Here is a 273,945-nt window from a genome sequence, read left to right on the forward strand (position 1 = left end):
GCTGATGGGAAATTTTATACAGTTAGTAAATATTGTTTCCATAAAAATGGCATCGAATTAATCTGCTTTTATTGTTTTCTCCACAGGATTGTAGTCTAAACACTGTTTATAGGAATAATGATCAAAAATTGTGCTGATTTGTAATAGTACAATAAAAATATTTTGTATGACAATGAATTCTTACTGTAGGAGTTTACATCAATCAGAAATATGTTTGGGTATTTGTGTCTGTTTTATAAAAGTCCTGTTAAAAGCACAACATTTAGGTTCCCCTACAGCAGAGCAGTCAGCACAAAATGTTACATATAATATATAAACCTCCTTATGGCCATTTTATGCTTTCTATTATTCTTCATTAAAGAACCCCAAAATGATCATAGACTTTTCTGATTAAGATACAGTTTTTAAAACATTATTTCCTGGATTATCCTTCTGTGGGCTGCACTTATTGGAACCCCTGAACAAAAGGCATCTTTTACTACAGTTTTAGTGAGGCAAAAGATTCTGTGATAAAAAAAATATATATTTTGAATAAAATCATATTGGGTCATTATCCTGTTGAAAGACCCAGTAATGACCTATTTTTTGTTTTTTTAAAACAGAAGCAGACTATACCCACCTGGACTGTTTGCTTGCCAAAAAGGTGACCAAATATATATTATATATTGTGCAAAATCTCTGCTGACATAATTATTGGCATATCATTACTATTCCAGCAGAGATTTTCTATAAAACAACCTTTCTTTAATGTATTTTTCAACACCGAATTAATGTACTCAAGCTAAAGGTTGTATTTTTCTGCTATACTTTGCTATATTAATATATCTATTCATCTGTTTACCTGTATCTATAAAAGTTTAATTTCAGTAATTTTCAACAGTTTTTGGACGGTCTCTGCAAAACTACCATCTTAATGTGTCAGACAGGTTTCGATCTCTAATCCTGGGGGGTTTATGGTTCCTGGTTTTAGCCTCTGTTATGCTGAACTCAGTCAGCATTACCATAAGAACAGTCTTAGCTGGGCGGGAGGTGAGGGTGGGAGGCCTGTGGGTGCCTGGTGTTAAAAACTGGCTCTAGGTATACATAACCAATTTATGTGTTGGATGAAGCACGAGATGGACTGACTACTAACTCAGGGCTTCATCTGTATTGATAAGGGCACTGCTCATATGAACCAGCCATGTTACACCCTTCATCCGTGGTAATGAACAAAAGAAGCACATCCTGGATAGAAACTGCCTAAATGAGTCTGCTTTGAGTGGCTGGCTCAGCCTTAGGGATAGGGTAAGGAGCTCCATCATCTGAGATGAGCCCAGAGTGTAGACAGTTTCTGTGCTGGTGTCAGCTTAGGTAGTTTGGGCCTCCTTAATGCTTCCACTTGGAGGTTTTTCTGGGAAATCCCACTGGGAGGAAGTCTAAGGGTACATCCAGAACTCCCTTAAAGGGACTTCATTACATCTCTGGTCTGGGAAGGCCAAAAGTGGGTGGGAGTATGGAAAGCCTCTTTGGACAATAAACGTGCTTTCCAACGTCACTTGATATCTAATAAATTACATTAAAAGTTTATTTAGCAGCATTACTTGTTTAATAAACACCAGCAAAGTCACCAAACGTTTTGCACCACCAGCAATAATTAAACACCTGACACTATACGTTTTGTCCAATTAGAAGCCCCGTCCTCTGATGTCAGTAACATGTTGATCTAGGGCATCAGGTGAAGGACTGGAATAACTGAAGGATGATTGATTTTAGTATTTCTCTTACTTTAGTTTCATTCGCTTCTTGTTTCCAGTTAGGTTAATTTCAGGCATCAAAAACTATGTGATTTATGTTGCAAGAAGGTATTGGTCTTGCATAATGAAGCCTTTCAAATTAAAACATCCATCAATGGGCATCTTTCATTGAAGAATGTTGAAATTAAACATAACTTTTGCTGTGAACATTACACATTCTTCACATTCATAGTTCCTGGGAACATGAAAGGAACATTTTCACTGAGCACCACCTTAAATTGCTGACAGATTTATGGAAACAGGTGCATGACTGAAAGGGACCATTAACTCCACTCTTCTTGATGACAGCCAGTGAGACTGGCTGTGGAGAATACCTTCTTATAAAACCACACATGTCAAACTCACTTATGATGAATATGCTGCAAGCCAAACTCTCAGCCTTTAAAGTTTTATTTAAACATATGCTCAGACACTTAGGCACTAGTTTGTTCGCATACATTTTACACGACTCCTCACTGTTTTCTAAAGCTTCCCTAATAACAGGACTGAACAGTCAAAGTGTTGAAAAGTAATGTAAGATGGATCTAGGAAAATGTTGTTTTGTCTCACGGAAAAATATTTGTGAAACTATCATTCTTGTAACATTAGCACTGTGCAAATGTCTTGAGAAAATTCTCATCTCTATATGTAATACTTTGATAGTCATATACTGCATGTGCTGATATGTAGTTTACTGAAACCAGGACAGAACACTTTTATAAAGCCTGGGATGCTGAGATGCAGATGCAGAAACCTCCATAGTTATTGCCAGGAAAAAAACTTTTTTGTCCAACCATTAAATGGAGTTTGCTTAAAACTACTGGGACTTTAACTGCAGCTGTGTGTTGGTGAGGTGAGGCTAAGAGCTTTTCCAGTAACAACATTATCCAGGATAGCCTGCCAACAGTCATGTATGGTGGAGGCTCAGTGATGCTGTGGGCCTGCTTCTCTTCCAAAGGTCTTGGGAACCGGGTATGACTCCATGGCATCATGAACTGTTTGATATACAAAGAGGTTTTAAACAAAAATCTGATTGCTTTTGGCAGAAACTGAAAATAGAATTTCATCGGGTGTTTGAGCAAGATAGTGATCCTAAACATATTGAAGATCAGGTTGTGTCCTGTTGGCAAAAAAAGGGCCTTTACATAGTATTGACAGCTATGGCGACGTAAAGAAACGCGTCATATTTATTTTGAGCAAGATTTATTTGCTAACATGGGTTTTTTCCTTAATTAAATTAATGAACTCAAGTTAAAGCTGAATCCTTTTATTTGAAGGCTTTTGCACATCTTTACCAAGTGTTTTACGGAGCACTGCAAATTAGTTGTATGTTGTTGCATGCTCTGCTTCTTGTCCCTGGATTAATGCAAGACATTTCCTCAGTCTGGCCTCCATCGGTTCAGGTTAGCAAGAGCACACTATTGGCAGAAAACAATTTGAGTTCAGGAGGATTGTTAACACAGATAGAAAGTGTTTTAGTGCTTCCTCGGTTTGATGGTATGCCTGATTCTCTGTGTCCGCATTTTAATAGTCACAACTCATTAGTCTTGATGGAGTAGGCACGCGGGGGTGGGGGTTCACAGCAAGAGGTAAACTGTAATCTGAAGTGTCTAAATTTAGTTGCTGTTTAACCCAAAGAAAACTCTCTCTGTCTGCTTGTGTGTAAACTATGTTTTAGAATCTGTTTCATGATTCTTTAATCCGCTCATAAAGGTTTTTCTCTTTTGCTGCAGAATTACAAAACTGACTTGCTATTCAAGGGAAACTTTCACTTAACAGACGGGACTGCACTGGCCACCTGGTTTTGACTGTCTGACTATATGGTCGTCTTATTGACCAGTTAACTGAGAGGCTGAAGGACTGTTGACAACAAAACAGCCTGAGCAGAAGCAATTCACCACTGACCATTTGTCTTTGGTCTGTTTTATAACAGCCACCTAAACCCTTCTGGAGTGAGAGAAGAACCCTAAAAACAGAGGGCTGTAAATATACTGTAGAAGCTGAGGGACTCTTCATGTGAACAGATATGGGTTATTAAACCCTTTGTATCTCACCCTGTGCATTGTTCTACAGCCATCCAGAGTCATAAACAACAGCTAAAGGCAAATGAAAAAATATGGAGTATTTCAGTTATTTCAATTTAAAACTTTCTTTAACTTAACTTTCCCATCTGCATGCCGCTCTCCTATTAATGTATCTGCTAAATCTGTTTTTTTTTTTTTCAAATATTGTTTCTGGAGGATTGGAAGGGAAGTTAAGAGTTGTGAAAAGTGAAACATGTGAGTTTTCAATAAAAACTCAGTTTGTTAGTGTACATCTGACTAATTCAGATCAGTACTGATGAGCAGCAAAAACAGTAAATCAGTAAATCCTGTCTTATTAAAGGACAGAGATTCATGACGTGTTGAGTACAGTAAAGGTTCACTTATTATGAAATGTTTTTGTCATTTTGTTTTTCCAATTTTTTAAGTTTCACCAGCTGTTAATTTTTATTTCACATTACAACAATATTTCCTTTCTTTTCAACCAGGGTCTCAATTGCTGGTTTTTTATGTTGACTGGGCTCCTGTACATGCAAACAGTTTTATTTCTACAACCATATATTAATATGCTTCTTTTGTCTTCTTCCAAATTCAGCTCTGGCCGTGGTAATCCTAAATTACTCCATCCAGTAAATGTCATCTGAAGACCTACTTAAAGGAAACAGGAAAGTAACCCAGATATCTGTCCAGTGACTCTCTCTAGCTTATTATGGCGGATTTCAAGGTGTTTCCAGGTCAGAAGGAATGTATAGTTCACATAGAAGACAAACAAACATGTACAGAACCAAACAGAGAACATGTTTTGCGTGAATCTATTACAGCGTTCCAAGAAAAGAACCTCATATCAATGGTGAATTTGGAGTCGGTAAGTGTCATGGTTTGGGGATGCTTTGAGTCAGCTAATCATCACATAATCCACCATGAATTCTTAAATGTATCAGAGGGTGAATGTGGAAAATGTAAGACAATCTGTAAAAAATTAAAGCTGAAGCATAACTGGACCATGACAGTAAGCCAGAACGCACCAGTAAATCCAATAAGGACTGGCTGAGAATTAAGAAATGAGGAAGCCGTGGGTTGAGTCAAAGCCCAGATCTTGATTTCATTGAGATGCTGAGGGGCTTCTTGAATTGGGCTGTCGATGCAAATATAAACAACTATTCAAAATCTCACAGCTGAAAGTGAGGGGTGAGGAGTGGAGGTCAGACTTGCTATTAGTGGATGGGGTGTTCTAACTTTTTCCTTTTTTAGAATACACATTTTTTTATATATATTTTGTTTAATGAGTAATTTTTGGTGTAATTAAATATGTAACTATGTACCCTTTAATGATAAATCACCTTTCCCCAGAAATAAATAAAATAGATTAGATATCAATATGTAAACATTCCTTTTAAAAGGACTGCATATTTAATAAGTTGTCCTTATTTTTCAGATGACTTTGGCTTAGCTGGGCTGTTGCCATTTTTAATACAACAACTAAATATACACCAAGCAGGAGCAGATTTTAGCTGTATAAAAGTGATATTTTCAGCACAAAATAAGGGAAAATAATTTACATACAACAGAGGAGACTCAGCAAATATGTAAATCATTCAGTAGTTTCTTCCTCTTTATTTAATTCAGGAAGCATTCAAGTATAGACTATAATGCATTTTTGACAGATTTACAGCTGCCTTTTCTTCTTAACACATTTCCATTTTCACACACAAACTCCCAGAAGTACAATTTGAATCCTTTCTTTCTTCTCACTGTCCTTACATGAATGTAACTATGCACATTACAGAGCACAAGACTGCCATCCTGGGTCTTCATCTCAAAATGAGTGTGTGAGAGAAATTTGCAAAAAGAAGCAAATCTAGGAAATACACTGTGGATAAATGTATTCACAAAGTTTGAACATCTAGGTGCAACAACAGAGAAATGTCAATATAATACATTTATTGTTTAATTTGCCATCTATCTATTGCTGTTTAATCAGCTATGCTTGCTCTATTTGTTGCAGCCAAAAGCCTGTAACCCTGTTTGAAGCAGTTATAGATGTTTGTTTTCCTTTTTTTAGTTTTTGTTCTGTTAAAAAGTCTTCATCCTGAAAAAATATCTTCGGATCTTTGAGTTTACGACCCACACATTTTCAGCATGTCTCATGCTTCTTGTTAATATTTTAATTCAGTTTATTATTGTTGCACCAATTGACAACACATGTTTACAAAGCAAAGTGCCTTGAGACATGGTGACCTGACCACACCACATGTTACACTCCCATGGTTATATATGTGTGTGAGTGTTTTCGGCATTTTTTTATGTGCTCAATCAAGCCTGTGTAACAGCATTATACATCCTAACGTCTGTCTGTGCGCCAGAGTCCAAGTGTCAATTTGGGTTTGATATCCGTTAACAGACTGTAGTGGGTCTGGGAAATGAAACAGCTGTTGACCCCTCCTCTACGTTTCTTAGACCCATCGCAGACGCTGTCCATCAGCCGGCGCTCCTCCATCAATTAGAGTCCACTAACAGCTCAGTGTGTGAGTGTGCCCATGGTGGGAGGAAGTGGGTGCTGAATAATGCAGTCAACCATCTCGTTGATGTAGCAGTGCTAAATTACAATTGTGGGTCATGATAACGTCATCGTTTGCCTCTTCTCATCCGTTTTCATTGAAGAAGCACAAATACAGTGCCTAGCAAAAGTACCCATTTCTCTTGACCTTTTTTTTTTTTTTTTTTTTTTTTTTTTTTTCACATTACAACCACAATTTTTTACGTGTTTTAATGGGATTTTATGTGTAGACCAACACAAAGTAGTGCCCATTTGTGAAGTGAAAAACGGTACATGGTTTTCAGAATTTTACATAAATGAAATCAACCTTTTGCTGCAAATACAGCTGTAGGACTTGGTGATAAGGTCTTGCACATCTAGAGATCTAGTTAGATTGGATAGAGAGCATCTGTCAACCTCAGAGACTTACTATTGGTTTTAGGTATGGAGTTCCTGGGCCATTCTGGTACATGAAAAGGGTTTGGCCTAAACCTTTCCATTATAGGTCCTGCTGTAGGTTTAGGGTCCTGTTCCTCCAGGAATCTCTCCCCCTTATCTTAAGGATTTTTGTCCAGGATTGTCCTGTAATTAACTTAATCTGTCGTCCTATTAACTCTGAGAAGCTTAATTGTCCCTGCTTAAAACATCCCCACACCATGAGGCTGCCACTATCATGCTTGTTTAAGAGAGCAGTCTTCCTCTTTAAACTTCACAAATCCCTGACCTGTCTGTCGCGTTCCTTTGTCTTTGTGATGTTGTTTGTTCACTAATGTTGTCCAACAAGAAATATCAGCATAAAGACGGCTTAATACAACTATAAACCACGCATTCCAGTTTTTTTTTGTTAATACCATTTGTGAAAACCATGTATAATCTTCCTTTTACTTCACAATTATGTTGGTTTTGTCACACAGAATCCCAAGAAAATATAGCAGTTTGTAAATGTGACAACAGTATGTGAAAAAGGTCCAAAGGCATCAATACTGTTGCAAGCAATGTACATATATTGGCGTCTATCATGTTATGACACAAACTAGAAATTTGGAAACTTTTGCCACTTATAACGCTCATAGCCAACCTTTCTTGTAAGCGATCTTTAAGCAGATCATCACCAGGTCTTAAACAACCTTTGTAATGTTTTGTGAGATAGTAATAACACACCAGAAGATCAGAACATGTCTTTCACCTTGTAGTTTATGAGTCGGATTCACACACATTTATATGCATATTTATATGTGGCAAACACACAAGCAAGGACTAATTCCTAAATCTGGTTATGTCCTCATGGTAGATTAATATGGTAATCTGCTGGCTGCAGGGGCTAAATCTGCCAGATTCAGGAAATGGGATTCTACTGGAAGCATCCATCCATCCATCCATCCATCCATCCATCTTTTCCTCTACACTAAACTGAGAAAAATGGGATTTTATCTGGCACGTGTTTGTGTCTTACTCCATTTCCCCCAATCTCCCTTCCACTCACATATTCCTCTATCTCTGCCAGACTGCGAAAATAGGATTTTCCTTGGAAGAAACTCAAATTATTATATCACCTCTTTCCTTCTGGTCCCTTCTCTTTCTCCCTCCCTCTTTTCTGTTCCTATAAATAGAAATGCAACCCGAACTGTACATTTGTTTACTGGTAACTCCCTCCATAATTCACACCATCAAAGCTGAAATCCCCCAAGTTAGTTATTTTCACATTTGGGTTACAGTAACTGGAGGTAATTTTCAGAATCTGCAGCGGCAGCACATCATCCGCTGGTGCTCATGTTAGAGAAACACATCACATCCTGTCTCCACCAGGGTCAAAGTATTCAGAAAACAATGTTTTCATTCAGCATCTAAATGTGTTTTACTGCTGAATTCTTCAAAGGGCTACATGAAACATTGATTTTTTTTTTACCCCTATTATTCCTTTTATATTTTTAGAATCTAGAAACCTTTTTTCAGACCAGTTGTGTTTCTTGACATTTCATCTCCAATTCAAATCCCTTCTTAAGTGCCATCATGAGTTATAAGTATAAATAATAACATGAGTCATATATGAGTAATATCAATTAACAAATCACAGAAAGCAAATTCATATTTAAACACAACATTAAAATCAATATAGGATTATTTACATGTCTGACAAAGACTTATTAAACCCACCCACTCCTAATTTAAGCTATAGCTGTCATGGTTGGTGGTTGCTTGTGGTGGGTTGCCCATTTTGATTCTGAGTTGCAGGTTTCTATTGGACGGTGTGGTCGCACTGAAGCAGAACACTCTCACCTTAATGTAATCCCCCCATAAGACTGTGGCGGATATCAGGAGCTGCCTGACACCCATTCCAGGCCTGGTCAACCATACTGGTTCGCCCATAGAATACCTGTTAAATTTGTATCCTGGTCTCTTGGATGCCCGAATTCTGGTGGTGTTAGCTATCTGAGGACCTTTCTTTACTTAATACATCCATGCTCACCTTGAACCTACACACTCACCCTGAATCAAGGCGATCTCCACAGTTGTTGTCCACAGCTCTGTTCCTCCGCTCTCTACCTGCCTGCTCTCCTAAGCTCCTCCTGGAACCTCCACGCTAACGTCCTTCCCAAGAACCACACCCAGCCTCTCTGAAGCTACCTGGAACATCCCTCAATGCTCCATACTTCTTCTAAAAACAATAAGCCTTCCATCCATATCAAGAACCTGCCTGATGTTGTTCTCTGTTTTCTCTCTACAGATGAGCCAGCTGATATGGAGAACAGATCCCTGTCTAAACCATCGATTTCTCTTTCTGAGAGATATCCTGCATGTGGGTCAAATAGTTTAGTAAACGCTTAGATATGACAACAGCTTTGACTGCATGATAGAATAGAATAGAAGATACAGAATAAACCGTTCACAAAAGTCTCTTGATATTAAATTAAATCTTTTGGAAAGGAAGAGAATTGATCAATTTTAAATTAAGTACAAAAATAAAACATAATTTGAATTAATAACTCACAGCAATGTCATAGTGTTAATGGCCGACTTGACCCACATGCAGAAAAACACAACTAAACAGAGAAGCGTTTAGTAAGAAGTTTTATTTGCAGATACAGGTACTGGAAACCGAGGATGCTGAGCGACTGCAAGAGAAAAGCGAACGCAGGTAAGACACCACCAAAGAAACCTTAACAATGTGCTCTATGTGAAAGCTTACGTCCAGTTGAGTTAGGTCCGCCAGGGAGACAGGTTATGATCCTTGAGGGGCTGTGAGCAACACAGCAACGTTAGAGCAAGGTAGTCCTGAGAGGTTCGGAGGAGGGTGGACAGGGTTCTCCTGGAGCTATGAAGCAAACGTCTGATCCGGCAGCCAGCAGGTAGAAGAGCGAGAATCCAGAATCCATAAACTGTTAGAAGTCTTCCAGAGATCTCTTAGGAACTAGGCTTTGGTATCCTGAGACAGATAAGACCATTAGTCAAGAGAATAAACAGAGTCTTCACAGAAGATCAAAAATATCACAAAATCATTAAATTGGCCAGGTTGAATACCACGAGGAGGCAAAACACTCAGGCGTCGAAGTACTGGCTCGCCTCCTTCTTATAGTCCTCCAGCTGATGACACTCATGTGATACACCTGACCACCCAGAACTCAGCTCCTAACGCCCCTACTGGTGGAAAAGGGTTAGTAGCAGGCAAAAAATAACCAGGATCTGACAAGCAATGCAGTGTTATGGGGAGACTAGATTTCTTGCAGCCAGTTAGAGAGTGATCATCTTACTGAGTCTTCAGACCTGACTTGGACTTGAAAAAACCAACTTGTGAAAATCCAGTTCTCACAACTAGAAATATTTTTAACTGAATCTTGGAAATATCAGACAGCATGGGATGGAAACAGCACTGCTTTCTTACAACAACTCAAAATTTAAATTTAGTTTTTGGGAAAGCTTGTAAACATGTGCACCAGCAGAAAGGACTGAGAACTAAAATGATTCAATCACACTCATTTTTCATGGATATTCTAAATAATTACTCAATTCCCGGTTGGCTTCATTCACCTGGATTTGGTGGCAGGTAGCCGGGAAAGTGCAGACATTTGTACAGCCTGAGTGATTTAAACATTTCTCTGAGGTGTCATTTTTAATGTTGGTTTACATGTTGTTGTGTGATTTTTGACAGGTGATTAATCTCTAAACCAAATGCAGTCCAAAAGCAGACTTTTAAGTTTGTATTTTATCATTTTTAGTCAAATACCAACGCCAAAGAAAATCACTTTGACTGGAAAATTTTTTATTTTGTGACGTGATATATGCCTTATCTGATATCCGTCTCATTTATCCTGGACTGTCAAGCTCTTGCCTTGTGGAGTTTTAGTGCTTCTCTACATTTCTTGATTTTGCTACCTTTCCCCTTTCTTACTCTGCCTTCTCCTTTGGCTATAATTCTCTTCCACAAATCCTATATTTGTGCCTGCATAAAGGTCAAAGTATTTTTCATTCCAGTCATCTGTAGGAGATGGAAATGTCATCTGTGTTGTATATGAGCGTCAGTAAACCCTGAAACTGAGCTCCAAAAATTGTGCTCCAAGTACAAGTCGGACTAGACCTGCAGGTTGTGGTCTGTCCTGATGAAAAATATGTTCTTTGGACATCAGTGTTTGTGGGGATAATTACACAGTTAAAAATTACTACATCTAATTTGAAAGTTTTTCTCAAAAAAGATTCTAAAAAGTGTGGCATGCACATATTTTCAGCCACTTTTTCTAAGATAATGCTAATTAAAGTACTGTGCAACCATGTGGAAACCAAGCTAATTATTTAATAGAATCCAGCTCTTTGTAGTTGAATCTCAGTATAAATCCAGCTATTCTATGAAGGCCTCATAGGTTTATTAGAAACCATTCATAAACAAACAGCATATGAAGAACAAGGAACACAGCTGAGGGGTTGGGAATAAAGTTATGGTGCTTATTAAAACAGGGTAAGTATATAAAACAATATCTCGAACTTTGAATATGTCATAGAGCACTGCTTAATCTATCACCTAAAATAGAAAGAATATGGCACAACTGCAAACCTACACAGTATCTGTCGACCTAAACTGACAGGTCGGGCAATGGGACATTTTTCAGAGAAGCAGCCAAGAGGCCCATACTAATTCTGGTGGAGCTGCAGAGATCCAAAGCTCAAGTGGTTGAATCTGCTGGAAGGACATCTATTAGTCCTGCACTTCAGAAATGGGTCTTTATGGAAGAGTGGCAAAAAGAAAGCCATTGCTGCAAGACGGTCACAAGTATTTAGAAGGTGCTTTGGTCAGATGAGCCTGACTTTTACTTTTTTAGCCAACATGCAAAATGCTATGTGTGACAGAAAACTAACACTAAATATTACCATCAACAGGCCATTTTCACAGCTACACATGGTGGTGGCACTATCATGATGTGGGCAGGCTTCTTCATCAGGGACATGGAAGCTGGTCAGAGTTGATGAAGATGGATGGAGGTAAATACAGGGCAAGCCTGGAAAATGTGTTAGATGCTGCATAAGACTTGAGACTGAGGTGGAGGTTCACCTTGCAGCCAGGTATCAACCATAAACATAGAGCCAGAGCTACAATAGAGTGGTTTAGATCAAAGCAGATTCTTGTGTTACAATGGCCCAGTCAAAGTCCAGACTTAAATCAAATTTTGAATACTGTTGTCTACAGATGCTCTCTATGCAATCTGACTGAGCTTGAGCTATTTTGCGACGGCGATCTTGAAAATGTCATATTCTTGCAAAGACGTAAACTGTTAGAGTTTGTTGTACACAGTAGTACCTCACTGGTGCTGGCAAACATACAAAGGCATGACCCACTTATATTTTGATTTTTACCTAAATTTACAATTAAATTTTTTTATTTTCATGCCACTTCACAATTAGATGCTACTTTGTGTTTGTCCCCCTCATAAAATGTGTAGTTTATGCTTAAAAAATAATAAATGTTAAAAAGTTCCAGGCATTAATACTTTTCCAATGCTATGTAGATAAAAACATGAAACAAAACTGAAACAAACCATAAAAACTTTACTTTGTCCTGTTTGCTTGTATGTTTTCACCTAATTAAAAGATTATCAGCTCCATTCAATGAGATTACAATCTGTATTAGCATACAGAGGGCATTGATAAAGGCGTTGATGCACTAACTACTCATCTATTCCTTCTGTTGTTACAATGAAAAACAGATAAAGAAGGAAGAAGTTGGAGAGAGACAGAGAAAAGACGTTCTTCTCAATGATGATTTAGGCAAAAGGCCCATACAGGAAGTGAAAAGCAGGAGATAAAGGTAATTAAAGAAGTGGCAGATGCTGTAACATGACACACAAACCCACTTGTTCTGGTACAGTCTACGTAATGAGCTTTCTGCGAGGTTAGAGGCCATTTAATCAGTGTTGGGTTTCCTGACCCCTCATTTTGTCATGATCAGATGCCACCCTGTCTACAGGTTTTTGTGTTAAGCCGTTAAGTGATAACGCTATCAGTTTGTGTCACCTAAGGCAAACGACCCCCCCACCCATAAAAAAACCCTTAAGGTTATTTTCCACAGCCGAAGGGAGCCACTCCTCAAACAGTGTGATGCACTCAGGTTGTCAGTGGAGATAATTTGATAAGGCAGAGAAGGATAAGAAGAAATTTTGCATCCTGTCTTTCAGAGTATGTCTGTGTGTTTGCTTCTCTGTAACTCTAGTATTACAGATGGGTGACTTGCACATAAAGAGGTCTGTATACAAATACTAAAATTCTGCATATTGGCAATGGCTCACTAATAAGAAATGGTTGAACCATTGAACCAATCTCAGCCTTAAAATATGTTGAATGGTTAAGAAGACAATAGAAAACAATTGGAGGAGGAAGCAGTCTGGATTGCCTCAAAGGGAAAAGTGGACTGTAAAAGGTTTCCTTACTCCCCCATCACCCTTCACACTCTATCTTTTCAGACAGTGACTGACGGTGGTAAACATAATACTTCAGCTGCCAAAAATGTGCACTGTAGCTTTGAAAAGTTGAATGTAAGAGAAATTTGGAAGTCTAGACTCATTACACATTTTTCTTACTTTACTTCCAGCCAGACTTGCAAGTCATCTTTTAAAGTGATTTTAATCAATACTTCTAAGGGCTTTGGGTGCTTTTCCAGTCATTGCAGTCAATTCTTTCCTAGAGGAATTTAAGTATGTAACAGAAACTTTATTTAGAAATAGCACTTTTTAAGATATAAAGATTACAAAGTGCTTCACAATCAACATTAAAAAAGGCAAATTAAACTAAAGTGGATTTAAAACAGTTTTTAACTGTCCTTTAAAGGAACCCACAGAGGCTGCTGATCTCAGTGGCGAAGGAAGAGAGTTCCAGAGTTTTGGAGCCACCGGAGAAAAGGTTCTGTCTCCTTTTGTTTTAAGCTTAGTATGGGGGGCTATCAGCAGGTCCCATTCACAGGACCACAGGGGACCTGGTGGGGATGTTTCGATGCAGTAGTCCTCTTATATAACCCAGTAAATGTCCATGAAGAGCCCTCCTAGTCAGAACACAAATTTTGAAATGAACTCTAAATCACACCAGGAGCCAATTTTGTTTATTATGAAAATTGACAGAAGCCTGCCAGCGGCTTTCTGAATGACATGCAACCAGTCTATGGAAATTTTGGTTAAAAATGTGCAACGTGCATTACAATTCAACCATGCTCTATGAATTATTCCCATGAATTATTCCCATGAATTATATTGCAATAAAAGAGCTCCTAAACTAAAGGAATAACTCAGTATTATTTACATTAACCTTAATGGAGTAATTAATGATTTCAAATCGTAATTTATGTCATTATTATAAATGTAACTCAGAATTATATTTAAAGTACAAAGGATAAAAAAGATAGCAAAACACAGAAAAAAATCATATTAGACCCAGACAGCTAAAGTATTTTTATTTTTTTGTCCTACCTGAACGTTCTTGGACAGTTCAGCTAGTAGAGAACAGTATTTCAGCAAAAGCAAAAAAAGCTTGCTTGCTCTCATATGCAAACATTGTGAAGCTGTTGACACACAAAGAACGAGCAGATAAAAAAATAAATTAGGTTAAATATGCATGTGTGTGAATAATGTTAGAAAGCAATCACAACATTGCTAGTATGTTTAGAGTAATGCTACATAAGGTTAGCACTAAACTAAATGCTAGCATACATGGAAAGTTCTATTTATGCTAATGATTAGCATTGGTGCAGTAATAATGGATTTATAGGACTGTAATCTCACTATTCCTTTCCCTGTCCAGAGGGAGTCAGAATCCTGTCATGTGCAGAAATACTCGAATGACTCTGCAGTTGTGGGCGCTATCAGGGTTGGACAAGAAGCAGCTGGTGGGCTGCTTTGTGGCATTTCAGGAGAAACAGGAATATGTCAAAAACTATTTCCATCATGGGAGAAGAAGTGGAGGTGGTGGAGGAGTTTGACAACCTTAGTGTTCACTTGGACCTGCCTGGGCCTGGACTAGATATTCATGAGTTAAGCTTTAATATAACAGGGAACAGAGGAGATTGTACCTGAGAAGGCTTGGGTCCAGCAAGATGTTACAGATCTTCCATAAGTCTGTTTTGGAGAGTATAATGTTTTCTGCCAACATCTGCTGGAGAAGCAGCATCAGAGCCAATGACATAAAAGCTTAACAAGATGATAAAGAAGACTGACTTTGTTCTGGGGACTGTTGTGGCACCTCTGGAGTTAGTTGTAGAAAGATGGATACAAAAGAAGGAACATAATGGACGACCCAGGGCATCCTCTTCACAAGACTGTAAAACAACAACAGTGTCTTCAGTCAGAGGCTTCCTCGGATCATCTCTTCCACAGTCCACTACAGGAGATCCTTCCTGACCACAGCTATAAACATCTGTAACAACACTTGGATAGTAAGAGTTGTTAAGAGGGCTTGCTGACTGACAACCTCCTCTACTTACATAGCTGACCAGATCAATATTCCAGACGTTTAACTGGAATATTCTCTGATTACAAAGTGTTACTTAAATATTTTTAAACAGTGCATTTAAATATTTACAGCATATATATCCATATGCTTGGGGGGAAAAATGGCTCCTATTTTATAACCTCTACACAAACCGAGACTCTACGATGCAGATGTTTATATGTTTTTGTGTATTAAATTAGGTTATTTTTATTTTCACACATCTTAAATTTAAAGAAATTGAAACATTTTTTATTTTTAAAAATCATTAAGGTTGTTTGTTCCATTATTAAGCAGAACTGTTTAAATAAAAACACCCAAAATGAAAAAAGATATTCATGCTGATGATGGAACTGTCAGAGAATGAACTTTTTCCAACTATTTTAATCTTCAGTGATCTAATTTGAGTTTTGAACCTAAGGTTTTTAATGTCCATACAGCTGTTTGGGTGGAATAAAAAATTATTATGGGTAACTTTTGCCCACCCACTGTAACATTTCAATTACAAGTCTCTGATGAGTAGTTATAAAGTCAGCCTGACATCTCTGCAGAACCCATCCTTTCTCTACTGGGAAACACTAAGCTGCTAACTGCTGCTGCTGTGCTACAAGCTGAGTAAAACATCAAGGGGGACATCCTTATCTGTCAGCACACACAGAGAAAAACAGGTAAGGCATGGATGAAGGGACAAGGCGAAAGAAATTACAATAACAGAGTGTAAATGAAACGTTCTGAAAGCAGGGTGGCAGGGAAATGGTGTGGGATGAAAGAGGTGTGCAGATCCAGATAGCTATGGACAAAACCTCAAAGTAAATAATGAAGTTGGCACAGATGACATTGATCCAGGGTTTGGTATGTCACTTTTTCATCCAATATGTGCTTGAATAATGTGGACGGCTGCCAAGTTTGAAAAAAATTAAACAAAAAACTCAATCACTGAGTCAAAATTCACAACAGCGTGGTATAAGGCAAAAAAGTTTGAATGTAGGACTTGTTTGGTGCGCTACCTGACCCACAGCACTGGAAAAAAGCTCTTAAAAAAAACATCAAAAGTCCGTCTCAGACTGGAATAGCGTACTAGACTTCCGCAAAACATTATGTTCTATATTAGCTTAATCCATGCAAGAGGTGCTGGTCCATATCCTCAGTGGTAAATTGTTGAAGGAGAGAGTATACTCTATACCCTGGACAGGGCACCAGTCAATCAAAAGACTAACAGTGAGACATACAAGTCAGAGTCAGTCCAAAAGTTTCCTATCCAGCTGAGGTTTGAACTCAGAATCTTCTTGCTCTTAGATAACAGCACTAGCCACTGTCCTGTCTGCTGTCCTACATTTACAAGTGAATAAAGTTTATTAAAAAACAGCAAAGGTTGTTACAGACAATAGGAATTTGATAATAGGAGTGACAAAACTAAGCCCTCTTTAGGGACCCACAACTCCAATAGGTCATGGAAGTTTGGACCTTATCTGTCTGAATTGGCATTATTCTTTATGGTTTTTACACAACCCTGTTCAGTTTTATAATTATTTTTTGTTTTTGTCATGGGAACCGGTGCTTAGTGTGATGATATCTGACATCCTCATTTTTAACCCTGTGAACAGATTCTGAATCTTCTTAACCTAGTAAACTTTATGTTCATAGCTTTATTCTTCAAATGTATTAACTCATGATTAGATAAGCTTGAAATTCCTAATGATGTAAACAGAAGGAAGTTGATGTATCTTTGAATTTTGAATTCAATAATTTTACTCTTCGGCAACAAATCTGAAGAAAAACAACACATTTTCAGACTCAGGTTGAACAAGAGTTTAAAGTAATTTAAGATGCCAAAATAAATGCTCTCAAAACTCCCAAAACGGACTTTTGTAAATATCTTATTTACTATAGGTTTACTATGGATATACTGAAATGTGACAAGGTTGTGGGCACACATAAAACCCACCATGCAGTTTTCACCAATATTGATCTTTTAAAGACATTGTTTTCAGTTTTCTCAGTTTCAGTTTCCCTGCTTGAACAAACCTGATTTAAATGAATGTGCTGTTAACTAACCTCTACAGGACTTCATCACCTTGTGAGGGGAAAATGATATCATTGGAACCAGGTGTGTTGAATCAGGGACACATTTAAAACATCAAGGGTAGCTTCCCACAAGGAACATTGTGCTAATCAATAATTTATATCTGCCTAACTCTGTTCAGGATTGTGTGGAGCTGGAGTTTGTCTGAAACAAGATCTTGGGTACCACCTGGAAGCACTTGTATTTATGGCCAGTTTAGGAGCAAACCAACTGGAGCAACAAACCCAACAAGGAAAGGCAAGTTTGTTTGTAGAGCACATTTCAGTAACAAGACAATTAAAGTGCTTTACATGAATAAAACATAAGAAAATAAAAGACAGAAAATGTACATTGCAGTAGCATAATAAATGCAGAAAAAGAAAAGTTGGACAACAGACTAAAATAAATGATGTTTCAGCAGTTTAGATAGAACAGTTAAAGGCACTTTGCAAAATAACTCTACCATTTGATGACACAGTGGTGTTATTCCTGGCATCATGGTTTCGGGAACCATAGGGTAAGAGTTCAGGCCATGTCCCATGGTGATTCATGGGACCCTGATAGGATAGCGCTGTCTAAAACATATTTTCTCTTCTTGCACCATGCCTCCTTAGACTCTGGTACTGTATTTCAACAAGCCAAGCCCATCCACAAATGGTACGTTTATCTATGGAGTGACAGTGTCACGCAGAGGTCTTTCAGTGGCCAACCACAGCCCATGAGCTGACTACAGTTGTTTTTGCTTTCAGCCAATGAAAATTAAACATTGAAGATTTGAATACTACATTAGACCAATAAAAAAACATTTTAATGCAGAAACGTGGGCTGAATGAAGAGTATGTTTAACACCTGCTTAAATGTTGTTACTTTTAAAAGGTATTTTTTATCTGACAAACGAGCTTCATCGGAACGCTTATTCTAATTTATTGAGATGTACCTGCAGAATATTCCAGTCCCAGTTTGACCAGTACACATATTCTGTTTTTTCGTGTTTGTCTAATTTTAAAATGCTTATAATTCCAAAATACATAGAAATGTTTCAGTTTTTTGTCTCTTCTTTAAGATAATAAAATATGAATGAGGTAGCCACAGCCCTGTATCAGCTGACTTATGCGAGGGTAAACTGGCATCATGGCTCAAGTGTGTGATGTAGTGATTACAGATGGTCTGTGTGCCCAGCGGATTTAAAGCCAAAACACACGAGATCATCTTTGTGAGGTGAAGATCTGATGGGCATCATTTCTCACCATTAACACACACTGGAGGAGAAATACAACTGCAGTACAATCACCTTTCCGTATATCGGTACAGTCCAGTGAAGACAATGAAAAGACAAACGACAAAGAGCAGTTAAGGATGAATAAATCTGGACTTTAAAGTTCTTAGAAAAAGAGCAGACTTTCTTCACAAACCCCACATAGTTCTGACATCCTACTGGGATCCATTAACACTGTGTCCAAACTAGTATATCTGTTTGTGTTTGTGTGTCTCTGCTGTTGTGTATTTATTTGTCTCTTCCTGGCACTTCGGTGTCCTTGCTAATAGCTGACTTGACATCCTGCAGTCTCCACAGGCTGGACTGTGATAATCACCACTGAGCTCTATACCCACACGGGCACAGGGACGATTATCTCTGAGTATATGAGTGTAGCCCCATGTTAACAATTGACACTTATTTACGATGGTTTACCGTAGAATGTGCTTAAGTAATAATGCCTATTGATGAGGCCACACAAAGAGTGATTGTGTGTCATGCATATTTGCATTAAGACATAATTTACTACCACTAGCACCTAGATGTTGACATGACGTGGAAGAGATTCAGAAAGTGTTGGCAGCAGGACCCCAAAAACACCATCTGCAGAATCCCTGGAGCCTAATGAAGTCAACAGGTTACTGTGCAAACTGGCCCTCAAATAAAAAGTATATTTAACACACGGACAGCTTCCAACTATTCCCTCAAATTTTGTTTGACTTTGTGACATTCTAACACCTGCATAAACATTTGTTCAAAGGCAGAAGCACAAATGAGGAGAGGATGATGGATGCAGAGCTGCTGGTTTCCCCTGAGATTATCCAAGTGCTTTTCTCTCATTTTTTCTAATTCCTGAAGCCTAATATTGTGCTGCTGTGTGATGGACCTAAAAGAGTCACATTTTTACTTAGATTTGTCTACCTAGGATCGGTCTTTATCTAACTTCTAAGTGTTATAAATATACATTTTTCATAACATAAACATAACATTTTTCTAAGCATGTTCAAGAAACTTGCTGACTTCTGTTGGGCTTTTTTTAAAGTTATTTTATATAGTGATCAGTGCTTACTTCCAGACAAGAGGACTGATATTGCTGTAGTACTTTATTTTGGCCCCTCTGAAAAAACACTGGTATTAAATAAAAACCACATGTTCACACATTGAGGTCATGGTATAGTTGCTTCACATTGTCAAACTCCCAAGTGAAATGTTAAGCCAGCTCCACATCTTAGGGTAAGAAAAGGAAAAAAGGAATAGTTTAAAATGGACAATCGGATATAAAATGTGTGTGAGGATCTAAACAGGCAACGATAGACACATTGAAGAATTAAAAACCTGAATTATGACCGCATGGATTTAAAATCAAGGGATCATTCATTGTATGAGCCAAACAAGAGAGGACCAAAGAGGTGCAGAATCTCGTCAAGGTGTGGACAGAACCAGTTTGAGCTGCTGAAAAGCCAACCAAGAAGTTCTCCCCTTGACGCAAAGCAGGGATCGCCTTTCTCTCGCCTGGTTTCACAGTTTAGTTAAAAACACACCCTCACATATATTTTCATAAAGATGCCGCAGGGTTTCATTTCTCTCCCTACCCTTCACTGAATGTTGAAGTTCAGCTTAATTAGTTTAACTTTGTGTCACACAACAAATCTAACAGAGTAATGTACAATGGGAAGAATAAATCAGAATCTTGATTACAAACTGCACCAATTGAAATCTCTCAAAAAGATAATCAGTCAAGACAAAGTTTAAATACAGTTCCTTGCAGAAGTATTAATACCCCCTAAACATTTCACTATTTGTCACGTTAGAGCCACAGCATTTAACGTCTTTCACTGGGATTTCATGGGATAGACCAACACACAGTAGTGCATTAGAAGTGGAAGGATAAAAATACATGGTTTGTTTATTTATATACACTATATTGTCAAAAGTATTTGTCTGTCTACTTTACATGTACATGAACTCTGATGACATCCTATTCCTAATCCATAAGGTCCAGTTTGTTGATGGACCCACCGTTCCCAGCAATAGCAACTTAAACATCTTCCTCAATGTTTAGGAGTGTGTTCATAGTTAAATGACGAAACCAGAAATGCAGGAAGTAACACCAGAACTCATTGATTTGGTCGTGTGACCCTATACCTTTGGCAATATGGTGTACATTGAGGTTTGTGGTTGTAAAAGTTTAAGGGGTATAAATATTTCTGCAGTACATTGTATTATACACTTGTTTTGTTTGGCTGTCTTAAAGGAAAGACTTTAACAGGTGCAGTTTTAAATTTTTGTTATACATTCCGCCGTTAGATTCTTCTGAAGAAAAGCTTCTTCACTTCATGATGCAGCCACTATTTTACACAGTGGGGATGGTGGTGATATTGTTGATAGACTGAGCAGTGCCCCATGAAAAGTTTAAAGCTTGGGATATTTATGATCTAACTTTCTCCACAACTTTTTCCCTGACTCCCTGATGTTTTCCTAGGTCTTCATGATGCTGTTGGTCACTGAAGTTCTCTTACTAACCTCTTAGGGCCTTCACAAAGATGTATTTATCCTGATTACACACAGGTTGAATCTATTTACTAATTAGGGGACGACTGGCAGCAATAGGTTCCACTAGATTTCATTTAGGGGCATCGGAGTAAAGGGTACACAATATAAATGCATGCCACTTTTCTTTTTTTTAAACTATGCATCATGTTCTTTCCACCTCACCAATAAAACCTTTTTGTGTTGCTGCATCAGGCAAAATCCGAAATAAGCAAAACCCCAATAAATCAGGGTTTAGTTTTGAAAATATTGGCGGCCATTTATGTCAGCAGTTTTCACTAAGATGGAGGGCTGTTAGCAAATAGCAGCATTCTATGTGATTTCCTTAATTGGGATGCTGATGATTTCAGTAGTTCATTCTGGGAAAGCCTGTCCGCTACTGCATGGAAAGCAAAAAAGATGTAAATGACCGGAAAAGTCACGTTTCACTGCAATTCTTATAAGGACAACATTAGGCTGACATTCTCTATTGTGGACTAAACTCAAACTACAACTTAGACTATTCTGAGCATTTAATTTCAGCTCCACTGAAAATATTGAGTATTTTTGCAATATAAAAAAAAATTCAATAGCATAGAATAAAAAACAATAAACTGCTGTTGAGCAGCATGTTTTCTCTTGTTTAAAATTAAACATTTTCTCAAAGTAAAACTGAGGCATCAGACTATGATGTTATGTTGACCATGTGACTGCTGTGTGCTCTCATTAGTTGACAGATTCCAGGGGACTTGGTGGATTTAGTTTCAGTGCAAAGAGGCAGGACGGAAGGCAGCAAGAGAGGGGTGAGAGAAGGAGAGAGCCAGGGTACAGAGGTCACAGAAGCAGAGGGTCCCAAGGAATGAGTTGGGTAACAGTTACTGCAGTAATGTGTCACGGAAAAATAACTTCAGGACCTCAAGATAATGGAAAATACCTGACTGGTAGTTTGCACGAGGCAGTACCTTTCTCTACTCTACTGTACTCTAATGCAGAATCGTAACTGTGAAATCAGCTGCCTTTCAATGAGGACCATATCACATATCATGGACTGCTCTCAGAAAATTTTGTGTCACAAAGTTCAAGGGACTATAAATAATCAGCACTAGATGTAAAAACAGGATCAGCTATCTTGTGATTATCTTCTCTGTCATAAGGGAGTTTGTTAGGGCTTTTCTTCCCACCAGATATGGGTGTACGTCTTGATTTTGTTTTACTGAGTGGTCAGTGGTGAGTTCAGCTGTGTCATTATGGCCTGTATGTGTGTACATCTGTGCATGGATGTGAGCAGGGTGTGCCCTGGGAAGGCAGAGCGAGAGCTGAGGCGGGTTTGGGTAGTGATACCACAGAGCTCTGGTGCTGCTAAAACACACCTCCCACTGACAGACTCCCTCCATTACACCGCTGAGCGAACGGGAGTAGGAGCAGCCAGTGGGAAGGCAAAGCAAGTTTATTTGTATAGCACATTTCAGCAACAAGACAAAAAACATTAGAAGGTACATTGCATTGGCATGATAGATGAAAGTAAAGAAAGGAAACAAAGGTGTGAGCAGCTATAATGACAGAGAGTTTAAATGCTAAATGTCTTTTTAGCAGAAGACAGAAATCTCTTTACCTTATCAGGTAAACCATGTTTGTTTAGCTTGCTTTGTATTACTCCACCACTTGTTCAGATTCTGTTTCCCACTGACCCATGTGCCCTTGGTAAACAGCTCAGCTTTTTTCCCTGCTGGCATGTGTGTGACTGTATAATTACATTCATAAACTCTAGCATCATTATCATAAGGGCTGTTTTGCATGACTCATGAATTTGTGATTTTTAAGTAGAAGTCATGTGTTACTCCTCAGAACAAAATGCTTTTTATAATTGACTATGTGGCACAGTATTGCTTTGCACCAAGAAGGTCTCGGGTTCTAATCCAGGGCCTGGGTTCTTTCTACATGGAGTTTGCATGGGTTCTCCCCGGGTACTCCAGCTCCCTCCCTGCCACAAAATATGACTGTTAGCTTAACTTGTCTCTCTACATTACCCTTAGGTATGAACCGGTGACCGTGCATGGATAGGCAGGTGTGAGCTATGAATGGATGATAACTGATCACTATGCTACCTTTTTTATATAGTTATAAAGTATTATGGTCAGTGCTTCCCCAAGAGAAACATCCCTTTACCTCCCATCTCTTCACTACAAATGTCAGGGCCCCTTTTTTTCTGCCTTTTTTCTTTTATGTCTCATTTATTTCTGCAGTGACCCTTAAAAGTAATCACACCCCTTCAATTGCTTTACATTTTGTCTTGTTATAATCAGAAGCTTCTTCATGTTTTATTGGGGTTTTATGGGACAGACCAAGGTTGTGCTTGCTAATGGAGACCATGGCTGATAGTAAAGGTGAAATAGAAAACAAAAAGGGGGGAAGTCTGATGATATTTGGCTGGAGTTCAGGGTTGCTTTCCAAGTAAGCAGGAGAAGTTTGAATCTTCCAAATGAAACACTTTCAAGCTGAGGCAGAAGATTGGAGCACAGGTGGTTATTTTATAATTCCACCCCTTTACTTTGAGACCTCTAAATAAAATATAGTTTTAGCACACTTAAGATATTAAACAATATCCCAAGCTTAATTTGGAGCATAGTTTACTTCTGTTGCCATCATCTCCACCATAACAATTGAAACATGGTGGTGGCAGCATTGTGCTGTGGGGATGCTTTTCTTAAGTGGGTACAGGGAAGCTGGTCAAAGCTGATAGTAGGATAAGTGGTGCTAGATAAATAGTGATCCTTAAAAAATGTAATACTTAAGACTGGGGCAGATAATCATATTTCAGCAGAATGCAAATCAGACAAATGCAGGACCAGATTTTCCTCACCTTTTACATTTTTGCACAACTTTTTGGATCATGATAAAATACAATTAGGTTTGTGATTATAAAGTAACAGACATGCAAAATAGGTGTTCAAGGGGTATGTGCACAGCAATAGGGAAGCATAAAAATCCAGAACATACATAAAATTGTGCCCAGACCAAAACGGCAGCGAAAGTAAAGGAAAATGTAAGTAAATTTACAGAGAAAATGTGCAAAATAAAATCAATAAAGCAAATGAAGGTATAACGATGTGTAGGATGTTGAGAGGTGATCAGGCAAAAAGAGACAAGAGGGAGATGAAGCTGCTCTTTAATCAGTGAGGGGCCACATGGAGGCGGGCCGAGGTGCCTGCTGTAATCCGATACACGCTCACGAGCGCACGGCGTGCACGCGCGCCGAAACAGGGTGAACTGAGTGAGCGGTCCTGCTCACTGCCACAAACCCGGAGGAGACCGGAGGGAAAGCAGTGCACTGCCGGAGCCTGCCTGCCGGGAGAGAGACACACACAGACACACAGGCTGCTGCTGCTACTGCGCGTAAAGAGGAAGAGCGGAGGGAGAGGAGAGGAGAGGAGAGGGCTGCAGCGGAGAAACGCACAGCTTTTCAGGAGGAGGAGAAGTGGAGAGGAACCACGTTTATTTTCTCCGGAGTAGTTTTACGCACGGGAACTGGATCTGCGCCCTATGAGAAATACATTTTTCATTTGCCTGAGAACTAACTGCTGTTGGGGAACATTAGAAATGAGAATTTGCCATTTTTGAATAGAGTTGTAAGGGAAGGTTTAAAGATATTTAAAGACCCCTTTTGTTTTACATTTCGTTAACTTATTTTCTTACGCTCCTTCTTGTTCTTCTTAGTTACCAAGTTAGATTTTTTTTTCTTTTTAATTTGAGTGATTCGCCTGCCAAGATCTGCTCCAACACGCGTTTTGACACTCGGGTGGACACTGTTACCCGGACAGTTCGCACCAACATGGATTTCGCTGGAATAAAACTGTGTTTGCAGTTCAGGTCCGCCAAATTTTAAATTACGTTGCATTAACTGCGGTTTTCTGGCGACAAGAAGCAGTGCCAGCAACTCATATCAACTGTGTACAAGAGCCGAAGCCGTATTTCTGGAAAGCCGCAACCCGGCGTTTGGATTGTGATTATTGCCTCTGAAGGAACTGTGGAAAAGGACGGAAAAGTTCAGAACCGGAACACTTTATTGTTTCAGACAAACCAAACTGAAGGAGGGTGTTTTAAATTTTTCTTTTGGTTTCTCAACGCCTTGAGGGAAAAGATGTATTCATGTTTATGGCTGTGTGGATGTTTTCTGCCGCTTCTTTTGCCTTCAGCAGTAAAAGCTGATGAAGGAGGTAAGTTTGACACTTTCGCTCCCGCGGAAATCCATGTGTCTCCTTTGGATTTCAATGATTGTTTAACCGCTTCTTTGTAAGAAATTTGATAGTTTTATAAAATAACTCAAAGAACGATCTATGAGGCATCAAGTAATTTTATTTTCACAGAGTCAGTTCTGATTAAAATCAATTTTATACGAGACTTCAGCCTCCAACTGATTTAAAATATTTTATTTTTAACTTAAAGATATCTACTCTAATGTAAGTCGAATTAAGAGGACAGTTGTCTCTTCGTTGTGGTCTCTGTTACTCTTCCAAAGCCAACAGTTTGCACTTCGATGTCATACAGACATAGAAGTAAAATTTCAACAACCCTCACCCGTGATAAGTTATTTATCTGAATAATATGTAAACCATGATTCAGATTTACAGGGACTACTGTCATGGTTTAAATCCGCTGCTGCTCCCCGCGGGTCCAGCTATGGACTGTGCGCTGATCTTGAATAACACCTTCATACATCTAATTTTTAACCAAATCACTATTTTCAGAGAAATTGTCTAATGTCGCAAAAAACAATTAACAACACCGCCACATTTCGGTCAGATCAGTGACAATGCCAGCGTTTGCACTGCTGATATGTCCTCGTTTGGACGGGCGCAATTTCATTCCTCGAAAGTTATTCTGAAAGTATGGAAACTGACAGCAACTTTCAAAACTTATTTTAAAACATCCCTAGCCAACATTTCCCCTTTTACCGCCAGTTCTACGGAGAGGTGCTGGTGAAGCTGGCTGCTGCTACTGTCTCCCGCTGACGGAGGTCAGCTCCGACACTTCAAATGGCTCTGCCTGGTATCCAACGCCAGAGCGACTCCTCAATTTATGCACAGTCGTTTGTGAGACACGTAATATCATCTCTGTGTATGAGACAATATCGTACGTGCGTGCATATACCGTGCATCTTCACGTGTGCATCTTTTTACGCACGGTGAATTTTACGCACCAGATTTCCAGCTCCGAGACGCTTTGCACTCCGCAGAGATGAATAAAACGCGCTTGATACCAGTGGCCGCTTATATTAGTTGTTCTGGTTCTACAGGTATGAAGATTATCTATGAAATAATGAGAAAAACGTGATTCATTATTTAAATTCCGTGGAGAATTTAAAACAGTGCGAATAATATTTTCTGCTTCATTTGAAATATATTTACACATTAGGAACTAATTATTTATTTGTGAGATATATTTGAGTTTCATTGTCAAAAGAGACCCGCGATTAGTATGCTTTCAGGTCCATGTATTGACGTGCGCAACAGGGGAGAAACAAGTTCAGTGTAGTAGTGGAGAACATTTTTATATTCTAGGAGAAGGTTTTAGTGGTTTAAGGCTCGACCAGGAGGGCCTTTAAGAGTCTGAATATTTAAATCGGGTCCCCAGTCTGTCAGATGTTATTTTTGAAATACACTGTCAGAGAATACAGAATCTCCCACTATGCTTGACGTGTTGAAGTTCATCTGCTTTTAAATAAATTGCTTCTTTTTTTTTTTTTTTTTAGCAATTTAAACACATTTTCTCACCATGCTGCCATGACATTTTTTGTACTTTTGGTTATTCTGTGAAGTAGTCTACCTGTTGAGGTTTTGTTAGGGCCCTACTTTCTGACTGAATTACAGAATTAGAGATGCACAGATCAGGCTTTTCCTGATTTTCGGTTTTCTATGCGGTCGCACACGCCGATTTGGAGGGATTCAGATGTTGTCCTGTAAGTACTGTAACATACAAAAGAGGCTTAAACTGTTGCAACATGGGGTAAATCGGTTACCCACAGATTTTTCCTAATTTGAGCTGCCAATCATAAAATTGGCCGATTCCGATCTCTGACAGACTGATTGGTGCATCTTGAAAGTGATTATCTGCTTATAACAGATAAATAGATGACACTTCCCCTCCAGCTCTCCCCCGTGGCACCCAGCGTGCCAGTTAAGCATATAGATCCTCTGCGACATTAAGCTTCCTCAGCACTAAACTTTTAAAGACGCCCTTCCTTTGCTGTCTTCCGAGAAATGAGCGACGAAGACACAGTGAGACGTAGAAGCGTCTGTGTGTATATATATATATATATATGTATATAGAAACGTAAAGCAGGAGGCAGAAGGTGATGGAAATGCAGAAAAGAGGAAGTAACAGAAACAGACACAGGGAAGGTGAGGAAAAGAAGCGATCCGAACGGAAGAGTGATTTTTACCCTCGCTGTTTGATCCTGTTTCTTCATTCCGTTTGATCACAGCTGCGCCTGGAAGGGAGATAAACGGACATAATTGGCCACTCAAGACCAGCTGTCTGCTTCTATAGTGTCTCTGCTGAAATATGCTGGATGATGAAACAGGATCACCGGCATACTCAGTGTTAGAAGTGCTCTAGCAAATTGCCCACAGGTAGAACTCAGGCTTAAATTATGTTATTAATATAATTGAAATGATTGCTCCCACCCAACTTAGGGCAATTTTAAAAGTCTAAAGAGGACTGGGAGCATGCAACTCCACATACATATGTTCATATTTTGCAAAGTACACAAATGTTTCATCTATTTTGAGTTTTTTCGTCCTTGTATTGCAGCAGTAAAGTACCCGAAGCAATTATTTCCTGCTGCAGAGCTTTAAGGAAAACTTGCAGTGTTTAATTTATAACCTCAAGGTTTGAACCTACTTATGGGTTCAGTTTGTAATAGTTAATTCTTACATCAGCTCGGGTCATAGTGCTCTGTAAGCCATCAATAAAACAAATCATCCGTTTCATTTGTTCGCCTAATCATCTTTGGCCCCATTTTAGCTCCTTGCAAACATACAGTGCTCTGCCAAAGTATTGACATCCTTTAAACAATTTGCCATGTTACAACCACAAACTTTTGTGAATTTTATTGGAGGTTTTTTAACAGATGAACACCAAGCGGTGGTGATCCTGGTCTCAGTAATCATCTCTCCAGCATTTAAACATCCCTTTGTTTAGCCGGTTCCTTGCCAGTTCTCATGCCAGTCTGTTCTGTTGCCATGCATTTTGTTTCTCTTGTGTTCCTCACTGGTTTTGATATCTCCTTTGTGTTTTGCGCATGTGCTTGTAAATTTGCCTCATTTTCTTGTTCCTCTTAAAAGGAGACATCTGTGCTCTTGCCTGTGTTTAGGTTAAGCCTCCCAACCAAAACGATTAATGACAAGTAGCGCATAATTGGGAAGTGAGGGAAAATAATGGTTTTCAGTAATCTGTAAAACAATCTTCTTTGGAATACTTACACATCTAAAGACTGAGATTTAAATGTGTTCTTTGAAAATTAACATAAGCTTAATCAGTTTGGATAAACAGTAGATAAACTATGTTAGGGCCATTCTAACACATGAATATACGTTGATCTAAACCATTTAATGGTTACTCAGGTTGGATGCTTAAGGTAAGTGTCCTGCTGGAAGGTGAACTTCTGCTTTAGACTCAACTCTAACAAGATTTTTTTAGCCTGTATGCCCTGGATGTCACTCTGTCTATCTTCCAAAAACTCTGACCAGCTTTTATGAACCGGCTGTACAAAAAGTGTCTCCATAGCATGATGCTTCCACCACTATGTGCCACTGTGGCAGGTGCAATGTGAATTCAGGCGAATAGGCCTGTCTTTGTGGGTTTACAGATATACCAGATGCTTTTCTATTTTGGGATGATGGTTTGAACACAGCTATGTTAGGTGTTCATAGCTTGAGATATTGTTTATGGAATCTATTCCAGACATGGAATTGAAACTGTAACCTTTGTATAGATTATTTAATGCACAATGGTTCACTATACTTTCAACATGAACAATTAGCAGGTAAAATTAAAAGGGTTTTTTATTTGTATGTGTGAGTATATTTCCCTGGATATCTTACTATTTTCTCTAGGGATGTTCTTCATTACATCTGGATTGTCAGATGTGTTGATTCACAGGTGCAGAGGGTAGGAAATCATAAAATACAATCTATTTACAATGACTTACCTAGAGGAATTGTAAACTTTGCTCCCAGCAGAGCGCACTGAAACAGTGGAGCAGTAAAAAGAGAGAGTGAGGGTTGGAGGAGAAAATATAAGTAGTGCAAAGACTCTTGAGAGTTTAAGGGCATAAAAGAGGGAGGTAAAGGGAAGAAACAGAGGGAGGAAGAGAGAGAGAGGGAGTATTATGGGGCGTTAGAGTAACAAGAGCAGAGCAGCTGGGTGTGAAGCAGTAGTTGAGTGGAGCCACCTGCAGTAAACCAATCCAGATTTATTCTTCTCCTCTGCTGAGCTCAGGAGGGTTTCTGGCCAAGGTAGGGCATTAAATAAACTCTGATTTTGATATACTGAAGGTGGAAAACTCAGATTTAACCCTTAAGATTTAAATTACATTTTAATTCAAGGGATCTTATTGTTTATAGTATCACTCATCATATTTATGCAGTTAACAGTGACAAGGGTTTTTCAAATCAAAACTGAAGTTTTGTCATTAAGTTTCTTTTGGAGAATTGACAACAAATTAAACATTTCTAGGTTACTGTGAAAGTTGGATTCAGGTCATTCATTGCCACAACTGACTGAGCATGTGACTCTTTGCCAGAGACTTACCTCAGATTTTGGTTTAATTATCCTGCAGTTAGCAGGTGTTTTCCACCAGGTTTCAGGATTAGCAGTTATTTTCTTTCATCTGGTTGCTTAGATGATAATTTGGCATGGATTTATTTCTCTTGTTTTCCTTAAAAGTCACTTTGAAATATTTGAAAGCTTCAAATAATACCAAAAATCTACTATAACCATTTTTTAAATGCCTTTAGCTTATATGCACTACCTGTCAAACATTTTACATACACTTTGTCATTTAATGGTTTCTTTGTTATCATCATTATTTACACTGAACGTAGATCCTCACTGAAGGCATCAAAACTGTGAATGAACACATCTAAAATTATCAAGCAAGCAAAAAATTATAAAAGAACTTAAAATGTGTTTGATTTTTTTGGATTCCTCAAAGTAGCCACCCTTTGCTGTGATGACTGAAATATCAGCCTTTGACTTTCTCTCAATGCGCCTCTGTGAAGTTCTTTCGAGACTTTGGAATACCATTTTAGGTGACTACCTCATGAGGGTAGCTATTTTAAAGAATCTAAAATATAGAAGATTTTTAGAGTTGTTTCACAGTTTTTGTTTACTACATTATTTCATAAGTGTTCATTCACAGTTCTGATGCCTTCAATCTACAATGTATATAGTCGTGAAAATAAAGAAAACCATTAAATGAGAAAGTGTATCTAAAATATTTGACCGGTAGCGTATGATTGAGTCACATAGGGTAACAGGTACAAGAGGTAAACCCAAATCTCCCCTCCCTAGCATTTTTCCAACTTGTTCTCCCAAAGCCATTTCATGGCCACAAAGGATATACAGTGCATTCTGGGTTTACCCCTGGGTCTCCTCCCAGTGGGACATGTCCAGAAAATCTTCAATGGAGTGAAGCCAGAAAGATTCGTACTCGTCTTCCGCTTTATCGGGTCGCGGGGGCAGCAGACTCAGCAGAGATGCCCAGATGTCCCTCTCCCCAAACACCTCCTCCAGCTCCTCCGGGTGGAGCCCAAGGAGTTCCCAGGCAAGCCGAGAGACATAGTCCCTCCAGCGTGTCCTGGGCCATCCCCCCTGGTGGGACGTGCCTGGAACACCTCCCGAGGAAGGTGTTCAGGAGGCATCCGGTATAGATGCCCGAACCTCCTCAACTGACTCCTCCCGATGTGGAGGAGCAGCGGCTCTACTCCGAGCCCCTCCCAGATGGCCGAGCTCCTCACCCTATCTCTAAGGGAGTGCCCGGCCACCCTACAAAGGAAGTTCATTTCAGCTGCTTGTATCCGGGATCTCGTTCTTTCGGTCATGACCCAAAGTTCATGGCCATAGGTGAGGGTAGGAACGTAGACCGACCAGTAAATCAAGAGCTTCACTTTTCGGCTCAGCTCTCTCTTCACCACAACGGACCGGCACACTGCGCCCATTACTGTGGCAGCTACACTGATCCGTCTGTCCATCTACCGCTCCATTCTTCCCTCACTCGTGAACAAGACCCCGAGATACTTAAACTCCTCCACTTGAGGCAGGAAAGCCAGAAAGAGTCCTGATCAAATGGACAAACCACCTCTATTGACTGCTTTGATGCAGAAAACCAACAGCAACACTTCTCCACGTCAACTGAGTTCTTCACCTTATCTTCAGGGCTGAGCTCACCCATCCTATGAAGGAAGCTAATGTCAGCAACTTTTATGTGGGATCTAGTTCATTCTTTCCTGATCCATATCTCATGACCCCAGTTGAGGGTTAGAATGCAGACTGATCAGTAAATGAGGGCATCACTTTATGGCTCAGCTCCTTCTTTACCATGACAGACCACAGCGGCACCCACATTAGCACAGACAAGACATCAATTGTCTACCTATCTCCTACTATCACCTGTGAACAAGACACTCAAACTCCTCAATTTCACACAGTGACTCACCCTAGAGGGAGCATTACTGCTAATTTCAGCAGCTTCACACCACCCTGAAGATACCAGCAGAACAGCATCATCCGCAAAAAACACAGATGAGACCCTGAAGTTCCCAAACCATAACCAGTCCATGAACACCACAAAAGTGACAAAGGGTAACCCTGACGTGGTCCAGCCCACACTGGTAAGAAGCTTGACTTTGTCTCAAGAATGCAGACACAAGTCTTGCTTTAATGAGATAAACATTGCACCTGAAACCTTTTTGAAATAACATGGACTCATAACGAAGGGGAGTTGAGATAAGAGGGCGGTCTTTTAGCAGCATCAACAACATAGTTTACAAAGGGTGAATAAAATTTAAGCCAATTATCCTTTGGCACATTTTCCCTGTGTGTCTCTCGTGTAAAATAGAGAAAGGACAATTAGTGTGTCCAGCAGGATGTTCTAATTACAGTTATCATCTCATTAGTAAACTGTTAGCATTCTCATCTTTTTATTGGCCATGTGTAATGACTATAGTAATTGTAGAAAATGGGGAAAGCAGCGCGTCTCGAGTTGTGTATATGCTTGTGAGGATAAAATACCCTCAGATGGCAGCAGAAATCATGCAAATCCGTCAAATTGGGATATTTGCCTGTTCTTTGCTTCTTTAAAACCTTCATACACAGAGAAAAATGTTTGTGTAATCGAGTCTGTGCACAAGCTGAGTCCCTGGAGAGCCGGCAGGGTGGTGCGAGGCCACAGGTTGTTTTCCTTTTTCTTTCTCCCTTCATGCTGAATCATCTTGTTGTTTTCCCCCTCCTTTCACGCCACTTCAGCTTGTCTCTAATAGCACTCTCTGTCTTTTTCTCCACACCTCCCTCTGTCAGTGTTTTCCCTCTCCACCCGGCTTTAGAAAGCTCCCTCACCTCCTGTTCTTCCCGCTCCGACACGGTGGGAAATCTCTTTACTGTTTCAGCCGCTCTTTGTGCTTTTCTTTTTCTGCCTATTCTCTCCAACTCTGTCAATCTATGTTTTCTCACACTTGTTGAAAATCCATTCACACGACTTGTTAGAGACTCATTCATACATTTCGGAGAAGCCTGATGTGGAGCATTAAGCGCGCTGCTTTTGATGTGATTCCAATCACTTAAAGGAGTACACCAGATAAACCATCAATTAATGTGTGTGTATTCTTTACTTAGTCAGGGTTTAAGAACAAGAGGAAGGCAATAGTAGGCTTTATGCTAATGCTCGGCAGTCCGAACTTAGATCTGGGAATATTATGACATCTAGCTTAACCATGTTACAGTTAGAAGTTGGAAAACCTGTGGGATTGGCTAGTTGCTATGTTCAATTACCAGCCTAACATTACTTATAAGTTGTCAACCTAAGCTGTTGTTTTTCTTCTCTTCCTTCATGAATTGGAACCTTTGACACCAAGATATCTAACTTAGGAAAATTAATTACGGTGAGCTTTATATAACTTACTTTGATTGAGTTTTAGCCAACAATTAAAAACACCATCTTCAGTCTAAGCTTTTCTTTATCTAATCTTTCCCATCATGGCAAATCTTGAGGAACTTAAGCATTTTTAAATCCAAAAGTCTTTTTGGACCATTTAAGATCTCATGGAAACCCTGTATAATGTGTTAAAAGTAGAAAACCTGAGAATAATACTGGAATCACCATGTGGCACTTTTCAAGGCTCATAAAACATTACATTTAGGGGTTTTTCTTTAGTTGGAATTTTATTATGAAATATCAGTTTTGCTTGAAAATGAAGCAAAATGAGTTTGTTGGACCCAACAAACTCATTTTGTTCTATAGTATAAACTTCAAGGTTGACATACTGTTTATATTGCAGTCATTTTATCCAACATTAGGATTTCATTTAATGGCCAATCTCCTGATGCTACCACAGGACCGTTATATGGTCTGGACCAATCATTGTACAGTTACGCAGACTTTTGGAGCATTTAAGGGCATCTATAATCACTGATTCTTTATAAACATACTGACATTTGTTTCCTTTTCTAAGCACTATTTCTAAGCTTAATTGGCTCAAACCCTGTATTGCTCCCCTTATGAAAATCATGTAAATATAGGTAAAATCATGAAGTCTGTTAGGGTAATACAACCCTCTGGTGTCAATGGTACAATGTACTGTTCACAGGCAGTTGCAAAAGTGAATTTAAAATGGAGTGACTAGAGTTGTTTGAAGTTCAATTCTGATTTTTATTATCATTACCCTTTAAGCAGACATGAACAAATAAGCTGTCATTAAAATTTGAGTTTGGCTGTTCTAACAAATGATGTCTCCTGTTTTTTATCTAGTTTTGGCACTGAACCTGAAATTATCACTGTGTTTCTGCTTGTTATACTGTCATTTTGGATTAGAAGCCCCTATAACTTGAAAGGCTTACTCCTCTGTCAGTATTTTTTTCTCCATTACTCACTCAGTTTTATATTTTATGACTCATTTTGTCTCCTTTCCCCTCTCACTGTGTTTAGTCTCAGGTCCTTTGTAGTTCTCTCCCTGTCATCATTCTCTGTCTTTTATCCACACTCACCCGGTAGTTTTCCACTGTGTTGAAGCAGAACACCTGGAGAAAACAGCCCCACCTGTTTGTGTGTGTTTGTGTCTGTGCCAGCATATGTGTGTGTAGGTTGAATTTTTTTGTCCAGTGAGCTCTTCTGAGTTGCTGACTTTCGCCTTTTTGTTGATGAGAGACAGATGTTCTTGGATCACTCTCCCTTTCTGACTTTCATCCTCCTCTGACTTGTTTTGCTCAAATGTTTCCTCTTATGTTCGGTTTTTTATTGCGTCTTGTTTTTTGTTGCTCTCGCAAAAGTATTAAACTTTCTCACATTTTGTCACATCACAACCACAATATATCAGTGTATTTTATTGTGATTGTATGTGATAGATTAACACAAAATAGCATATAATTGGGGGCGAATTTGTCTTTTTAACAAATAAAACATTGAGAACTTTGGCATGCATTTCTTTTCAGTCCCAGTGAGTCTATACTTTGTAGTACCACCTTTTCCGGGAAGTACTTCTTCGTCTACATCCAGCGTTGTAGGACTGAAATGTTTCAATCTTCTTTGCAAAATAGCTCAGGTTTAGTCAGATTGGATGAAGAGCATCTGCGAATATCAAATTTCAGGTCTTGCCACAGATTCTCAGTAGAATTTGTAGGTCAGTACGTGAAGTGCAGTGTCAGTTTTCCATGACATAACATTTTAGTGTGATCTGACATATTGTTTTATGATGTAACTTCTGCACAGCTTTATTCCTGACCTGTCTGGGGTATTTCTTGGTTTTCACAATGGTGTTCGTTCACTAATGTTATTTATTTTGCTTGGTTTTACTAATCAGAGTAAGGGGACTGAAGACAAATGTACACCACAACTTTCATTTTTGTTCCTAAAATGTTTTGAAAAGTATGCGTCATTTTCCTTCCAATTCATTATGTGCTAGTTTGTATTGGTCTTTCATATGAAATCCCTATGAAACACATGGAAGTTTGTAGTTGTGTGTGTCAAAATGTGAAAAGGTTCAACGGTTATTTATGCTTTTGCATGGCACTGAACCTTGTTGTTCATGTAGGAAAAGTTCTTGACCTTAAGTGGTCTCCTGGGGGACCGCTTAGGGTCAGAATAATGAGAATTTATGACTCACTGGGTGCTGTTGGTATTACTGGGGCCAGAGCTGGTGGACAGTAAGTTGACAGCTTTCCTCTTAACAAGCTTGCTGGTCAGCTGGGCGAGAAACATTTTTTGCTCTTACATAAACAAAACACCCACTAAACTGGTAATGCTTTCATTATGCGGTCAGGGTGATGGAAAGAAGAGATCTTGCAGGCTAGCGAATCGATTTCTGTGTTCTGAAAGTGCCTGTTTTGACTCAAATCAGGCGAATCTGTAAGTGAGCTTAAAAACAAGGTCAGAACATTTGCATTTGGGGCCAAAAAACGAGGACCTCATTTGAGAAAAGGAACTTCATGAATTTATTTTATTATAACTTACACTGAGGATATGTGGTGCATTTCTGCACCGAGACATCTGTGGGTGTGTTGAGGTATGCACTTGTGAGGAAATCTTGCTGAATAGGTGTTATCAGGATGCAATACCAAACACGGCAGAGAGCCATACATAATGCAGTGACCTGTCTTATATCCCTGCTTGACTGCTTAGCACCATTTACCGCCACTTATCTTGCTTATGTGTGTGAGTGTGTGTGTGTGTGTGTGTGTGTGTGTGTGTGTGTGTGTGTGTGGTCTGAATCCAGTGATGTCTAAGCCCAACGAGGACAAGCAATGTTCAGTGGTTTCTGTTTGCACATTTGTTGTGAATATGTGGTCTAAATACAAACCTCTCCCTGATGATCTCCACATGCTCCTGTGGTTTGGGAGGGAAAAAAGCTGTGCTGTGTGAAAATGAGGGTCAACTGGAGGAAAGGGTTTATGGAAGGGATGGAAGCTGGGACAAAGAAGAATGTGGGGTTTTCATGTGGTTTCTTTGGCCTTGTAAACGTCAAAGAGGGATGCTGCACAAGTCTAAAAGCACAGTTAAAGGGTGGGTACGTTTTAGCTGTTTGATCAATCTTGGCATGATCTCAGTTTTTTTTTCACCAGCTCAGCATCTCCTCTGTTCTGATACACACACACCAGTCTTTACAGCATGCAGATCTGTGCTCTTTAGTGTAGAATACAAATTAGAACTATAATTGATTTTATGTTGGAAGCTGCGCTTACAGGCTTTCTCCTTTTTACGCCTCCATAACAAAACATCTCATTCTCCCCCCTTTCTTTGTGCATGATGCCTGCCAATGTATTCATATACCTGGAACTTTTTCACATTTGATCTCATTACATTCTAAAACTTCAATGTATTTTATCTTGATTTTGTGTGATACACTGACACAAAGTAGCACATAATATGGAATAATTCATCGTTTTTCATATACCTTTTAAATAACGTTCAACCAGTGGACCTCAGCAACCACCTAATTGGTAACCAGAGTCCACCTGTTTGTAATTCAATCTCAGTATAAATCCAGGCAGGTCTGTGATAAAGTTGTGGAAAGGTTTAAAGCAGTGTTGGTTTAGAAAACTATATTCCAAGCACTGCACATCTCTTAAAGTAGTGCTGAATCAAGCACCACCAGCCCCAGGCCTGTTAGGCAGAATTATTCTTATAGCACCATTCATATACAGAGTAATTCAAAGTGTTTTATAGAATAATAAAATGACGGAGATGATTTTCATTTCGATCAGCATTCTGGCAGCAGCATTGTGGATGACCTGCTGCTGCATGCTTGATTTAATGTTTTTTATTTTCAAAGACCTTTATGTCACATTCTGGGTTTGGATCAGAGCAATACGCATACAAGAGCTTGGGAGCCACATGATTAAACGAGTTAAGAGGTTTATTTAGCAATTTCAAGGTTAACCAAAATGTCACTTCAGGTATCACAAAAGTCCAGACAACAAACTCACATGAGAGTTCACTGCTGCAGGCACGTAGAAAAACAGAAGACTAAACCAGGGTGTGACGAGGAATAGTGACGGAGGAACCAGCGGGGAACAAAGAACACAGACCAACTAATATACAGGGAGAAAACAAAGGCAGGTAATCACAGGAACTAAGAACAGGTGTGGCAAGGAGACATGGAGGCATAAGGGACAGGTGGAACTAATTAACAATAAAGGAAACCATAGACCTAAGAACGGTTAATACAAAAACACAAACCAAGTCCAAGGATGTCATACTATGACACTTTAGAGGTGCCATTACAATAATCTGACCTAAAAAATAAAAACTATGGAGAAGTTTTTCATGTCCTATTTTGACACAAAGATCTTTATTCTGCCAATGTTTTTAAGGTCGTAGTAGGCTGTTTAAGTGACAGACTTTATGTAGTATTCAATATTTAGGCTTGAATCCATAATGACATTGTTTATTGCATGTTCAGTAGGCTCCTCAAGTTTAGATGAGTGCTGATCTCTAACCTTGACATTTTGGGATCAAAACAGGGATTTTTTTGACAAACTGATTTTGTCACTCTAATAAACTTTGGTCAGGTTCTGACACTCAAATCTAAGTTGTATGTCATCAGCATATTGTAAAATGTTGTAGTACTCCATAATCTGAGCATGTGGATTCATTTAGAAGTTGAATAAAAGTGCCCCAAGGGTGGAGCCTTGATGAGCTCCACCTCTGATCTTTCTTCTGTTAGTTTTCTAATTATCAAAGGAAACAAAGTAGTCCTAGTTTGCCAAATAAGATCTGAAGTTTTCCCAATATCAGACAACTTTGACTAGGGAAGCTAGTCAGAGTTGTTTCTGTATAGGTTACAATGCAAGTCATCGTATTCAGATTTGTATTTGTAAAACAGATAGAAAACTGTATCTGTAAATAAATGTAAAATTTTCTTTTCACTTTACAAATATGTGCTACCTAGTGTTTGTCAATCGCATCAAGTAAAATCCAACAAAATTCAGTGAATATTTTGGTAACAGTGTGACAAAAGATTTAACATTTCTTCTGCCCGGCAATCTACGTGCTTTCTTCTGCTTTTCATTCTTCTCTAACAAGGCCTAGCTCTTCCACCTTGTGTATATCATTGCCTTATCACTGCAGGGACTTGACATTTTATTTCAGTGCGCGTATAACTGAATGGTTGTGTGTGCAGATGGGTGAACACAATCAAATCCACTTTAAATGGCACCTAATGTGAGATGATGTCAGCTGTGCACTCCTGAGCTCAATGTGTGTCACTCACTGCCCTGTTTGGATGCGATAATTGTTGAATGACTTTGCGTGGATGTCCTGGGATTGATACACAATACTTTATGCAAACAGATCAGCCTGATTCCTAACACACTTGGAGGTACTGTCTTCATTGGCTTCAGGCCAAAGGTGAGAGATGGGAGGTGGGAAAGAGCCATAATGATGAAAACTGAATTGATAGAGAAAAGCTCTATGCTGTTTAGTTGGGGTTTTTGTGCAGGCGGTTGCATTGTTGTCTTCTCTAATTCTCCATCAACAAGACAGTGGGTTGTGGATGACAGTCGGCTGTAACAAAAACATTAACACTCTGGGTAAATTTCAAAGGCCTGCCTTCATCTACAGCCTTTTTCTGTTAGGGTACATAGAAGATTCATGGTTTGATCACTGTTCTAGTAACAGTTTCCCAGATTTACACTAGATTATTTTGTTATTGTTTATATAACAGTTACAAGAACCCCTGTTTATGTGCAATAATTGGCATTTGTACATTGTGAGATGGTAGGTTAGAATTTTTTTTTTTCAATTCACATTTGCCTCAGGTGTCTTACCTTGCTATGCATGATTCTGACCAAAAAGAACAGCACTGATTGTGTGTTTTAGTTTTTAGTATGTATGTTGAACATTAAGCCAAATACATCATCTCTGTCTAAATCTTTACAAAGACAAAAAGGAAGTTTTTTCATTGTACTGCAAAATTGGTAATTTGAGTTCTGGATCAACAGCAGGCTGAAGTCTATTCAATTTAAATCAGTTCAGTTTGATTGAAGGTTCCCATTCAAAATACCGATTCATTCGAATTTTGTGACAGTTGTATTAAACTTGTCCAAAATGTAAATAGAGTTTTTGCTACAAGTTCAGTCAAGTATTCTGTTTTAGTTTCAGTCAAATGCTAGGTAGATTAAATTCAGTGCCACGTCAGTGTAATTTAGGCCTTGTTTATTTTGTCAAGTCCCAACTCAATCCAGTTATGTGATGATCCAATTCATGCTAAAGTCAGTTTATTGCAGTTTATTGAAATTATTGCCCATTCCCTTTAGCTTGTTTCCAGCTCAGTTCTTGTCAATGCCAAATAGATTTTATTTCACTGGTCAGTTTGTTCCAAGGAGTTTGTTTTAAATCAGTTCAGTTAAAGATGCCAGTTCAACTGAATTTTGCAACAAGTTAATTAAATTTGGTGCCAACTGAATTATTTTTATGGGTACATGCTGGTTCAGAGTGCAGAGAAAGGTCATGCCAATTTAGAAAGTCCGACTAATTTATGATTAATTCACTTTAATGTTAATTCAATTCAGTTGGAACTAATGTAATGTAGGTTAGTTCAGTTTAATGCCAAATCAATTCTGTTAATTGTTAATTCACTTTAGGACAGCAGCAGTTCACATTAGGCAGTTCCAGTTTTATGTAGTTCAATTTAATTCAGTTAAAGGTTTATATTCAATTGACTTTTGTTTCAAAAGATCAAAAATGCTAAATAAATTTGATTCTATTCCATTTTAGTTTGATTTTTCTTTTCTGGCTAGTTTAATTCAGTTCAAAGCCAACTTAGTTCAGTTTAATGCAGATTTCATTCAGATAAAAAACAGTTATACTTTAGTAAAGTGAACTGAAGTCACTTCAGTCCATAGCCACTTCAGCTTAGTTCAGGGAAGATTCAATTCAGTTCAATTTTATTCAACTAAATTAAATTCAGTTTAATTCAGTCTATTGCCAATAAGATTGTTCAGCTGAGTTGAGTATTTTTCAGCCAAGTTTAATACCAGTTACCCAAATCTAAATTAATACAATTTTTCAATCAAATACAATTTAAAAAAGAAACTTATACTTAAGTTTGTGATTATGTCTTACACATCACAGCTCCTGAAGGTTTAATTACATAGAGCTGGCTAAGCAGGGGTTTTCTAACTGGTGCTTGGATGGTGCTGCCGTCAGGTTCTGGAGTGGTTAAACACTAATCCAGGTGGTGCTGACATACCATGCGTATGGCTGGGTTACACGGCCCTTGTAACTCCACTCCTGTATTTCTGTGTGTCACCGGGGAGATTGGAAACAGATATGAGATGGACAGGATTAGTTGGTTCTTAGAGTGAGGGAAAGGGAATTAGAGAGATACAGACTGCTGATCATTAATTGTTAGCAGACAGAGTGAGGCAGACACCAGGTATTAAAGCCAAAATGTCAATCATGTTGTTAGCTGAGTGCTGAAATCTGATCTTCTTCCTAAACTTACCTTGCCTAAGGCATAAGTGGTTTATATATATCTGATCATGAGTTGGCCTGTTTTGTATTTTAATAAAGTAATCAAAGTGATTTTAATAACTTTTCTTATGAATTCTAAATGTATTCATTAAATACAATAACCAGATACCTGTGGTATCTGGTTAAGTTTTCATACTGTGCCTTATGTGGCATGTCTTACTCTTCTCAGAGTTGGTTTAAAGTAGCCAGTCTATTAATAACTTTAAACCAAGTTGTATCCTGCTGAGCAGTTTGGCTTGGCTATGTCAGCCCTCACAGCACAGTGGTAATAAATAAAACGTCATAGCACAGACGGCCTGATGGCTTACAAAATCTCCTCAGACAAACTCTCCTCTCTTCTACATTTCTTCTGGAGGCATGTCTCGTGATGCGTATTTAGCCATGGCTGAGTAAATAATGAACTCTGTCAGGAGTCCAATTGTGAGTTTGTTTTCCCTTTCTCTGGAAAACAGGAAATTATTTTAGGGTGTTGCATACCAGCCAAGTATTTTCCCATCAATCAGCCAGTTCTCGCATCTCACAGATGCTGTTTTCATTTAAATAACCTAGTCCATTGTGGCCATCGTTTTTTCAAAAATATTTACTGAAAATCCATCTGTGTTTTTGCAGATACACTGATGATTTTTTTAAACTTGTTACTGTTGCAATAATGACATCTTTATGGTTCCTTGTTTAAAATGTCTGCTTTCCTGTTACTTCCTTGAACAAACACTGGTCATACTACTATAAATCTTTACTTATTTATTATGAGAACAAAGCTTTGATTGTGACTTAATTTGGGCTATTTTAATAGAAATTCTTACACAATACATTTAGTTTACATGTACTATTTTTAGGTGGTCTTAATTAAAATTCCCTAATGCTTTAATATTTCCTAATGTTTCGGTCCATCTTTCAAAGCTTTTTTAGGCGTTTGGCTGCTTTTTTGAGAATTTTTATTCCAGTATCTGATTTTTTCAGAGTTTACTTTAACAGCTTTGTTATTTAATGTGATAGAACAACATTTGAAGTTGGCGGACAGTCGTTCACAATTTTCACTTTATTTCTCAACAAATGACCATCTCTTCATTTAACCTCTGCTACATAAGATCCCATGCAGCCAACTCCCTCCAGAAGTCACCTAATTAGTAAGGAGAGCCCACCTGTGTATAATCCAATCTCAGTATAAATTCAGCTGTTTTGGGAAGGCCTCAGAGGTTTGGTAGGGACCATTAGTGGCCAAACAACATCATGAAGAGCACAGCAGACAGGTCAGGAGTTAAGTTCATGAAAAGTTTAAAGCAGGGTTAGGTTGCAAAACAATATATCAGCTTAAAACATCTCTCACTGTTCAGTAAATTATGTGAAAATAGACTATGTCACAACTGCACACCGACCTGGACATGGCTGTCCTCCATTAATTAGGAGAGCATTAATTAAATAATCCTCTTTGCAGTTTGTCTCAAGCCATGTGCCCCACTCAAATGATACCAAAATTGCACCTTTGGGCCAACAAACAAAACTCTATGTGGTAGAAGACTAAAACTGCACATCATTCTTAATACCTCATCCCCACTTCGAAATATGGTGGTGGCAGCATCATGCTGTGGGGATTTTCTTCCACAGGGACAGGGAACCTGGTCAAAGTTGGTGAAAAAATGCATTAAATTAAATAGTGAAATGCACATATAGTTGCAGCAAAAAGTGACTCTCAAATCATTGTGTGAGGGGGTGGGAATACAAAAGTATCGAAACCGTGTGTAATTAATTTCCATTTTGCAATTACTTGCTCATTTTTGTGGTCTATCAAATAAAATCTCAATAATACAAAGTTTGTCAGTGTAATGTGACATTTTAAAAAGGTCTCTTGCAAGGGAATGTAAGGAGAGCTAAACAAGAACTCAGTTATGCAGCTAAAGTTTAACAAAAAATTTTAAGAGATCTTCAGAAAACTGAATAATCACTAATTAAGATCACTTTGCAGATTGAAAGAATAATCACAACTGTAAATCCACCATTGTAGTTTAATATACAGTTCCCAAACAGTGAAGACATCCAGAGCTGACAGTTTGTGCAGTCAGTCAAAAAGATCAGCCACTGTTTTGGTACAACAGACCCCATACATTTTGTGCAGCAGAATGGTGTGTGTTATGCTGCTGGGTGAAAGAAATGTGAATGCGTTGCCCATCTGTGTTAGATTGCATCTGCAGCAGTGAATAAGTGGCATTGTTTATGACATGAGACAGACATATGACTACTGACAAGTGGATCCGCTCTGTGACAGTAACCGCAGCTTCTGGAAGGCTGAGTGTGTATGATATTAGGTTTGTGAGTCATCATGAGCCACACTGATGCCTCTGTTCATCAGGTTGTTCAGTTTCACATTTTTTAGGTTTCTCATATCCTGTCTGTATGAACAGATATTTTATTTAGATTTTCTCCTTTTTTTACCCTAAACTCAAATTAAAATGATAATGAACAAATATATTTCTGATTATAATTGTGTGATTTTGTAAATTCTTGTGTTGAGTCACAACAAGCAAACACTGGCCTTGATGGCACTCTTATCTGCTTATATCAGCTTAAAAGAGTTATTGAGGGCTTCCTTCTTATTTTTTACTGGCAGTATATCTTCTATTTTCTTAATCACTTTATTATAATGTCTTGATATTGATAGATCTGTGCATTAAGTAATGTAAAGCTCTTCTCATATTAGCACACATTAGCGGAGGTTAAACTATTTATTCTTTTAAAGAAACATCTCCATATAGCAACAAATAAAAAGGAAGATAAGGAAGTTCTATTGTTTTTGCTGTCATTCATGTCTGCATCCTTATCTGTTTCCCCTCACCCAGCCTCTGAGCAATGCGGCGGCTATTTAGATGCCAGCGATGCCGGCTACATCACCACCCCTGGCTACCCGCTGGAGTATCCACCTCACCAGAACTGTCACTGGGTCATCACAGCCCCGGAGTCATCACAGCGCATTGTCCTTAACTTCAACCCACACTTTGAAATGGAGAAGCTGGACTGCAGGTGAGCGAAAAACACACAGATGAACCTGATGGCTGGCACACAAAGGGGCTATTGAGAGAAAGACTGAGTATAAAGTGGTTTAAATAGTGGGGAGTTTTAAAGTTGCATGCACAGCTCTGAATCTTTCTTAGTTCTTTCTGCCTGGAGCTTTTGGTCTCGCCTGTTTCTGAGTGCGAGTTGCTGTTGAACTTCAGCCCACTCTCCTTCTGTTTCTCTGGCTTTCACTCTGCCATAATAATCACTTTGGGACCTCCCTCTGTCCCCTGTCTCTAATTATCAAAGTCTAATTACGACACATTTACTGTTCCAGCAGGATTTTTCACACTTTGGCTGTATTAAAACAGATTAGAGGATTCGGTGTTCATTGCGTTTTTGGGCTGTTTGGTTTTGGTTGCACAGTGAGGCCGACATGAAGGCAGCATTGAATCAAAGTCTAGCAAGCAGCAGTAAAAAGAGACTGAAAGAGAAATTTTTTGTTTAAAATTGCATTGTGGGATTAGAGTTTTAAGAATCAACCGAAGATGTGTTCTTTAAAAGGTTTTTCTTTAAAATATTAACCTATTTACTCACTCACTGTATCATGTTCACTATAAAACGGTCTAAAAACCCGATTTGGAGTATCCGGCTGATTTATGCATGCAACTTGAGAGCCATGGGACTTTATAATTGCAACGATTAATCCCAGCTAAGTGTTGTATTATTAAAACCAAGTAGAATTCACTGGAACACACAGATAAATCTAAAGTGGGTATGGCTGAAATATCTTGGTAATTAACATTGCCTATCTTCATTTACATTACTTTATGATCTTAATTATTACACTTTTTGTTAAGAAGAAAGTGCAGCTGATGTAACTATATCCAAACATTCCGTGCAAACTTGATAAATGTTGCACATGTAAAGTGGATAACAAATATCTGTGCAAATAATTCTTGGTTGAAATGTAACATGTTTTTTTGTTGTGTGTTACAACAGAGCTCTGACTCACATTTGCCAACAATGGTTCCAGTATTTGTTGTGCAAATTATCTCTCAAATCCTATAGCCCCTGAAATTTCCCTGAAAATATCAGGGGAATTTCTGTGAATCTATATTCAATTAGCTGTGGCTGTTAGGATCACCATGCTAACATTAGCGTTAGCATGTTCCTTCAGCTCATCCAACAGAACATTATGGTTCATTTTGACTCGTTCAGTGCACTGCTTTCTTTATCATGTGACTAATTTCTGTTGCTCTATATATCAATAAAAATAATTATTTTAATTTAGGGAGTTTCTGTGTTAGGGCGTTTTTAAAAGGGTCTCAAAGACAACATTATTAGCTGTAGATGTTAATGTTTGCATGCTACTGTTAATCCCTATTACCTTTTTTTTAACTTTGAAAAAAAAAGTGGAAAAAGTTTGGACACCCTACCCCCTAATACCTAGTGTTACCCACTTTGGTTAAATTAACTTCAGTTACAGTCTTGTATACAACTACAAGTCTTGGCACATTAGGATACATGGTACAATTCATTGTGGATTCTATGATGCTGAACTTCCAGGTCCTGCTGCAGCAAAGCATCTTTAAACCATGATACTTACAGCTCTGTGCTTAACTGAGGATCTTTTTCTCTGTGAAATGCTGTGTTTGGTTTATGCAAAACATGTAATCTATTGTGGTGTCCAAATAATTCAGTTTTACACTCATCTACTGGAATTTTATTCCAATAGTCTTGGTCTTTGTCCAGGTTCTCTCTGGCTAGCTGTAATCTGGCTTTCATGCTCTTTTAATTGGGAGTAAAAATGTCCTGTAAAGGCATGCACTTTCATGTCAGAATTAGCAAGAACCTTGGTAGGCCATGTGATGGAATTTCACGGTTGCCTGACAGTTCTTTTAGCATCTTGCAGTCTGCTCTCAGAGTGAAGCTACTTGGGCTACCAGACATGACATGCTGGTATTTGATTTGATTGTCCTCCAGATTTGGACTATTTTCCATAAGGAAAAGGGAGATTTCAGATTCTTTTGAGACCTTGTGAAATAACTTACCAGACTTATAATTTGCTAATCTAAGTATTCTGAACCAGTCAGGAGCAAAGAAAACCATATGTCTCAGGTTTTAACATGGAAAACCGCCTTGAATCAACTAATCACGTACATCTGATATGATAGACCTGCTGTGATTTTAAGTAGAAATAAATATGGGGTTGTCCTAAGTAATTCTTCACCAGAAATAACATTTTTTGTTGTACATAAATAAAAAAAATATTATTCAGTGTTTATTGTGTGGCTATATCAAATTAATTGTTAAGTTTTGCCAAAATTGATATTAAGTACATCCAGACATCTTGGAGTCCCACAGGCTTTCATAGGGTGTCCCAACCTTTTCACGTGACTTTATCTCTGTACAATACTTTTGACTTGTGAGAAATGTCTTTTGCAACAAACAGTGGAATATTGTCTAGGAAATAACTGGGATTGAGAGTTTTCAGGAAGTTTGAAACCTACAAGAATTATCTGGGTATGTTACCATACAGCTCAGGCTGTGGTTCAGTGTGGCTCATTTTAACCAATATATATACTGCATCACATGGCAAAGGTCCAAATCAACATTGAAAGCAGAAATTACTGCAGACATTTTAAACACCGCTACAAAATTGCTGACTCGCTGTATAGGGGATTAAGAGTGCACAAATTGAGCACAGCTGTTGGCATTTATAAAATATCTGTGGACCTAAAACAGAAAAACTTTGACTTTCAGAAACAATGGCCACAAGATCTACTGCCTGCAAGTTCTTATATCTGTGGCTGCCAAAAAAATGGGCAAATGCTTCACATACAAAGTAGAGAAAGACCTTTGGGAGTGCGTGCCGGTAAAAAGCTACAGATTCAAACTTTGTGGCACAGGCAGCAACAGAGTCAAGTACAGAAATACACATAGTAGCACACACGCTTACAGTACTTTTTTTTTAACATTAGTCTGCGTTGCAATGCTTTCTCATCCACCTATTAAGATTTCAGCCGTATCAATTATAGATAGTGAATTCTCCCCACTCAGATGTACCAAAATCATTCAGACATTTCTTTCCTGGGATTGAAGCATCAATATTTTACAGGCTGCCTGTTTGTTAACAGGCAGGGAAGTAGAAATTGCCCACTGTGCTTTGTTCTGCTTTGCTTTCCCACAGAGCTGTGAAAATGAAAAACATACTTCGTTCTTTGTCCTGGGGCTCTTGGTATTTCTTCAGTTATACTCACTGTCCAGTTTGTACAGGGGATTTCTCTTTTTTTTGTCTGGATTTTTCTCAAAATATCCCCATACTGCCTATTTTCTCACCCCCTTAACTTATTTTGTGCCTCACTCCTCTTAGATCTATTTAAGGTTCACCCTTTTCCCAAGAGAATTAAATTTGGTAGTAATAAGAAAAAACATGCTCTGATTTTTTAAGACCCCATTTAGCCTGCAGAATGAGATATTTGCAGTGTTGCTGGTGCCCTTTGGCGATGAGCTATTTAGGTTTACAAGCTCCTGGCCCTGAGTGGGTCTTCATAAGTGTGTGCATGTGTGTGTGCCTGAAACTGAGCTGTTGGGTTCAGAGGGTAAAAAGAAAAAGGAGCTGTTGGTGTTTGTTTCTAGGGAGGATAAACATAGATGGTCATCCACTGATTGTGATTAACAACCACAACACATACAACACACATAATCTCTTCCATTGTCTTTAGCTGTCTGTTGCATTGATATGGTTATAAAAACACAGTGCATGTGTTTCTTTTCTCAGCTGTGAGAAACAGAAAACTATTGTTAATCTTGAGTGAAAAACATAAACTCATCATGCTGGAACAAAAATGCCAGTGATGTCTGCAAACAAAGGCTACCTTATGAGATATAGTTCATGCCGGTCTCCTTCTGTCATATCAAAAACAACCTCAAGATGTGGTACCATCTGTGTATGTTGCAAGCATCCATCAACACTCATACGCACATGTATCAACAACTGCTTTATTGCTGTACCATAATAAATATATGTCGCTCTGATTTTCCTTTAGTTTAGGTCCTTGTTTTAAAAATTATACATATTTTTACCTGTGATGGACTGGTGACCTGTCCAGGGTGTACCCCGCCTCTCGCCCATAGACTGCTGGAGATAGGCACCGGCTTCCCTGCGACCCACTATGGAATAAGCGGTAGAAAATGACTGACTGACTGACATATTTTTACATATACTGGTCCTTCTCAAAATATTAGCATATTGTGATAAAGTTCTGTATTTTCCATAATGTCATGATGAAAATTTAACATTCATATATTTTAGATTCATTGCACACTAACTGAAATATTTCAGGTCTTTTATTGTCTTAATACGGATGATTTTGGCATACAGCTCATGAAAACCCAAAATTCCTATCTCACAAAATTAGCATATCATTAAAAGGGTCTCTAAACGAGCTATGAACCTAATCATCTGAATCAACGAGTTAACTCTAAACACCTGCAAAAGATTCCTGGGGCCTTTAAAACTCCCAGCCTGGTTCATCACTCAAAACCCCAATCATGGGTAAGACTGCGGACCTGACTGCTGTCCAGAAGGCCACTATTGACACCCTCAAGCAAGAGGGTAAGACACAGAAAGAAATTTCTGAACGAATAGGCTGTTCCCAGAGTGCTGTATCAAGGCACCTCAGTGGGAAGTCTGTGGGAAGGAAAAAGTGTGGCAGAAAACGCTGCACAACGAGAAGAGGTGACCGGACCCTGAGGAAGATTGTGGAGAAGGGCCGATTCCAGACCTTGGGGGACCTGCGGAAGCAGTGGACTGAGTGTGGAGTAGAAACATCCAGAGCCACCGTGCACAGGTGTGTGCAGGAAATGGGCTACAGGTGCTGCATTCCCCAGACCTGGGCTACAGAGAAGCAGCACTGGACTGTTGCTCAGTGGTCCAAAGTACTTTTTTCGGATGAAAGCAAATTCTGCATGTCATTCAGAAATCAAGGTGCCAGAGTCTGGAGGAAGACTGGGGAGAAGGAAATGCCAAAATGCCAGAAGTCCAGTGTCAAGTACACACAGTCAGTGATGGTCTGGGGTGCCGTGTCAGCTGCTGGTGTTGGTCCACTGTGTTTTATCAAGGGCAGGGTCAATGCAGCTATCTATCAGGAGATTTTGGAGCACTTCATGCTTCCATCTGCTGAAAAGCTTTATGGAGATGAAGATTTCATTTTTCAGCACGACCTGGCACCTGCTCACAGTGCCAAAACCACTGGTAAATGGTTTACTGACCATGGTATCACTGTGCTCAATTGGCCTGCCAACTCTCCTGACCTGAACCCCATAGAGAATCTGTGGGATATTGTGAAGAGAACGTTGAGAGACTCAAGACCCAACACTCTGGATGAGCTAAAGGCCGCTATCGAAGCATCCTGGGCCTCCATAAGACCTCAGCAGTGCCACAGGCTGATTGCCTCCATGCCACGCCGCATTGAAGCAGTCATTTCTGCAAAAGGAGTCCCGACCAAGTATTGAGTGCATAACTGTACATGATTATTTGAAAGTTGTCGTTTTTTGTATTAAAAACACTTTTCTTTTATTGGTCGGATGAAATATGCTAATTTTGTGAGATAGGAATTTTGGGTTTTCATGAGCTGTATGCCAAAATCATCCGTATTAAGACAATAAAAGACCTGAAATATTTCAGTTAGTGTGCAATGAATCTAAAATATATGAATGTTAAATTTTCATCATGACATTATGGAAAATACAGAACTTTATCACAATATGCTAATAATTTGAGAAGGACCTGTATGTTACATATAACATGAATACTCAAGCTAGATCCACTCACAGGCCAATTACTATTAGGTACATCATGCATACATTAAAAGTGGCAGGTTTACGTCAAAAATATGCTACAGTGTTGGTTTCATTGATCATTTCCAAAGCACGTGATAAACAAGTGGAGGAAAGACTTTGTGCCTTTGCACGTCTTTATAACATTCTTTTTGTCACAAAACAGCTGAAAATGAATGGAAACAATTTACAGCTTGCTTTACATGTTTTGTTATGTGTTGTCATGTGTTATTGTGATCTTAGAACGATGGCATAACCTTGCATCTTAAAAAGTGCCTCCACATTGTGTTATATTATAATTGTGTCTCCACAATAATATATTTAGGCATTTCCCAACTAAGTCCTGCATAAAAGGCCTAACTCTGATTGCAAAGCTTGCAAAACTGTATTAGAGACTGTGCCTATTATTTTATCTAAAGGGTCTCCCTAACTATTTACTATTAACAATGAGACTGTATAGGCTCCTGCAGCTTCTGTTCTGTCGGTACCATATGACCAACTCTGCATTGGGCTCAGATATTTCCAGCTGTCCTATAAGATCACGGGTGAAAATTTTAATACGTTTAAAGCAAGGTGATTTATTTATGAAGCTTCATATAAAAGTCATAACAAATATTAGTCATCATAAAATAGAAACTAGACATACTAGTGTTATCTCAGCTCGTTAACAAACTGCTCTACATGAAAAACATCATCAAGATGATCAAGATGTCTGTTCCTGTATTCAGATTTATCTTTAGAAACAAAGCTTTTCAGTTTAATATAGGAGCCTATGCTCTTGATTGGATATACAGTATATATAGCTATAAACAAAAATGCAAAAATTAGGTGAGAGGGCAGATTTTGTAATGTCATTGGGGAGTAAATGTAATACTAACGTAAAAAGTGTTTTATTTCACTGCACTTAAATGTATCTACATTTTCAAGCATATACTGTACATGGTACGAATTTTAATGAAGGCGTTAAAAACTTGGTGTCACTAAACGCCAGATCTTAAAGGACTCGGTAAGGAGATCGGTAAAGTTGAAAAAAACTGATTAGTAAGCGTACAATAAATCTATAAAGCAAAGAATCATTTAAAGTAAACCTGTTTCTAGTGAGTCGTGCTTTCTTCAATGTTGCTAAGTTCCTTTTCCATAAGTGTTAGACCGTCTGGAAGGCCCACAGTCTCCTGCACTGTTCGAATAAAGTGATCCTTATACTGAGAGACCTGCTTACAAATTGCTTTTGATTGAGCATGTTAATTTTAAATATGCACCGTCTGCGCAGCATCTGCCAAGTTACAAAAACCAAGTGGTGGTGCACCTGCCAGAAGAACATCACTTAGTAATTATAATTTCTGGTGTATGCTGCTATATGCAGTGACAAAAGTTTGAATTTCTGTAGTTTCTGAATGCTGCCCGGCATACACTTACCTTTTAAGTGCATCCTTAAAGCCTAACTGTGAACATGACATTAGTATGTGGACAACTGACGGATGCATTTTGGAGTTAAACACCAGAGTATCATGGTATTTACACAAAAACCAAAAAATGTCAAACAGTTTTTTGCATTATTTAAAATAGTAAAGCAACAATTATTCCTACTGACAATACCCTAACATATCAATTATTGCAGTTATGATAATGTTCTCTGTAGCATTTATTTGTCGTTTGTTTGATTTGATCCATAGACTAATGCAACAGTATAGAAAAAAACACCCAGTCTAGTAGTCTAGTAGTTGAACCTTTCAAGTACTAGTGGTTATTGTACAGATTATAATAACTCTTTCACATTTTGTTCTTTGCAGAGGAACACAAGCATATCAAGGTGATATTAACTGGGTAATAAGTCAGGCAAGCTGCTCAGGTAGCCAACCTGCAGTAGGTTGCTTTACAGACCAGTAGCCTGCTAACTCTAGTTTTAAACTGTATTACCCTAATAAGAACAATAGGGCCGCTCCCTTGTTTTGCAAACCATGACTGTCTGTGTGATAGGAAATATTTCCAAACAACCAAATTTGTCTTTCTTTCATCTGGGAAAAACTAGCAGCCATTTATCCAGCAGTGTGCAGCAAAGAAGTGGTGAAGGGGTATCTAATGAAAAGAGGTTTAAGCTTAAGGAATGGACATTTTTTCAAAAGTGGAACTTCTTAAAACTTGCCCCAGTCTGGATTAAAATGGCAGAAGAAATGTACTCTCCACAATGTGCCAAATGTTTAGAAGCGTAGCTCTCCATAACCCACCACAAACAATTTCTAAAAGGTTCTTGCACAAAAAGCTCAAGTTATAAAAATGCACCGATTTCTGATTAGTTTAACATTGCAGGTGAAGTGATGACTTGATATTTTATTTGTGTCTTTCACATCGAGTTTACTTGGCACATGATCCACCTTAACATGCCATTTGGTTCATCCCACAGCATCAGTTCTGCTTACCAAAAGTCAAATATTCCTGACTAGACAGCTTCCAGGCCATGTCCTGTTCTAAGTCAGCTACCTTCTGTTGTTGATCATTTATATTTGAGAATAGGCTGAGCTTGATGTGGGCCCCGCAACTTTTAATATTTGGTTTACCGAATAAAAATGTCAGTTTGAGTACTAGCTATCTTGAGTAAAACACTGTAAGAAACCAGCTAATAAATGGTTTGATTTGTTTTTTTACCTCATTTTACCCAAGTCAGCCTAATAATAATTTTTTACCTTACCCATGGATGGCTCTCTATCTAAGTGGGTTTTGCTACTGACATAATAAAAAGGTTTATGGCTGGGTTAAAATATTTGACAGATAAGAGACATTTATTTACTTGGTTACAGGACTATTTGTTTCTCAAATTTTCAAGTAACTTTTTTAATTACAGGTGCTTACATTACAGTTCATTACCTGGAATTTGGATGTTTTCCTTTGGTTTTAGTGCTTCCTATTTGAGTAGTTTCTTGCTGAGGTGAAACATTTCTATAAATAATGAGAGAACTTCTGAGGTAAACATACGCAATCTTCTCTACAGTGTACAAAATGTGAATTTAGTGTTTTGACTCATTGGTTCGGTTGTTTATCTTACATGTTTCCCCGTAGCTCGCTGCACTGCTCTGTCTCTGAAAACAAGATCTCAATTTGGAGTATTTGGAAAGCGCTCACACACAAACACAGACACACACTCGACCGCTCTGAGAAAAGTGCAGCGTCAGGGTCCGCTGAGGGCAGGCACAAATTATCCTGACAGCTACCTCCTGTCGCTCTGTCTCCTCTCCTCTTTCCTCCTGGCTTGTTCCCCCATTCTCGCTCGTAGATTCATGTGCCCACTCCCACCCTCGTCACCACTGCCCAATGGATTCCATCTATCATCTTTCACCTGCTCTTGCAACTTTGTCCGTCTCACCTTCTTCGATCTCTCTCCCCTGCCCACCTCCCTCCTTCTCTATCGCCTTTGCTCTCCTTTTTTTGGCCTATTTTTGTTCAATCTACTATGTGTGCTTCAGTTTAATTTATCACCTTCTTTCCATCCCTCTCCAGGCTGTCTTTCTCTGCTATTAGCTGGTCATTTAGGGATCAAAATCATTATTAAGCATTTAGTACCAGAAAACATTGGCCACAATCTAAATACTGCACTATCTTCAATCATTTACTTTCTATTAATATTTGTGTTGTCTGCAAGTCACTTTTTTTTTACCTCCCTCTTCAAAGACAGGAAATAATATGTAACATTATGATGCCAAACAATAAAAAACTTGCATACTATATTAGGCAGATATAATATAAAGGGCAGAGCCAGATGTGCAAGGATATTTTTTAATGCCAACTCTGCAACCAAAAACATGTATTTTATTGATATTTTATGTAATAAACACATACTAGTTCAGAATTGGTGAAGTGGAACAAACAGACCATATGGATAACAGTATGGCATGGATGTATTTTCACTCCCCCAGAGTAAATACTTGGTATATCCACCTTTTGTTGCAAATACAGTTGCAGGTTTTTGGGGAAATGTCTCTACCTTTCGGTATTTTTTATTTACTATTTTACACCCCTTTTTTCTTTGCAAAATAGCTGAAGCTCAGTCTTATCGAGCAGAGAGCATCTGTAAACATCTATTTTAAGTCTTGTCGATGATTATTAATTAGATTTATTCTGAACTTTGACTTGACTATTGTAACATGTGATGTTTGGGCTCGTTGTCCTGCTGGAAGGTGAACCTCCACCCTAGTCTCAAGTCATTTGCAGTCTCTAAAATAATTCTCCAAAATTGCCCTGTATTTAGGTCCATTTAACTTAAACTCAGGACAGCATCCCTGTTTTAGCTGAAGAAGTGCCTCCCTGGAGAGCATGATGTTGCCACCATTATATTTCATAGTGTGGATGATGTGTTTAAGTTGACACACGACTATTTACTAACTATTACTTAGTTCTGGAGGCAATTGTTGCAGCTGAATGTTTTTAGGGGTATCTGAGTGAAGCAATACTTGTGCTGCTCTCTTAAATAAAATCTTAATAAAACACATTGAAGTTTGTGGTTAGAACATGATAAATGACATAACACAAAGTTTAAGTGTAATGAACAGCTCTGCAAGCTACTACAAAAAGAGATTCATTTGATGGAGAAGCTGCAGTCTGCAAAAATATTTTACTACTGACTTAAAACAAGTTTTTTTTCTCTCTCTGGCTCGATCAGTCATTTAACTTCATGCCAGTTTCCTTCTCTTCTCTGCGTGTCTCGTGTAATGTGAGTCACATATCAAATGTGAACACTGCTGTCAGCAAATGTAGGAATATTTTATCACATATGCAGACACATCTGGCCGGCAGGCAGAAGTCCTGCAGACTTGACCTAGAGAAGAGCGAGAAGATAGAGTGATGTGATGTGACACTGGCCTCAGGGCAGAGCGGCAGAAAGGAGAAAGGTGGAGGGAAGAGAATGCACGACAGAGGGAGCAAAAGACAGGAGGAGCATGTGGAGTGACAGTTCGATTACCAGCTGTGGGCATTTAGCAGCTGCCTGCATGTTTGGATTAGCATCAGTGTGACTCTACCAGCAGGAGAGTCAAGCATCCAGACAAAAGTTCAAACAAAGAGGCAAATACAGTGTTATCACGCTGTTTTGGGATGAGAAAGTAGGAGAAAATGGACAGTTTCAGTCTGTTTTCCGACTTTGGAGATTAAAGCAGCTTTCTTGGTATCACGCAGTCACTGCAACAAGTGCTCCCAGAAAAAATTCATCTGGGCTTTTTACTTCATACATCTGGAGTCACAGTCTGATTGGTGTATTTGTAGAGACCTGTCTTTATACAAAACAATAATGGATAAACTAAAAAACCCAAGTCTTAAGCTCAGCACATTCAATGAAACAGCTATACAAACAAGATACTTTAAATATGGAAAAATGTATCCATCCATCCACCCACAAGATAACCACACCCCCGAAATAAGACAAAACAAAACATCTGTTTGGTACTTCTTGATCCAAGTGACATGTTACAAAAATAGATTTGATGATATGTTAACCAATAATATTGGGACATTAAAATACAGGTCCTTCTCAAAAAATTAACATATTGTGATAAAGTTCATTATTTTCCATAATGTAATGATGAAAATTTAACATTCATATATTTTAGATTCATTGCACACTAACTGAAATATTTCAGGTCTTTTATTGTCTTAATACGGATGATTTTGGCATACAGCTCATGAAAACCCAAAATTCCTATCTCACAAAATTAGCATATTGTTAAAAGGGTCTCTAAATGAGCTATGAACCTAATCATCTGAATCAACGAGTTAACTCTAAACACTTGCAAAAGATTCCTGAGGCCTTTAAAACTCCCAGCCTGGTTCATCACTCAAAACCCCAATCATGGGTAAGACTGCCGACCTGACTGCTGTCCAGAAGGCCACTATTGACACCCTCAAGCAAGAGGGTAAGACACAGAAAGAAATTTCTGAACGAATAGGCTGTTCCCAGAGTGCTGTATCAAGGCACCTCAGTAGGAAGTCTGTGGGAAGGAAAAAGTGTGGCAGAAAACGCTGCACAACGAGAAGAGGTGACCGGACCCTGAGGAAGATTGTGGAGAAGGGCCGATTCCAGACCTTGGGGGACCTGCGGAAGCAGTGGACTGAGTCTGGAGTAGAAACATCCAGAGCCACCGTGCACAGGTGTGTGCAGGAAATGGGCTACAGGTGCCGCATTCCCCAGGTCAAGCCACTTTTGAACCAGAAACAGCGGCAGAAGCGCCTGACCTGGGCTACAGAGAAGCAGCACTGGACTGTTGCTCAGTGGTCCAAAGTACTTTTTTTGGATGAAAGCAAATTCTGCATGTCATTTGGAAATCAAGGTGCCAGAGTCTGGAGGAAGACTGGGGAGAAGGAAATGCAAGAAGTCCAGTGTCAAGTACCCACAGTCAGTGATGGTCTGGGGTGCCGTGTCAGCTGCTGGTGTTGGTCCACTGTGTTTTATCAAGGGCAGGGTCAATGCAGCTAGCTATCAGGAGATTTTGGAGCACTTCATGCTTCCATCTGCTGAAAAGCTTTATGGAGATGAAGATTTCATTTTTCAGCACGACCTGGCACCTGCTCACAGTGCCAAAACCACTGGTAAATGGTTTACTGACCATGGTATCACTGTGCTCAATTGGCCTGCCAACTCTCCTGACCTGAACCCCATAGAGAATCTGTGGGATATTGTGAAGAGAACGTTGAGAGACTCAAGACCCAACACTCTGGATGAGCTAAAGGCCGCTATCGAAGCATCCTGGGCCTCCATAAGACCTCAGCAGTGCTACAGGCTGATTGCCTCCATGCCACGCCGCATTGAAGCAGTCATTTCTGCAAAAGGATTCCCGACCAAGTATTGAGTGCATAACTGTACATGATTATTTGAAGGTTGACATTTTTTGTATTAAAAACACTTTTCTTTTATTGGTCGGATGAAATATGCTAATTTTGTGAGATAGGAATTTTGGGTTTTCATGAGCTGTATGCCAAAATCATCCGTATTAAGACAATAAAAGACCTGAAATATTTCAGTTAGTGTAAAATGAATCTAAAATATAGGAATGTTAAATTTTCATCATGACATTATGGAAAATAATGAACTTTATCACAATATGTTAATTTTTTGAGAAGGACCTGTAGGCTTTCATGCATGACCTCCTTCAGGTATTGGTGGCAATAATGATCATACCACTGCTTTGATTTATGGATACTGCCTGGAGCCCTGAAGGTCTACCTGATCAATATTTGCTACTGTAATAACTATACGGGTGTTAGTGTGTGTGTGTGCATGTCAGTGAAGGACCGATTCTGATCAATGTGTTTAAAACCATAATGAGGAATCGATTAGTTGTCCTGGGGACTATGGCTGGACACATGCGTACATACTCCCCTCCACACACACGCACGCACACCAACCAGCACAAGAATCAGTAAAGTCGGTCGTCCTGCTCCCTCTCTATTACCTGCTTCGCTGACACACTTACAGCTGGTGTTTTAAGATGACAGTTGTATGAATATATTGTGTAAACTGAAAGGATGTGCGTGGGTAACATTAACTGAACTTTGGGTGATATAGTACTTCCTAGTTACCGATTTATTACTATATGTAACTTAAAGAAAAAGCACAATTTCTAAATTGTGACTTTGGGTTTCAGAAATAACAGATATAATGGCTATGAACTCTTGCTTTAACTGCCAAATGATTTGTTACCCATAAAACATCTACTTTGCAGATTAGATTTGTGTTTTGAATCTAAACTTCAGAATAGACTGCCCAAACTGCTCAAGCACTATCAGATGTGATTTGTGTCAACACATCATTGAATTACTCATGGGTTATTTTTTTCTTTCAGAGGCATCTGTAAATGCTAAGAGCTTTCCAACCAAAAACTCTTTCCAGCTTCTCCTGTGCAGAGGCCTCCCCTAAAAGTACCAACACAGAGTTTGCTTCAGATTCAGTCCATGAACTGTCCTTCACTGTGTTCTGCTCTTAGCAGCATTGTCCAAGTTGAAAAATCTGATTGGATCTGTATTTGAAAACAGATTTGGATCTCATTAGCACAGACAGAAACTTTATGGTTTTTTACCATCTTTTTAAAATCAATCTGGAAATAATGGGCCTGTTGCCTGAACAAAGCTTTCAAATCTCCTGATTTATTTTCTCTTGGATTGCATCCCTGTTAAAATAACAAGCAGGCATAAGTGATGTGAAGAAAAAGAGGAAGGAGTGCAGAATCACAGTTTGTTGTGGCTTACAGGCATTGTCACTTTTGCAAGAAGCATCTGTTAACGGTCAGAGGGGTTGGCGGAAACTAGCAGATCTATAATTTGTTTCCTTTTTCTGACAGTGAGCCAAAAGTGCAGTTTTGCTTCTCTAAGAAGAATCTTAAAATATATTTTTGGGTTAGATTTGCACTCTGACACACATGACTAAAGCAGAAGCAGTACATATACATTGATTTACCTTTTTACTGAGTTTTAATTCATTAAAAATAGTCCAAATAGTGGCATACATGTTTAAAATAAATGTAACTGAAGCATTTTATCTGTATTTATGTACTTTATACTCTATATACATATTTTTTCATTTTCTATGAACATTAAATCAGCAATCCATGACTTTCTGTTTCATGCATTTTGCAGTGGTCCATTTCTTTCAAAAATTGGTCAATGTGCCGGACATAAACCTGAATTTATTTTGCCACCACACACAGTCAGGTAAGGGAGGTAAGCTCACTGTTAGAGAACAGCAGCAAGTCTCCATAACAACCATTAGGTGTTCAGCTGGAATGCCAGGGAAAAGCTTTTTCTGTCCTACTATAACAAGCCTTAATGTGTAAAGTTTGCAAAACTCTACTGGGATTTAATTGGAAGGATGTGCTCTGGTCAGATGAGGCAGAGATTGAGTTTTTCTGAGTTTTTTAGTTGCAAACACAGGAGGGTTCATGAAAAAGGAATTTAATTCAGGGTTTTTTATTGATCTTTAACAGTGACATAGTATAATACAGTGCATTGCAAAAGGCCCCCTCGGCATTTTTCATATTTTGTTCCCTCACAACCTGGAATTAAAATGGATTGTTTGAGAGTTTGTACCACTTCATTTATAGAACATGCTTATAACTTTCAAGATGTATTATTTTTTATTGTCAGTCAATCAACAAATAGAACAAATGAACACATAATTTCAGTGTGCAAAACTGTTCACCTCCCGTAATGTCAGTACTTTGTAGAACCACCTTTTTCATCAGTTACATCAGTTACTTTGGGTATGTCTCTATGACTTACCCAAAGCGACTTGCTTTGTTAAAACCCCACCCTGACTTGTTCTTCTCAACAACTTGGTTCCTGACTTGTTTGGAGAGCTCTTTGGTCTTTATGGTATGATGCCTCATGCTTATTGGTGTTGCAGCCTCTGGGGCCTTTTAGAAAAGGTGTGTTTATACTGACAGATCATGTGACACACAGGTGGACTTCATTTAACTAATTATGTGATTTTTTGAAGGTAATTTGTTGCACTAGAACCTTTTAGGGGCTTCATAGCAAAGGGGATGCATTTCTATACATATGCATATGCCAATTTAATTTCTTTTCTTTTTTTTACATTTTACATATTTTTCTCATTTGATTTCACAAATTTAGACTATTGTGTGCTGATACCTCACATAAAATAGGATTAAATACCAATTAAATTACATGTTGGAATGTAAGAAAATAGGTAAAAAGCAATGGCGTTGTAAGGCACCATACAGTCTTTATTTACCCTGTACTTAGTTTTCTTTCTTTGTCTCTACAACATCGCAACTTTCTCACATAAAAACAAGATTACAACTCATGACCTTAAAAAACAAAAAGTGTGAAAGGAAATCGGGAAGAAGGAGGGTTGGAAGTTCATTGAGAGCTTTCTCGCTCTCACAACCTCCCAAAACTCGGGCACAGATAAATAAATCTTAAAAAATCCTAAATGTTACTGTCACACTTTTCCCCTCCATTTTCTTAACATATAAATAAATATGACTAAAAAACCTTGCTGCTTGTAAGTAAATTAATTTTAGGGATGCAGTGTGGGAGAATCATATTTGGAGGTTTTGTTGTTCCCTTTGGTGAGTGTTGGTACAACTCAGATTGGCTACAGTTGAATATATTTTGGGGAAAGGAGAGCAAAAGAAGGGAGAGATGATGGGATTAAACTGTTTGTTAGAAGCCATGTACTTCCCACACATGCATGGATTGGAAACCTCAAAACCCTCTGAAGATCCTTGTGTAAAACCACAAGCTTTGTTTGCATGTTTGTTTGTCAGCATGAACAGGCTGCATGAACGCAAGTCTTAGGAGTTGTTGGGTTTCCTTACTTTTAAGGTGCACAGCTGAAGGAAGGGAGGACACCCGTCCCTGTCTGTCTGAGGTGTGGAGAAGGCAGCTTGGATACAGTTTGGTGTCCTCTGTCTGATCCCATGTGCACTGTGAAGGATAAATCTTAAATCTTCTCCTTTGCCTTCCAAATTTAGCTTCTGCACCTTTAGACGGAGCTAATACTATGAACTAAACTGCTCAAGATCATTTTATAGAACAGCTAGAAAAGAAGTGCAAAGAAACACAGGAGACAAGGAGTTGTCATTACACAAAAGAGGTATCGGGAGCTGTCACGACAATGAGGCGTTTCAGGAAATATATGACAGAAGCTTACACACTTACTCACCCACACTTCCAGAAGCACACACGCATGCACAGCCAGCAGTTTGCACCATAAATCTGGTTGGTTGGGGGGGGGGGGTTCCTGCACAAAACATGACGGTAGGGAAGGAGGTGTGTGACCCTCATCATGTTGGGAGGCTGCTCACTCGTCAGATCAGACACTAATATGAGACTCATGCACAGGTAGAGGTATAGCCAAAACAGCTATTCTTTTAGAAGGCGATCAGTGATCTGTGGAGTTTTTTGTTCGCGTCTGATATCTGTACTGTTTTTGTGACATAAAAGCGATGATCATTTTTTTCCATGCGAAAATGTGTTGAATTCATCTGTCACTCAGACAGTGAAAATTATGCTTGGTGAGAATGAGACATCTACATCTAATGTACACCACCTACTGCTGTTAATCGCTCTTTTCATGCATAATAATGTCAGTTAAGGTAAGGCTACATACTATATCTCAGTTTGTCATATGTTTACCCAATATTCTAGTAAAAATGTATACTAAAATTTATTTATACCTAACCTTAAGTGTGAAAAAACAAAGAACACTTTCTGCCATTATATGTTTGAACGAAATAAATAAAACCAAAACTAAAAAGCTGGGCATCAAAAAATAAGTACACCCTTTCTGATTCCATAGGATTAGAAGAGAATGCGCTTGATTAACTGGTCATTAGGAAGTTTGACAAGTTCTATCTGAACAACACAAGTGTGAGTTAAGACAATGCCAAGGAGGAAATATGTCAGCAATGATTCTTAGAGAAGCAACCTGGTGGGGGGTTAAAAGCCCAAATGCAGTGAGAAAGATAAATAAAACTCCTTACATCAGCGGTGAGTTTGAATTAAACCTAAGAGCTCCATCTCAGACCCAGTTAGCATGTTGAATGCAATACTTCAGCACAAGACAATTAGAAAAAGGCTGAATATGTCATCGTCCCTGGGATTAAGTTTGGTTTGGAGTTGAATCTTAGGTTTCTGTTTATGTACCTTCAGTCTTTCCTGTGTTCCTTTATTTTGGTTTCCTAATTTTTCAGCAGATGCTAGATTCTATGTTTAGGGATTTTGTTTTTTAATTTTTATAGTGACTGCTTTATTTCACCCAGGTTTTGTGTTCCCCGATCAAGCCATAATGTTTCTCAGATCCCGGCTGTTTGTCAGCAGTTCCACATCCAGTAATTAGACTCACATCCATCCTTCTCTCTCTCAGCACCTAAACATCCTGATGGTACCCACACAATCCCAGATTCTCTTGTTGCTCACCCCTGTAGTCTTAATGTTACACTCCCAGCTGTAATAAATGTTCACTTCGCCACATAACAAAACAGAACAAGTAGAACTTTTTTAGAAGTGCTACCAGGTAAAAGACTCTTCTTGCTAAGAAACATGGCATCATGACTTAAGTTCGCAAAGTTGCTTCTGAAAGAACCACCCAACTCTTTTTGAATAAATTAGACCAAAGTAGAGGTGTTTGGTGATGATGCACAGCTTCATGTTTGGTGAAAATAAAAAAAAAACAATGTCTTGCACTGTGCTGGAGGGCTCATGATTTGGACCTTAGCACCTTGCAGTCATTAAGTTAGTTCACTCTGAGATCCTCTCTATGAGAATTGCACAGTAAAATTTGACTCCATCTGTCAGATGAGGCTTTGCCTGCACTGGGTCATAAACAGGAAGATGATCTCAAACACTGCAGCAAGTCTACAGTAATATGCCTAAAAAGATTACAATCAAGGCTTTGTAATGGCCCAGTCAAAGTCCAGACCTCGGCCTCATTGAATGGAATGACTGCATAAACAAATGTAAGCAAACTCTATTACAGCATTTCTTCAACCATTGAAAAAATGCTGCTAACGGTCTATCCATAAACTATTAAATCATGAGATCTACTTAGTTTTGTTTTATTTTACCTTGACTGTCCATACCTGAATAGGATGAACTTACACTTTCTAAAAAGTAGGTTTACATTTCGAGCTCTCTGCTCCTATACCAAAACTCCAGCATGTACGCATGTTTGCTTCTATGTTCTATGTCGGCTAACTATACTTAAAAAAAGGACAGTATAACAAATGCCAGCTAACAAATAGTAAAAGGATTAACACCCTTTTCATATTCGTGTATTTGTAATGTGTGTGCAATGTGACAGCAGCTTACCATGAGCTTTACTTTTATTATCCAGAGGTACATGATACCTTCGTGTGGTGAGAGAACTTTAATGACTAGTGTTGCTGGCAGATGATATTTTTAACAGCAATAAAGTCACAAGTAGTTCTTTAACTGTTCATAAATTCAAGGGTGCACTAGCTTCAAAGAAATGTAAAAAGATAAGAGGAGGATAAATTATTTAGAACCAGTGTGGTCAGAAGTGATCAGGATGCTGTAAACAAGCATCCAGGTAAAGTTCAGCTAAAGTTTTTGCTTAAGTTTAAGAAAATCTCTAATTGTGAAGGAACATGTTTCAGTTGAAATGTTAAAGCCTTCCTTTATAACTACCTCCAGGAATTTATTCCCAGGAAGCTATTTTAGAAGCAGGCAGGTGTGCCTTTGGTATCCAGACACAAAGGCAGCACTCCTGCTGTGAGTCCACAGATAGACCTTAACATTTGTTGTCAGAAAACATGAAAGAAACAAGAATAGAAATAGATTTCTTGTCAGTAAAGTTCTTTTATAGCAGAAAACAATTCCCAGCATCCTGTCTGCTTACATTTATTGAGTTAGTCTTTCATGGTTTTTTAAATATACTTTGAAATGCTAAGCTTTTTTTCATAAAAGAAAAAAATATTTTAGCACCTAATGTTTAAAATGTTAAAAATTATATTTCCCAGGTTTAATTTAAAATCTCATCAATCCATCCATCCATCCAACCACGGCCTTCATTAGGGTGTCAGTTCATTGCAGTCCAGTAACAGTCCAGTCATTCCTGTTGTAAAACAAGAGATCTGGTATTTATCAAGATATGTTTGTCTTTTGCAGATACGACTATGTAGAAATTCATGACGGGAACTCGGAGTCATCCGACCTGCTAGGAAAGCACTGCAGCAACATCGCCCCTGCACCAATCATATCGTCTGGCCCATCTCTTCACATCAAGTTTGTGTCAGACTACGCTCAGCAGGGGGCAGGCTTCTCGCTGCGCTATGAAATCTACAAAACTGGTAAATCAATATTTCCTCTTTTTTCGGGAGCAGTCCTACCTCCTACAGAACCTGTTGGGTATTAATCATAAGAATGGTATTTTAAAACATCTATTTGACCTTAGAGTAAACGAAATGCAGGAGTTTTATTTTTGTGGAAAATTGGCAGCGAAAGTTGGCATGAATTGTGGCAAATTATTAGATCTTTACATTTTACAGAGCATTTTTTAAGGCAATTTCAATTTAACATTTTTAGTTGAAAGCCCCCCTCGGGCTGCACGGTGGCGCAGTTGGTAGCACTGTTGCCTTGCAGCAAGAAGGTCCTGGGTTCGATTCCCAGCCAGGGATCTTTCTGCATGGAGTTTGCATGATCTCCCCTTGCATGCGTGGGTTCTCACTGGGTACTCCGGCTTCCTCCCACAGTCCAAAGACATGTCTGTTAGGTTAATTGGTCACTCTAAAATTGCCCTTAGGTGTATGAATGAGTGTGTGCATGGTTGCCCTGCGACGGACTGGCGACCTGTCCAGGGTGTATCCTGCCTCTCGCCCATAGACTGCTGGAGATAGACACCAGCTTCCCCGCGACCCACTATGAAATAAGCAGTAGAAAATGACTGACTAGTTGAAAGCAGTTGGGAGAAATAAAGAATCTTTACGACAAATTAATGAATACAGTTCTCCTTTGAAGAGGCTATCTCAAGCTACAAGAAGACTAAACATGTTTCATTAAGTGATCAAGCATCGTTTATCTCCCCGGTGTAAACGGAGTCAATGAGAAGGTGTCAGGAGACACAGTAGAAGACCCCTGAGGGTCCTCCAGCCTGCCCAGGCAGGTCGTTTTCTTCACTTCATGACACTTTGTGTGTGTATATAAGTGTACATGTCTGACATGGCTCCCCTTCACTCCGCCATGGGTCAACCAAAGCGAGACCAATTGAGATCAAGGGCAAGTGAGACACAGAGACGCGCAGTGGCGGCCTCACAGCCATCTTGTCCCATTCCCTCTGAAAGCATTCCACACATGCCGGCCTAATTGAGCCCTGAGCTCCCGTTCCCCTGAGACCCCCCACCCCCGCTCACACACACAGAGGGCTGAGGTTACTAACACAACACGTGGGGTTGTTGGCGTTTCTCACTTGCTGGCACCAGCCTTTTGGGATTTCTTCAGTGTTTGTGTGAGTGTTAGTGTATTTGTGTGTGTGTGTGTTGTTATTGTTGTTTTGTACATGACCATGTGATGGACTTCAAAACAAGCCTGGTGTCAATATTCACACACCTGCAACCCAGGAAAAAAAAAAAATGAGAGGAAAAAAGAGGAAAATTTGTAAATGAGCACATTTAATTTAGCAACATAAACTCAACAGAAATAAATAAAATAAACATTTTATTGGAAAGATTTACTATTTTGTTTCTTTGCTGTTTGCTTCAAATTGCTCGTCTGCATGTTTAATTCCTGTTTTTATTGTTTTAATCATACGCCTTGTTACAGTAGATTACAGTCATATGCAGGGAAGAATATCACTCACATTTTCTAAATGGGTTTGACAGGACTGGAACAAATTTGTCTAGCGTACCAGTCGCTTTCTATGCTCCATATAACATTTTCACACAAGGAATAAAGTCTTGTTTGAAAGTATATCCATTAAAATAATATTCCATATTTTAAGCTTAACATCAACATTCAGTAGAGGAAACATGATGTTCACAGAATCTGTTTATTCATTTCTAGCTGAACTGTACAGCTTTGTGTTTGTGTCTGACCCTCCCTGGCATTGATGATGAAGCCATTTGGAACGTTCAAGCTGTTGCCGTGCTGTTAACAGGATCTTGTTTTCCTGGAAGGTGCAGCCGAACGTCTGGTTGTGTGGGTGAATTTTGTTGGAAATGTATGCCAGTCGCAAATATAGTCCAGCTTCACTATGAACCATCTAAACATGAAATATGTTACTGTGTCTTGGTCCACCATGCATTTTTTGGTTCCAAGAAGCCAGCTTTTAAAAATGAAACCTGTCTTTGTCAATAGTTTGTCTTTCAGAAGTATTGTTTGGACTTCAGTTGTTTCATAACTATTAGTTATGCACTGAACACATATGGTCTTTCTGGAGGAGTGGCATGAAGAAACCCATCGTTTAGAGAAAGCTATAAGTCCTGTTTGGAGTTTGCCACAAGCCATGTAGGGCACACCGCAAACATGTGAAAGAAGGTATCTGGTCTGATGAGATCCCTTCCCCATCCCCACCTTGAAGCATTGTTGTTGCAGCAACCTGCTGTGGGGATGCTGTTCTTCAGCAAGAACAGGAAGATGGATGAAGCTAAATACAAGGCAATCCTGGTACACACTGTTGTACCTCTTGATGCTGGGGCAGAGATTCACCTTCCAGCAGAACAATAACTCTAAACACACAGCCTGAGCTACACTTATATCATTAAGATCACACATTCATGTGTTAGAATGGCACATTCAAAGTCCAGACCTAAATGCAATCAGCAAAAGTATCTAGATGTGCAGAAAGAGTAGAGACATACTCCCAAAAAATGTAGCTGTAATTGCAACGAAAGGAGCTTCTACAAAGTATTAAATCTAAATGTGAATGAATACTAAACCTTTGGGGGGGGGGGGTTGCTGTTTGGTTTTTACTATAAATTCACTTTTGAATTTTTTTTAATTAATTTAACACTTTGTGTAGCAGAAATCAGACAGATCAGCTTAATGATTTTCACACTGATTGTATGTTCAGGTCACAAAAAATTTTTTTTTATCTGGTGAACATCTTTCTGGCAGACACTATTTGTGCAAAGACACTAAGTCGCTATGTTTCAGTGTCATGTGTTGCCATGTTTTTATCCTAGATAATAGATTTGTTTTTTGCTTCCTTCATCCCCTTGAGTGAATTTTTTTCTCTTTGTCACAACCCCCCGTCTGTTAATGGGAGCACTGGGAAGGTTTGCCTGTTTGGGTTAGGGATTGCAGACATAAAAGTTTATAATTATGCAACAGACTGATAGATACATGCACACAAATAACAAATGATGTATAAAAGAAACACAAAGAGGCATGTCTTGCTTGTTATTGTTTACAATACAGTTTCTATGGAAACAGTAGTAAATTTCCAGCCAATACTAAGAGAGGCATGAGAATGTGACAGCCAATCAAATTTTACTGTCTGGGCAGTGTTCCCCCAGCTGTTATTGTGACCCAGAACTCCTCACATACTCACACATACACACACACACACACACACACACACGCACTTGAATGCACTGATGCAGGCTGGATGGTTTCTGACAAATGTGGGGCAGCTTCCATGTCTGCACGCAAATGTTAATTCACACATGCAGACATGCACAGTCTTCATTTTTGTCCCATAAGTGGACATATTAGTTTTACCTTAACGTCTGCAAGACCTTAAACTCATCCAGAACATCCAAATGAAAATGGAAAACAAAAATGTTAAAACTAAAATAAGTATTGCACCCTGTGGGCAGCAGTTTCTGACCTGATTGAGTTATGAATCAGTGCAGTTCAACTGAGTGAAGAGATTTTTCTTTTTTCTGAGTCATTTCAATCCACCTACACCAAACCACAGAAATGCTCACCTCCACACAGTAATACGCACTGAGGGCTGTGCAGTATGGAAGTTATCGTGACAACCCCTTCCAATAACTTGCTTACATTCCACCCAGTGCCTTTAGGCGCTTCCTACTTCTGTCCCACTACTCATCAGCTCAGTTTATTAGTAAGTCTAACCAATCATATCGCTGCCTCCTCCCTCCTCCAGCTCCCATTGAGGAAAGTGGTTCCAGATCTGACCCAGTAACAGGCCAAAGGTGTTCTGCAGAAACAACGATGAAATGCTTCAAGAAACAAAGCAAGCATTCGTAATGGAATAACTTCCTTGCATCACAGCCTGTTGTGGCCTTTTAAAACTCAAGCATTATGAATCACAGTAGACAGAGTGCTGTGTTGGAGAGAAGATGTCATCCTTTTATGTTAGAAAAATTAAAAGCTTTTTTCTCTTTTCTCCAATATTTAATTGTTATGACAAATCCATGTCCTGATATTAAAACCTTTATTGGTAACTCTACATCTCAGCTGATTTGTAGCCTCTGGCACTGTCAGTTTCAGTAGACAGAGTTAAATCGTCCTGAGAAAAAATATTCTCACCGAAATTAAAATGGAGGTCCTCCATTTGAATTGCTTTTTGTGGGTGAAACCAGGGCCAACAGAGGTTAAACAGATCCTCTGCATGATTACACCACCATCATGCTTGGGAGTTGGTATAGTGTTTTTAGTTTGCAAAACTTCGCCTTTACTCTTCTGAGCAATTAAATCTCGATAAGATCAGGACTGCTTGGCTTTGGCACAACCCACAAATTCATTTTCCTTACAAATATGGCACCATTTAAAGACAAATAGCAAGTCTTACTGCTGTTACGACTTGCGAGATATAGGACCCTAAAATGCAGACTAGAAGGCAGCATGTCGGTAAATAAAAAGGTTTAATAGCAAAAATTCACTCACAGCAGGAGGAAGGAACAAAACGACAAACGGGCAGGCGAGACAGGCATGGCATGATCAAAAAAACAAGACTTGGTTTGAGAACTAGACTTGAGCATCATTTGAAAGACAAGACATGGTTTGAAAAATGTTTCCGCAATGACTAACTGAACAGGTGTGTATATATGGAGTGAAAACCAGGTGGAGCAAGGAGACCGATTAACTTGGAGCAGGTGAACCGAATAAACTTAATTGACAGACATAACAAAACGTGGCTGCGGCAAAAACAGAGACTCTAATATACAAACAAAACCAAACTTGAACAAAACATGAACAAGACTAAAACATGACCAGAAAAATAATAAACAGAAGCATGATTCAAAACTTGAGCAGTGAAAATCATATAAGGAAAAAACCTGAAACCAAAAACCAAACAACCCCAAATCATAACAACTGCAAGGAGCATTGATACAACAAATATTAAAAATGATCAAACACCAATTGTCTTACTTTTTTGAAAAAGTTATAGTTTTGACCCTGGGTAGAATGGACAGAATCCATAATAAATTCAAACTTTTGCACCTAATGCTCATTTTGAAAATTGTTTGTTGTATTATTTTTTTCAGCCTGGAAAAAGAATCATCCAAGTAATTCATTAAAAGCCCCAAATTAGTACGGCATTCATGCTGCTTTGCTGATCCAAGCCATTTGGAAACATTAAATCATTAATAAAAATCACATCAAGTCTTGTTTTTGATCCATACCACTTAATTTGGTTTATCTGGTTTTTCCGCTCAGAACACGGTCCCACAGAGGACTTTAGCATCTTGGATTTTCGTTTATCTGAAGCTGAGAGGTCTGGCATTTCGGAGAAGTAGAATTAGAGAGCAACCAGTCATTGGAAGGATTTGGGGAAACACTCAATTTTATCTAAACGTCATCAAGTGTATTTCAAAACAGTTTCACAAATTATGTCAGTGAGATATTGCTGGAGTCAAGCTCTCAGTAAACCTAAGTGAGATCATTTTGCTGTTAATTGTGTTATAGTAGCTTGGTTTTATTTGTTGGTTGGAATTTAGCTGCACATGCAGTTTTTTAAAGAGAGAAGAAGTGTGGTCTCATTATAAATCCCGAAAGGTAGTTGCAGGCAAGTTTGAGCACCACATGCCTCAAAGTCAAATAACAACCAGGTGGAATCCCAACATCTATAATGCTGTGGGTTTTCATGATGGTTATGGTGAACTGTGTGTGGTCGCCTGTAATGTGTCTTTCAGTGGGATTTTTACTGTAAATCCTCTCAGTATGTGCAGTGCTATCTAAGAAGGAGTTGTAAGATTGATTTTATCCATGCAGCTTACGGTGTGCACGCAAACCTGCAAACTAACAAATATAGACAGAAAAAGATACAAAAACTCTGCACAACCCAGTTCAAATGACAGGTTTTTGTGATGCAACAAAATTAGACCAAGATGAATAGTTTTGAAACTTATTCCACATATAATGAAACAAAGAAATCAGTTTATTCTAAAATCTGAGTGTCTTTAGGCAAGACATCAAACACAAGCCCTTCCATTTGTGACATGTTGCAAAAATAAAAACAAATTAGCCAGGATATCAGGAGGAAGATTGTAGACCGCCACAAATATGGTTCATCTCTGGGTACGATTCCCAGATGAATTATAGAAAGAATTATACACTAGTTTAATTACAAATTACACACAAGCATTAACAATGCAGAAATGTCCAGCCATTATCCTGTTTAGCATGAAGACTTGTTCTGTGTCCCAAAGATGAAGTATTTTGGTGTGAAATGTGTGTATCAACCCCAGAACCAAAGCAAAATACCTTGTTAGGAAAACATACACTCTGGGACAAAGACCTTAATTTCTGGAGACATATTCTGTAGTTGGATAAAGCTAAGATTGATGTGTTCATCATGACCATAATAACATTTGAAGAGAGAAGGGGAAGGCAGCATCATGTTGTGTGAGTGTTTTGCTACAGGGGGAACTTTTGCACTTCACAAAATAGATGCCATTACAAATGAGAACATTATGTGGATATATTGAAACAACATCTTAAGGCATCAACCAGAAAGTTAAAGGATGGACACAAATAAGGCCTCCAAATGGACAATGGCTGTAACCACACTGCTAAACTAGTTACAAGGTTGCTTAAGGACAACTAAATCAATGTTCTGGAGTAGCTATCACAAAGCCCTGATCTCAGTCCCATCGAAAATTAGTGTTCAGAGCTGGAAAGGTCTGTGCGAGGAACATAGCCTGCAAATATGACTTAGTTACATTAGTTCTTTTAGTAAAGATGGGCCACAATTACTACAAAATATAGCCTTATGGGAAAGGATGCAAATACGCAAATATCTAGAAAATTCCACTAGCACAATGTATTTAAGGTTAATCAGAGCCCCCATAATTAGATGGTGTGCAATTGAATCAATAGGTGCTTCAGCAAAGGTTTCATTTAAGGGTGCACACAATTACGCAACCTGATTATTGAGACTTTTTTATTTTTTACATTGTTTGCTCCAACAGACTCACAACTGAATTATAAAGGATATATGTCTCATTAAACCTGGAAAAAGTTCTGATTAGATGTATGGTGGTTTCATTTTCTTCCATCACAAAAACCTGCCATATAAATCGAGATTTGTAGCCTTTTTATATCTACTGTATTTTTTTGTCTTATTATTGTACACTCAGAACTGTAATAAATCAAAGTGGTTGCATGCCAACAAGTCATTTTAAGACATGCTGACAATCCCTGTCCTGAATCCCAGAGATCAATGAGACATAAGCATCAGATCTACCCAGCAACACACATTCAGCAACATGCTTCTTTCCCAGTAATCCTGTTCAAACAGATACAATATAAGTAAGCCACAATAGGAAATAAGATGAGGTAGAGATAGGTGTTACTTTCAATGCAAAGAAGGGGCAGATCAGAACAAGACAAGAAAAAGGAGGGCATAAGTGTTTGTTTTTTTGTTTTTTTTCTGAGAGGAGAATAAAATCGCTGCTGGCAACAAAACTGGTCAGGCGTGCACTCTCTACATACACACACGCGCCTACTGACAGTCACGCAGCCCCCTAGCTATCCAGCAACTGCTACTGCAGGGGGGGCCGACCCAAAAGAAACATTGTGTGTTTATGTGTGAGCGTGTGTCCCCACTGGGGTCACCACGCTGCCAAGAAGATCACAATACCAAAATGTCTGACCAGAAAGTGCAACAGACTATTCTATTTTATTCAGTTTTATGGTGGAAGACCAATATGATGTCATCAGATTCCATCATATAGTTATGAATAATACTTAACTACATTTATCTCAAGTGAAAATATCAGTTTTATTACAACTACAAAAGCCTCAATAGCCAAGATGTTCAAAACTAAAACAGAATTGAACACATATGGTTGTCTCTTATAGCATCTGTCAGTCTGTACTTGTGGTGTACAAATCTAGTTTCCATGGAGATCTCCAAGCAGCCTTATCTAATTATCTGTCTTTAACTTTTGAGATTTACTTTCACAGACACACTGTGACTCCAACTGCCATGTCGCTCACAATGAAAAATCAATGCATCCATTTGCATTTGAAAGAAAAAGAGTTCAAGCAGTTTGAGTTTTCAATTCAAGCCCTTAATCAGCCAGTGGACATGTTGTTCAAAATTTAACAACCTCCTCACTTACTGCTACGATAAACATTATCTTTTGATGTATTCATGCTTCTCTTCATTTATGGAAGCATGTAAGTACAATAGCAGATACCCAAACAGACTGGGGAGAAATGGGTTACAATAAGAGGCTTAGACAGAGTGTGTGTGTGTGTGTGTGTGTGTGTGTGTGTGTGTGTGTGTGTGTGTGTGTGTGTGTGCCTGTCTGTCTGTGAGAGATTGAGGGTTTGGTCACACATGGCTGGCTAAGCTGGAATAATGGTCCAATTGATGCGATTGTGTTCAGTCTATAAAGTGTATGAATCTGAGTGTTAATAAGGGAGGTATTACAGTTCTCTCGTGTGTGTGTGTGTGTGTGTGTGTGTGTGTGTGTGTGTGTGTGTGTGTGTGTGTGTGTGTGTGTGTGAGAATGCGTGCACTTCCATGTACGATCATATGCAGAAGAACCCATAAACTGCTATACTTCACATCCATGATACTGTCAGCAGATTCTGTATCTTTTTGTCTCTCTCATATACCGTCATGTTTATATGGTATTTTTTCTTAAAGATGAAAGGACATTGGTGCATAATAAATTCAGTCCATGCTTTACCATAATTTGCAGGCCCCCTTCCCAGAACTTACAGTGCATCCTCATGCCTTAGGTTACTTGCTAGAATATAAAAGCTACTTTTCAGATGCTACAGGTTGCTATACCAGAAAAACTGGTTACTTTCAGGGACTAAAAAACAGAAAGTGACCTGTATGTTCAGGAAGGTCACCTGTAGCTTCTGAGAAAGTAGCCTGTTAGCTCCAGAATGAAAACTATTAATTTCTGATAGGTAGCCTGTAGGTCAGGGAAAGTTATTCATCTTCCAAAAACAAAGTGAAATCCAAACGCCAACTCTGAAACTCCAAAGTGAAAACTAATAGGTTCCTGCACTGTAAAACTGACAGCCACCTTAAGTTAAATGCACTTATTTAATCTCTTAAACTCTACTTGTTATAATGGGTTTTTTACACAGAACGTGCGTTTTTCCATTTTCCGGTGTTTAATTTACAGTGTTGAATTGTAGGGACTGTTCTTACGCTTTTCAGAGTTGATACCATGTAAAAGTTGACTTTAGTCAGTTTTTAAACGGCTTTTGTACTTTTGTTTCTAAGTTAAGAGACATCAAATTCATGATAGCGTTGTATTGTATTGTGACGTACAGTCATATTCAATAAATGAGAATATGTGTTCCATTGAGTCTTGTTTGTCAAAGTATTGATTGAAAATAACCTTTAAGCAGGTATAAAACATACCTTTCAAAAAGCCCACATGCCTGTGTCAAATAGGTTTGTTTTTTATTGGTCTGATGTACTAATCTAATCCTAAATGTTGTGTTTTCATTAGCTATAAGCAGAAAGTCCTCATAATTAACAGAAAGAAAGCCAAACATCAGTTTGTGTGCAGTTAATCCATATAATGTGTTTCACTTAATGATCTAAGATACTGAAATAAATTAACTTTTCTCTAAGTTTTGAAAAATACCTGGTTACTTGCAGAGTGTTGCATGTATGTTCCTGTTATGTAATCCCTGTAAACTGTACATTGCAGGAATGAAAACAAATAGGTTCTGGACAGCCCACTGTAAGTCCTAGAGAGTAATTCATCAGTTCTGGACCATACATGATAGTTTGCAGGGCTGAAGTGTATACACAAAGTATGCAAGTTCTGTATAGTAACCTCTAAGATCTCGAAAGCATTCTACTTGCACTGACGTTTTAGAGATGTAACTTCTAAGTTCATGTCCCAGACAGTAATGCAAAGGTTCTGGAAAGAACCCTGTAAGTTGCACAAGATAACATGTACATTACAGGAATGTAATGTGTAAATTTGGGGAATGTAACCTGCAAGTAGAAAGAAGGGATATCCATGATATCCAGTGAGTTCTGGAAAGTACCTGTAAGTAAAGAGAGATGAGGTCCAAAAAGAAGAGACTAACAGGCAAGTTCTAATAATAAATTTGTAAGTTCTGGGGAAGAAACCTGTAGGTTCTGGGAAAGTTACCCAGACGTTTTGTAATAAAAAAACTGGTAAATTCTGGAAGGTACCTTCTATGTTCCAGAGACTAACTAATACGTTCTGAGAAAGTATCATACAAGCCCCATAAAGAGTGACCCGAAGGTTCTAGAAAGTACTATGTAAGCTCAGTAAAGTAACCTGCAAGTTACGTAATGTAACCTACAAGTTTCACATTGTTATAAAATGCAACTGATTAAAGCAGCATTCAGGATGTTTTTTATTTTTCTTTTTCTTTAATTTTCTAGTAGTAGAACTGCCAAAGTCCAACTTCAGGCACACAATTTTGTTCTGTAACTATAAAGGTGTCAGAAACACAAGATGTTTTTTCAGCCTTGCTGTAGAAATGAAACAGAAAATTATGTTTATGCCCCACTGTGTAAAATATCCTTGTAAGTTCACACTAAAACATCAGAATCAGTTTCATGTTAAATATTTTTTTCCATTTCAAGTGACATCGCTCAATATCTACCCACAAGACTGCCAATAATGAAAAAATGGTATCTCTTATGAAGAAGACATTCATTCATTCATTCATTTTCTACAGCAGATTGACTGAATTTAAAGTGCATAATGTTTGTAAACTTTTGTATCTAGAACATTTGCATATAGAAATACACTGATAATTTTATTTTCCGTATTTTAGGATTTAAGCTGACCATTCATTGCCATTAAGATACATCTCTTGTTCTGCTTTGTCTCACCTTTCTAGGCTCAGACTGTTCTCGTAATTTTACCAGTCCCTCAGGCCTCATTGAGTCCCCAGGCTTCCCTGACAAATATCCCCACAACCTGGAGTGCTCCTTCATCATCATTGTGCCACCCAGCATGGATGTCACCCTCACCTTCCTGACCTTCGACCTAGAGAACGATCCCCTGCCAGGCAGTGATGGGGACTGCAAGTACGACTGGCTGGAAGTATGGGACGGACTCCCTGGAGGTATGACACTAACTTGAATTTATGTTGTTATTTTTTCGTGATGATCCAACAAATTAGCAAGTTGTTACGTAGTCGTAGGAACATGGTCCATGGTTTTAATTTGTTATTCGGAAATAAATAGAGGAATTTATTTTTATATAACGCTGCCCTGAAGTTTTAACTAGAATATCTATGTGCTGCAATTACAGCTACAAGTCTATCAGAGTATGACTTTAGTTAGATCTGGATTTTTACTGGGTCATCCAAGCAAGCCAGTCCTCGAGAGCTACTATGCTGCAACGTCTGTTGAGCTGCAAGGTGTTGACCTCCGCAGTCTAGTCGGTCTGTCTGACCAAAATGGATTACCTCAACAGCGGCAATGTTTAGATGCATCACATAATCTTGTCATGAGGCCTCTGCAGAGCTGAATGACATGCTGAAGAAGAAATTCAGTGATTTGATTCAGGATATTTCAGCATGTCCGAACACATGGATATGCTTTCGATGTAAACCATTCAGTTGTAGCTCTGGTTGTTCGTTTAGTGACTTGGTTCTGCTAAATACTTGAGATCTCTACAGTCTCAAATCTTCTGCAGTCTCTCATAAGTTTTCCTTAAGGATTGCATCCATCCATCTTTCTATTAATTCCGACGAGCTTGCTTGTATCTGCTGAAGAAAAGCCTCCCCACAGAATTATGTTGCCATCACCATGCTTCATTTAATGAACTTTCTCTAGCAACCCTCAGAGGCTTACAAATAACAAGCTTATTTATACTGAGATTTAATTACAGACAAGTAGAATCTTCTTATTACTTGACTTCTGAAGACCCTTTGTTGCTCTGGATTTTCTTCTGGCATTTTAGACCTGAAGGGTAAAGGAAAATAAATTCATGAAACATTTTTTTAAGGCCACCATGTATCCTTCTGCTTCCACTGCACAATTATGTGCTACTTTACGTTTGTCTATCACATAAAATTACAATAAAATAAAAGTTTGTGGTGGTGAGTTGATAAATGCGAAAAAATTCCAAGGGCTACAAATACTTTTCTAAAAGTCTGTATATTTCTGATTTTTTTGGTAAATCTGTTGAACATTTTCCATGGAAATGTTCAGCACTACCTCACCTGCCTTTTGAGTCAGTACAGTAAAAACGTGCCCTGCCTACATCCTTATTGACTGCAGTAGAGCAGCAACTATTTTAGCTGCTGTGTGTTGGTAGATAAAAGCTAAGCTTGCAGGCTAGATGCTGGCACCTGGTGTGGAGAAATATTTTAAAAGGGAAAGTAAAATAGGAGATGTTCAGATTGGAGGTGAGAAGGAGAATGGGAGATGGCGAAGATATTTCTGGTGTAGCTGCTTGATAAATTGGGAGATTTTACAAAAAATAATCCATAAGGTGCAAAGACCGTGGGTCTACTTTCAAGCAGTGGAAGAAGAAGAGGGAGCTGGAAGCGGTTGTGGAGAAGCAGTGACAAAATCTTCTGCAGCTGGAAATACAGGAACAAAGAAAGAGACGTTGGACTGAGGATCAAGGTTGGAAGATTTGTGGTCTGACTTTGTGAAAGGATAAACAGGATTTGTGAAACCGGGACCAAAAAGTGGGAAAGGCGATTTCCCCACAGCTTTTGTTTTCAAGCTCTTTTTGTCCCCATGAATAACTTCTAATTTTCCCATTTCTAAAAATGAACAGTTCTGATTGAAAAGATTAATAGTTGCCAAATCTCGTAAGAAAGGTACAGTTGATCATCAAAAAGGTATGAGCATCACAGAAAACAGAACCTCCAATTGCTTTTTTGAACTGCTTGCAATGAGTGTAACTGTAAAAATGAATTCAGCCTGCGGGGCAATGGCAAGACACAGCAGTGAAGGAGTAAAAAGGAAGGAGTAAAAAACGCAGTTGCTATACAACATTTTGAAAAAAAAAAAAACTAGAGGAAAAGAAAGACTAAAATGCTCTGGCTTTATGTAATGTATTTTTTTTTAAATACAGTTCTACGGTTCAAAATCCTTACTTAGAAGCCATACAATGACCATAGATTTAAAGCTGCCCTCTCCCACAGCTGTGCACTGGTGGTCAGCTGGCTAAAAGAAATCCACTACACCTTTCCTTTGTTTAGAGAAAATCAGCTGTTTAGAAACACTTCTGGTGTAACTAACTCAGATTATGTTTGTCTAAAATCAAAATTTGGTAGATCTGAAACGTCTAGGTGTTACAAAAAGGCGAAAACGTAAATGCTGTACATTATTCTAGGTTTTGAATAAGGCTCTCATACCAGCCTGTAGGAGGATCGTGAGTGGTTAAAAGGAAGGACTCTCTGAGACAGTATTGGGTTGAACCGTGTGACAAATGGAGTGAATGCTAAAAGTCAGCCTTAAATCAGTTTATTCAGTTAATGTGAGCAGAGATAAACAGCCTGGGAGGTCGCTTTTCACTTGATTAAACAACAAATCAAATAAAAGAGAAAACTGAGAGATAAGCCTCAACTGTTGCTATATTTACTCCTGTGTACATACGAGCATTTCCATGCTTAGATTTTGTCTACTCAGATGAACGGACTAGTCAACTGTTTGCTTTCATACTCATCCATCAACCTTAGGGATGGAATGGAAATGAGATGAGCCTTGTCTGTAAAGCCAGCTGAATATATGTGGAATCTTGTCAAAAGAAATTTAATTGCACTGTATTTTACATTCGTTGGGTTCTGCTTGTCTTTTTCCTTGATTTTCCTTCTCCTCACCACAACCAAGGAAAGAGTTATTGCCATTATTTGGTTCAAATATCCAACCATTCCAAAAGGGAAGGAAAAAAATCAATAGCGCTGTTCGATCGCTGGTTATTTTCTCTCCTCCTCCTCCTCTTCATGTGTATATCTCTGGAGCTGGGAGTTTGCAGGATGAAGGTTGTTCTCTACTCACACTCCCCTCCCTTTTTCTCACAAATGCACACACACACCTCTGGGCCTAAATCACAATCTTCTGTTTACGTTGAGGCATTGACATTTCGTGGTACAGTAGACTTCTATAGGGGGAAAAAAACAGCACCGGAATCACTTAGATTCTTAGATTAAGTGTAAACTCTGTATACACTTCTAGTGCATGTTGGAAAGCCATGTTTAGTCCAGAGATGGAGATGATAGATGAAGAGAAGAGAGGTGTTGACAACAGGAGGATGAGCAGACGCCACGGCTGGAGGGAGTGATACAGATGAGTGATAAAACAGTGGAAGTAACTGCAGATAGAGACTAATTTGAGGGTTAAGGGATGAAGGGATTTGAAGATAGATCTCTATCTCAACACTAGTGGGATCTTGTGTGACAGACACAGTTAAAGGATACTGTCATGAGTCTGTTATTTGCAGTGCATGGCAAAAGTATTCTCTTTTTTCACATTTTGTCACATTACAACCACAAACTTCAGAGTAGATTACAACATTTTTGTGTGTCAATAAAACCAAATACCTTTAAAAGTCGCCTAATTATTAAAAAGGACCTCTTGTGTGTTATTAAATCTCCGTATAAATTCTGCTGTTCTGTGAAGGCCTCCGGTTTTTTTTCAGAGAACATCAGTGAACAAACAGCATTATGGGGAGCAAGATACACAGCAGGTCATTATTCAGAGAAGCAGGCAAAAGGCTTATGGTAGCTCTGGAAGAGCTCCAGAGACACACAGCTCAGGTGGAGAATATAATTTTCCTGCAGAGTCCTACTCAACTTTGTGTAGTCTGTGTTTATCTTTTAAAATGTAAAAATCAAGGGGGCTTGAATCCCTCTAAAGACATTGTACACATGCAAACACCTCTGACCTTTAAACCAAAATCTTTTTTTTTTATGTTGAGGTTCTGAGAAGGAAGCCAGGAGAGGAATCACTTAGATATTTGGGTTAATACAAAAATTCTTATACATTTATAGTGCATATTGTAAAACAGAAACCATGTTTAGTCCAGAGTTGCATATGGTAGATAAAGGGAACAGATGTACACACATGAGGAGGATGAGCTGACGTTGCTGCTGGTGGGAGTAATGGAGATGAGTGATAAATCAGTGGAAGTAATGGATTGAGAGACATTTATGGATTAAGGGATTAAAGGAATTGATGATGGGTCTGAGGAGTGATATCTTGTTTGATTAATACAGTTGGAGGAATTGGTCAAAAGTTTGACTATGAATAAAGAAAAAATGTTACACTGTATCTAATGTTCTGGCAAATTGCGTTTTTAATAGCCAAACTGGTTAATCTACTAATTCTAATTGGATTACAGTTGGCCCTCTAATTGGCCGATACTGTGGGACCAGGGTACCCCCTGAAATCCAGTCATCCACTGGGATTCTTTCACTGGCCTTCCACACTGACATGGCTGTGGCTAAAGATGGCTTCTCGGCTCGATACAACATGACACACAAGGAAGTCAGCGAAAGTAAGTTTAAAGTCTTCAAGTTTTGTTTCAGAAATAAAACATGAGAGCTTTTGGTTACAACATCCAACCCCCTTCCAGCTTTCCACTGCAGCAATGCATTAGGTATGGAGTCAGGAAAGATCACAGATGAGCAGATCATGGCTTCTTCAAGTTTCCACGATGGAAATTGGCTGCCGCGTCAAGCCCGGCTCAATTATAAAGAAAATGGGTGGACGCCTGCTGAAGACAACAACAGGGAGTACATACAGGTATGAGTTTGCTGTTGTTAACTATAGCCATGGAAAAATAAGTAATCCTCGTTATTGTAGAACCCCTTTTAAAAGAAATAACTTAAAATAGTTTTTCTTTGGTTATCGTTCATTGATTTTGGCCCATTCTTCTTTGGAGTTTGGCAGACATTCGTTCATGTATGACTCTCCTAATGTCTCTCCTCAATATTTCATCTGGTTGAGGTGTTCATTATTTTCAGCTTGATTATTTTCCCTTTTAGTTATTCTAATATAGTTTTGCAGCCTTGTTTGACATAATACCCATGTTGATCACCTAATTTCAGCCAACCCAGTGAGTATCAGACCTGATTTTAACATAGAAGCTATGCATATACCTCGTAGAGTCAACAATATGTCTATTAATAACCATGATTTAAACCAAAATATTTTGTCTTGGTTTTGGCCAAGAAAATCTGCCTGGTATAAAAACGGTCTAAGTAAAAAAATGTATAAGGTCCACAAAAAAGTCTAGAAACAATGCCACAATGACAAAGACTATAAACAGAAACTCAACGATAGCTTCATTTGATTTTGTATTTCAAACTTATTTCATCTTCTTTTCTGTTGTGTTCTTGTATTTGGACAAATACATTGATTAGTAAATCAACAGTTTGGTAGATGGGAGATCCTCAAGACTGACTGATGTTGCCCCCCTTTCTTTTGCACTAGTCAGGCTTGTGTAAAACAGCTCTACATTTAGATTTCTAATAAACATCTAAAACCAATTCTAGACATAAAAAAAAACTCAAATTTTTAAACCAAATATCTGACAAATTTAGGCTAGAGGTTTACAAACCATTTAGAGAATGTTCAGAAGTATTACCAAGTAAAGGATGCTCACTGGGGAGCTTCTGCTTTCTGAGAGATGGCCCTTACATTTGACTGTAGAATACATCGGAGGTTCATGTTCAACTCAAAAACTGATTATCTTTGTGGAAAACTAAATACATTTTGTCATTCAACAACTTCTAAAACCACCTTTAGCAGCAATGACTTCAAGAAGTTGTTTCAATAAATTTTTTTGTCATATCTCATAATTTCCAGATCATGACCCCACAAATTGTCTCTCTTAGGTGATTACTGACATATTTTCTCCCTGGTATTGTGTTAGCACACAACTGAATTCTCCAGACCAAGAAACTGCAAAACCTTCTGATTTTAGAGATGGTGAGACTTGCATATATTCAATTATTCAAGTAAATTTGATCAGCATCAGAAAGCTAGATCCCTCTTAAAACCTTGTGAAGCAGGACAGCCGTACTTTCCTTCATGTTGAAAACAGAGTAACTTAATAGCACATTTAACAGGGTTTTTTTTGTGGTTTTTTTAAACCTAGCATGCCAACATTTTAGTTTCTTGAAGTTTTATGTCTTAAAAACATAGGTAATAATTTGGGAAAACCTTCCTTTGCCTAACCTACAAATAGATGGTGCTCCAGCTTTCATATCATCTTTTATCTGCTGTTGACATAATAACTCTATTACTGATATATTTGTGTCAGTATTTGAGCGAGAGATAGCTGAGTGGGAGGGAGGCAAAGTGCTGTTTGGGTTTAGCAGCCCGGGTGTGTGAGGCATTGTTTCCGACGTTCTGTCACAGTGCCAGCTTTGTTCTGTCCCTGAGCTAAGCTTGAGTTATGAAGCTGTCTGGCTCAGACAGAAAAACGTGAAGGTGAGGTTCAGCCTGGCCAGCCAGAGACAGGACTTTTCATTCAGGCGCCCACTGTAAACAACAGATTATGCTGCCGGTTGGCATCTTTGGATAGACTTGGATGATTCTAACTTCAGCCTTCCTTGAATGATTTTGCTTACAGGTCAGTTTGTTTCCCTTTTTCTTGATACCTGCACATGCTAAATGTGTTTCTATCTATGTAAATCCTTTAGCTTCAATGGGATCAGGGACTCAATTATCCATAGCCACATTTTGGTTTAGATCTTCTACCAAGACTTTGGTTCAGAACACAACCAGGAAGAGCCACAACTACCAGTTTGCACAATACAATGCATATTTAATGATTTGTTGAAAGACTATTTTCTGTAGTGGGACTGCAAATATGCACTTTTCACCTCTTCCTTGTCTTTTTGCCTCTCTCTTTTGCAGAGGTGGGTAATTCAGGTCCGTTCAGAGATTAGTTGCAAGAATTTGCATTTCCAGCTTCACAACATAGACAGGGACTAATCACCTGGTTAATTGAACAGAATGAAGGAAAACTTGGCAGGGTTTTCACTTTCTGTACCTGGATTCCCCATCTCTGTTCTTTTGTAATTTTTAGGTTCAGGTTTTTAGGTTACTCAGGTATTAGCAGGTATTAGCATACATAGGCTTTGAGTACAAATTGAAAATCATTTGCATGCAAGAGGGGTGCACAGTGGCACAGTTACTAGTACTGTTGCCTTGCAGCAACAACGTCCTGGGTTCAAATCCTGGCCTGGGGTCTTTCTGCATGGAGTTTGCATGTTCTACCCTTGAATGCGTTGGTTCTCCAAAACAGTGACTGTTAGGTTAATTGGTCTCTCTAAATTAAATCTGCCCACATCAATATGGACCAAAATATCTGGAAATGTTTGAGGCACTTTGTTGAGTCAATGCCATTAACATGTTAATGCGGTCCTGAAGTCAAACAGGTAATAACAAGTTGTACTTCATGAAGTAGGTGTGAAGTTAGTTAAGAATGTTTTTAGGGCTTACAGTAGTCATCAATTTCTAAAATGTCAGTTTAACCTTGTTATTGTAGGACTTCTATTACAGTGCAGGATACTTCATGTAATAATATATTTATGATTTTATTGGAACATTAGTATTATTCAGAACAGATCGGTATGCCCAGCGGGAAACCTCACATGTAAAGCTGACTACTTGCAGCTGAATGATGATCTGATGTTAATGCCAGGCCTTCATAGGGCCAGAGACTTTTAGCTGCTTTCTTGCTTCAACATTGAACAAAAACTGGCAGAACCCTGATGTGTTTGCATTCTTCACAAGCAGCTGTTATCAATGCCTGTGTTCCTCTTCTTTTTCTTTTTTTTACCGTGTCCTGTCTAGCAGAGTATCGCTCAGAATTGTTGTCTGAGTGCCAAGAAATTGCCCAACAGATTTACTTTCACAAGCAGAGCATCACAGCTAATGCTTTAAAGCTCTGCTTGATATTTATAAAAATAAAACTTTATTATAAACTTCTTTGGGAATATTTCAATTGTTACAGACACGGAAACTGAAATGAAAAGGAAAAAAGAAGCTCAAACAAGAGAGAGATGGGGGGAAAGGGGAGAAAAGGAGGAAAGAGTGGAGGAGAGAAAGAAGGATGAAGAGAATACAAGATTACACCCTGCTTGCTTATACACCTTCAGCTGTTTTTTTTTTTTTTTTTAACAAAATAGTAATTCTGAATGTAAAATGTACTTAGTGAGAGGTGCAGCCCAATATAGAACATCTGTGTATCTGTCAACACCTGAAGCTTAACACCTGTGAGTATGAGTGTGGACGCGCTTTTGTATACAAGGTTTCTCCACAAAAATATGTTCCTCTTCTAATTGCATCCTGCCTCTTATGGTCTCAGAGACCTTAAAGTGGATGTGTGAGTTTGCTTGCATCTTTGTGCCATAGGCATGCATGACCATACCACTTTAAGAACCATGAGACAGAAATTACTATTCTTTTCTATTTTGTAGCCTCACTGAGGTGCGGTGCAGATTGATGGTGGAGTTATTGTGGCTCCGTTATTCTAACAGCCCTGTGATTGATGAGGAACCTTCCCTGGGAAAGCTCACTTAGCATTTCTCTCTCTTTCATTTGTTCTTCACCTCTTTTCTTTCCTTTTTATCCCTCTCTTTCTACCTTTCTCCTTACCTCGCTGTCTCCTCTGCTCTCATCCTCTGCTCTGAACTATTGATTAGTTGTCTTGGTAGATCTTGTTCTTACCCTACCAGTGCACAAACGTGTGTGTGTGTTAGAAGTAATCTAAAACACCTGTCTCACTGACAGATAACAAACGCAGCATTTTCCCTCCCCCAGTGTTTTGTACTTTACCCATGTGGGACATAACAGTGCACTTTCACACAGCAGTCTCAGATTAATCTGCAGGGTTTTAGCAGCTCCATTGGAGGAGAATGAATGTTTTGTCCAACAATAGGATCTTTCTCATATTTTCCTCTCTATTGGTCTGTCCTAAATTGAGACAGCTGAACTCTGAAGTTTATGTCTTGTTAAGTAATTATCAAGTACTAAACAGCCCTAAACAGATATTTAACAAAAGTTATGATTCAGTTTTACAGAATTTTAAAATTTTTGTAATTTTAACATACTTCAGGTTTGTAACCCATGCTTTTTTGTTTAATCTGATGCAATTACACTGAAGCTAATTATTAGTGGGAATGACATATATTCCTTTAAAAACATAGTTACATTTGTGTGTTGTTTAACTGTTTCTTTATATTTCTAAAGAATCAATAAGAGGTTTTCAACCCATCCATCCATCCATACATCCTTTTCCTCTTATGTTTTTTGTATCTGACTGCTACAGAAATATCTGGTATAAATACATTGCTGTTTTTTTTTTGTTTATACTTTGGAAATTAACAATAAAAAAGGCTGAGATCTCTGAACATTTAAGTTTGGAAAGGTCTAACATTATAACATGAAAATGTGTAGAAAACCCTGTTCAAAGTTTGTGACCACTCCAAAGTTTGGTGGGATTTAAATTATGTTTAAAGCATCATATTTTTAAATTGGGTTTACAAAATGTTTGAGTCAAAGCACAGTGTCAGAGACAAAAATAGAGCACTGCTGAAGGTCAAGAATTAGCCCTTAAAAGCAAGATGTTAAACAGCCTGTAGAGCCATGAAGAAAAGCAAGGGTAATTCCCTCCAATAAACATTAATATTTAAAAGCTGTACATCCTTACACATGGTGATGGCAAGGGCAAGAACATAGTCATCACTTTTCATTCTGGGTTAGCAATATTTGTTAAAAAATGTGTTCTGTTTTGTTTTTTATTTGATAGGAATAGGATTAGAGGTCACTTCATTCTATTATAAAAACCTTATCTCTAGAGCATGTTGGTGGTTATATCATGGTTTAAGCCAAGGGCGCTACATCTGTAGCACCCTTACATCGTTATTGATCAAACAGTAAATTCAGTATAATGCGGATATGTTCTATATAAAATGTCAAGAACTGAATAATAATAAAATTTGGTTCATAAGGAAGTATAACAACTATAAAAACACAGAGGATTAGCTAAAAAAGTGTTAATACTTGCGAAATGGAGGACCCCGGAATGCAGACTAGCAGGCAGCAGGACGGTAAGTGAAAAACGCTTTAATTAACAAAAAAACTCACTCATAAGAAGAGGCAGAACAAAACAATAAACGGGCAGGCAAGACAGGCTTGGCATGATCCAAAAAACAAAACGTGAGCGTTATCGAGACAACTAGACATGAGCATGATCTGGAAAATGTTTCTGCAAGGAATAAACAGAACAGGTGTGTATTTATGGAGTGTGAACCAGGTGAAGCAAGACAGATTAACTAGGTGCAGGTGAACCAAATAAAGTTGATTAACAGACAGGAGAGAACAAAACGTGAATGGAGCAAAACAGGCTCTTGAATACAAACTAACAGAAACTACAAAAACATGAAACTAAAGCATAACCAGATCCAAAAACCAAACTTGACAAAACATGAACAAGACTAAAACATGACCAGAAAAATAAACAGAAACACGATTCAAAACTTCAACTGTGAAATAAGACCAACAAAACCCCAAAACACCCACAAATCATAACAAAAAGCACATTTTTTCTTATTTGTGTGTTCTTAGAAACTATATGAAAATGTTCTGATCCTTTATGTTGTATTTATAAATAAGTATGACAAAACACTCAACAACTTTCAAACATCATTGTTCCAGTATTGTTCTGCTCATTTGGTTCACATCTTCACTTTAGGGACCTGAAACAAGTTAAAGACCATCAAGACACATCCTAAACAGTTGCCTCCCTGTATATGTAACACAACGCAGCCAGTAGCATAGCAGCAACACAGCCTAACATCCACAATTAACATGGGAGGTGATTATGCTTATTGTATCGCAGGAAATTAAAGGGAGCCCCAGGTCATACTCATCGATTTGCTGGGAGAGAGTTGCAGCAGTGGAAGAAACACAAAGAAGCAGATATGGAGGGGTGGAAAAAAACAGAAAGCTGCAAAGTTTTAACATCTGTTAAAACTACCTGTCTGCTACCAACAAGTTAACAAGAACTTTCTTCTCCTTTATTCAACAGGTGGACCTCCATACTCTAAAGGTCCTCACAGGCATTGCCACTCAGGGCGCCATCTCAAAGGAAACTAAGAATGTTTATTATGTTACCACCTTCAAGCTGGAAGTGAGCACTAATGGAGAAGACTGGATGATCTACAGGCATGGGAAGAATCACAAGGTGAGCACAATTAGCTGGTTAGAACTTAAAAACGTTTGTATGTTTGTGTGAATCTGAACTAATTTGGTCTCTTCTATTACAGTGAGAAGCTGTACTTATAATAAAACATTCAAAGCTTTTACTGTCTCGCAGAAAACTGTTCAATCATGTTTAAATATGGCCGTCCACCTAAACTGAGAAGCCAGGAAAAGAGAGAATTAATCAGAGAAGCATCCAAGATGCCTAAGGTAGCTTTACAGGAGCTACGGAAATCCAGAGCTCAGGTAGCAGACAGGACAAACACTGGTTGAGCACTCCACAAATCTGGCCTGCTATGGAAGAGTGGCAAAAAGACAGCCGTTCTTAAAAAAAGTCATGGCCTCACCAAAGTCCAGACCCACATCCATTAATAAATCTGTGGCAAGACTTGAAAACTGATGCTCTCCATCAATTTGGATTGAGTCTGAACTATTTTGCAAAGAATTGTCAAAGATGTACTGGTAGAAGCTGGTAAAGACATCTCAAATGTCTTGCAGGATTAATTACAACAGAAGGTTGTTCTACAAAATATGTATTAATGAATATAAGTCCATCCAACACTTTTTAAAATTTTATTTGTAAAACGTTATGTGATCATGTGCCCTTTTCATTCCACTTTACAATTCTCCATCACTTGCAACACACCGTATGCAGCTGTAATTGACCACAACCTCAAACTTTTACCCAGTGTCCCCAATTAAAGCTGTACAAGTGGCATTCAGCTGGTGCTGTTTAAAGGTTTACAACCAAGTCATATCTTCAAGCTCGAAGCCGCATTGACTGTAAATACATTTATACTTTCTTGATTCTGTTTTTTGCATCACATCTGTTTCATTTTACTTTCTGGTCAGAGCTCGGCTGAATGGAAACATGGCTAGGCAGGTCCCTGAGTTGTTTCTGCTAGAGGTGTAAAATCATGATATATCTTCACCGAGCATGCTGCAGTCTTGTGGTTTCAAAGAAGAAACAAACCAGGCAGTATTTTGAGTCTTACTGGTTACAAAAAGTAATCTAATTAGAGGAGTATTTCAGTGGCTGTGGCTGTTTTTTTTCCATTACAGCCATTCTTCCCCATCTCTGTGGTCACACTGTGGTCTATCGCCACGTCTAGCCTTGTGCTGTAAACCCTTATTCCTTAACGAACACTGATGAATGTACGCACCAGCAGATGCATGTATTTTGCTTAGTGTGACCATCTGGGGTCTCTTTGTGGGCTAAAGATCCTATAGGACTCCCAGAGAAATGATAAATGGATAAAACATTGAAGGAAATGAAACATGTGGGAATGACTGTGTGAAAAGAACATAAAGAAGTTTTTTTTCTCCTAATGTGCTCAGCTGCTAAATAAGATTTAGAGAAAAACAAGTCAGAAGTTTGCATCTTTTATCATCGCAGTAAGCATGAAAATATTTGCAGAAAGTGAAGGGTTTTTGCTGTAATTAAGATTTACAGAAACTGTAAGCTGTCTTACATATCCAGTTTTAATGTCTGTCATTCAGCAGCTGCAGTTTAATGACATCTTGACACCAGACTACAGTATGAAACAATGAAAAAAATCCAATATGCAAAACAGATTAATCATCAGTGATTCCAGATTAGTCGCTGGTGTCACCACCCATAATCCCCCTTGATTCTCAAATAATCCTGGAAAGCCACCTTGAGAGGAAGGCCATCAGAAACACAAAATAGGCAAATATAAGTATGTGTGTGTCTAGAATAAATCAGCAGCAGTTTGTGGTAGAAAACAGTCGGCGTTGGTCTGAATGACCCTTTTAGCTTCCTGGTTCGTCAGGCTGTGCAGTAAACTGATCATCAGGACTTTCAGTCACTTAATTAAATCTAGTTCTGAGTATCATTATGTCATTGTGAAATTATGGATGTAAACCAAGTATTTAGAGTTATAGAACTGTTTGCACTTTGATATATACCTTTTTTACCAGTTGGTGTAATAAACGTAGCTTGACTGCATTTATAACTAGGAATGTTTGTAAATGAATTTGAATCTGTCAAATTTACTGGATAGAATTGATTTCATATTTCAGTATTTAAATGTCACAACCGGCCTTTGTTAGGTTTTGAGTTTTAGTTCTTTGTTGGTTTCTCTGCACTCTTGTGTTCTTCAGTCACTGTTATGTCAGCTTATTCTTCATGGATTAGGTTCATGATTAATTCCTGTGTTTAGACTACTTTCTGGATTCCTGTGTGCTTATATATTTTCTTATAGATCTGGTTCCTCCCTGACTATGTTATTAACTCTAGTCATTCTTTACTTAGTTGTTTTCTGGTCACCTCCCTGCACTAACTGCTCAGTCATGCTAAGTATTCATTTTCCTCTCTGTATTGCTGGGCTCCGTGTCTCATACTCTCCTGATTAGTTCCTCTCCTAGTTCATTGGTCCACACTCCACTTCCTTCAGTATTTAAGCTTTCTGGTTTTCATTGTTTGCCACTGGTTCCTCCTGATTGCTAACCCAATTCCAACCCTGATGTCACTCTGTTCGGCTGCCAGTGTTTCCATCGGTTGTAGGTTTCTTCTGTTACACTCATTAAATAATCGTTGAACTCACCTTGTGGCTCCTTCATCACTGTCTGCACTTTGGTCCAAAATCAAATCCATGTCACTAAATTGGATCATCCATTTTCAGATGTGCCTTGAGGCAACATTTGTTGTTAGACTACACTGTATAAATAAATTAAATGAATGTGAACTATTTCTTCTTAAAAACACTGCCTGTCCTCACTGAAGATGACTGACCAAACCTATGTGGAATATAATTAATTATTCATTTATTTATTGTGATAGTAAGCATTGTGCACCTATTACCACAAATGAATTAATGTGTATTTCAAATAAATTAAAATGGTATACGTCAATGCACACTAAATTTACACTCTGAACATGAAGTAGTTGACATTTGATTTTTATATCTATGAGATAAACTGTGACTATTTAAAAAAGCCATTTTTTCTCAGGCCACTGAGAGTTAATATCAGCTAACATCAACTTTTTTCATTCTTTTGTCCTGCACATATAGAGTGAATTTATTATGCAGTTGTCAGAAAACAAAAAGACTCTGGATTTTGTCTGCCATTTATATTACACTGCTCAAAGAAATTAAAGCAACACCTAAGGTTTACTGTGTATTTACCCATAAGAATTAAAGTTTTTAGGTGTTTCAGGACTGGATATGTAACTTTTGTGGTGATGTCAGTGTTGCAGTTTTTTGTTTTCCTTATTTTATGTTCAAAGATTAGCTGGTCAGATAATTATTACCCAAATTAGTAAAATATAGAAAATAGGTTGTGCTGTCAGTTTCATTTAAAATTTTGGCCTATTAAATCTTCATCAGTGGTGTTAAGGTATTACTGGTTCATTGCTGTGATTTGAGTAGCTGTTTTGTAAATGCTGTAGCAGTGGCGCACATGTGCAATATACATGATAATACAGAATTATTTAAGATGTCCAGAAAATCTGTGGAAGTCTGGCTTAACTAAAGATAAAATTTTATATGACACACGAAGCGAGATTCACTTAGATTCCTGTAAATAAAAGCCTGACTGCAGTATTTGTGCAGTCAGGGGGTTAAAAGTAGAACTAGTAGAACTAATCCCAAAATATGACATTGTTTCATATTGTTATGATGAGTTTAAGTTCTTTAAAGAAGCCCTCTACTACTACGCTGCTAATATTAGGGGTATCAGCATTTTGGGTAATATGATGTCCTCCTTTAGCTGGTACACTCCAGACAACTAGTCAGCACAAAACCTTGAATACTAACAACGTCTATCATCTTACATTGTACACACATGACTACATCATTGATGTTATAAATCACTCACACAAGTTGTGTTATCACTGTTTCATACCAAGGTGGTTTTGAATGTGTACGATGCTGCATCTGCATTTACTGGATGAATGAAGAAGTTGTTTTTCATGAGGGAGAACAGATCCTGGTTCAGGCCACGCTAGCTGAGCCTCATGGTCATAAAGGTTCTGTTTTTATTTGAGTCTTTGCTTGAAATGCTTATATTAACTATCCTACACGCCAGCTTTTAAATGGGTGTTTACAACCTAATTTTTCTTGCATGTAACATTTGTCTCAGATGAGTGACTCTTCATAAACCATTCACTGAACCCTACTCTAGTCACTCAAACATCTGCGAGGCAGCCCATAGGGTTGATGTTGTCACAAAGTAAAAGCATCCTGATGATTTATGTGATCTTTAATGATTTTGATAATGTCATTTAATGCCGTTTTTGAGCCAAAAAGAACATGTAAACTCGAACGGACTTTTTAAGTTAGAAGATGATGTTCAGACATAATTTGTTCCTACTTGGAGATTCTACAAGTCCTTCTCAAAATATTAGCATATTGTGATAAAGTTCATTATTTTCCATAATGTCATGATGAAAATTTAACATTCATATATTTTAGATTCATTGCACACTAACTGAAATATTTCAGGTCTTTTATTGTCTTAAAACGGATGATTTTGGCATACAGCTCATGAAAACCCAAAATTCCTATCTCACAAAATTAGCATATCATTAAAAGGGTCTCTAAACAAGCTATGAACCTAATCATCTGAATCAACGAGTTAACTCTAAACACCTGCAAAAGATTCCTGAGGCCTTTAAAACTCCCAGCCTGGTTCATCACTCAAAACCCCAATCATGGGTAAGACTGCCGACCTGACTGCTGTCCAGAAGGCCACTATTGACACCCTCAAGCAAGAGGGTAAGACACAGAAAGAAATTTCTGAACGAATAGGCTGTCCCCAGAGTGCTGTATCAAGGCACCTCAGTGGGAAGTCTGTGGGAAGGAAAAAGTGTGGCAGAAAACGCTGCACAACGAGAAGAGGTGACCGGACCCTGAGGAAGATTGTGGAGAAGGGCCGATTCCAGACCTTGGGGGACCTGCGGAAGCAGTGGACTGAGTCTGGAGTAGAAACATCCAGAGCCACCGTGCACAGGCGTGTGCAGGAAATGGGCTACAGGTGCCGCATTCCCCAGGTCAAGCCACTTTTGAACCAGAAACAGCGGCAGAAGCGCCTGACCTGGGCTACAGAGAAGCAGCACTGGACTGTTGCTCAGTGGTCCAAAGTACTTTTTTCAGATGAAAGCAAATTCTGCATGTCATTCAGAAATCAAGGTGCCAGAGTCTGGAGGAAGACTGGGGAGAAGGAAATGCCAAAATGCCAGAAGTCCAGTGTCAAGTACCCACAGTCAGTGATGGTCTGGGTGCCGTGTCAGCTGCTGGTGTTGGTCCACTGTGTTTTATCAAGGGCAGGGTCAATGCAGCTAGCTATCAGGAGATTTTGGAGCACTTTATGCTTCCATCTGCTGAAAAGCTTTATGGAGATGAAGATTTCATTTTTCAGCACGACCTGGCACCTGCTCACAGTGCCAAAACCACTGGTAAATGGTTTACTGACCATGGTATCACTGTGCTCAATTGGCCTGCCAACTCTCCTGACCTGAACCCCATAGAGAATCTGTGGGATATTGTGAAGAGAACGTTGAGAGACTCAAGACCCAACACTCTGGATGAGCTAAAGGCCGCTATCGAAGCATCCTGGGCCTCCATAAGACCTCAGCAGTGCTACAGGCTGATTGCCTCCATGCCACGCCGCATTGAAGCAGTCATTTCTGCAAAAGGATTCCCGACCAAGTATTGAGTGCATAACTGTACATGATTATTTGAAGGTTGACGTTTTTTGTATTAAAAACACTTTTCTTTTATTGGTCGGATGAAATATGCTAATTTTGTGAGATAGGAATTTTGGGTTTTCATGAGCTGTATGCCACAATCATCCGTATTAAGACAATAAAAGACCTGAAATATTTCAGTTAGTGTGCAATGAATCTAAAATATATGAATGTTACATTTTCATCATGACATTATGGAAAATAATGAACTTTATCACAATATGCTAATATTTTGAGAATGACCTGTATATTACAAGGTAAAGTGCATTCCTTCAAAAAACAAACAAAAGCATTAAAAACACATAATACTGGCTAAAATACACAGAGAAATATTTCCATAGTTAGTTTTACTGCACCATGAGGTACACAGGTGTTTTTCTACACAACAAAGTAGAGGAAGAAAGCTGCAGGGCAAAACATTGCTATCCAAAATTTCAAGACTAAAAAACATAGTTTTTTGGAACACGTTTGTAACAGAAATGGCTACAATAAAAGGTTTTTTTTAATGTGAATGACATACCTCACTTCCCAGGGCCCCACAGCCTTGGGGGTGATGCAAATTAAAAAATACAACAAAATGTTTTCTTTGCTAATGTGCATGTTCCCTGTGTGTATTATAGGGTGTAAGCAGTGTTTGCCATACAACACGGAATGGAGATTCCGTGTTGTATGGCAAACAACATACAACACGGCCTATTTGTTCTATAGACAACAGAAACTTTTACCTTATAAAGCACAGAGAAAGGTGCATTGTACCACGTTTTAGCAAATTTGCTTCTTTCTGCCTATATGGCACTAAAGTTGTTGTTTGATTTGCATTTAGAGTGATTAAAGAGTCTGGACTGTTTTTAATATCGTGTTTTCAAAAACTAGAAACACTGGTCCAACCTGAGCAGGGTAATTCTACACAGACATTCAGGAGTTAGATGGTTGTTTATTACACAAGGCACATGTCACAAACACATTATTTCACCTGCTTAATTAAGACCAAAGATTTATTTTTGGAGATTTGTTATAATTACGCCACATTGGAGGGTATTTCTTCTTGAATTGTGTATTATTGTGGCATTATCTCAACTGGATCTAAGTCCATTGTAAAATCCACTCTTAAACCTTCATTTTTTTTGTTTTTATCCATTCTGAGGTGGACTTACGGTGTGCTTCAGATCATTAATGCATAATCTCCTTCAGGACTTTCTGGTAGAGAGCAAAATTTATGATTTCAAGAATCACCACAAGTCATTCTGGTCATGAAACAGCAAAACAGTCCCAGACCTGGTTGTTCACATGACATTAGAAAGATAAGGTCCCACATCGAGACATTCAGCTTGTATTCTAAGTTGTTTGAGACTGTTTTTTTCCAGTTGTCATTATGTAGTCCTCAGAAATGCTGGGAAACCTGCCTGTGGTCATTGCACCACTGGACCCAAGTCGAGTCATAAAAACCCCATTATTCCAGAGGAACAATGATAGATGAAGTAAGGCAACTTGAGAAAGGAGGGAAAGTACTTTCAAATAAAAAAAACTAACAATATTTGGAAAACAGAAAGGAAATAAAGCACCAAATGTTAGTTTGTCAAACATTAAACTGATAAAACATTTGAGCTGTGAAGAGGGTGAAGGGGAGCTGGAACCCAAAGGGAGCATAACGAGGTTCAGAGGGGGCGAGGTGAGTGAAGGGAACAGGCTGACAGCGGGAAGAAGTGTTCATAAGGGAATCATAGAGCAAAAGAGAAAGAGATGGATGGATGAATTGAGGCAAGAAGGAGAGCGGGAATAATGAGAATAGCAGACAGGGGTGTTGACCACAAATCCCTCTAGATATATTGGAGGTCTCAGCAACACAGCCTGGAAGCATGTCAGGAGGGGAAAAGAAAATAAAACGACACAGTGGAGAAAGGAAGGTTGGAAGGTGAGGGAGAAGCAGAAAGAAGGGGAAAGACGAATTAGTGACAAATGGAGAGAGAAAAGCTGAAAACAGAAGAGAGAAACAAGACAAAGGGAGATATTACAAAGCTGCCAACTGTAATTTAGTCTTAGGGACTTGTGTGCTGTCATACACACACACCTGGATTTAGCTGTCACAGAGAAGTAACCTCCCTGGAGTCCCTGAAGTGTGTATTTGTCCTGGTGTGAGGAAATAGGAGGAGATGTGGGAGGTATTTTACTATTTTATAACTTGATGCACACACATACATACAGAGCACAGTCAGCACGGACATCTGCATAATTCAGCAGGTCTATGTGGGTCGACTCCGGATGAATGACTGTGGCCCTACAGGCTCCTGACACACACACACACACACCTGTATTTCAATATAGGTGAGATGAACGTATTCATTTCTCATTTTAGTTTCTTCTAGTTATACACGTTATACCATTACTCCTCCTTTTGTTGTTAAACTAGAACCAGGTACCCTGAACATACAGTGCCTTGCGCCACAAACTTCAATGTATTTCACTGGGAATCTATGGGATGGATAAACACAAAGTAGTTCATCATTGTGAAATAAAAAAAAAATGATACAGAGGTTTTCAAATTTCTTTACAAAATAAAAAAGTGTGGCCTGCATTTGTCTTTCATTCTACATGTCTTTCGGGGTATGTCTCTACAAAGTTTTGCCCATTCTTTGGAAAAAAGATTAAACTCAGTCAGATGGGATGGCGAGTGTCTGCAAACAACAGTTTTCCAGCTCTGCTGCAAATTTTCAATTAGATTTTGGTCTGGACTTTGACCAGATCCTTGTAGCATATGAATGCTTTGATCTAAACCATTCCGTTGTAGCTGTTGTGTTTGGGATAACGTTTCACATTAGTTTTCTTCCACACATAACTTTCGCATGAAGGCCAGGAAAATCTTTTTTGATCTCCTCTGATCAAAGTTCCTTTTTTCCATGTTTTTGCTCTGTCTCCAGCATTGCTTGTTGTAAAAAGGGCTTTAGAAGACATTCTCTCAACAATGGCTTTGTTTTCCCCACTTGTCAATGAAGACCAGTTGTGGTGAGCACAACTAATGGTGGTTTTCTGCAGCTCCTCCTAAGTTACATTTTGGCCTCTCTCCTAGCTCACCCTGTAAGTTTAGGTAGATTGAATTATGCTTGTAAGATCACAGTTGTGCCATACTCTTTCCAGTTTTGAAAGATTAATTAATCAGTATGTTCAAAGCTTGTAATTTTGTTCAAAAATCTAGTGCTGCTTTAAACTTCTACTCAACTTCCTCTCTGTCATGTCTGCTGGGTTCCTTATTCTTTATGATGCTGTTTGTTCACTGAGTGAACAAGTGAGCAACATTTACAAATTAGGTAGCTTCTGAGGACAATTGGTTACAATGAATTTTATGAAAGAGTTTTAGGACCGTTTTTCTGATTATTTGTAAAAGATTCTGGAACCATTAATATTTTCCTTCAATGTCACATGAATGTACCAATTTATCCTAAACCATCAGATAAAATCTCAACAAAATACATAAAACTTCAGCTCCTTCATCCCGTGTTGGAAACCACAAACGCTTAGCAAATGCTGACGGACTTGCACAGGCAGTTAACAACCTGAGCCAGGTCACAGGTGTAGTTCATTAACTAATTGTTACAGATGCCTTCTAGGAAGAGACTGCTAAAAGTGAATCTAGGAGTTCAGACCCCAAGGAATGCTCCATATCCTGTTACCTTTCCTCTCTGTGGACTCTTACTGCAACCTGGGAGCTAGGTCAGAAACAACAATGTTTTCATTCTTTTAGTGAAAGAGATAAACTCCTGCTATATTTGAATGTTTAGTATGTTTTTATACACACAATGTGTGCGATTTTGACCAGTGGAAGATGTAGAAAACAGCTGTTAGCACAGAGTTCGTGATATTAGATTAGACAGAGTTGCAGCTTGGCTTGCAACTCTGTTGACCCTGAATACAGCAAATAATTTAGAATCTAGATTCTTGTCAAAGCGGAGCATGTATACAGCACTTAGGGGCCCGTCACGCTCACTGATACTCTACAGTTGGAAGTTGAGAGCCTGTAAAGGACAGCAATAAGGATAGACTTTCAGATGAACGTGCAAGTGCACAATGACTCAATACAGTATGTAAGTGTGTGAGTGTGTGTACATGAGCTGAGGAAATGTTTCTTTGTGCACCAAGGGAAATCAGAAAGCACCCAGCAGCCCTAAACCCCTCAGAGTGAGACCTCATAATTACACTCTTACACATCGACACACAAACCGACACACACTCTCACACTTGTAATTACAGCCTGTACCACAATCCCATCAATTCTTGTATGGCCTTTAGGCAATTTTCCATCGTTTAGGTGGTCACGGTTTCCAGGATGAAGGTTTTTATAGGGACATGAGGTCACAGGGGGTAACTTTGCAGCATTCACCCACTGGGTCACGGGTTCAGTTCCCAGCTGGCCCAGTGGCTCGCTTCTGTTCCTTCCAGTCAGAGACTCCCTTCATCCATATCTTGCCTCCTCCCTGACGGGCCCTGTTGTTTAACTGATATAGAACAGGAGGAAAATAAGAAATCCTGAACACCGAGACACACATACAGACCGTAAAAAAAACACCTATAAATGTGTAACCAAGCAAGTAATTAAATTCCTTTTAACTCAGTAAAATAAAGCTCACCTTTCTCTGTAATAAATACGTTAACTAGAGTCATCCACCTAATTGTAAAGCATCTTTGCATGTCCTTGCATTTTGTCACATTACAACCACAAACTTCAAAGGGTTTTATCTGGATTTTATTCAACAGACCAACACAAAGTACCCCCATAACTGAAGTGAAAAAAAGGTCCAAGTTTTCAAAATGTTCTAGAAAGAAAAATATAAAAGTGTGGGATGCATTTGTATTCATCCACGATTACTGTGTAAATGGACTCCACCTGCGTGCCACTTAACAGGACAACTTCTACACATCTACTTCACAAATCTGTTCGTGGTGGAAGATGGAAAGAAGAGAGTCATTGTTGAAAGAAAGCACCAGAAAGCCTGTTTGCAGTTTACCACAAGCCATGTAGGGCTGTTGAAAAACAGTTGATAAGCATGCATCGTTTTCCTTCCACATCACAAATATGCTGTACTTTCTGTTGGTTTATCACAAAAATGACTAAATATAATATATAACATATGAAATGTTCAAGGGACGCGAATACTTTTACAAACCAGTGTTACATTACACAAAAGAGTCTCTCCTTTCCACTTAAATTTACAGTAGTAAATCATCTAGGCAGGGAGGAAGATAGAGTTGTCAAAGAGACAGACAGTGGAGGGCAGAAAAGCAGAAGCCCAGCTGTGTTTTCCAGTGGAGATGGCTGCCAGGGAGAGAGCGAGAGGGGAAAGACTTGACACTTTGTCAGATAGACTGCGATATGAAGTCGAGATGTCAAGAGACAAAAAAAAGGGTGCTTTTGGTCATGTGCACTTGCATTCAGTTTCCTTTTTATCTGTATTTGTGCTCACTTTCAGAGGAAACCGGTTTTAGCATGTGTGTCTTTCTGTGTGCTGAGGCTCCGAGGGCAACATGTAAGGAAAGAGAAACTGTCTTTGTGAGCAGCAGCCATTGTGTCTGGATGTAGTGCATCAGTGTGTGTTTGTTCCCTGAAGGGTGACAGAGTGTGTTTATCTTTGCACTGTGTGCGTGAGGAGTTAGGGATGTTTTCTTGCATGTGTGTGGTTGAGTCAAGAGGACGTGAGAAGAGGCTTCCTCTCCACATACTTACATCTTTGATTTATCACACACTTTGTGCCCTCAAATTGTGCGCAGGAGTGTGGAAGTAAACCTTTGAGCTCATTCCTCGCTTTGTTGACAGACTCCATTCATTTTATGCATTTACTAAAGGCAGTGTGTGCTTAATAAAGTGAGAAGAAACACTGTAACTCATGTAAAATCATATTTTTTTACAGCTATAATATTAAGCACAGCTGTGATCTCATGGTTCCACCTTAGTTTTTTAGGCAAATAAACTTAGATCTCACTTTTATATTTAATTGACAGACATGAGAATTTTATTGGTGTTATCATGCCAAGCTTGAAAATAAGGAAAACATTTCTGGTCCCTGGATTGGTGAACTCTTATGGACGGTCACAGTTTTTTCTCTAGTAGTTGTCCGTGTAGTCCCAAAAAACAACGATATTTGGACTGCTGGTTAAATTTTGAAAACACATATGAAAACACAGCAGTGTTCTAAATAATACAGCTATACGCCTAAAACAAAATGAAAACACATAAAACATCATCATTCGTTATAAAATGTAAATCTATAACTGGGTGGTGTGGTTCTGTTGGCGTCGTCAAGCCACAACCTTCTGTTTGAACTGGAGCTGTTTGCAGCTAACTTAAAAGACTGTAAAACACAACATTTATCAAACACATCAATACAATATTCCAGAAAGGATAACAAAACTAAGAACGGCATAATTTAAATACCATATGCACATTATGTGTACATAAACAGCAAACATTTCATTTACAAATCCATAGCCCTGGCAGATTTAGATTTGAATTTGTTTTCATTCAACCAAGACGTTTTTTTCTGACTGGAGATGAGATAAGATTCTTTTATGAGATAATAAAACAATGTAAAGAAATTATCAATAAAAAATAATCTGAATCAAATAAAAAATAATCTGAATCAATACTATATTAATTATCATCTGTGTTCAGAGAATGTCCACAAACAAGCAGTAGAAATGAGTAAAACCAGTTAGAACAGGCTGACATACGCAGAATAACAGTGAGGAGAGACACTTCCATTTAATTTAAACACTAAACCTCAGACGAAATGAAGATTCAGGATGGAAATAATCTTTTAGCTCCCTTGAAAAAAGTCCCTACAGATTAAAGTTCTCTGTGCTTTTGGTTGAAATACGACTCACACCCCTCCCTCATTCCCACCCCTTTCTTAATTAAAACAACTCCTTATCAAGAACCACAGTCATAAATCAGAAGTTAGACTTTTGTCACTTATTAGTTAACTAAAATCTAAATAAATGCCAGCAGGGATTTTTTGCAAATTGAAATGATTTACAGAAACTACCAGTCTTACACTAAAAAACAGATCTGTAGATTTTTAGAAATCTCCGACCAGATAAGTCATTTATGCAAGAAAAATAATGTATTAATAATGTATTTATTGCGCAAATATCCCCTGACACTGCAAAGCAACCATACAACTGTTTGTCCAAGCTGACAGGGCAAAACAGGCTAAAATAAGAAACTCCATCGTGGGTCATATTACAACTGGCAATGATCTCATGTAGCCACTAACCAGACTATATCGCACAACCGGACCCTCCACGAATTGTCCTTCTCCAGGAAGGATAAACATCACAGTTTTTCCAACAAATGGTTTTGCTTCATGAACCTTTCCATATTTGGATCATAGGTAACAATGTAAAATTAATATTAACCTATCTGTTATTTTCCATCCACAGGTATTCCATGCCAACACTGATGCCACAGAGGTGGTTCTCAACCGGATCCCTCAACCGGTCCTGACACGCTTCGTACGAATCAGACCTCAGACGTGGATGAACGGTATTGCACTACGGTTCGAACTCTACGGCTGTCAGATAACAGGTAATACTCTATTACGTATCTCCTTTGCATTACTATGACATTTAAAAGATGTGGCTTTAAACATGTAACGCTACAGTACCACCTTCCTATACTTTCAATGCGACATCATGTTCAAGGTGACTCCAGCAAAGCCAGGTTGCAGCAGATTTCTTTGAACATGTCAAAAAATTTTGTTGTATGAGCGTCACAATTTAGAGAGGGAATTTTGTCATTTGAGACCGCATAAGTCACAGTGTGGATGAGAAGGTTGAGTCAGAGCAAAAATACCTTTCTTAGAAAACTTTCCCTGGAAAAGACCAGGCAAAAGAGGAAGGAATGTTCTTTTCTTCTCATGTGTATATTCTAATGAAAATTCAGTTCATACTTTTATCTCTTTTTCTCTTCCACAACACACCCACTCTTGTGCACTCACACTCTTGCCCTCGCTCTTTCATATCCATATCTCCCTTCGCTGACTCCCACTCATGGATTTCTCTTTCACACACACACACACACACACACACACGCAAAGAGACACACTTGGTCCTAATAGAATAATACTAGAGTGTCATGTGTGGGTGATAACATCAGAGAGTAACAGGCTCTCAGCTTTCATCTGCAGCCCTGACAAACAAACATGATTTCAACCAGAATAATCAGCTCAATACTATAAATAGATCAAATTAAATTATACTGTCTGTGTGTGTGCGTGTGTGTAGAGAAACTGTAAAAGATGGGATTTTAAGTCATTTGACTGGGTCTGCCTCGCTCTTTGTGGGTGTGTGTGTGTGTGTGTGTGTGTGTGTGTGTGTGTGTGTGTGTGTGTGTGTGTGTGTGTGTGTGTGTGTGCGTGCGTGCGTGTGCTGTATCATTATTAAGTTAGGGCCTATCCCTGGTGCCATTGTTGCGGCCATTGAGGGGGACAGATATGCTTTTATCCAGGAGGGCTATTTCAGCACCCACACAAATCACAATCACACCAAAACAATATGAAAGACAAGGATGGTGGAATATATATATATATATATATATATATATATATATATATATATATATATATAGCCATCCTGCCTGCACTCTTGTCTATTTTTTACTATATTTTAACACCTCAAATTGCATTATATTTCACCTTATTTTTTGCACTATTTTGAACCGTGAGATCACATCCAACACACCTTTTTTTCTGGTTTTCATGTGCCCATTTTTCATTTCTAGCGCTTTCGGCAATCCATCATGGAGCTAAGCAGCTAAGCCTCGCAAAAGATCTCATACATCTCATAGTGCTTGAACTTTTTGCATCACAAACACAAACATTTATGTATTTTATTTGAACTTCATGTGACAAACACAAAGTTATACAAAACTGTATGAAAACAAAATCATATGTGGTTGTCAAGCATTTCACAAATAAAAATCTGACAAGCAAGACATGCACCATAATTCAGACACCTTCCGTCTGATACCGTTAAATTAAATCTAGGGTAACCAATTGCATTTGCTGTGTAGTTTGATTTCAGTACAAATACAGATGTTCTGTGAAGGCCTCACAGGTTTGTTAGAGGACATTAGAGAATAGTCTGCATCAACAGAAAGCGCAGGTAGAAAGTTGCTAGGTTGTAAAAGCCCAGTTCATCTGAAAAGTGAACAGAGTACACCACAGCTGCAGACCTACCAAGATATGGCTGTCCACCTAAAGTGACAAGGCAGGCAAGGAGAGCATTTCTCAGAAAAGCAGCCAGAGGTTCATGTCAGCTCTGGAGGAGCTGCAGAGAACCATAACCATAAAATAATAATGAATTTGTTGACAGGACAACAATTAGATGTGCACATGACGAAAATGGCTTTTACAGAGAAGTAACAAGAAGAAAGTCATTGTTGAAGAACCCCTGTTTGCAGTTTGCCACAAGCTATTTAGGGAAGACATAAACACACCAAAAGAATGGGTTCTATCCAGATGATACCAAAACAAAACTTTTTGGCCTATCATCCTAAGGTGAAACATTAGACTTTTTTAGCCCATAAATGCAGGACCATTTAGAGTTTTGTTTCGACTGCTTGTTACTGACTGAACCAGCTAAAATGGCACTCCCACTATCATTGGATTTTAATGGATTTAACAGTCTGTATTATTTCAGTTTTATGTTTTTTACTCATTGGTTTTATGTACTTATCTAAGTCGTGTTATCTTCCTCGGTTTGCTGCTTTGATTTGATTAATGGAGCCTGGACCACTTTATATTTATTTGAATAGTGGGTGTGTTAAGATGTTTTGTTTAAATGTGTGAAGGTTTTAAAGTAACCTTGAACACCACTCTGAGCCCAACCATGAAACATGGTGGTGGGAGCATCATGGTTTTCTTTGGCTTGAATGGGGAAGCTGGTCAAATGTATAGAGGGTAATACAGGAAGAAAACAGTTGAAGAAAACAGTTTGCTGTCCAGCAGGACAGTGAACCTAAACATACAGACAAAGCTGAATGAAATGGTTTAGATCAAAGCATATTCATATCTTAGCATGGTGGGTCAACAATAGGTTGACTCAGGGGAACTGAATACAAATACACACCACATTCAGAGATTTTTATTTGTAAAACTCTTTGAAAACCTTGTATCATTTTCATTCCACCTTATAATTTTTCCTTACGTTGTGTTGATCTATCACATAAAATCCCAGATAAAATACATTGAAGTTTGTGGTTGTAATGTGACAAAATGTGGAAACGTTTAAAAGTTATAAATATATTTGCAGGACACTAAATGCAACATCTTGACAGATTGATCTTAGTTCTGTTTTTGTTTTGAATGTTGGGGTTTTATAGTTAGGAGGTAAACAGCCACAGAAAAAGCATGTTCTGCTGCAATAAAATGTATTTTTCTCTACTTTTATGACCTAACATATCTGCTAACAGACATCATGTTCCTGTTCATAGACATGCAGACAAGCGCGCACTTGAACACACTCCCACTATGTGATAATGCCCTACACAGGCCTATAAAGACAGAAATAAAGCAGTCAGTCAGTGACATGTCATTAACTTAAATCACACTTTTATGTCTACTGCTCTGCTTCTCTCTCACCCATCTTTCTTCAATGTCTTCGTAGTGTTTTTTCTTCCTGCTCATTCTGGCTTCCCTCCCTCTGTCCTTCTCTCGCCTTTGCTGACAGCTTCCATTTCCGCTTCTCACCAGCCCTCTTTCATTTGCTTCTCTCCGTCTGGCCTTCCTTAAATCTTCCTGGTACCTGCCTCCTTCAGTGGCTCCTTTCTCACCTTAATCCCATTTTATTTTAGCACCGCAGCTCTTTATCAATCACGTATTTTCAGTACCTGTTATTATTTCTCTCACCACGCCTGTGAGGCGCTCGTGTCTGGTCAGGTTGTAGTGGAAGCTGGTTATCAGGGACAAAGCTTGATGTGTGGGTGAAACATCAGAGCACGCGCTGGGTGAAAGTGGGCTTCAGTGCATGTGTGAGACCTTGACTGTTTTTGTTGTTGTGCACGTATCGCTTTGTGTAAGCGTGTGAGTTTAAGAGCTCTCATGCTGGTGTGTTACATCTGCCTGTTTTTGCAGGGATGAGAGGAGATGATATTCTTGTCGACTCCCACTGCACTCCTTATTTAAAAAAGGCCAGCAGCTCAGGCACCGAAACAGCAGAAATAAAACTACACAATTATAGACCTAAGGCAAATAAGTTTTGCTGAGGGTTGCAAAGCTTGAGGGAGCTCATGGAGCCTGTCACTCTTTGTTGTTGCTGAATTATTTACCATACTGAGGCACTGTTGCAAACGTCACAGCATTAAACATTCATCTCCGCCAGGACCTGAAGAATGTCACCATCAATCACAGTCACCCCTCTTTCTTTCTCTTCACTTGCATCCCTCCCTAACTTTCTATTCACTCGCCACTCTGTCATTTCATCCCTCTTCTTGACCTTTTGTCTATTTCTTTAGCTGCTCCTTCTACTTTGTCCTGTATTTGCCTCCTCTAGTTGTTTAAACCTCATTTTTGTTTTGGACCAATATTCTCCTAGTACATCTTCAAACAGAAACGGTCACATTGTTTGGTTTGCTTTGTTTTCTGTCATTATTCATAAATGTGCATTTTTTAAGGCTTATTAGATTAAAAAGCATTTGTCTCTGTAATAAACACCACTGTTTTGATCTGTAACATGCTTTCATTTAGCTTCTTTCCATTCAGAAGAGCACTGGCTCAATTCCCCACACAGAATCCATCTGACTGTTCAGTTAAAGTTATGTGTCAACTTTTCAGCCACAGGATGGGAAAATAATGAAACAGGGTGAAGGAAAAACAGCAGGAAGAGGCTCCAGGGTGTAAAATATTAGCTGATGTAACAAATCTTTTCGAGGTCAAACAAGATTATTTACCCAAAGATTAGGCCCAACATTGACTTCTAATTATGTCAGAACCCACAAGTTTATTACATTTATGATTAGATAGAAACTCTTTAGAATTTATTTATGGGGACTTCTGCCTATTAACAGAGTTAGGATCCTTCAGTGTTGTACTATCATCACAAAATCATGTATCTGCTGTGTATTTTAATGGTGTAGGGAGACATGACAATATAGGAATATTTAACTCTGGCATTGCCTTGCTATATATTGGACATTGTAGCATACAAGGTTAGATCACCAGATAAGCCAGGTTGATAAAGACTTTTTTGGATGTGTCAGAAAACTCCACTAAGTGCAGCAACTCTCACCCACCCTGTATACTGCACATCTGCACCACTGCTTCTGAACTGACTGCAACTCAGTTATCAGAATAATGACCCAGTGATACCATTATTTGATATCAAACTACACTGTGTTGTCTTCACAGATAAAGATTCCCTAAACTCTACATGGGAGAACCTTGAACCTAAAAGTGAAAGTGACCGCATGACCTATTTTTTAATTTGTTTGGCTAATAATTATCTGACCACTTGGGGGAGTTCAGAGCGTTGAATTTTTTTTAGAGGCAATCTGTTGATCCTTAATAATGGTAAGAAAAGAGAAAGAAATGGTGACATCACAGCAAAAGTCCTGACACAGCAAGACACTGAAGACCAGATTGTGATCTCAACTAACATGCATTATACAGAACAGGTCCATATTATAAGTGCCACATACTTTAGAGATGTGGCAGTACTGGATTTTGCACCAAATTCCTTCTCATTTCCTCACATTTAAAACTATGCAATGTGCTTTTCAATACGTTAGCAAGCATGACAGTATAAGACACTGTGACAGTAGCTTTACTTTGTACAGGTCAGTTTACTCCTTATTCCCTCTTTAACAAGTAGGTAGTCCTACTTATCAGCAATTCCCCGTAGTTGGTTTGTGGGTTCTCGAATTAACAAGTGGAGGATTTTGATATCCAACTAAAATTATAAGGGTGAAACATTTGTTCTATAAATGTTTGAAGAGTTACTAAAACAGTATGTACAAAACTGCCGCTAGTGTAGTGAAAATGGATAAACCAAACAATTACTATAAAGTCTATGAGTATTTTATTTCCTCTCACAGCACTTCAGGTTTGATGTTGTGGGACCTACAACTTACCTAACTAGCAGATCATGTTGTCCATCTTGACTTCTCATTAGGCTACTATTTATATTGAACAGCTGATAGTTTACGGTGGACTCCTTGCTGGAAGTTATCAAATCCATTGACTTAATTTTTACAACTTGTAGTTAATCCAGTAATAAAATTGCTTGCCTTTCATACTGCTTCTTAGCATGTTTGTTTTGAACAGAAAATGAATCCTCATACCCTGGAACAAAAATTTGTTTTCTGACCATTGGAAAAAATATCAAAATGCTAATTTTATAATTAGGATATTTTGTCACTCTGTCTCCCTTTTAGATGCTCCTTGCTCAGAGTTGCAGGGCATGCTGTCTGGGCTTCTCCCTGACTCCCAGATCTCTGCGTCCTCCATGAGGGACATCCACGGCTCGATGGGGGCGGCTAGACTTGTCGCCAGCCGTTCGGGTTGGTTTCCTAACCCGACACAACCTATAGCTGGCGAGGAGTGGCTACAGGTTTGTGACTTTATCCTTAGAGACCAACATGGCCTACGTTTATTACCAGAGTAAGATGTTTTTGCATACTATTCTCTGATTCAATCCACAGTTTTGCTCCCCAATATGTCAGCTGACATTATGCTGGGAAGCTAATTTATAAAATATCTTTCTAAATAAAATCCCTTTTAGGTGAATTCTGACATGTAGTTTAACTTGCAGCTTTGTAACCTTAGGTTTACTCACAAAAATTTGAGAATGTACATTACCAAACATGGGCATATCCTGTGAATGTGACAAATTTCAACATACTGTCTAATTTTCATGTTAGTAGGCTGTGGTAACAACATTTAAAAAAACAGGATATAGTGGTAATTACTTCAGTGTTCCATCGGGTATTGTTTCAGATGAGCATATATAATATATGAGTTTGGTGAGGTGGATAACAAACTGTTCTATTATTCATAAATATGTACCTGATAATGCAGCTTTTCCAAATGCTACACATCTATGTGACACTTAACAGGCCCTTCTGGTTAATGAAATCATCAAAACTCAATAAGCTAGGCTCATCAAAGATGATACAATTATTACATTATTGTTCAAAGATTTTATAGCTTAAGTTGTCTTTCATTGTTTTGTTGTTCTTTCATTTTATGAGAAACCAAGTAGTAATGTTATAATCAAATATTTGGCTGTAGATGCATTTTAGAAGCATTTTGAAGATGAAATTAAAAGGTTTTCACTCACATTAATAGTGTAATGTTATATAATATCTACCTATGTTTAAAAGTTTAAAGAACCATTTTATTTAGATGGGGGGGTTGTTTTATGTAATTAAAATATCAGTCCTGAATTAGCTTTAAATCATGATGCTTCTTGGATGTTTTATGAACAAATCAGGGTGTAGTCCACATACATTTTTACATTAAAACTTGAGTATACATCTAGTGAATCAATGACATAGTGTTCACAAGAAGCAGCCAAGTGTTAAATCCTGTTGTCCCTGAGTGATTAATCTAACAAATATGGATAATAGTAAATCTCTTGGAACAAGCATCTTTTTCTGCTTCTACCGGGGGTCTTTTTTGGCTGTTCTGACATTGTTACTTTTATCATGGCCACATTTCTTAGCTGAACTTATAACAGAGAAGGGGTTAATGAGTGGCCAGTTGCAATAAATAAAATGATCTCTGATGTGCAAAGCCTTTTCCAGCTAAGTGATAATGTCTATATGCACCTTTTTTGTGTTTTAACTGGGACACTAGCATTCAAAGTAGAGCTTTGAGAAAGTTTGCAAAAAAATTAAATTAAGTCCCAAACTGAGGAGCCCAGAGCTCCATTCACACCTAGGAGAGAGGCATTTTATTGTGTTTTTGCTGTGTTGCAGGTGGATCTAGGTGTGCCCAAGATGGTCCGAGGCATAATAACTCAGGGTGCAAGAGGGTTGGAGGGCAGCTCGAGTGCTGACAACAGAGCTTTTGTGAGGAAGTACAAACTAGCACACAGCTTGAATGGCAAAGACTGGAGCTACATCATTGACAGCAAATCGGGGTTTGCTAAGGTAGATAAAAATAAGCATTATCTTGCACTGATGCAAAATCTCCAAATAAATGATCTTTCCTCTGCAATCACTTTCTCAACACTTACTTTAAATCTACAGATTATCTTCTTCTTTCTTGCCTTCACTTTCTCAGTATTGTTGTTTTCCAGCAAAATCACAGTTTTACTCCAGCATCACCCCCGAAAATAATTGCATTTAATCACCTCAGCCCTCTTGCTTCTATCTCTGCCTCTATCCTTTTTTTCCTTCACTCTTTCTGTCTCTCATTCACTTGTTCGCTCATCCCCTATTTGCCTCTCATGGGTGTTAATTAAAAATGTCTTTTCTGCATCACTACTCAACACTGCTGGCAGTCTATTGCACCGTGAGACAGGGCTCTTCATTCTCCTTTCTGAGACTGTCTTAAAATGCTTTAATAGCACTACTGAGTGCCAGGATTTTCTACTGATGTTAAAAATCCTGTTCTCTCTCATCTGCCTGTCTTTTTAAATTAGCATCCTGGGAAAATCATCAGAGTTTTTTTTTTTTTATTTAGTTTAAAAATCTTAAAGACAGAATACACAGCTTAATCCATGAAACCAACAGTAGTCTTGTCTAGTCTTGTCTAGCTCTAGGTTTGTAATAAATCCTCTTTTTTCCCTTTTCTTTTCCTTTGCCAGAGGCTTCTGCTGCCTCAAAGAGTATTTGAAAATCAAAAGCAACACACTTGTTATTTTTTTTGACACATGTCACACTGAGAAAAGAAACAATGCTGATTAGCTGTGCTGCATGACTTCAGACAGGCTTACTGTTTCTTTGTCAGTGAGACTTAAATAGGAGATAGTAATTTACTTCCATCTATTTGACTTTTTTTCAAAACTCAGGCTTAGTGTCAGTATTGCCCAAAATTGGCATAATAACATACACAATCTGATTTAACACTTATTAAAATCTTCTTTGGTCTAAACTTTTCTAATCTTTAGTCTAAAAATGAAATGATTTTTCCATCTGTTCACTCAGATTTTTGAAGGGAACAGTCACTATGATACCCCAGAAGTGCGGAGGTTTGATGAGATTGTCACCCAGCACATCAGAGTTTTCCCAGAGCGATGGTCACCTGCTGGGATCGGCATGAGGATGGAGGTTCTCGGCTGTGACCTGCCTGGTAAGAGTGCACACTTGAAAGCAGAGCATGATTTACAACCTTGGATTGTTTAGGGGCAGGGCTCTCAACCTGCAGTCGTCAATGACCAGTTTCCTGCAACTTTTAGATGGGTTCACGGTACAACCCACCAAAATCCAATGGCTGATAGGCTTCTCAGTATGCCTTAAAGTCAACAAAGTCCTGCTAATGACCTAATTAATTAATTAAGGTGTGCTAAACCAGAGGTTCATCTAAAACCTTCAGAACACCTCCCCTCAGAAACTGGACTTTGAGATCTCTGGTTTAGGGTCTGGTTGGAGTTCAGAATTAGCACCTTTCAGCTTCCAGGTCTGTAGGACATATTTAAAATTCTCCAAACAGCAGAAATATATATTTTTAACAATGTCCCATATTTAATCTACCATTTGCAGGTAGGCAAGGTCACAAAAAAGAACACATATTCAGGATATCCAGGAGCCTGTATATGGGAAAGACAGATCCAGTTTGTTTCTTGTTGCTACAACAAAATATTACTTTAAACTTTTATTAGAAAGAAACCTTTTGTCTCAGAAAAAAGATCTCCATAATTCAAATGAGCATTGTAAGACTTTATTCTTTGGTTTAAAGCCATAATTGGGAAAGCTACGGTTTTTTTTTACCAAGTTTCTGATTAAAGAGCCATTGGTTTTCTGTCAGATTTGTCAATGAGTGCAAATAAGGTTAAGCCTAAATTATTTGTACTTGTTGCGGATTTAGGTTTTAACGCTATCTTCTAACATTACCAATTCAATTCAGTTTATTTATATTGCGCCAATTCACAACACATGTCGTCTCAAGGCACTTCATAAAAGTCAGGTACATACATTCCAATTAATCCTAACCATTGAACAGTGCAGTCAGATTCAATTATTTATTCAAATTGGATAAAAAATTTTCTATCTAAGGAAACCCAGCAGATTGCATCGAGTCAGAGACTTGTAGCAGTCTCTCCTTCTGGATGAGCATGTAGAGACAGTGGACAGTCACTGGTGTTGACTTTGCAGCAATCCCTCATACTGAGCATGCATGTAGCGACAGTGGAGAGGAAAAACTCCCTTTTAACAGGAAGAATCCTCCAGCAGAACCAGACTCAGTGTGAGCGGCCATCTGCCACGACCGACTGGGGGTTTGAGAGAACAGAGCAGAGACACAAAAAGAACAAAGAAGCACTGATCCAGGAGTACTTTCTATGGGAAGGAAAAGTAAATGTTAATGGATGTAGCTCCTTTAGTCGTTTCACCTAGAAAGAATGAACAGATAAACTGAGTCAGTTTTCAAGGTTAGACTCTGAAAGAGCACATAGAGTTAGTTACAGTAAAAGCTCAGTCAGTAGCTATATCTAGGAGAGAGAAAGGGTTAAACACTGAAAGACAGGGCTATGTGGGTCATCGGTAGAGGGTGAGCATTAAGTTGTTGCCAGCAGAAGCTTGGACGATGCCCCTCTCCAGAAAGGTGTCACAAGTAGACACAGAGTCAGGCCAGGTGTAGCTTCTAGGAAGAGAAAAGAGGGAGAACATAAAGTTAAAAACTGAAATAACCGCAAATAATGCACAATTGGAGAGTAGTGTGAGAATGTAGCAAAGAGGGTGAAAGTGGTCATTATGTCCTCCAGCAGCCTAAGCCTATAGAAGCATAACTAAAGAGATAGCTCAGGATAACCTAAGCTACTCTAAATATAAGCTTCATCAAAAAGGAAAGTTTTAAGCCTAGCCTTAAAATTAGATAGTTAGTCCATCTAGAGCCCACTGATGGCCATTGTTATACTAAAAACTGCAACGATTAGGATACCTCTCTCTGTCCGATTGACCATAACCATTGGAAAAGAGAAGGGGTCATACAGGTAGCAGAAATGGAGGGTGTGTTTGCACCTCAACCATAACTGAGCCGGTTTAGGTTAAACCTGACTCCCCCTTACTCCATCCAACAGGGAGGGAAGAAGATGGAGGTAAAAAATAAGGAAGATAGCTCAGGATAACCTAAGCCACTCTAACTATAAGCTTTATCAATAAGGAAAGTTTTAAGCCTAGCCTTAAAAGTAGACAGGGTGTCTGCCTCACGGACTAAAACTGGGAGCTGGTTCCACAGGAGAGGAGCCTGATAACTAAAAAATCTGCATCCCATTCTATTTCTAGAATGGGCTAAATAATTAAGGGCTTTATATGTGAGAAGGAGAATTTTAAATTCTATTCTGGATTTAACAGGGAGCCAATGAAGGGAAGATAAAATAGGAGAAATATGATCTCTCTTTTTAATTTTCATCAGAACTCTTGCTGCAGCATTTTGAATCAGCTGAAGGCTTTTAACTGCATTTTGTGGACATCCTGATAGTAAAGAATTACAATAGTCCAGCCTTGAAGTAACAAATACGTGGACTAGTTTTTCAGCGTCACTCCTGGACAGGATATTTCTAATTTTGGCAATGTTCCGGAGATGAAAGAAGGAAATCCTAGAAACCTGTTTAATATGGGATTTAAATGACATGTCCTGGTCAAAAATAACACCAAGATTTTTTACTTTATTATCGGAGGTCAATTTAATGCCATTCAGGTTAAGTGATTGCCTAAGCAGTTTCTTTTTTAAAGACTCCGGTCCAAAGACGACAACTTCTGTCTTGTCTGAATTTAGAAGCAGAAAATTTAAAGTCATCCAAGTTTTTATATCTTCAAGACATGCTTGTAGTCTAACTAACTGGTTGGGCTCATCAGGATTTATGGAGAAGTAAAGCTGAGTATCATCAGCGTAACAGTGAAAATTTATCCTATGCTGCCTGATAATTTTACCTATTGGAAGCATTTATATAGTAAAGAGAATTGGCCCAAGTACTGAACCCTGTGGTACTTCACAATTAACCCTGGAGTTTAAAGATGATTTATCATTCACGTGAACAAACTGGAATCTGTCAGACAGATAAGATTTAAACCAGCCTAGCGCTGTTGCCCTGATCCCTACAACATATTCCAGCGTTTTTAAGAGAATATTGTGATCGACTGTTTCAAATGCAGCACTGAGATCTAACAGAACCAGAACAGACACAAGTCCAGTATCTGAGGCCATAAGAATATCATTAGTGACTTTCAGCAGAGCTGTTTCAGTGCTATGATGAGCTCTGAAACCTGACTGAGACTCTTCAAACAGGTCATTGCTGTATAAATGCTGAACACATTTGATTAGCAACAATTTTCTCAAGAATTTTAGATAAGAATGGAAGATTGGATATAGGTCTGTAATTTTTCAAGTCATCTCGATCAAACGAAGGTTTTTTAAGCAAAGGTTTAATTACAGCTACCTTAAAAGCCTGTGGTACATATCCATTTACTAAGGATAGGTTAATCATACCTAAAATGGGGCTGGTAATCAGAGGGAACACTTCCTTAAATAATTTGGTTGGGATTGGGAATGTTAAAATCCCCCACTATAATAACCTTATCTGTATTTAACACTAAATCAGATAAAAGGTCTGAAAACTGATCTAAAAATTGAGAGTAAGGGCCAATAAGAATAATTAGATCCTTTGTACCTGTTAGTTACTTTATTCTTAATATCATGCTGTGTGTATATCATAATTTTTAATCTTAATTAACGAGTAAGATTTAAGAAACCTCAATAAAAGAACAGCAAACATTATTTAAACCTTTTATTTTCATTTCCCATGGTGTTAATTGTTGTATGTGTAACTTTGTGGCAGAAAGTCATTTGTGTAGGTCTCTGTCCCCATGCATCCTGTATATATATTAGAGGTTAAAGTTAATATTCGTGCTCCATTGGAGGCTTTGAAACATGTCTGGGCAGGGATTAAAATGTCTAGGTCAGAGGACTTTTACTCATAGTGGGCAGCTGTGTAATACATTGTACTCACAGCCCATTTGGTTAGTAACAGGTTTCTAGAGTGTAGCAATGGATTAGGTGCAGTATAGTTGCTGAGCAATGTTATTCCGCCCATAATCAGGTCTGTTAAAACCAAATATCAGGATTTTTCTTACTTATCTTGAGATATTGTTCTACTTTAGGATTAGTGTGAAAGGAGAGGTAATTTAGCACAGTGATGAATGTGTGCCATCAATCTACATGTTACTTTACTGAGCTCAGAAAGTACAATTTATTACAATGTGCCATTGCTGTATGGACCACTTTAGCTGTGGCAAGCAATTCTTTTCCCTGCTGTGCAATCATTTAAAAAAATAAAGCAAGCCATTGTGCCAATTCTCCTACATTTCTGGCCTAGCTTGCACAATATCAATGCACTACATAAATTCCTCAGCAAATGAACCAGAGACAATGGATAGCTTGTCAGTAAATTTGTAACATCTTTTCGTCGTAATGTCCTGTGCTGTTTCATAAAATAATCAGAGCTCAACTTGTGCTTCACTTCCACTCCAAAAATCCTGCTGTTATGGCCCGCCTCCTGCTTTTGGTACCATCTAATCCTGTGACTTTAGGGGCATGTGACAGGTGAAGACATGAAGAGGAAACGACACATACCTGCTCCCAGTGGAAATGAATGGGGCTGTTGGCTACAGCTGATGGATTTAGTTGTTTTTCTGCACTTGTGTGTGCATGCGGGGTGAGAAAAGGAGCCCAAAGGGAGCAATATATCCCAGATGTGTCAGACCCAACCAGGCTGTTTATGATGGGGACACTGGAAAAACAGCAGTATACTCTGTTTTTTTTTTTCTAAGATAATACAGTACTGGTCACATTTATTGGCACCCCTGATAAGGGTGTGTAAAAAGCTTCAAAACAAATACACATTTTATTGCAACAGCATAATTTCACACCAACAACTTTAGAAAAACCCAACTTTTAATTTGAGTACATTTGTTCAGTGGGAAAATTTACATTAAAATAATTGTTTATAAAATCACTAGTGGCACAATTACTGGAACCACTGTTGTTAATTCTTAGTATAGAATACTTTCCTAGCCCTTCTTCTCCGATAACGTCTCATAATGTTGGAGCATGCAGAGAGGGGCATCTTTGACCACTCCTCTTTGCAAAATCTCCTGGATCCTCTCCTATTTGTTCTTCTCTTCAGCTCACCTAAAAGGTTTTCTGTGGGATGGTCTGGGGACTGAATGACCAGGAAAGGGGTTGTTTTGTGTGCCATTTCTGCGTTGATTTTGCTGTATGTGTTGCATCAATATCCATCTGCGTGTGTGTAGATTTTCAGCTTTTGCTTGAAAATCCACACACAATAAAAATGCCCCTAATGCATATGGAAGACAAGAACAGGCCCCCAACATCACAGGTCCTTTAACATACATAACAGCAGGAACAAGGTACTTTTGCACATGTGTGTCCTTTGTATAAAACCAAACCCACCTGGACTCTATTGCCAAGAAAAGCAAAACCAGTGAGTGAAAAGCCTAAAACTATTAACATTTTTTTCTGCTATTATTGAGGAAAGAATTGTAGTTCTTTTATAATTATATGCAATTAAAACCATTCCACTCTGCATTTAACTATTATAGTTGTTGCTGTTTTACTCAACACTAATTTACACTTATTTCTAAAGAATAAATTGAGAATAATTTGCAAAAACAAAAGAAAGCACACATTAAACAATAATGAAAAAAGGACAAATGTTATGCCATTACACAAATGCAAGCAGTCAAAATAACTTTATTTTGTCCATATGCCTTGTGTGTGATTGCATCTAAAGCAAATCACAAACAATCAGCTGCCATTGTTGTAAAGATCAACATCATGGCTGCAGTGATTGTCTGCTGGTCTGGTTGTCTGTGTCTGCTTGCCAGATGTTCATCCTCCAGATGTAATCTGTGCATTAGACATGATAACAGTTCATTCCCACTTCACTTGAACACTATAACAACTGCTCCTGCTACCAACCGATAAATAAAACCACACAGTGAGATAAGTCTACATCTTAACTTCAACTTTTATCATCTGTTTTTGATTATGTAAAAAAATAAAAACATTACTTATGAAGTCACAATCATTTTTCTAGAGCTATAAATGACAAAAATAACCTATTTTCTCCATTTGGATTTATTATGTTTTAGAAGAAAATATGAAATATTTAGTGTTGCGTTATCCTCAGTCCACTGAGCGCAGCTGTTTACACAAAAGCACCAGCTTGCAAGAAATGCAGACATTCGACTCTAGTGGGCTTCTCCTATAAATTCACACACAGACGGGGCTACCGACTGGAAGAGATATGCAGAGTTCAACAAGAGAAGGACCACATTTGACCTCTATGCTTTTTTTTATACAGCACAGGTCAGACGTTTACATACACTTACAAAGAACATTAAAGTCATGTATTTCATGCTTCTACTGAAGCATATGAAATATTCTTTTTTTTTTTTTTTAGAAAAAATTTTTTTTTTTTCTAAATTAAAACTACTTTACAAAAAACACACAGGCTTAGGTATACAGTAATTTTTAATAAAATAAAATATTGCTAAAATGTTCATTAATTTCAGTAACAAGTGAAACACATTGTATAAATTAATTACACAAAGACTTGTTTTTAAGCCTTTATTTCTGTTATGATGATTTCTTGCTTACAGCTGATGAAAACACAATCGGACTAATAAAAAAACCTTTTTGACACAGAAATTTGGGCTTAATGAAAGCTATTTTTAATAACCGCTTAAAGGTTATTTTCAAAAGGTACCTTTAATCTGACAAAAGAGCCTCATCAACGCAAATATTCTAATTTATTAAATATGACTGTATATTGCAATTTCAAGGTAAAAGCCACACCTCAACATCACTCGTTAAATCCATCAACAGCATAATTCAGCCAAAATATTTGACCACTCTTCTTGGCAGAACTGGTAAAGTTTATCTAAACTGGTAGGATTCCTGCAATGTGCCTGGCTTTGTAAGCATATTCTACAAATTTTCCATAGGGTTGAGGCCACTGCATATGGTTCATGTCAACCAGTTTTGATGTGTATTTGGTATTATTTCTTATTGGGATGCCAAACTGTATTGAACTTTCAAGTATCTGGTGCAAAATCTTTGGGAAAAAGCTCAAGCCTGCCATGAACTGGAAACTACTGGAAAACCAGTGTCACTGCCGACAGTAAAACCAGTTGAACTAATAGACTGCAGATCCAGAAACAAAACCCTGCTCTAAAACTGACAGTTTCAAACTTAACTGAAAATTTGTGGTAGTCCACGTGGTTAGGCAAAATGCATTTCTGGAGAAATATTTTAGGACCACGTACATAAACGTTTGACTTCAAATCTTTTCACTGTGAAATGATATTAAAATTATTGCATTTTTTTTTATTGCCGTTTTTTTAAATACACAAATGCAGTTCACTTTTTGGGGAAAGAAAAGGGATTCTGAAAAATTCCCAATCCTGGTTAATGTTTAAGACTCTTCATTGTAACAAATGTGAAGAAATCATAGATAAGTTTGCTTCCAGTTTGACTTAGGCCCAGGTAAAATCAATTTATTCTTCCAAATTACTGATCTACTCCAAAAACAAGCATAGTTACTCATGTTGTTTACTTTATTTACTATTCAGATATACAGGCAAAGAAATAGCTTTTCCATTACCACCCTTATATTGTTTTCATTTTCTCCAATCAAGTGAACTGACCTAACAATTTCCTCACACAAGGGAGACAATCCCAGTTCCAAAAATCCAATACAAACAAAGAACAGATTCATAGGTTCTTCAGGGACACACAATAAAATGTAGTTTGCATCTCATTATTGTACAAAAACCTTCAGTGCAAACACAGAAACAAAAGCCAAAAGATTACTGCTCATTTCCAATCATCCACGCTAGCTACGGAGGCAACGTGTAATTTAGGTGCTGTAACCTCAACTATCGGCTGTGAACCGAAAGCTCACGAGCTGCCAGTTCCCATCACGTTTTTAAAAGAGTGAGCTATCAGAACATCTGCTGCACCCGCGTCTCTTTCACTCCACACCTAGCTGTTGGCAGCCATGCAGGGAGGCACAGATGTATACACAAATACACGCTCACACCTGTTTGGCATAAAGGTTTTAAAGCGTTTGCTCTTAGCTGTGTCAATACATGCTTCATTTCTCATCTCCATCAACAGCTACAGTGTTATTTGTGAAGTTATTGAGGAAACTAAATGAGAAACTGCAATAAATAGAGACAAAGAGTGAAAGCGCCTCGAGTCTTAGTAAAGCTAAGACTCGAGCTTTGTCTTTATTCAGCTGCTACTGGTGCTCCTGGAATCATGGAAAGTTTGGATGCTGCCAGCCCAATTCTGAGAAACTATGTGTTTTTTGCCTCTTTCGTCCAACAAAACCACAGTGGTGTGGCTAAAGTAGTTCTGCAGTTATGCAGCTATTAGTTTGCATGACTCAGGGCTGATGGCTTGTTTCTGATGACTTCCAAGTGAAAAATCCTAAAATAAAGCAGTGATGTGGTGATATGACGTTTCTATACATACAGCACCTTCCATAATTCTGGGCACCACTGGTAAATATGTTTAAAAAGACTTAAAGTAAATGTGCTTTCGATATGGTTGTGTAATCTCACATAACATCATTATACTATTTAGGTTTATTAGTGTCAAGTAAGTTTTAATTGGTTTTGCATGATTTCCTGTTTCCCTAAGATATAAAAATGGCATACCATAGGCTCTTCTCTCTTGGCTGCTATTTAAAATCGGAAATACAGGAGAACATGCCATTGAAGGAAGGTATATGTGTGGTGTTGATCTTCACATGTCAGGAAATGGCTACAGAAAATAGCTAATTGCTTAATCCTGACCGTATTTACAGCCAGAGCAATAATGAAAAGTTTAAAACAACTTGAACCTTGACAACATGAAACTGCACATAGACATGAACTTAAAGTTAGTTACTTCTGGAACTCACTTGGTATTTTCCGAACATTTAAATTTTACGTCCTGGAACTTTTGGTGAAACTTTCCCAGTTTCTGATTTATTCTGAAACTCACCATTTACTTTACTTCCTCAAGATACTTTCCCAAAACCTTTGGGATACTTTCTGGAACTTGGCAGATACTTTTCGGGACTTACATGCTACGTTCTGGGACATATCAGGTACATTTGTCTAACTTTATTAAACTTATTGGCTACTTTCCTTGGGTTTACAAGGAGCTGGATGATGTAGTGCTGCCAAAACAATAAAGCTCACTGTAAGAGAACTGCAGTAGAAATTGGCATCTTGGGGGGTCTCAGACTCTATAACAACTATTTATGATGCCTGAACTGCGGAGGGCGATGTATCTCGATGTACCTTGAAAAGTTCTTGAGCAAATTAGGAGAGAAAATAAAAGTTTTACTGTTTTTTTTTTTTTCAAAAGATTCACTGGATGATACTGAAAATAAACTAAATTTTTGAGGTGAAAGAATCAGCATGTTTATACTTTATGATTGAAAATGTGCGAAGGAAAAGCAAATATCTTTCCACGGACGTCCTGCTGATCGTTTGAGAACATTCTGGAGTTGTTCTGTTCTTCCAGGTTCCCAGCCAATCATATGACTCTTGCCAACTGTTAGTGTGTGTGTGGTGTGTGTGTGTGTGTGTGTGTGTGTGTGTGTGTGTGTGTGTGTGTGTGTGTGTCAGGTCCAGGTTTGCTGATTACTATCACATGTGAGCTGTGGCTCCAGTTCAGATAGTCTCATGTGATCGGTGGGATGTGCCCTCAGTTACACCCTTACTTCAGTCTCACTTACCAATAAAATTTAAAGCAAAGTTTCAGGAAAACCACAACAGGGGCAGGTTTAAAACAAAACAAATGGAATGTGTTATATAGATGAAAAACAGTGTAAGAAGAAACGCTGAATTGAACGATGAACTGTTCATGTACAGCATTGTGCAATGGTTTTTTTTTATCTTTCCAACATTTACTTTACATTTTACATTCAAATTGCCCCAATTTTTTGTAAGAGTCAGTAGTTTTAAGTTTTCTAATCTCTTTGAAGGTTTTTCTTTGTACTTTGGCTGCTTTTTCACTCATTGTGCTGTGTGTACTTAATAAAAAGGCATTCCATAGCGTATAAACTATGCTGCAAAGACCTGGTGCAGGTCCTGAGAAATGCATCATTCCTCAGTTGATCATCAATTCTATGCCCTTTATGTATTGTCATATTTACTATTTGTCAAAAATTCATTGAAAAAATTGGAACATAATGCGTTTTTGTGAAAGATTGTCTTTAACAAAGGGGAAAAAATCCAATTGAAAACCGGTTCTTTAAGTTTTCTGGTATGTTTTGACACATCTCTGGTTCGTCTCCTTGGTTTAGGAGATGTATTCCCGCAGATTTTACAGGTTTAAGTTTAGTGGCCTTACAAAGAAAACAAGATTTTTCCGTACATGCTCACTTACTACACATTAGAAATTCAAAGAGCAGCCAAAGTTCAGAGAAGATTTCTGAAAGACCTTCTGACAGTTTTTTTCAAAATCGTTTTCATAATTTTATGACAGTAATTGTATATAAGTGCATTTTAATTTTTATATATTTTTTCTGTCAACGTTCCATGTTTGGTTCTGACCCTAATTGGGGTACTTTACTACATAATATGATGCATTAAGACCATTGACCAAACCAAAATAACTATGTGGCCTCCTACTGGTAGATATTATTCATTGTAGTCATAGAACGCCATTTCCTTACAGCAGATTACGAGTAGAATATAGAAGTTGGTTTAAATCGTTTTATTAAAGCGGAAACCAAGACAACTTTTTTGCGATTCTGTTGTGTTCATTTATGACGTCACAGGGGAACCCCCGCACGTAAACTGACTGTGGCTACAATGGTCAGCAACAAAGACAGCTGCGAAGAATCTGGTATTTCTTTAGATATTTTTCAATCACTATCACAAAGAGACGCAGCAGAGTCAGGAGAAGAAAGTCAGCTTTCATCAGATGGCAGAGCACAAGTGCTGTGGCGTGCAGACGGCCATCTAATTCCACCAGAGTTTATTTTTGTCGGAGCACGGCCGGAGTCAATATGAAGCATACCGCACCACCAGGAAATATTTCCTATAGACGAACTAGATTTCGCTATATTAATAAATACACACATGCATATATATATATATATATATATACATACATACACACACGTGTAAATATTAGCAGTTGTTAACATTAGATCAAATAGATCAGTTACTGGGTTAACTAAGGTATTATAAACTGAGCAATGAAACATTAAATGCACCAAACTAAGCAACAAATATAGCTTCGCTGCACTCAGTGAACTCACCCATTGTAGAACAAAACACATGAAAATATCTGGATGCAGAAAACAAAAAATGAAGACGTTCAACTGGTTTAACTTCCACAGAATTAGTTGTTTTGGACTTGCTACCTCATTTATCACTGGCTTTTATCGCGCGTATGGTTCTTGGAGCTCCTCTGGGCAGCAGACTGGACCGGACCATAGCAAATACAGTGTAAATCCAGGGTTACAGTAAATATGGCACTGAGGGAAACAACCGGATGCGAAGTGAGTAGCATGGATCAGCAGCAGCAGACACAAAGGATGAGCCAAGATCTGAAGACACTACCTGGTGTGTCATTTTTTTTATCTGTATATTAGAATCTCTAGAAAACATTTATTTAAATATATTGTATGAGTGTGTAATTTATCTTATTTTCATCATAATAATAATTTCAGGTTATTACTGTTAATAATTGTTAATGATTTTTAAATATTAACAGTAACCGCCGATATAAAAATGTACTTTTGCAACAAGGAAGTGTTCTTCCCTGCTGAGCCTTGATCCGTTCAGCAGCAGCAGCAACAACCTTTTCTTTGGCGAGCTTTTCCCATCAGATGCTCTGAACAGCGTGGCTATGGACTCTGCTTCAACATTCTCCTTCATCTGTCAGATATCCTGACCTCTGACATCATTTATTTTGCGAATTAAGAGGTTTCTTGTTCGAAGCAGTTTGCTGAAAAGTCCTCGGATAACAACTGGCTGTGCTTGGTGGGACCAGCCCATCTGACCATTGTCAGTTTTCCAGCTCTGATCCAGGCAGCTCTGATCCTTTTCACTTCAGGAAAGTTGTGCAGACTAACGGCTGCTGTCGTAGTATTGCTGCGTCCACCGGCAATGCACCATTTCCCCATATTAACGCTGCTTTTAATGCAACTTGGCTTCTACCTGAACGATTTATCATTGACGCTCTCACAATGAATGATCGGAGACTTCCCCTTTGATGTCATTTCCGGGCGATTTTGGACGTGCAAAATTTAACATAGAAATATGCTTATTCTGTGTCAAAATTGTTTTTTATCACGTCTTTAATCCTGATATCATGTAAATTACTGCCCAATTCCTTCAATATTAAGATGCTTTCTTTCAATTTCTTCAGTTGTGGGAAAAGCGTGTCACAGGCACTTTAAGGAGCATTGAGGTGTTCTGACAAAAGACATGAATAAAGATCTCAAAGGAGGAGTTATTTTCCAATGTGAATCTTGGTAAAGGTAAACAGACTTCCATCTTTCTGCACTGAAAGAATACTCCCAGGTTAAAGTCCTGCAAGACTGCTGCCAGACCCTCATGGAGTAGATGTTCCAGTAGGTTCATTCCAGTAATTAAACAAACTATTTTTGCCTTAAAAAGCTGATAAAAAAATCCTGCTAGCACTAGATGCTGCAGCACTTTTTCAATAAGCCAAATCAAAAACATAGGAGTAAAAATAACCGCTGATTTAAGATCCGAATTGCAATGCAATATCCTAGTAGAGTGACAAAAGAAGTCCTGCTCCTGACATAGATTTGTCTTCCAGCAGTGACAAAGCAGCTTGTTTCAGGATGTTTTGATGCTGAGTGCATGAAATTTAAGCCAGCCAGAGAAAGATAAGCTTTTTGAATTTTTTACAACAATGATTAATTTACTTCAGGACAGTCCAGTAGATCCGTTGCTTCTCTTCCCCTCGTGTGATACCACACATGGAAGCACTTAGAGCTGGGCTAAGGTTCACTGTGGTTGACTCTGTTTATACATGTCTGTGTGCAAAAACGTTTTCCAAACTTTTCCAAAATAAATATTTCACTTTGAGTCGCCATGCCTTTACGGAATTTTCCAGATATCTTCCTATTTTTCCATTTATTTTCCATCCTTTTATGTAGCAATCCATGATTTTTTTAATATCTCATGAAAAATTTAACTCTAGGGCCCATCACATGTTTTGACAGGACTTTCCCTGATTTGGAGAGGAAATTATATAAATGAATCATGGAGAGCCTTTATACCTCACAATCGGGGTGTACTGTGAAGCAAGTTAAACAAAACTAAACCTTTTTTTGTGTAACCTGGCTAAACAAAGCCTATGATTTGATTTTGAGTGCCTTGTTGCTGAAAAGCGCTATATAAATAAACTTGACTTGACTTCACTTGACTTTATGGTGGTTATGAAGTTCATCTCCAGATTTCTGCCTACATATCTGTGCGTGCTTAAATTAAAAACGCACTTCACAAGTCATTTGGTATTATTACCACTCAAGAGACACATGGCATGCGCAAATAAAGTAAAAAGGAAAAAACACAGAAAGAAACGGATACCTTTCTAATAATAAGAGCTCAGACTCAACAGAACTGAATATAGCCTGAAAAGTGAAAGGAAATGTTTGTCAGTCTGAACAAGCTGATTTTATGTGTGATGAGCTGATTTAGGATGTTTTTAATTACAGCTTGCCCGACCTGCATGTAAGTGGAGTGGAGCCGGGCTGAATGGAGCCAGTGGAAAAGGGGCATATGCTGACGACAGACTGATGGTTGTCCATAGGTTTCAAGAAGAGAGTTTCAATATATTTTCAGAATTTTCTATTCATTTGGGAGACATCAAGAGTTGCCAAGCGATGTTATTCTTGATCAACAGGTTCAAATGTAAAATGACCTCTGATCTCTTAGAAAAAACATTTAAACCTTTAGTGGACTGGAAAATACCACCCAGATATCTCTGACTTAAAAAATTGAGAACCCATTTAAAGTTTTTTAAAGGAGCATATCCTTAATATTTAGGTCATTTTACTAGGTATGAGAAACATGTTTAAATGCTTTTTTTCCCCCTTACTCTGAATGAACTTTTGATAATGACAATAAGAGGACACCCTGGGACTGACAACTCACTGCTTTTTGCTAACTTAAGCTAATTTCTTTGTAGCTTTGATGGTGTTCTTAGCCATTCGTTGCCAGAAGCCTCATTTTTTATCAACTCTCATCTCCTGACACTTAAGGCTACAATTACAATCAGAGACTGTGTGAGCTAATGAGCAATTCACTGCCAGTAGTTTCCTAACATAAACAGCATCCTCACTTTTAGCATCTCAGCTGTCAAGCTCATGGTTTTCGCCTTTAGCCATACTTAAAGCTTCATTATTGCTGCCTTTTGAACCACTGTCTCATACTTATTAATGGGTCAGATAAAGAAACTGTGCTTGCAACCAAACATAGCATCTTTGGGTCCAGTGTAGCTTTAGTTTCTCATTGGTTTCTTGCTTTACAATAAGATACTTAGGTAATTTGCCTTTAAAAAGATGCCCTGTAAAGAACTCATTTTCTCAACCACTCATCCACCAAAGCAGGAGTCATGATTATGTCTGGCACTTCAAGTTACACATGAGTCAAACCTAGTTTTTAGAAGCAGTTGTCTGATTTGACATTCACACAACCACCATGATTTTCATCCACAAAAACACTCACGCTTTCCACCATCACTTCACCTTTAATGTCATACTTTAACACTTAACTGCTCTGCTCCCTGTAATGCCATTAATATAAATGTTCTCACTATTTTCCAAGTTTCCTGTCCATAAAAACTGATGTTCTGCCCTTGTGTGCTTTCAAATGTGGCTCAAACATTTAACTGCATATAAATTTAAAAGGTTTAAAAAGGTATACTGCTTTTTTTTAACAAAATTAATGCATACATTCTAAGTTAGTAGTTAAAGGTCTTAAGACCCGGAAAGGTCAGATTGTTGTCTGATGTTACACAGACATTTAAAACGTTAGGACTATTAAAGTCATATTTATTGCCCTCTTGTGGTAAAACTGCATAAAAACTCCCAAATTCAGATTTTATTGCAGCAGCGTTATCTGACACTAAAAAAGGAATGTCCAGCATTTTAATTCAAGTAAATCTTTTTACAGGAGTATAAGAAATCCAATGTTTTTTCCAAATCATTTGTGTCACATGTATTGGCACCCAGTTATTATTGATTGGTGCTACCCCATTTTTTCCAACAGGACAGCGCTTGGTCTTCTAAAAGGCCACCATACAGAGAGGAGGGATCTTTGACCATTTCTTTTGCCCAGTCTATTGAATCTTTCAGAATCCTGAGTTCTCTTTCAACATCTCTACTCTTTACCTCACCCCATACGTTTTCTTAAAGGATTTAGGTCTGGGGAACAAGATAGCCATGGAAGATGATTGATTTTGTGTCTGGGGGCCCATTTCTGTCATTTGGGTTAACATTGATTCTCAGAGTCCTCTCAGACAGCTCCTATCTTAGCCTATCAATTCCTCCCTAGGACTGCTAGCTAAACAGTGATTCTGTTCGCTGCTGAGAGCGACTGAGCTAGCAGAGCTGCCATTTTATCCCTGATGTCCTTAAACAGCTCTCTGGTCTTGGCCTTTCTGGAGAGGTTGGAGTTTGTTTGACTGAGTGTGTGGACAGGTGTCTTTTATACAGCTAATGAGTTCAAACAGGTGCAATTAATACAAGTAATGAGTGGAGAACAGGAGGCTTCTTAAAGAATAACAGGCCTGTATGGGGTGGGAATGTTACTGCTTGTTAGATGATCAAATACTTACAGGGGTTGGACAATGAAACTGAAACACCTGGTTTTAGACCACAATAATTTATTAGTATGGCGTAGGGCCTCCTTTTGCGGCCAATACAGCGTCAATTCATCTTGGGAATGACATATACAAGTCCTGCACAGTGGTCAGAGGGATTTTAAGCCATTTTTCTTGCAGGATAGTAGCCAGGTCACTACGTGATACTGGTGGAGGAAAACGTTTCCTGACTCGCTCCTCCAAAACACCCCAAAGTGGCTCAATAATATTTAGATCTGGTGACTGTGCAGGCCATGGGAGATGTTCAACTTCACTTTCATGTTCATCAAACCAATCTTTCACCAGTCTTGCTGTGTGTATTGGTGCATTGTCATCCTGATACACAGCACCGCCTTCAGGATACAATGTTTGAACCATTGGATGCACATGGTCCTCAAGAATGGTTCGGTAGTCCTTGGCAGTGACACGCCCATCTAGCACAAGTATTGGGCCAAGGGAATGCCATGACATGGCAGCCCAAACCATCACTGATCCACCCCCATGCTTCACTCTGGGCATGCAACAGCCTGGGTGATACGCTTCTTTGGGGCTTCTCCACACCGTAACTCTCCCAGATGTGGGGAAAACAGTAAATGTGGACTCATCAGAGAACAATACATGTTTCACATTGTCCACAGCCCAAGATTTGCGCTCCTTGCACCATTGAAACCGACGTTTGGCATTGGCATGAGTGACTAAAGGTTTGGTTATAGCAGCCTGGCCGTGTATATTGACCCTGTGGAGCTCCTGACGGACAGTTCTGGTGGAAACAGGAGAGTTGAGGTGCACATTTAATTCTGCCGTGATTTGGGCAGCCGTGGTTTTATGCTTTTTGGATACAATCCGTGTTAGCACCCGAACATCCCTTTCAGACAGCTTCCTCTTGCGTCCGCAGTTAATCCTGTTGGATGTGGTTCGTCCTTCTTGGTGGTATGCTGACATTACCCTGGATACCGTGATTCTTGATACATCACAAAGACTTACTGTCTTGGTCACAGATGCACCAGCAAGATGTGGACCAACAATTTGTCCTCTTTTGAACTCTGGTATGTCACCCATAATGTTGTGTGCATTTCAATATTTTGAGCAAAACTGTGCTCTTACCTTGCTAATTGAACCTTCACACTCTGCTCTTACTGGTGCAATGTGCAATCAATGAAGACTCGCTACCAGGCTGGTCCAATTTAGCCATGAAACCTCCCACACTAAAATGACAGGTGTTTCAGTTTCATTGTTCAACCCCTGTATGTCATGAGTACCTTTAATAAAAATTAAAGACTTCTACATGGTTTGCAAGTGGGAAAACCTGCAAAATCGGCAGTGTATCAAATATTTTTGTTCTCCCCACTGCAGATGGTGTCTAATGGTTGATATAGAGACTTGTATACTCCGCTGTTTGCTGCAGTGAGTATTGGGGATTTTTTGTTCCTCCCTTACTATCTTGCCCACTGTTCATGATGACAGGAAAACTTGGGTCTTTATTTAGCCTTATTTGTCACAATTCCAGTTGTTTTAAACTTGTCAGTTTTTGCGGTAACTGTGAATATGGACTAATTTAGGTCATTAGGTATTCATGAAGATTAATACACATCTGCTTGTGTAAATGAATGTAAATGAATTATTTTGCCTTTACTGTGTTGTGAACAGTGGCTTAGATCATCAAAATTACAGTTGATGGAAACAGGAAGTCATGGGTTACCAACTTAAAATTCTTACACACTCTGATTAACTTAAAAAAACTACAGCATGAATTAAATGCATTAAATGGCCGACTGTAGAGTTGTCGTCTTGCAATCCAAAAGTTGTAGGTTTCATTCCAGCCTCCTCCTGCCACATGTCGACTTGCCCCTGGGCAAGGCACCTAATCCCAAGTTGCCTACTGATCTGAGCAACAATGTATGATTATCTGTGTGTTTGAGTCTGACTCTTGTAAAGGTCAACATGTAAAGCACTTTATAATGTTCATGGTAAAGCTTTTTCTGTCAATTGCTCTTTCTGTAATTGTGGCACAGGTGAGTTTGAAAACAATTACTGCATGAGATTTTTGTCTCTACTGAATAACCATCCTCAAATTAAAGGTTGGATTTTAATAAGGAAAAGTAGCTTGAGATATTCCTACTGTAACAGAGGGTTTTATTTTATTACTTTTTTCTCATCTTTAATAGGCTGGGGTGCAATAAGTGTAGAGGACACTGTAGATATGTTGACTGACTGTCAAGTTTGGCACAGTCCAAACCATTTATGTGTGAGTTTTGTGTTAAATGTCAGAGTTATCTGAAAGGAGTTTTTAAAGTGCTGTACAAAATAAGTAAAAATGCTAAAATGGCATCTTTGATCTAAATTGGTCAACCTTCTGTTGGGTGTTGGTCATGGCTTCAAAAATCTTTTTGGTTGGTCTAGTTTAAAAAGTTGTGTGAACCAAATTTGATACTTATGAGGGAACACTTGTTTGAGGAGCTGTGCTTTAGGGGAAGCTATGGAGCTGTATGGAGCTGTTGTCCACTTATGGGACCTTAAAAATATAAAAGCCTTCACCACGTATGAAGATTCTTACACATTTCAGGCCATTTAAGAAAAAACGTACAAACATCTTCATTACAGTCTTTAATGCTCGGACCTTAATGTGACCTAATCTGAGCTGTCCACTGCTGCTAATTAACACAATTATCAGTAAAGTGTTTTAGGCCTGCAGCAACCAATAATGCAATAATGGTAGTGTATGCATTAGGTAAATATAAGCATGTTGCAAGTAATTGAGTAGCAAGAACGTTCTGTGTCTTTCCCACAAACACACAGTCACTCATTGCAGCACCAATCGTTATTTAAGCTGACACAGGTAGATTTACACCCAGAGCTCTTTCCATAATTGAACAGATTTTTCTGTTTCCGTGTCTCCTTGCTCAGTCAGCAGCTTTACAATGAGCCAATGTGCCCATGACACATTCTGTTTCCTAGGGTTTAGTGTGTGTGTTTGTATTTTTTTTTACACATGAGAGTCAAACACTAAAGGCCCATTGCTATAACTGTTCACATTGACCCATTTAAGCATTTCTTTTAATTTCTTGTGCATCAATTATTGAATCCCGCTAAAATTTCAGAAAGAAATGCAGTACAGAAAAATTAAAGACAACAAAAATAGTATTTTATTTAACCTCCCCCCTTATAGTAAAAGAAAATGTTAAGGTAACTTATTTAAATGACTAGGCTGACCTTTACAGTTACCACAAAGTGGATGCTGATGGACCGAAAGAGGATGAGGGGTGACCGATGATGGAACCAATTAGGAATAGAGGAAGTAAAAGGGGCGGGTAGGAGCGAAGGAGTTCAAAACTGGATTTGACAGGTGAAAGAAAGATGGAAGCGGATAGAGGAACCTCCGGAAGCTGTGTGTGGTCACTAATTAGGAAAATGGTTCTTCGAGGTTAAATGGGTCAAGTATCTTTTTCCTGTCTTCCTCTCATATGAGGGGCTGCATTACAGCAAGTAAAGGGGCTTCATGTCAGCTTTATGTCAGCAGCTAAGAACCGTTCAACTTCAACATACATTTGTTCTGTGTAATATTGCTCTATATTTATAGTGCCTTGCAATAGTATTTATGTCCCTTGAACGTTTGTGTTGGAAAAATTACGTAATATCTAAGTAAAATGAATTGGAAAAATGTGCTTTGTAACATGACAAAATATTGAAAAGTTCAAGAGGTTAAATATTTTGTCTGATACTGCACATTAGACCTATGCAGACTTCTGTCATATGAATATAAAGCTTTTATGGAACCTGCACCACAACTGAACAAGCAGTAAATCGGCGGCACTCATAGATTTACTGAGCTGCCGGTCAAAATCCTTGAAAAAAAGAAATAAAAAAGCTGAGGTATTCTTTGTTAAGCAGGGCTGAAAGGTTCAGAGGGAAACAGAAGATCGTAGAAAGGAGAGAAAGAAGAAACACAATCTTAGAAAGAAGAGAAAGAGATTTGTGGGCATATAAAAGCAAAAGAGAGTGGAAATCAAAATATAACTCAAAAAGAGGTGGCAGAAGGAGACCAAGAGGAGTTATGAAGAAGAAGATTGCAGCTGTGGTTAAACAGAAACAACACTTAGGATTTCACTGCTATAGTTTGATGGCAGGGAGGCAATAAAACCCTTATCCTCTATGTGTGTGTGTTTGGAGGGGGGTGTTAGGTAGAGTCTTTGTTTATGTGTGCAGAAAGAACTATTTTTCGAGGTTGTTGATGATTGTTTTGTGAAGCAGAGCTGAGCAGGAGTCATATATACACTGAGAGTAAAGACAGATTGAGTGTGCTCAGCAGAAAGTTATAGAGGAGTTGAAGGGAGGAATGAAAAGTGTAAAAGACAGAAGCAGCTTTGGAGACTAATTTGGTGAGAGGTTTCTGGTGTTTGCGCCACTGAAGCCAGAAAATCTTCTGTTCCATTACGTCAATACAAAGACACTAACTTTCTCCATGGTGTGAGTTGTTGTGTGTGTGGGAAAGAGATGTTTAGGCATTCAAGGGGGTTTTAAGACTCGTAACTAACAGCTGAAAGGGTTTATTAGGACCACAGGTTTGCAGGATTATACTGACAGAACTCATACTGCTGTAGTTGTGTGTATTTCCCTTTATTCTGTTATTGATTTATTTTTGTCAGACATGTATCAGATGATCTAACTAATTTTAACATCAAAGATTACCTGGCTAAATACAAAAGGCATTTTTCTAATGATGATTTTAATTATTAAGGAGTAAACTATCCAAACCAACCCGGCTTTATGTGAAAAAAACTAACTTTGGATAATTATGGCTCCCTAAACCTGGCAACTAGTTGTGCCACCCTTGGTAGCAACAACTCCCATCAAGCATTTGCTATAACTGGTAATAACTCTTTAACATCTCTGGGTCTACAAATCTCAGCCGACTTTTCTTTGCAGAATTGTTTTATTTCAGCCACATCTTAGGGTTTTCATGCATGAGCAGCCTGAATTTTTGGAAGAGAGCAGAATTTATGGTTCGATCATTTATGGTAAAGCATCCAGGTCCTTAGGACGCAAGGCACCCCCAGTCCATCACAATACCATCATATGATTTGACAAAAGTTTCCCTTTTGTCTCACCAGTCCACAGAATGTTTTTCCAAAGACTTGGAAATCATCAAGATTTTGTCTTTGTTTGTTGGCAAATGTGAAGCATGCATTGATGTTCCTTTTGGGCTTGGAACTCTCCTATATATGCCTTTTTAGGCCACTCTCTTTCTAATCATTGCATCATGAAAATTGATCTTTGGTGAGGCAAATGAGGTCTGCAGTAGTGTATGTGTTGTTATGTGTTCTTTTGGGACCACCTGGATGACTCACGGGTATTTCATGATTTTATATTTTTTCACATTTTTTTCACAGGTTGGTTCGGAGAATTATTTTCCCTTATTAAATGAGATCAGCTTTTAAAAATTACTTTTTGTATTTAGCCATTAAAATTAGTTTGATCTGAAACGTGTTGAAATCTGTTAGTATAAACCCCAGCTTATTGAGTTATAGTAGTATATAGTATAGGCCTATAATCTCATGTTATTCTGTCTTATTAATTATATTATTTCCTGACAGAAATCACCACTCTGCCCAACACGGTGAGCCCCACCACTCCCAGACTGGAACAGACAACTTCTGCAATGAGATCAGGTAGAACACAAATGTTCCTCATAGCATCACCACTTTGACTATTTTTTTACACATGCATTCATTTCTAACTGTGTAACATCCACACCCATAAAAACACACATTTACTCTCATAAGGTCAAAGTTATGATGTCACTGTGCACCACAGGGGCTCTGAGCTTTGAAGTCTGTTACATTCAGAGTCCCACAGGAAGCTCTGTTTGAGGGGAAAAGAAGCCCCCACAACCAGAGGATCTCAGCCTCCTCGTGCACACAGACTCACACTGGTGTATGATTTTAGGTCAGCTGGCTGTCAAGCAAGCAGCCTCACTGGAGTTTATCTAGAGCAATAGTCGTCTATTCAGAATATCTTATCATCTGATGATTACGTCTTCCAATCTCTCTAAGCGTCCTTTATGCTTTTTTGTCTCTCGTCATTTCCTTTGTTGTCTTTTGTTTTGTTTTATTTTTGTTAACTCATTAATGCCTGATAGAATTATGTCCTCACATGTTCTCTTGCCTTTACATTTTTGTTCTGTTCTGTCCTTTACCCCGCCTTTTATATTGGTGGAAATATGTTTTTAAAAAGAAGAAAAGAAAAGTTTAATTTCCAAAAAAATCCCTTGTATTGATTTAATTTCAGTGCCATAAAGCACTGAAAAAAATAAAGGATAAAGACACAAATAAAGGATGGATGGATGGATGGATGGATGGATGGATGGATGGATGGATGGATGGATGGATGGTTGGATGGATGGATGGATGGATGGATGGAATTATAGATAGATAGATAGATAGATAGATAGATAGATAGATAGATAGATAGATAGATAGATAGATAGATAGATAGATAGATAGATAGATAGATAGATAGATAGATAGATAGATAGATAGATAGATAGATAGATAGATAGATAGATAGATAGATAGATAGATGTGTTTTACTTGCCTTTCAGAGCTTAACTAATGATCCGTCTTCCCTTTTTAACTCACAGCCACAACTCCGTCCCTGTCGGCCGTGTGTGACTTTGAGCAGAGTTTGTGCGGCTGGTCGGCTGATCCCCACTCAGGTGTGAGCTGGTCTCTGCACACAGCCGGCAGTGGCTCAACTGGACACAACTCTCATGGGACATGGCAGGACCTGTCACTGGGATCAGACAGTAAGAACAGCCAGAACTCTGCAGAATATCAACATAAAACACAAATCATCACAGTCATTGCCTTGACTGAGATGATGATATCAAAATAGAGATATTTTAGAGTTTGTTCCGGTTTGTGAAACTGACTTTTGTTTATTATGATTAAACATTTTGAGCGTTGCTAAAATCTGGTATGAGCTTCAACCACAAATTAATCTTTTATTTCATTACAGCTTCTTATGACTTGGTATATAAACACAATTTTGCTATTCAATGTCTCCAAATGCTTGTGATATACAATAATTCAAAAAAACATAGCAAAGATCTGAATTTCATCTAGCTTTGTGTGGCTGACGGTGATTATATTTTCTTTGTTTCCTACTAAATAATTTTGACTTTTGTTTAGCTGCTTGATAAATGCTTAGATATTTTTTACTCCTAATAGCTCTTCAAAACAAAATGTTTTAAAGCATAAGGCAAAGCAGGGTGCTAATAAATGATCTATAGTTTAGGTAACTGTGGCTAAAGTTTTTTTTTTTTATTATTTGTACTACAAAAGTGGTATTTTAGAGATCCAAGATGTAAATTTGAAAGGGAATGGCTCCTGAAGAGAGAATTTCAGCTTGGATAGCCAATCTGAGCTTAACTTTCATATGGCTGCCCATAAAACAGATAATAAGGCAGGAATGTACTGTTTTTGCATTGCTGACATTTTCTATTTCACACAAACCTCTGAACGTACAATCTCTATTTGCGCCTCTATATCCATGTTTAAATGCATAAATCTAATATAAAAGTGTTATCATCAATGAATCCCATTGTTTGTTTTTTTACTTCCAAATAGAACGGGCTCAGCTCAGCTGTGTCGCCTTAAGCATATTGAATACACTGTAGAGCCCTGTTGTTTACCCTAATTACAGTGTTTTCACTGGAAAAGATGACTGGCCAAAATTGCATTTGATATTGGAACACATCATTGACACATTTCATTTTGCATGATTTTTTTCCCCACAAAAACAGATAATTATCACATAAGGAAATATAACTTTGTATGTAAGTTATAGCAGATATGCACTGCAGACCTTAGACTAATGTAGACTTTCCATATTTTAAAACCCCTGCCGGTTTAAAACTAAATGATTAATAGTAATTTAACAATACTGAAATACTCGGCAACATATATAACATTTCAAGCTGTTTGCAGACATTGTTCATTTCAAGAAATCTCTTATTTTTCTGACAATTTCCAAACAACTGTTTAACCTCTCTTAGAACAAAAGCTTTCTTGAGCTAATTAACATCAAAGTGTTTGTCTGGTGGTGAAATATCACACATCCCAGAGCTGTGAGGAGCTACTGGAAGCAACCATGATGCAAGGATTTTTCTCTGATATGCTGAAAGTTTGTATGACGCCTTAATTAAAGTTCAGAAAAAAAATGTTAGGTTTAGGAGTTTTATTTTCTGTAACCTAGTTCAGTAAGTTGTCTTTTACTGGTCTCACCATTTTCTTTTTCACTTATAATGAACAACTGGTTCTCTCTCTTCTTGTTTTGCTCTTTGCATGGATTTTATTTTTCATTTTGTTCTATGTCTTTTATACACTTATTGGCCACTTTATTAGGTACACCAGCCAGTTATACCAGAAACTCAATGCATTTAGACATATAGATGTAGTCAAGGTGACTTGTTGAAGTTCAAACTGAGCATCAGAATGGGGATTAAAGGGAATTTCTGTGTGTTTGCATGTTGCATGGTTGCTGTGGCCAAACAGGCTGGTCTGAGTAATGTTGAGCCACTGGGATTTTAATGTACAATCATCTCTCAGGTTTAAAAAGAATGGTCTGAAAAAGAGAAATTATCCTGTGAGCAACTGCTGTGTGGAAGAATATACTGTGTTGATGTTAGAGATTAGAGAGCAATGGGCATACTGGTTTGAGACTGTACAAAAGCAACAGTGTCTCAAGAAAACATTACAATGAAAGAATACTAGCTCTGAATAAACAACACAACAAACCTTGAAGCAGATGTCCACAAAAGGTGCCATTCCTGACAGCTAAAAACAGGAAACCGAGGCTACAGTTTAGAGGCTTACCAAAACTGGACAGTATTAGATTGGAAAAATATTTCCTGATCTGATGAGTCTTAATTTCAGCTGCAACATTCAGATGGTAGGGTCAGAATTTGGTATAAAGAGCATAAAAGCAGAAGGATCCATCCTGCGTTTTATCAAGGGTTCAGGCTGGTGGTGCTGTTGTAATGATGCAGGGCATATTTTTTGTCATGTTTTGAAGCTCTAGTATCAGTTAAGCATTGTGTCAACACCACAGCCTACCGTCGTTCTGTTGCTGACCATTTCCATCCTTTTATGGCCACAGTGTATGCATCTTCTGATGGTTACTTCCAGAGAGATAATGCACCATGTCACAGAGCTCAGATAATTTAGTTTAATTAACATGACAATGTGTTCAGTGTGCTCCAGTTGCCTCCACAGTCAGGGTCTTAGTCCAATAGAGCTGAGATTCTTTTGATTGTGCCAGAACAGGAGATTGGTGTCATGTATGTGCTGCTTAAAAATCTGCTGCAAATGCATGATGCTATAATTTCAATATCGACTAAAATTTCTAAGGACTTTTTCCGGCACCTTTGAATATAATATACTAACAAAGCTTAGTTAATAAAGGGCCTGGTTGTTTTTCATACTGATCTGGCTTTTTTGGCCCTTACTCTGCTTTTGTTTTTTTTTCCTTTAACTGTCATACATTTTACTTTCCCCTAATGTCCTTACAAAACTCTCTCTGTTCTCAGTTCTCCTCGTCTCATTTTTCCTTGTTCCCCTTACGGCACTATGCCTCCTCCAATCCATCCCACTGTTATAAGCTCTTCACCTCCATTTCAACTCATACTACTTTGTATAATTTTAGCATTTTCCCTCTATTTTCCACCTCCAGCACTCTTTCTCCATCAGTCAGATTGCCTTCTTCTCTCCTCGCTGACCCCTCTTCCATTTCCCTCAGTGGTACTTGCCTTTTCTCCACATCTGTGCATCTTTAATAAGCGAGCAGCATGGTAACCAAGACTGTTTTATCAATCACACTTACATGTTATCATAAAACTTACACATCTATAAGGTGCATGCACATTGCCCAAGGCAGTCAGATGAGTCAGTTGATAGCGTTGACAGAAGTGCTGCCTTTGCTCTCCAGCTCTGCTCAAGGCTCCACACACACACAAACACACACACGCTTACACACCCATCCAACCCATAACTTTAACGTTGGACTCTCTGTGTATTAAATGCTCAAGGTTTGTGGGTTAATTCCCCTCACACACACATATATGACCTTGCTACATAGCAAGGTTTTACTTGTATCTGTTGAAACCATCAAGTTCATGGTTGACTGAGCAGCTCCTTCATAAACAAGCTGAACCGTGACACAAGGCAAAGCTCGAATGCCTATTTCTCTGGACTGTGCTGTGTGTGTGTGCCTCCCAGTACGTTTACGTGATGATGTGAAATTGACTTAGCAGCACCCTTGTCTCCATGTTTGACAGCAACATGACATTAAGTCTTGTTCTACAGCAACATTAGCGTGGCACCCCATCTGCAAGCTGTCTGCGTATGCAAATGAGGTCCGCAGCCCCTGCTATTAAGAGTCCTTTTTAGGGATTTATAAGAGAAAAGCCAATCAGTACAGAGCTTACGAGATATTTTTTTCTTTTTAAATGTGCTGAAATTTCTCACATTGTGTTATATTCAGAGAAAGAAGGGTTTCCTTGTCGTGGATGTGTGTTGAAGTAACCAACTGTTCAAAAGAAACCATCTCAATGGCAGAGAACAACACCCAAGATTCCAAAACTGTGGTCCATTATAATATTTTAATGATGTGTAGCCATTAGCACAGTGAGACTAGTTAGCATTGCTAATGGCAGTCTGTATTTTTTAGATTGTGAACATTCCTTACCTTTTGTCAGAGTCCTACAGCAGTCTTCAAACATTTCAAAATCACAAGAGCTCTATGGCAGATAGTGCTTGAAAATTCAAAAGGATAAACTAGTCCAACCTTCTAGAATCAGGTTAGCCTTCCTGTTATTGCTGAAACTTCTTGTGTTTTCGGTTTAGAGCTCTGAGGGTCACTGCATTGAGTTCTCTCCTAAATTATTTACTATAATAAATTGATTTAACTTTACAAACCAATCTGAGATTTCGCTAAATATTTTGTGCAACATTCTTTATGGCCTGCAAGCAAAAATTACAGACTCAGCTAACACATGGCCTGCAGCAACACAGGACTACGGTACATAGGTGGGTGGATGAATCAGTAGCTGCAGTCCAAGGTCCAATTTAAGGATGACATGTATGTGTTTTCATCTGGTATAGTTTGTCAAATGAGATTAAAACATGTACTAGTTTTAAAATGTTTGTAGAAATGGCAAAAAATGGCTTTTATCTAAACAAATCTGCACTCAAATTTGGAGATTTTTCCGCCAATGTGCCAAGAAGTATAACCAATGTTTGTCAATAATTTTGTCTTATTAAGGACTCAGGTTTGTGCAGAAATACATTCACATCTTACAGCAGCAATACATGCTTTTATTATACAGCTCAGTACAAGACATGCTTAGGCACAATGACTGATGGACAAACTTCAAATACACAAACAAGTGGAACCAACACTCGTGTACAAAGATAGCGCCGAGACATACAGGGTTTTTTACTCCTTCCCTCAGATCCAGTTTTACATCCCTGCCCGTTTTTCCCATGGAGAGTTTTTAATTAATTCCTTTCCTTTGTACATTAGCCAAGATCAAACGTGGAACGACAGAAAAATACTGCAACTTTTCCCTAAGTGTACTTAATGAGCAATGGTAATTTAGGTCCCCCTTTTCTCAATGCCTCCAAGTGAAGAGCTGAGTTACCTCAAATCTAATGCATTATTTATTGAGCACAAAGTGCTGCAAAGGCTGTTCAACAGTTTTGGAAATTCTAGGAGACAGCTAATAGACGGACGTATGGAGTGGTGGATGGATGCCTTTTCTTTCTTACCATTCCTCTCTGTTCTTTTTTCCTTTCAACTTAGTCTTTTGTTTCCATGCTTTGACCTAAATTGATTAAAAAGGACTGCTTTTTTGTTTAAAAACAAGAGTAAAAAGCTTTGTGAGTTCGGCAGAATCATTTGTGTTTGGGCTTCATCTGAAAGAGTGATGCCGAGTCATGGTAACTTCTTAATTTTATGCTGTAACTTGATACAAAAATACACACCAATAACACCATATTTTTATAAATATTATGTCACTGGAAGCCAAAATTATACCACCATATTTATATCAACGCAAGAAAAAGTTAGCATTACATCAGTAAATGTAGCTCAACAATTAGCATTTTTCAGTTTCTATGTGGATTTTAAGCAACTGTATTTATAAAGTTTTTACTAAACTTAGCCCGTTAAATTTTAACTTAATTTAACGGTTGAAATGCTCTAAACATATTTGAAACAATATGATGATGACTTACATATTTACTTAATTTTATTCTAATTTTGCTTACAGTATATGACACATTCATAAAAACATACATAATATAAAACGCTAATATATCAATAATATATCCCCAGGACACAGGATTTAGTTTTTTCAGTGACCTTGAGAAAATCATTTCATTCATGATTGCACCATACACAGTTCAACAGTTATGTTGAAGATTCTTCATAAAATCAGTAAAATGTCCCATCTATGTTTCTAGGTTTACTCTTCTAAATATTTGAATTTACAATTTTATAATGTTTTATTTTTTTTTTACTATTTTATTTTATTATTTTTTATTAAGTTACAATTTACATAAAGATCTCTGTCCTAAATGTTCTTTTGCAATAAAATGCGTTTTATGGTCATTGGTATTCAAAAAGCACTTAATTAGGACCTTATATTTAATTTACTCACTTTATTAAAGTTCAATTTAATCTAAAGGGATTACATCTTCCAAAATCAGTTTTCACAGTGTAACACCATCTATTTCTATCCTACCAGATTTCTCAGGGAACTACCTCCACCTGGATGCAGGGGCCCACACCCAGCGCAAGAAAGCCAGACTGCTGAGCCCCGAAGTGGGTCCAGAACGAGGTCCTCTCTGCCTTCTGTTCTACTATCAGCTCCAGGGGGAGGCACAGGGGAGCCTGAGGGTCCTGCTGAGGGAAAACGACCTGGAGGAGACCCTCTTATGGGCGCTAAAAGGCGAGCAGGGGCCCCACTGGAGAGAGGGCCGTACCATCCTTCCCCAAAGCCCCAGAGAGTATCAGGTAGGCTGATGCTGACCATCTTCCAGTCATTCCAGAGTTGTTCACAGTTCTGACCGTTGTCGGTCTATCACATAAAATCCCAATAAAATGTATTACTGCTACTGATAATTATAGTTTGTGGTTGTAATGTGGCAAACAGAGCTATAAACTATGCTATAAAGGTGCAGGTAAACAGGACACAGCACTTCATTTGTTATGTTAATCTTGCAAATGTCTAAAATGTAATCAAAAAATTATGGTGTAAAATAAATATACTTCTTAGTGTCTTTTATGTAGCATTATTTACACAATAGTATAACACATGGAACTCTGCATGTAACGTAATCCAAGCAAGCGGACAATTAAGTTTAGGACTGGATTATAAAACTGCCATCGTCATTTCATTTTTGTCAAAGTTTCACACAGTGCAACATATAGGCATGTTTTAAAGCAAACTTTTACATTTATTAGTCAGAACGTTTAATCGTTAAAACATTTTAACCAAATACTGCAAAAGTGAAATATTTTCCTTAATGGATGATCAGAGATGCACCAATCAGGTGTTTCCTGGCAGATTTCTGGTTTTGTTTTAAGTCTGACCTGCCGATTCCAACTCTTACTAGTTTAGACTTTTTATTCTCAGGTCTAAAATATTCCTTGATGGAGTTAATCCAACAGAAAATGGATAATTATAAAATCATCCATTATGCATTAAAAAGTTTGTCCTAAACCTTTATCTAATTTATACTAAAACTACATTAAAGTACATGCTGTTTGCTGAAATGTTTATTGACCAAAAACGGTGGGAGTTCTTTGTTTTGATGCATTAAATGAAATTAGGATAAAAAAATCATATTTTTCAGTGTTTTGTTTGCCGCTTACCATTCACAGCCAATCAAGAGAAAACAGGTCATTTTCAATCTCTTACCGTTTGATTGGTGCATCTGTAGCTGTTATATCAGTGTCTATCGTAAACAGTTGTTAGTTTGTTTTTAAAAAAGCTTAAAGATTGTCTATCATCTATTTTTCTGGTGTAGGTGGTGTTTGAAGGTTTTTTTGATCACCCAACTAGAGGCCACATCAGGATAGACAACATTCACATGAGCAACAACATCGAACTAGAGCAATGTGCACGTAAGTTCCATAAATGTTCCATATAGTGGTATCTGTTTTGTGTTTACCTGGAATCTGGATTTAAAAGGGAAAATATTAATAAAACGAATCTAATTTGCACTGGCATATGTCAAAATAATTAAAAAAAATTTATAAATAAAGAATGAACATAGGCAGCAAACGACCTTTGGGCATGGATTTTAATCAATTTTTCATTATATCTCCCTTCATCTTTTCCTGCACCATCCATCCTGCTGTTCCTTCCTTCCTTCCTTCCTTCATTTTGTTCCCTGTCATCCTCATTGTCTTCGTATTTATCCACCTCTAAAATCATCTGAAGTCATCTTCCCCAACATGTCAGACATCATGCAGCGAAACTAAGCTTGTGTTTACAGTTTGTGTAACTCTTGGATGAACTAATCAGACTGTTGTGACTAACTATAGATTTACCAGAGCAATACAGACTGGAAATACTGCAAAGCTACATGTATATGGACAGATTAAAAACTGGAAAACCTGTGGCTCTTACCACACCCAGATGCTATAATGGAAGGTTTAATCTCTTTTTACTAAAGAAATTGTATCCAAACATTTTTGGAGTGAACCAAGCAGCTTCACCTGGGATAAATACAGTTACCTTTCCAAGTTTCTTACCACCATTTCTACATCTTACATCTCAACCATTTACACCCTTTGCCTTGTCATCTTTACTTTTTTTGATTCTTCTCAATTTTCTCACTTTCAGAACAGACCTAACATCCTCCAGCAAATAATAAACATCAGCAAATTTCTGTCCATGTTCTCATGACCCCAACCCTCTATTTCCTTTCTGTTCCCACTGTCCCTAAACATTTTTACCCCGTCTTTATTCATTTAATTTCTTCTTTTTGTCAGCATGTTTGCTGACACTAAAACTTTGTTTATGAAACAAAACTAAATGAGGTCAGGAGAGAAGTAGCTGCAATTTCCTCCTTTTCTTAAACAGTTTTTCCATTTAAAAAAAAAAAAAAGTTGGCATCTTCAGAAAGCTAATGTATCCAAAGAGATCAATAAAATATGAACACATTTGAAATTCTTGTTGTAAAGGGAAACTTTGAATTAAATACCTGATACAAATGTAAATAAAACACATTTTTGTTGTGAGTTTATAACGTTTCTTCTGTTTCCTTCTTTCTCTTTTCCAGAGCCTCTCCCTGCTTTAACTTCAGGCATTCCCAGTAAGTTCTGCCTCTTGTGCATTTGTACATCCTTTGCTAATCTGTCTGTGCTTTCTGCTTGACGCTAAGCTCAGCCTGTAGCATTGCACTGACCCAGAGTAACATTTTTAGACCATGGGGAATCACACCAAACAAGTCTCAACAGCTCAACTCCCAAGAGCTGTTAGGGATGTTTCTTTTTTAAGTTGCTGTGAATTGAGTATTGATGTGAAGATGCAGGCAGCGGTCAGCACTTTCTTAGTTAGTAGTTTTATGAAGGATTTGTGATGAATGAGCTGCTCAGAATGGAGCTGGGAAAAAAAGTAAATTATACAAGTACCAAAAATCCGTGGCGTTTGCCTAAAATGATGCAAATGTTTTTGAGGATAAAGTTGTTTTGGATGCTGTATTACATCATGCAAGAGCAATAATTTTCCCATTGTGAGTCAACGGTACACATATACTAGCACCTAGCATTCATAATAAAGAAATAAGAACTTAGAATTTAATTCTGCTGTAATTTCCCTTTTGTTTTCACGTAATGTGGAAAGAAAATCCACAGGATTTGCTGTCATTAGTGCTACATCATATCAATGGGATTTTAACCCTTTATTTTCTTTTTAAAACGGTTGATTTGTAATGTGTGTTGTTTTTGTTTTTTTTGCTAATACTTGGCTCAACTATTGTTTGCTCCTTGCTGTCCTTATGTTGGACTCAAGTATAATACTGCCAGCTTTAAGCCTTAAAATGGCTAAATGTGTTTCTGTAGGACTCTCATTTACGCCTTACTGAGCTCAGCTGGATAAAAAGTAGAATGCATTTAAGTTCTCTTTTGTTACACAAGGTAGGAATTTACATTTACGTATAACTTGTATTTGGCAGCAACTCACCCAGGGTAATGCCAACCCCATATGGAGTATGTCTTTGCTAACTTCACCCATCAGATATTCTCCCTGATTCTCCAAACAGGGATTGAACAGACTGCTATGACATCAACTATTTATGTAAATTTTCACAAAGTTTGAATAGGTGAATTGTTTCCAACAAAATCCCTTTTGGATTTGGGAGTGGGTGATATTTTACGGCTAGATTTTGATATGTTGATTTCATCAGCGTGAAAAAAGATCCATGGAATGGTTCCACTGCATGAGTCCCTGCATGCTGGGCTGATGGTCTTGGTGATGCACAAATGTTATGATGGAAACAGAGAAACATAAAGGTGTGTTGGAAGTCTTAAATGACAATCAGTGTATCATAGTATGTTTATTTTGTGCTGCAGTGGTTAATTTTGGCATAAATGGAGTTTCCACAAAGACTTTCAAGTCCTAGCATTATAAATTACTTTTGAATGAAGGTTAAGTTCGTGAGGTCAGTATCTTCAGAGGAATACAGAGACTGGCTTTGTTTGCATCCAAAAATCTTCATGAAGGTATTTTGTTTTATGGTCTTTCTTTCACAGTCAGCTTCTCTTCATATTTTTCACTCGTATTATTAATTTTATATTAATTCCCTAATTTTGTTTCATTCTATTTTCTCTCATTTCTTCCTCCTGAAGTTCTTGCTTTGTTACAGGTCCTAAAAAGACCCTGATCTCACCTGCATGAAATGCAGAGCTGATCACCCTCCAACTTAGCTTTTTTGCTTTTTTCCTCCTTTTTTGTGTTGCTCCTTCATTCTCAAATAGCTCAGCCTGAGAGGAGATAAAAGGCTTAGGTAGATTATGCTCTTGGATTTCTTGTTTTCAAAGTCTGGCTTTGGGACCTGATCTGTTGGCTTTCGCGTTCTGTTGTCTAGTGAGCTTACCGTGATGTTAAAACATATCTGAACCCTCTGAAAAGAATGTCAGAACTGACTTTTAGTTGTATATTGTTTAAAGATAATTTTTGTACATTCAAGGGCAAAATGCACTCTCTTTTTATCAGAGTCAGGTTATTTGGACTGTCTAAGCGGAACTGACTTGTGTTTCCTACAGATACCATCCCAAAAATAGTAAAAACCAAGAGACAGCTCAAGTCAGCTGAGTCCTGCCACAAGTATTTCACCTAATCCTTACTGAGTTTTTTACACAGTTAATTCCTGTACAGTGATCATATGACTCCTTTTTTATTGGCAGTGCACACTCTACATTGTAGTTTTTATGGGACTAAATGCCAGAAGGAGGGATTACAAGTCTCCCTTGAGACGCTTGTTAAAAATTCAACCCATCCATTATTGTAAATCTATAAAATGGCTCAGTTTTTTCATTGGTTCTAGTTATGATGTTGGTATTTAATGTGTTTCAGTAGGTAAAGAGGCTTAAATTGTTTCTGTCACTTTTAAAAGTAACTCCATTAAAACATTGTGCTTTGTTTGTAAAATAGGGTTTCTGCAACAATTATCGTTTTAAAAAATTGTATTTCAAACAGAATTCTGAGTTTAAAATATAAATTTAACATTGTTAACAAGTATGTTCCATTCAGGAATATTTTTGTCCAAATACCAATCAAAGTCATTTAGGAATAGTGCCAACACCGAATCCAAATCTGATGAAAATCATCGCCATGTATGTGCTTCACAACTCATTAGCTAATACTGTAAAATAATACAATACATTTCACCAATAGTATTATATTGAGATTGTGTCCCACTTAACTCAGCCACCTAACATCTTTGATGCCTAAGTATCCTTTGTTTTTTGTCGGCAACATATATGTGGTTTGAATGGGAGTTTTTGTGGAAGAACTTTTTGTTTCAACTCAACGCTCTTCAGGAATCTCACATTTTAGACCTAGCCCTATCCATTTTTATGTGGGCTATCCCAGAGTAAACATGCTAACAATAGCCTAGCTAAATGTAAGGTGACGTTAATATGTTTTCTTGAGTTTGATATGACTCGATAATTCAGCTTGTAACATGAGTGGTTACAGATATTCAAACACACATAAAACAACAGGAATTGTTCTCCTACTTTATAAACCTGGTGCTGTGCAATGACCATCGTAGCATTTAATGTTTCAGGTGTATTCTGGTTCCCTCTACCTACACCAACAGCTGTCTGAGCATGGGCACAGAGCGTCAGTAGCCAATAGTCTTTCAATCTGAGTGTCATTTTCAAGGATAAAAAAAAATTAAATAAAATAGTGTGCACAGTTCACATTTGAGTTTTTGCTGCAGTTGCGGGGACATAAAATTACAAACAAAAACTGATAACCAGTATCAGGACTTCAGTTCAGTCTCGGGCTCTGATACCCATCATGTAAAAATGTTTTTTATCTGAATATTACTTACTGTTAAAACTGAAGAACATGTCCTGGTCAAAGATAACACTAATGTTCATTATACTGGCCAATTGGAGGTCAAATTAATCCCATCCAGATGCTGTGATTCAAAACCTCTGTGTAATCAAAGATCAAAAACAGACAGTTAAGTCCTCCCATCTTCTGGACATGCTTGAAGTCCAATCAGCTGATTGGATGTATTTGGCTTTTTGGATAAGCATGGATGAGTATCATCAACGTAAGAATGAAAATCTACAACATAAAGAAGTTGAATTCAATATATATTGATGGTTGAAGTAAAATTTAAGAACTTTATTTTAATAGCTAAAAACGTCCCACATTTTTTGAGTTAATGATGCTGCCCTTCACAAGCTTTCCCGTGCTCCTTCTTGTGCTTTCTTAAAAGGAAAGAAAAGCAATACTGACATTTTTTCAGCACTTAAAATTGTGTCTTTGCCCACCAGTGGAAAGGCTTTGTGTCCAAGCCTCACAGAGAGCAGCTTTACTATCAAAGCCCATTTTAAACTCTTAAATACCACATCTGAGCTTTAAAATGAAGTCTGAATTAAGTGGACTGGTTCCTTGTGATTCTGTCTCCTGCTCCATCTTTTCATTATTTCTCTCTCCTTTCTTAACCCCAGCTAGTCGTTGCTTGTCTAGGCTCTCTTTACCTTTTCTTTCTTGCAGTTCTGTTACTTTCTTTTATTCTCTTTTTCTCTCCCCTGCAACTTCTCTCTCACAACAAGTTTCTCCCACAGCGAGTTGACAGAGTATTGAAGTTTCAGTCAACCCCTTTAATGCAGGATTAAAGATATCATGACAGGATTAGCTCTTTCCCTCCACTTCTTCACCCTCCCACCCTTCTACCGTCTCACTTTCTACCGACCTCTCTCTGTTTCATTCTATTCTCTCCTCCAATAATACCTTCTCTCTTATCCTTTCCCAACCCAGCAATTTTGTTCTCTCTCTCCGCTTGAAATCCAGTTGCTCTTGACCCCCTCAAAACAACAAAAAACAGCTCTATCAAGTGCTTAACGTTCCCCACCTGTTGTTTAGGTCAGGCAGCCGGTCCACAATCAATCCTTTGCATTTTCGGGTTGAATTTGGACGCATTGCACAGGCCTTTGTGTGTCGATGTGCAGCTGATGCTTGGGATGTTTGCATCAATCAAAATAAAATGTTACTGTCTGTGTAGATCTTGGACATTGTAGCTGAAATTTAAAGCTAAGAGTGTGTTTCTGCCTGATTTCATGTGATGTTTAGTGAAAAACCTGCAGTGGTTTTACCATTTCTTACTAACGCTGTTCCTATGCCCGTCAAACTTTTTATTCTCACACAGAGTAAAGCAAGTCAAGCTTTTTATTCTCACACAAATAGAGTAAAGCATTTAGACATATAGATTCTCACACACACTGGATTTTGGATATGTAAACTATGCATGAGCAGTCAGTGTTTTACTAGGAGCAGAAGGCAGTTAAAATTATCTGTCTGTCCAATGATTAGAACAAAATAAGGAAAAACACAAATTTTATCATCTGAAAAATCTAAAATCTGCAATTTCAGTGTGCTCTACCTGTATTTCTTTACCCTACTCTTCTCTGTTCTGGATAAAAATTATCATTTAAACCATAGTTCGAATACCCATAATGCATTTTTTGATTTAGGAATTTTATATTTTACTCTATTTATTTTCTATTAACATTTTATGTTGTTTTCTATTAGTTTTTGTTTTGTTCCTTTTTGTTTCCTTAATAATGTATTTATTTGTTTATTTAAGTAATGACATTGTTTATTTGGTTCATAATCCTATGTTATAAATCATACCAAGGGAAAAAAGCATCTACACAATTTTTTACCAAGTTTGTTTAAAAAAAAAAATTATACATGCAATAATAAAAATACACAAGGAAGATACTATTGTACAATTGCACACTTTGACTGAAATTTAAGTCTACAATCTCACTAATTCTAGAAATACAGAGACAAGCCAGTCATTGATGTCCATGTTTGACCAACATTGATGAGATCAGTTTATAATGGAGACTGAAGAAGTGTGCCCAAGCACACTCTAATTCTCCATGTCAGTGAGCCTTCCTGCCAGGAAAGACCCCCAATGGTAGCTGTAGTTCATAAAGAGGTCTAGGCATGGTTAATTTTTAAATAGGTTCTCTTTGTTGTAATATTTGATTTTGATTTTACATATTTGTTTAAGTAAACTGAACTGATTTGGGGTTTTTTTTATTCTAGAAACTACTGGCATTTCTCCCAAATAGGAATACTGTCATTTCTGGCATTTATTAGCAAATAAATATAAATTGTTCACGTAAACGAAAAGGCAGTGTTTTCAGAACTCAAACATGCAACCAATAATGTTCATATTCTTGTTTGAATAAAACAACACAGTAAAAATATTTTAACTTTGCAAGAGCTCAGAAATCAATATTTGGTGAAATCCCAGCTTTATTTGCATCTTGGCATGCGCTTTCAGATTGCGGTTGAATTCAGGTGATCCGTACCTTATTAGGCAGAACGATGTGTGCCTTTGTTGAATTTCAACACACATTGGATGGTATGGTTGGCATTCTATTTGAGATATTGATTTTACACAAAAAAACAGTGATGTCTTATATTTTTCCAGAGCTATATATCATTTGATATTGATCATGTATTATAGGGGTTGCATCCAGCTTTAAGCATGCAGAGAACTTAAAAGCTTGACAGACCTGCCATGCCCAGATAAACAGACAATCTCCAGTTTTAATGCAGTCTGCATGCCTGCCTCACTCCTCCACTGAGCCAACCAGTAATGTTTCCTCCTGCCCTCCAGGGGGTGCCATATCTGGACTGAGGCCCACTGTAGCCACAGTGATGGTGCATCCAGTCCCTGCCTACTGGTACTATGTGTTGGTGGGAGGCAGCGCCCTCTTGCTCTTGATAGGTGTGACTGTGATGATCATTCTCTGCTGCCAACGCAACCATTGGATGAACAGAAAGACCAAAAGTGGCCACCACCATCATCATCACCATTCAGTGATGTATCACAACAACCAACCAGCCTATCAGCAAGGTCCAGAGAATTACTACCAGTGTCAAAACCCCAGCTGTAACATGATCTGCAGCACCGACCAGAACCACCTTTTTCCAGGAACAGATTCAACTCTGGAACCCAGGCTCATCATAACGCTGGAGAAAGACGACAGCTACAGCTCCCGCTGCTGAAATGACTGGACTTAAGTGAGTCATGCAGTTTCAAAAGGACAATATGGTCAAATAAAGAGCTAAGAGTCTGAACCCTTCCTTGAAAGAACAAGGGACTCGGCATCAACAACACTGTTCAGCAAGAGGAGTCTTCATGGTGGAGTTGCTTTAGCTCCTCTTGCTAATAATGGATCAGTGTATACCTCTGAGTTGGTGCCTGAGGTGAAAGTCCTGTCCAGGAAGATGGAAAAGCTTCAGTTTCTAGTTCTAATGTTTCAACATAGTGATTTTTGATGTCCTTCACAATGTTGTTCAGTCTAAATTAGCCTAGAGATTAATTGGATCGTCATTTAAGCAACCCAAATATCCGTTACCTAACAAAGTTTTGGAAAGACTCTGCATGGATATGCAATTAGCAATGTCAGTGTTCCTCTTTTCTCAGAGAGATTTACACACGTTTGATGGATGCATTTTAGGGTCTAGGGGTCTTAAGGAAGCTGAAGTTTATTTCTCCCCATGCATCTAGGAATCTGAGAAGAGAAAAGGACAGAAGACTGTGGAGAGTATTGGTGTGACACACAGGAACTGAGCCTTAAGGAGATGAATCCTGCTATAAAAATGCCAAGCAGTAAATGCACGGACTGTCTTGAAAACTTTTCAAGCCTCATGTTATTTTGCGTGCTTCTTTTTTGTTCATCAAACCTTGGATATGCCTTTAATAAAAATGTGCTTTATAGCTTTTACCTCCTTCTACCCATAGTTTGAGGAAGTGCTTCAGTGCCAAATCAAAATGTGGATGACTTCCGTATGTTGCCTGGATCTTGTGCCTGTTGGTTAATGTTTTAAAGTAAAACTCAATGTCAATGACTGAGTGAATGAAAAAACACTGAATTCAAAGGAATGCTTTCATTCTGGTTTCTGTGCAACTGTGTGCAACAAACTTAATAGTTTTTATGGATGCATACTCACAGTTTCCAGGTCTGCTTTAGTTCAAGAAATGAGACCAAACATGCTGTGATGAAAAGGACTCTTTCTTGTTTAGGCTGAGTGTCCATTAAGGATTCATTTCTCAGAGCCAGCTCCTTTTTGAAAAATGTCTTAGTAACAACTATATCAACGTCCAGAAACTCAAATTTGCTTTTTGTGATGTGTAGCAACTCTAGGTGTGTTAAGGCAACCAACCTCATGGGTAGAGATATGAACAGAAGCTTTAATAGTGTCTTTCTGGTTATATATAAATAAAAGGTGAGTAGTTGTGCTCATATTTAAAACTGTTTGTTCATCAGTTATTTAAGAATTCCCACCAACATGCCTTTCTCTCTCAGAAGAATACTATTTGGACACATTCCTTTAATAAAGGCCTGGAGAAATCTTTATTGATTTCATATAAGTAAATGTATGAATATAGTTGATCTCAACGCTGTAAATGTTGTTTTTTTTGTGTCATAAAAGTCAAGCCATTTCACAACTTTCAAAACTGATATGCTGTTAAAGCATGTTTTGCCACCACCATGCTTCACTATGTGAATACTTTTCTTTTGGTGATGCACTGTGTTGCTTCTGAGCTAAACAGACCATTTGGAATCCTGGCCCAAAAGTTTAAGTTTGGTTTCATCAGGCAAATGCATTCTCCCATGAGTTTTTCAGAGTTTGTATCCAGACCGGTTTGTTTTCTTTGAATGAAAAGGCTTTCATAGTGCAACCTCACTCCATTATCCAGACGTATGGGAGATGGAGAAGAGTTTAGAGAAGATTATTGTTAGGTATAGAACCAAACCAGTACTTATTGCAGATACCTGCAGCTCCTTCAGTGTTACTGACAACCTCTTGGCAGCCTCCCTGACTAGTTTCAGTCTTTATACTTTTCATCCATTTCAGAGAAATGTCAAGGTTATGCACTGTCACCGACATCCCATATTTTCTCCAATTACTGATGACTATCTTCAGTATGCCATTGTACATAAAAATGCTATGGATTTTTTTGTGCCTTTCTCCTGGCTGATACCTTTGAACAATTAAATATTTTTCATTCCCTTCAACCTCTCCACCAACAGTAGCTTTAGCTAAATGATGCAGCTGGAAAAATGTCAACAGTTGAACTTCTGTTTAATTTAATCAGATTCACAGTCATTAATAGCAGATGTAGACTCAAGAAGACTGAATGCAGCAAGGAATCAAAAGGTGGTTCAACCAAGTATTCATTTAAGTGTTGGCATACCTGACAACCAGGTTATGGCACCAATTTATTTTTTTACTTTTACCCATCTAACAGATTGTACTTTTTATTGTGTAATTGATCAGGAAAAATATGAGAAATTATTTATGATAGTCTAATTTTAACAGGATTGTGAACACTTTTGAGATCCACTTCATGATTTAGTTAAGGTTAGAAATTCTAATTTTGTCTTTTTAGTGTCTAACTGTGTATTAATTTAGACCTTTTACTGCCAATTCTTCAACTTTAGATGAATTCTTGGATAAATATTACTAGCTTTTGCTTCCTTCCTTATAGGTTGTTAGACTTTATTTTCAATGTTGAGAATGAGCACTTTTATTTCATTTTACAAGCTATGGGTTATTTGTAGGATTTACTGTGAGGATTTTATACAATTATACAACATTTTATGCACACCACATGCAGGGTTACATAATAATTTTAGGACAACTTGATTGCTCTTAGGTCTGTTCTCAGAGATAATTTATTTTTCTTGGTTTTTATTTATTATTTCATGTTGCTGCTTAAAGTGAAAGCCATTTGGATACAAGTGTTAAATTTAGATAGCAGTACAAACTAAAACAAATCAATACTGTCATTTAGTTGGTGAAAAAAAGCTGTTTAAATTGCTTGTAAAAATGTCCATGCATGCAATCAGCATCCCGCCATCTTATATCTTCTACTACACACCTACATTACTTTGTTCATGTCTAAATCTCCCATCCTTTTTTAAATCAAAACCTCCCTTTTCCCATTCTGCTCCCTTCCTTTACTGCAAATCCTCCCAGGAATAAAAGAAAACACAAGACAGTAAATGATAGGCAGTGAAGGAGGGGAGCAAAATCTCTCAGAGGAGAAGGCCCCATTAAGCGAGGCCCCTTTTTCCTCCTAAGAATGCCTTCCGAGATGGAAGGAGATGAAAGAAGTGGAGAAAGGATAGCGGTCCACTCTTTCTAAAGATAGGTTTTTTGTTTTTTTTTTACTCTGAGAGGAAGGCTAACGGGAAGGCAGGTTGGGGGATTAGATTGAAGATGGAGGGCAGGTCGTTTCAAACACAAGACTAGATGAAAGAAGTCTTTTGGGATAACCAACGAAATGACGAAGGCAGGCATGACGCAGTGCTTGCCTTGCAAAAGTATTCACACCTTTTGACTTTTTGACTTTTTGTCACATTGCAATCACAGGCATACTGTGGATATTTATGATAGACCAACACACAGTAGCTCATAATTGTCATGTGGAAGAGAAAAAAAAGACATGGATTTCTTTTTTTTATATGAATAAAAAATTTTAAAAAACATGTGACCTGTATATCTGTTCAGCTCCCTTTAATCTGATTCCTATTAGTGCAACGAAACGCCTTCATAAGTCACCTTCTTAGTAAACAGTACATCTGAGTGTAATTTCAATCAACTGTAACGCAATGAGATCCGCTCCTCAGGTGGGGAAATCTTTTGAGTGGACAACCAATAGTCATGCAGTCCACAAAATGACCTTTATGGAAGAGTGGCAAGAAAAAAAATGTTCTTAAAAGAAGCCATGTAGAGGACACAACACAGGGAAAAAGATGCTCTGGTCAGATGAGACCATAATTAAACATTTTGGTTGACACAAAATGATGAGTGTGGAGGAAAACTAAATTTACATGAACGTACCATCCACACCGATGCAATGTGGTGGCAGCATCATGTTGTGGGGAGGCATTGCATCAGCAAGGGCTACACTTTTCTGATTTTAATTTTGAATTTAAAAACCACAAATAGAATAGAATAGAATAAAATAGTTTTTCATCTGTGACAGAGGTTTTCCTTTGACAGGGCTCCAAGAACGATATTCCTGTGACTCAAATACAATAAACACTTCAAAACGTGAAAAGCACATTAAAACACATAAAAGGGGACTGTTAAAACTGTGTAAAAATACGGTTCTTATTTTAAAGTGTTCAAGGTGGATACATCAAACTAAATAAACTACTTTTTGTAACTGACTTTAGAGGGACTTTAAACGTCTGCCTAATGGGAGCAGCTAAAATGAGTGATGGAGGGCATCAGGGTGGTCTTCCTGATTACAGAGCGGCTGTGCAGTTCGGAAAGAAAGGGTTAGGGGTGAACCGAATATTTTGCTGGCATGGTTTGTGATCCAGGACACTGGTTTTGTTTCAACATGAGAAAGTTTTACCAGGAGAAAATGTTTAAAGGGATGACAGATTCAATGTGATTTATTAACCAGTGTTAAAATGTTCTTGAAATTAAAAGATTGCAGGTTTCTCAGCAGGTGGAGATGTGCTTTTTAAAAGTACAACAGATGTCAGTTTGTATCCCAAGGTATCTAAGAGACTCCACCTGCTCCACCTACTGGCCCTGGATGCTAAGTGGCTGAAAGAGAGATGACCTGGCATCTCTATCTCTGTCCCCGCAGCACAACTCTTTGGTCTTTGTGACATTCAATTCCACAAAATTGTCAATAAAAGCTTTGACAAAGTTGTCAACTTTCTGGTGGTACCGGCGCAGAGCATCTCAGCCAGTCATTTGAGCTACCAGCACCATGTGCATATTTAAAAAGTGACATTGCTTCACTGTTGCAGGAACTGCTGTTGGTATATGCAAAAAACAGGAAATAAAACACAACCCTGAGGGAGCCCTGCATTTAAAACCAGCTTATCATGCACCTGCATGGTTTTCTTTTCATTTCATAATTAGACATGGCTTTCAGTATATACACTGCTCAAAAAAATAAAGGGAACACTCAGTTATCACGTCCTAGATTTGAATGAATTAAATATTCTCATTAAATACTTTGTTCTGTACAAAGTTGAATGTGCTGACAACAAAATCACACAAAAATCATCAATGGAAATCAAATTTATTAACCAACGGAGGCCTGGATTTGGAGTCACTCACAAAATTAAAGTGGAAAAACACACTACAGGCTGATCCAACTTTGATGTAATGTCCTTAAAACAAGTCAAATAAAGTATTGTGTGTGGCCTCCACGTGCCCTCCAAAGAAATGCCACCCCACACCATTACTGACCCACTGCCAAACCGGTCATGCTGAAGGATGTTGCAGGCAGCAGATCGCTCTCCACGGTGTCTCCAGACTCTGTCACGTCTGTCACATGTGCTCAGTGTGAACCTGCTTTCATCTGTGAAGAGCACAGGGCGCCAGTGGCGAATTTCCCAATCCTGGTGTTCTCTGGCAAATGCCAAGCGTCCTGCACGGTGTTGGGCTGTGAGCACGACCCCCATTTGTAGACGTCGGGCCCTCATACCATCCTCATGGAGTCGGTTTCTAACCGTTTGTGCAGACACATGCACATTTGTGGCCTGCTGGAGGTCATTTTGCAGGGCTCTGGCAGTGCTCCTCCTGTTCCTCCTTGCACAAAGGCGGAGGTAGCGGTCCTGCTGCTGGGTTGTTGCCCTCCTACGGCCTCCTCCACGTCTCCTGGTGTACTGGCCTGTCTCCTGGTAGCGCCTCCAGGCTCTGGACACTACGCTGACAGACACAGCAAACCTTGCCACAGCTCGCATTGATGTGCCATCCTGGATGAGATGCACTACCTGAGCCACTTGTGTAGGTTGTAGAGTCCGTCTCATGCTACCACGAGTGTGAAAGCACCACCAACATTCAAAAGTGACCAAAACAGCAGCCAGAAGTGCAGTTGAGCAGTGTATAACACCTGGTCTTCAGAAAAGGTTCTTTTGATAGTTTCTAGGTTTAAAAAACTACTTATGCTTCCTATGTTTGGAATGATTTCCATAACATTCTTAATTTGGATTCATAACCTTAACAATTTTAACAACAGCTTTAGCAAAACAGTTGTAATTTTTTTTTTATGAATGATTTGTCTTGAATATGTATTGGTTTTTAGTTAGGTCATTGGTAGGTGGTCTGTCGTATAAGCAATTATATATATATTAATTAAATAGGTTAATGTATGTGGAAAAGTTCAAAGGGGTACAAATACTTTTGGAAGGCATTTTATGTATTGCACGCAAGCCAAATACTCCAATATGCATCAGTGAGAGCACATTATTCAGATTTTCACCAAGCTCCCAAAAGCAGTTGGTTAAATCATTGTTTTATACATTAGTTATTCTCTGTATTGACTAATTTCATCGTACTGCATCTCACATAATGCCGTTTTGTGCTTCAGTCCACAAGTATTTTAGTTATTTTGTGCTTGCATATCCATTAAGTACCTCCCCAGCTCCCCTTTCTTCAATTTCTATCAACTTGTGTATGATTTACATGATTATATGACTCATTCCAGCATCCTGGTGCCATAACCTAATCAATGAGAGTCCAAATTCAAACTGAGAAGTGATATATGACCATATTTACGCTGTGCTACCCATGCACTTTTCTCTTTTCATTCGTCCTCACTGTATCAAACGTTTTAAAAGATTTGGAAAACCATTCACTGGGAGCTTTTAAATCAGCCTCACTTTCCTCCATCATGAACTACTTTGAAGCCCTTTAATATTCCTAATTAGTTAATGGAGTCTGTTGCATTCATAAAACCTTGCAGTAAGCATTTCTATCCTCCAAGGCATCTATATTTTTTCTTCCCTTTCCTTCTCCTTCTCTTTTTTTTCCCAGAGAAATATTATCAGTGCGAGCACTCTAACAGGTCCTCAGGCTTCTGCTTGAACAAGCAACGGTGGCAAAGAGCCATCCCCATTTCTGCCTGAATGAAAAAAGGCCCCCTTTTTTATTTTTCTCTTTACTAATTGAAGAGAGGAGAAAAATGGGGCTAGAGGGAGTTTTAATCACCCTTCAGATCCATGTGATAATTCTTCTCTGGATTCTAGCCTTAGGGCTTTAAGCCAGCATCATTAGACAGTGTTTGACGGTCATCTAAAGACTGTCCAAGCTCCTTTTTCCCTTGCTCTGTTTTTGCCATCTCCCGTAACTGATTTAATGTTTTGTTGAGGCCGGCGGTGGATTTATTTGATCAAAGGCAACAGAGATTTGGAGCTCAGAGAGGGACGCTTCTTCTGCCCAAGACAAAAAAACTTTAGTTTTAGAACAAGAAGAGATTTTAGGAAGATTTTGAAAAGGTATAGTGTTTATAACAAGACAAATAAGTTGGATAAATAGTGTCTTATTTGCTGAAATAATCAAGGGTAGTGCTCATGTTTTAGACTAGTTGCGTTTTAGTGTTCTAACAAGTTCCAGTTCATGGAGCGTCTGTGGTTCCTGGATTGTTCTTGAACATCTTAACCAGTGTTTTTTCATTAGCTGGAGAAATAAACATGATTAGCAGGACAATGATCCTGGATTTCACCTAATTATTAAAAAGATATAATATTAGAAAAATATATATCCTGGATTTAAAAAAATAGTCAAGGTACTGCTGAATGTCTTGATTTAATGCTGAACTTTGTCAATTTAACCAGTTAGTTGTGAGTATTTCTTGTTGGAAAAACCAGTTGTGACTAGTTTAAATGGCCATCCATTGATTGATGTAAAGTTGGATAATTTAAATACAGTTCTCTTACTTAATCACTCAGTCCACTCTTTAATGCAACTATCTCACTGCCAGTGAAACAGGCCCTCAGCATGATACTACCTCCACCATGTCAAACAGCTGCAGTCTTAGATTTGAAATCATCACATTGACTTTGCCCAAACAGCTAATTTTATCAATCTTGTCTGACCATAAACTTTTAAAATGTGTTAAATAACTTAGATAAATACCTTTATCTTTACTAAAATGACATAGTACTGACTTTACTTGTTGTAAATCTTAATGATGTCAAGTTAACTAAATATTTCTAAATCATCTTATTTAGCTCCCTTTTCCCCTAGCTTTATTCTATTTTTTTACTGTGTGAAGTTACACACTGAGGTACAAACAACTGAGATGTTTTTGAAATTCAAATATGATGAGGTGATTTTTGAGTGATAAGTTTAAAATGGTCATCTTTTTTACTTTTTGGGTTTATTTATTAATGGGCTGGTTTTCTTTGGTTAAAAGAAGACTAACAAGGTCTAAAACAAGGTCTAAAGAGTTTAAACTAATTTGAAACTAATTAAAGCTGTGTCCTGTTTAGGCTCACGTTAAATGGGAAAGGTATTAAATCAGTAAGCTGTTCTTATGACCCACTCGGGCTTCAGCCACAGCAGTTATATTACCTCTAAGAAATCAATCTGCCATTTTGGAGCATAAGTTATCCTTCCTGCTGTTTTAATCGCTGGTTACTGGTTACATTTTGAAGTTTCATTTTATGTCTTCTAACCTGATTGTTTCTTTTAACTCAGCCATTTTTACTCAGTTCTTGTCTGTTGTTTAAAAACACTCATGTGCATGATTGTCGTGTTTATTTTAGGCTTTTAATCTTTTATTTTAATCATTATTTTCTCAAAGTGGAATGATTGTAGAATAAACAGCTTTATTGATTATGGAAACAAGACGTCTTCTATTTGACAACACATGCTGGGTAGCCATCAGCAAGTTTGTAACATTTTTCTGGTTGAATATTAGCGAATGAACACATATGGAATTATGTAGCAAACAAAAAATTGCAGAAGAACTTTAAATAGGTTTTTTGAAAAATCATTTTACTTTGACTAAAATCACCTCAGATCAACAGCTAAACGTTAGAACTTCCAACATGTCTATTCGGACAATGATCTCAAACAACAAATTGTTTTTACATTAGATAAAGGAAGGTTGTCCTGACCTCAACTATAATAAAAATTTGTATGCTTAAAAGCCAAGCCTGTGCCAGCAAACCAAACCATTTAAATGAACTAAATTCTGTAAAAAAACAAAAAAGTTGTTTAGGCACAACCTTTTATGAGATATTTAAGTCCTTAAAGCCCCAAATTACTATGAAATCTGTGACCTTCATAACTTTTTACCCTTTTGACATTAGCAATACAAAACACACTGTTATTAGCCCACCAGCTAAAAATAACATTTATTTGCACATTCTTCTGTTATTTGTGTGAGAAAAGAGTTTGCAATTGTCTTGTGTTGGACTTTGTCTGGTTGCACTTTGCTTATATAAAATATTGATGCATGACAGAAAAGCAATAAAAATGCTGTGACTGGGAAAATGAACGCTCCTCATCTGATATAATATGTTCAGGTACATATGTGTTAATGCAGGGTTTGTTTCCTTCAGCTTTCTATATCGATGTACATTTTTTTACAATAGAAATGGTTACCTCATATTTCATTCATGAACAAGTATTACTGCAGGTGTCCTTTAAAAGTTTTAATCACACTGTTTACAGTTTGAGGAGAACCTGAAGCTTGCAGTTTATTGAATCTAGAAAATGAAGATGCCAAACTTGTCTCATGGATGAATGACCTTATCTAACAGAGGAAATGAGGCTCTGTATCCCTAAATGAAGTTTTCACCTCCTATCTCCTGAATAGTTATTACAGTTACTGGTTATAAAGTGCTTTTGGTTGCTAATAAATGATTATCAGGTGCCCAGATATTGCTCCATTTTGTTTTCCTCAAATCAAACTGAACCAGAACTGAGCCTACAAAGCTTTATAAGCCTAGCACTAGGTTTTTTTTAAGTTTGTTGAATTTTACTGGCTTAGTATGAAAAGGAAAACCAATTGTGATGAATGGGAAAGCAATAAGTGATTCTGTTTTTCTCCGCTTATCTCTCTTTCTCCTCCCTATCTTCATACTCTCTTTCAATCTCACGACTTTCTTTTCATTTATAAGCAAATAAAAAAGATCACTGATACTTATCACCTTATGGAACTGGCTGGCTTTATGCAGGAAATCTGGCTGAAGATTTGAGTAATGCCAGGTGAGGGTTTTTTTTCCCTCGACAGACTGAACACATACCACAATAGGTTTTTGGAAGAGATTTGTCGTTTGATCTCTTCAAAAACGTTTAAACAAGATCACTCACTGTGTGAGGGTATATACCCGAGCGATTTCCATCTACAAATGTTGCTGGTGTGTGCTGACAACATTTGAGATGGACTGATGCTATCGCTACATGATTTAAACTCTCGAGTAAGCGAGTGGACGGTGGAGATTAATGCTGCTTTTCTTTCTGTCTCTGTAACAGATCCGAAGCCTAAAGATTTCGGAAACGACCCTGCATTCAAACACAAGCAGCACATCAATGGAGGTAAGGCCCTCTCCTCTCACAGCCAGAGGCTACACTGTCTGTCTCACCCAGACACTTCAATGGAAATACTTCTGTAAGCAGAGGCATGCCTGTAGCTCTTCTTTATACATGCAGTTCCACAAGAAATAAGCCTGTGGCAATAGTCCGACAGTTTGTACAGACGGGAGATGAATGTTGCAGAGCATTCAAAGGGTTTCTCTGCATGTAGTTTTTTTTTCTGTCTTTGTTTTTTATGTGTCAATGACCCACAATAGACAGCTCACTTCTTTGCACATAGAAAAACATGACTGTAACCATAACAGAATTCTTACTATTTCTTGCCTTTCCAGGCCCTAGACATTTAAAGGAGAATACTCTGAGTTTGTCTTCTAAAATGTGTCTGTTTATTGGTTGTTTGAAACATTTTCCTGTGTGGGTTATCACATAAAATGTTAAAAAATATATATTTGCATAATTGTTTTGCCAAATAGATAAGCAGGCATCGATCTGTATCGCTAAAAAGGAGTTCCGACACTAATCGGAAAGCCTATACATACATTTAACAGAAATATGATGCAAAACATTGTATTTCTGTAAAGTTGTAAAGCCTTTCAAAAGTATTTGTACGGCGTGAACCAGTTCAGATTTTGTCACATTACAACCACAAACTTCAGTGTTTTTATTGTAATTTTATGTGGTAGAACACAAAGGAGAGCATAGTTAAATGGTAAATGGACTGAACTTATATAGCGCTTTTCCAGTCATACAGACCGCTCAAAGTGCTTTACACTAGAGCCACATTCACCCAATTGCACTCACTAACACTCACACACCAATACGCAGATCAGTAGGCAACTTGAGGTTAAGTGCCTTGCCCAAGGGCACATTGACCTATGGCAGGAGGAAGCTGGAATCGAACCCACAACCTTCTGATTGCAAGACAACTACTCTTCCTACTGAGCCACAGTCGCCCTTTAGTCTGATACCTGTAAATAAAATCCGGTGCAAGCAACTCCCTTCAGAAACAGCCGAAATACTAAATAAAATCATCATATGTTTAGTTTCATCTCAGTATAATTCCAGCCATTCTGTGAAGGCCCCAGAGGTTTTTTTGGAGAACATTAGATAACCAACAGCATCAAAGGACAAAGGAAACCAGCAGACAGGTGAGGGATAAAGTTGTGGAGAGGTTTAAAGCATGGTTGGTTCATAAAACATCATCTCAAGCTTTGAGGATCGCATGTAGCGCTTTTCAATTATCTTAAAATAGAAAATAGTATGGAATGGCCATCAACCTAAACTGACAGATTGGCTGAGCAACGAGAACATCTGGCAACAGGACGACGATTAGTCTTAAAACTTAGCCAAGAATTTACATCACCCTCAGCTTACCATCCTCATTGTAATGCATGATGGTGGAAGCATCATGCGGCTGTGATGCTTGTCTTCAGCAGGGTAAAGTTGAAGGGAAGATGAATTGAGCTAAATAGAAGGCAATACAATAATAAAACCTGTTAGAGGCTGCAAAAGACACGAGACTAGGGTGGGCAATAAATATACACCTATAGCCAGGGATGAAAGTGAGCCGGTACGGTCCGGTACTGCGTACCACTAAAATATTTTGCGCCGGTACACAGTACCGGGAAGAGGGAAGACTGGCTGTCTGCTATGAAGCCGTCATCCAGAACCAGTTACGGCTGCAAAAATTCATGAGCACACAAAGAAGATCAGATCTGCTACCAATAAGCAGTCTAAAACACAACTTAATCTGTTTATAAATATAGCTTTTTTTCCCCTCATTCCAAATTGTTTCTGAACAGTTCTGCTATGATGGAGCCTCAATGCTCCTGCTTTCTCCCCTCGGAGCTCAAAGTTTTTGTGAAGGTCCAACGTTTAAAACGAGCACCGTTACGTTTAATGTCTGTCTGCTCGCTGCTAAATACCCCAGTTAAAAGTAAAGGGAGAGAAACTAGTTGTGTTTAATGTTATTTTGCTGAATTACAGCAACACAGTACAGCTCGAAAACACGACCAGAGATTTCATATACGATGCACGAGAGCGCATGCGCACTTACCTCCACAATAGAGCGGTTGCCAAGGAGATCGTGCGTTCGATTTAATGGACGGGGAGATTTTACACAGGTGGTGCACAGACATAAAAAATCCATATATATATATATATATATTCTACATTGTCAATTGATTCAATTGGTTCTAGTTTCTGCCTTATACAGAGACCCTACAGTAAAGTAAAATATTGATATATTTAATTAGTTTGAGTTTGGACTTTGCTGAGAGAGAGAGAGATCTCGAGGGGGCCACAGATGAGAGTAACCATTAACACACAAACACACACATATATATATATATATATATATATATAAATATAGGGGTTGGACAATGAAACTGAAATACCTGGTTTTAGACCACAATAATTTATTAGTATGGTGTAGAGCCTCCTTTTGCGGCCAATACAGCGTCAATTCATCTTGGGAATGACATATACAAGTCCTACACAGTGGTCAGAGGGATTTTAAGCCATTCTTCTTGCAGGATAGTGGCAAGGTCACTATGTGATACTGGTGGAGGAAAACGTTTCCTGACTCGCTCCTCCAAAACACCCCAAAGTGGCTCAATAATATTTAGATCTGGTGACTGTGCAGGCCATGGGAGATGTTCAACTTCACTTTCATGTTCATCAAACCAATCTTTCACCAGTCTTGCTGTGTGTATTGGTGCATTGTCATCCTGATACACGGCACCGCCTTCAGGATACAATGTTTGAACCATTGGATGCACATGGTCCTCAAGAATGGTTCGGTAGTCCTTGGCAGTGACGCGCCCATCTAGCACAAGTATTGGGCCAAGGGAATGCCATGATATGGCAGCCCAAACCATCACTGATCCACCCCCATGCTTCACTCTGGGCATGCAACAGTCTGGGTGGTACGCTTCTTTGGGGCTTCTCCACACCTTAACTCTCCCGGATGTGGGGAAAACAGTAAAGGTGGACTCATCAGAGAACAATACATGTTTCACATTGTCCACAGCCCAAGATTTGCGCTCCTTGCACCATTGAAACCGACGTTTGGCATTGGCATGAGTAACCAAAGGTTTGGCTATAGCAGCCCGGCCATGTATATTGACCCTGTGGAGCTCCTAACGGACAGTTCTGGTGGAAACAGGAGAGTTGAGGTGCACATTTAATTCTGCCGTGATTTGGGCAGCCGTGGTTTTATGTTTTTTGGATACAATCCGGGTTAGCACCCGAACATCCCTTTCAGACAGCTTCCTCTTGCGTCCACAGTTAATCCTGTTGGATGTGGTTCGTCCTTCTTGGTGGTATGCTGACATTACCCTGGATACCGTGGCTCTTGATACATCACAAAGACTTGCTGTCTTGGTCACAGATGCGCCAGCAAGACATGCACCAACAATTTGTCCTCTTTTGAACTCTGGTATGTCACCCATAATGTTGTGTGCATTTCAATATTTTGAGCAAAACTGTGCTCTTACCCTGCTAATTGAACCTTCACACTCTGCTCTTACTGGTGCAATGTGCAATCAATGAAGACTGGCTCCCACACTAAAATGACAGGTGTTTCAGTTTCATTGTCCAACCCCTGTATATACATATGCATGCATATATGCCGCCAGTCTCCCCTCTAGCTCCGCCCCTAAGTACCGGCAAGAATTTAAAACTACTTTCACCCCTTCCTATAGCTACAATAGAATAATTTAAATCAGAGGTGTCCAACTACAGTCCATTTGTCCTGCGTGACGTGTCCCTGTTCCAGCTCTGCTAAGACAATGACTGAATTACCTCCTCTTCTGCAGAGGCCTGGTAATGAACCATTCATTTAATTCAGGTGTGTTCAACCATGGGGGACATACACAATATGCAGAACACCGGCTAATGGGTACAGGGGTCGGTCAATGCTGGATTAGATCAAAGCACATCCATGTGTTAGAATGGCCCAGTCGAAGTCCAGACCTAAATCTCATTGAACACCTGTTGCAATACTAGCAGGGAGAGCGAAAAAAAACTTTAGTCTCCAGATGGTTAATGTGGGTAGACCCCAAAAGGCTTGTAGATGTAACTGTGGTAAAAGGAGGTCCTTGTGCTACACATAAAATCTAAATAAAGTACATTAAGGTTTGGAGTTTTAATGTGACAACATTTTAAATATTGAGGGGGTAAAATACTTTTGGAAGGCACAGTAGTTTAATTGATTTGATGTAAAAATTTTAATCCATCTTTAGTTTTTTGCAGTATTAGAAATAAATAACCAAAATGTTGACAGGATTTCTACGACATTCAGTAAGAATCATAGTCTACTAGGTTATCTGCCTTGGTTGAGTTTATCTCATGTGCAAATGTTTTTGAACAAAATTTTCCTGTTTTGTCTCCAGATTTTGTTTTCTCAGGCTGGCCTTCCTCTTTCTCCACCCCGTCCTCTGACATAGACCCCTCCTCAGTGACGCTGGTGTCGGAGAAGGACAAGGACAACGCCTGGTTGTACACGCTGGACCCCATCCTCCTCACCATCATTGTGATGAGCTCGCTGGGCGTCCTGCTGGGAGCCGTTTGTGCCGGCCTGCTCCTGTACTGCACATGCTCGTACAGCGGGCTTTCCTCGCGCTCTTCCACGACGTTGGAGAACTACAACTTTGAGCTGTACGACGGGATCAAGCACAAAGTGAAAATAAATCAGCAGAGGTGCTGCTCGGAGGCATGAGGAATCTCCTAAAGAATTTGTTTTCTTATATGGATGTAGACATGAAAAAGAAGCACTCTCTGAAATTTCAACCCTCGTCCCCCGCCTGAAATCTTACTACTCCTTTGCTCTGATGTCAAATGGGGGTAACACAGAACTCTCCATGTGCCAGGGCGGGGGGGCTTGTGGTCTTGCTCTGAGGTCTAAACTGAAGGAACCTCTGATCCTAGTTTCCCCTAAGCAACGGAGTCCCTTTTCTCCTCAGCCTGCAGGAGAAAGCCTGCTCGATTCTTAAAGCCTGTGAATGAATGATTGAATGAAGGAATGAAATAAAAGAATATAAATGACTGAAGTACCATAAGATATAGCCCACCAACCACTGGAATGAAGTTGCAAAGGAAGTGGACTTCAGCCCCCATGACGATCTGGACATTTAGACAAATGGCAGCACAGTCTGGGGTGTTCTGGTGATGAAATTCTGAACGGTACTTTGCAGAACTTTACATTTTTTTCCTCATCTTCCGACAAGAGACGGGTTGAAAAAAAACAAAAGGTTTCTGCATCCGATTGCTTGTGAAGACTTCTCCTGTGGTCCATTTCAATGTGGGTTCTTTTGACTCAAATCAACACATATCAAGTAAATGCCTATCATTCTAAATAGCTTAAAAATTAAACAACTCAAAAGAATTAAGATTTTCTTTATGGTGAAAAAGGAAAAAGAGATGAACAAGGACATTTTCTTTTTCTATCATTTTGTTTCGGAAAGTTTCTGGTATGAGTTCTGTGAGTTTTAAACGTCCAGAAGCCTGCCATGCAGCGCACGCTAGCTCCTTTGTCTGCCTTTGGTCTGCGCTTTGTGAAACCAGTGGCATAGAGAAGTAATGGTGACTGTTTTTGTTCTGTTTTAGACTTGTGTTCACTTGGGTGAAAAAAAAGGTAAAGAAAAAGCGAGCTTCAGTTCGTAGCAGCCGTGTAGAGCTTTTTATGCCATTGTTTTAGACCTTTCTTTTAGAGTTTTGTTGAACTCCATGATCTTAGCTGTTACTTTAGTCCTTTTTCTATTTTACATTTCCCATTACAGATTATCAGTCTAAGAGTAGGGGAAAGTTATACTCAAGACAGAAAATCAGAGGTTTATCAAAATCTAATATGCTGTTATGAAGTTGTGCTTTAGATTCAGTATTCTAGAGTTTGGTTTTGGTATATATCTATATTTTTTTGCTTTTCAGACTGTATGATGCCCAAATGATGGACAAACACTGTGTAAACAAATGTCAGTGATTGATTTATTGCAACCTATGGATTGCCAAATAGCTGTGTATGTGCTCAGTGGGTCTGAACAAGTGTTAAATGAGGCTTGGTGGACTGAGAATGATGAACCGACTTGCTGTTAAAGCATCGCTCTCAGTCCTAAGAAACCTGTTTGGGGAAAACAATGGAGAAGGAGGATTGAAGGAGAGGATTGGGAATCATACCATTAACTTCTTTAGACACACAATCGAGCCTTAAGCAAACTACAGTATACGCTGTATCGGAGGACAGCCATCAAGGAGGGCCAGTGCTGCTGGAGAGACTGATGTTTCAAATGAGACACACACTCACACTTACACACATACAAACATCTAAGTATCTTTGTTTACAGGACTTTATGAATTCCTTTAGTTCATTCCCTTAACTTTAAAGGTGTAGTTTGGTTTGTCTAAAATTGTGCAGGCTAGGTATGATCTGTCAGTATCTTACCTGCAGTAGGCAGCAATCAGAATAATCTCAGTTTGGAGAACCAAGGAGAAATTCTCACTGCTGAGTAGAGATGGACAGTGTAACCAGAAATATCTATCAAGTGTTTAACAGAAACATCATTATTCTATTGAAGTTTCCTTACGTAAAAACATAAAAATAAAATATATAACATATAAGTCACAGAACATTTCTGAATAGATTTTATTCAGTTGTCAAGTTGTGTTGAGCCTAATTGACGTAATTATTACCTTGACCAATTTGAACTTTGAAGTTGAATCTCCCCAGACAGACAGACTTTGTCTCTGTTTCTTGATTCACAACCTTTTTCTGTCTGTCATTCTCAGACCAGATCAGAGGAGAGTCTCCTGGCAGATTCATAGCTTGATACATCCTGGAGCCTTGATTTGAAGTTACACATAGCAACATGAACATTTCTTGTTTGAGAAAATAAAAAAAGGCAACTTTTTTTATTCCAATGCAATCACATGTGCAAATACCTGTTGGTTCAAACTGTTTGAAAATGCTTGATACTTTTTAGGCTTAAGTTAATTATATATGGACAATTTACTCTTGAATGGAACTTGCTCTCAGTAGTTGTTAGCTTGACTCTTATCAAAATCCATCCCTGATTCTCCAAACTAAGACTGCTCTGACTCCTTTCTGATGCAGATAAGATCCTCACTACTTGTCATTACTTCACACAACCCCACTTAAAATAACACAAATAACCCATTTATCAGAAACTAAAGGCCCTGAACTTACCCATTTAAACTTCTTGTGTCCATCATTTTGGTCCCCTTGTCGCGCTTGTGCATTTCAAAATACTTTCAGTTCTGATACTCTGATCTTGTACTAAATACGACAAAAGACACAGAGGAGGCCAAAAAGAATGTGACAAGTGGTAATGATTATGTGTACTTGAGAGAAAATCTGAAAATGGGTCCAGATTTGACTCTATATGAAAAATTAGACTAAAACACATGAACATAATAACTTTTCAGACTCAGTTTACACATTTTTTCATATGAAGAGCACATACAACTTCAGAACAAATACAAAATGTTACAGCCTTCCCTTGTGGCCTGGTGCTGGTCACAGAAAACTCAGATGAGGTGCCTTTAATGCTACTCAAAACATAGTTTAGCAGTTAATATATTAGCAAACTATATACAGTAAATCTAACCACATTTGTGTGGTAAGATGTCTTTCTTAATGTTTAACAATTTAATGCAAATTAAGGGTAGAGAAGAATCTAAAGAAGAAGAATTTGATTCATTTTTATAAATACCCCATTAATACAGATTATCAACACCAAACAATGAGTACATTATTAATTTCCCTTACGCTAGAAATAAACTTCCTCCCACTAAGGGTTGAAGACCATATCGGAACACTGTGGGCCTTTGATGACAATTATGAACTGGTTACCCTGTGTATTTGAGGATAGCTCAACAAGTGGGAACATGTGGCTCAGTGGGAAGGGTAGACGTTGTGCAGTCTCAGAGTAGTGGGTTTGATTTTAGCTTCCTCCTGCCACATTTACTTATGTGCCCCTGGGCAAGGCACTTAACCTCAAGTTGCCTACCAATCTGCGAGTGTGACTGTGTGAATGTGGCTCTAGTGTAAAGCGCTTTGAGTTGTCGTTATAACTCTAAAGGCGCTATATAAGTTCAGTCCATTTACCATTTAAGAAAAGATGAACGCAAATTGGAAAATGTATGAAAAATTAGGAACACCCTGTTAGAACGCCCTAAAAATGAACCAAATACTTAGAACCATATAACTTAAAGGGAGGTGCACTCTCTTTTTACAATTATTGTGTTTAAGGCACAAAAATCAAAGGTCATTTCTTCTGATTTAATGATTTTAAATGCAATAGAAAATGGTTAGGTTCCTAAAAGTCAATGAAAGTAAAACAAAAACATATGTCACATACTAGACAGAAGGGTTTCTTGTTCATATTCTTTCTCAAGGAACTCGATCACCTAAAGAAATAAAAAAACACTAGACTGGTGGTGAGAACATCTTCATCTTTGTTTTTGTAGCCATGAAATGCACACAGAGAGTAAACAGAAGGTGTTAAATGATTGCCAAAAAAGTGAGAGAGAATAAGGGGACATAAGTAAGAGATGAAGAAATCTTCTGTCCATTAAATTATTTTTATTATTATTTGGACTGTTTTCCAAGTGCCTTGGAGCTTTCTATCTTTTTGGATCTCTGACTCTTTCTCTTTCCCTACTGATGTCTCTGGCTCTCTCTGACTCTTCTCTTACACACATGCAACCAAAACATCAATGAGTGAGCAGTGAGTACATATGCAAGGGTAACCTGTTCTGTCTCCTGTTCAACTCTGCTTCATTTCCCTCTGAACACCCAGAAAGCTGTGCTTCTTTTGTCTTTGAAGGCTACACACACAGACGCACACATTTACTTACGCACAGCCGACTGACAAAAACACAGTACATTACGACACACCGACGGCACTGGCCAGAAAACTCAAACTGTTGTTTGTAGACTTTGTACAGAAAAATTTCTTTTTTTAATGTTATTATTATTTAATAAAGGCTAAATAACAAGTCCTCTGTCTGTTTTGTTGTCTGTGTTTAAAATGTTAATTTGCTCTAGAAAAACTACAAATAAACATAATAAATATTCAGATAGACTATGATGCATCAAAGACTAGAAACATCTACAAGTCTTCTACCTTTGAAATTATATATTCTGACTGTTGAGTGATGACATACAGCAGACCATAGCAGTTATTCATTGGTTTTATTAAATTTGGATCTACTAAAAGCACCAATTCAATATAAATGTCATCTCAAGGCAAACTGATCAATTTTATATCCTATTATACTATATATCAATTTAATCCTGGTACAATTAACTCATGTATAGATTCAGGTCCAATTACTTGCAGTCCAATTCAATCCTAGTTATAATACAGTAAAATTCAGTTGATCACTTAATGCCAACTGGTAAACAGTTATTTATCTTAGGAAGCCCAGACAGTTAAATTAAATCATTGAATTTGCAGCAATCCTTTGTCCTGAGCTAGCATGTGGTGATGGTAAAGAAACGTGCTAGTTTAACAGGATTGGTCGCGACCAGCTGAGGTTTGAGATGAAAGGAAGAAGACACGGAAAAAAAAGAAACCCTGGACAATGACCACTTAAGTAAGGACTCATTTTTTAAGTGGCTCCATTTAGGAAAGAGACGCAGGTAAACACAGAAGCACTGAATCAGATGTACTTTCTATGGAAAACAAAAACAAAGTGTACACAGAATTGAAGACCAGACAAGGTGTTTTGAAGCTGTTAACTCTTTTGATCTCTTGTTCTGAAATTTGGATCACAACTCAAAGCTTCATCCACTGTTTCACAGGGTGACACCTGCTGGCACAGTATTGTACAGCTTTTTTTGGTTGACCGACACATACTGTGTGCACAATTGTTGTGATGTAATGGGACAACCAAAGTAACCTTTTATATCTTATAAATTCATAAAAAATTGAAAATGGGTTGATGATTACTGATCCCAAATTACACACCGGATAAGGCATTTATTTACATGATTTAATGAGGCTCTGAATGTAGTTGATGTTATTACAATATAACGTGTAGGATCCAGTTTAGCCACCAATTCAGTTTATAATTAGATTACCTTACCTTTCCTTAATAGTTGACAAGGAAAACATGTGTGTTATATGTATTTGCACCTTGAGCAGCTCAGTCTGACTGCACACACACTCCTCTCACTGCCTTGGCAGAACATAAGTTGAACAGGTTTTCAATTTATTTTCTTGTTTTTAAAGTTAAACCGATTATTGACTGGAGGTAGGACAAGGTGCTTTTTCTCTATTTCAAGTTCATATTCAAATTAAAATACAATTTTTTAGAGCTCCACTTAGTGAACCAAACCAATCAGCTGTTTCAGTCTAGATGAAGAATGCAAGTGTATCTATCGATCATCATCAGACATGTGGCTTTTCCCTATTAACACAATTAAAGCTTTGGATCCTTGGTATCAGAGGGAACATCATTAGCAACAGCTCTGTCAATGGCTCTGTCCAGAAAAGAGACATAGCTAAACACAGGAGCTGGACCAGGGGTATTTCCATAGAAAAAACAAAACAAAGAGTGGACATATAGTTAATGGCAGTAATAGCTGTGTTAATAGCGTTTTTTTCCAGAATAGAGATGCACCTAAATACAGAAGGACTAAGCTAAGGGTACTTTCTAAATCAAAGATAAACAAAAAATGAACAAAAATGTATTTTCAGCTATAGCTGAATCAAAGGTTAATGCAGGAGCACTGGGCCAGGGGTACTTTCTCTAGGAAACAAAAGCAGTGTATACTCATTGAAAAAAAATGCCTAAATGGGTAGTAAATGGTTGTACATTTATTTAATTAATTTGGATTATATTGTTTGAGTGTATAATAATATTATTAAAGGAAGCTTCACAGAGAATTAAAACTAGTTAACATAATCTAAACAAATGTTGCCCTGTTTAATTCTTTCTATTTAAAGACTCCAGTCCAGTCCAAGTATATCACATTTTATCCAATACAACATAATTGTCACTGAGCAACATCATGTTGACATGGCTTAACCAACTCTGCAAACCAAATAATTAATCAAGACAATTTCTTGAAATCAAATCTGAAACTTTTAATGTATATCGTATTAAGTAATGAAACATCAGTTTATAAGAATGTACAACCAAATGAAACTCAGTTTGATTTTTAAAAAGTTTAATTCATTACGGTTAGATGCAGTGTTTATATATTTTACGTAATAAAAGCCATCTATATGTCCAAGTCAGTTTTTACCTTGACTCAAGAAGCCATTCTCGGTATAATCAGGGATGATAATGCTCACTACAAGGGAAACGAGAAGTTGCTTTTACCAGCCCTAACATTCAGCTCTTACTAAGCTTCATAAGAAAAAAGAAGAAAATACATTTCTCAAAAGCAGAGGGGTGTATCAGCCACCATAAACAATATGCTTTAGAAAACATTTTGCTTGCATTGCATCAGCAATAAACATCAACAACATTTTGAAAATGGGTTTCATACTAATATATTGTACATTCAATAAAAGACTGCATTTTACTGTAATTGTTATTTTACTGTAAGCTTGATAACGAAAGTAAGTTTACCTTACAAAATATTGATGAATCAGACAGCTACAAAAGTTTGCTTTCACTTCTGCTTTAGGAAACTAAGAAATAATCATTAACCAGGCTGCCTGAGAGCAATATTTTATCTTTGATAATTGATTCTGTGACTTCAGAATGCTTTGATGAGCTAAAAGACATTTGTGACCAGTTCAGTTTGTGGTGCACTACTTGCACAAATCATGTCAATATATAGCATGTTTTGCAATGATGGATGCCTTCCCATTGCTTCTGTAGGCAGACATACAGGTCCTTCTCAAAATATTAGCATATTGTGATAAAGTTCATTATTTTCCATAATGTAATGATGAAAATTTAACATTCATATATTTTAGATTCATTGCACACTAACTGAAATATTTGAGGTCTTTTATTGTCTTAATACGGATGATTTTGGCATACAGCTCATGAAAACCCAAAATTCCTATCTCACAAAATTAGCATATTTCATCCGACCAATAAAAGAAAAGTGTTTTTAATACAAAAAACGTCAACCTTCAAATAATCATGTACAGTTATGCACTCAATACTTGGTCGGGAATCCTTTTGCAGAAATGACTGCTTCAATGCGGCGTGGCATGGAGGCAATCAGCCTGTGACAATGATGAGGTCTTATGGAGGCCCAGGATGCTTCGATAGCGGCCTTTAGCTCATCCAGAGTGTTGGGTCTTGAGTCTCTCAATGTTCTCTTCACAATATCCCACAGATTCTCTATGGGGTTCAGGTCAGGAGAGTTGGCAGGCCAATTGAGCACAGTGATACCATGGTCAGTAAACCATTTACCAGTGGTTTTGGCACTGTGAGCAGGTGTCAGGTCGTGCTGAAAAATGAAATCTTCATCTCCATAAAGCTTTTCAGCAGATGGAAGCATGAAGTGCTCCAAAATCTCCTAATAGCTAGCTGCATTGACCCTGCCCTTGATAAAACACAGTGGACCAACACCAGCAGCTGACACGGCACCCCAGACCATCACTGACTGTGGGTACTTGACATTGGACTGCTGGCATTTTGGCATTTCCTTCTCCCCAGTCTTCCTCCAGACTCTGGCACCTTGATTTCCGAATGACATGCAGAATTTGCTTTCATCCGAAAAAAGTACTTTGGACCACTGAGCAACAGTCCAGTGCTGCTTCTCTGTAGCCCAGGTCAGGCGCTTCTGTTGCTGTTTCTGGTTCAAAAGTGGCTTGACCTGGGGAATGCGGCACCTGTAGCCCATTTCCTGCACACGCCTGTGCACGGTGGCTCTGGATGTTTCTACTCTAGACTCAGTCCACTGCTTCTGCAGGTCCCCCAAGGTCTAGAATCGGCCCTTCTCTACAATCTTCCTCAGGGTCCGGTCACCTCTTCTCGTTGTGCAGCGTTTTCTGCCACACTTTTTCCTTCCCACAGACTTCCCACTGAGGTGCCTTGATACAGCACTCTGGGAACAGCCTATTCGTTCAGAAATTTCTTTCTGTGTCTTACCCTCTTGCTTGAGGGTGTCAATAGTGGCCTTCTGGACAGCAGTCAGGTCGGCAGTCTTACCCATGATTGGGGTTTTGAGTGATGAACCAGGCTGGGAGTTTTAAAGGCCTCAGGAATCTTTTGCAGGTGTTTAGAGTTAACTTGTTGATTCAGATGATTAGGTTCATAGCTTGTTTAGAGACCCTTTTAATGATATGCTAATTTTGTAAGATAGGAATTTTGGGTTTTCATGAGCTGTATGCAAAAATCATCCATATTAAGACAATAAAAGACCTGAAATATTTCAGTTAATGTGCAATGAATCTAAAATATATGAATGTTAAATTTTCATCATGACATTATGGAAAATAATGAACTTTATCACAATATGCTAATATTTTGAGAAGGACCTGTAATTGGAGTAGGTGTGCTGCACTGCTAGCAGCTGCATAATCTGAGTTCATGGTGTGCCCAAAAAGCAATGCAAACTTACATTGCCTTGTCATGTTGCAATCACAATTATACTGCAGTTAAGTCAAGTCAAGTTTATTTATATAGCGCTTTTCAGCAACAAGGCACTCAAAGCGATGTACACAAGGAAAAACATTACAATGATACAGAATCAAACACAGAAAAACATATCAAATGACATAAATAATCCTTGGGAGTTTACTGGTAAGAGCTGGTTCTAATCCAATCTTTCTAATAGAGGTAATTAGCTCATTAAGTCCTCTGTGGTAAGGAATTCATCCTGTGCTAGAAGAAAATTATAATATTAATCCTTGAGGTCGCTGGTATGAGGCAGCTGTGGTCCTATCATTCAAATAGTAACAGTCATGGGCACTCACTGAAGTCTAAGTAGAGAAGATGGGTCACTGGTATGTCCAAACTTTTTAAATACTAATAATGTTCGGCTTTCACTGGTATGAAATTGTTGTAATAAAATCCTTCTAAGAAATCTAAAAATCTATGAATCCTTCTATGAAATCTAAGAATCTCTGGTCATTGGTGTAAAAACAGCTGTAGTCAAATTTTCAAATACTAATAATATTTGCATTTGCTGGTAAACCTTCTGAGAAATCTGAAAATCTATGAAAAGTAATGAAATCACACATTTAGGTAAAGTAAGATAGGAGGGGAAAAAAATCATATTTCAGACTCTATTCTTAGCAGAATAGAGTCTGAAATAGTACAAAAAACCTCAGCAGGGGTAAGCAACACACACATAAGTAAAGATTTAGCAAGGGTACGGTGAAATCTTGAGGGTGTGAATATATAAATCTGAGTGTGTTTGCAAGAATTAGACTTTCAACACTGATAGAAGCGCCATTGTCCTTGAGAAGAAAGGAGGAAGTTTTATCAATCGGCTCCATAGTCCTATCAGCACACAGCTGGTAGGGGAGTGCTGGGGAAGACCGTCGTGTTTATATAACATTCAGGAGATATTTTGTCGATAGCCAGTTAGCAGAAGTTGCCAAGGCCACATTGGGGCGCCAGATTTAGAAAAACAATAAATGTTGTGGTTCAGGCAGTTGTGAATTTCCAACCACCTTAAGAGTTTTACTGGTATGTCTCAATTGCGAATCCAAATAGCCAAATTTCTGGTATTTTCCGCAGATCTGGAGCGTACAACTTCTCCAAGATTATATCCTATAACCTCTGATCCAACCGGGGCGAGGCTGCGATTCTGTTCAAGAACCGTGTTCAGCTTGCAATTCTGCTCTCTTAACATTTCAATCTGAGTGTTGATCGTTCTACAGACTCCATCCAACAACGCAGGCAGCTATGGAACGCTTTGAACAGCTGCCCACGTTTTGCGAATCACTTGATAAGCCAGGTAACCAACAACTCCAAAAAGCAGAAATCCTGTTATCAAAAGTCCAAATATGTACACATTTTCTACGTCCGCGACCGACATCGTAGTCAGGCACACAATCTTCCACTGCTGCCAAGAATCCATTGTGTTTCCAGAGAACAACGTCCCGTCTGGACAAGAGGGTCTCCTTTACCCTGTCTTCCCATCGAAAAAATTTGATCAATGACGTTGAGGGTCCAGCTGACCAAATCCATAATTTACAAATTTGGAGGATATGCACACCGAGGCTCTGAGAAAAATACAGACAAAAGCAGAAGCAGGGATCAGCAGGGAGGGAGAGACAACGCGCGTGTCTTCCACCGAGAACAAGAGAAAAGACTGTAGTTAAAGTTAAAGCTGTAAGTCTTTTGGGGTATGACTCTTCCAGCTTTGCAAACCTTAGGAGAGGATCTGTGAACATACATTTTAAATTCCTGCCACAGATTCTCAATTGGATTTACGTCGGGCTTTTGACTGGGCCATTCTAAAATTAAAATGCCTTATTTAAACCATTATTTTTGTTTTTATCTCAGTCTCAAGTCTTTTGTACCCTCTGACAGCTTTACCTCCAGGATTGCACTGCATTTAGCTGTATCCACCTTCACATCAATGCTGATCAGCTTCCATCCCATTGCTCTAGAAAAGCATTCCCACATTATGATGCTGGCACCACCATGTTTCACAGTGGGAATGGTATCTATAGGGTGATATGTAATGTTACTTTTCCACAATATACAATGCTTTACATGTAAGCCAGAAAGTTACATTTTGGTCTCAACGTCTTCCACATGTTGCCTGTTCTACCACCTGAGCTGTGGATCTTTGCAGCTTGTTTAGAGTGACCATGAGCCACTTCGCTGCTTCTCTGATCCTTACTTTCCATATCCTGCCATCAGTTTAGGTGGGTGGTCATGTATGTGTCTTCCTTGTCTTCCATTTTTTTCACTATATGTTCTCTAATAAACTCTGATGCCTTTATAGAACAGATGCATTTATATTGACCTTAAATGACACACAGGTGGACATTATTTACCTAGTAGGTTACTTGTAAAGTCAGTTGATTGAAGTAGATTTTATTTAGAGGTATCAGAGTAAAAAGGACTGAATATAAATGCATACCTTTGACACTTTTATTGGTAAAAACTTTGAAAAACATGTGTCCCTTTACTTTGTGTTCACAATTACGCATAAGGTGCTGAGTATCAGAAATCCCGCAGTTACAGTCACTGTGGAACATGCTTAAAGGACTAACTCTGCCAATCACTTTCCACCTCTGTTTATCCAGTTTTCACCTTTCCTACCCCTCGCTTTCTCCTCGTCTCTCCAGGGTGTTCTGACATCAATTATCCATAAGAGGCCAGCAAATGAGGGATCAAAGATTTTCTCCACACTGTAGACACTTCTATCTTATTAGCATGCAACTATTTAAACACACGCGCTTCAGCAGCAAGGATTGACACAGATTAGCTGGAAGATCAAATCACGAAATTTGTCGCTCACTCAACTGATTTATCTTGAAGAGCTAAGCAAAATTTAGCTCAACATACTGGGCATTGTTTGCAAATATAACTGTGTATTTTTCAGCTTGCAAAGCTAAAGAGAGTCCAGGATAACTGCATCTGTTTGCTCTACTCCTTTATAATAAAATCCATATGTTCGGTATCAGCCCCCTAATTATTGTTGTTGCCAATACCACTGACCAACCTGCATCAGCATTTTTTCAACGTTTTCCTCTTCTTGTTTCACTTCACCCTTATTCATCTGTCCATCATCCCACCATTCCTCTTCTCCCCAGGAGACTGACCTGGTTCTCACGCTTCTCCTGACATAAAACAGCCAATTTCAGACAGAAGATGTGTATGCCTAGCACAAGTGTCAAACATTTCTGCACACTCTGAGTTGAACAGAAGCTTACACAACAAACTGGAGCACGGCAGCGTAAAGCCCGTGGATGCACACAAGCACTTCAGACAGGTCTCTTGTGGTTGGCATTTGCTGAGAGTGTAACCTACTAACACGGATTTTCTTCTCTCTGCTTTGCAGCACAAATCACTGATCAAACTCACACATGTACATAACAAATTTCAGCTACTTCAGCTTGTTTTTTATTTGATGAGGAAAAAAATTAGATGAGTAGAATTACTGCTGTACTGATGATTGAAATCTTTTTTTTTTTGATGAACAAAATTACACTTAAAAGGAGAGAAACATCAAACATTTATGTGTTTAAGTTCATACAAAAATGGTATACCACATCATACCACAATTAAGTAGCACTTAAAGATGGAGAGCTTTTATAGGAAAGCATCTGCTTCACTACTGCTAATCAGAGTCCAGGCTTTGGGTGCGTCTAAGCAGATGGCCAAGAATCCCTCTCTGTTGTGACCCCCTCAAGCTTATCCACGGGCAAACTGAAGTCTTTCCATACCAATCAAAGGGCACAATTTCTCCAGAGTGTCCTCAGTTTGCCCTGGGCTCCTCTTATGGTAGATAATATCCAAATAACCTCCTTCAGGAGAATGCCTGGAGGTAACACAAAGCCATAATATGGCGTAGTACAATATTTTAGTTTCTGTTCACAGTTTGAGACCATGGCAGAAGTCAACAGCCACCAGTAATCCACAAATAACAATAATATGAATGATGGTGATGCCAAGGTTCATAGTAACATGCTTTACTCCAGACAAAGTTTTTTATAGGGTCATTGGAGGCTGGGCAGTGGAGTAGTTAGCAGGGCAAGACTAAGAGCTGGCCTGCATGAAAAGAATAACACCGCTTGAGGGACAGGTAAATCCACAAAGCTCCGTGGCAGTAATACTGAGCAGCAGCAAAGACAGCTGGCTGATGGCAATTCTTGAGCAGCAGTAAAACGTTTCGGCTGGACTCCAGCTTATCTGTATGCTGCCCATGAGCTTCTCATATATCTGAAAATTCATCAAAAAAACAAAGAAATCCACAGAATTCTGCTACATTAACCGCTGTGTTATTCTTTGGAGAAATAATTTTTCTTCACACGATATCCTTTACAAATATGACATTTGCATAATAAGTATCACTGCACTACCAACAACCCCAATAAACAAAATGTATTGAGTAAAAACAATTTATATTATGTAGTAGATCGATATTTCTGCTTCACTGAGGCACCACTTATCATGTTGAGGAACACTTTATTTTTCATGTGGGTATTTTATCATTATAAAACCCCATAATGCAACTTGCAGATGTACACTTTTATTTTATTTGTTTATTGATTAAATTTGCCTAATTTCAAAAATAGGAAATAAGTGAAACCGTGTGATATGTAGTACAACTGTTTCCACTATGCTAAAAACTCATGTTAAATGTTCACATATTCTTTGTTCTCCTTGTATTTAGATACCTGAATATAATGTCACTTCCATAAATAATAACTAATAACAGTTTAAAGAAGTAGGACTAAAAATCAGCTTCAAAATATAAGTTTTAAATTTCATTTGCAAGCTCTTGCTAAATTCTTTATTTGCTAAAAGAATGTGAGCTAAGCTCACATGTCTCTTTCAGTGTTTATAATTAACATATTTGTTTTATCTTCCCCACCTGGGTGGGTTTCTGGGGGTGGGGCTGTTTTTGGTATTGGCAGCTTTCAGCAACCAGTGCTACTGAAGTCCCAAACTCACCAGCTGCACGCTGCGAAATCAAATTACATTTCATCAGACAAAAGCTTTTTATTTCTCGATACACATGTTCAAGTTGGATTGTTGTGAATCTCATCACAGCCTAAGGTTTATTGCATTCGCCTCTTTGGCTTTTCATGCATTTGGCTGTTGGCCAGGTACTTGCAGTCGTCTCTGAAAATTTTGGAAAATCAAAACTTTACACTAAAGCCGTGACGTTTAACGAAGGGAAAAAATAATTACTCACTCCTTATCATTCAGGATTTGGTTTCCTGTCTTTATTTTACACCTGTCAGTGTTTTCATTTATATTTTAAACTTTTTATTCTTCTGTTTCTTGATATATTTCCTTCATAGTTAAAGTACTGTGAAAAAGTATTTGCTTGTTACAGATTGCTTCAGTTTTTGCTTTTCAATTTTAATGGCGAAGATAAGATGTGCGTCAAATAATCACCCTTACTTACTTATTAAATCATTAGTACATATCATCTTTTTGGAAAGGTTGATCACATTCACCAAAAAGATATCCTGTTTCATCTGTAGTAAAACTAACAGTGTTTCAGAAATAGAACACCATACTCTCACTGTACTCAGTCTAGTTTGGTGGTGGGAGTGTAATAGTCTGGGCCTACTTTGCAACTCCAGGACCTGGAGAAGTTACTGTAGTAGATGGAGCCATGAATGCTGCTCTCTAGCTGAAGAACTTGAAGGAGAATGTCCAGCCATCAGTTCATTATCTCAAGGACACTTGAGTAGCAGGACATGGATCCAAAGCACACCAGCAAGTCCATCCCTGATTGGCCTAGTCCTAGACCTATTTCCTAGTCCTAGTTCATCCATAGTGATGCAAAAGATTTAGTGTGAGTTATCACAAACACTTGATGGCAATTGTTGTCACCAAGGGTGGCCCAACCACTTACTAGGTTTGAGGGTCGATTATGTTTTTACATACAGGTCCTTCTCAAAATATTAGCATATTGTGATAAAGTTCATTATTTTCCATAATGTCATGATGAAAATTTAACATTCATATATTTTAGATTCATTGCACACTAACTGAAATATTTCAGGTCTTTTATTGTCTTAATACGGATGATTGTGACATACAGCTCATGAAAACCCAAAATTCCTATCTCACAAAATTAGCATATTTCATCCGACCAATAAAAGAAAAGTGTTTTTAATACAAAAAACGTCAACCTTCAAATAATCATGTACAGTTATGCACTCAATACTTGGTCGGGAATCCTTTGGCAGAAATGACTGCTTCAATGCGGCGTGGCATGGAGGCAATCAGCCTGTGGCACTGCTGAGGTCTTATGGAGGCCCAGGATGCTTCGATAGCGGCCTTTAACTCATCCAGAGTGTTGGGTCTTGAGTCTCTCAACGTTCTCTTCACAATATCCCACAGATTCTCTATGGGGTTCATGTCAGGAGAGTTGGCAGGCCAATTGAGCACAGTGATACCATGGTCAGTAAACCATTTACCAATGGTTTTGGCACTGTGAGCAGGTGCCAGGTCGTGCTGAAAAATGAAATCTTCATCTCCATAAAGCTTTTCAGCAGATGGAAGCATAAAGTGCTCCAAAATCTCCTGATAGCTAGCTGCATTGACCCTGCCCTTGATAAAACACAGTGGACCAACACCAGCAGCTGACACGGCAACCAGACCATCACTGACTGTGGGTACTTGACACTGGACTTCTGGCATTTTGGCATTTCCTTCTCCCCAGTCTTCCTCCAGACTCTGGCACCTTGATTTCCGAATGACATGCAGAATTTGCTTTCATCCGTAAAAAGTACTTTGGACCACTGAGCAACAGTCCAGTGCTGCTTCTCTGTAGCCCAGGTCTGGGGAATGTGGCACCTGTAGCCCATTTCCTGCACACGCCTGTGCACGGTGGCTCTGGATGTTTCTACTCCAGACTCAGTCCACTGCTTCCGCAGGTCCCCCAAGGTCTGGAATCGGCCCTTCTCCACAATCTTCCTCAGGGTCCGGTCACCTCTTCTCGTTGTGCAGCGTTTTCTGCCACACTTTTTCCTTCCCACAGACTTCCCACTGAGGTGCCTTGATACAGCACTCTGGGAACAGCCTATTCGTTCAGAAATTTATTTCTGTGTCTTACCCTCTTGCTTAAGGGTGTCAATAGTGGCCTTCTGGACAGCAGTCAGGTCGGCAGTCTTACCCATGATTGGGGTTTTGAGTGATGAACCAGGCTGGGAGTTTTAAAGGCCTCAGGAATCTTTTGCAGGTGTTTAGAGTTAACTCGTTTATTCAGATGATTAGATTCATAGCTTGTTTAGAGACCCTTTTAATGATATGCTAATTTTTTGAGATAGGAATTTTGGGTTTTCATGAGCTGTATGCCAAAATCATCCGTATTAAGACAATAAAAGACCTGAAATATTTCAGTTAGTGTGCAATGAATCTAAAATATATGAATGTTAAATTTTCATCATTACATTATGGAAAATAATGAACTTTATCACAATATGCTAATATTTTGAGAAGGACCTGTAGAGCCAGATTGGTTTGGAAAGCTTCATTATTTAAGAACAGCTTTTTGTGCTTACTCAGGTTACTTTTGTCTGATATTACATTTATTTGATGACGTGGACTATTTAAAATGTTGCAAAAAAAGGAAAAATGAAATAGTCAGACTTTAAAATGTACTTTAAAATAATCTTTATTTCTTTCTGGGGTCATTTTTCTTCTACCATATTTTTGTATTGGGCCTTCATTATGTTCTTCCTCATTGTTTAGTATTCAGTAGTTTTTAAATGTATGTGTAAAACATGTCTTCCATAAGTGCGGAATTATTATTTTAGGGTGACATCTGTTTGAGAGCCTCCAGTTCAGACAAAGCTGTTGCTTGACCATGGGCAATTGTGCTTTTAGAGATGGCTGTTGACACTAAGACACTTAATCCATATATCTGGTTTTCCCCTTTCACAGTACTGAGTGCAGGAGTGTGTGTGTGTGTGTGTGTGTGTGTGTGCGTGTGTGTGTGCATGCGTATAGTGATTAATGACAAGATGGCACAAAATAAGCAAAGATAATAAACATCAACTGATCCTATTTTAACAGCAGCACATACAACATCTAACATGCATAGCACACGGGTATGACTGCTTTGTACCCCATAAATAGCAACAATAGTCTTCAACAGGCCCTCTTAGGGAGCTACAGAGTGGTCTGCCATGAAGCCAAGTCTTTCATCTGGGTAGGTGGCACAAGTGCATGTGTGTGTGTGTGTTTAAAGGGATGTTGCTGGCACTGGCAGCAAAATGCCTGTGTTTAGCACTCCCTGTTCTACCACACACGGCCGGCTAACTTCACTTAACTGCAACTGTACCCACACACACCTGTCAATATGTGTTGGATCAAACACAGCCTGCCCACAGAGCTGTCTCTCACTCTGAAAGCTGTTTATAGTTAAATCATCCCTTCCTTTCAAACTTGGTGAGAGGTTTTTTACTGCCTTGGCATTTTAAGGCAAGAGGGTTTTTTTTTTTTTTTTTAAAGAAGAGCATATTGACACTATTTTTGAAGAAACTCACACAAGCTTTACAATACATAAGATGTTGCTTAACAACAGTTTGTCTTTTCTTTATGTTACTTTTCCAAGATATGGGAACTACTTCTGCAGAGCTATCTGACGCCAGTAGTAAACGATGACAGCACCCATCAAGCTGCAGTGTTTGTTTAGCCCCTTTTTACACTGAATACCTTGTCGTCCTCACATCAAACATGCAGGACTTCAAGTAAGCTCTTGGCACTACAGGTGCTATGACTATCATGTCCCACTGCTTGGCACTACAGGTGCTATGACTATCATGTCCCACTGCTACTTTGACTTCAGCCAAAAGGATCTCACCATATCCCTCCAATGTCCAATTCACACCAAGAGATACTGTTGACAGTTGGAGCAGGGCTCATAGTTTGCAAGACATGCACACACCTCCTAATTGCACCTATGCTTGGTTGTGCTGGTTGTTGTAAGATTGAAGGAAGCTTTAAGTGTTTCAGACTGCAATATAAATACAAAATCAAAAAACTGCCAGCTGTAGACACTTACATTTCCTTCACCTCCATCCCTCAATCTTCTGAGAAGTTCATGAAGGCTAAAACTGATGGTGCAGGTGCAGAAACCTGCCATCTTTATATGACAGTCAATTGAACACACTAGTGCAAATGTGATTCAATTTTGAGATACTGAGAATCTAGAAAGGAAGGAAATATCATTTTATTAAAATTATGTTTTATTTAATACTTTTGTTAATACATTTTCCATAAATTGATAACAGCTTTAATATATTTTACCACTTTGGTGGTTCTTTTTATTTTTAGAATTGGTCAAAAATACTATTACAAGACTATTGTCTTGAGCTGAGCTTTCTCAGGACAAGCTGGGGGATTGTTTTTGTGCCACAGTATTACGTCTTTCTTTCTGCTGTTGCCTGGCAACTCCACGCTTGCATTGTTTGCACCAGAAAGACCAGCTGATTACATTGATCCTTACCAGTATGATGACAGGAATGGCTGTAGACATCCACAAGTAGATCAGAGAGGGAAACATAGGATCCAAAAGAGAGCAGAAAAACAGGGATGAGGCAGACAGCAGATACTGACTGTGCAAAAGATTTAGTGGAAATGATATTATATTCTTCATTTTTCCTTATTGTATTCTCTTTCAGAGCCATTCAATTTCTTTCTTACCTTTTTATTATCCATGAATCAACAAAAAATAGCTACATAAGGATTTTTATAGTATTTTCTTTAACAATTGAAAGTCAGAGGCTATGGTGAGGCTAAAAAGTAAGCTGGAGCTGAATTTGAGTTTGACCTTTGTCCTTAAAATATACCCTGATCTTACACCAGAGATCATGACACGAGTTTCAGACTTGGACTTGAGTTCCACTCAAGTCCTAAAAACAGACTTGGCCTAAAGACCTGACTTAGATTCGTAACCCGGACTCAAGTCCCATTACAAACCTTTATCTCACCTAATCAGGAGTGAAATCATGTTGGTATGTACGCCACTGACCACAGAATTTACCAGGAAGTACAGATTTTGCTGTGAAAACGTGTGCTTGTGTTGTTTGTGAATTGCGAGCTGTTTATAGTTTATGACAATCATGGTGACCACATCCTTGTCTCTCCAACTGAGCCTGTATTCAATGACAATTGAATGACAATTAAATTAACTTACATTACCACCGACATCTTATTTTTTTAGCTGTTAAGCTAGCTGCTTCATTACAAAAATACACTTAACATGAAAATAAAAGCACTTTCTGTTCTGATGATTAAAATTTTCAGAGTGAGGAGAAAAAAACATTTGAAACCCTCTAAAGAGCACCATGTAGGGAATGAGTGGACAATATGAACACATGGAATAATCACTTCATCATTCCCAGGTGTTTCTTTTATTTGTTTATTTTTTACATGAACACATATTTTTCCTTCCATTGGGCTACATTATATACTTTAATACAATTTTAAGCACATAATACGTTTTTCTTTTGCCTGTTGAATTAAATGTTAAAAGATTTAAAGACAATTGTTGAGATGCTAAAAGGTCTGAGCACAAGCCCACAGTAATGAAGTGTTAAAGGCAGATTAGGATGGGATGCATTTGATGAGAAAGTTTTCTGTTGTTAGTTATTTGACTTTGGATTCACTTGAATTAGAGCAAAGTTACATGTAGACATGTTTACCCAACACCCACAGGACGCTCCAATACCCATGCCTGATATTTGGTTAAGGGCAAAGTGATAAGACTATTTAGGGCTACAAATGAAGATTTGTTTAAGTGGAATACAACCTCTGTTAACTAACAGTCACCAAAGTAAGTCGTTTTTCTTTCTAGAAAATTTCATTTTAATAATAACCATTTCATTGTCTAGTTTGATATGTTTTGTTTTGTTTTACATTACATTTGGTGTCTGTATCAGTCTTTCTAAACAAAACAAAAAACAGAGGTTGTGTGATATATTGGAACATTCATTAAAAAACTGTGACACTCACAAAGAGTGACTCTATGGGAATTAATAGCAAATTTAAAATTTAAGTATTTAGTTTTTTTTTTCCCTTTTTCATAGGATAAGTGTACCAACTACATCTCATAAATTGAAATATACAGGTTTAGGTAGCCTAAATTCTGATGTCCCCTGGTTCTGGAAAATATACACCTTTCATCATTACCATCATGAATTATTCAATTTGTTTCCGTAGTCTTTATTAACAAGAACTTATCTTAGAAATGAGCATCTTCTGCTCAATGGCTAGGGAGAGCTCAGATGGATCAACCATCTTATTAGGAGACATCCTGTGCATCTCCCTTTGTTGATTTCCTGGGTATGTCCTACTTTGAGGAAACCCCAGGGCAGATCCAATACTTGCTGGAAGGACTGTACATCCCTTCAGGCTTGGGATTGCCTGGGTATCTTCTGTAAATGACTGCAGAGGATCCCTTGGGCTAGGGAATGTCTAGAATTCCTTTCTTTAAAAGTTATATTTTTATAGGCATAAAATATGCCACAATATTAGGTGAGGCAGTTTTCTTGTTGGGTTGTAGAATGAAAGCTGTAAAAACAGAACAATTGCCTTTTGGAAATTCTACACATTGCCCTGAACAGTAAAAAACAGTCCTTCCCATTACTTTCAGAGATAGCATCAAAGACAGATTACAGAATCGTTGTAGCCTAAAAACCTTCCTTTACTGAACAAAAAAAGGTGCCAGAAGGTGATGAAGCGATTTAAAACTGTCCTCATTTGTCCAAATAGACATTTTTGTTCTCACTTTGTGTCATTAAGTAATGGTAATTACTTAAAAATGTGTTCCTAATGAACTCCTAGAGGTATTTTAGACAATTTGCATACAAGCCATGAAATTACTATTCCTACCTGACAGCAAGAATTTGCTGTAATAGCTGCCTTTGTTCGCCTTGTTTCATTTCACTTCATTCTTTTAAATAAAAAAAAAGAGGCTTTGTGGTACTGTGATGTTTTTAATGAAAAAAATGACGCATATCCAAACTGAAGAAAAAAATAAGCAATGACGTATGAGACCAGATCTGTCATCATGCATACGGGTTGGAATAATGCCGTTTTCCTGTGCATCAGTGTGTGTTTTCTATACCTGCAAGGGATGTAAGTCCACTATCAATTATTTTCCTATAATGCCCCTATGGTTAAAAATGTGAACAAAGCTCAGAAGCATCAATCACTGTTCAGAGCGTGCCTGGGTGTACTGTAAGTGGTGTTTTGTCCGTGCATGTGCAGGGAGGTTGTTTCTAGTTGCTCGTGTGGCTTTCTTTGTGTGTCTCTGGGTGTGTTTTTGGGTTTACCCATGCTGTGCATTTACAAGCAGCTCAGGGCAGTGTGCTTATTGGATTGGTGACAGATTGGTGCATTATTCATCACCTGATGGAGAGGGACAGACAACTCCTTATTAACAGTGCTTGTGTGTTTTGACGTGTTCATTTAAAATATGCATAATGGAAAGGTGGTGTTGTTGTACTAATTGTATTTGCAATCAATTTGGACATCAAATATATGTGTAAACATATGTTTTCTTTGTTTCTGTCCATTCTGTCCTAATCTTTGAAGTGAGGAAAGACCAAAATCCTTTTTTTTAATTAAGTAATGGACTTTTTCGGTCAAACTAAACAAACAAGTCAAAATACTCACCTTTATTCTTTAGTCAGCAAACTAGCTTTGCAATACAATAGTGGATTTTGCTAACAACATCCATATACATAAAAACTGAAAACTGCTAACAAATGAATTTTTTAAGGATTTTATTTACAGTAGGTTTAAAGTTTTTTAATACTGATTTCTTCAAACACAATGACTAAGTTACGCTGAAGACATAACTAGTCAATTTGCATTGTTTGTATCACCCATTTATCGCCAACTCAATAATGACTAATGTAGCTTCCTTTAGCTAACAAAAAAATGATATTCTGTTTTCAGTTTAGTTTATTTACATGCAGCGTATTCACAGCTAATCTCATCTCAAGGTACTTCAGAAGACAAGCAGTTTCCAGTCACATCAAATTTTATAGAATCAAGCTCCTTTTAACACGATTTCATCAGTACAGTCAGGTTCAGATTCAAATCCAATTAATGTAGTGCAGTTCAATAGGATACAGTCATATTTTCTTGATCAAAAATCCCATTTGGTAAGAATTCTACAAGGAAACCAACAGATTGCATCTAATTTCACTTTAAGGCTCTTCTTTATTCCAAGCAAGAACAGAGTAAGAAGGAGGAAAAACAACTCCCTTTTTAAATAGAAGAAACGTCCCACAGAACCAGGTAGTGATTTAAGAGGACAGGAAAGAAACAGATAAACACCAAAGCCCAAGGTCAGGTTTATTTTCCATCAAATGAAAAGCAGAGAGAGAACTCAGTTATTGGCAGCCAAATCTGCATGTTTCCTCGAAGGAAAGAGAAAGACTTAAACACAGAGGTGCAGAGCTACAAGTACTTTCTGGGAAATAAAAGTAGAGAAAATATACAAGTTAATAAAAGTAATAGCCCCATGAATGATCCCACCCTGGAAAGAAAGACAGCTCACCACAGACTAACTAGAGCAGGTACAGGTCCTTCTCAAAATATTAGCATATTGTGATAAAGTTAATTATTTTCCATAATGTCATGATGAAAATTTAACATTCATATATTTTAGATTCATTGCACACTAACTGAAATATTTCAGGTCTTTTATTGTCTTAATACGGATGATTTTGGCATACAGCTCATGAAAACCCAAAATTCCTATCTCACAAAATTAGCATATTTCATCCGACCAATAAAAGAAAAGTGTTTTTAATACAAAAAACGTCAACCTTCAAATAATCATGTACAGTTATGCACTCAATACTTGGTTGGGAATCCTTTTGCAGAAATGATTGCTTCAATGCGGCGTGGTATGGAGGCAATCAGCCTGTGGCACTGCTGAGGTCTTATGGAGGCCCAGGATGCTTCGATAGCGGCCTTTAGCTCATCCAGTGTTGGGTCTTGAGTCTCTCAACGTTCTCTTCACAATATCCCACAGATTCTCTATGGGGTTCAGGTCAGGAGAGTTGGCAGGCCAATTGAGCACAGTGATACCATGGTCAGTAAACCATTTACCAGTGGTTTTGGCACTGTGAGCAGGTGCCAGGTCGTGCTGAAAAATGAAATCTTCATCTCCATAAAGCTTTTCAGCAGATGGAAGCATGAAGTGCTCCAAAATCTCCTGATAGCTAGCTGCATTGACCCTGGCCTTGATAAAACACAGTGGACCAACACCAGCAGCTGACACGGCACCCCAGACCATCACTGACTGTGGGTACTTGACAGTGGACTTCTGGCATTTTGGCATTTCCTTCTCCCCAGTCTTCCTCCAGACTCTGGCACCTTGATTTCCGAATGACATGCAGAATTTGCTTTCATCCGAAAAAGGTACTTTGGACCACTGAGCAACAGTCCAGTGCTGCTTCTCTGTAGCCCAGTTCTGGGGAATGCGGCACCTGTAGCCCATTTCCTGCACACGCCTGTGCACGGTGGCTCTGGATGTTTCTACTCCAGACTCAGTCCACTGCTTCCGCAGGTCCCCCAAGGTCTGGAATTGGCCCTTCTCCACAATCTTCCTCAGGGTCCGGTCACCTCTTCTCGTTGTGCAGCGTTTTCTGCCACACTTTTTCCTTCCTACAGACTTCCCACTGAGGTGCCTTGATACAGCACTCTGGGAACAGCCTATTCGTTCAGAAATTTCTTTCTGTGTCTTACCCTCTTGCTTGAGGGTGTCAATAGTGGCCTTCTGGACAGCAGTCAGGTCGGCAGTCTTACCCATGATTGGGGTTTTGAGTGATGAACCAGGCTGGGAGTTTTAAAGGCCCCAGGAATCTTTTGCAAGTGTTTAGAGTTAACTTGTTGATTCAGATGATTAGGTTCATAGCTCGTTTAGAGACCCTTTTATTGATATGCTAATTTTTTGAGATAGGACTTTTGGGTTTTCATGAGCTGTATGCCAAAATCATCCGTATTAAGACAATAAAAGACCTGAAATATTTCAGTTAGTGTGCAATAAATCTAAAATATATGAATGTTAAATTTTCATCACGACATTATGGAAAATAATGAACTTTATCACAATATGCTAATATTTTGAGAAGGACCTGTATACCTTCTAATCAAAGCACTGAGAGCAACGTGCTCTTTTAGGAAACTAAGCAACAATTCGTGGAGATACGAGGTGAATACCTGATCCTCTGCGTCCTGATCTATCGACCGCCAGAGAATTTATGCAGAATCATGCAGACTCTGCAGACTTTGTCCTCGATTATGTTGTCATCATTGTCATCAGATTTTGATCGCTGGTGGTTTTACCATTCATGTCAGTTGTGAGACCAAGCCACTAACTAGAGACTTTTTAAACTTGATCAGCTTTATCAATTTGACTCAGTTAGTTAGTGGTCCCACTAATGGACCTGGTTTTAACATTTGGCTTAAACGGAAATGTTATTGAGATATGTGACTCTGGTATTTCTGAGACCGTGCGCAAAGAGCAATTGGAAGAGGGGCAGACTTTGCGTTTCATTAGTTTTTGAGCAACTGTTAAGCTGACTATCAGGCCACTGTTAAAAGAATTAGACTCACTTTTATTCTAATTTTGTGTCTGCTAACAGTGATAAACCTCAAGTTCTTTTTCACTCTCTTAAGTCTCCTCTGAATCCTTCTGATTCATCTTATCTGGTTCCTTCTACTTCACTGTGTTTTTAAAGATTTTATTAATAAACTATGTGTTGTCAGGTCCTCACCCTTTTCCCAGATTTCTAAGGTTGTCAACACCTGCGGCCTTCTTATTGGCCAGGTGATATTATCCCACCCAGACTGCTTCAGGAGGTCTTCAGTGCTGTAGACACTTCATTGTTAAGTTAATTAACACCTCTCTTTCCTTAGGATGTGGTACAGCCTCTTATAAAGAGTAACTTAGATCCAAATGTTCTGTCAAACTTTAGGCCAGTTTCTAAGTTACCTTTTCTCTACAAAATATTAGAAAAGGTGGTTTAGCTCTAATTACAGGAACATCTACAGCTTCATGGGATTACAGAGAAATTTCAGTCTAGTTTTAAATCGTGTCACAGAACAGAAACAAGCACTTCTTAGAGTTTTTAATGATCTGCCTCAACTGCAGACTCACGTGACTCTGGTGTATTATTTTACTTGATCTAACTACTGAATTTGACATGGTGGACCATATTTTGGTATCACGTCTGGACCAGTTAGTTAGTGTAAAGGGCACAGTGTTGAACTGGTTTCACTTCTACTTGTGTGACAGAGGCTTCTCTGTCCAGTTGGGTCAGCTTGACCCCCCCTTCCATTAGCACCTAATCTATTTGGGTCAGGTCAGGTCAGATCAGGTCAGTTTAACATGGTTTGGATAATTTTCCATTACAACTGAGTACCATCTTAATGGGGGTGGGATCGTCAATAGCAAGACGGCCCCACGGTCCGAAGTGAGATGATTTAGAGACCAAAAAAAACAATAACAGCCTAGACTGCTGCTCAATTTATGGCTGTTGTTAGACTCAGAGTGAAAGAAGAGAGCCAGAAAAGGTTCTGGGCAGCGAAACCTGAAGCACTGCGGGTGATTACAGTAGAGAGAGGGAAGCCATGCGGTCTCAAACGGAGCGATGCAAACTAGAAGATGTGTGAGGGTAAGCTAACGCTACCTAATGATAGCTTACTATATGCTCATGTACAAAATATGCCCAATTTAAAAGTTGAAAATATTAGTTACTGAAATATGCTATAACTAGTGACACCGCACCTTAACCAATTAGTGACCAACACTCTGGAACAATTTGAACCATGAGTAAAAAAGCAAAAAAGGGAAAAAGCAATTGACAAATAATTGAGTTGAAGAGTAGCAAACCACTCTAAGTAGGGACTGGTGGAAAAGGGGCATAAAGCTCCTCTGAATTGTGCTGTTTCTCAAGGCTCCATCTTAGGACCTCTTCTTTTCTGTCATTATGTTCTTTCTCTTGAGTTTTTCTTTTTCTTTCATTGTTTTGGGGATGATGTACAAATCTATTTCCCGCTAAAAGGAAGCAGAAGCCAGTCAGTCGGAAACTGGTAAACTGTTTAAAGGACATTAAAACTTGGATAGAACTTAACTTCCTTCACTTGAATGGAAATAAGACTCAGGTGATAGTTTTCAGGAAAACTGACTTGTTAATGAGTGTAGCAATTGGTCTTTTACATTCTTTTAATTGTACTGTTGTTGGAAATCTTGGGGCATTTTTTGATAATGGTTTGACAAACAGGTCAATGCAGAAGTCCAGTCTAGCTTCTACCATGTGAGGTTGATCAATAAAATCAAACCCTATCGACATCATAGTGCATTTGAAAAGGTGATACATGCTTTTGTAACCTTTAGACTGGACAACTCTCTCCTTCGTCACCTACAGCTGGTCCAAAATGCTGCTGCCCATCTGGTGACCCGTAAAAGGCGACATAACAACATTATTCCCACCTTGTCCTCCCTGAACTGGCTGCCTATGCGTTTTAGGATGGTAAGACGCCTCCTTACTTACTGGAACTCTTACACAGGCATGGTTCCAGGTATGTTCCCAGCAAAACTCTGAGGTCAGGTAACCTGCTGCTTTTTGATGTTCCTAGGACTCATCTCATCACTCATCTCATGCTGCACCATTTAGGATGAGCTGAAAACTTGTATATATATTTATTTAACATCCTGGTAATAAAGGTTGCCCTGATAAAAGATAACACCAAGGTTATTTTCTGATTAAAAAGTCATCCAGATTTCATTCATCTTCTATAACGCTTATTCCATAGTGGGTCATGGGGGAGTTGGTGCCTATCTCCAGCAGTCTATATGCAAGAGGCTTTAATACATGTTTGAAGTCTGATAAACTGGATTTAGTAGCTCTGATTTACCAGTGGTTTTTCTTATGCAAAGTATCACCAGTAAAACAAGGAATATGTTTCATGCTGTCTAAAAATTTTACAGTATAAACCTAAAATTATGAATATTGGTCCAAGGACTGAACCCTGTTGTACTCCATAACTAATTGTGGTACACACAGGAATCTGTGAGATTTACATTATCTAAACCAATAGTGATTTTCCATTGTCCTTACATCATGCTCAATCTTTCGCAAAATAAATTGTGATTGACTGTTTGAAAGGTAGAAAATGAAAGAGCTAAAGTAAATAAAAATGTAGTAATTGTGCAACACTTCATGACTACTGGACTGTTCAAGATTATTTTTGCACTTGCTATTTTTCAAAACTATTTGTGAACTGAACATTTACAACCACAAAAACTTGCAGGTGAGGTTATTCAATTCAAATTCAAAAATACTTTATTAATCCCAAAGGGAAATTAAATCTTGTTGAAGCTCATTATGAAGGTTTCTTCAAAGAGCTGTTGTAGATGCTGATGGCTGTGGGCAGGAAGGATCTCCTGTAGCGCTCTGTCTTACAGCAGATCTGAAGAAGCCTCTGACTGCAGACACTCTGTTGTTGTAGGACAGTCTCATGAAGAGGATGCTCAGGGTTCTCCATAATGTTCTTCATTTTATGAAGAATCCTTCTTTCCAGAATGATCTCCAGAGGTTCTAGAGGAGTCCCCAGAACAGAGCCAGCTTTCTTTATCAGCTTGTTGAGCTTTTTTAGGTCCCTGGCTCTGATGCTGCTTCCCCAGCAGATGATGGTAGAAGAGATCACACTTTCCACAACAGACTTATAGAAGATATGCAGCATCTTGCTGCAAACACTGAAGGACCTAAGCTTCCTCAAGAAGTACAGTCTGCTCTGTCCCTTCTTGTAGATGGCTTCACAGTTGCATCTCCACTCTAGTCTGTTGTCCAGGTGAACACCGAGGTATTTATACTCCTCCACCACCTCCACTTCTTCTCCCATGATGGAAATAGTTTTTGACTTATTCCTGTTTCTCTTAAAATCTACAATCATCTCCTTTGTTTTAGTCACATTCAAAATGAGATGATTGTTTCCACACCATGCCACAAAGCGGTCCACCACCTTCCTGTACTCAGCTTCTTGTCCATCTCTGATCCACCCCACGACTGCAGAATCATCCGAGTATTTCTGCAGATGACAGGAGTCTGTCTTGTTCTGGACGTCCGAGGTGTACAGAGTGAAAAGGAATGGTGAGAGTACAGTGCCCTGTGGTGCTCCTGTGCTGCTGACTACCTGGTTAGACACACAACCCTTCAGTCTCACAAACTGCGGTCTGTTTATCAGGTAGTCTTTGATCCAGGAAATTGTTGAGGCCTCCACCTGAGTCTTCTGGAGTTTCTGACAAAGCAAATCAGGTTGGATTGTATTAAATGCATTGGAGAAATCAAAGAACATGATCCTTTACAGTGCTGCTGGCTTTGTCCAGATGACAGTGGGTTTGTTGAAGCAGGTGTATGATGGCATCTTCAACTCCAACTACTCAGCAATAAGTAAACTGAGGGGGGTCCTGATAGTTTATGGTTTGCTTACTCAGGTGGGCCAACAGGAGTCTCTCTAGCACCTTCATGATGTGGGATGTCAGGGCAACAGGTCTATAGTCATTGAGGACCGATGGGTGAGTTTTCTTTGGTACCGGAACAAGACAGGAGGTTCTTCCACAACACTGGAACCATGTTCTGGGCCAGGCTAAGGTTGAAGAGGTGCTGCAGAATCCCACAGAGCTGCTCTGCACAGGCCTTCAGGACTCTATGGCTGACACGATCTGGACCTGCAGCCTTATTCCGATTCAGTCTCTCCAGTTGCATCTTCACCTGACTTCGTGAGACACACAGGTTGAAGGGGGTGGCAAAGGGAGAATCAGCATTTTCTGATATGATTGAAGGCAAACATGTAGAAGCAGAAGGGTCCATGGCTGAGGTTGAAGATAAAAGATTTGAGGTGTGACAGGAAAGCTGTGGGTCAAAGGAGGGTGGGATGTCTGTTTGGCTGTCAGCAAGAGAGAAGAATGCTGAGCTTGTTTCTGAACTGAACCTATTGAAGAATGTGTTCACTTCATTGGCTCTGTCCAGACCTCCATCGGTCTGATCATCCTTCTGCTTGAAGCCTGTGATCTTCTTCATCCCTGACCACACATCTCTGATATTGTTTTGCTGGAGCTTGCTCTCCAGCTTCTTCTTGTACACCTCCTTGCTGTGTCTTATATTGACTTTAAGTTGCTTCTGTAAACTCCTCAATAATTGCCTGTGTCCCTCTCTGAAGGCTCTTTTTTTCTTGTTAAGTAGGTCCTTTAGGTCACTGGTGATCCAGGGTTTGTTATTAAGGAAGCATATCACGGTTCTGGTGGGGATGGCGTTATCCACACAGAGGTTTATATAGTCGGTTACACACTCAGTCATGGCATTAATGTCCTCTCCATGTGGCTGGCACAGTGTGTCCCAGTCTGTATCCTCAAAGCAACCTTGCAGAGCTTCTTCAGCTTCCTGTGATCCTTTTCTCACAGTCCTCTTTATTACAGGTTGTTTCTGAACCAGGGGCTTATATTTCGAGCAGAGAAAAACAAGATTGCGATATGATTTGCCTAGAGTGGGTCTTGCTGTAGAGATGTATGAGTCCTTGACATTTGCATAAAACAAATCCAATGTTTTGTTTTCTCTGGTAGAGCAGCTGACAAACTGTTAAAATGTTGGAAGTGTAGCAGAGAATGAAGCATGGTTAAAATCACTAGATATTGCCACAAACGCATTGGGGTTTTGTGTCTGTAGCTTAGCAAAAACTGAACACTGTTGCCAAAATAACACTGGTGAACTCCATGGGTAAATAATATGGACGAAAACTTATTGCTAACAGTTCAATATCTGGACTACAGAGATGACACTTCACAGTTACATGTCCTGGATTACACCATCTGTTGTTCACAAGTACTGCCAGTCCACCTCCTTTATATTTGCTGCTCCTCTTTAAATCTCTGTCTGCTCGTATGGTTAAAAAGCCCGGCAGAGAGACGCTGGAGTTGGGGATATGATCCTGCAGCCATGTCTTAGTAAAACATATAATACTGCATTCCCCGTTCTCTGGCTGGGTCCTTTCTAGGGCTTGGAGTTCATCCAACTTGTTTCCCAACGATCTCACATTGCCCATTATAATTGATGGAAGAGATGGTTTGAACTTCCTCCTTCTCTGTTTTCTCTGTCCTCTTGCTCTGCATCCACAGCATCTCCTTTTCAACTGATCAGGGATTTGGGGTTGTAGATGAAGTATTATTTGAGCTTTTGAGATATTAATCAGCTGCTCTCGGTCGTAAGAAACAACCCCGTTCCCATGACAATACATCATAGCAAATGTCCAAAAGTAGAAAAGTATTAGGAAAAATCCTTCCAGCTGCACATCATCTGACACTGAAGAGGACAGTTGTCCAAAGAAAATCAACTTTATCCACCACAAGAAGAATTTTAGTTCCCAAAAAAGAATCAATCAGAATGAAAAGTAAAAGAGCTACTCCCACCTGCTGCCACCTTGAGCCGCAAATCTAGAATCAGAATCAATAATACCAAGGTGAACAAATCTAGTCAACAAAAACACCAATTGGTTTTGATTTTCAACAAGTCTGGCACTCTTTGTAATATTTTGTAGTTATCAAAAGTTTCCTAAATTGTACCAAGAACTGATAAATACAGCAACATACCAAATCTTCACAAACCCTACTTGAGAACTTATTTGTGTGATTTGTCTGAACTAAATCATGACCGCTTTAATCCAAAACCAAAAACATGTCTTTTTAGTTCAAAACAAAAAACGTAATAAAGTTAAATATATTCTTTGTAATAAACATCGATATCTTTTATGTGAAAGCTCACAATGCAAATAAATAAATGCAAATAAAGATTAGTAAGTTGTAGAGCTTTGTCATGCACAGCAACACGGACTCAACCTGAAATATAAAAATAAAAATCTATATATTTCACAAAATGTTTACATATTGAATGATTGATACACCGCTTATACTCAGCACCCTTTCAGCTTGAATCATCCATCAACCTGCTAAAGTGAATAGAGTCAGCAAGAGTAGGGAAGGTTCCTCCATTTCCTGCTGAGTTAAGAGAAGGTTACTTACCTCGAACACCTTCTGCACAGCTTGATGTGTCCTTGTGTGTGCGACAAATAATGCATTTTGTACGCTTTCATGCGCCCTTTAATACGTGCGCCTTTGTGTGTCCTTTTCTGGTCTCCTCTCAGCGTGTAGTGAAAGACAGCTGGTGATTTTCTGCAACAACTGTTCAGACTTGAGGAACCCCAGTGCTTGGCTGTAAATAAAAAGCTTGTTCTGATTTAAACACTGGCACCCCGCCAGTTTGGCCCTAATACATAACTTACGTCCTGCCTACAGCTCAGCAGGTAGATGTTTTCAGTGGGAAAGTTTTGATAAACCCACTGTACTCTCAAAAATCAGCAACACAACAACAAAGTGAGTCATCGCCGAAGCTGTTGCAGCAAAAGCGTAGCAAGACATTTACCTGAGTTATGTGCTGCAGGAATAAAAAGAAACTGTCAAACTGCCTAAATGTTGCTCTAATTAAATGGCAAAAAGAAAACAAAAATGAGACTGATGGTTATGAAAACAGGAAGTTGTTTTAATTACAACGTGAAGTTCCATAAGTGCCATTCTCTACCTGGAGTATTGTTGGCTCATTATGTTGCACCTGAATATAATTAGATGGGTAACATCCAACAAATATACCACCTGAGGCTGCATATGCACATGCTAAGCCTGCAACTTTCTATTGCTGCCAACTAGTAAAAACATGAAAGACTGCATTTATTTGTACATGTAAAATGCTGTTTTCAAATCCAAAGATCATGTGCCATTTATGCAAAACCTAAAACATGTTTTTCACTTTCATCAGTTTCTATGCTTGCAATACCTTCATCCAAGAGAGAGAAGTCTCACTATTTACTTTTTCCTTTAGGGCACTTTCAGTTTTTCTATGAGCTAGCATGCCTAGCTCCAGTAGGCAGATATTTGGAGCATTGATTTTCAATAAATGCATTATTTTTTCATCAGCAAAGAAAGCTTTGAACCACTGAACAACATGCCAGTCTTTTTATTGCATTTGAACTCTCTTTTTCAAAAGACCCTTGACACAAGAAGTGCAACAGTTGCAGGTCATGTCTTCAATACAACTGTGCATGGTGGCTCCTAAAGCAATGACTCCATCTCTTGTCCATGCCATTTGACTCTCCTCCAAACTCTTGGATAGGATTTGCCTCACAATCCTTTGGTTATCCTTATTTATTGGGCATATTTTTCCATGTAGGGGATCCCATCAAGGGGTTACAGTGATTCTGATGTTTCCTGGTTTCGTCAGAGTTAACAGTTAAAACCTGTTTTAGTTGCTGTTTTACATCAGAATAAACGACAGATTGAGTGGAGTCAAAAGGAAGCAGACTCATTTCTTTTCGCAAACCAGCGTAACTATACTTTTTGTGCTTTTATGTGCTTGGATAAAGCATTCTGTGAACTTCTTTAGCAATAAGCTCTTGTGACATACCTTTGTTGTAGAGAGTGTCTATAAAAAAAACATTAAAACATGACAAAAACATGAGAACAATCAAGTCTGGGTTGATTTACTGCTCTTTTAGAACAGTAGTCTTCTTTGTCAAATTCTTAAGCTAAAATGTAATTTCTCTATTTGTCCACATATCTTTGTTTTGCTTCTTCAGGTAAATCTATGAGAATTACATTAATTTGTCTCACACAACCAGATTGGTGTTCGACCATAGCTCTGTACTTGGACCTATCATTTTAATTTTATTTAGAGTTTGCTTCTATGCAGAAATTCAATGGTTCTGGTATGTGCTATTAATCTGTTAGAAGACAAGCAGGTCTTATACACATACAAACCTGAATGACTCATTTTCTGCTTTGCTGTAAAACAGTCCTCTAATGTTTTCTCGCTGCTTTTTTTATTTCTGTTCAGGTTTAAAGAAATCTGTGTCAGCTATATTGGTTTTGCATCATAGAGATAAATTATCCAGCTTTTTTTTCTCATTTGTCAAGGAACCTAAATTATTCACCTTAGGAGTCACCCGTGTGTTTTATTTCTGCCAGCTACCCTTGCTTGTGCTCAATATATTTTTTGTCTTTCTTGTGTTTTCTTGATATTTGCTTTCGTATACATCTGTCCTCTTTCTCTCCTCTCTGTGTGTCCCTCCCTACAGGCAACGGCAGCCTTTCTCTTATGAGAACCCTAGATCTCAGTTGCAACTTTTACAGAGGCTTAATATTGTACCATCTATCACTCGGCACTGAGCTGCAGGCAGCATCAGCCTCAGAGGACGAGGAACAAGATTTACCACAGAGGATGACGCCCTGAATAGGTGGTGGGAGGACAGACAAAGGGAGATTGAGATGCAGTTGGACATACTGAGACAGAGAGGAATCCATGCTGGAAAGTATTCAACAGGGGGGAAAGGAAGGAAAGGTGTTCTTTGGAGATGAGAAAAAAGAGAAATGGATGTGAAAAGGAAAAGTAAGCAGAAACATGGATGTATGGAAAGAGAAGGCTAATGAGCAACAGTGATTGAAACTATAATAATGGTGTGCAAGTGTGTGTGTACATGACAGATGTTGTGGTTAAAGGCCAAAGCAGGGCTGTGTGTCCATGAAATGTTGAGTAAAAACTGAGGCTGTGAAAATATTTGCATGTTCACTAACCATCGGTGTTAGAGTCATTAATCATTGATTGTAGCCGCTGCATTATATTGCCAAATGTTTTTGCTGCTTTACCCTCACACACATATAATATTGAGTGACATCCAATTCTTAATCCATGGGATTTAATAAAATGTCAGCCAACCTTTATCTTCAACGGTAACTGTTCTAGGAGTGTTTTCAGCACGATTTAGGATAGTGTTTATGGGACGTTTTGACCATTCTTCCAGTTGTATTTGTGAGGTCAGAGACTGGTGCTGGACGAGAAGACCTGGCACACAGTTTCTGATGTGATCTGTGTCACATCTGGCATTAAGTGTCCGTTACACTGGTACGAACAGGGCCAACCCCAACTCCTTAAAAACAGCACTTCATCGCACCTCACAACTGCCAAACCCAGACTTGTCTATTGGCTTGCCAAATAAGGATTGCAATAAAAAATGTCTAAGAAAAAGCAGTCCAGTCACACGGGTCAGCTCAAATTTGTGTCCATCTAAAGCCTCTTCTGTCCAGCATAGTCTCCAAGCACTTTTTTCTTTTTGTTCCCATTCCATCCATTATAAAGTTTCTTTCCCTTTCTCAGGCTGAGCCAGTTCTTAAAATTGTCTCCATAGCAACGTCTCTAAAAACAATTGGATGTACCATCTATACTGGCAGCTAACACTTTTGTGTGGGTAAGGAAGCAGAGGCTTGAGTACAAAACTGATGCATTTCCGCTGCATATCTGAGCTCAAAGCATAAATGAAATAGGTGGGTAATGCTGCCCTCATCTTCTGGTTACCATACACACTGGATGGAGGCTTTTGGAGAAACATTAAGGAGTCATACAGATTACCTAAAATGTCAAGTCCTACTGCTTGTGTATCACGATGTGACTGGTGTAGCTCTCTTCTTAAGTCTATTATGATCTCCTGAAATCTAAAGATATTGGTTCATGTGGAAAAGAAAAACATTTGGTTTCATAATGTAACCATGTATGTAAGAAAATATAAATTAACCATTTTCTTTTCTTTTTGTGACTCATCTGTTTTTTCCTGCATGCACCGTTTTAAATGTTCTGCTTTCATCATATTCTTTGCTACTTTGTGAAATGTGTTTTCACCCTCTATTTCTGTCCTATAATCATCTGTCTCATTTAAAAAGAATCAGACAAAAAATTCACTTCCTTACTTATGCCATCTCCAGACATATATCTATTCTGGGGTTAAATGGGATGAGAGCAGAGGACAGCTGAGTTTTCCAACAGTCCTTTGTATGGATTTTACAATTGGATGCAAATTCTTGTATGAGAAAAGACACATCACATCAAGTACAGTACTTACGTACTGTGCTGTTCTTCACCACTTGTAACATACAACAATTAACATTTTTAATAGATTTGTTTTGAAGGAAAAAGCCATAGCTTGTGGGCCACCAAGGTTTCTCTACCTGTTCTTTCCATTTTCAGAGTGCCAGGGTCTTATTCTTTCTCTGATTCGGCAGTCAGGTCAAGGTCCGGCACCAATTACCGTAACAACTTCAGTTCTCAAACATAACATAAACAGGTCAGTTAATTATTTAATTTGTATTGGGTAAATACTAAACATTACACAAAGGGTGAATAGGTGTGGCTTATTTAAGTCATTAATGGAATTGGACAAATGAAGTGCTAGAATAAAATGCCTCTCTTTCCTCTTCCACTTGGTCTCGCTCCACTCAGTACAGAACCTGTTGCGTTTCCTTCGACCCACTGACGGCTGGAGCTATGCTGGTTGAAGCCACGCCCTCACCCGTCAGTGTAGTGTGCTCTGCTGTTATTAGAGTTACTGTGTGACATTGTCACATTAAAGTAATTTGCGTGAAACAACCTGTCCAGGTTGTACCCTGACTCCCGCCCATAGACTGCTGGAGATAGGCACCAGCTTCCCTGTGACCCATGATGGAAGAAGCAGTGTAGAAAATTACTGACTGACAAATAATGTTTGTATTACTGTACAGGTCCTTCTCAAAATATTAGCATATTGTGATAAGGTTTATTATTTTCCATAATGTCATGATGAAAATTTAACATTCATATATTTTAGATTCATTGCACACTAACTGAAATATTTCAGGTCTTTTATTGTCTTAATACGGATGATTTTGGCATACAGCTCATGAAAACCCAAAATTCCTATCTCACAAAATTAGCATATCATTAAAAGGGTCTCTAAACGAGCTATGAACCTAATCATCTGAATCAACGAGTTAACTCTAAACACCTGCAAAAGATTCCTGAGGCCTTTAAAACTCCCAGCCTGGTTCATCACTCAAAACCCCAATCATGGGTAAGACTGCCGACCTGACTGCTGTCCAGAAGGCCACTATTGACACCCTCAAGCAAGAGGGTAAGACACAGAAAGAAATTTCTGAACGAATAGGCTGTTCCCAGAGTGCTGTATCAAGGCACCTCAGTGGGAAGTCTGTAGGAAGGAAAAATGTGGCAGAAAACGCTGCACAACGAGAAGAGGTGACCGGACCCTGAGGAAGATTGTAGAGAAGGGCCGATTCTAGACCTTGGGGGACCTGCAGAAGCAGTGGACTGAGTCTAGAGTAGAAACATCCAGAGCCACCGTGCACAGGCGTGTGCGGGAAATGGGCTACAGGTGCCGCATTCCCCAGGTCAAGCCACTTTTGAACCAGAAACAGCGGCAGAAGTGCCTGACCTGGGCTACAGAGAAGCAGCACTGGACTGTTGCTCAGTGGTCCAAAGTACTTTTTTCGGATGAAAGCAAATTCTGCATGTAATTCGGAAATCAAGGTGCCAGAGTCTGGAGGAAGACTGGGGAGAACGAAATGCCAAAATGCCAGAAGTCCAGTGCCAAGTACCCACAGTCAGTGATGGTCTGGGGTGCCGTGTCAGCTGCCGGTGTTGGTCCACTGTGTTTTATCAAGGGCAGGGTCAATGCAGCTAGCTATCAGGAGATTTTGGAGCACTTCATGCTTCCATCTGCTGAAAAGCTTTATGGAGATGAAGATTTCATTTTTCAGCACGACCTGGCACCTGGTCACAGTGCCAAAACCACTGGTAAATGGTTTACTGACCATGGTATCACTGTGCTCAATTGGCCTGCCAACTCTCCTGACCTGAACCCCATAGAGAATCTGTGGGATATTGTGAAAAGAACGTTGAGAGACTCAAGACCCAACACTCTGGATGAGCTAAAGGCCGCTATCGAAGCATCCTGGGCCTCCATAAGACCTCAGCAGTGCCACAGGCTGATTGCCTCCATGCCACGCCGCATTGAAGCAGTCATTTCTGCCAAAGGATTCCCGACCAAGTATTGAGTGCATAACTGTACATGATTATTTGAAGGTTGATGTTTTTTGTATTAAAAACACTTTTCTTTTATTGGTCGGATGAAATATGCTAATTTTGTGAGATAGGAATTTTGGGTTTTCATGAGCTGTATGCCACAATCATCCGTATTAAGACAATAAAAGACCTGAAATATTTCAGTTAGTGTGCAATGAATCTAAAATATATGAATGTTACATTTTCATCATGACATTATGGAAAATAATGAACTTTATCATAATATGCTAATATTTTGAGAAGGACCTGTATGTGCAAGAATGTCTCATAAATGTTTTTTTTTTTTTCCATGTCTAAAATGATCTACTGGGATAATTATCTGGACCACAGCCCAACCAGAACTTATAAAGTAAGGCTCAGTAGTTCTGATGTAAGGGGGGTGTAGCAGAGAGGAGAGGACAGACACTGCTGTCTGCACTGGTGAAGCTCCAAAGTATGCATGAAGAATTTACAATTTGGGGCTTTATGAGGAAGTTTTTGTCTCAGCCATGGTGATAACAAGGACAAAGACTTTAAAGCGCAAAACTGTCATCCTTTGACCACAATGAAGTAAGTTTTAGGTTGGATATTGAATATTGGTCCTCTGCAGATTCAGTGGGGTCTTCCTCCCGCTTGATCCGATGCAGGCAGTCTGATTATGGGCAGCTGCTCTCTGCCTGGTCCCTTCTCCAGCACTCTGGTTCGCTTAAGGACCGTCAATAAATTTCCGAACTATACGCACTATTTCATTGGGGTATTGTTTTGTGGATTTTGGAGGAAATGTTTGTGCTTCTGAACAGCAGGTTTTATGTGTGGTCAGCTGATTTAAGATGTTGTTAAATACAGAGCCCGCCTGCATGTAATATAGAAAGCTGATGTCTCCATTTTGTTTTCTTTCAGCTTCCAGAAATGGTTTATAATTTGTAAATAGTAAAATTATATTTCGGCTTGACCTGCTCAGGCCATTGTGGTCAATAATATTATTGTACCCACTTTCGAGTTTTATTAGATTTTCCATGGACTACCTCAGCAAAAACCTTCTAATTTCTCCTCATCCAATGGGCAATCAGTGAACATCACTCTGTTAACGTCACATGTAATCTCTACTCAGCCCTGATCAGACCTGCAAACACTTGCAAAGCAGGCCGAGTGGAGTGGCCTGAATAGAGCTAGTGGAAAAGGGGCATAGAAGGTAACTAAACCTCTTCTCTTGTTTCTTGAAAACATTTAATCTCTGAAGGCTTTTTTCAGTCTTATGCAAAAGATGGAATCTACACTTTCACAGAAAAAAGAGGTTACACATTAAGACGGACTAAAGGATGTAAATGTTGCCATGAAGGACAGATGGTTTTGAAAAAAATGCATCAAAGAAAGTAATGACATGAAGGACAGAGGCATGGACAGAGGGAAACAGAAAGAAGCTAGACAACCATATTGGGGGTGTGTGTATATGAGACAGTGCAAGTAAACCAACGTCAGGCAAACAATCATCACACTCCAAAAGTCTGGATGCTCAACTGTTCTCAGCCTCTCCGATATAATTCACCCGTTCCGCCATGTCAAGTTTCCTATCTTGGCTCTGTAGTGCCCACCACGCCTCCCTTTCTCCTCGCTTCCAAATATGGGCATCCTGTCCCCCCATGGAGCTGAAAGGGATTATTATGTTTATGTCTGTGCTGCTTCAGTGACTCTGTGACAGAAAGAAGAGAGATCGGCCTTGCCATTTCCACCCAGCATTCCCTGATGGCACACCGTCTCCAAGACTTTACTGTTAGACAGATGAGAGTTTGTGAGTAAAAACAATGAGAAAATGCGAAGAACATCAAACCACAGAAACTTAAGGGAAGAATAAGTAATATTTCCACCTTAAAATACAGAAAAACTAATTTTCAAAATGTATGGAATACACATCCCTAAATTACAATATGTACATTAGAATGGTTTTGAAAAATTCATTTATTTCAGTAACTCAATTCACTAAGTGAAACACGTAATATAGCTAAATTAGACACTTAACTTTATATGACTTTCTGTTTTATGGCACATTTCATTATGAATTACAGTAGATATAGTCAGCTACTGGTTAAGAGACAGAAAAGGTACACCCTGGGCAGGTCACTAATCCATCGCAGGGCAACACAGAGACATACAGGACAAACAACCATGCCCAACCCATTCACACCTAAGGGAGGAAGCCGGAGTACCCGGTGAGAACCCACGCATGCACAGGAAGAACATGCAAATTCCATGCAGAAAGACTCCCAGCTGGGAGTTGAACCCAGGACCTTCGTACTGCAAGGCAACAGTGCTAACACCTATATGTAACTCACAAAAGTCAAACTACATTACCGTAAACGTATTAAAAATGTTGTTGTTTATTTTTGTGTTAACAGAGATCTAGCTTGTTCAGATAGAAACTAACATAGCTGTGTTAGTTAGTATAAAATGTCTAACCAAACTTTTTAAAATAGGTTTTATTAACTTGTTTTTACAAAGACGCCTATAGCTTGTTTAGCTACATCACGACAGCAACATCATCTTAGTCGGTTGGTTAGCATTTCTACTAAATAGGCTTGGCTATTTTCTATTTGACAGATACAAAACATTTAAGCATTCCTTAATTCCTTGTGAGAATTACAAATGAACGCAGTTTTCTTTTTAACAAGAGTACTATGATCTGTCTAATGATCTGTTTAATCTGCATGCTGTAGAAGCTGCAGTTTCGGGTGCTTTTTGTGATGTAGAATCATGTTTGCCAAGTTACTAAACTGAATCCCTGAGAGGAAGAAACTGAGACAAAGAAAAGGCCAGCAGAAATAAATCGCTCCAGCACTCCAAAAAACTAAAAGATAAAACAGAGCTTTAAAGAGTGAGTGGAAAAGTTGCCTGGCATTGAAACAGACACGCCCCATCAAACAGTGTTTGAGACATTAACTTCTCTGCTCTGCTTTTTTCACTTTGCCATCATTCTTTCTCTCCCTCCCCCTTTTTATCTCTCCATCTGCTCTGCCACAGCACCTGGCCTCTTCACTTTCTCTCACTCCATTTCCTCTCTTTTACTTCTTTTTCTCTTTTCAATTCCTTCCTCTTTCTTTTCAGTTTTCCCAGTTTTACCCGCCTTCTCTTCCTCTATTTTTCTTTTTGCAAATGAACCATTTTTCCCCCGCTTCAATGTTGTTGTTTTCATTTGTGTCTTTACTATTACTTTTTCCTTCCTGTCTTGCCTGATGTTGCCATTTACAGCTTCAAACATTATCACCAAATATGTTTCTTTCTGAGTTTCCTGTGCTGTTTGGTTATTTTTAAGACAAACTACCCTTTTAAAACCAGCTTTTCTATCCACTCTATTCACCTCCATCCTTTGGCATTGTTTTGCAATCTTGACCCAGCATGAGTGGGCCATGTGTGGGCACAAAGTGTTAGGAATTCCCTTCACATTCCCAGAACAGTGGCCATATGGCGGAGCATTGAGCAAAAAGCTCTAAACATTCAGACAGACACAACACAGAGTCTAACAGACGCCCAGTGTGATGGAATAAAATGTGTCCTCTGTGGCCAGTGGGCATGTCCACTGCTCATTAGTTTCCCATGGAGAATTGATATTATTCTGTGAACAGCTTAGCTTGCCACCGAGTACAACCCTGACCTCATGAATAGGTGGATGACGTGTATGAGGTAATGACTGCGTTGGGGTAAAATGCTTGGCCAGCATGTCAATTTATGCTGTTTTGTTAAAACATCTGGTGTGTCTAAGACATTCAGGAGGTGTTTTTTTGGTTTCAGTTCATGAGGCATCACCTGCAGCAATATTAGATGCCAAAAATAAAGACAGAAACAAATAAGCAATGAGGTAAACAGTGGGCTGTTGACCTACTGAGTCACTGCTAACTCAAAGCATAGTTTGTGCTTATGCTTCAAACGGTACAGCAATAAAGAACCCAGTTGCAGACTAAAGTCCAGAGGGAGCCACAAAACAATTTGTTTTAACTCAACAAAAGGCACTACAAGTGCAATGTTCAAATGGAAAGGAACCCAAGGACACTGCTAAAACACCTAATAATCTGAGTACAGGACAGTTTAACCTCTGAGAAGTCAATTATGGCAAAAAAGAGATTATGGGGTTTTACATAATTTGTACGTACATGTCTAGCCCTCAAGGGTTCCTGGATAAACCTAGTGGATTTTTGTTTCTTTTATTTTTCCCTTTATTTGTTTTCATGCAAATGGCATTACACTTGGTCAGGTTATGTATTTGTGGTAAATTAAAATCTTTCATAACATAATGCAATCTGAGTCCTTTCAGCATTGTTTGTGCCTTGACCTCCATTCGCAATGCCTTATTTATTTCAATGTTAAATTTTATTATTTCTTCATTCCCTTGGTATAGAAATCACTTCAAAGTATCATTTTTCATTGTTTTCCACTGGTTAAAGATATTTTTTAACCAGTCAAAAAAACAGAATCAGTGTTGCTGCCAATCTTTCTCACTGTCGGTGTCATGTTTTGTTATGAAGGACTGAAATGCAGAGCAGAATGGCGGTGAAGAAGAATGTTTTAATAAATAAAAATGGAAAGAACTAACAAAAACGGTCTTGCACGAGAACAAACTGACACAAGGCTCAGGAGGTGGGCCGATGATAGAAAGGCAGAAAAGCATGAAGTAAATAGAAAGTACCAGGAAAAGACAATGACAGCCAGAAACTTAAATACAGAGAAGTGGAGGCATGGCGACACAGGTAAGAGAGATCAAGGTAATGGATAGGCACAGGTGGATAGAATGAGCTTAATTTCCAAGGTATTTGATCCTATCTTCCCCTTCTGACATGCCCTGATCATGGTGATGGCTCTTACGATGATCCTATGAGATATTGCTGCTGTGTGTGGTGTGTTAAGAGTAATCTAGTCTGCTCAGAAAGACGTTGGAACCACTCCAACCTCAAATTAGTAATTTTCAACATGTTGGATTGTCTAGGGCCGATATCGTACCGTGTGGGGTGTTCCACGAGGACAAATGGGCACATAGCCTGTTTTATGTGACATGTAGCCAATCAGAAAGTGGGGTGATGGAAACACGGAGGGCAATCTCGAGAGGGTTTGCGAGATTTCCAGTCTGACAGCTGTTCGTGTGCAGTTTGTTGCGCTTACCATGTGGCTGTACACCACAAACTGTAAGACCAAATCTGACATATCTATGATTTTTTTATCGTCTTGTGTCGCGTCTCTCGGGTTTTGAAAATCAAACGACAACCTTGAAATCTTGCTATGTAAACCAGGCATAAGGGCAAATAAACTAGAATACACATGGAATAGGAAACTAAGCACAAAGAATCTAAATGAAAACACCTGAAAAGAAACTAAAGGGAAACACTGATCATGACAAAGAATAAGCAACACAAATAAGAACCAAAACCTAACACTCAAGGATTAAAATGCTAATATTATCCATGAAAGACAAACAATTATCTTAACAGTTCAAATGCATTTTTCCTTTATGAATCACTATACATCTTTAACACATTTTCTGTTTCTGTTTGTGTATCTGTTTTCCTCTGAAATCCTCCTGCTCAGACAGAGCTGAAGGAGCATAAAAGTTGAATTGTTGGGGTCCTTTTGCTTAGGCAAACAATGCATTTTGTATTTATTTAGATTACTTTTGGTTTAAAAAATTTCTTCAAATATCTAAAATGTAATAATAATAATAAAGCGAAGTCTATAAAGGGGGATACTTTTTCAGCACACTAATTCAAGAAATATTCTGACCAATGGGATTGTACATAAGGGCTACACGGTGACACAGTTGGTAGCACTGTTACCTTGCAGCCCACCATGCAGTCTTTCTACATGGACTTTTCATAGACTTTGCATGTTCTCCCTGTTCATGTATGGGTACTCCAGCTTCCTCCCACAACCTAAAACATGGCTGTTAATTGGTCTTTTTAAATTGCCCTTAGGTATGAGTGTGTGAGTGCATGGTTGTTAGTTCAGTGTGTGTCTCTGTGTTGCCCTGTGACGGACTTGCAGCCTGTCCAGGGTGTACCCCGCCTCTCACCCAATGAGCGCTGGGGATAGGCACCAGCAACCTTGCGAGGACATGTGGATATTGACAATGGACGGATGGAAGGACGGATGGTATATAACATTCCTCCAGAACCGATTTTACCTTATTGTGGTTATCTATTCTGATTTTGCATTTTTACCACGACTTTGATTTAAATTGTCTGTGACATAGCAGGTACTATCATTCATTTTAATAGTGACATATTAAGCTCTATTATGCATGTGTTGATGACGTGTATGCAATAGAAATAGTTGTTAATGTCACTGAAATATGAATTATGATGTTTGGGGTAGTGTAAACCTCAAGAGTGTCCTCACATTGGCTCTTTTTCTAAGATAATTTTTCATGCTTCTGATTCAGCCCTATTCAGTGTGTTCCTCACCATTACACACATACCGACTAAATTAAAAAGATTACTCACTTTTGACAATTTCAGTGTTCCTTTTTACGGCTGGCCCATCTCAGCCACAGTTCATGTAAATTAAAATGCCAGCAAGGAACAGAAACCTTGTTTGTCTTTGTGTTTTGGGGTGTTTTGGTGTCTGTTGTGGTAGCTGACAATTGGCTCAGCCTGCTGATAAAAGAATCATCAGAGCACGTTAAACAGAGATCAGTGATATGGTGAAGAGTGAACAGCCCTCAAAGGTTCAAATACATTTTAAGCTGTCTTTTATTTTGGATAAGACAAGTCTAGAACTTTATTGCTGTTTTTGCAGTAACAAATATGAGTTTTTGGAAGAAATATCTCTGGTGCATTTTAAGCATACAGTGCCTTGGAAAAGTATTCACAACTCCATGTTAAACATTTCAACATTTTGTCAAATCCAAATAAACTACCTTGAAGTTTGTAGTTATAACATGACAAAATGTTAAAATGTTCAGTGTGTGTGAATACTTTTGCAAGGCACTGTGCTTAATATAACAGTATATTAAGTAATCTAATCCTGCCAGCTTTTTCTTTAAATGTTTTTTCCGCACCATCCTTATTGGCTGCAGTAAGTCAGTCAACTCCCTGATTATTTATGCACGCAAGAATATTTGCATATGTAACATTTGGTTGTTTGAGTGTCGATTTCAGGCTAATATTAGCTTGAAGAACAAAGCTGTGAGTCTTAAATGGGGCATCTGAACACAAAAACCAATACAAGGACAGTAAAAACAAGCAAACCCATTGATTTCATCCTCTGTGCTCAGTCATCAGCACAGAAAGGCACAAAGAACAGAAAGTTGAAAGCAGAGTCATCAGTCTGTCTTTATCTACTGCAGTATTACGATAAACTACATCTGCTCTTCCTTTGTTTCTACTTTGACACCTCGTTGAATGTATTCATTATAATAAATGAAGTGTGTGTGTCAAGGGATTATTGGACAATTAAGATTATATTTTAGGCAAAAAACAATTGTAATAGTGTTGTATATGTGAATATACACAACCAATTTCTGAGAAGAAAAGAAAAACTGTTATTAAATGATGACATTGTCATACCCCTGAAACATATTGAAATAATAACCCTTATTCATTTCAGACAAATTCATGCTACTGACCTATTTAAAGTCTCCTAACAACAACAATCCAGCTCCCTTTCTTGCCAGACGTTCATGTTCATTTATGGTCCTTTATTAAAAACCTGTATACATTTTTAAATAATTTCTTATCCGTAATATTTCATCTTTTTAGTAAGCAAGTTAATGATTGCGGGAGGTTCCTCGGGCGTCCTCCTATCTTTGTGACAATATACAATCATACAAATTTCAATTCCCAAAAAAGTAGCTGAGACCGCTTTTTCTTTCTAACTTCCTAAACAAAGATTTCAAATATCTAGTACAAAACAAAATAGATTATTTTTAAAGAAAAAAGCCGCTACTAAACATTAAGTATGGAGTTCTTTCTTTAATCGTGGGGCTCTATTTCAAATTTCCCTGAAACAGGAGGAAGATCGTTTAGATATTAGGCCCCTCTCCTGTGGAACCAGCTCCATGTTTTTGTCCATGAGGCAGACACCTTGTCTTATTTCAACATCTGGTCCAGCATTTCTGTGTAGCTGTGAAACCTTTCTGGGGGGGCATCAGCTGTGCCAATTCTCCCCAAAACTGCCATGTTCTCTCTCACTACAGTTGACACACTTAGCCCTGTCTTTCTGTGTTGAACCCTCACCATGTCCTAGACAAAGCAACTGAAGGAGCTGTTGCCGTGACTACCTATCTGTACTCCATTTTTCTCTGCGTAGATTTTCTCTGCTGGCTCATAGCTTATATGTTTAGATGGGATTTTTCTCCTAGATGAATCCATTAATAGAGCTACTGCTGCCCCTGTCTTCTGGCTGGATGCAATCAGCTGAATTTCCTTTAACAGAAAGCGTTTTACCAATTTCCAACAATAAATGGAACTTCACTGCATTGAACCTGGGAATGTATGCTATTAATTTTGAAGCGTGCCATATGATTGGATTGAATTGACTATATATTTGTAAGTACAAACTGGATCTGTTTGTTTTCTAAAGTGCCTTAAGTCAACATTTGTTGTAAATCGGCACTATATAAATAAACTGAATTAAACTAGTTAAGGCTCAAATGCTCCAGAGCTGATATGATAGCTACCTGAGGCTAAAGATCCACAAATCTATTTATTCTACACCTGTATTTAAAATATCTGCAAACACAAATACATTTGCACTCTTTTAGCACTTCCTATTACATTACATTGAAGCTGCACTTCTGCGTCTTTTGGCTTCACAGACATTAAACACGGTACTGCTAATTAATGATTGGCTTGAGACCCAGGTAGGAGCATCCATTCTCAAGGGAGAAGACGGAGCCAGAAACAAATTATAAGACATTACTTCACTTAAAAAAACAAACATCCACCTCTTGGGGATGTAACAGTAAAGGACCACACTCTGAGAACTTTAAGCCTGATCGGCCGTAGCCAATCAGTTACTCAAAAATCCGAAAAGTGAGTGCAATATATCCCAACATGTGCTAACGCAACACTCTTCAGTGTAGAGGTTGTTGCTGCAGAAACAAGACGAAAGAAGTTATTTTCCGCATCAGTGAGATGCTTACAAACAAAGTCAGAGGAAGAACGAAAGGTTTAAGAAGTGGTTTGAATGGAAATTGTTTTCTACAACGGCATGCTGGTTGTTCAGTCAGGCTGTTATAAGAGAGAAGTTTTGGTGAGTGCTGGTTCCAGTGGATCTTTGGACTTGTACCTGCCTAGACGTTGTTTGAATTGTTGAAGGAGTGAAATTACCTGAAATAAATTTAAGGAGACATTATAAAGACTGAACATATCACAGCAAAGTTGCTGTGTTATATTCCTTTGAGCTTTCTGTCTGTCATGGAATATGCAGGTTTTAATATTGCATTACTGTAATAGGTAGAGAAGACATACAGTTACTCATGTTTATAGCTTAAAATTAGTTAAAACCCTGTTTTACAGCGACTGTACAGATGCTTGAACTCTACAGACTTCAGTCCCCTATTTTAATGATGGTTGTTATGGAAACAATGTTTGGTCTGACAGATGGGTTCACGCCAATCAGGGTGCAGAGACTCACAAGGGACATTCATGGACTGAGACACTGCTGGGGATAGATAGCTGAACAATAAAACAATCACAATGGCCCCGGTGGGTAAGGACATTCAAATTCATAAAATAAAAAGGGATTATAAATGCCACCATGCTGGCAGAAATGTCTCAATCTGTGATATATTTCCACCTGGGTAAAGATGTAAAAACCTAATGAAGTGGTAAATAGTTAATCGTATGATTCCTGATACACAATAAGAAGTTTCAAACATAAAAAATGCTTCAGTTTTTTGGTTATTATTTTGCAGTGTTTGTTCTTAGTGAGATGTGCTAATTAGATGTAAATTTTAAAATATATTTTAACTAGTGGTATGTTGCACAGGAAAAAGAACTGTATTTTTTATTCAGTGTTATTGACTGTTGGGATTATGATTATCGATTAATTAATATTTATCTAGAATTATAATTGAAAATCATAATTTGAGAAAATTAATTTCTTAACCAAAAATCCTCATTTATGAATCGAAACCAGAGATGTCCTCTGGGGTTGTAATTGTGGCTCAAAGCCCTTGATAATTACAATTATTAAATTCTCAGTAATAGTTGATAACTATTATTAGATGTCACTGTTTAATCAACCGTTTCCTCTGACACGTGGGGAACTTTAACCTTATTTTGACTGACAAATCACTCTTGCACAAAATAAACACAAACGCCTTCTCTTTATCTACGTGAACATTTATTAAATCAACAGCCCTGATACAACTCGCTCTCCGATTCAATAATCTTCACCTAATCAAACATGCAAAGTTCTACACAAAAGGGTAAAATATCTAACTAAACAAAATAAAACAGCATCAAACTAGCAGTTATACAAAAATACAAGAGGAATATGTTGTGTTGAATGAAGCTTTGGGAGCGGCCCGCCAGAATGTAGCTCCGTGTAACACACACAGGGTCATAAACCCTCCCCCAAAGTTGTAAACTCAGTGGACAAAGGATCATAAACTTTTCGGCGGCAAACCAGTAAAACCAGTAAAGTTGAAGACAAAGAAAATGGTGAATTTCACCATGAGGTTATTATAGCAGTTCAGTGTTACAGCGCACCTGCACCAGGTGTCACACAGTAAAAACACACATTAGACTATAAGTGGCGATTCTAAGTCGCCCTAAAATCCTACTCTATCCTGCCCAAGCTATTTCTAATAAAGAAATTTAAAAAGAACAGATTTTACTTGATGTTGTCTCCTCTGGATCAGAGGAGAGGAGAGAGAAGGGGAGGAAGAGTTTCCACGCATCCGTGGGTAACTCAGGAGATCGGTCTGTCTTCGTCCTTTTCGGCCTCCTTGGCAGAAAGGTGAAAAATATGACGGACCGTCACTAGTCGACTGAAACAAAAAAAACAAGGAGGAAAAATTGCGTCTCTTTGAAAACTCCGTGGTTTTTTTTGGTTACGTGTTAAATCCACGTTCTCGATCGGTAAAGTTGAAAACTCCGGGCCTTCCTATTCCCGGAGCCTCTTTTATGAGTTTTGTTCTCGTTGGCCAACGGGGAGAATGAATGGAAGTCGATGTGGGATTTTCTTCTCCAGAATGATGCGATTCAGATGCCGGTAACCGCGTCTCGGTCCCAACTGAAAAAGCGCCTCATTAAAGGGCTCACCTTACTATATAGCCCACTGTGACGTCAGAACTGGGACGCCCCATCCTATCAGCCGCGGTGCCCGCTGGGATTTGTTGTAGCGGACTATCCTGGGGTACAAAATGGCCGATAACTCCGGAAGGCCTGGTGGCGTCCAGCAGCGTGCAAATGGTCCAATATTCAGCAAAACAAGGTCCAGCATGACTTTATTTAGTGAAATTATTTGCACACAAGAGGGCAGCGTAGTGCCAGAAGCAACAGGTGTGGTTACCTTGTCTTCAGGTAGACAGACTGGTTTGATTAGAGTCACCCAGACACATATTTGCATTTGTTTTGCTTCAGTTTGTTTGCTCAGTGTTTGGCAACCACAGAGATGCTTTTATGTTTACTTCATTTTTTTTAAATTATCAACAAGAATGGGAATTTAGTTGCTTAATTGTTACGTTTATTTTCCTTCTGCAAGAAGGAAAAACATTCGTTACATTAGGATGGATTAACAATTTACATATATTAAATCTTAAATTAATGTAAGTAAATTAACGATTACTAAGATTATTAAATTGGCTTGCTAAAGCAGGGATTGTAAGTTAATTTTTGTACCTCGGTTTATTGTGGTCATTCAGCTTTAACTCATTAACCAGCCAAAGAAAATAAAAAGACAAAATCATCCTCTGTTGGATGCCTAGTTTAGGCAACGACAAAATAACTAGGCAACTATACACTTGGATTTGTTGTTAAATGCAAACTCATAAATTAAAGAAAGAAAAGAGTCAATAGATGTATCTGTTTTTTTAGATGCACAGTGTGTTTCTGCCACTTTAGACCATTCTGAGATTCATTGTTAAACTTTTCAAGAGCGGAGAAACAAAACAAAAACGCCAACGATGTGTTTCAAATGTTTCTGGTTGCCTATTAGCTGAGTTGCCTCTAAACTATATACATTTGGGCCACTTTAAATTCAGAAATGTGTCGTTATTTCTGACACTGTTGTGCACCTGTTTGCACTGAGAATACTGATGTTCTGATTTTATTATGTTCTGTTTACTGTTGTAAGAAAATGCCCTAACAAGGGCCAATATGAGGTAAACAGGTCCTCATTATTTGGTACAGCTTGACGTTAGTCCAATATTTTGACCATTAAAATGTACTGGTTGGTGCCTGAGATTCTGCTGGAAATGGGTATTTAGGTTTGAACATTTGATCCCAGTAATGATGAAAAGGAGTTAGCAGCATTTTTTGATATGTGCATGTGGATACTGCTGCAGATGTTTCACCAGGTGTGTATGCTCTTGTGTGCCTTGATGGGTCGGTGTGTGGTCCCACTGGCATGTGAGATGACTGGGACCACCGGCTTGGGTCCCACTGATAACACACAGGAGAACAACCCCCTCAAGCTGCTCAACAGAAACCCTCTCAAGCTCTCTCAGTTTCACAATCCTTCCTACCTACGCACAACCCTATAACTCAGAGTGTTTGACTGTGACTCTTCCTTTGACTCTTGTTTGTTTAACTGGCAGAAACTCTTTCTGTTCTTGAAAATAAAACACACATCACAGCTCGTAAATCCCCTCTGGATCGTTTGTCAGCCTTCATGGTGGCCAGACATTGAACCTGGCACACTGTTAACATTTGCTAAATGCCAGATTTTTTTTTACTCTTTAAATTCAGCAGTTTTCATACTGAATATTATTAGTGTTTGGTGCAGTTGCAACTGTATAACTTGGGTCAAACCTTTTGGCTGTCCTTTAAAAATATCTCTCAATAGTTTGCTGGAATTTTGACCCATTTCTCCAAACAAAATGGGCCAAGACAGGTCTGTAGGTTCCTTTACCTGAACAACTCTTTTCAGCTCTTCCCCGAATGTTTTTTATGGGACTGAGATGAGGCTTTATGATGGCCACTCCAAAATACTGACCTTTTTGTCCTCAAGTCAGTTTTTAACTAATTCCGTGGTCTGCTTTGGTTCATTGTCCATTTGGAAGACCCATTTATGTCTAAGCTTTATTTTCGTGGCTGATGTCAAAATGTTGCTTCAGTATTTCCACATATGGTTCACTCCCCATGATACCATATATATATTTTTTAAAGTGCACTAGTCTCTCCTGCAGCAAAACACTCCACAACATGATGCTGCCACTTCCGTACTTTAATGTTGGGATGGTGTTTTTTTGTATGCTTGCAAGCTCTCCCCCTTTTCATCCAAATATATTGATGGTCATTATGTCCAAACACTTCATTTTAGCTTTAACGTTTCAAAGTACAATGTCTGTCAAAATTAAACTATTTATCTCTATTTTTCTCATTTGAAAACTGTAATCTGTCTTTTTCCTCTTCCTTGCTGAGTGGCATTTTAGCCCATGTCGGTACAGGACTCATTGATAATGACACCAGCTTCATCCAGCATCTTCAAAAATATGCTTGTCTTTGTTCTGAGGTGTCGGTGGTTGAAGACGTTTGTCCTGTAACCGATGGGGTTGTCGGTTTGAACCCTCGCTTCGTCTGTTTTAGTTGTTGTGTCCTTGGGGAACACACTTCACCCCCCTTGCCTGCTGATGGTAGTCAGAGGGCCTGATGGTGGCGATTGTATGGCAGCCATACTTCTGTCAGTCTGCCCCATGGTAGCTGTGTCTACAATGTAGCCCACCACTGTCAGTGTATGAACGGGTGGATGACTGATTGTAGTGTAAAGCGCTTTGGGGTCCTTGGACTAGATAAGGTGCTATACAAGTGCCGGCTATTTACCATAATATCCACATTTTGCACCACAACATTTTCATCTCTGGGATAAAACCCATTTCCTTCCTTAGCAGTATGATGGCTGGACATCCCACACTGTTTATACCTTCATATGTGTGTCTGAACAGATGAAGGTGGCACCTTCAGGGATCAGGAAATTGTACCCAACAATGAACCAGATTTTTAAAGATCCACAACCCTCTTTCTGATATCTTGTCTGTTTCTTCAGTTTTTTCAAAGATCCTTATAGAGAAATGTGCATTTCTTTGTCTCTCCAAACTCCACTGCAGGTACTAAAATGAGTACTGAAAAGTACTTTACAGAGTTCTACTTCACAATATCCAAAAAATACCTTTAATACACAAATAACACTGAAAACTCGACAGATAAATACTAATATTTTCCTAAAGACACGCTAAGTGCTGACATAAAAACGCTAATTAAAGCCTGTTTGGTTTGTATCAGTTCTTGTATGAATAATGGGGCTTTTCACTGAATCTGGCACATCATCGTCTCACCTGACACACACATGCAGACAGCACAAACACTCTGGCACAATATGGCCCTTTAGGAATCAATTACCACTCAGTATTCACATCTTTGTCATCTCAATGCTTTGACTGTGAATATGAATGCCTGTCCCACACTAAAGATAGACACAAACACAAAGGATGTGAATCTGCTATGAAAACAGAGACGTAAAAGCTCATTTTCAAAACGCTAAATCTCACAAAACTGTGTCCAAACAACACAATAGTCTTAATTGCAATAATGGACACGCTTGTCTGATTCTTCTTCCCCGCTCACAGAGCTTACCTGTAGAGGTTATAGAACACCTGGAGGCAGCATCTCTCTGAAGAGAAAAATCGCTAATAAGCAGCAGTAACTTCAGCTCTTCTCTGTGCAGATGCATAAAATTTTATTATAGTCTTTTGTTTTTATCTGATAGTCCCAGAAACAGATGTGAGGCTGTCTCATTAACATCTGTGGATTTCATGTAGAATGTAAACATTTCTTTTAGTCAGTGATGGAAAAATAAAGAGTATTTGATTTTTCTCATTATCTGGAGGAAGGAGGAATAAACCAAAGGACTTACTTGTTGCAACATTTACCAATAAAAATCAGTTTTTCATTTAGCCTTCATAATTTATCTGAACAGTGTGCTAAAATAGCACCAGTTTGGCAAGCATTTGCATTTGTCTGTTGTCATTTAAACCAGATATGCATTGACTTCAAAAAGATTTTCACAGTATTCTCAGCCAACCAGACCTTTTTTCTCTTGCTTAACAGAATGAGCTCAGATTTAAACAATGTCAGAATCTTGCAGAATTGTGATGCAAACAACAATGTACAAAACCAGATTCATTTCTCTTCTAACTTCTATGAAGCTTCAGCTAATTTTATGCATCACAAAGCAAGATTCATGATGAGAATAGCAGGCAAAGAACTCCTTATTGTCTTCAAATCCAACAACGTTACCGACATGTTGCTCCAAAATGGTGTAAAACCAAAACACCTAAGACGATCAGTCTCCCATTGGGTTTTGTTTTACATTAGGAGAAGCTGAGACCAAACCACCAACCTGCCAAGTGGTTTACTTTTTTCACTGCTACAGCTGGATAGTTTAACATCCTCTAAAACCTTTAAGACATGGTGCTTACGTCCAGTTTCTGTATTGTTTAGTATGCATTAAGCTGTACAATGCACTTTCTTTATTGGAATGAATGAAAGTGACTTCGTCAGCAATGTCTGTCCGTCGGCTTGTGTCCATGGTCTCCAGTGGTAACCACCTGCTGTTGTGTTGATGGGTGGTCACTGTCACCACCACTCCTTCCACATATTCCACAGAAACCATTAAGATACTCCATCCCTTCAAACTATGAGGATAACGTCTGTGAAGCCCAGCTCTGTCTCCAAGCACACCGCCCTCCGTGCATCCTTGTGATCAGCTTGTTCAGCTGAGCTGTCTTCTCAGCTGCTTGCCACACAATTTCTCCATTAAATGGCATGTATTATCTTCCAGACATCATAGAAGGTTATTCCTTACCTCCATCAAAAACTGTAAAGAAAAATAGCATGAAGCCAAAAATAAATGTACTTTTCCTGGAGCAAGGCACGCTGCTGTGAAAATGTGCACAATCATTCTCAAATGCAAAAGAAACATTAAAGCAATAATAATGTACAATTAAAAGTATCTTTCAAAAAGCTGACTAAATTGTAAACGAACACCATGGTGACAAACAAGAGTATTGGTAGGTATGTTACTTCTTTCTGCAGGTGTTTTAGTGTTTTATCAAGATTCTTAAATGCCTTTTGTACAAGTCTGTGAACCTGGAGGTTCAGCACCAGTTTGCATGTGGAAAATCCAAATTGTTTAATTTAATGTTTATGTCACAGCAAAATGGTAATAATTAAACTAAAAAGAAATTCCAAGTCACTTTTCAAGAGTTCAGATGTCCTGTTATGTTTGTAGGGCTTGAAGTCGTTTTTCAAGAAACAAGAAAACGAATTATTCAAATTAGAGATTTAAAGGAGGCTTCTTAACGCAAATGTTTTATAGAAAGCTTTTTTTCTTCAAAATAAATATAAAATATAGCTCATCAGACAAATATAGTTAATCAGACAACAAGAAAAAAAGGCACACAGTTAATCCCTACATTTAGCTTTTACTGAATTTGTTGTATCCAAGATATTAAAATCTTTAGAGATGAGAGATTTCAGCTAGGTGTCACCAGGGCACAGGTTTTTGCCAGAATATTGGGCATGCTTAAGCGATTGTGACCTGGCATAAGGTCTGTGTCTAAAATCAATTATTCATCTGGAAGGTAGAAGGAAGGCAGCCCATCTGCTGAGAGGAGTAGTCCTTGTTGACTTATTGAGCTGCGGGACGTTCTGCTGCCTCATAATTATCCAGCTACGTCTGCTCTAGAACTTGGGCCTGTCAATAAAAAGTAAGGTCCCAAAGTCTGCTATTCACCAGAAGGAATTTCAAATGTGACTATCTGTTCAATCATTCAAATTTAAACAGCCAAAATGTGAACTAATAGATTTGAAATAATAATTTTACACTGGAGGAAAATGGGTTGAGGATGGATTTGTCAAAAATAATAAATCCTGAATCCCTCATAATACATTATTCTCAACAAAGAGACCACGATAATGAATATTAAGATTTCAAGACTGATTTAGACATGATAAAGTCAAACATCCAAGAAGAGAAATTAACTGGAGCTATACTCCCTCCTAGAGGTTTAAATAAGTACTGCAGGCCAAGCAGCCAGTCGTCTAACTGTTACTATACTGCATTGTCCTGAACTAACAACTTGTTTAACTCAAACCTGTTTCATTAAAGGCCAAAAACTAAATATATTATACTTCAATGAGTCTGGTTAAAAATCTAAAATACAACCAAAGACACTTGAATAAAAATGTTGAGAATTAAATTAGGAATTTAGATGGTAAAACTGTAATTTTGTGATATTTTGTATCACACAGAAACACCCATTATATATATATATATATACACATATATATATATATATATATACACACACATATATATATATATATATACACACACATATATATATATATATATACACACACATATATATATATATATATATATATATGTGTGTGTATATATATATATATATATATATATATACACACACATATATATATATATACACACACATATATATATATATATATGTGTGTGTATATATATATATATATATATATATATATACATACACACACACACTGCTCAAAAAAATAAAGGGAACACTCAGTTATCACGTCCTAGATCTGAATGAATGAAATATTCTCATTGAATACTTTGTTCTGTACAAAGTTGAATGTGCTGACAACAAAATCACACAAAAATAATCAATGGAAATCAAATTTATTAACCAATGGAGGCCTGGATTTGGAGTCACACACAAAATTAAAGTGGAAAAACACACTACAGACTGATCCAACTTTGATGTAATGTCCTTAAAACAAGTCAAAATGAGGCTCAGTATTGTGTGTGACCTCCATGTTCCTGTATGACCTCCCTACAACACCTGATCATGCTCCTGATGAGACGGTGGATGGTCTCCTGAGGGATCTCCTCCCAGACCTGGACTAAAGCATCCACCAACTCCTGGACAGTCTGTGGTGCAACGTGACGTTGGTGGATGGAGCGAGACATGATGTCCCAGATGTGCTCAATCGGATTCAGGTCTGGGGAACATAGCTGAAGTCCATAGCTTCAATGTCTTCATCTTGCAGGAACTGCTGACACACTCCAGCCACATGAGGTCTAGCATTGTCCTGCATTAGGAGGAACCCAGGGCCAACCGCACCAGCATATGGTCTCACAAGGGGTCTGAGGATCTCAACTTGGTACCTAATGGCAGTCAGGTTACCTCTGGCGAGCACTTGGAGGGCCATGCGGCCCTCCAAAGAAAGGCCACCCCACACCATTACTGACCCACTGCCAAACTGGTCATGCTGAAGGATGTTGCAGGCAGCAGATCGCTCTCCACGGTGTCTCCAGACTCTGTCACGTCTGTCACATGTGCTCAGTGTGAACCTGCTTTCATCTGTGAAGAGCACAGGGCGCCAGTGGCGAATTTACCAATCCTTGTTTTCTCTGGCAAATGCCAAGCGTCAGTGTTGCTTCCTGAGTGGACAGTTTGATTTCACAGACGTTTGATTGTATTGTTGGTGTGACCACCCTTTGCCTTCAAAACAGCATCAATTCTTCCAGGTCCACTTGCACACAGTTTTTGAAGGAACTGGGCTGGTAGGTTGTTCCAAACATCTTGGAGAACTAACCACAGATCTTCTGTGGCTCTATGTTTGGGTTCGCTCACTTAGCATTTTCTAAATTGATAAAAATAAATAATCATTTATATTTCTGAAAGCATTCTTTGTTTACAGCTTTTTTCACACCTGCCTAAAACCTTTATTTATAGATGAGATAAATACACAGACAGACAGATAGATAGAATTATGAAAGACCAGATATCTTTGGGTTCAAGATTCACTTCAAGATTTAATAAGGAAAGGTCACATCACAATTGGTGAAAATGCACCAAAAGTGAGAAACCCATGTTGATTAAGCAACGAATTTTAGAAAATTTTATTTTTATCCTCTGATTGGTTGTACAAATCAAAATACTTTATAAATCTATGTAGGAACACCGTAAAAGAAGGGAACATGTAAATGATCAAACGTTGAAAAAGCAAGAGAAGGCAGTGCTTTCTAATGCAGCAAGTACCAAGTGTCGAGCACGGTGGTGGTACCAACATGAAAGAATGAGCAGTAGCCATTTTCTACTGTACCAAGGCTTTACTGAATCATGATCCAATAATACAGAAAAAATAAAAACATTTATACCATTTGAGAATTGACTTTTTCCAGTTACGCATATCTGCAAGGCTGAAAATCCGTAATATATACAGGGGTTGGACAATGAAACTGAAACACCTGGTTTTAGACCACAATAATTTATTAGTATGGTGTAGGGCCTCCTTTTGTGGCCAATACAGCGTCAATTCGTCTTGGGAATGACATATACAAGTCCTGCACAGTGGTCAGAGGGATTTTAAGCCATTCTTCTTGCAGGATAGTGGCCAGGTCACTACGTGATACTGGTGGAGGAAAACGTTTCCTGACTCGCTCCTCCAAAACACCCCAAAGTGGCTCAATAATATTTAGATCTGGTGACTGTGCAGGCCATGGGAGATGTTCAACTTCACTTTCATGTTCATCAAACCAATCTTTCACCAGTCTTGCTGTGTGTATTGGTGCATTGTCATCCTGATACACGGCACCGCCTTCAGGATACAATGTTTGAACCATTGGACGCACATGGTCCTCAAGAATGGTTCGGTAGTCCTTGGCAGTGGCCCATCTAACACAAGTATTGGACCAAGGGAATGCCATGATATGGCAGCCCAAACCATCACTGATCCACCCCCATGCTTCACTCTGGGCATGAAACAGTCTGGGTGGTACGCTTCTTTGGGGCTTCTCCACACCGTAACTCTCCCGGATGTGGGGAAAACAGTAAAGGTGGATTCATCAGAGAACAATACATGTTTCATATTGTCCACAGTCCAAGATTTGCGCTCCTTGCACCATTGAAACCAACGTTTGGCATTGGCATGAGTGACCAAAGGTTTGGCTATAGCAGCCCGGCCGTGTATATTGACCCTGTGGAGCTCCTGACGGACAGTTCTGGTGGAAACAGGAGAGTTGAGGTGCACATTTAATTCTGCCGTGATTTGGGCAGCCGTGGTTTTATGTTTTTTGGATACAATCCGGGTTAGCACCCGAACATCCCTTTCAGACAGCTTCCTCTTGTGTCCACAGTTAATCCTGTTGGATGTGGTTCGTCCTTCTTGGTGGTATGCTGACATTACCCTGGATACCGTGGCTCTTGATACATCACAAAGACTTGCTGTCTTGGTCACAGATGCACCAGCAAGACGTGCACCAACAATTTGTCCTCTTTTGAACTCTGGTATGTCACCCATAATGTTGTGTGCATTTCAATATTTTGAGCAAAACTGTTCTCTTACCCTGTTAATTGAACCTTCACACTCTGCTCTTACTGGTGCAATGTGCAATCAATGAAGACTGGCTACCAGGCTGGTCCAATTTACCCATGAAACTTCCCACACTAAAATGACAGGTGTTTCAGTTTCATTGTCCAACCCCTGTGTATATATATATATATATATATATATATATACACACTACTTATCTACAGCAACATTTTGCTAAAATAGTTCTTAAACATATAAAATTTGAACATTGACAGTATAAATTATCTACTACAGTAGATGTCTGTTTTATCGTACTGAAAATGTTTACATATCACTGAAGTGAGTTACTGTAGTAAAAAAAAACAGTCAGTGTCAAAACTTTGCAGGGGTGTAGCAGTACGTGTATCTGAACCGAGGTGTTACAGGTGAAGGAGTCAGTCACAGGTGACCACTGCTCTCAACCAGAAGAGGGTGCACACATTGATTTTTATTGCTTTCTGTCAAATGTTAAAAATAAATTTGAAGATTAGGCTACAATCGAAAGCAAGCCACACCGAACCAATGCAAGAATAGCTTTTACTAATGACTAATAAGACAAACCTGCTTGTTTGTCTGTCAAAAGCACAGAGAGCTGCTGTTTCCGATGATACCACAGCAATAAGAAGTGGCAAAATAGGGCAAGCCCAATAGTCATATAATTGTGCACTTACTTGCTTTGTGGCTTAACAAAGACTATTTTATGGCAAGTCATTTTTAAATCATAATAGCCCGGGAGGATCTGAAAAATGGTAACTGAAGAGAGGTGCATTTTTGATTACAGGGCAGAATGGCTTGCCATAAAATCACAATGTGGTAGCATTAAACATAAAACCGAGAAGCTGTGCATTATGTACCGTTGCACCCCTAAAACTTCCTGACTCAAACAGTCTAAAAGAAAATCAACTTTCACCGTGTAAAAAACCCGCCTTAAAATATTTCACACGTTTATTTTCCCCTCAGCAGACAAACCTCAGCTGTTGTGAATTTAAACAGCATCAGACAGAAATAAATTTGTACTGTGGCATTTTCAGCATTCTTGGATGACACATTCATTTCATATAAGGCATGAGAGAAGCTACAACATGTTAGGACAGAGGTCAAGTCCACGCAGTCCCGTCGTCACAGCTTGTCAACAGCTTCTGGCATTTAGATGCCTGATTTACAAGCTACAATACGTGTGCCTGATAAATGAAATATATGGAAATTGTGGATTTAAAAGAAGGTGAAATTTTTATAAAAAATTATAAAACTTAAAATTAGTGGTTATGATAAAGCTTACTAGACTGGATCCAAAAATAGAGGCAGAGCTCTTCTTTTCTGGTGCTACTCAAACATCCAGGAATGGGCATTTTAAAACAAAAACAACCAATAATACAGTAAAACTACCATCTTTCCTCAAATTCCTTTGAAAAGTCCAGTGTTGCAAAGAAAATCCAGTGAGGTTTTCGCATCCAGTGGCTGCAACAAATAACTCCCACATGTTGCTTTGTTTAAAAAAACACAAAAAAAAGGTGGTGTGCTACAAAACTAAGAAGTCAACATTTGAGGTTCAGGTCAGTCCTTCATTCAATGTCCTGGAGCAGCTCAGAGATCCAGTGGTCCTAAACATCACGGCTACAACTCAAAAGTTTAAGTATCTACCACTGAAGCCAGTTCTCGATCATAACCGAGTCTCTTTGTAGTGTCTTTACTTCTGTTTTCAGGTTTTAGCTCCACCTTAATGTCCGTCGTTAACACCACTAGAAGATGCTGATGTCACAAGAGGAGATCTGATCAGCTTGGATGGATTCAGTGAAGTGGCAGGTAGATGATCATCAGAGCTCGGTGGTCAGGAGGCCTCTGGGTTTGGCGCCGTCCTCCGAGACAGGCGGCTCAACCGCGTAGCTGTAGGGAAACAAGAGGGCAGTTATATGATTACATCCGACATGCAGGAGCAACTTCGTGGATGAAACAGACATTTCCTGTTTCACAATCATTATGAAAGCCTTTAGTTTCTGTAACAGTGATTTATTTATTTTATTTTATTTTTAGAATGGCCCAGGCCAAGGAAAACAAGCCTAAGAACTTAAGTAGAGGAAACCGGACTTGTTCGGTTTCTTGAAGATGTCTCACTAACTGAAGACGCGAGACATCTCAACAGAAACGAGAAAAAGTCCCGTTGCCTCTACTTAAGCACTTAGGACTGTCGTCTCATGGATGACTGAGAATCTACACCAACCAGGACAAAAACATCCTTGTTTGTGCCACCATACTTTCTCTGTTGGATTGATTTATCTTTGTTATCATTTCTAGGTTCGACTAAAGAAGTGTGAACCAGACGAGTCTTTGTTAAAAGCTGCTGGTAACAAAGTTCCAATGTAAAATTGGTTCCCCTAAGTTGTCTGGTATGCGCGGACAACACAGATTCATCGCTTTATGCTTTAAAGATTCAATGACGGTGCTAAACAAAAGCAGCCAATGAAGATCCCGTTGTAGCTCTGGTTGTGTGTTCAGGTTGTTCTCCAGGTAGAAGATGATCTCCAGCCCCAGTTTACAGCTTTTCTTCAGGATTGTTCTGTACTTGGCTCCATCCATCTCAACACTGACCAACTTTCCTGTTCTTGCTGATGAAAGGCATCCCCACAGGCTGGATTTGAACATTTAGAAAAAAACTGTTTTCCTTTTTTTCACAACACGACTTTGTGTTGGTATTTCAGGTAAAATCCCAATTAAAAAGATTTGCAGTGGCAGCATGACAACAATGTGAGTAGTATGAATATTTTTGTAAATAAATACGAAAGTTTTATTATTTTCATTTAACATTTTATGTTTTCTTCATTTTGTGCAATTTAAGCACTATAATTGCAGACCTATAATTGCACATAGCTTAAAATACATATTGGTTTTTTTTTGTAGTCGAGTTTAATGTGAAAATAAATGTACCTGACAGAGAGAGCGTTACGTGGGTGAGCGAGGTTGCCAGGTGCTGCTGCGAGAACTGCTCCCCCTTCTGGAGGGGGGAGGAGAGGGACCACCTTAGATGAGGGTTCAATGTCAACCAGCCCATTTGTAAAGATGCCGGGAGGCTGCATTAGAAGAGGAAGAAGCACAGAGGTCAGTCAGTTCTTATGTAGCTTCTGCAAATGACAGAGCGTAAAACAGGAAGCATGCATATAGAAAGCAGTTTCATGAGTTTCAATCCCAGATGAACATTCTCATTTCAACAAATAACTCACGGCTGTTGCAGGAATGATCCAGCGAGGTGTGAGGAGAGGTTTAGGATGCTGCACTGGAGGCAGCTGGAACACAACCAAAAGACTCATCTTAGCTTCTCAATACAGATCAAATAAAGACAATTTATCTGGTAGTAACAAGCCTGAAAGAGTTCTTTTGGGCCTGACACCAGCCTTACGCTCTACTACCCTTCTTAAGCACGCACCATGCTGCCAGGACCAGAAGAATAAGCTACATGTTGAGAAGGATACACTCCCTGGTGTTCTTTGAGATGGTCTTAAATAGGTTTGATTCACAGAAGCCTGCTCTGTCTTTTATGGAACATGACTGGAATTAAGAAAAGAAACGTTGATACTTACAAGAGGAGTCGGATCAGTGAAGTCAATCAGGTTGTCAGACAGCTCAGCAACGTTTTGAATATCAAACTGCTCTGCTTTAACCTGCATGAATATACAACCTTTTTACCACAACATAAAACCTATAAAACTAATGAACTTGCTTCCGACCAGCTCCATAATCCAACCAGCACCAGAACCTGGTCAAAAATCAGTAGCTATGGGCACTCTGTTTCTATATCTTAATTAAAGAACATTCTTAATTAATAAAAAAGACTTCAAATGAAACCTACCTGTTTCCAACTAACATTTTGTTGTATCGATTTATTTAATTATTCAGTATATGTAATTAAGCCGTATTATCTCTAGGCACCTCCTTTGCAAAATTACTGCAACCTCTAGTAAAGGTGTGCAAAAAGTACTAAAACCCTTTTTTATGGAAGTGGCATAATCTAACTTAATCTCCCTAGATTATCTTGAGTCCTGGTCCTCTCTATTGCAGTGAATGAAACAATGAGACCCTCCATTACATCATCAGTTCTTTACAAATTATTATTTTAGTTGTTTTATTTGTCTCGGGAAAGAAAAAAATGATTTAATTGCATCTAAAACAACAAATTAGTTTCACTTATTAAACAAATAAACATGTTAAGTCGAGCGGGGGAGAAAGTTAGGACACATCACCCCTAATAGCAAGTGTTACCCGCTTTGGCCGGAATAACTTCAGACAGCATTTTCTGCTGAGATGTTTGAAGGGTTTCTTGCATGTACAGCGTGTCAATGAGGTCAGCATCTGGACTTTGACTTGGCCAGGACTTTCAGTTTCTTAATTCTCAGCCTTTCCTTGGTGGATTTACGAGCATGTTGAGCCATGGTCATGTTACAGGGCGCATGTCTGCCTCAGCTATAATTGTTTTTTGCACAGTCTGACTCTACAGGCATGAATGTAGCAACAGCAGAAAGAACCTGCTGTAGGTCTTGTGATGAGATTTTTGGGGGGTTTTGGAAACTTCTTTTAGCATCTTGCAGTCTGCTTCCAGGGTAAACGTGCATTTTGGCATTTGTTTTGAGTGTCCTCAAATGTAGACTATTATTTGTACATCATAATGGCTGATTCCAAATTATTTTGAGGATTATTTCCAAACTCATAACCTGCTACAATTTTCTTTCTGAAGGCCTCAGATGGTTCTTTTGATCTTATGTATGATGTATCCGCTCTTCTCTTCAGCTGACCCCACAGGTTTTAGCTTTTGGGGTTGGAGATGGACCTGGAAGAAGGCTGATTTTCAGTTCCCCGATCACTCCAACATGGTTGCTAAGGAGTTTGGAAGAGAAACAGGCCCACAGCATCACAGACCCTTCACTGTACCCAACAGTGGAAATGGGGTGTATTTCTATATATTCATGGTTTGTTGCTGAAAAGATCAACCTTGGTCTCATGTGACCAGGGTTCCAGTTAAAGACTCAGAAATGAGCAAAAACTTCACATAATTAAATGATAATTAAAGTTATTAGCCAGGTGTGTAATGGACATAAGGAATTAGCCATGGTGGCTGCTTGAAAAACTGTCATAGAGGAGAACTGAATTAATAAAGTGGCAACACCACTTCTAGTCACAGTAGACACCCAGAAACATAAAGGTCTCTACAAGTGACACATTACTGGAGATGTCTCAGGTCCATCGTCACATTTACCAGCTGCCCAACATCCATATGATGTGCAGACTGGTGATCATTTGGACGAGGGCATTGGTAATGAAAGTTCTACAACAGTAAGCTCTGGAAACATTTTACCTTTCTTACCCTGCTCCTCACTAGATGTGGTAGTGAGACAATTCTAGGTCCTTGTTCAGTTGTTTAAAGTCTTTAATTATTGCTAACGTTAGATTTGGACAAATGTAGGTAAGACGTTATTTTCTAGCAGTTCTTTCCTGATTTATGGAGATCAACACACATCTGCCTTGAGCCAAAGGAATTTTCTATTGTCTTCTATTGTCCCTAAAAAAGGGACGGGGGACAACAAATAAGAAACAAACAACTTAGGATGAATGTCTTGTTTGTTATCAATGTGAAACTATACTGCTACAAAAAGAGAAGTTCCTTTAAAGCTTTTTGCACGTCTACTAAGGGTTGCAATAATTTTGGAAGTTTTCAGGTTTTAGTTGCGCTGTTACCATTTTAAACGAGACCAAGTTACCTTTGGTGCCAAGCCTTCACTGACAGCAGGAATCTTGGGAACAGATGGGGTTGAGTCCTCCACCAACCTCTCAGCACTGAAGGGTGAAACAAGAGCATACAAAGGTAAACAACAGTTTGTATTGTAGGATTTCACGCAAGTGTTCAGAAAGCAAACTGCTGCTTTAACCCAATAAATGTTGTGCATGTTTCATGACTGCCTGCCAATAGTAACTAAATCTGATCAGGGCTGGAAGGTGTTCACACACCTTAGTCAATACCAGAGTGGTTGATTTTTAGTAAAAGTTCTCGAATGATTCAGGAAAAACAGCATGCAGGTTAAACGGCACCAATAAACCTGGAGCCATGCACCGTTAGTGGGCATGTGAGTCACTTTGCCAACAGTATCCAGGCAGAAATCAGGTCATGTGACTCACCTACAACACACATAAAGGCACTACACAAAGAAACCAGCAGATGTCAGCACAGACTGCAAAGGAGATGGTGGATCAGAGTTAAGGTTTTGATGTGTATTTGGCTTTGAGTGGCGATACCCAAATATAACAGAAAAATGTTGAAACAAATTTGATACAACAAAAAAGTTTTTTTAGTTTCAAGTGGATATTATCATCTTGACCCTCCAATTATCCATTTTCATGTTTAACCAATCCCTAAAATGCTTTGGATGATTTGTTTAGCGAGGGGTAATCACAACATTAGCTATATTTAATGAAGCCATTTAGATTGAGTGTACTGGGTTTCTATGGATTCTTCAAATCCAAACGGACTCCTTTTCCCTAATCTGAGATTTAATTTCAATTCAGTTTTATTGACAGAGATGAGCAGATTAGCTGAGTTCTCAGTGGTACTTACAACTGCAAGAGGTCCAAATAAATGTACTGAAGAACAAACGCATGGGGGAAAAAAAGATAGAAGCATGGATGGGATTGGACAGGAAAAAACAGATGGATAAATGGATGGAATATTTACATATTTTAACAAAATGACTTGGTTTATATTTAGTGTTTAGAGAGTTCTACACAAAGACCTAAAACAGATATTCTCTGAGGCTGCTTGGTTTGCTCCTCAGTACTCCCAGCTTGCTACACGTTCTCTTTAAGTACAGAACAAAGGTCGTCACAATTACAAGGAGAACTGATCGAAAAGAGAAAATAGTGAATATTAAAAATGAAAAACAAACACACAGACCTGGCTGCTGCGGAGGAGACCGGCGAGGCCGGCTTCAGCAGCTCCCAGGAGTCTTGGGGATCCGGTCGGCTGCTAACAGAAAGAGACGAGTTACTGCCCATTCGGCCCGAACTGACCTTCAACCTGGCAAACAGACAACAAACACTGTTGTTGCAGCGAGCGATGCAATCTAGTTTCAATTCCAGAAACAGGAAGGGATGAAACCGATTCTTCTGCACTGAGAAATTCTCAGAACATATCAGGTTCCCAACCTTTCAGCTTTTAACCCAGAAAACAGCAAAGCAAACTTGTAACTCCCATTACTGCTTTAAAAAATATATAAAAAATATATATTTTTTTTAAAACTATTTTCAGTCATTTATGTACACTTTTTTTTATATCCTAACAATTTTGCAAACAGACTATGAGCATTATTTTTTGTTAATTTGACTAATTTCATGACCTACAAAGTTAACTGCTGGTTAAAAAAAGCCCACTTTCCTCCCTGTAACATTATAACACTCATGTAGCTTGTTTTCTACTGTGTTATTGTTCTGATTTTGGGGGCCAGAGTATGGAGCTTCTGAGTCCAAATGTGAAGTTCTGTTACTAGTTTGAACTGAAAGTGACATTATGCTGTGAGCTTTGCTGGGAATCCTCATGAATATTTAGGAGGTTAATCCGTTCCAGTAGCGAGTGTTGAGACTGGCTGGGAATGCAGTGGATGACTCAGTAGAATATAAGAAGAGGAGGGGTCCAGTTTAAGGGAAAAATATATAAATAGTCATTAAAAAATAATTCACAATAAAAGTGTGAGCTCTAAACCTTCGGAAGGAAATTCTTCAAAATTCACTAAATGTCCCCACTAACATGGACATTTTGTGTTGTCCTTGCACCTTTCATTTACAAACCAACAGTTTTTGGTGAGAAAAACTGAGATTTTTACAAACTATGTAAACTGAGCAGGTTTTTTACAAAGTAACGGCCTACTTCAGCCATCCTCAGCCTCGCCTTCTAACCTACAGTAACTGGAGCTGTTACTACAGGTCTGCTAAAAGTAAACTTTACACTCTTCCAGATTTCTGCTTACAAACCCTGAATGAACATTATATAAACATTTTGCATATTTTTTCTGGAATATTTTCTCTCATGTTTTCCAATAATTCTTTTAGTTATCTGAAGTATTGGAAAATTTCCTCATTGTACATTTAGGAAACGCATACCTTGCAGTGGCCTCCTGCAAGTTACAGTTCTTGTCACCAACGGCCATGACATGTTCCTCCAAATGACCCTGCACAGAAACACAGATGTTCCCCGATAAATGCAATGACAGAACGAAGGCTATCACAGATCATCTCAAGTCTAATAGTCATTAGTGGCTGCCACTTGCTTTAATGATAAATCAATCATTTTTCTATTAATTATTTACTTTAAATCAGTACTTTTTCTCCAAAAAAGTACTTTATTATCTAAATTAATATAGAGATATGTAAAATAGTTTGTGTGTTTCATACTTCAGAACATAGATTAAAAAACATGTTTCCATTAAAACCTTTACTGAAAATGTAATAATGGAGACTAACCCTTCCATATAACTTAAAGTTAACTATTTTAGTCATTTGTGGTTTTTTTTTGTTTAAATCTGATTCATAAAGATATTACCTGGTTATTAAACATGAAACAGGACTAAGTAAATCTGATGTGGTCGGGTGCAAAACGTCTGCACCTGAACACTCAGGTACAGCATAAATCAAACATGTGTCTAAACGTTTCCATAAACACTCATTGGAAAACAGCAGGGAGACAACGTGTCTGACTTATCTCAGCAGTAATTTAAAAATTCATTACAGAGGCTTTCTCTCATCTGTCGCCTCACGAGTAATCCTCTGGCCGTCGTCTCCCAACCAGTAATTCACTGTGTAACCAGTCACTTGACAATAAAGCAAATGATTTACCCACCAGGTTTGCTTTGAAACTGCAGCCCAGATAGTGAACCTAACAGATCTACATACAGAAACAGGGGAGCGCTGCAGACTGCAGCAAGGGAACACACAGCAGTTTGGGGGTGGGGGGGGAAATACAGTTCTAAATTATGTTTAAACCTTAAAGCAAATCAAAGAAGTTAATTCATAAACATTAAGAAAACATACTGAAGTTTCTTCGATTTTTTATTTTATAGATGACGCCAATAATGTGGATAAGCTGAGAAAGCTTGAAATAAAACATGTCCATATGGACAAGTTTTAAGGTGTGTTTTTCTTATTGCACACTTGAAACTCTCAGTCCTGGAGTTAATTTAAGATAAAATAAAGTGAAACACTTTGGAGGACAAAATGTTAAATCCCATGCGGATTTCTGTTGCTACATCCAAACGAGTGAACATTTCCTTAACATAACCTGTGCCAAACAATCCCTTGATTCAAGCATTACCAAGTTATTGCCCAATAAGAGGCTGCTTGACATCAACACGATAAATCTAACTTGATCAAAGTTCAGTTAAAAAGAACCGACACTGGTGCATTAAACTTGGCTTTGATGAACTTTAGTCTACATCTGAACACCAACAAACTGCAAAGCCTAATTTGCCTGGATATAATCAGGTCTTGATACTGCTAGGTGAGCAGAATTAGATTTCCCATGAAGCCACAAGTACTGTAACTCCTGTCTTCTCCCTATCGACTCCCCTGGAGTCTGGTCCTCACCTTCAGTGCAGCAGCTTCCACTTGAGCTTTCAGGATGTTGCTCTTGAGATCCTCTGGGGTGCGCAGCGGGGTGACAACCGGACTACTTCCTGGACTGCTCAGACCACATTTCTCTGAGAGTTTCACCAAGTCGTCCTGTGGAAGTGGGGATCAGATCTCAGAGTACTAAGAAAACAAGTCTCATGCAAAAAAAACGGCTCAGCATTAGCAGAAATGGATGCTCACCTGGTTGTTCATGGCCACATTAATGTTGATATTATTTCTTGGAGTCGCAAGTAGTGGACTGCTCTCCAACGCCAGCTGCTTCAAACGAGCTGCTGCGTCTGAAGGCACAATGCCAAACATAAAAACACACCAACTTTAACATTATCAATAAGTTACATTGCTTATTATATGCTGCTTTTTTACATGAATACTTCTCTGTTTGAGTGTGTGTTTGGGAATATGTACATAACCTATTCTTTTATGGCATTGAGCATTTTGTTTATTTATGTGGTCTTTTCTTTATTAATGAAGAGAAATGTCTATTTTATGTACATTAAATGGAAAGTCAGTATTGAATTGTAGGAAGAGTCCAATGTAAGAATTGGTGTTCCTCAGACATTCATGCCTTTTCACACTAAGATTTCAGATGGGGGTATGGCTTTTCAAGCCTCACCAGCAAGACTGAGTGGATCTTCTGCAGGTACGCCAGCAGCGGCGTAAGCAGCACACGGTCGGACCTCATCTGCAGCTGTGATGGGAGGAACAACTGGAGCCCTGAGGACATCGTCGATGCACGTCTCCATCAGGTCAGCAACAACCGGGAAGCTGCAGGTACAAGGACAGGGAAAGCAAGAAGGAAATACCTAAAGGACACTGCCATAAAAATCCTACATTTTGCAATAAATGAATGAAGGATACACTAGCTTTCAACAAAACTACCCGGGATCACACAGCTTACCTCTTATCCACAATGAACTCAGCAGTGATGGTAAAACTGCCACATTTATCAGAAGACTTTTCAATAGCATGTGAAAGTGACTCCAACATTCCCAAAAACCAAATTCCAACAACAATACTGGATGGATAAAAATAAGCCTCCGTAAAAACCATTTAAGAACCCCAAGTCCCTGTGTGGACACAAACATTTAAGGCAACCAATATCGTCTGTGGGGGAAAAAACATTATTCTCAGAATTATCAGAGCTTGAAGCAAAGCATTTGCTACACAGATTTTGTTACTGGCATCTACCTCATATTTCTGTTGCCTCAAGACCAAACTTAACTCAAACTATGATGCATATTACTGTGCACCGCCCAGAGAATACAGGAATTAAAGGATAACAAATGCACAAGTGTGGGTAAATATTCCCACATCAGACAGAGCACAATCCATGTAGAAAACTGAACATGAACAGTAAGGATATTTATACCTCATATAGGAAAAGAATGTAAATTGAGAAGCAAAACACAGCATGGCTTGCAAAAGTAAACCCACCCCTTGAATTTCTTCACTTTTTACCATGTAACAGCTACAGATAAATGTATTGTAACGGCATAATATGTAGAAGTAAAGCTATGCATGGTTTTAAAACTGTGGCCTGCATTTGTATCTAATAAAATCCAATGCAACCAAATGACATTTAGAGATCTAGCTGATTTTGGAAAAATCTGTTCACAGGACACCTGCTAGTTGTACACTCCTTTGTGTCTGGATGTAATGGAAGAGCGGCAAAAAAAAATGTTTAAAGATTGCCATGAAACGACCTGTTTAAAAATCATGTAGGAGACACAGCAAACGTGAAAGAAGGTGTTCTGGTCACGAAAACAAAACTGAACATAACCCTCAACACAGTCTGTGGGGCTGCATTTCTTAAAAACAGGGAAGCTGGTCAGAGTTGATGGGAGGCAGGGTGGAGCAACCCTAGAAGGACACCTGTTTGAGGCAGACTTGAGACTGGGTGGAGCTCCACCTACCAGCTGGACAACGACCCGAACTAAACAGCCGGAGGGACAATGAAATGCTTGAGATCCAAGCGAATTCATGTGAAAGAATGTCCCAGTCAAAGTCCAGACCTAAATCCAATTGAGGAGAGAACTGAAAGTTGAGTTTTACAGATGGTCTCCATTCACTCTCACTGAGACTGAGCTGTTTAGCAAAGAATGGTAAAATCTCAGTATCTAGACGTGCAAAGCTGGTAGAGCCATTTCTCAAAGGACTTCTGGCTATAGCTGCAGTAAATGTTTGATCTACAAAGTATTCACCTTAGGGGGCTGAATATATGGCACACATTTTAGCTTTTTATTTGTAGAGACTGTAGAAAACCATGCATCCTTTTCTTTCCGCTTCACAGCTTTGCGTTGGCCCGTCACATAAAACTCACAATAAAAGATACACTGAAGGTTGTGACCAACAGAACCCCCAAAATGTTCAGGTAGTAGAAGTATTTTTACAAGGCGCTGCACACATAGACATCTTCCTTGTATATGCTAAGAAAATGTAAACTTCATGGCAAAGGAACAACTCAAAGGACTTCAAAATATGACACAACAGCAATCCTATTAATATTGAAAAACAAAGAGTATCAAAGGAGGGATTTTTTTTTAGAAAGTTACACAACCATCTGTTTCCATACTTTTATTTATTCTTTCAAATTATTGTAAAGCAGTTATGATAAATACAGAATTTGGTTGCAGTCATGTCAACATGTTTATAATCACTAATATTGTTAAATCATCTTCATTAGTTAACTAATGAAATACAAAGAACAAAGAATCAGTGGACCATCAGATGTATACTACTTATACTCAATTATATTAAGCATTACAATGAATGCAGCTCCTTTCATAAAACCCCTTTCACTGCGTGAGCACTACTGAGGTTATTTATACAAATAAACAGCAGTAAAACCCGGCAGTCTGCCTTTACTTATGATTGAGTAGAATAAATATTTGTTGCATTGTGGCAGAAGTTGGATGAGAAGGCACTTCGGAAAAAGATCTAAATGTGAGTCTTCATGTTGTCCAGACTCAACACTGGAGGCAGAGACAGGCAGCCGACTTCAAGCAGAAGATAAAAAAACATCTTCCTGTATTTCGATCAGAGGACATGGACCTGGTTGGGAATTTTTGGAATGCACCTCTGACTAGAGGGAATGTGGCTCTGTTCTGTGGCTTCAGTGTATCCATGTTTTTAGACAAACTGGTGTACAAATGAGAACTATTTAATGCCCTCTTACCCGACTCCCTTTTATAACAAACAGATGAAATGTTAGAACAGAATAAAAATGACAAATTTAAGAAGAAAAAAAAAAAACCAGTGGGACAAAATGCCGATCAAACTAATGTAGCCTGGGTTTTACTTAAAACAAAGAAAAACTGTCGATTCGAGACAGAAATCAATCCAATTTCATCATGAGGTGGGGAGAGGTCATGAAAGAAGGAAACGTTAAGAGGATGGACAGCAGAACGGGAAACGATAGAGTGACTTTAAACTGTCACATTTCTGAGGATTAAAGAGAAAAGGGTTGAGACATGGATGGAGACATTAGGACATAAAAAGAGTCTGATCCTGGACTCAGTGTTTTATCCGTCTCACCAAGTAGGTTCCTTCATAAATACCGGCAACTTTTTAATGTTCACCTTGGTGCAGAGCCATTCTCATCTTTTAGTAGGTAACAAAGTCATCAGAAGACAAAGTGAGAGTGTTGTCAGATGGTCGCATGCGTCCAGCTCCTTGTATTGTGTTCTGATGAGACAGGGGCAGGAAGGATGGGTTGATGTGTGGATGGAAGGATGAACGGAGGGAGATGGAGACCTGATAAAACACGTGGAAAAAAGCAGTGAAGGACAAGAGAACAAACAGGAGGTGGGAATGAAAAAAAAGTGCTGTGCTCTGAGGGTTAGTGTAATGGAAATTCAACATTAGCAACATAGAAAAAAAACAGGAAGAGGAAGAGGAAAGCAAAAATGATGAGAAAGAAGCAGAAAATGAGCAGATTTAAGGCAGCTTTTAAATTATTTGTAAAACGTTTGTGCATAATTTAACATAAAAAACAGCCCCTTTATATATCTTAAGATGACAATGTTAGATATTCCTGGCGATGTAAAGATGCTGAATAAGCTGTGAACCTTGACTGACTGACTGGCTTCTGTGGGTCAGAGTGGGTGGTTACTGATCAAATTTAACAACATGCCATTAACCATTTTTCTAACTTGAGGACACTAAACACCTCTGCTGCAGTGAACTTGTGGTACATTGTGTACTGGTTTATCTTGTTGGATTAACAAACGTGCAGCTTCAGGTCTTCCTATTCAGTGTTTCCAGAACATAGTACATCCTCTCCGAACATTACAAACAAAAGCCCAGTTCCTGTTTCCTCCATAGGTGGGTTTCAAGGGAAAGAAAGTTTGGGAACCACTGCTGTAGTACGTGTTTTATGATAGCATGTGTCACATCGGTCATGATCGGGTTTAATATGTTCAATCCAAACTACAAAAAGCTAGAAGCATTTATTCGTTTAGAAGAGAACATTTAGTTTAAAATGATTCAGATAATCCTTTATATTTTTTCAGATCCATATTGGAACCAACAGCTTGGTTGTTATTTGGATCCAGGACGCGTCTTATAAACAACTTTCTCTTACAGGTTAACTTACATGTGAGCCACAACTAACACACTTTACGAAATGGTTGGGTTTTAGGACATTTGCAATATTAAAATAAGATGTTTTATTTATTTTTTAAGAAATGACATCGGAAGAAGAATTTGTTACACAATCCATAGAAATAAAAAAAGCACCCTCATCAGAAATTAGTGCGCTTACTCCTGGGTTTAGAGGAAGGTTTTGATAAGCCCTGTGTTATTTACATTAGTCTGTCTAACAAAGTGGAGTTAATGAGTCTCACACAAACGGATGAGTCATAAGCTGTAGATTTGCACTCTTCAAGTATTGCAGGGAAGTAAAGAGTCTAACAAGAATGAGCAAAGTCAGAAAAATAGAGAGAAATGAATGACAGATCGCTTCATAAAACAACAATGTGAATAAAAAATGACACCGCAGAGGTTAATGGGATTTTAAATTAATTTGATTATTATTTTAATCAGTAGCACTCATTTTTTATTAAAGCAAGTTGGATTTGTTTTCATATATCTGAAAAGACAAAGGACACACCCACCAACTGATTTTGCATAAGCAGAAGTGTCAGTGTCTATGTCAGCAGAACGTGTAATAGGATTACTATCCCATCGAGAGTGGCTGCTCATGTTGTGAGGAGACCAGCTAGAGGGTGCAGTGCGCAATTCAAAATCACCAACATTTTATTTAAAAGCAAGAAAAAATAGATGTAAGGAAAAATGCAACTGATCAGACTGTAATACGAGTCATTTAACATTGTCACACTGCTTACCTCAGCTCAGTCAGTTGTACACAGCAGATACCTTTTGATTAATTTTACCATGATATAAAGACAGAACAAACTGGAACCTTAAGATCTCATGTCATGGTTAATAGAGTCTTTTCCTAATGATTAGAAAGGCTTCCAAGGTCTGGACAACTTTGCCTTGAGAACACTGCTACATGTTCAGAGCAAAGTGAGAAAGTGTTGTCTGTAACTCATTAATGCAATAATAAATGCAGCTCAACCCAACTCCAGTCCCATACAGCCACTGTCCTGCAACTTTAGATGCATCCCTGTTGCAATACACCAGAATCAAATGGATGGCCCATAACCAGGCCTCTGCAGAACATGATGACAGGCTGACGGGATAATACAGCCATGTGATTCCGGTGTGTTGGAGCAAGGATGTATCGAGTTGGAGCACAGTAGCTCCTGAGGTCTGGAGTTGAGGATGCCTGAGGATCAGGTTGGCAACATATGTAGGACTGTAGATATGGTTTTGTTGGAGCTAGTTTACATTCAATGAGATAAGTCTACTCAGTTATAAAAACCTAAAAGTCCACTGAACAGCAGCAGCAATAATTGTGTGTCTGCTCATTGTGGTGCAGCAGAATTATTTTTACACTATATTAAACAGGAGTTTATTAAATACTGTGCAGTTTCTTTGAATTGGTCTTTTTAGATTTTCTGCAGCAAAACCTCTGGGTGTGCATCCTGTATTGTGGATTTTGAGGCAGCACTGTTCAATACGAGATTTGACCCAACAAAATGGCTACTTTGATGTCCTTCAGCTTATCCCTGCATTCACGGCAGAAGGACTTTCCAGGGTCAAAGTACTAGGTGTCTGACTTGTATTTTATAAAGGTGACCTTAACTTTGACTTAAATCTAAATATCCGTCAAAGTCTAACGTTTTAAAACCCAAAAGACTCAAAACCGCTAAGATCTTCCATTAAAGCCTCTTCGTAGTTTAAGGTCCTCCTATTAAGATGGCAGACAGGAAAAGCCTACCTCTCCTCTATCTGTGCACTGGCAAACAGCTGGCTTAAAGAAGGCTCCTACACTTTTCCCTAACTTACAAAAAACACAAACTTTCCAATTTGGCAAAATTTCCAGCTGTGAAAAACCCGGCGCTTCATGTTGAGGACACTAAAGAACCAGAACCCATCACTCTTAATAGGGTAACTGTTTTCAAACCATAGTTTTAGCTGTTCAGCAGCTGACTGCAGGCCTTACCTGAGCATATACAGGTACATCTAAAAACAGAATACTATGAAAATGTTAAACTCACATATAATATAGATTCTTTTTACATAGAGTGAAATATTTCAAGCATTTATTTCTTGTAATTTTGATGATTACGGCTTACAGATAATGAACACCCAAGTAACAGATCAATAAAAAAAAGCGTTGCAAACAGAAATGTCAGGTCAGGCCAGTTCGCTGGCCAATCACAGACGGTACCACCATGGTCACTGAACCAACCTTTGGCACAGTTGGCATTGTGGGTGCCAAGTCCTGCCAAAAATCTGCATCTCCTTAAGGCTTGTCAGCAGAAGAAAGAATGAAAGTGTTCTAAAATGTCCTGCTAGATGGCTGCGTTGACTGTGAACATCAGAAAACACAGTGGACCAGAACCAGCAGATGACATGGTGACCCAAACCATCGCTGACTGTGAAAACTTCACACTGGACTGTGCCCCTCCACTCTTCCTCCAGACTCTGAGACCTTGATTTCTAAATGAAATGAAAATGTTACTTTAAACTAAAAAGAGGACATTGGACCACTGAGCAACGCTCCAGTTCCATTTCTCCTCAGCCCAGGTAAGACGCTTGTAGCCCATGTGTAGGATTCATCTGTGTTGAGTGGCTCTTGAGGACTTCACTTCTTGTAAAGTTTCTCCATATTCTTCAATTGATTTTGCTCGACAATCTTCTCAAGAAATACTCAAAACTTTCACTCTGTAATGAATCTAAGTACACAGCAGTAGAAATAATTGTTCCTTTTTCTATTTTAGAAGCACTTACTTTGTGTTCTACATTTTTCTGTCATATTTTTGTATAACTACCGTGACACTGTGGTATTTAACACAAGGGTATAAACTGTTAGAATCTCATACTGACTGATGAATGTTAAGGGGTTTTTCAGTTTTTATACAGGAAGCTTAAAAATAACAAATACTACACTTCTTTTTCTTTCAGCAATCAATGCTGCTGCCCAAACATTTACGAGAGTAAAGTTTTCTCACATGCCAGGAAAGGTAATAGACAAGAAGCATATGAAAGGACATATTCGTACTCTCATGATGACGTCAGGGTAAACATAGAGTATACAGGTCCTTCTCAAAATATTAGCATATTGTGATAAAGTTCATTATTTTCCATAATGTCATGATGAAAATTTAACATTCATATATTTTAGATTCATTGCACACTAACTGAAATATTTCAGGTCTTTTATTGTCTTAATACGGATGATTTTGGCACACAGCTCATGAAAACCCAAAATTCCTATCTCACAAAATTAGCATATCATTAAAAGGGTCTCTAAACGAGCTATGAACCTAATCATCTGAATCAACGAGTTAACTCTAAACACCTGCAAAAGATTCCTGAGGCCTTTAAAACTCCCAGCCTGGTTCATCACTCAAAACCCCAATCATGGGTAAGACTGCCGACCTGACTGCTGTCCAGAAGGCCACTATTGACACCCTCAAGCAAGAGGGTAAGACACAGAAAGAAATTTCTGAACGAATAGGCTGTTCCCAGAGTGCTGTATCAAGGCACCTCAGTGGGAAGTCTGTGGGAAGGAAAAAGTGTGGCAGAAAACGCTGCACAACGAGAAGAGGTGACCGGACCCTGAGGAAGATTGTGGAGAAGGGCCGATTCCAGACCTTGGGGGACCTGCGGAAGCAGTGGACTGAGTCTAGAGTAGAAACATCCAGAGCCACCGTGCACAGGCGTGTGCAGGAAATGGGCTACAGGTGCCACATTCCCCGGGTCAAGCCACTTTTGAACCAGAAACAGCGGCAGAAGCGCCTGACCTGGGCTACAGAGAAGCAGCACTGGACTGTTGCTCAGTGGTCCAAAGTACTTTTTTCGGATGAAAGCAAATTCTGCATGTCATTTGGAAATCAAGGTGCCAGAGTCTGGAGGAAGACTGGGGAGAAGGAAATGCCAAAATGCCAGAAGTCCAGTGTCAAGTAACCACAGTCAGTGATGGTCTGGGTGCCGTGTCAGCTGCTGGTGTTGGTCCATTGTGTTTTATCAAGGGCAGGGTCCATGCAGCTAGCTATCAGGAGATTTTGGAGCACTTCATGCTTCCATCTGCTGAAAAACTTTATGGAGATAAAGATTTCATTTTTCAGCACGACCTGGCACCTGCTCACAGTGCCAAAACCACTGGTAAATGGTTTACTGACCATGGTATCACTGTGCTCAATTGGCCTGCCAACTCTCCTGACCTGAACCCCATAGAGAATCTGTGGGACATTGTGAAGAGAACGTTGAGAGACTCAAGACCCAACACTCTGGATGAGCTAAAGGCCGCTATCGAAGCATCCTGGGCCTCCATAAGACCTCAGCAGTGCCACAGGCTGATTGCCTCCATGCCACGCCGCATTGAAGCAGTCATTTCTGCCAAAGGATTCCCGACCAAGTATTGAGTGCATAACTGTACATGATTATTTGAAGGTTGACGTTTTTTGTATTAAAAACACTTTTCTTTTATTGGTCGGATGAAATATGCTAATTTTGTGAGATAGGAATTTTGGGTTTTCATGAGCTGTATGCCAAAATCATCCGTATTAAGACAATAAAAGACCTGAAATATTTCAGTTAGTGTGCAATGAATCTAAAATATATGAATGTTAAATTTTCATCATTACATTATGGAAAATAATTAACTTTATCACAATATGCTAATATTTTGAGAAGGACCTGTACCTTCTGTCAATCCTAGTATTTTATAATCTGGCCTGACAGATTGTGAAATGATTTACCTTTGACCTCAGTTGCAACAAAGAAAAAAGAACCACAACATATTATTCATTAAACAAAGAAGTCTATATGAAAAGGTTTGTGAAATATTAAGTTGAACCCAAAAGTCTTACATGAAAATTTAACAGTGTAATTTATTTTAACAATGACTTCACTAAGAATTTGTTATATTATATATTCTCTCACATTTAGATCAGTTGTATAATTGTCCATTATTCGATCTATACAAAAGTAAATTATTTATTTTCTTTGATTTTTCTCCTCCTTTCCTGTCAAGTTTTTGGATTTTTCCATTCAATTCAGTTTTATTTATATAGCTCCAATGCACAACCCATGTCGTCTCAAGGCACTTTACAAAGTCAATTCAATCGAATCATATAGCTTTCAAGTCGGGTACATATATTCCAATTGATCCTAACTATCAAACAGTCAGATTTAGTTTATTGTTCAGATTGGTTGAAAGTTTTTCTATCTAAGGAAACCCAGCAGATTGCATCCAGTCAGTGACTTGCAGCATTCACTCCTCCCGGATGAGCATGTAGAGACAGTGGAGAGGAAAAACTCCCTTTTAACTGGAAGAAACCACCAGCAGAACCAGAACCAGGCTCAATGTGAGCGGCTATCTGCCACGACTGAGTATTCTGAAATCATTCTGAGGTTTGGTTATTTGCTTGCTTTAAGTACAGGATTACGAAGTAAAATCCAGCTCAACACCATATGTAAAAACTTTTTTAACTTACCTAAATTTGTCTATATGTAACTGAATCAAGTAAAAGGTTTTATATGTTTAAATCTGTGAAATTATTATTTTTTTCCCTTTGGATTTGTGGGATGGAGTTCTGTTGATGCGTATAATAGAAACATTGTGAAGAGGGATGTTTTAGTAAAGGATTAGAGAACAGCGGGCGGACAGGACATTAGATGACCGGGAAAAAAGTACAGTCTAGAAGAAACCACAGCCTTAAACAGAACAGATAAGAAGCTGAAATCAAATCCCATCCCTGATTCAAGCCACCAGAACATGATCCCAGCAGAGCATCCCAAATCATCACAGCTTCCTCCACCAATCAGGTTGGCATTCAATGCTGATTCAAAAAGTAGACAAACAGCACATCACCAGGAACTGATGTTTGTCCGCTGCAGGAAAACATTTATCAAAGCCAGAAATCAGGGTGCCCACCACTGATCGGTTAAAGCCAGAGCCGGGTTTCCGAGTTCGGTTGTACCTACCAGCCCGCTTCCAGATCAGGGCAATTTATCTTCAGTACATGTTAATACTGGAACACAAGGGAACAACGTAGGTTGATGACAATTAAAGTCACTTGTTTGCATATGCATGAGTTAATGAATCCTTAACCAAACCTGTGATAGAAAAAGCACATTAATATTTGGTAACCAGAGGCAGCAAGATGAAAAAAATCCAACAGTGAAAAGATTTAAATGAAAACTTGATATATTCTTATACAAAACCATAATCAAACTTGTTTTGTTTTTGTTTTCAGTTGCTGACAAACACTTGAATTTTAATAAAAGGTATCAGCCTGAATGCTCCCTTTAGAACAAGTGAAAATGCTAAAACGTTAGTAATAAAATAACAAAAGGCACGCCATTATCTGCTTTCTCTCTGACTTTCTTCTTTCGTCCTTTCACTGCTCACAACAAGACAGGGTCAGCGGATAAGTCCTGATAAGCCACTCACATGGCATTAGGGCATGAAAAACACACCTAGCTATCTGCCCAATTCTATCAGCTACCACCAGGCCCAGCCAGCCTGGCCCAACCATTCCTAATCATCATCAGTGAGCCACTGACAGTTTCAGATCCAACAGGCATATACAAAAACCCCTTTTTAAACAATAATCTAGCCAAGGTTGCTGTATCTTTAAATACGGGTAAAATAATACATTCATTAAAAAGGCTCAACGGATTCTCAAGATACCAACCCTCGTTTTTCTCCTCCAGGACTTCTGGGTAAAGCCTCGATTTCAATTGGTCCACAGGTTGTAGCGGTTATCGGGCTCACCCCAGACCAGGCGCCTCTGCTTGCAGAAACCTAAGATAGGAACCAAAGCAAAAGAAAATATTAAAAACCAGCAACAAAAAATTAAAGCGCAGGAATCTACACAAATAAAGGCAGCACAAAGAAATGCTGCTCACCTTGTTTCCTTTATTGGAGCTCACGCCATTACCTGAAGAAAGCACCCTGAGAGAAGAGAGACACGAAGGGATTTCAATAAACAATTGACAACACATCAACACATCAAGCTGCCTTGAATTTCAGTCATAACCATCAAGAAATCCTCAACTGTTCTGAAACACACTGTATTGTTCATCAAATCCAACTCTTATGTAAATCTATGTAACAAAGACTTGTATTAGCGAGGTCTTCTGAGAGCATTTCTTTACGTTACACTATTCATTTGCAATCTACTATTAACTAATTAGCAGAGTAATTTATTATTTTATGACTGAACGGATACCAGAGCCCTGTTTAAAAAAAAAAAAAAAAGCTACACGATTAAAGTAACCTGCGGGAAACAAGATCTGCTGAATCGAGGCGCATTTTAATGTTATGAACCACAACAACGCAGCAGCTGTTAAACATACAGAACAACCACAATACAAATCCACTGTGCCGGAAAGCATAAAAATACAGCGTATATATCGTAAATCTCTATGCCAAATGACAGAACAAACAGGGTTTTTGTACTTACTCCTGGGTGTTGAATGGTCCTGAAAAACACAAACAGCACATTGTGAGAGCTGGAGATTTCTTCCTCCAAAGCAATCAAAGATTCAGTAAAATTAAACATGAATTATTAACTATGTAAAAAGAAAACACTCACTCATTTTTATTTAGTTACATTCAGAGGAAAACGAAGTTATGCTTTAAGAACGTTTTTAATGACTATGTGAATACAATCGTGACAATAGTTAAAATGCTTCCAGAATAAATGTAACAAGTAAATGTTTCTGTTTGCATCTCTCTGCCTCTAAAGAAGTGTCCTGTGTCATGTTGGTGAAAACGTGATTCTAGATCAGGAACACAACTGGTTCTATAGTCTCTTCAGCTGTGGCTCTTAATAATAAGGATAGAAAAGTTAACTGACACACAGGCTAATCTCCCTCAGTCCCTCTTTGAAAAAGAAAGGACAAAAGGACATGCTACTCAGGAAAGTCACATGGGTGTTGATCTCCATAAGCGAAACAATGGTTTCATGCAGCATGTGTACAGTCAGAGCAATACTTAAATGCTTAACAACATCAACAACTGCGGCTGTAACAAACGAGACGGGATGAGGAGCCAAGCTTGTGCCGTTGGACAACTGCACCACAGAGAGGCTTCTTAGGGTCAACATGTCTCCACAATTCACATCTTTACCAAGGGTGTCAATAACTGTGGAGGAGGCTGCATTGATCGTGTGCAAAGGACTTTCTAAAGCCTGTATCTGATCATTTTGTTCTTAGGCTTTCCTTTCTTCTTCAATCTTAATATTAAAGTAAAAAGAAATAGTTTAGGCTCGTTTTAATTGCTAGCTTAACGTTTTAGATTGTGAAGACTGTAAGAAATGCTTGTTTTTAGAGCTTCAATTCTGAAAGACCAGAGAAAATGTTTACATGGAGCAGAAAATTAACTTTTGCCTCAGAGTTTAGGACATTACTAAAATGCAGATCATTAAGCCTGCCCTCTGAAAAAGCTAAGAACATATTTATATGATTTCTTTAGTTTACATCACCTCTGTTCTGCATGGTTCTTCTGGAGTAACGACGACTAGGTCTCCTCTCAAATGAGGTTGAGCGCCTCGCTTTACTGGCCTTGGTTGTCTGATACTCTGTCTTTCCACTGGTCAAAAAAACACAGACAAAAGTTATTTTTATCTTCAGAATTTCTAACATAACCTAAATATTTGGTGAATTTCACTATCAGTGCAGTAACTATCAGAGCATTGACCCCTGCTGAACTCTGAAAGCATCCAGGCGATAACCTTTCTAACAACAAAACCCTGCAGCCCCCCATGTTGAATCAACACTACCACCATTGCTTTTCTCACTGGATAACTTTTAAACACACAAGAGGAGGGCAAGCTGGCGTCTGCACTATGTTGGCACTACCAGTGGTGAACTAATTTAGGTATATGTGGATAAAAAAGGGTATCTGTTGCACAGAGAAAAGGATTTAATACAGTAATGTTAGGATTATTTTTAATTAAGGCATATTGTTGTTTGAATTTGGAGTTGTATGAGTCTCTCAAATGTCTCATTTTCAGATTCTTCACTCCATCACCATCTTGAGCAGTCCTAAACACTGAATACACAATGGACTGGAGAGCAAACTCAAACCTCTTCCTGCCTAAAGTTACAAGACGTCTTGCTAACAAAACAATGCTAAAAGAAAAGCCCAGCTAAATTCTTTCTGGTCACAATAGAAATGTTTTAGCAATCCAACAGTTCTTCAGGTGTAAAAGAAACAAAACCAAACCATGAAACCCATTTTTCTCCCTCGAGTTTGTCTGTGAATTTGTTACCTGTATCTGAAGCGTGACCCCATACGTATGAACCCAGAGCGTGCAGAGTTTTTCTCCACCGGCCCTCTGAGCCTGAAGAAAGCGTGGTGTTCCACTGCACACTTCCACAGATGCTTACAGGCTTTGGGATGGTCCATCCTGAAGACAAAGGTGTGCTCCTGCTCTTTACCCTGAAAAGGGGATAGATTTGATTAGGTAGGACACAAAACATTCTCAAAGAAACAGTACTCAGTAAAAACCCTTTATTGATTTAAAATGCTGCAGTTTGAGTTCATATGAAAAGTAAAATGGTTGTGTTCCATATGGTCCTAACAGAGCAGAGCTAAGGAAAGGCAGTTAGCTTATCCTCCAGCTGCCTAACTTCACTGACATCTCCTACTACTCTCCATTTATGAAGGATTTCAGTTCAGTTTAATTCTAAATACTTTATTTACTAGATAAATTAGTGCTATTTGCAATTAATGCCGCAATTAACTTTGCATTTTCTATTTCTGGTTTGTCTTTTGTTGAAAATACGTCTAGCACTACTATGTTCAGATGTGTCAATTTCCCGGGCAAAGCCATTAAAATCACTAACCTTGTGCAATTTATTTGTTTTTATTGCCCATAGAAAGTACACCTGGCCCCATGCTTTTTTATTTCCGTTTCCTGGATGGAGCCAACCACTGAACCATACCTGCCATTACTTGGTGATTTCTGTACGGTTTTTCCTTTCCCATAGAAAGGGCTCCTAGCCCATAGAAAGGGCTCCTAGCCCATAGAAAGGGCTCCTGGCCCAGGACTGCTGTTCTTTCCACATTTAGAAAGTAACAGACTACAAAGAAAGATGATGACCGTCTCCCACAACGCGTGCCGCAGCTAATCTAATACCAAAGGCGTATTTTTGCTTTGCTTTTCTTGATGACAAAAAAAAAAATCCTATTCTTAATATATTTTGTTCTTGTTAAGGATAATGAGAATTATACCATCCACTGACATGCTTTGAGGTAAATATTAGTGTTTTTGTGCCCATTAAAAATATGAAATATTTTAATTAGAGAAAAAAAAAAATTATTGTGATTTTATTTTAAAGCACAGCTGATATCTCTTTGTTTCCAAGCGTGCTTCAGAGAAGTATGGGACGTTGTTTTAAGTCCTTTTTCTACTTCCCAGAAATAACTGGTAGATTACTTGCTTCCAGTATGAACAAGCTGAACAAAGGGTTAGGGCTAACAATGACAGTAAAGGGGTGAACTGTAACTCAGCGTAACTCTGACAGAAATCCCGAGATGCATTTCAGAGTTGGAGTGCTGAATCATCATGTCAAGATATCTAAAAAACAGATCCACAATAAGAACTGAATAAAACAAGGATCTCAACATCCTTATGGATTTACTTACATTCCTGGAAAGCAACATGGTTTAATGGCAATTCCCCAGTTCACTCAACATCTTAGTTTATCTACTAGCATTGTAATACTCAGTGTATTTAGAAAACAAAACCTCAAGTATGCATTTCTCTCTTTGAAATTTCTGTAAGAGCTGAACAGTTAAACCTAGAACATGGCAGTATGACAATATTGTTTTTGCAATTTACTCATTAGTCTAATAGCAAAAAGAAGGAGGTTTTCAAGCTGAAATTGAACTTCTGTGTGAAGTGTGTGTCACGGTGTTTGTGTGTGTGTGTGTGTGTGTGTGTGACAGGGGAGTGGGGGTTGCATACCAGAAATACCAGAGGGGGCAGGTTTCTTTATTAACCTCACTCAAAGACCCCTGGATGGACATAAACAGACTCTTTGTCTCTCTTTTACAGGATTATTACAGTACCAGTTTTTTTTCTATCACAGTGTTACATATTGTAAGGCTTAGACACAACATCAAAAGGGCATTTACAGAAAAAACTTCCATACAAAAAATCTGTAAAATATGTTGAACAAAGTTCTGTTTGATTTATGTGAAATTTGGTAAAATGCTAAGATTTATGGTTTCTAGATTACTGTACGAGACCAAATAAAATTAGGTCAGCTTTGTTCCAGTTCCATGGCTGAAACCTTTTGTGTTTCAGGCACCAAATATGTTGAAAGTTCACAAACTTTAGCAGTGTTATTGTACACCATCCCTCTTTGTGGAGTAAAGCTCAGTTTGGGAACATTTCCACAACAGGAACCATGTTATTTTCCTCTGGGGCCATCATTACCTCCATGGGTTTTCATTGTATTTACCAGGTTAAACACAGATTACCATGGTAGACTCAGCCATTAGAAAAAGGTAGGTAGCACTTTTTCCAGGATGGAGTTTTGTGGAGAGATTGCAAGGCCATTAAAATTGGCTTCATTATTGGGGTTTTTATTTTTCAAAATTATAAATAGTCATACAGTAGTTTGAAATAGCCTAACTCTCAGTTTTTGTTTTACATTTAACAAGACGATTTTACTTTTAAAATATATTAAAAACTTTCTCTGCCTTTGAAGTGATTATAATCCAGTTTCAAAGAGTAAACACTGTCACAATGCGAGGTTTAATCCTGTCTGCCGCCGTTTCTTTTCTTCTCTCACCCTGTTAATTAAAGAGCACTGGAATCCAGGTGGGCAAAACCCCTTTAAAACTTTTTACAGTTACACTTTTATGTGGAGTGTGTAGGGACTCTATTAAGGTTACAAACTATAAAGGCTGTGACAAAATCATTGATTGTGCTTTTATTGCTAAAATCATGCTTTTAATTGCCCAATGGGGTTTCTCTCCCACTCTCAGTCACTGGGTGAGACCTCTATAAGCACTAATGCTGTGGCAAGATTTACCAGTTAGTCCTGTTTTGGATTCCAGAGTAGAAACACTAAAAAAAAAACTAACCAATTAAAAAAAAAAAAGACCAGAGCAAATGAAAAATGAAAATTGTTCCAGGTCCTATCATCACAATGAAAAAGCAAATGGTGCAATCATATTCACAACAGTCAAGTGTTTGGTTCACCTGGTCGTCGTCCTCCACCACCACTAGTGTCAGTTTGCTCTTCTTGAAATCCAGACGAGTTATCTTGGGCCTAGAGTGAAGGAAAAAAAAAACAAAAATCAAATCAGGTTTAGGACTCGCAGGTAAAAGGAGTTAAACAAAAGTATATTGGATAGTTTTCATAATCATCAAATATACCAGAAGAAAAGTCCGATCTTTGTTTCGCCTTCAAACACCAGAACTCCAGTGGGTGTTAAACCCAGACTGTACTCATTACCATCTCTTGCCTACAGGGCATAAACAGAGGATAACTGACTATTATGTTCTTCTGCATGTTTCATTTCTTGTTCATCATAAAACAAGGCATATTTACCTTGACCATATGCATGTCCACCCCATACATTTCTAACCACTTCGCTTTATTTAGGTAGTTGATCTCAGCCTGCGCTGGTGTCTGACCTCTGAAAAATAAATGAACCCAAGCTTACAAAGAAAGAAATATCAGGGAATTCACAGAGTAAAACTAGAGAATGAGGCAGATTTAACCCTGAAATGTTTGTCCTAAAATGTTAACAAATGCTTTTTTCTAATAAATTCTAGGCCAGTTAAATGCCCACCTGCACTCCTTCCATGCATTATATATTGCAAGCTCCATATCCTCTGTCTGCTCTGGACTGAACCGGAATTCTGAGACCAGGTCCAGATTATGTTCTAGTGGCTCACAGTCACCTAATTCAGCTGAAAAAAAAAAGAGACAAACACAAAATGAGTTTAATGAGATACTCATCAGCTGTTCACAATAAAACAATGACAGATCATAACCAGAAGTCAAAAGTTATGTTAATAGGGATGGGTACCGAATTTGGTACTTTAATAGGAACTGACCGAATTCCCACACTACTGAGTAGCGATTCACGTAATCGGTACCATGTTTCGGTACCTAAACGCATCATTGTGACACTGAGGGAGTGGAAGATTGGGCGATTTGTCGGACATGAACCCAGCATTGCACGCACAAGAGCGTAATGACGTCAGTAGCTGCTGGTACCATCAACAAAGCATGGCTGATAGAAAGCGCTCGAAAGTATGGCTCCACTTTTCACAATGCGGTGCAGATTACGCTCGCTGCAATATTTGTGATGCAGTGTACAAGGCCATCGGTGGGAATACTTCTAATCTGAGGAAGCTCCTGCAGCGACTCCCCTACCACTATATTCTTCTGAGTGTGTGTATTTACACCGACATGGTTAAGCACAAGATTTTTGTCAAGGCTGAACAGACAATTTTCGTCAGCCTCAGATCTACGGCTACAACTTCTGCATTCAGCACCGTTTGGACGCCTGCATCCGTTAGCGACTCGTCTGCACCCAGCAACATGGCTGGGTTTTAATTTGTGCATTGCACTGCGGAGTCAAAGTTAAACGGTTTAATGTCGAAGAAATGTTTGAAACAACTGAGATGTTACAATACAAACAGCTGGATGTTGTTTTGATATATTCATTAAAGTTTATATATTGAGAAAAAACTAATTAAAATGAAAATGTATGAGATTTTATTATTAAACCAATTAACATTTAGTATCACATAAACAGACACAAGTCTGAGTACCGGTATCGATTCCCAGGTACCGAGTATCGGTACGGTATCGGTTCAGATGTGAAACGTACCCATCCCTATATGTTGATAACTGAATTTTTGTTCATAATAGTAATAATTAACCTAAGTGCAGCACAAAGTATAAAATCAACACAAATGTCAACAATTAAAGGTTTCTGTCAATAAAAATCAAGATAAATTGACAAAATAAATAAATAGAACTGAATTAAAAAAATAAAGGTATTGAAATATAACTAGATCATCACTGCCTCACATATTTTTAACTCATGTTTATAACCATGCAGAAGGTACATTTTCTTCCAGTTTTAAGGTCAACTACGGCTACATTCACAATGCAGGTGTTGATGCTCAATTCACATTTTTTGCTGAAATCCAATTTGTTTTCTGTAGTCATTCAAACTACTAATTAAATGTGACCGCCATCAGTCTCCTCCTGCGCATGAAGGTCGCTGGCGCAGTAGGGAATGTAGACGTCCCGCAGCAGCACACCGTTTACGGAAGTAATAATGGATGTCGGCATCTCTGTTGTTGAGCAATGGGAGCCGACAACATTATAACCACATAATAACAAGGTGAAGAAAGTTAAGAAAAAAAAGAAAGCACAACTATTAACAATGGCGTTTAGTGGAGCAGTGACTGCTGCTTCTGTAGAGAAGTCTGGGTGGACGTGAAGTTGGATAAAATGACCGCTCTGACTGCGGACGCTTTGAAAACTAATGGATATGTATCCGTGTAGTACCACATATGGAGGTGCCAGAAAAGTGGATTTTTGGGAGGTGAAAACATTGGAATCGGGCCGTTCTGACTACCATGAAAAGTAGCATATGGGTCGCATTTAGCTGCAGTTTGAACGTAGCCTAAGGTTCACTATGGTGTCAAAAGGCTGCGTGTTTCAAAAAACACAGATTGTTGCCATTGTACCTTTCCTCAATTTACTGAGATTTTACAGATTATTCTGTATTTTCTTTGGTTGTGTAGAGTGTAGAATATTCCTTCACCTCCCCCAACTATCTCTGTCACCTATCAGTCAGCTGTGTGATAGATAAAGAGGAATTCACACATGAAGTTACAGGACAACCCATTGTCAATTCACTTTTAACGATTAAAATACAACTGCTTCGAAACTACTGCTAACAACATGCTAGTAGAGTTAGCATAACTGTTGGTAAAATAAACAGCCTACAGGAGGCTATGGAAATGGATAACCAGGCTAATTAACAGCTACAAATACCTTGTCAGCCACCTAAACATTACTTTACAAAAAGCAGGATGGAATGGCAGAAAATACAATAATAATACAAATATAAATGTCTTAATTTAGCTGAGGTTTCTTATTCTTAATTTTAATTATGTGCAAAAAATAAACTGACTTAAAAGTTCCTCTAAATTCTTGAGATTAAATACAATTTTTAACCTTAATCTTAAAAATGGCTACAGCTGAAATGTGTTTTTAAAATCAGTTTTCATGAGTTCATTGAGCAACTGACCATGATTTTATCGGGAGTTACTCACAGGTTTTCAATACCCCTACTTAACTGTGCATTAATCTTAAAATAAATATCAAAAGATAAAAGTTGGCGAAAAGTAGAATTTTCTTAAATTGAAGTGCAAAATGACTGTTTCTATATACTGTTTATATGTACTGTGGCGAAATACTGTAGTAATGTGTAGTTATAATTTGGCAATAGTAGTGGTAACAGTTGGATTTATGTTTTTACAACAAAAAACTATTTTTTTTTTTTTTTTTTTTACAATTTTATGTTTTTGTTTCAGTAGAAATATCAATTGCAGAGGACTGCTTGCATATAATATTTGGTACACTTTAAATTCCATTGAGACCATTTCAACAGCCATGCTTTCAAACTTTGCTTTCCAATTAAACATTTTGGCCACTTTAATGGACTTTCGTTGTCCACAACCTGAAGTTCTTAGTGACGGAGATCCTGATGCTCATCGAGAGTGGTGTAGGCATTGGATGATAACTTCAGCCACAATTTATAAAAGAAGATGCCAAACTGGAAGCTCAGTTCCTCACACTAAAGATGGATAATGAGCGCTACAGGAGATCCTTCCTGCCTACAGCCATCAGCATCTAGAACGGCTCTTTGAAGTAACCCGTATAATATGAGCTACAACAACATTTAATTTCCCTCTGGGCTTAATAAAGTATTTATGAATTTAATTGAATTAATTATCCTCAACCAGAGATTTTCCACATTCAGAATCAACTGTAAAGCCAAGTTTATGCACACAAACGTTCAAAGGTCAAAAAATGATTTCTAGATAAGTTCAAATGTTTAACTAGTGTTGAGCAAATATATTTTATTCAATTAGCTAACAACTCACAAGCAAAAGAAATGATACTTTGTGCCTAAAAGTGTTTCTGAAACTGAATTACTTTACTTTTTAGATAAGCTAAGGTAGCACTGATTTTATAGAGAATTTTAAAGTATCTTGATCAACTTTAGTTACTTGATACTTTAACACATCACACGCTCTTCATTATACTCAAGAACAAACAAAATAAGTTAACTGAACTTAAAAAGTCCACCACTGAAAAATCTAAATAACTGGCATACAACCTACACATCCCAGAAAGCATTAAGAAAAGGGATCTTAATCAATAATCTAATAACTGTTTAATATTTCAACAGTTCAATCAAAAAATAGGCCACATTTTCTATTATTATAAGTATTTTTTCTGCAACACTCTTACAAAATCTACCTTTTGGTTATCTGCGGGTAATAGAACAGGAAATCATTCTTTCTGTAAAATAAATCCTCAGATTTTATGAGTATTATATGGTCCAATATAGGTTTGTGATAAGAGTTTTAAGTCATGCCTCCTCCTAAGCAAGAAACGTTTGATTTTATGTTAAGAAAAAATATGGGCCTAGAAGCATATTTCAGCCTGTAGTCCAACTTGTCTTTACTTTCCTTTATCATGCCACTGCAATGTACTTTTTTATTTATTTTTTTGTCACTGCAATGTCATATAAAGCACTTTGAAATGTCTTGTTGCTAAAAGATGCTAGACAAACTGTCCTTGCCTTGGTGACGTTCTGGATGCATCTTTTCTGTCAGCTATCTGGGATTCTGGACTCTCTTCTGTCCACCAACACAGTGAAAACTGGGGTCTCTAACAGCATTTTATTCAAATCACACATAACTTAAAACAATCTGACTCGACACATGCAGCAAAACAAAGCCTTTGGTAAAGACCTGCATCTCACTCTTCTGAGGATATTTGCTCAGGGATGTGTTTGTTGAGGTGCAAGGTCAAGATCAGCTCCTGTCCACCATGTGTTGGTTTGCCTTGTTCATAACTTGGCTCATAACACATTCTTCTTGGGGCCCTAATTTATCATATACGGAAAAACGACTTTCCACTCTAATGCAGCCCAAACGCATCTCATGAGCTTCTAAAGGGGGCAAAGAAAACCTTAGATGGGTTTGCTACTAACACTTTTCAGATTTAATAACCACCTGAATTAAAATTACTTGTATATCTTGACTGCTGCATTTAAAGTAAAACAATAATCCAGACAAATTTGACAAACTCATTCAATCTTCTGGCCCTGAGGGGAAAACAGAGAAAGGTTCGAAGAAGAAAAAGACTGACTGAGGGAAAGAGAGAAAACAGAGAGGGTGTTGGATTAGGGGGCCTCTGAAGAGGGTGGACCACTAATGAGCTGGCATTTAACCCAAAACTGGCTATGTATGTGTATGCACGTCTATCCAAGAGTTTGCGCACGCAACGCCATTCCATAAATATCTCTACCAATGGTAGAGTGGTAAGTGGTTCTGAAATAACTAAAATGACTTTTCTAATCAGAGGTTTATATCCAATTAATGAAAGAATTTGACAAAAGATGCTCGAATTCAAGGAAACGTATCAACAATTAGCACTAGAAAACGTTTTGGTACAAACAGTAATGTTTGTATTTAATTTTATCAGGTGAGCTGATAAAATAGTTCTGGCTTGAATAATACAAATGTTGCTGCATAGAAGATAAAAGTAAAATCTAGAGATGCTTCTTTAACTACAAGAGACAACACATCAGAACCTGGTCAGCTGTTAATTTTGCATTATTTGCTTTTAGCGGGTAGTTATACATAAAAGTTATTTATTTGACACATAAAATTATCCCAGTAAAGTGACTGTTTGACTATGTAAAGCCTGAACATTTTTTTCACCACAGGCAAAACTCTGTGATCATATACTGCAAACTAAAATAAATGCTAAAGTTGATAACAATCAGAAACTTTGCTGTACTTACCCTGCAAAGAGAAGGCAGCCAACTCCACCGCTGTGTCAAATGGACATTCAAGCCTAAAAATACGAACATAGGCTTTACCAATTCCTAACAGATACAGCAAAATACATTTAAATCAAATAAAAGGCTGTTTTACAAGCTGACATGATACCATGAGGTTCTAATGAGACACCCAAGAAACAAAGTGAGACATAAAGCTCCACTCCTCAACTCGCTGTTCTGAAATGTACAATTTTACACGACTCTGCTGATGTACGATAGTTGGGACAACAAAATGTTGAGGAACTCACAATCCAATAAACCCGAATGTATTTTCCTCATCTGCAGTTACATTGAGGACAGATCTTAGGGTATGATACAGGCACATCTGAAAATATTTCAGTATTGTGGAAAAAGTTCAATATTTTTGTCACTCATTTCCGAAGTTGAACCTATTATATTACATAGATTGGTTACACACAGATTGAAATATTTGAAGACTTCTTGTAATGTTGATTACGGCCAACAGATAATGAAAACCCAGAATTCAATGTCTCAGAAAATTAGAATATTAGATAAGTACAATTAAAAGGATATTCTAAACAGGGATGTCAGGCCTCTGAAAAGTAAGTTAATTTCTCTGCACTCAGTACTTGATTAGGGCTCCTTTTACATGAATTACTGCATCCATGCAGCGTGGTATACAGGCATCAGCCTGTCAATCTGCATAGGTGTAATGAAAGCTCAGGTTGCTAAGATAGCTGCCTTCAGGTCATCTGCATTGTTGGGCCTGGTGTCTCATCTTCCTCTTGACAATACAGGACAGGTACGTTTAATGGCTAGTTAAGCACAGTAACACCATGGTGACTGAACCAGCTTTTGGTATTTTTATCAGTGTGGACAGGCACCACGTCCTGCTGGAAAATAAAATGAACATCTCCATACAGCTTGTCAGCAGCAGGAAGCATAAAGTGCTCTAACATTTCCTGGTAGATGGCTGCATTGACTGTGGACTGCAGAAAACACAGTGGACCAACACCAGGAGATGACATGACACCTGACTGTGGAAACTTCACACTGGACTTTCAAGCAACATGGATACTGTGCCTCTCCACTCTTTCTCCAGACTCTGTGACCTTGATTTCCAAATGAAATGCAGAATTTACTTTTATCTGTAAAGAGGACTTTGGACCACTGAGCAACAGTCTAGTCCTTTTTCTCCTCAGCCCAGGTAAGACATTTCTGACATTGTCTTTGGTGCAGGACAGGCTTGACACGAGCAATGGGACATTGGTAGCCCATGTGTAGAACTGGTCTGTACGTAGTGGCTCTTAATGCATCGACTCCAGGCTCAGTCCACCCCTTGTTAAGCTGCATCAAATTCTCAAATGGGTTTTGTTTGGCATTCAGCATTGTTCAGAAAAGGTGAACACCACAATATTCTAATTTTCTGAGACACTGTATTTTGAGTTTTTATTGTCTGTAAGCAATAATCATCAAAATTACAAGGAATAAAGACTTAAGTAGGAAGTATTTCTGAAATGAGTAGCAAAAAATATTGAACCTTTTGATGATATTCTAAATTTTTGAATGTGGAAACCTTTACCCTGTAAAAGCTTATCTGTTCCTGTCTTCTGAATCACTTCAGAACAATCAGCTGGATGCTCATTCAGCCGATTGTTCAGAGGTTCATGAGAGCTAATGAGTAGAACAAGCCACCAAAAATGTCTTTTAAAATAACAGCCAAGTGATTCAAATCCAATTCTACTTCCTTCTCTTAATTTCATCCTTCCTTATAGTGCATATAAAAAAAATGTACATACTTGCCACTGAGGACGTCTTGCTTCAACTGCAACACAAAAAGGTATCTGAAAGAAGAAATACATGGAGCAGTTAATCACGGTGACGGATGGCAGGAGATCTGATTAAGGTAACAATAACTTTAACCAAAATGACTACACAGAACCAAATGATGTTTGTGTTTGGATAAGGAAATCCTTGAACAATTAGTCTAGGATACAACTATGTGTTACTGTGATCTCTGACGGATCAGATTAATATTCAGACTGAGGTATTACTAACATAAAGAAAACAGATAATTAAATCTCTATATTAATCTCTGAATCTCTACAATTACAATTAATGAACAGTTTATATTTCAAATATTAATTCGCTTTCCCCTGTAGAATACTATATTTATGTTTGAAGTCACTGATGATTTTAGTAAAATAAACAACTCAATATATTTAATAATGTTGGAGTAGTGGAAATATAACAAATATATGGTGAACTGATCACAAGTTGTCCACAGTTCTGTTATTGAGAAACAAAGGATCAGATGAAAATAAGATTGTTCAGTTTGTTGTTTTGTTAATATTTTGTAAGTATAACCTCATCCAGGTTTAAATTTGAGTTAAACATTTAGGTGGGGGTGTCAGTGTATTACTGCCCATTAATTTAACCGGCATGTCTGAACGCCAACACAAAACAGTGAAGAGGAACATTTTGCCTCCTAAAGACTGACCTAATTAGCAACATGTACAACTTAAGGAGGCTGTGGCTCAGTGGGAAAAGAAGCCGTCCTGCAATCCTTTCGGATTGACTTGTGGGTGCAAGTCAAGTTTTTCCTCCTGCTACATGTTGATGTGCCCCTGGGCAAGGCACCTCAAGTTCTGTAAATTTGTGCGTGTTTGTGAGTGCGATTGTGTGAATGTGGCTCTAGTGTAAAGCACTCCGAGTTGTCAGTATGACTGGAAAAGCGCTATATAAGTTCAGATCATTTACTATTTAACCAACAATGGTCCTAGTATGGTACCCTGGGGAACCTCAAAACGGACAGTCAGCTTATAACTTGAACCAGGACAAAGATGTTCCCTTGTTATCAACAACATGTTCCAACCAGAACAACAATATGTTATGATCCAATGTGTAAAACCACTAAAACGACAGAATTCCCTGAGTTTACAGTTGAAAGAAAGTCGATAAAATCTCTTAAAACGAACGGTCTCAGAGCTGTGCATGATTTAAAACCTAACTGAAACAATCTCTATCTAAAAACTTTTTGAGCTTTCTCCAGACTCGAGAGAAAGGAAAGTTGGGATTCTGGAAAATGGTTGGGACGTTATTCTTTTTCAAAAGAGGCTACTGCACAGCAGCAGTTTTAAAAGTATCTGTAAGCCAGCCTGATGACAGAAACTTGTTAATCCAAGTAACAAGAAGGAAGAAAGGCCACTAATAAGGAAAGAATGATGGACACGGAAAAAAAAAGTAGGATGAACACATGGAAGAAAAGAAGGACACAAGGAAGGGAGGGAGAACACAAGAACCAAGGAAGAAAAGCAGAAAGACACAAAGGAGGAAGGACAAAAGAAAATGAAAGACAGGACACAAGAAAGGAGGAAATACACAAGTAATGAAGAAAGAAAGAACAAGAAAAAGAATGGAAGGACAGAAGGAAAGACAGAAAAGGAGAAGAAGAAAGGATGCAAGAAAAAAAGGAAAGAAGCAAATCTCAGAAAGCAGGACAGAAGCAAGGAAATAACAAGAGAACCAAAGAAGGAATGACTGGAAGAAGGGAGGCAGGATACGAGGATGGAAGGGCAGAGGAAAGGAAGGAAAGAAAAGGTGGGACAGAAGACAGGGAACAAAGAAGAAAAGAAGGAAAGTAGAAAGGACATGAGGGATGCAGGAAAGAAGGAAATAAGACAGGAAGGAAAGACAAACATTTAGACAATGTGATTAAGATTAAATCCTGGAAACACCAACATTATTTCAACACTTTTATTTTCTTTTTCCTGTACTTATCCAGACCTGAATTTCCAGAATTTAATCTGCTTTAATAGACAAGACTAGATGGTGACATGTGTAGAGAAAATGGTTCATATGAATCTCGCGTAAAAATAGATACAGGAAAAGAGGGAATATATTGATAAAGGAATTTTTCTGTTAGATTAGCATCTTTAACTATATTCTGTATTTCTTAGCAAAACAAACTATTTGTGCATTTTTAACAATCAAATGTCACAGTGGTCTTTTATTACAGAACTGTGCAGTTAAAATATCAAGCACTTTGAAGGACTTTCCCAACCCTGAAATCAACTTGTTAAAATTCAAGCATTTCCAATGATTTCAAGCACCCATACGAACCCTGATATTGATGAGGGAAACCTAGACTTCCTTTCTCCTGAGCAGCGCTGCTCAGCTCATTCTGGGGGGTGTTAAAGTGGTCGCAGGCTGAAGGGAGATGCGGTTCCTCCAGCCTATTCTGGGTCTGCCCTGGGGTCTCCTCCCAGTGGGATGTGCATCGCAAACCCACAAAGGGAGGTGTTGAGAAGTCATCTTGAGGAGATGCCTGAAGCACTTAAGCTGATACTTGTTTGATAAGTTTACACTGCAGAGGTCTTTAATTCATCTCCAAGTTGTAGCCAGCCTACACAGGAAGCTCATTCATGCCATCGACCTGGCATTTGTTTCTTTCTTTATCTAATAACCATGGCTAAGGGTCAGGATGTAGACAACCCGCCAAACCAAGAGCTTTGCCTCTGGGCACAGTGACAATTACTGCATCCTGCCATTTCGTCTTAATGTACTGTATCCTTCCTACAGTACATGTATAAAGTGTTCCTTTGAGCCGATACCCTTGAATTACCTGGTGAGTTCTTCATGCAGGTTGTTCGGTTCTGACGAGTAGAATTTGACTCTCATGTGAAGGCAGTATGGTGGACCGACTAAAATAAAACAGACCAAAATATCAGCTTGTCATGACTATGTTTAACAATGAGATGAAAGGGAATAAATACTGAAATAACGTTTTTATGGTCACATACTGAATGTTACTATAAAACTTACTTTTTACTTGCTTTTTGATACTTTTTGTGACGTCGAGCCAATGCTGAAACAAACAAGATGGCAATTTAAAAACCAATATTATCAACAAGGTTTAAAATATAGTCCATACATTTCCAAGAATGCTAAACATTTTAAAAACAATTTAAAGGACCACGGTCCTGTTGGAATACCTAGTTGTGTCCAAGTTTCAAACATCTAGCTGTTGGTTTGTAGGGCAGTAAGAAATCTCCACTTTATGAAATGCACTAGGAGCAATGGCAGCCAAAAAGACCCTTAGCATGATGCTACCACCACGCTGGACATTTGGTCCAGTGTTACCAGGTTTGAAAACCTGGCCTGGACTCCTCCAAACACACTTCTTTTCATTGCGGCCAAACAGCTCCATCTTTGTCTTCTTTGACCATAAAACATCTCTCTAAGGGGCATTTGGCTTGTACTTGTAAGCAGCTGGAAGTTGCTGCCGAGCTAGAGGTTCTCCATTTCGGACAGGGTGCCTCTTTTGTAGTCTGCACGCTGTCAGTCAATTTCGAGCTTTGGTTGTTCCTCGTTTGTAGCTCTAAAAAGGACAAAGAACCCTGAGACCCATCATTACCAGTTTTGGAATGGATAAAGAAGACTAACATTACGCATCTCAGGCCTAATTAAAATTTTAGGACTAAAGTTAAAAGCTGGGTTTGTCCTTGGAAACAAGCAAATATAAATTAGCTTTACTATTTCTACCAAAAAGAATTGACAAAGATCCAAACAGACTTTTGTCCAAATCTTGGTGGTGGGCATAAAAAGTGTGTGGTATCTCTGCAATGTGTTACTGGACTTAAGGGACCTCAATGTATATGTTTGCCCATGTGTTGAATTCATTCTGGAAATAACAGTTAAAATAACTAAAATGCCAAAACAAATACGAGGGGCATAACATTAAATGTCAGAGAATAAGGAGCCAGGGCCACAAAATACATTAAGGTGGTAACCAACAGGACAAAACCAGTGAAGGATTCAAGCCTCACATGAAACTCGGCATGTAACAACGCCCATGATGAGTGGATGCACACGGTAACAGCACTGTGTGTGTGTAAATTCACACACATTCACTCAAATAAAATGAATGAAAAACATCTGCAAGTTTGTTGAAGTCAGAATGTTTGAGTTTAAAAGCTTTTAAAAAGATCATAATAGTTGACACTAAACAGAAAAAGGTCACATGATGCAAATTTTGAAAGGTTTATAACCAACCGTCTCTTTCCCTCCCCCAGCAACTGCAGGTTAACTGTTTTTTTGGGGAAGTGCCAACACATTTAACAATGCCGACCAAAAAGAAGAAGGCATTAAAAATATCCTTTTTCAGGACCCAACTTCCTTACTCACTAATGTAGATCCAACTAGAAAAGCATTCAGAGAGCGCAGACCTCGGCCAAGGCCACTGCATGTCAGCTGCTGACGGGTCACAGACCATGTGGGAATTATAAGCCGTCGCATTGCGGCCGGGGAATGAGAAAAGAATCCTTCGAAAAACATCCTGGATCCAGATGGTCCTCCGTATCGCCACCAAAATACAATAATCTGTTCCTTGTCCTCACACACACCTTGTCAGAAAATTTCATCGAAATTCGTTTAAAACGTTTTAAAATATTTTGCAAACACCTGGACAGACCCACCGATGTTGATAAAAACTAACACCTTGGCGGAGGTGAAAATGCGACTATGGTAGGAGGCAACCTGAGGTCTTAAAAAAGTAGCCGCTGTTCGAGTTAAACCAAAATGTGAATGTTAAAACAGAAACTGCCACAAAAATAAAATAACATTGACAATAACAGTTGAATTATGTTACCAGTAACATTTATATATTGTTATTGGGGCTAAACATTATGAAACATGTTATTCTAATAACAATATTAGTTGATGTCCTCACCACTATGTAGGCTTAAACATCCAGCACATTAAAATCTATATGAATCAGAGCAAATACATTATTGCTCTGCATTGCACAAATGCAAGGTGTGTGTGTGTGTGTTCTTGTACTTGGTGCTGAGTGAGAACCATTTTTCGTATTTTTATTGCAAAGTGAGGACATTTTCCTGGTCCTCACTTTTTCAAATTCCGTTCTTGGGACAGGTTTAAGACTAGGGTATGAATTGAGTTATTGTTAGGGTTAGGTATTAACTGGTTAGGGTCAGGGTTAGGCACTAAAAATCAAGGAAAATGAATGGAAGTCAATGGAAGTAACCAAAAAGTCCTCATAAAGATAGTAAAACACGGATGTGTGTGTGTGTGTGTGTGTGTGTGTGTGATCCTTTAGTTTCTACACCATCTCTATCTATGTTTTTACAAAAATAAGCAGGGGTGGGGGGCAATTTCTCTCTCATCTCTTACAAAACAAATTAAAACCATAGGAATGGTAACATACATAATATAACTTTTTTTTTTAACTTAATATAGCTGAATTATTACTGGTAACCAGTCAATGACTAAAACAGTTGTTTCAGGACATTTATATCTGCATTATGTTGAGGAAAACATAACATTATTTGTCAAGAACTGAAGCCTTTACTCGCTCCTGGAATAAAAATATGTTTATTTTTTATGCAAATGCACAGCTGGGAAAATAAAGGTCAACAACTAATTGAAAAGTGACCTGATAGTTTTGTTTCTTTCAGGCTTTAGGAGGCACCAACACTGAAGGAGATGGAGTCATGGTTTTGTGCAGCCATGTATAAGACGGAGAGAAAGTCACAGGCGAAGACAGATAACAGAGGAACTCTCAGCACCTTCTAGTTTCCTCTCCCCCACATTCCTCATTACATCCCTCCCTCTCCCACGCTCTCTCAACTTAAACATACTCTCCACCCTTTTCCTGCATTCATCTCTCCCTCAACCACCTCCCACATATTCAGCGGCGTTATGGAGTTTCAGTGAAAAGAACAGGGTCACTGACTTAAAACAGTTTGTGTAACAGGACAGCGTTACGGCCAGCTCTGACAAATCTCCCTTAACCAATCCCTTTGACCCATTCACTGGAAGGGAAGAGGATTAAACCTTTGTACACATGAGCGAATGATTTGGAAAGAAATCAACACCAAGAAATGCTTCAGTGACTGCTAACAGGAACAATTCAACAACAATAAGACTGTTAACACGTATTAAGTATTTCTGTCAACATTTCAATGTCAAATTTCTCTTGAATTGATGTTTCTGAATTGAATACCTGTCCGATTTGCTCCACAAATACGGTCATGTATAACATATTTGATGTATCGCGGTTCTTACCGGAACCTGTGCCGAGTCCATGAAGCGCAGTCCAAAGTAGTCCTTCTCTACAATGTCCAGATGGTACATGATCTGCTCAAACAGTTCTTCACCTTTGGCTTTTTTCTGTTGGGAAAAACACAAAAGACAGAACATTTTAGCCCCTCTGTGTCAGGTAGTGTGAAGTCAACAACAGCTAGAAACCAGTATTGGAAATACTGCAAATGTTCTGAAGTGTATAACATAAAACATTTTCATAATTAAACTGCTTTTAATAAAATAGCTGCAAATAATTTTACATAAATATGTTTTTTTCTGTCTCAGTAAACGTTTTCCTGGGTAATGGTGGACTTCTCTCAAGACAGGAGAACATTCCCAGAATCAGGTGTTGGCCTGTCCGATCAGCCCGTACCAGTTACAGCCTGTGTTCAGCTTGGAACTGGGAAATCTCTTTTTAAATGCTTTCAGTCACGTGAGCTGACTCAAACCACCTCTAAATTCTTCACAGAGAATATGAATTTCTCCTTTAACTTTGATCATATCTGTGTCATATTTTCTTCTCAACCATCATTATTTTAGAAGTTTTTTTACTCAATGATCACCAGAGAAGTATGGAAAAAAATGAGTATAAAGAAAAAGATGAAAAACTATTTAAATAATCTTCCATTTACTATTAAATCATTTTAAATGATCAGAAGTAATGCTTTTTATATTAAATCCCCATTTTATTCATTGCCTTCTGGTAATGTAATGTAAAAAAAAAACTCACAATTACAAGCATCTAAGAGAAATTAGTTGGTGGAAATTAACAAATTCTCCCATTGTGGCTATTTCTTTGATTTTGATTCACATTGTTCCAGCAGCAGCAAGCTAACAAATCCACAGGATTCTGCTGTCAACCAGATAAACGAAATGCTGCAAAAGATGTGCTGCGGGCATTTATATTCAGCCCCCTTTACTCAGAAACCCTCACATAAAATGACGTCAAACCATCTTCTGAGCTCACCCAGTAAATGAACACAGTCCAAATCCAGCTGTTCTGTGGAGGCCACAGAGAACATTAGTAGACCAACACTAGGCAAGAAGAAAGTCCTGGTTGCCGTTTGTCACAAGCCAAGTAGGGAACACACCAAACATTTGGAAGATTGTGCTGATCAGATGAGTTCAAACTAACCAGGGCCATACTGACTGTAAAACATGGTGGTGACAGAATCATGCTGTGGGGAGGCTTTCCTAAACAAACAGTCAGAGCTACAATGTGATAGTTTAGATTGAAATCATTTTTAAGAGTTGGAGACAAAGTCCAAACCTGAATCCAACTGAGAATCTGTGCTAAGACAATTGATGGTCACAGATTTTATTCATCCGTTCGGACTGAATTTGACCTGTCCTACAAGGAAGGAAAAGAGAAAAAAGAGGCGAAGCGAGGAGAACTGTTGCAACAAGTGAAAAAGATTGTAGTAGATCTCATCCCAAGAGACTTTGTGGCCAGCTCAGGGGGCTGGCCCCATGCTAGCTGGCATAGTTAGCAAGGCATACCGCACCCCTGCAGTACCCATGGAGAGACAGCACAAAGGACTGATTGTGTGGGAGTTTACTGCACCCAAGGTCTTGTTATAGTGCTTGTACTGCCATCTACTTTTTCTGCTCTTTCTTCCTGCCTCTGAGGACACAACCTTCTCTCTTAGACACCATGTCAAGTGTTTTACTTATGAGCTAAACAACTGTAAATCACAGGTCCAAGAATCCCTCCGGTGCAGCAATGCAGTCATCTGCAAAGAGCACAAACAGTAGAACAAGAAGCAATTGTACAATGCAAGACAGAAGAATGTACTTCACTTGGTAGAATCATTCATAGGGAGACAAAGCATTCGCGAGATTACCTTTTTCTCTATGCTTTAAATCAAAGACAGTAAAAGAAGTGAAGTCGGGGTGAAAGGGTAAGAGGCGCAGAAAGCTATGCATGAGAGGGCTATGGGAGAGTAGAAATAAACTAAACTAAACTAAACATGTTTAAAGGAATGAATTCAAATCATAATGCTGTGTAGAAATCAGGTGGAGATATGCCTCCAAACAACAGACTTGGCACCCACTTTGAGGTGACATTGCACACAACAGATACATAGAAAAACCCAGCAAGGCATTTAAATGAGCTCTTTTCGGCCTTTGTGTATGCACTTAAAATATTTTTTAGAAAAGAAAAACACTGTTACATTTCACAGATAATCGTTCAGACATCAGGTTTATAACAGCCACAAGGTTGTACATATAAGCCCAGTTAGGGTTAAACAAAAGAGAAAAAAAGTACACCCTGTTAAACTTCTAAGGAAAGTGTCTCTAACTCCAGTCCTGAAAAACCACTCTCCTGCACCCCCGTTCCACACCTGAATCGAATGAAGGGCTCATTGCCAGCCACTTGATTCAAATGTGTTGCACACATCGAACACACGTCAGACCAAATAATACTCTTTTCACAAAGCAGCTGTGACTGACTAAAGTAATGTTATAGAGTTACATCTTTAGGTGTTAAATCCTGGGTTATATTTAAGTTCAGATGTGCGCCGTTACCAGGATTCCTCCTCATTTTTCCAGGTCAGACCTTTTCAAGCTCAAATTTCCAGTTATCAGTCCAATGTTCTGCCGATAGATACTAAAGTTTATGATGAATTAACTGCGTTTACTGGACGTATAGGGAGACAGAGTGAGGGACAGACTGAGTAACTGATGGACAGACTAACGTATAGATAGATAAACGGACAGATGGACAGACAAAAGGACGCATGGATGAAAGCAACATTTAGACAACTGGACAGGGATTTGTCCTCTTGTCCATACTTATCCAGACTTGGAAAAGATTTGCATCGAATTCCAAACTTTTGCTAGACTGAGTAGAAACTTTGTGCAAATTTAAAATACAAACTTTAAATTAAAAAAAATGCCCTTAAGCCTCAACCTCAAAGAAGATTTCTTTGCATATTTGTTGAGAACTGGGAGATATTTTATTGTGTAATAAAACGTTTTGGTTTTGACGAGAAACAATCAAAATGAGCTGCATTAAAGGTGTTTCTAATAATATTTATAGACTGAGTTTTCAGAGAATGCTCACACACACAAGCCCAGAAGAACTACCATTTTAAACCGAGTGTGCAGGTAAGTTTTATCTCTTAAAGGTCCGAGTCTTTATCTCTGCATGCAGCTTTAGTCATGGTGCATTGGTGTAAAATGCAAAATGGAAACAAATCCTTTAACTATCAGGTGCATTAAAGCCATTAAGACTCCAGCTTTTTTTTCTCCAACTGACGCACCAAACGACTCATAGCTGTCAGAGCATAAAGGAGGGATCACTGCTTGCATTGCTGTAAAGGGCAGGACAGTGATTCAGCATCTCAGGAAAATAAATGGCTTCAATGCCACCGGAATTTATACCTTAAATGAAAATGTAGGTTCCAATGGCTGGTAGAGAGGAATACGTCATAAAATAAAACCAACAACTATTACAAATCAGGGTTCTGATACATTATAATCTTAGTTAAATATCTTTGCTGCTCTTTGTACCATTTATAGTAAACCACATAACTGTCTCATTTTAGTACAGCTGTAATATTACAAAAATTGTGTTCAGAGGCAAAGGTTAGGTTAATGCTTGGCGTTAAAACGTATTAGACATTGACCAGCATGACAAAACCTGTCGGCAGGTTCTGGTGTTTGTTATGCTGGCTTTAATGTAGCGCTGACTCAGACAGGAAAAAGGGCTGATTACATCCAATTAAGCCTCAGTAAAAACCTCCAAGGCTGCTCTAGCTGTGCGGAGGATGCTTTGAAAGAAGTTCTTTGAAACTGGACTTGCTTAGGAAAAACTTAGAAGGTCCTCACCACACTGGGTAAAGCCCTCATCCAAATATCCTCGTAGGTGACAGTAAACTGACCGCCAATGATGAGAGATTAGTTTTACTGCTTATCAAACAAAATGTATAAAGCCTCCACTTGAAGAGCAAAACAATGATTTCAACTGTTGTCTTAAACTGAAAAGGTAATGTTTCACTTTCATTCTAGTTTTTCTGTTAAGGGAATACGCTGCAGAAACAAAATGCACTGAAACAAAGACTACAATATGAAACCAAAACCAAACCGGACCAAACAAGCAGACCAAAGGACTTTCCTGGTGTGAATACACCCTTAAAGTTCTTTTCTTTATTTTTAAGTCTCTTAATAGCCTTCCGCCATCATATTCGTCCAATCTGCTGAAACCCCCATGCTGCGTCTTGTTCCCTCAGGTCCACTGGCCAGATGCTGCTGGTGGTTCTACATCACAGAGAAAATTGAGACCGTTGCAATGTGCACAGCCACTAGAAGCAGATAAAAATTTTATTTACAGTTATTATCAAATATATAGAATATTTGAGTTCAGTCTGTTGGTCCAGCCCTTGAAAACAATGTTACATAAAGCGTTAACAATGCAATTAGGGCTGCAAAACATTAGAAAATATTGTGCAATGGTGATATTATCGGTAAATATTATGATAGTTGTGATAAATCCATATTTTCTCAATCAAATCAACCTTTTTTTATAGAGCACTTGAATGAATAGCACATAAACAGAAAAATAAAGAACAGCTACAAACATTAAGTCAAAGAAAAAACTCATAATAAAAAACGTCCAGATATTTCTGCTCAACTATTATTAAAAGTCAAATAAAAAAAATGTCTTAACTCCTCTCTTTCTCATTTGTACTTCCAGGTTTCTGTAATCTCTTGAATCTTAGGCGCTCCCATCTGTGCAGCGGGAGGCATGTACTACAGTAACATGCAGAACATATCATTTGCATGCTAAGCCTGCACCTGTATGACACCTGACATATACTGGTCAATAAATACTACATTTGCAATACATATATATCATGATTATTAGTTTCAAAGGGCCAGGTGGTATAAAATGAACAAACACACAAGAGAATCAGAACCCGGTAATAGAAACCCAGAATAAGGATGGGATTTTTTAACAAATGTAACTGTTTTCCACATAAGAAATAAAGAGAATCAACTTTTTTTCCCTCCTCACATTTATCTACATTATCTTCTTAGCTCTGCTACCTACCAAACTCACTAACGATAACAGTCAAACCCAAGCATTATTACGTTTAATTCACACAGAGCACATTCTGCCAATGCTAGCTAATAAACACCTGAGCAGAAAATGATTCACTATTAAAAAACAGAAGGGATTTTAGAAGCATTACTCAATTACTGGAAAACTACATCAAGCCTAATCGGAAGCCCAGGATAAGGCCAGGGAAGCCGGAATACAACAGGAACAAACAACATTAAATGCTTGTAAACTTTAGAGTTCTCCCTGTTTACTCTAAGCCAGAGCAAAAGCAACAACTCTATGAATTAAACTGGTAAAATTCCAGCAATAATTCAAACAGGAAATCAAGTGAGAAGAAGCACACAGGAGAGCAACAGAGAAAGAGTCCAAGCTGATAACATTCCACTTGAGAAATAAAAAAAACAGTAAGAGTACAATACAACCTCTCTATGCAAACTATAATGAGCTGACAGGATAGGAATTTGATAAGAATTTCTCACACTTGACATCACTTGTGACACATAAGTAATACAAAGCAGTTTCAAGCTGCTAAGGAATTCTGCGGAGAATGTTGGGATATTTTGTACCAGAGACAAATCCGAACATTTTTCCTAAAACATTTAGTATGCAAGACACCAAAGTTGTAAGAGATGACTGGGGTCAACTCAGCTGCAGTTCTGCACAAACAGCTCCAGTAGAAACAAAGCATTCAGATCCAAAAGCCACAAAGAAAGAGGATGTTTTCTCAAAAGCATGACAAAAGAGCATTGTGCGAAGGTCCTTATGCTTTAATTCCAGGAAGACATACTGTACTTTTAGGTAATCTTTTAAAATGAGGTTCATCAATATTGCTGTAAGATTTTTTTTAAAAGGTCTTTCAAAGTCTTTTTGGCTGCTTTTCTATTATCCCTTCATCTATTATCTATTTGCAGTTTAGTTGTTTCTGAAGACCTTTAATTCTGACCTGTGAATCACCGCAGCACTCATGAACATACAGGCACGAGAGTTCAGACATTTCTACCTATTGTATAAACTGTATCTGACAGTCTGTCACAAAGACGATTTGTTGCCATTTCTGTATTTTTGCAATAAATGCTAAAGATAACAGGAAGGCCGCTTTAACAAGGTGAATCCCTATTTCTGTAAAAATCTTCTAATCTAGCTTCCTTCATGCATTCAAAGTTGGTCCTCAGGGATGAGTTCTGGGGCTCCCCTCATTCATTTTACATATCAACAATCTTAACCAAGAAGTATCAAACAACACTTTCCATCTGTACGCTGATGATACTGTGATATACTCTGTTGCAACCACACATTTCCAGGTGCTTTATCCAAATATATTTGAATGCTTTGAAACTATAAACTAGTTTTGAAGGCTAAAAAACAAAATGTCAATTGTTCCCAAACTGTCAATGCCTTTGAATCTTCCATCTGCCAACATTCTTCATGGATCAGAGCTGGAGTTAGCGTCTGAATGCAAGTACATAGGAATTTAGATTTATTCTCCCTCATTCAAGTCTCACATCAAGGAGTTGGTAAGAAAAAAAGCAAAAATTCAGTATCTACTTTAGAATCAAATTTTGTCTTTTCAAGCTAAAAGAAAAACTGTGTTTTTCTATTTTTATTTCTTTGTTTGATTACATGTTTCAGTGAGTTAAATTTAAGACTTTAAAGTGCCAGTGACATTGAATTTTCATGATAAATCTAATTACATCTATGGAAACACTGATAAAATATTTTAAAAAGTAAATTCACGCATGAACAGTTGTTGTGATATATGGTCATAAATTTCACTAACAAGGCATTTCCACACTACTCATTTGCGATTTTGTTACGCTCTTTTATGACATCACAGGGGAACCCCCGCACGTAAACTGATTGCTGCTACAATGGCCAGCAGCAAAGAACCTGAAATTTCTTTAGATATATTTCAGTCACTATCACAGAGAGAAGAAAGTCAGCTTTCATCAGATGGCAGAGCACAAGTGCTGCGGCGTGCAGACGGCCATCTAATTCAACCAGTCTATTTTTGCTGGATGCTGGAGCACGGCCGCACCACCAGGAAACAGAACGAGCACAACATCAGGATTTTCAAAGTAATTCACTATAGACGGACTAGATCTCGCTATATTATTAAGTACACACATATATTTATATATACACACACGTGTATATATTAGCAGCTGTTAACATTAGATCAATAAGGTCAGTTACTGATTTAACTAAGGTATTATAAACTGACCAATTAAGCTTTAAATGCACCAAACTAAGCAACAAATACAGGTCCTTCTCAAAATATTAGCATATTTTGATTAAGTTAATTATTTTCCATAATGTCATGATGAAAATTTAACATTCATATATTTTAGATTCATTGCACAATAACTGAAATTTTCCAGGTCTTTTATAGTATTAATACAGATGATTTTGGCATACAGCTCATGAAAACCCAAAATTCCTATCTCACAAAATTAGCATATCATTAAAAGGGTCTCTAAACGAGCTATGAACCTAATCGTCTGAATCAACGAGTTAACTCTAAACACCTGCAAAGGTTTCCTGAGGCCTTTAAAACTCCCAGCCTGGTTCATCACTCAAAACCCCAATCATGGGTAAGACTGCCGACCTGACTGCTGTCCAGAAGGCCACTATTGACACCCTCAAGCAAGAGGGTAAGACACAGAAAGAAATTTCTGAACGAATAGGCTGTTCCCAGAGTGCTGTATCAAGGCACCTCAGTGGGAAGTCTGTGGGAAGGAAAAAGTGTGGCAGAAAACGCTGCACAACGAGAAGAGGTGACCGGACCCTGAGGAAGATTGTAGAGAAGGGCCGATTCCAGACCTTGGGGGACCTGCGGAAGCAGTGGACTGATTCTGGAGTAGAAACATCCAGAGCCACCGTGTACAGGCGTGTGCAGGAAATGGGCTACAGGTGCCGCATTCCCCAGGTCAAGCCACTTTTGAACCAGAAACAGCGGCAGAAGCGCCTGACCTGGGCTACAGAGAAGCAGCACTGGACTGTTGCTCAGTGGTCCAAAGTACTTTTTTCGGATGAAAGCAAATTCTGCATGTCATTTGGAAATCAAGGTGCCAGAGTCTGGAGGAAGACTGGGGAGAAGGAAATGCCAAAATGCCAGAAGTCCAGTGTCAAGTACCCACAGTCAGTGATGGTCTGGGGTGCCGTGTCAGCTGCTGGTGTTGGTCCACTGTGTTTTATCAAGGGCAGGGTCAATGCAGCTAGCTATCAGGAGATTTTGGAGCACTTCATGCTTCCATCTGCTGAAAAGCTTTATGGAGATGAAGATTTCATTTTTCAGCACGACCTGGCACCTGCTCACAGTGCTCAAAACCACTGGTAAATGGTTTACTGACCATGGTATCACTGTGCTCAATTGACCTGCCAACTCTCCTGACCTGAACCCCATAGAGAATCTGTGGGATATTGTGAAGAGAACGTTGAGAGACTCAAGACCCAACACTCTGGATGAGCTAAAGGCCGCTATCGAAGCATCCTGGGCCTCCATAAGACCTCAGCAGTGCCACAGGCTGATTGCCTCCATGCCACGCCGCATTGAAGCAGTCATTTCTGCCAAAGGATTCCCGACCAAGTATTGAGTGCATAACTGTACATGATTATTTGAAGGTTGATGTTTTTTGTATTAAAAACACTTTTCTTTTATTGGTCGGATGAAATATGCTAATTTTGTGAGATAGGAATTTTGGGTTTTCATGAGCTGTATGCCAAAATCATCCGTATTAAGACAATAAAAGACCTGAAATATTTCAGTTAGTGTGCAATGAATCTAAAATATATGAATGTTAAATTTTCATCATGACATTATGGAAAATAATTTACTTTATCACAATATGCTAATATTTTGAGAAGGACCTGTATATGACACACACTACCTGGTGTGTCATTTTTTTTACTTTATATTAGAATCTTTAGAGAAACATTTATTTAAATGTATAGCATGCGCGTGTAATTGATCTTATTTTAATCATAATAATAATTTCAGGTTATTACTGTTAATAATTGTTAATGATTTTTAAATATTAACAGTAACCACCGATATAAAAATGTACTTTTGCAACAAGGAAGTGTTCTTCCCTGCTGAGCCTTGATCCGTTCAGCAGCAGCAGCAACAACCTTTTCTTTGGCGAGCTTTTCCCATCAGATGCTCTGAACAGAGTGGCTATGGACTCTGCTTCAACATTCTCCTTCATCTGTCAGATATCCTGACCTCTGACATCATTTATCTTGGGAATTCAGAGGTTTCTTTTTTGAAGCCGTTTGCTGAAAAGTCCTTGGATAACAACTGGCTGTGCTTGGTGGGACCAGCCCATCTGACCATTATCAGTTTTCCAGCTCTGATCTGCTTTGCTTCAGAATAGTAGTGCAGACTAACGGCTGCTGTCGTAGTATAGCTGCGACCACCAGCAATGCACCATTTCACCATATTAACGCCGTTTTTAACACAACTTGGCTTGGCTTCTAACCTGAACCATTCATCATTGACGCTCACACAATGAATGACCGGAGACGTCCCCTTAGACATCATTTCTGGGCAACTTTGGACTTGCAAACTTTAACATCAAAGTATGCTTATTTTGTGTCAAAATTGTCTTTTGTCGCAATTACTGACGAATTCCTTCAATATTACAATGTTTTCTTAAAATTTTTGCATTTTTGGTTAAATGTGAAGACATTTCCAGACCCTCATGACTTAAATTTTAAACCTGACTTAAGCAGTCAATCCCACCATTGTGTTTGCTTAAACTATAAGGAAACATAACTTCATAAAAATATTAAACATTTAATAAAGTTATACTCAAAATATAATCAGCTCAAGATGATGAATCAGTTCTTAGAGGAGGAAAAAATAATCCATCAGCCTTCTGTTTATCTGCCGAGTGGGGTATTTTTTTTAAAACCTTCTCCTTACATAAGACTGCTGAACTATTAGCTGAGAACCAATAGTTGCGCAAACAAAATCCCCACAAAAACTCAACCAATATTTCTAAAGACCAATAAGAAATTTGAAAAGTTAGGCACTTTGTTCTGCTTTGAAGTTTGGCACTTTCAAGGCAAAACAAAGACCTGAGAGAAGACTCAAAACATATGCACGGCACTTTATTTCAGCACAAAAGGTAAAAAGACAAAACTGAGATGGAAACAAAGAAGAAGAAGAAGAAGGTTTATGGGGTGGAAACAGTGAGTGGTGGTGATGACTACTCCAACATGTCACGTGACGCTGTCAGGTGCTTTGGGAGAGGATCATGGAATTACAGGTGATCAGCAGTGCTACATCACACACAAACCTCAGAGGCTTAACTGGACTGCTCTACTGAGACGGGTATACGATGGTCACCAGTACACTGCTGTCATTCTTCACAGTAATGATTGTGTCTCAAACTTACTTGAGAGCAAGTTTGTAAAGAGTTTGATGATTTACTAAGCGTTTATAGACTTTATAGAGGAATTAACAGCAGACAAACCAACAAGGAAAGAAAAACCTAACCCACTACACCAGACTTCCAAGCTTAAATGCCAGTTTTAAAATAGTGCATAATTTAATTAAAAAATGATCCTTTATGCATTACACACATGTGCGCCTCACTTCCTGGGCACAACTTAGAGCAACCTTGCTTACCGGCAGGTCGACGCTGACATCCGTCCCGTCCAGTAAGGAAACACGGCAGGTGATGATAGACATTGCATCCCCAGCTGCAGGGATGTGTGTCGTGGCCCGCTGTGCTTCTCGTAAACGGGCTTTCTCTGCATGTTTGCGGATGGAGCGCCGGCCCAAAGTCCTGCGCAGAAAACTCAGCATGATGGGTGAGGAGGAGGGCAACAGTACCACACCTGTTAATGATGAAAAATACTGGTTATAAAGAAGCTTTGTTTAAACGTTCAGCAATTTTGCTCAGAATCTCACATATTATTAGTATTTGGCACCAGTGGAAATTCCCCAATGAAACCAAAGGGAGTACAGTTCAATTACACTACACAACATATCAGATAAACATCTGGAAGAAAAGAAAAGAAATAAATCTTCTTCTCTTTTAAGAGTAGACAACTGTCAAAGTCTGGCCTTAACAGTTTGCTTAAAGAAATATTTCAGCACACAGAAATGATGTGTTTGAGGACATCAGAAAGAATGTGAATCTACACATTTCAGGACTCAGAAATACAATTTATCAGGTCAGGTTTAATTATCTGCATGTTCTGCAAATCATCATTCTTAATAGGAACGGTTCCTCGTAACCATTACTATTTTAGTACCTGGTTAGAAGAGGTTCCAGTCATGGAGTCGTGTTGAAAACGTGACGTCAAAAGATTGTCAGTCTCTGATTGGGAAGGGGGTGGCGTCACTGGTCACGGCATATTTTAATAACTAATATCTTCAACCATTAAATCACTGTATCTTGCTACCTGCAGCCTTCTCTGGTTCTTCTTACAATCTGAGTCTGACAACAGTCATATGTTGTTGTGTTTGTGTCACTACAAATCACATCACATTACTTTTTCCTACTGTGGGACAGCCTTGCTGGCCTTGAAGCTCCCGTCCACATAGAGATGGTACTCGATGGTAATAGAAAGAAAACCAAACCGTGTTGAGCCGGCTCACTGAAAAGAGCCAGCTCCTTCTGCTCCCAAACAGCTCTTCAGATTTTTGTGATTCTGAAATTATTTTCATGCCCAAAATAATGTAAATTTACATGCAAAAATGAAAGCAACAGGAGTAGGCAGTCAGGACACAGAGATGCTAATGTTCTGTCTAAATCCAGTGTTAACTACACTGTGTAACCATCAGATCATATCTTTGTTAGCATTGAACAGAGGCCATTAATCATAATAGCTAATAATAATTTGACCTTAATTGGCTCTATGGTTCAAATTTGTTTTTTGAACCAATTTGATTAATAAACTGAAGTTGACTGGATTGTTTGATAATAGGGACCGTATGTAAATGTCTTGAAATGTGTCTGTATGACTGGACTGAATTTACTTTTTTTGTTAAGTGCCTTGAGAAGACATTTGATGTGAATTGGCACCATCTTAATAAACTGAAACAGAAATTGAACGAAATAAAATAGAATTGTCCAATGTAGGCCGAATTTTATTAAAATGGTTGCAAATTCTTCAAAAACACGTGTTTTGGTTTGCAAAACCTTTACTCTATTTGTAAAAAGTGAACATAAAAACTGGAGATATTAAAATATTTTTTGTATTTACATCAGTTTACATAGCTTGACAATTTCAACTCTTTATGGTGAAATCTGTACAGCATTTTTCTAAATTAAGGAACAACTTTTTAAAAACTGCTTTTTTATTAACAAAACCCTATATAATGGTTCTGAAAGATGAAAATAGATTTTAAAACATAGTTTTTTTTTTATTATTTTTTGGGCTTTAAACCACCTTAGACGAGGTCCACCTTAAAACCTGGATTAAACTGTCAGGTGATGAATCGGATCTTCCCTGAATATTTTGTTTTATTGCTTAAAGACATGTTGTAAGTTACTATTCACCTTCTTTAGTCTCAAACCCCTTACAGGCTGCAAAAGCTAGCAGACTGGAGCAGAGGTTCGCCATCCAGCAGGACTAACATCCTAAACATACAGCCAGAAAGAGAATGCAGTGGTTTAGCATCCCCAGTCAAAGTCCAGATCAAAACTAGAAATCTGTACTTAAAAATGTGCCGTTGACAGACGAGAATGAGTGAAAAATGTCAGTATCTAGACATCCAAGACTGGTAGAGCGTTTTATTTAAGAATCCGCAACAATTCAGTCCAGGATTTAAAGTCCAAGGATTTTAAATTTGATCTGGAGCCTGTCAAATGTATGCGAGATTCCTTAGTAACAGCTGAATATCCTCGGTAATAATAGTCGGATACCAACTTCAGCGCCAGGAAAAAATAAATATTTAAATGCACGGTTTATGCCAATCTAAATATTATTTAAATTAGACCCAGCAAACACAATTTAACAATTATGCGCGGATTTAATTGCTTACTGTCCATCTCAAATTCGCATTCACCAAAAAGATGTACAAGCTTTTTTTCTTTCCCCAAGGAACCAAGCTCTTCTTCCAAAGTCTAGAACATTCTCTCACATATCTGTGGTTGTAATCGTAAACTGAAACAACGACAGGAACAACTGTTTAATCCCAGCGACACATGTAACGGTCAGGGCCTGATGTACCTGGATGTAAGCAACAGGTGGGCACTTGTTTTATCACACGGGCTGACGGCTGCAGATAGAACTCCAACAGAATAGAATCCGAACGTGCTCCGCTACAACAAAACAAACGCCACCGTTAGCTCCCACAGCTCACTGACACATTTGGATACTTACAAAAAAAGGCTCCAGTTGGGAATTCACGGGGAAAGCACGTCCGCCTGCATTGTACTCCGCTAAACTGAAGGTTTATATGGTCCCATCCTCTGTAACTCCGCTTTTTTTCGTTCAGTTTCTCCGCTTTTTCTTTTCAAACCGCCGTCCTCCCTCCACAGGATAATTTGCCCCGCAGTCCCAACAAAAACTAGGAGTCGAGCTCCCGTCCGGATGTGACGTCAAAACAAATCCCGAGCAAAAAAACAAAAACCCACCTAATTAGCATATTTAAAGAGACAATGCCTTTTTTTGTAAGGCGTTTCAGCATGTTCTTTTCTAACTAATATTAAATAATAATTATTACATAATAATAAACTATAAATACTGCTATCTGGGTTGACAAAGGTACTTTAGTAAAAGTTTATGATGGTATACTTTCAGCACTACATGACTGAACACGAGCCGTAAGATAAAAAGCTGTATACAGTACCCTTATTAGAATATTTACAAAATAGTAAAGTAATGGTGTAATTGCACTGGAAAGTCAAAGTCTGAGAAGGTTTTCCTCCTTCACGTATTAAATTTTAGTCTCAAATCACACAACGTATTTTCATGTGGTTGCAGCACCTTCTACTGATCAACTGAAGGAATAACTATTCCGACATGCCCTCAGGAACATTTGTGAAGGAGGTTCATGCCCACAAATGTACTTATTTCAATTAACGCATTGCTCTTGACCCAAGATTCTCAAGCTGTTGTGCAAGTGCAACTGTTTTTACCTCTACAGGTACTCAGTGGATGAATTAATATCAATTATTTGCAAGGTAAATGCAAATAATCCACAGTGCCTTGCAAATATTTTCATACCCCTCTTCATGCTTTGTCACAGCATGTTGTGTGTATTTTATGGATATTTTATGTGACAGGCCAGCACACAGTAGTTAATTTGCTGTTTTTTAAACTTGTTTTAAATGAAAAGTGGGTTATGCTTTTATGATAAGCCCACCTGAGTTAAAAAAAAAGTTCTTGGGGGTATTTTTCTTCCAGCTTTACACCTCTAAAGACTTTGTTTTTGCAAAATATCTCAAGCTCAGACAGACTGGATGGAGAACATCAATTTTCAAGTCTTGTCACATATTCTAAATTGGATTAGGGTGTGGGCTTTGACTTGGCCATCCTAACACGAATACGATTTGAGTATGAATTTGGGTTGTCGTCCCGCTAGACGATGAACCTCAGTCCCAGTCACAAGTCTTTTACAGCCTCAAACAGGCTTTCCTCCAGGATTGCCACTTAGCTCCACTCCTCTTCACTGTCACTGTGGAAGAAAAATATTACACCACCATCACCATATTTCACAGTTGTGTGTTCAGACTGATGTGCCACAAATCACATTTTGCATTTATATCTTTTTCACATATTCCACACATGCTGTTCCCCCCTACATAGCTTGTGGCAAAGTGTAAATGGAAAATCTTACGGCTCTCTAGTTGCCACTCTCCCCTTGGCATGTTATGGAAGGCAGCCATATTTCTTTTTGTGGTTGGTGAAAAATCTCTAACTTTATCATATGGAATTCTGATTTCAGGGGATGTTTTAATTTATTTTGCCAACATGATAATTGGGAATTCTTGGAATAAAAATGAAACGCATATTTATGCAGTGCCAACGGAAAATAATGTTTTTCTATTCTTTCTTTTTTTGTTTTTTTGTACTTGCCATAATGTGTGAGTGTCTCTGCTCTAGATCTAGGCATTGAGTTCTTTGTTCATGTTTTATTTCAAATGAGTTAGACTTCTGTAATATATTTGCTCTTCGGAAGCTAATTGTTGGTGATGAAAGAGCATTTTATGAGTGTCAATCAATCTTGATCTTTTGAGGATTTCATAAAACAGATCTTGTTTTTATGTCAGGCTGTTAGTAACTTTAGTGCCTAAAGATCCAATTTAAAATAATTTCGTTACCAATTATTTGTGTGTAGACCCAACAACAGTTCATCAGCCTGAGTTTAGACAGCTTTTATAACTCAAGGGTTCATAGGTCAGAGGTAAATCACTTGTAGATGCAAAACCAATAATGTGGCCAAAAATAAAAACAAAAAACTTTTAAAGCATTTCAGAAAGTCAGAGGAAATGTTGATCAAGACTACTTTAAAATATAAGAACGTATAGTTGTTTGGAAGCAAAATATAACGAAAAAAAGATGACCAAAGACCTTTGCATGTGCATATT

The 273,945-nt window shown here is 38.5% G+C and overlaps 2 protein-coding genes and 1 long non-coding RNA gene across 12 annotated transcripts; 1 reads left to right on the plus strand and 2 right to left on the minus strand.

The window, feature by feature from the left end:
• Nucleotides 1-9,405: 9,405 nt before the first annotated feature.
• On the minus strand, nucleotides 9,406-9,928 carry LOC124870930. The gene is made up of 3 exons (XR_007038905.1): nucleotides 9,870-9,928; nucleotides 9,538-9,774; nucleotides 9,406-9,463 (listed from the first exon to the last, which is right to left on the minus strand). It is a non-coding gene; the product is annotated as an uncharacterized LOC124870930 (long non-coding RNA).
• Nucleotides 9,929-24,467: 14,539 nt separating this feature from the next.
• On the plus strand, nucleotides 24,468-161,632 carry LOC124871265 (neuropilin-2-like). 4 transcript variants are annotated; one of them, XM_047370442.1, is made up of 18 exons: nucleotides 24,468-25,365; nucleotides 43,730-43,910; nucleotides 63,360-63,541; nucleotides 74,466-74,693; nucleotides 78,932-79,087; nucleotides 79,166-79,335; nucleotides 85,637-85,792; nucleotides 98,948-99,092; nucleotides 104,937-105,112; nucleotides 106,482-106,655; nucleotides 107,655-107,799; nucleotides 129,189-129,263; nucleotides 130,235-130,399; nucleotides 136,403-136,671; nucleotides 137,688-137,784; nucleotides 138,948-138,980; nucleotides 155,681-155,743; nucleotides 160,135-161,632. In XM_047370442.1, the coding sequence occupies exons 1-18, from the start codon at nucleotides 25,290-25,292 to the stop codon at nucleotides 160,458-160,460; spliced, it is 2,817 nt and encodes a 938-aa protein (XP_047226398.1). In that variant the 5' UTR covers nucleotides 24,468-25,289; the 3' UTR covers nucleotides 160,461-161,632. The 4 variants fall into 4 exon arrangements, with proteins under 4 accessions (XP_047226398.1, XP_047226397.1, XP_047226399.1 ...); XM_047370441.1 differs by lacking the exons at nucleotides 155,681-155,743; nucleotides 160,135-161,632 and adding exons at nucleotides 145,044-145,450; nucleotides 145,941-146,832; XM_047370443.1 differs by lacking the exon at nucleotides 138,948-138,980.
• A 56,682-nt stretch (nucleotides 161,633-218,314) lies between these two features.
• epb41l5 (erythrocyte membrane protein band 4.1 like 5) lies at nucleotides 218,315-271,956 on the minus strand. 7 transcript variants are annotated; one of them, XM_047370179.1, is made up of 26 exons: nucleotides 271,737-271,956; nucleotides 269,028-269,239; nucleotides 258,310-258,414; nucleotides 255,049-255,091; nucleotides 254,849-254,927; nucleotides 252,024-252,068; nucleotides 250,225-250,277; nucleotides 244,945-245,065; nucleotides 244,701-244,788; nucleotides 244,526-244,614; nucleotides 244,349-244,418; nucleotides 241,403-241,572; nucleotides 240,614-240,720; nucleotides 239,591-239,609; nucleotides 239,034-239,079; nucleotides 238,820-238,929; nucleotides 228,157-228,308; nucleotides 227,724-227,821; nucleotides 227,499-227,633; nucleotides 226,020-226,087; nucleotides 224,818-224,940; nucleotides 223,631-223,706; nucleotides 221,459-221,539; nucleotides 221,102-221,164; nucleotides 220,809-220,951; nucleotides 218,315-219,770 (listed from the first exon to the last, which is right to left on the minus strand). In XM_047370179.1, exons 2-26 carry the CDS (start codon nucleotides 269,205-269,207, stop codon nucleotides 219,701-219,703), a joined length of 2,334 nt encoding a protein of 777 aa, XP_047226135.1. In that variant the 5' UTR covers nucleotides 269,208-269,239; nucleotides 271,737-271,956; the 3' UTR covers nucleotides 218,315-219,700. The 7 variants fall into 7 exon arrangements, 6 of the variants coding, with proteins under 6 accessions (XP_047226135.1, XP_047226137.1, XP_047226132.1 ...); XM_047370181.1 differs by lacking the exon at nucleotides 271,737-271,956 and adding an exon at nucleotides 271,583-271,712; XM_047370176.1 differs by lacking the exon at nucleotides 271,737-271,956 and adding an exon at nucleotides 270,910-270,978.
• Between the last annotated feature and the right edge of the window lie 1,989 nt (nucleotides 271,957-273,945).

Source organism: Girardinichthys multiradiatus, chromosome 7 (assembly GCF_021462225.1).
Source record: "Girardinichthys multiradiatus isolate DD_20200921_A chromosome 7, DD_fGirMul_XY1, whole genome shotgun sequence".
Classification (NCBI taxonomy): Eukaryota; Metazoa; Chordata; class Actinopteri; order Cyprinodontiformes; family Goodeidae; genus Girardinichthys; species Girardinichthys multiradiatus.

Bases quoted from the DNA above. Each gene is read 5' to 3' on its own strand.
- LOC124871265 (XM_047370440.1), top strand. From the start codon at position 25,290: ATGTATTCATGTTTATGGCTGTGTGGATGTTTTCTGCCGCTTCTTTTG. The intron at 63,542-74,465 runs GTAAATCAATAT...TCACCTTTCTAG, and splicing joins CTATGAAATCTACAAAACTG to GCTCAGACTGTTCTCGTAAT. The intron at 74,694-78,931 runs GTATGACACTAA...ATTGGATTACAG, and splicing joins ATGGGACGGACTCCCTGGAG to TTGGCCCTCTAATTGGCCGA.
- epb41l5 (XM_047370176.1), bottom strand. From the start codon at position 270,973: ATGGCGAACCTCTGCTCCAGTCTGCTAGCTTTTGCAGCCTGTAAGGGG. The intron at 221,165-221,458 runs GTAAGTATCAAC...GTTGTGTTCCAG, and splicing joins TCACTGATCCGACTCCTCTT to CTGCCTCCAGTGCAGCATCC. The intron at 219,771-220,808 runs GTACATTTATTT...GTTTCCCTACAG, and splicing joins CGTAACGCTCTCTCTGTCAG to CTACGCGGTTGAGCCGCCTG.